We start from the raw sequence: 288,358 nt of genomic DNA, 5'->3' as shown, positions 1-288,358 counted from the left end.
ACCAACAAGCCATTGAAATCAGAGAGGTAAACAATGAGTGGAGAACACCCAGAGAGTGAGCCACAAACCCTTGGCGTATTAAAATTAAATGAGATTTTGTTCTTGCTGTGATTCTCGCTAAATTTAATAGTGAATCTTACCCCCAAATGAAAGACCAGAGGCAACTCACTCTTGTTTTTCTGACCTCGTTGTCACTTTTCATTGTTAGACTCTGTTTTGAAAGTTCCATTAGTTAAAAATGCTCTTTCATTATGCCTGGAGCTGTGGTTGATCATAGAAATCAGGCTTGACACTACTCAGGTCTGAACCACTGCAGCATTTGCCCAAGAACTATTAAAACTTCATTTGCTTTAAGCTCCTGTTTTTTTAATATCGTACTTTAACAGATTTTCATTGTTGGTTCAATAAAACCCACAAACACATGACCACTGTTAAGAGTGACACCAGTGTCTCATATCTCAACCAGTCACTCACAGTAAGGTACTTTGTGTCTTCGCCATCTGGTATTACAGATTTGGGCATGTTTTGACACTGAACACTAATACAGACTCTTTGACTTAAAATAAACAGGCTGTATTTTGATCTTCTCGGTCGAGATCCTGCACAAACGGGAGGACTTGTTCTATTTTTTATGTTAAGCAATTTGATGTTAAACAAGCCTTGAAGAAAACTGTTCCAGCTCTTCTAACACGTGAAGCTTCTTTTTGGCGAGTGGATTTTGCACATGAAAAGAAAGCAAGAGTTGTGTTGCATTTTCTGCCTGGCCAGGTCACATACCCAGGGGCCATTCTGAAAGGAAGCTTTCTGTATGCCTTCGGGTAGACTACATTTCCCCAGGCAGGCAGTACAAACTCTGATACTTGGTTCAGTTTACTTTGGTTCGCTCACTTCTGTAAACATACAGTCAGGGGTTTTTTTTTTTTGTCCAGATGTGGCAACTACTGACAACCAAAAACCAACTTGGCAAGCCTGGACAGATGCAGTATCACCATATGTGAGGAATGAGTTTCGTGTCACACAAATTGCAGCTCATCATTCACTGATGGCACGTCATCCTTTAATCCACACGTGTCTCGCTTTCACCCCTCCCTCTATTTATACAGTTTATTTCTGTGTTGTTGTGTCTCATTGAGTCTCTGTGTCACTTTGACTCTCCCATGCTTCTCTGGTCTGCCTGTGATAATGGGCTATTGCCTACTATTTCTAATCCTCCCTTTACCAGACAATTACAAATACACAACTGCAGAATTATGCCATGCACACCCGCACACAAGAGCCCAGACTGAAATTAGAAGTCAGCCAAGTCTTTTACAGTACTGATACTAAAATATGGGCATCTGCTACCAAGGACATTCATGTTTTTCTTTTTCAGCTGAGAGGAGTTATGAGCAACTTTTCAAACCACGGCAGACAAAACAGAACGGAAAGAAAGGCAAGTCCACAAAAACTGTTGTGGAAATAATTCCCTCTGATATTTCTTGCAAATAAATATGAAATTTTATATCAATTAAAGTCGTGCTCAGAGACAGTTTTTGGAGTTTAATTGTTTTTATTTAATTGGTCTGTGGTGCACTGACTAAAACAAAAAGTTTACTTTCCAAGAAACTCTAGCAAATATTACAGTGAAAATTCCTTTTCAGAAGATGATAGGAAACTATGGGACCTAAGTGTTACCATTTATTGATATAAAGCAGAAAAAGCAGTTTACCAGCACGTCCATATATCCAAACACCAATTATTGAACATGGTGGAGCGGTGACAGTTATCACTACTTTGGCACTAGGATCCATGAAAAGACATTTAATTTTAAATGAATTCTAATTTGAAATTAAAATACAGATTAAATATGACTTCCATGTTTGGAATATCAAAGTGTAGCAGCAAAACCTCACCTTTAATCCTTCAACTGAGACTCAAATCTGCTTGATATGCTGCTGGTCATACCAAGTACCCAAGTCCCAATCTCCAATCAGCGTTTAAAAGGACATGCCCCTGGTGACTGAGACAATGTTATCTCCAAACCTTTAAGACCTGATCTGATATTGGCCTCTGGCATAAAAGCTACACCTCTTATCCCACCATACATTATGCAAATCCTTGCTTGCTGATCCAGGGTCAGCTGAGGGCAGTGGCAGGAGACGTGAAGCCCTGCAGGATCCAATGTGAGTTCAGCAGATGTCTGGTTAAACCACCCAGAGGGCAAGCAAGGCTGTCTGCAAGATACGGCCAGACTGACCTCAGAGCTGCCTGTCATCTTATCTCTCTCCGCAGGGACACACACACACACACACACACACGCACGCTAACCCAAACTTGCTTAGGTCACTTTTGGGGAAATCGCATAGACTTACATTCATTTCCAAGGGACTTACCCTAACCCTAACTTTTACTTAACTCTAATGTTACCTATTGACCCAAACACATCATTTTCAGGAATATGACAGACAACAGGCTGTTTTTATATATTGAATATTCAACGAGTTTGTGAAAAAAGTTGATAAACCAACAGTAAACATGCTGCAGATTCAAATACATCATCATACGTTATCTTGAGATTGGCTCACTTGCCGTTCATTATATGTTTATCCCTGTAATATTATTGCTTTCATTCACAACACAGTAGAACAGGCATTTTCCCTGAAATGTTACTGGGTCTTGAGATGGGAAATTAGCTGTACAGATTTCCCAGAATATCAATATATGCTGTCATGCACACACAGCCCCGTGCAGGAAATGTTTCTAAACATTTTAGGGATAGACTGCGTGTGTGACAGTAAAATATGCGTGCTACTCCTTTACATTTTGTGTACAGATGAGGGTCTCATCCAGCATTCTTAAGTGCAACTGGACAAAGAGCCTCACTCTCTAGATCATCAACATCTTTAGCAACCATTAAAAAAAGCTGTGACAATAATGTGACCAGGGAAGGAGGACTGCAATATAAAAGAGAGGATGTATGTGAGATAAGAGAGGTTGATGTATGGTATTGGTTTCTGAAATGCTGCATTTTGTGTACATGGCACAATATAATTATGCTGTGTGAACCAGATTAGGAGGACCGTTCTATCATTGCAAAGCCGGAAGAGAGAAGAGATGAAGCTGAAGAGAAAACTAAATTGGCAGTGGAAGCAAGGAACAAGGTGTTCAGGCCTGAACTCAAGCCAAGAATTTTGGGGGGTATGGGGGTGAGTTGTAGAAGCTGGAGAGAGAGTTTTTGGGGCCTGGCTGATAGGATGTTCTGGTAGGCCAGATAGGAAATGAATATGGCTGACTCATTTCAGTGACACCTTTGTGTTGACAATGCAGGGTCGACCAGCAAAAGAAAAAGGTGAACCTGACTCAATGCAATGCACCATTACTGTATGGGAGCCCTGCATCGGTCAACCAAACACGTGAAAGCACACGTTCCTGGTTGATCACTGCTTACCTTGTATCTGTTGAGACACAGGCTAACTCATAACATGTTAAACTGTCAAACAGTATTTTGGCAGTACTTTGTGATAAGCCTTAAAACTCATGGATCTGTTTCTCACACTGTATTCTCATCATCTCACCGGTTCTTCTTGAACAACGCAGCCTCCTTTGAATGCAGCACCTTTATCAGAACCTTGCAAGAGGTGCTGGTAAATACGTCTCAGAGGAATCAAGTATTTCATAAATGCTTTTCTAAACATCCTCCAACCTCATTTCACTCTCATTTGCTGCAACTATAACTTTTTTTTAGAGGGTTTTTTTTTTTTTTTTTAAGAGTTTTTCATGTCACTCTTGTGTGCAACTGACCTGATCATGAAAAGGTGAATTCATCATTTATGAACAACTCTCAAACTAACTGTATGCTGCTGTAAATTTCTCAAGAGTGGAGTGTCTTGGTTATGAGGGAGGCAGCTAGACAGAGAAATGTTCTCAATATTTCAACACCCAATCATGATACGATCACCTGTTACCAATGAACCTGTTCACCTATGGAATGTTCCAAACAGGTGTTTTTGGAGCATTCCACAGCTTTCCCAGTCTTTGTTGCTCCTATCCCAACTTGTTTGAAAGATATTGCTGCAATTCAGAATAAGCTCATTTCTGCAAAAATCAATAAAGTTGATGAGGTAAAATATTAAGCATATTGTCTTAGTACTGTTTATGTATATGTCAAATGGGTTTAGAAATGAGCGCATTCTTTTTCATTAATGTTTTGCACACCATCCATTGCACCTTGACTCTGAGCATTAGCTTTAAAATGAAGAGTGCAGAGATGGAATAGAGATGGAAATGTTAATATTTACTGCAGGACAATAAAGCTGATGGGAGAAGAGACTGAAGCCACCAGAGAACTAATTAGGGACAGAGTGTGAGAGTAATAACTAAAACTCTTTAATAAAATATGAAAACTGCTATCAGATGATTACCACAGGCTTTAACTGTGCATGTGTGCAGCATATCACTGTACTGTGTTTATGCATTCCCTCTGTTTTTCATGCAAGACTACCATCATGTAATTTGTCCAGTGGATTTAATATCAGAAATCATATACAGCCGTGAATGAACATGCAAGCAGAAGAAAAGAGAGTTTGAAGAAGAAAGCCAGTGATGAGAAGCAAGAAAGGGCAGAGCTGTCAAAATCATGAAAATCTAGTTGACAAGTAATTGTCATACAAATAAATGTGGTTAACTATTTATTTGACTTTTTCTGTTCATTTTATGTCACTATTACAGTTTGCCTTTTTGCCTTCTTAAAGTTTATTTGTCTCAACCAGCTGATGGAAACGCTCCTAATTCGCTTTTTATATTTTGGAACACTTCTAACATTTGCTGTATCCACATGAAGTGCAAATTTTAACCAAATTTACAGACAACTGGCAAAAGAAAATCCAAAGTAATGTCCATTTCCATCCAGTGCCATTATCCGAATATTAGACAGTAAGTGATAAACAGTTGGTGGCGTTAATTCTCCACTCAGGTGCCATTAAACCACAGCAGACGGAGGGAGTGCAACGAGATGACATTAATAAAAGAGCAGTCAGTCCTAAAACAGTGGAAATGATGTGGAAACGGTGATGGAAATATGACATTTCATCTTCATTTCATCGAGCTGTTTTCATACAGGTAAATGAAAACAACTGTAGCGATTATGCAAAATGATTGTGATGAGCTCAAATGACTGTGATCAGGCGATTATGTAATTCATTGTGACAGACTTAGTGAGAGGCTGAGAATGAGAAATATGATGGAGGAAAGGAACTGCAGAATGAATCCAGAAAGAAAAAGAGAGTCGGCGGTAGGAAATGAAAGAGAACAAAGGAAGAGGACTGTAATGAGGAGGGAAACAGATGAGTGAGCCCACAGACGTAATGCGGTGTCCTCCCTGCAACAAAGCAAACTAAACAGATAAGCGCAGGGAACTAAGGTGCTGCCTGTTTAAAGAAATTACCTGCCCTGAAATGGATACTGTACAATGCCAACAACACTATTCACATTAAGAAAACACTGGTGGCGAAGAAAAGTAATTAAACCGACTACACAAACAAGACAAAGATGGATTCTTTAATACAACAAACAGGGGAGCGTGGAAGAACAGGTCCCCATTTAAACAGAGGTGTTTACTGGCTTTACTGCCTGGCCTAGATCCCCTCACACACAACAAAGTCGATACCGAGTCAAGAATAAAAACCAACAACACAATCCTGACAAGATAATAATAGAAAGACATTAGTGAGATAGATCGTGTGCTCAGGAGGAAAATACACCTAAGCTCAGTGTGATCCGTTAACTGAAAATAAACTTTTGCAGCTCATTAAATCCGTATAAGTCTCTGGCAAACTCACTGATATACAGTAATGCTCATCACAATGCAATATGGGCTATAAATCAATGTGCTTTTACTCTAATATTAACTACTTTCTCTTCGTCTTACGGTACAATGAAGCTGGTAATTTTGAAAGACTTGATATAAATGACATTCATTGTGATCATGGAGGTGCTGCACAGTAATCTAGCAATCATCCCCATTAAGGTGTGCGAGTGTGTAAAAGGAGGTCAAGAGAAGCTGGAGGAGTCATTATGTGCTTGTAATTAACATAAAGGGCCTTTCACTGTTGCCATAGCAAGCAGTTGTTGCAAGTTCACAAATGAACACGCAGCAAGCCATGCACCCACATGCATGCCTCTGGTAATTACTCGTAGGATGTTGGTTCAGCTCTCTTAGCATGAGTGTACAACAATCAGCTGCGAGAGGTCTAACTAATCAAAAATCTATTAGACAAGATAAGTGGTGAGTTTACACACCATCTCTCGTGTAAACAGAAACTGGATCTCATGTGCCGCTCACTTCAGCACATTGAAGAGTAAACGATGACAGTCGATGATGTGGAATGAGGGCAAAGTTACAATTCAACGTTTTCCAGCACCCAGCAGACATTGATATCAATATTCCATCAGGGTGATGAACACATTATACAAGATAGGATACCTAAAGTTCTACTTTCTCTGTTTTGTTTTTTTCAACAATACTGCTCATAATTGACTGGCTGGTAAATGTATTCAGATGTACTTTTCCACTTCGGGTTGCTGTAGTTCTCAGAGTTGTTTAAATGTTAATGAATGTGTTCTTTGTTGTTGTATTTCGAGAAGTCTGAGTAAAATGTGAAGCAGATAAGTGGATTGCCTCATTTTCACTAGCTATTGCAGACTATGCTATGACCCAGTTGTGTAAAGTTTTCGGTAAATACACACACACACAAAATATTCCTGCACAAATACGCAAAGGACATTATCTGTCAATATTTTAACGGCGTGGTTGGATTTAGGTTCTGCTGGAATTCATCCAAACCATCCAAACCACCCAAACCAACTCCTTACAACCTGGGCACATCGCACAATAAAACACATTACTTCTTTCACTGGAAAGTAATGTTACTGGTGAACATAATCCAGGTAGATATTACATTTCTATCAAAATGTAAAAATTATCTACAGGAGACAGGGCTGCAGATGCCATCTCACACTCTACACTCTAAATGAATAACAACGGTGTATTATCCAAATCTGTTCCACTGTTCATCAATAGTCCCACACAGATGAGTTTTGTTCTTTATGTTTCTGGGTCTTAACAAGCCAGACAAGCTGATTTATATAGCAAATCTTATACAGAAAGTAGAGCTGTTTATTGTATATAACATACTGAAATGAGGTGTAATCATGAGAGGATATACACTGAGGAAAAAGCTTCAAGAAAGATAGGAAGAGACTAGCAGAGGATATCTTCAGTTTTACCCATTTCTTTCATTAAATTTAGCCATTCATCATCTCCACTCCAAAAACACAACATTTGGGGGCCTAAAAAGATGATTCTAGATGCTTTCTTTTCCCCAACTCACTCTCCACAATGCAGAATATGCAAAGGACACAGAGCTTATTTACAAAGGTGCATATTTGAAAAAGAAAGATCCAAACAATACTGTCTGCTTCACTTTCCTTCTTCTTCAGACATTAATTTCTTGTATTTTGCTCATTATTACCCAGCCTGTCTCTTTCTCTGACTTGTGCTCGCATGATATGTTTGTCCTGAATTTCATGAAAACTGAATGAAACTACTTTTTTACACTCCAACAAAACAGAACACGAGGGAGTCAGAAAATTCTGTCCCCATTCCGTTTCTGCTCTATCACTCTGCCTGCGTTCAGGAGAGTGAGCGTAGCAGAAAAGGAAAGCGTCACCAGCAGAATGATGGACAGAGAGCCACAGAAACAGAGGTAAGGAGGAAGATACAGTGACCTCAACGTCAAGCTTGACTAAGCAGAAACTTTTTACAAAATGGACAAAGACAAACAGACAAACCTCTTTTCTCTCTCTCTCTGTCTCTCTCTCTCTCACACACACAAACCTCACCTCTTGCACCATGGAAACCAAACTGGCTGACCAAGTTTTCCCAGTTTGTCCACACTTCTTTCTGCACTCTCTTTCTTCCCGTTGGATCTCCATGTCTCTTTCTGTAACTTTTTTTTTCCCTCAGCTTCTCTCCTTGCCATTTTACTCCCCTCTGACTGAGTTACACTTAATTAACCTTTATGAAAGTAGGAAGGGCAATATTATCACGATATTATAGTCTGATTCGATGAGAGTTCTGACTGAAATTTGAAAGCACATCACCGTTTAAACGAGTGAAAGTCAATTAGTTTAGAAACCCACTGGACTACATGAAGCTTTTAGGGTTTTAGGGTTCAACTTAAAACAAATGGTGAGGACAAAAGAATAATCCGTCTGTCCATTGACTGGCCTTATTTGGCATTTTCTCCAAAGGTCTTAATGTAGCATAAATCCCAGCATCTTGCCACAGAATGATCCTAATAATTATGTTTTAAAAAATAACCTGTAAATGGAATCAAAGTCTTGATCAATATAGCAAACTCCCAACAACAATGTTACGTTGCAAACCACTAGAATGTCTCAAGGCAGCTGAAAAGCTATTCTCTCAAACAGTGAATTAATTAAGGACCCTGGAATAATTATAGACATTCAGTGAGTTATTAAATAGGCCAGCATGAAGTGCAGATGAGGGAGCATTTAAGTTATCATCAAAATGTTTATGCCTTATCTAACAGCACGCCTTATGAAATACCTTTTAAATCAGAATTGTAAGAGGCTTCATAAAATTAAAGCAAGCACTGCTGCGCACATGCTGTCATTCATGCACTGAAGGACAAAAGCTACCTCAACAGATGGCGTCTCGCCCAAACACACTGTTACCTCTCTGACTTTAACAGGCCAGTCTAGCCAATACAACAACGAAAAACATCAAGATGGTCACACATTATATTAAGGCATACTCGCTATTAACTAGTTATTTACTAGAATGCACATTAGTAGCATGTTGGATCTTTATCAGTCATTAATGCACTTATTGATGGTTTGTTCTGGGGGTTATGGTTATTAAGAATTGGGTTATTAAGATTGCATTTGATGTACAACAACTCCCTTACTGTCAATAAACAGAATAAGTCATTATGCTACTAATATGCATGCTAATAAGCAAATATTAATGGTGGCTATGTGTACCTTATTATATACTTGATGTTTGATAGGTCGCACCATGCATAAGCAGTTTAATAACATTATGTCTGGCTAACTACAGCTCTGTAGCAATGCTTTGTGACAACATCCCCACTATTGCAGAAACAGGCTTGTCAGGATCCTGCAGTGAATGTCAATATACTTATCAAAGTATAGAAATAGTGCATTAATAACTTAACAGCACCTACTTTAAATAATTGCTGAGGACAGAGGGGAGAGACGGAGGAGATCGGTTGCAGGAAAAGAGGGAAAGGTCGATAATGGCATATGTGATGTACATCTGATCTGATTAAGGTGTCGGTTTCTTCTCCTGCGTACAGAACCGAGGCAGAAAATTGATTTAACAGCTGATTCGTGGATTCACTGCTGCATGACACACACAAAGATATTGGGAATGAATCCATGAACAAACACCCTTTCACATGATCACAAGTCCTTCTGCTGCAAGAGTGACAGGCTCCTTTCAGACATGTATGACATAACAGAGATACACTACCTGAAAGAGGAGCGAGTGGGAAGAGTGAGGAAAAAGGAGATGAAGATAAGGAGCTAGTGGTCTTCATCATTTGATTTGTCTGTGAAGAAAAGATTAGGAAAGAGGGACCAAAAACAATTGTTGCAGGCACAGGACATGTTTACTTGTGTGGGATTACCTTATTATCAGTATGATCACAAGATGAAACTTCATTTAGATGAAAATATAAAAGGATGGAGAGTACGTAAATACATTCAGTCGATAAAAAACGTTAAATAAAGTTCTCTCTTCTCTTCATGACTGCAGACACATGAAATTTTGTTTTCATATTAGCAACACCAGAATAGGCAATGCAATCCAATTTGATTTGTAATCAATAAAACTGCCACTGCTCCTCTGATGCTCAAGCCGCCAGTCTGGTTTGTATTTGTTGCTATGTGTAACAGAGAAACAGGAAAACCATCCACTGAGTTTTTATTCACATTTAACACCCACAGTCTCAAGTTTCCTTTAACTTTTAGACATTTAAATAGACTTATTTTCAGTGTCTTATTTAAAAGCTGAATAACCCTATTAGTGGATTAAAAAAAATAATTTTTTCTGCAAGATGGGGCGGACAGATTTTCAAAAGACTAACAGTGTTGCAGGCGGGAGAGATCTGAATCTTAGCAGTAACTTGTCAGAGGGTGGGATGGTGCGCCTGCAGAGCGAGCAGTAATGATCGGAAATCCTTCAAGAACAGGTGGAAAAACAGTCCCACTGCAGACTTCTAAGATAAGATATGCAAGCCGTCTGGTAACAGATACAGCTACACCAAACATCTGTCTCGGCAATAAAGTTGTCCTTAATGATCCACAATGTAGACAGGAAGTAGTCTCAATGAAATCCACCATTTGCATGTATCAGCTTGTGTGTGTACCCGTGTATGTGCAGGTTTCTCTGCTGACCATCAAAGCAAACGACAGCTTCCAGTAAGAATCCATTAGTCCAGTAACACCATCAAGCCTAAGCAGTCACTGCCAGCTGAGAGTCAGAGGGGCTAATATTTGAGACTTCAAAGATAAAACACAGAACAGACTCACATTTGTAATGTCATGATGAAAAGCAAACTGGACCAGTTCCATCGATAATAACATGCTGACTGACTGAAAGTCCGAATGTTACTTTGGGGTTTGTACATCACAGGCTTGCATCACGGTGCCTTACATCATGGTCGGGCATCTTTGGAAATGACTTTTTGAAAATTCCAGATTTCATTTGATTTAAATCCAACGGCAGATTATAAGTATCATTGTGATTAATGCCAACCTGCTATGGCTGGATACTCCCTTTAAATGATGGAACAAAATTGATATGATTCAGTGCTGAGCCATTCAAAGTTAATCAGGAACAGACACAGAGAGAAGAAAATTAATTCACAGCCAGACTTTCCAGTCCTAATGTCACTGCCAATTTGAAATGATTGTTTTGCACCTATTTTAATACTCAACTTTCCCGTTCAAGGATCCTTTTTAAAATGGACTTACAAACAGTTTCCTCCAATTTAGCTTCCCCCAAACTTCCATCTTCTTGGCGGCAGGGTGTAGACTGTTCACTTAGTGACATCAAGTGAATTTTAGTTATATATCACATTTAAAAACAACAGGAGTTGCACACTGAAAAATTATGTTAGAGGGGTACCCAGTGCTTTAAAAAATGACTCCAAAGGGTCCTGACCGAGTAACCCGGTGTGATAAATTGAGTTGCATTGAGCTGGAGAGAGAACAAGTTGTCAATACGGGTCTACATGATTCAAGGAATAGAAAGACAAAAAATGGCTTGCTGAATTAGATTTTAAATCGTCAATGGTGGAAGAGCTCTTAATATGGGACATGAGACTATTCCAGAGGCTGAGAGCAGCCACAGGAAAAGCGAGGCTGTTCTCACCAGACAGATGGCTGTACTGGTTGTCTTTGCATGAAGGTTATTACTACCCAAAATAATTTAATTTGTTAGGTGGCAACCTCTATTGGCAGCAATAATTATGATGGGAGCAAAGGAGGAAGTCAGGTGATGTATTATGAAGGGAAAGAAAGTCCTCATTTGGAGGAAGGTGGGGCCCTTACCTTAATCACGTTTATTATTGTAGTCGTGACGAGGGTTCCTTAACCTTAACAGAGTACTTTCATGAAGTCAAAGCATGTTCTTTCTCTAACCTTCTCAAACCAAGTCATTTTTGTGCTGCTCTCAAGCTCATGACTTAATTCAGTAAATCAGCACAGGCAGAACTGAAATTGGATTCAATTTAAAAACTACTCTCTCTCAATTTCTACTGAACAGGTTATCAAGGATAATGTGGTCACCCGATCTGAAATCTACAACAGGAAGAGGAGATGTGAAAATAGGGGGACAAGGGAAGATTGACGAAGGAGAGGAGATGTTAGGAGGAAGAGAAGGGAGAAGCTGAGATGAGTGGAGGAGGAGCAGAGAGAGAATGAGAGGATGTTAATAAGAGATGGAGCTCATCTGGATTCTATCCAGTATTCATGCCTACAGCTTTAGGATTGACAGCCAGTGTCTCATTCATATGAATAGACAGGTAACACTAAATATTAGATGTGATGCTGAGGAGATGACGCAACGCAGACAAGCACACAACTTAGCCTCTGGTTTGGTAAAATACGCACAATTAACAATTATCAGTAGTTCATTAGTGGATACTCAAATATACCCACAAAGGTGAGCACATCAACCTAACCAACAAGTCAGATGATCTTTTGTGCCATTAAATTCAAAACAACCTGAAGAAGTGAAATCCAGCCACCACTCATCCCTCTGGACAAAATGACAAAAAGCAGCATGTCCTTGTGCTCTTTGTGTTTTCTGACACAGAGGTGACGGGTGCATCAGTTGGTGGTATTATGGGAAACTTGCGCTGATAAAGAAGCTCCATTAGCAGTAATTGAATCCATATATTAGCATTGATGAGCTGGGAGGAGGCACTAATGAAGGGAGATAAATGAAAACACAGGAGGAGAGAGCAGTAAATGGGGAGTTGGAGTCGAAGTGGGGGGGTTGCAATAAATGTAATATATTGATAACGTACACTCATAGCCCCTTTTATTCTACTTCAGATCTGGCTATCCCACGATGATGCTGATAGGTGATAGGCCGGGTGTTAAGCCAATCAGACAGAGACTCTGGTATCTGTCTGCTCCTATAGGAAACAAGCATGAGCTGAGGAAGGACAGATAAAACATCCTTTATTCTGAGTGCTTTACTCTAGTATGCAACCATCACTTATCCCGCTCCAAGCTATCAATTTCCCTTTTCACTCTTTCATTTGACTGCTTCTCCGATAACTTCCATCTTCCCCAGAGTGAAATGACTTCATTTGCAGCGGCATCACTGGACCTATGTCATATTTAGTGTTTCACAGAGTCATGTGTTACGTTAACAGATAACAGCGTATGTTTGTAAGTGTGGAACCAAACTGGATTAATATGCTAATTCTCCTATGAGGTTTCTAAGACTTATTGAGAATAAAGAATGGAAAATAACGGGTGCTCTTTTTGTGAAGTCTAGAGAAATTCAATTAAAGTACAAACGCCAGTTAATGTACTTTTACAGGGAAAATGGGCTGCAGTGTGTGTGTGTGTGTGCGTGTGTGCATGTGTGTAAATGCACTTGTTTGCTTTAAAAACCGAGGACCACAACAAGCAAATCAAGGATTCTGCTCTCTTTCATGTCCTGAGTAAACCCAGGTGGGAGACAGGGAGTCACACCGCACACCAAGACTGAAGGCAAGAAAACAGCGACAAACGAACCGTATGAACCCAGTTCACCTCCATGAATGACGCAGAACCTTGGGCTAGCTACTATGTTACATCTTCTCTCCACTAAACTTTCATCAAAGGTGAACGTTGTTTGGACTTGACCTTTAAATACAGCATCTTAACCACACAAAGTTTTTTTTTTTTTTTTTATCAACGCGACAATCACTTTCAAACTACTTTATGTCACCAGCAGGAATAAATCAGGACAATTTTACTTCAGGTGCTGAGTCCCATCAGTAGAAATGGTTGGTTCATTTAGAGGCATTCTCCAGCTGGAAAACATTGAAGATGCAGTTTGTTGTCTACTGCACATTGTCTCAACATCAACACAGCAGGAGCCTGAGCACAGCACCCGCATTATAGCTGATCAAAGAGTGAAGATTTCAAAGACTAATTCCTCCTCAACATGTGCACATGCTCAGCGTTCAACAGCTGTGATCTCATTTCACAGCTTCACAGAAGAAGCGGAAAGTCTTAGTTGGGTACAAAGCCAGCCAGGACTGAAGAAAGAAACAAACACAGAAACAAAGAAAGAGGACAAATAACACAGGAGGGAGACAATGCAGCAGACGTCTTCTTTAGGTTAGCTACAGTTCAACAAGACCTCTTTCTCAGTAAGCATAATACACCAAACTTAATGTCAGGGACATTGTAGCTTTTGCTGCATACCAGCAAAGATGCTTTTCTGACATCTCAGCTTGTTTAAGCTCCTTCAAGATGCAAACCGTGTCATTTTTTACAGTACAGACATCGGTGAAGCCATCGAAATGTGAGTAAAAAACAAGCAAAGAAAACCCAAGTGGCTGCCAACACAGGGGAAATTACATACAGAAAATATGGCAACAGAATTACCAAAAAATGACACACAGGATGGTCACAGGAAATCTACCTCTGATGTAAAGAAAGCGTGAAAACAGATCGACAGGGAGGTGTCAGTGAGTACTGTGATGGGAAAAGTCAGTTTACTACTGTAATGTTTTAAAAAGAATGCTTGAGATGCTTAAAATAATAATCATAATACATTATATTTATATGGCGCTTTTCAGGACACTCAAAGACGCTTCACAGAAAAAAATAAATAAATAAAAAGAATAAGCAAAAAAGAATAAATAGGCCATGAGTAGAAAAGACTGTCAGAGATGGAAAGCACTGCTGAACAGGTCAGCCTTGATGGCTTTAGGAAGTGAGTTCTAGACAGTAGGAGCAGTGACAGAGAAGGCTCAGTCAGTCAGGTAGGGTGAGGTTACTGAGGGCTTTGTAGGTCATGAGAAAGATTTTAAATCGGATTCTCTGGGGGACAGGGAGCCAATGAGCTTGTAGAGGACAAGGGTGATGTGGCCATGGGTCTGAGAGTGGGTGAGAAGCAGGCAGCACATGTATTGGACCTTACTGTGAATTTTTGAAGTCGAACCATAGAGGAGACCGTTGCAACAATCCAGACAAGGGGTGATGAAGGTGTGGATGAGGGTTTCTGCTGCTGTGGAGGAGAGGGACAGGCAGAGGCGGGCAATGTTCTTGAGGTGAAACAAGGCTGTACTGGTGATGTGTTTCACGTGCTGGTCGAGGCAGAGGGTTAGGTCGAAGATGACGCCAAAATTTCAGATGTGATGTGGGACGTGGATATTTTGTGGAGCCGTCGATATTTAGGGTGATGTGGGTGGATTTAAAGAATGATTTTGGTCCAGTAATGATGATTTCTGCAAATATGGCTGAAATCAGTATCACAATATTAATCAGATGTTTGTTTTGATATTGATACATATCATGTATCACATATCAAATCAATATGAACTTTACAACAGGGATTTTGTAAAATGTTTACACAATATAATTCTGCAAAAGTTAGAAAGTTAGCGTATAGTTTTGAATAACTGTCCAGTCTTATTTACGATTTCAGTGGTGCCATTGTATATCAAACGAGTGACGCTCCAGTCTCTAACGGCAGATAACATCAAATCCCAAAGCATTTCAGTTCTCTCAGCCAACACTACAAGGTGCCTAATGAGGCCTCTTGAGAATATGCCCCCTCCCTCCCAGTTGGATTATCTTCAGTCTGACTGGTTGAGGGAGGCCTGGTTCCACCTCACATGGCTGAGGAGCCAGACAGTGCCAGCAGTCTGTTGTATGCTGTTCTGTTGCATTGCAGGGAGACACTTGATGTTCGACATCATCACAAGAACATCACAAGAAGAAGATGGAACCCTCCTCTGGCTGCAAAAGCGACTGTCCCGTACAGCCCGACGGTCATTCTGGAAGTGAAAATGTATTTTCTGCCCAGATCTGAATCAAAATGTCAGTCTGACTCATTTCTGCCTTTCAACCAGACTCCAGAGAAGCTTTTTTTTTTTTTTTTTTCCTGACATCATCAAAGTGAAACTCCATCAGCTGCTGAGTGGAGTGGTTTGTTCAACATACAGTGAAGACTTCATGCTTGCATTTTCCATGCAGCAGTTGGCTGTGTTTGAATTACAGTTCGAAGCGATCTGTGTGAATTAAAACCACAACGATTTCATGAATCTCCCCGGATTCGAATGTTGAAGACCACTGGAAGGACGGGCACGTCTCGCACGCTGCTCCTCTACTGATGTAGCTGCAATGGTCCTTGCAGGGCGACAATATTTCCACCCTATAGATGCTATTTTATATCCGCCAACATCCATTACACTGAATGTGTTCGACCTTTTTTAAATTTTTACGCTTTTCTCTTTTCTTTTGCAGGCAGCATATCGATGCTCATGCTCTCTTTACTCCAAAACAAATCATAGCTACTGCTGCAGCATATGTAAAAGCTTTCATGAGGCGTGAACAGTGGGGCTCCGGCTAACAGCTGTTCTTAGTGTTGATTAATCTGATTCTAATTGAATTGATTAATGGTTCGATCTGTTAAAAGAAAGAACATACTGAAAAATGCTTGCTTGAAAAATGATTTAATTGATTTACGGACAATCTATTATAGATATATTTTTCAGTCAATTGACTAATTGATTAATTGACTACTTTTTTCAGCCACAATGGACAGATTGTGGCAGGCTGGTGAGACCAGTGACATTGTCACTATCATCAGCAATTACAGTAGATTAAAGAGATGCTCACAAAGAAAAACAGACAAATTCTCCACAGGCATAAGATGTTACTGTTGTCATATGCAAACTAACCATCTAATTGCAGTGGTTACAAATGAGTCTCCTTGTTTTCCTGTTGGTGGGACAAGTGGTGTTAAACAGGTCTCTAAGTAATCACACTCAACAGAAAACAACTCATTTTACAAAAACAAGAAACACACAAACACCTCTTCCTTTTCTTTCATTTTTCAGCAAGATCTCATCCCACTTCCACGTGAACATGCAGGAGATTTTACGTCATTCACAAACGTGTCTTTCTCACAAATATTATTTGTACACTGCAACAGATTACTGGGAGTAGGAAAACCCTCCAACAAATAACACACAGAGGCAAGCAGAGAGAGAAGAGATAAGACAATGCAAACACACAGAGCCACCTCTTACAAATATTAATGTCACCAAAACAAATTGAGGTCTCATTGCAACTTAATGATTATAAGAAGCTTTTCAGGCAGAAAATAAACAAAAAATCGATATAGCCCTATAGCCATATCTATCCTGCTCTGACTTAACAGGCAACAAGAGCACCTCTGGTATTTTATCCTGATCAATAATAAATAAACAAGACCAGTCCCTTCTGTTCTTCAGATTAAGGAGAGGTGTGTGTAAAATGCTGAATATGTATTGGCTGGGAGAGCTTTCTCCTGGAAAAATAACCACTTCCCTCTCAATCTTATTGCCTTATTACGAAAAGCTCATTTTGTCTTCATTGTGAAGGATTCTCGTTTTGATGCAATGTGCCTACAGACAGCTGAGTTCTGCTCTGTACCATAGCTAAATGTAAATCAATGGGTGGGCTTCATCAGTGTAGAATCAGAGGCTTTGTTTTTTCACAGCAGACATTTTGTCATGTCACAGTGGGAAAAGCATAGGTGTCAATAATAAAATAAATGAGGGACAAATTCCATTTAGCTGCTCCTGGTTCAGGGTCCTGGTACATAGTTCATGTTGGCTCACTGTCACGCTGTGATGGCTTACTGGGGCACTTTAATGGAACAGAGCCATCGTTAGTGATATAAAAAACAGCTGTGCTTCTTCTGTGTCAAGTCAGAATGGCTGCTGTGAAAAGGGCCTGTACCAGTGAATCTTGGGAAATTAAGATGGGAAGTCACACCTTGACATTTTTCGCAGGTGACAGATGTGTCAAAATCAGCACCCTTCCCAAGTAAAGGACAGCTATTTTTGTATGATAAAAATACTCACTGGGGCAAGACTTTCTACAATATTGCTTTTACTTTTCGCTGTGTGGGTCTCTGTGGCAGTGTTGGATCTGTCACAAATCTTTACAAACTTCATAGATTGCCATAAATTGCAATGCAATTTGGTAAGTCCCCTCAAGATAAATCCTGTTGACCCTTCTTGATGCATTTCCACATAACCAGTGAAATATCTTGACATCTACAGGACAGATAAGCACAAATTTTGGTCCCCAATGATGTATCCTTTGGTGATCCCCTGAAGTTTTGCTGTAACACCACCAGCTGGTTCACAGTGAAATGTCTTCAAAACCAGCTTCTTTGAGACAGGTGTGGTCTTGTTAAGCCCATCTTTCTGTCCTCTGTTACTCAACTGTGGACAGTAGTTATGATCATGATAATTATAGAGCTGACACACATCCAAGTGTTAATAAAAATGCAGACAGTACAGTGATTGATTTTTTTTCTGCTCTATTCTTTACATTGTTTGGTTTTATCAGCACAAATTACGCATTTTAGTGAGGTGTATTTTATAGATAATGAAAACAAGTGTCAGTGTGTGTGAATTTCCAAAAATGGATACAACAAGAGGCTACAATTACTATTCAGCAAACACCTGCGCTGGTTTCTGTTGCCTCTGGCAGAAAAATTGATAATAGCCACCTGACACACATGTCCAAGAGAGTATTATTCTGAAGGCCTCAGAAACAGGTAGTCCGTCTGCTTCAGTCTTTATGTCTGATGATACACTCTCTGACTGAGCCCATTAAAACAAGTTAAGACTCGATGTGAAGATGTCTTTTGATTGGCTGCTGACTTACACTGGATCCACTGTGCTGATTATGTATTTTACTGTCATCGTCAACTTCTCTCTCGAGTGTTTAGATGATTATGACCACTATAGGTAAATACTGTAATCAAGATAAACAGAAATTTTACTTAGTTGAGCAACATAAAACCAGCAAACAGCAATTCTAATAATCAATGATTTGGAATTTTGTAAAACTAGAAGGTCCCAGCTTCTGAAATGTGAACATCTGTTGTTTATCAAAACCTTGTGTGATAGTAAACTATGAAGGTTCATGAGAGAAAACAAGCTGTCTGAACGTGTTAATTTGGGATTTTAGACACCATGATTTGCATTTTTCACTAAAAATGACTGATGTGTCATTCAAGAAATACTGTCAGACTAATTGCTAACACGATAATCATCAAGCGATTGAAAATAACCAAACAGATTGTGACTGTTGCTATGGTGATTATACACCGTGAGACAATTAAAACGGCATTGTGATTTATTCTGACTTTTATACCCCGACACATTCACAGACGTCCCTGTACAGCAGAAGAGAACAGGAGGCAACACGACGAAAAGAAGGCAAAAAAGCCTCAAAAGCCACAATCTCAGGGGTGCGGTCGTTAAAATGCAGATAAAACAATAAATGCTGTGATTCGTCTCTCGATGACAGCAATTCTGTCCAGATTGCAGCACGCTTTAGGCAAACACAAACTCACAGCAGAAGAGAGAAAGACAAAGGACTAAATGACAAGACAAGATGAGGTGTGCGGCTGTGGAGGTTGAGGTTAATGAATAAAGTAATAACAAAAATCACGTGATGGAAACCAACATGTCCAACTGGCTCGCTCACAAGTGTGGATGTGCTTTCTGACCAGAGACAGAAAATCACCAGTGACACTCAGGCTGCAGGCCAAACAGCTAATGGGCTCTACCCTGCTTATCAGTATACTGCACTGTCTGCCAGCCCAGAGGACTCACAGATGAGCATGCAGACACTCAAAAGAAATGAGTGACAGAACTGAATTTGTAATTTCACGAGCGTGTGTGTGTGTGTGTGTGTGTGTGTGTGTGTGTTTCCCAACACAGGGCAGAGCTGCTGTGCTATTTTTCAGTCCTGCTTTCTATTTAAATTTTTAACTTGTATTTTGTTTTTATGCGTTCAGTTCAGAGGTCAGATTGTTGAAGTCAGGTGAGATATTGTATTTCATTAGACCAAACACTGTATACTTCTGCATCAAAAATGTAGCACTAAACTTCGCCTTCGTCTGAAAAGTACTGCAGCAGCTGGGAAGTTCATGCTTGTGATTTTACTTAATTCTGTTGTACATTTCACTTTTAGGCTGACCTTGGCAGAGGCATTTACATTTCACAATCTAGGCCGGTATAGACACACACACATACACACAGGTAATATTCTTCTTGACTTAGCACAAATATGGCTCCAACATAGTGCTTCACAGTCTTTTAAATAAATTCCATCATGCCTCCTGTCACAATTTCAATAAAGGAGAGTTAGTCAGTAAGAAAGCAAAAAAGAGGGAGTAAGAGACAGACAAAGAAGGCAATAACATGAGACAGAAAGGGGAAAAGCAAAGAGCAAGGAAAAACAACATGCCTCAAAAAAATCATGGCCGTGAAACAAAAAGAGGTAAAAGAAAGGGCAGGGGGAGGGAGGAGGGAGGGTCGCGAGGAGAGGAAAAAACCGACTCCACAACAGTAATGATGCAAGAAAAAGAAGATGCAGGACAAACTACAGACATTCCTCGTCTTTTCTTTCCTTGTTTTCCATCTCTGTCGTTCGGTCTTTGTTCAGAGCCACACACTCCCACACTGCAGCAGCCACTTCTTCTTTGCACTCTCTCCTTCTCTCTTCCTGATAAGACAGATCTATACATTCAGTTGCCGTCATCTCCTGCACGATTCTTTATCGATATGACTTGAATCTCTGTGGTACTATTTTAATTCTCTTCAAATTCATCAAGTCTGGCCAAAAGAACATAAAAAGAACATACTACATGAGACTCTGTGTGATGGCTACAGAAATCAATGTTTAATTGTGCATTTCATTGTCAATGGCTAAACCAGCATGGCTGAAAATGCTTTTTACCCCAAGTCTCCGATTTTCTTCTTTTGCTTGCTTGTACCGTATAGCCATTATTTACACGATGCCTCATAAGGACAAACATTACTTCTCTTTACTGTGTCGTTATGTATATTTACTCTAGAACAGTGGTTTAATGAAGCCCTGGCTGTCTCCATTTACTTCTCCTGTTTCTCTTTCTCTTCATCTTGTTTTCTCAACTGATCTTCTATTCATCTTATTTACTGAGTGTGGATTTATAGGCCCTCTTGAAACAGAGGATCTGAGAGCATTGGGATTAATTTCTACCACTAATTAATTATCTTATCTTAATAGCTGATTGTTAATAGAGATTTCACTGTCAAGAGTTAATGTCTGTCAAAGAAATGAACCAACAGGCTACCGCCCTCCTTGGCTCCTCTTAATTTCTCTCTCATTTCACTCGCCTGGAGCAAGGGAGGAAATCTCAAACTCACACTTATATTATCTCTAAATAATAATAAGACTTTCTGGAAATAAAAAAAGAAGCCTCTTATCCTATACATGTACGTCTAATATAATGTAACATGTACTTTCTTATCCACAGTGTTAGCCGGATGTAACACACTTTATCCTGCAGGTCTGTCTCTCTTACAGAGAAAAGGGTATTTGGGGGGGGGGGGGGGGGGGGGCTTTGAGATGCTTAGAGATGCTTTAGCTTGTGTAAATGCATTGACATCCATGGTGCCATTATAACCTCTTAAACCAGCCTTTTTGCATGCCGTGCTGTCTGGTGACTGGGCTAATAAAAATGAGTGTGGTATAATCAAGCTTGACAGAGTCTATGACTGGAGACGTGAAACGGGGAAGGATGGGAAGGGTCGGCCAAACATCAGCCTGAACGTCAGGAGGAGCAGAGGTTCAGCCTGCTGACGTGCTGATCTGTGACACCAGAGTAAAAACTAAAACCACTAAACATTAATAAACAGATAACACAACGTACACTCTGGAGAGCAACCATGAGCGTGTGATGCTTGCAGACATCTATGTATTTTACATGTGGTGGGAAACAGAGACAGTAGATGTACTACTCTGTATGAAAGGAGTGGTTAAAATACATGTAAATGAACGCATTCAGTAGACACAATGATCAAACAATGAACCATTTGATTAAATATATATATAGTGTAAAAAACCTTTGTTAAAGCATTTGGACACTGTCTCCATGACAGCACACAGCTGAAACATGCAGTACATGACAGCCCCTTGTTTGTTTGCCGATCCAGTTTGACATGCTGGCACCTTCACTTGGCTATTCTTAATGTTATTTGACCCTTCAAGTATAGTAGGAGCAGTATCTTCTCTGTATGAATAAATGAAAATGTCAGTCATGCTGCAATGTAAGTTAATGACATGACATTTTATCATTGTTGACAGGTTAGTGTGTTCGCTAACACACACAACTGAAAGAAAAAAGTCAGCATGGTTATGTGTTTGTGTTTGAAGCATTTAGCTCACGCCTCACAGAGCCGCAAGTCTTCTTCTCCCATTAAAGGTATAATAAGGTGGGTGCCCTTATCAAGATTATATAATCACACATCTGTCTAAAATGTTTGTGTATTCCTGTTTTCAAGGAAAAGTGGAGCATGACCAGAGTGGAGCTGGTGCTAAAAAGTTTGGCAAAAAGTTAGAAGATAATGGTAGAAATTGTCAGTTAGTTACATCCTGTTAGAGGTTATGTTTGTCTAACCAGCAGTAGAAGCCTTCTTCTAAGCAGCTCACTGTGGCCTCTTTTAGCATCACTCCCTGAAATATTCACTGATTCACTGAATGAAAAGTACCCTGTAATGTCCACAATGTCAGACAGAGGTATTTGTATGCACCAAGGAGTGAGCAGACACTTAGCAGTTATTTAAGGTACAAGAATCTTCAGCTGCATCATAGTAAAAACTTAAAAATGTCAGGTCAGAGGAAAGCTTAACTGTGAGGCAGAGAAATTATCCAACCATCAAATCAAGCAAAAAGACAACACAGAGAGGATGCTGACAAAAATGTCCTGCCTCCACTGATAACCTGGAGTAAGAAGGACAGGGTGATGGATATCCATGGAAATCCATAACAGGAACTGAAACATATCCCAATAAGACGTGCTGACAGCTTTGATAGTTACAAAGACACACACAAAATTACAGGTCATAGAACAAGGTGACATGGTAGATCCTAATTGGCCTTGAGGGACCTGAAACCTGTCACAGGGGATGACATCTTGACTGCTGAAGTTTTGTGGTGTCCTTGGAGGGGAGGAGAGTCTCATAACTGACAGCATGTTCTGTAAATCTGTAACTGTAAATCAAAATGTAATTTTAATTTTAATTAGAGGCTCATCTAAGTCACAGAGAGAGGGTAGGGTTGTGATGACAGAGTCAGAACTCCTGTCAAAATCCTTGATTTTTCACAAGTCAGGCAGGAGATGACGGCCACAGTGCTGGTGTGCATGTGTGTCTGATATTTTGAAGCTAAAATCACAGCCGTGTTTAGAGTGTTGATTCTAGCAGCCCCTCTACCACAAACAAAGCAATGCGTGCACACACAGGACAGAGGCTTTGAATATCTTATCTTCTCTTTGCTGCTTCCCACACCGAATGGAGCCACAGCAATTTACCTCTGACACAAACAAGGTTTGCAGAGTCAGCAACCCACACATGCACACACACAAGCACAGCATTGTTTGCAGCCTGAGTCCTCTGGCATACTTAGAGAAGTAAAGGGAGAAGACAGTGAGCTTAGAGAGAAATCCTGTTAAGTTTAGCAACTACATCAAGGAGGACAGGAGAGAAACACACACACACACACACACACACACACACACACACACACACACACACACACACACACACACACACACAAACAGTTCCAAATTATTCAAACAAGATGAGAGATGAAATTGGATTACATATTTAGCGACAACTCTATTTACTCATTGGTTTTATTGCATCATAACGTCCTCAAATTTGCTTTCTTATTCTGCCTGATTGTCAAACTAAACAGAGCCTGCTCGGTTTTTAAATGGTCCACGTTAAAACGATGCAGACAATAAAGTAGATGCGATGCATGTGGAGCAACATCTGGCGGTTTCTTCAATCAGAGCAGGCAAACACCAACATGGAGCTGTCCGTGGTGCTGAAAGGGACTGAATGGTACTCCAGTGAGATACAAAGCTACAATGATAATGCTCTATTCTCGAGTATGACACACATTTGGGCTGAGCGATGTCTTTCAGATGGTGAATACAGAATGTCAAACTTGCTAAAATCATTATTAGCTTATTAAAATCCTCTATTTTCTGTGCAATTTATGAAGCTATTACAGGACTGTTAAAGCTTTATATTGTTAACTTACACTTTATGCTACATGAATCAAATCTCAATATCTGCATTACAGCCCTCCACAATACAACTCTGCAGCATTGTTTTGACTGTTTCACTTTCACTGTCACTAACGCCACTGCAGCAGGAAGTAGTATAGCTTAGGAAAACTAAGGACCAATTTGGAACATCTTTCTGTCAACCTCATCTTTCCGTCCAACTCTCTTTTCTCGACCCTCAACCTTTCTGTCACTCTAATTCTTTCTCTTCTTCTTCTTCTATTTATGTCTCAAGACAGACACTCAGGAGCAACAGAAAGCAACACAGCAGTCCTCTGAATTATTGAAGCAGACAAGGCACCTCTCTCTCTCACACACATATAAACACACACTTACGTACACACACTGAAATAATCATAGGAAACTTGAATGCCTGCCCTCATCGGATAAAAGCTGCTAATGACCAGTTCATTGTGACATGGTTCCAGCGAGCATACGCATGAGAGAGAGCCAGAGCCAGAGCAAGGTACGAGGTAACGGTGAAAAGACAGACAAAAAGGAAAAGAAAGACACTACAGGAAGAAAGACTCAAAAGGAAGAGAATAGAGTTCAGTGGAAGGGAGAGAGGAAGAGGACTAGAGACTGAAAACAGTCTCAAACAGATAAACAATGAACACAGACAGCTGATTATGTATTTTACTGAGGAACAGACAAGGATAAACAGACACAAGAACAATGAACAATAACCTTCTTGAGTCAGATGTCAACATAAAACCTGCTCATTTCCAATCTGGACCTTGATTCCAACCAACCGCAAATGGATACTTTTAAAGCAAAGCTGCAAAATGAATCGGTATTGGCACTTCCACACTTGGGAATAGAGAGAAAATCTGAATGATGAAGAGAGTAACATGTTTGCATTATTTATTTTAATGTAACAAAGAGTTGAAAGAAGGTTCAGTTAAATTAGGGCTGCAACAACTAACCGATTAAAATAGCTGGCAAAGAATCTAAATTAGTCAGGTCTAAATTATGATGCACACGCTGTGGCAACAACTCCTAAAGTGGGGGCTGTAGGCAGCCAATGCCGAGCCTTGTGCAGCTCAGCAGGAAATGATGCAGTGTGCTTTGTTTCTGGGGAAAGCATTTAAAAAATGTAAGGATACAGCGGAGAAACACATGATTACAGGCTCTCATTTAAAAATAATCCAAAGACATGCCTTTCGTCTTTTTTCCCCCCTCCATTTCAGGTGCCTGATAAAAGTACTTTAAAGCTAATGCATCTGATAAGGCTTCATCCATCACAAAACTGAGAGAGAAAACAGACTGACAGTATTTCTGTCCATTACGTTTGTTTTCAAAATAATCTGTAATCGTGTATTTGTCCATGAACATGGACACAAATATGCCGGAGACAACAGATTTAGACTTCTTAGCTGAAAGACTTAGATTAGTCTTAGTCTAATTAGCTGAAAAATAATTAACTGAAAGTAGGTCCGAGAGATGCTGGGATATCTTTATGGAGGTTTTGGAATGATTATTTTTTATTCCATTAATAATCGATTAATCAAAGTAACAATCAACAGCCATAAATTAGTCTGCAAAAAAAAACTGAGCAAAACCTGTTTTCCCATATGCGGAAATACAATTCCAGAATGTGACACAGGAAAGGATATGATTTCCACTGTGGACTGGGGGAACGTCTCACCTTTCAAAATCCAATTTTTGCCCCCTCACTTTTACAATTCCAGTTTGATTCATTCACTACAATGCCTCTAAACAGTGTCCTCTTACTGTCCAACCACAAAAATCCAGATAAGAGAAGCTCTGAGCTGATAAAAATGTGATTCACTCATCAAGCGGGAGCAATTTATTTCCTGACTTTTGCCTTTCAGGCAACGTACATGCTGTCCTGTTCTCTTGGGCTGGTGTGGCGATATGCTGCATGTGAGGATGACGACAGACACTACTCAGAGAGAAAAAAGATCATTTTTAGCATGTACATACAGTCATGCATGTTTAACGTTTATGCAAGGATGTGCATGCACCAAGTGTGCACCAAAACATACATGTCAGCATAAATTATATTCAACTTATATTTGATCAAATCACTCTACACAACTGTGCTCACTGCTGCAGAAAGGTTTCTTCATCAAAATACAAATTCCCATCAGTCAAGTCAAAATTACAGCAACGATCCTATAAAGTACAGTCACAGATGATATTACTAGCCGCCTGTCACCATTAGCACAATGCAGATTTTACTATCGTAACTTACAGCAGCCACCATGAAGATGAAATACAGGACAAAAGAAATTCAGTCAGGACAGCTAGAAGGTGTACGGTACTGGTACTGCAGTACTGAATGCAGAGTAATGATGAAAAATGATTCAGGGAATGAAGCTCTAATAGCTTTATGTCTTATCGAATTTAATATTCCTCACAGTGAAGTGCAGAGAGGAACAGAGAAAGTGATAAAATGGCATTATGTGATTCTTGTTTTCATGAAGTAATTCTCCTTCTTTAGAAATTAATCATTAAAAGCAACATGGCTTTTCAGGGAAGCCACTTTCAAGGTTTTCAAAACTAAAGCTACTCATGATTCATATGATTGAACATTGCATTTTATTTTATTTTAAAAAAGGCTGTTGCAGATGATGATGAACAGTTCAGGACAGGGACAGCATTACAATCAGATGATAAAATGGTGACAGATTCATCTTGAGCTTAACTTTTTCCAAAAAAAGGAAAAACCTGTTATGTTCTGAGATGTCAGTGTGCTGCTATGACTTCTTGCTTGTGTGTGGGAAAGTCTCATTAATTAAATTAAAGCTGTAATCTGGACTGTTGGGCATATAAAAGGGGTGACAAAGAAAAACAGAGCCATTTTGAAAGAATTAAGGAGCGTTTTTGGGTTGGGACTCCCCCCATCCCTTCTCTCGCGTCTGTGACACGTACAGGCAGGCGTGCACACAAGAAAGGCATGCAGCACCTAATGAAAGGCAGGATATGTGAGCTGGGCTGCCATATATGACTACATAGGCAACACCTCATCAGCAATTAATGGAGCATGAAACAAGACAGTGAAGATCCAAGAGATTGAGAACTAAAGACAGTGGGGGGGGGGAATAAGAGTGATGTTACACCAACCTTTGACTTATTACACTGTATTACACTGTACAAGAGGTAAAATGGCACAGATATGAACAATGGCAATATTAATGACTGAGCTTTTACAAAACTAAAATGACCCCTGTCGACTCCAAAACGCAAGTAATAAAGTTGATCATTTCCTTTCGCTGTGGTCCCTGTTACATTATTAGTGACAGTCCTCTAAATACAAATTAGTGATGCGCCTCCTAATGTTTCCTCTTCTCTTGATACCCTGTCTGACTGCTCACCCTCCCAGTGATGCAGATAGGAATTAGATTATCTCTGCTGCAGACCTCTTTTCCCTGTTGTTCAGCATCAACTGATCTAATTTGATCCTTTGTTACAGCCTGAGCAAAAATGTTAATTCCCCTCACACGTCCACGTTAGTTAGCACAAAAATGTATCGCTATGGGAATGTAATTGAAAAAGACACATACACAAGGTGAATTAGTGTACATTAAAATGCATATCTCTGTTGCGCATCTTCCTGAGGTGGTAATTAATACACTTTTTTATATCTGTCATAGTGTGTTACTCTCAATGTAACCCTGACTCAAAGCACAGATAGACCAGGCTGCCACCAAAATGAAATAAATACATGCTTTTAAGTCTTAAGGCTTTTAAGTGTGAAACCACTAGAGTAAAAGGTTATCTTCAAGATGTGTCAAAATCTGCTTTTGGATATAATCACTGAAAACGCAGGACCGGGTGTAAAAATATGCAAAATCCACACGGGGCTGCACACACAAAACAGGCACAAGAGAAAGACGTTATAGTAAATGGCAGCCCCTGAGAGACTGTCAGAGCTTGGCAAAGAAATGACTGCTGATAAAAGATGACAATATCTAATCCCCGTCGAGGGACTCAGCTGAGACAGGCTCTCTGTGTCTTTTATACATACAGAGAGCAGACAGAGCTGTGGAGCTGGTGGGTGCCATACAAGCAGGCAACTAGGCATGTGATGCTTGGAAAGAGAACATTATAACACACAGATTGAGACGTAGATGCAGAACTATTCCTCACAAGTAAGGCACGTGCTTTCCTTGACAGCACCTTGGCAGTAAACAGTAGAACTCCTTGTCAGCACAGCAGAGACAAAGAGGGAACAAGCAAGACTGGGAGAGAAGGAAGAGCAGGGGAGCAGGCAAGAAGTAAAAAGCCTCTGAGGAGAAGCAAACAATGAGCTTAGAGAGACAACAACTTTTCCACCTGTTAAGAACCAAAGTAGGAGTGTTTGATTGGCAACAGCGGGCTTTCTGCCATTGTTTCCATGCAGAGATAAGACAAGAGACACTGAAGAAGTGCAGAGGAATGAAAAGTGAGGAAGAGATGCCAAACTCACCTGAAGCTCTAGAGGGATTTGTCAAAGTCCATGATAAATCCCATATACATGCAATGTCCATGCATCCATCCATCCATCCATCCGTTTATACATGTCCAAGCTGCCTCATCATCCAGCTCTTCACAGGGAGTCCTCACTCATGCCTGTCCAGTCCAGATGGGATGTATAATCTCTTCAGCGTACAGGGTCAACCATGGGGCCTCCAGCCACTGACTGCTCCACAGGTGTATGTGAAAATTAAATTATCGTCTTTCCTGTGCTGGCTGGGTAACACTATTTATTTCAATAATTTAAAGGTTTTGTGCAAATGATATGCACAGGAACTCCTCACTTGATGTTAGGAACAAATTATGGATTTCCAGCTTTCAACATTTGTGAAAGAAAGAAAGAAAGAAAGAAAGAAAGAAAGAAAGAAAGAAAGAAAGAAAGAAAGAAAGAAAGAAATCCTTTATGGTCACAATTCACACACCATGCAGAGTTATGGGGGGGGTTCCTTTCTGTCAGCATTGGTCAGGTGGTGATCTTCTTGCATGTTTTTAGTGGGGGTTATTTAAGGAGGATATCCCAGGTGAACACGGGGAGAACATGCAAACTCCACACAGAAAGGCCCCCTTTTTCCTCAAGCAGGCACTGAAGGCATGGTGGAGGACATGCCACCAGCGCCCACAGCAGGATTCAAACCGGGACCTTCTAGCTGTGAGGCGACAGTGTTACCACTTGTGCCACCGTGATGAAACAATAGTAACTTTAATAATATTAAAGATAAGGATTTGGTTAACAGAGTGAGACAGGCGTGAAGAAACACAATGTGAAAGCACCGAGTGAAACACTTCAATTCGCTCTTCTACCTGCTGATTCTCAAAAGCAGAAACGGCCGATCCAACAAGAGACAAGACACAGCAGAAAAAAACCCATTTCTGAACAATATACTGTTTATGTTGATTCAAATTGAGACAGTAGTTGTAATTGCGATAGTGACTGCTGCCATGACAGGTTGTAGAAAAAACATCCTTTGGAAATCAGGGCAGTGATGTGACAGGGAGGTTGCCAGTTCTATCCCCAGACTGCCAGGATACATGTGGCTGGGAACAGTTAAAACATCACCCAACATACTATATGTAATTGTATGTCAATTACATACAGTAAAATGAAAAGACTTACAAACCCAGTACTCAAATACACTAAGAATAGAAGCTGTATTTAAAGATATGAAGACACTTAAAAGTGTACAGGACTCTCATCAGCGACATTATTTACTGTAAATGATTTTGTTACTGCCATAGTAGTGTTGGTTTGTCTGGTTCTGAATATGTCACCACAGCAGAGTTGACACAAAAAAATAAGTGTTGTTCCTTCACTTTCCAGTGCATCCACAGGGAACTCGCTACCTTCAGTACATCACTGCCTCCGCTGTGTTTGCCTGACTCATCTTTTTACAGTGTATATCGTCACCTGTCATTGCTGCAGGTAGTTGACAATATCTCGATGACATGCGAGAGTAGCCTCTCTTCTCCTCCTTCCTACATATACTACTGAGGTAGGATACTGTGCCAAGGCTGGCACCAGTATTCCATCTTTTCAGTTCGCCAACCACAAGCCCAAGAGCAACGGCATCAAGTCCTTCTTGCCAATGAACCAGGGTGGCAGGATTACTTTAATTTGTAATCTGCAATTTGCAATTTGCAATTTGCAACTGTTTATAAAACATCACAAAATACTGAAAAATGTGTCACTTTTCTTGTATTGCACAGTCAACACTCCAAAAACCCAAAGACATTTTAACTTTCAATGATGTAACAAGGAGAAAAGTAACAAAATTGCAAACTGAAACCAGAATGTCAGGCATTTTGGTATGATAAATGACTTAAACGATTAGCAAAATTGCTTTAGATCAATTTTCTGCTCCACTAATAGTTTAAGCTCTACAGTGAACAAGCTGCATGGAGTACATCACATATTTTTGCTAAATCAAACTAGAATGGAAACTGATTTTAACACATGAACAATAGTCAGCTGAGCTGGAAGCTGCTGACTAAATGGCGCCCATTGATGGGCAATGCCAGTGGCGGAGCTACGTCTCCGGCCACCCCACTGGCCACCCCCACAGCTGGGGGATAATTTTGACAAATGTGGCTCTGTGGTGCAGAACATCATTTCCGCTCTGACGCATTTCACTGCTGCACACAACTTTCCGGGGGATGAGAGCAGAAGAGAGCTGCCCATTGTGTGGAGGAGCTGTCATTAAAACCGCGTCTTGCATGAACTGCAAGCGGTAGGCAAGTTTTCCATGATTACTTTGGTCAGTCCCAGTCAAGTTTTCTCACTTTGTTGACTTTGACTTAAGTTCTGAAGCGTTTCAGACACAGACATCTGGTAGTCTCTCGGTGGTAGCAAAATAGCAGAGAGCCTCCGCCCTCACTTACATTACATCGTGTGTGTGTGTGTGTGTTCTGTGATTTTTAAAACAAGTCCTCCTGTACAGGTACAAAATTAAACACAGATGATCTGTCACATGAGCAACATCAGTTCAAGAGGATACTGGATAGAAAAATGCAAGCAGGCATTGAAAAGCCCACGAGCACACTGGATGTGACAAAATTCCTTGAGCCATGTTGTGAAGTTTTTCATGAGTTGTTCAGGCTGTATAAAATTGCTGTCACAATCTCTGTGAGCACAGCTTCATGTGAGAGAAGTTTCTCTGCACTTAAACTCATTAAGACGTATTTGAGATCCACAATGGGTGACAGCAGATTGAGCAACTTGGGTGTACTAAGCGTAGAGGCAAGACGCGCAAAATCCCTAAACTTGGATGACTTTGTGAATCACTTTGCCTACTCTAACCGCAGAATACAACTTTCACAGGATTGTGGCTTACAATTATCATTTGCCAATGTGTAATGGTGAATGTCAGCCTATGTTGGGGCCCCTGAAAGACATGCATAGCCAGGACAGGCACACACACAGACAGACACATGCAAAATGCAAATATGGATTCATTTGTGATGCTGTTTTCCCTTTGCCCAAAGCAAAGTGGATTTCATAGCTTTTGTTCTGAACTCCATGAGAATTTCTTTGTTTTTGTTGATTAATGTATACTATCTCTTACAGATAAATAAATCTATACATATATTTATGACTTCATGATTGACATGGATTTCGTTCTTGGGGAAAAAAGACACTAAAAGAATAAATTTAATGTATCAATCTAGGACAGTAGGAACAAGCTGATATAAGTTTATTAATATTTACATTTGTGAAGATTTCCTGTTAACAATCTAATTTATGGGAAAGGTGACAGGCCTACTGTTATAAGGTCACACTAAAACAATTAATAAATAAAAACAATTACAGTAACAATCATAATAATGAAAACAGTCATCTAGACATTTCAGGTATCAACTTATTGCCACCCGTATGAGTAATGGTCTCACCTTGGCCACCCCAATGAAAAATTTCTGACTCCGCCATTGGGCAATGCTGTACATGTTGTACATATATGATTCCCGTCGGCTACACTGCTGTTCTCTACCCATCAGTTGGCTTAATACTCCCATGATGAATTGTGTCTGCCTTGATACATGTATCACATAAAATCACCTCACTGTCATTTGGTGGCAATTTTCATCCAGAACACAGAACAGCAGCATGGCTGGGTATATCATTGGTAAAACTGACTGGCCATGTGTTGTGACAATACACTAAGTATTGTTTGTTTTGTGGTACAACTGATTTGAGTTTGGCTGTGTGTCTGTATGGCTACTGGATTGGATCAGCCCTCTTGAGAAGACACAGCCTTGGCTTGTGTTTCCCTCTGCGACTTTCCCATAGACCATGAGCATTAAGGTGAGCTGGGTTACTGCTGATCAATACTTGGAGCACATTGAAACTCAAATTGATGTGGATCTTTGATTTTTCCTGACTCCCCACATCACTTTGCCAGCATGTCATCCCCACCTGATGCTTGTGGACATGGATTTTCGCTGAAAGGCGCCATCGTGGCTGCTTCTAAAGGCTCATTTAGCCAGTGTCCTTCAGTGAATGCAGCTGTGGGGTATATTTACATATTGATCAACAGAGAGACATGGATGTGCATGTACATAAACATGCACAGACAGTCACACTGGCTCATATTTTCTCACAAAAGCACTGAGAAAAATTATATTGATATTTTTTTATTATAAGTGATTAACAACAATATAAATTGCTCACATTTCAAACTAAATACTGCATTTACAGTCCAGTGTGTGGATGTGCTTAATCTGTACTTTATATAATAAGATTCTTAGAATGTACAAAACAAAATGCATTACCAAAATAAGTTCAGTATTATTTGCCAGAATGTGTTTTCTTAATTTAAAACATTTTAAGATTGCAGAATTACTACTTAAAATGTAAATGAATGTTTTGACCAGTCATAAATATATTAAAGCTACATGGAATGTGAACCTGGTCAAGCAAAAACTGTGTATGACAGAAAACCAATATCTTGTTATTTTCTAATCAGCATTATGCTGATATCTGTGATGTGTGACATTCTGTGAAGTAAAAATCAGTTAAAAATATTCATAATTCAGATTCAGTAGTCAGTACTGCTAGCTTTGCAATCATGACTTGTCAAACTGTATTTCTGGATATTCAAGATAACAAAATAATTATGGATAGTTTGTTGATAAACTGAAGTGTGTTAAAACAGCTTCTTAAAGGATTCACAGGTAAGTGGTAATATTATGAATGTATGCTTCGTGTGTAACAGAAACAGAAGAAAAGTGTATTACCCATGCTGTCTGTGAAATGCAAAACTTATGGTGATATCAATAACTATCTCCAATACTTGCTAATAACTAAATCTGCTCCTGTTTCCCAACACGTTCCATTTCCTAGCTACTAATAAAACCACTGGTGCACCGAAGCACTTTGGGAAATCTAGTCTTTCTGTTGTGTACTAGGTCAGTCCTGTTCCACCTGGAAACTCTCAGGGGCATGATTATCAGATGCTCAAGTCACACCAACTGGCTCACCTCAATGAGCAGCAGAAGAAACTCAGTTAACTCAAGGTACCTGACTGCAGAGTTCCTCACTCCTCACCCTGTCACGACAACTAATTGACCTACAGAGAAACCTCTTTTCAGCCACTTGTGTATGTGTTCTTTTTTTATTTTTTCTGGGTCACCACACAGAGCCATGTTTCATCACTCCAATCCTTTGCCACTCCCTCATGATCACTTTCTGCTGCCCTCTTACCCAGTTCCCATGGTTAGAATAGAGAGACATAGAGGAAAAAAGGTACCTGGAGTTCAGGAGTTTAGAGCAGACAGAAGCTTCAGTATCCTTCTATCTGTCCGTCTAAAGTGTCTGATACAATCACGCAGCAATGTTGTGTGTGTGTGTGTGTGTGTGTGTGTGTGTGTGTGTGTGTGTGTGTGTGTGTGTGTACATCATTTCAATGTAACTGTAAGTGGTTTCAGTAAGTTTCTAACCTATCATAAATGTTTTCATGTGTTCTTTCCAGAGACCAGCAAATAACAGAATGAACATTAGAACATACAAAAAGTGAATGTAATATATGATGGAATAAAGACAATGCATAAAACCAAACAAATATAAAAATAGAGTGAAATAAGGCAAACCACAGCATAAAGCGATAGGTAAAGGTAGGTTAAAATAGATCACATAGAATGTATAAAATCAAGTAAAACACAAAATTTTAAAATAAATGCAGCGGTGTGTAAGTGTGAGGCAGAGCACAAAAGTTTCAGACCCTTTAGGACCTTAAAATCAACCCTGAATGTTACAGGAAGCCAGTGCAGAGCAGCTAAGACTGGACTAATATGCTCTCTCCTCTTGCCTCTGGTTATTAGCCAGGCTGCATAGTTTTGAATGAGCTGAAGTCTCTCAGTCTTCACAGTGCATTACAGTGATCAGCATGAATCAGTTTTCCAGCATCGTTTTGGTTTAGAGATGGTCGTACTTTAGCTATGTTTCCAAGGTGGAAGATTTAAATTTTAGTCACCTTGTTGATGTGGGACTTGAAGCTATGATCTAAGTCTTCAATGACACCAAGACTTGTAACCTCAGATTTAATCCGGGGAGTTAATTCCCCCAGATTATTAAATACCATTTCAGTGTTTGTTTTAAAGACGACTGGTAGGATTTCAGTTTTGTCCTCATTTAACTTTAAGAAATTATTGCTCATCCATTAATATATTGCCGAGAGACAATTAGTAGTCTACAGCTGCAGCATCATTTGGTTTAGCACAGATGAATAGTTGTGTATCATCTGCATAACTACCTACACTGTGCTCTCTAATGATGTCACCAAGTGCAGCATGTATGACGAGAACAGTAATGGGCCGAGGCAGCTGCCTGGTGCAACACTCTGCCTTTGATGTTTGTTTTAAACCAGTTTAACACACAGTCAGAAAAAACAACCAACTGCATAAGATGACTGATTCAGATATCATGGTGAATCGTATCAAATTCTGCACTTAGATCTAAGAGGACAACAACTGAGACCTTATTTTCATCAGAATGTTAGTCCGAGGTCGCTCATGATTTTAGTCAGGGCAGTTTCATTGCTGTGGTTTGTTCTAAAGCCTGACTGAAATTCCTCCAGATCATTATTTTCTTCAAGAAAAGCATTAATTTGCACTGAAATCTTTTCCAGTATCTTACTGATGAACGGAAGGTTGGATATCGGCCTGTACTTAGTGGGTGCATTACTATCTAGGTTGGGTTTCTTTAGTAATGGTTTTACAGCAGCTGTTTTAAATGCATTCGGGAAGATGCTTGTTTCCAGAGATGTATTTATAAGAGTCAGCACATGAGGTGGATGAGTTAGACTTGGGGACAGTCTTGCAGAGCTCAGTTAATGTAATACAGGTGAATTTAATATATCTGGCACTCTCTCATAATCTAGAGTATCATAAGTCATATGAACACAAAAGTTGACTGCAAACATCAAATTCAAAGCAGCAGCACTTTGCCTAAGTGTGTCTGTATGTGAGTGAAAAATCCATTTTGATTTCAGTGACTTGTTCATCTTTGGTTTGTATACCTGATGTGTTTTTTCTAAAAACTTTGTCTTCACTGATTGTTGCAGTGCTGAGATGAGGCGCAATGGCGGTGACATTGGTGGCACTGGGGAATGGGTGGCCTATGGACAAACAGATCTGAAGTAAATAGACAACTATTTGATCCTCAAACTTCCACTCTGGCTTTGAACAGAAAATTAATATGCAATGGCTTCTACAGGTTATATATTTAATATTTAATCAGATCGGGGGAACAGTAAAATTACAGTGTGGTAATTTTTGTTCTGTTATTGTGGTATCAAAGTTTGCTTGGACTTAAGTGTTAAATAAGTTTCTGTCTGCAGGGCATGTGAAGTCTTATTTCCATCAGTTTGAAAATAAATGAGCTTTTCTCACCTTTCAAAGAGCTAAAATTGAAAAATGAAAAGTTCTACAGTCAGACTGTATGTATGCATTTCTTTGCTGGAAGTACCTTTGTAAGTACTGAACTCTCAGGCTGGGAATGTGGCAGCTGTGATTTGTAACTGTGCCTCTCTTTTTCTCTGCGGCTCAGTTTCGTTTCATCACTGTTTTATATTTACTTGGCCAGTCACCAAAGAGCATAACAATTGATATAACCCTTTAAAGCTTGTGTGGAGTTCAACAGGCATGATGGTCCCTGTAAAAACACATAACACACTAGGTTTTTACCCTCAAGCTGTATCTGGTGAATTCACTGCATATTTTAATCGTAGTTTAACTGTAGTTTAAACTATGTAGTTTAAACCGTGGTGGCACGGTGACTCGGTGGTAACACTGTTGCCTCACAGCTAGAAGGTCCCCTGTTCGAATCCCGCTGGGGGCGTGTCCTCCACCATGCCTTTGGTGCCTGCTGCTCGAGGAAAAATAAGGGCCTTTCTGTGTGGAGTTTGCATGTTCTCCCCGTGTTCACCTGGGGTATCCTCCAAAAAAAATACCCCCACTAAAAACATGCAAGAAGATCACCCCTGACCAATGGTGACAAACGAGAGCTGGGTCCCCGGGCGCCGGTCGACTGGCAGCCCACCACTCCTGGTCTGCCGTGGAGGAAGGACTGACCAAGGATGGGTCAAAAAGCGGGAGAGAATTTCACAAATGCATGGCGTGTGCAGTTTCCCCCTCAACTCTGCATGTTGTGTGTAACAATTGTGACGAATACAGGAATTCTTCTTCTTCTTCTTCTTTTATTACAGACACATGCAAAGTCAATTTCAGTCATGTGTTTTGCCACTGTACTGAGGAAATTATTGCAAAGCAATTTCTATACGGTCTGAATTACCAAAAGACTGTCTGCCTAGTAAAGGATAGTTAAATATGATATGTTTCATTCTGTTCAACTGTTCATTCCTCTTTCCTGCTCAGCTCTGCGCCTAAAGAGTCATCCTGGGATGTATCCCTTGGAGACATTGGCCTGCATAGCATCTGTGTAACAGACATACAAAAACCCCACACAGAGAGAACCACAGAAGTGGGAAGCTGACTGTGATTGATATTGTTTGCATTACAAACATTTGTGCCACAGATTCCTGCTCTTCCTTCACGTCTCATTACATTGTTGCCTGTGACGCTTGTCACAACGACGGAATGGCTGTCACCCAGATACAATGACTGCTGTTATGACAGGAGGAAAAAAGAAGAAATACTCCTCCTGAGGCTTTCCAGACGGATGAGAAAAAGTCATCAAGTCGGAGCTGCAAAGAGAGGTCTGCTGTGCCGCTTCAGCTTTGCCTTTCGCCCATTTTAGTCAAGGTTTCGTGTGCCTTGTTTTTGCTGCAGAAGAGGAGAAAATCACAAAACTGTGGGTGTCGTTATTGTAGCCGTGGTCACTGGTTGAGGAGCTGGTGAAAAATCCACTTGACATGTCAACTCATAAGTGCCCATCTTTTAACTGACAGGCCGCCTCCCTAAGTGGGTACTGTTGATGTTATTGATTATTCACAGCACCTCTCTAAACCTCCAAAGTGAAACCCACAGAGAGGCTTGTTGCTCAGAGCAAGAGCTGCAACCAAAACAAATCTGCATGTACAGCAGAGCCTCTGGAAATGTTATCAAGTTCTTCTGTGACCCCGACTGAATCATTGTCGAGGGTTTCTGACATCTGAATCCAGAGATTGTACAAAAAGCTTCAAGCGCTGATTTAACATGACTGTGGAGCTCCCCTGAGTCTCCTTCAGAAATTCACTGCTGTTAAAAGAGTTCAGGCTTAAGTGTCTAAAAGAATATAGAGGTAGTGTATTTTTTCTGTAACTGCTTCCTTTTAAAGGCTGTATCATACAGTATGATACACTGATGCAGACAAAATTTGGCACCATGCTTGGGTGTGTACAAATATATAGTAAGGTTTTCTAGTTACCATCTGGAGACATTTTGACAGCTGTGACAGTGCCATTCTAGCTCAGTTCTCCCTCTCTATGTGCTAATAAATATGAAGAATACTTAAAGCTACGTTAATAGACTTGAGACCACTAGGATGCTGAAAAGTACCAAAACAGACAGATGCCACCAGCTTCTCAGTTAGTGGAGGTTATTTGTAGATAGAAAACAATAGATATAAAACAATGTTGCTTTCATTTTGTGTTGTGTTTCTTACCAACAAACAACAACAACAATAATAATAATACATACATACACACATCAGTTTTAATGAGTTTTTCCATTAATCTTTCTCACTTTTGTACCAGATATCAAGTATCAAGTAACACAAACTTGCTTTCTTTCACCAATAAAACCTCAGCAAAATAGTCCCATTTTATCTAACTGAAATCCATATACATGCTTTCATCACATCCAGAATCACTACTACTGTAACACGTTTTTATCTGGTCTACCCATAAGAGCAACAAAAGGGCTCGTCTGATCATACAACACATCCTAAATTCTTTGCATTGGCTTCCAATACTCATGAGGGCTCATTTCAAAATCCTCCATCTGACTAACAAGGCTTTAAATGGATCGACTCCTTCACGCATCTCCAGTCTTATTACTCAGAATACTCCATCAAGTCCTTCATGTTCTCTTGATGCTGGTTATTTAACTGCTCCTCGACTTAACAGAAAATCTTTTGGGGGTAAAGCCTTTGCTTCCCTTCTTTGGAATAAAATTCTACTGTATATTCGGGACTCAAGCTCTGTTGAGATTTTCAAATCCAGGCTGAAAACACATCATTCTCTGTATGCTATACGTAACCTCTCCTACTGTCACTATATGGACTCTAGTTTAAATTCCTAACTCAGCCCTGTTCATTATCACATTAACATTATCACTTGTATATTTGGAAGTGCCTCTGTATGTGTGTGGATTTTTTTTACACGTGACTTCTCAAGTCTAATGTGATTTGTGTGCAGAAGCTGAACATAACTGAAATGCTGCAGAGCTTGGTGTTAATTGTCTGTGATTTCAGCTGTATGATTTCTTTTACATGATTTGACTGCATATTAATGTGCAAAACACTGATTAATGCAGGTTTAAATCCCTATGATATGATGAAGTCAGGTAGGACTTTGCTTTGTGGATGCAAAGTTGCTGATGGTTGTGTTGTGCCACCTAAAAGGCAATAAATCAGAATGCCCTTTAAAACCTAAAGCAGGATGTTCGCCAAAGCATTGTAACAATAAAGCAGATCCACAACTCACCTCTGAGAGGTGAAACAAGGCTCTCCACAGCCAATCAGCCTTCTCCCTGGAAGGGTCATTGGAGTCCCTTTGGTGTTAGAATAATGGTCAGAGAGAGATTTTTGTGCCTGAGATAACAGATGGTGAGGATTGTGGAAAGGGGAATAAATATAGTGTGGGTGTATAGATTGTTAGGTCAAACTGAGGTCTGTCCCTTCTTTCTTTCTCCTTTTATCTCTGTGCTCATGTCTCTAGTTAAATTTAATGTGAATGCCTCCAGTAAATACCTATGACCTCACATTACTAGAGTGTGCATGGAGCATTGAGTGTGTGTGTAACACTGTGTGTACTTCTGTGTGTTTACTGTGTCTGGGGCAGTCTATTTGGATCACCAGAGGGGGACCAAACAGTCTGTGGTTTTATGGGTCTAATTCCAGCAGGCTGGTGTGAGCCAGTCAGCTCTTTTAAAGCAACCTATATCTGAAGCTGGTTCCTCTTCTGGCTGAATCACCACTAATCTATCAGACACTATCTGCAGACCACATCGTTTCACATGAACACACAGTCAGAAAGGGGAGGGTTGAAGGTGACAGTGACAGAAAGAAATGGGACACAGCATAGGGCTATGCAGTAAGGCCAAGTATGTCATCCTCTCCTCTCTTGTTCTTTCAGTTTAGACTGGAAATAGAGTTTGAGGCTGTGGTGATCTATGAGAGAGTTGGATGGAGACTGTGATCAGAGGGGATTAGCTGCTAAGACGAGGAGGTCAAACAGCATCTTAGGTCAAATGGCACGCTGGCTATTGAAATTTTTCAATACCAGCACCAGTCACAATACCTCGACTTCAATACCAATACGTTTTCAATACCAATTTTAGAAAACGCGACAAGAAAATGACATTTCACATTACAGTACAATTACTCACTTCAAAGGAGGAAGCTGTTCAAAGACGTTGGAGCAGCTGAAGAAACTCTTTTCTCTGCGCACTTTACTGAACCTAGACAACTCGATGATGATGGGGTGCCTGTACAGTATTGGATTATATAAAAAATATTAACGACTGTCAAAAGGAACATTAATAACAATCAGTAGGGGGCAGTAATATACCATTGTAGTGTGTTGTCTGCCTAATCTAACGTGGCGCTTGCAGTACTGAAAAACAGTGGCAGAGACCTCTTACAATCTGACAATCATCCACTGTGTCCACTTATGGTGTATCCCTCCCTACCGGTCTGTCAGAAACACCATGTTTGCTGTCAGAAATGTGCTTCACTTAAGTGCCAGGTTATCCCACAGATGCAGGTTAACTGCACTGGCTAGCTAACAAGCAGCACAAAGTTCACTTATTTATCTGTGCAGATAAGCAACTGGCAGTAAGAAAACAGTGAGTTAGCATAGTGTCTTTCCTGCATGCCTTTAAGACAGCCAATCACCAGCATTATTGGGCTGAGCATGTGACAATAGAAATGTGCACAATGGTGGAGATTTGGCGATACCGTTTCCACTACAGAAGCTATCCCTTCAGCCCTAATTAGATTTTGGTACAAGCATGCTGCATGCTTATTGGTTTACTTACGCTGATGAGATTTACTCCATACGTATTAACACTTGGTACCGAAAGACGCATTTTTAGATGCTTGATAGAATGAAGCAATTTGGTCAGTGCCATAAAAGTATCAAAATTCACTACCCCGCCCTGCAGCTTACTACAACTACTACTATACTATTATACTATAATTTTGTCTACAGAGGAGACATCTTGGCTGCATTTTTCAGGCAACTGTCTCATGCATGTTTCGAGGGAATGGATATGCTTGTATTCTTACCTATACAACTGACTACATAGGCCATGCAATTGCTTTCACTTGTCACTTGTACTTTACACACAACCTAAAGCCTAATTTCACACCTCAAGATCATTTTTTTACACTTTCCGCATGCATGTACAGCGACTGTGTAATTGGCTCTGAGAGCTGCCAAAGCACCGGTAACCTACAGGTGGAAGTGTGTTCCACATCCTGTGTTGACACGGACAAGAAACAAGAAGCTGTGGTTATCGCTATGTTAACAAGCTGCTTTTAATGTGCGCCCAGTGAAAAAAAAAGGTAGAAATTTCATCCAGTTTCAGCCAGACTGTAGAGAATAATGCAGTCAGCAGTTACATCATGGTGTGTAGATATTAGCTTAATGCTATCAATTAGTTTACTCACGTTAGCAACACTGAGTTGGCACCGGGCCCAATTAACTTAAGCTACCAATATGTTACATAACGTTAGCTGGTCATCAATATTTTGTGAATGTCTATTTAACTTGTAAAATCTGTTATGAGTTATCTTAAGCTAATAAGTCAACCTTTTCTCCAGTAAGAATTTTGAAGGAAATTTTGAAAATTTGAGGGAGCGGCAACTAGGATTTAGGAATGGCGGCCCACCACTCCTAAATGAATGCAGAGGAAACACTGATTTTTTTATATATATATATATATATATATATATGCTATTGTCGCTGTAATATCTAGTCTAAATTAAGTGGAAACCAGCATAAACCAAGTCTTATTCAAATTGAATATCAAGCTGTAACTGTGTGTATTTGTTGTTGTTTGTTCTTAATCATCACAAGAGCTGACAGGAAGAGGCTGGACAAACTCATTAGGAAGGCCAGCTCTGTCCTGGGATGCCCTCTGGAACTGGTGGAGGTGGTGGGGGAGAAGAGGATGACAGCCAAGATGTCCTCCATGACAGTCAATGACTCCCACCCCCTCCAACACACACTCACTGCACTGAGGAGCTCCATCAGTGACAGGATGCTACGTCCAAAGTGTGTGAAGGAGCGGTATTGTAGGTCATTCCTTCCTGCAGCTGTCAGACTACACAACAAAAACTGCTCCAAATAATCTGTAAATTATCTGTAAATTATCTGTGCAATTATCTGGGCAATAATCGGTGCAATAATCTGTGCAATCCAACCTGTACATAACAGTCTGCAAATACAATTTATAATTTCTTAAGATGATGTTTATTTTTTTTACGCTCTTTTGTATATACTTATTGTTTTTACTCTATCTATCTATCTATCTATCTATCTATCTATCTATCTATCTATCTATCTATCTATCTATCTATCTATCTATCTATTATTGGTGCTGCTGTAAACTGGGACTAATAAAGGAATATTGAATTGAATTGTCATTATTTTATTTCATAATTATGGTTGGGTGTTGACATTTTTGGTTAGCTGCTGTGTTGATGCCAATTTTTGTCAAATAACATGCTTTAGAATAAAAATAAGCCTTACAGTAGTCACGTGGGACCGTAACCTTTAAGTGTCCTCCACTGTGCATGTGTATGCACGTGTGCCTCCCCCTTCTTTCTCAGGCACTTATTGATTACATCAAGGTTCCAATCAAGGCTGACAGTCAGTACAGACTAAGTAATTGATCATTATATGGATCCCTGGGTATGTAGATGTGTGTGTGTGTGTGTGTGTGTGTGTGTGTGTGTGTGTGTGTGTGTGTGTGTGTGTGTGTGTGTGTGTGTGTGTGTGTGTGTGTGTGTGTGTGTGTCTGCGCTTGTGGTTTCTTGAGGTGTATTTGTTCCTCAGTGACTCAGTGTCCTTTTGTAGCTTCATGTTATTATCTTCATATTAGGCCACAAAGACCCCCACACACAGAGACACACACACACACACACACACACACACACACACACACACACACACACACACACACACACACACACACACACACACAGTGAGACCTTGTTTCATGAGGAAATGTATATTAGCTTCTGTTTGTGCTTGAATTGATTTTCTGTTGTCCAATTTGCAGACCTAACAGAAGCCTAATCTTTCTCTGTCCCTCTTTGTATTAATGACCATGCTTTGTTCCTCAGCAAGGGTGACAATTATGTGAATGTGTGTGCGTGTGTGCGTGTGTGTGTGCATGTGTGTGTTGAGTTAGACAAGCAAATAGAGTGAGAAAGGACAACACGTACGCTTTTCTCTACCTTTAATGTTCTCTCGTTTGTCTCTGTAGTGCAGAAAATGTGCAGTTACACAATCACAAACTGTTTCTGATATCTTACGATCGGCAGAGTTAACAATTGATCAGATGCTGACAAGGATCAGGAAAAAGGTCATTTCAAATGATGAGATGTAAACGTGTGGTTTAGGATAGTTCAAGATGCAGTGTGAGGCTTGCTGGAGAGGGAGACCTGATATTAAAATGACAAAATGAATCACTAATGTGAATGCACCGTATCACCTTCAAAAGCATCTGTGCATAATAAATATGCATACATCATATATTACAGAATGCATACTCCCATATATATATATATATATATATATATATATATATATATACACACATATATATGAGTGTGTGTGTGTGTGTGTGTGTGTGTGTGTGTGTGTGTGTGTGTGTGTGTGTGTGTGAAAATTTCTGTTACTGTGAATAACTAAGCAAGCAAAAGATGACATGATTTCCAAAAGGCATAACAGTTAATATTAGAAACAACATTACTTTTTGATTCCATCTTTTACAGGAAAAGGCCCCAAAGCAATGGCTCTGGCACCCTGCACGGTCAGTACTTAGTAACACCCCCTTCGGCAAGAATCACAGCTTGTAAATGCTTTCTTGTAGCCAGTTCAGTTCTTGCTTGAGGGATTTTCGCGCATTCTTCCTCGTAAAAGGCTTCGAGATCTGTGGGCCATCTTGCATGCACTGCTCATTTGAGGTCCATCTACAGATTTTTGTGTAAGGGCCATGGCAAAACCTTCAGCTTGTGCTTCCTGAGGTAGTCCATTGTGGATTTTGAGGTGTGTTCAGGATCCAGAGCTTCCAGAGTAGGTTGTTTGCAGATGACATGCCCTCACTCACTAGGTGGAGGGCAGGAAGTGATCTTCTGCATAGGAAGCACTATAACACACGCTCAGCGTCATTTGTAGTTGCTCAAATTGATCAAACCAAGAAGCCATGAGGAGCTTTTATCAAGTACCAAAAGTTGTTGTTCATATGGGTGAAAAAGGCAAGAAATTGAGTGAAAAATGCCAGAAAAAGCGGCTCATTAACTGTCTGCAGTCGGGAGGATACAAGTCAGAGAATGGTGGAAATTGTGTAATCTTAGCAACAAACAACACGTGTTGTTTGGCTTGAACAGTTTCACGTAAGGCAGGTGACTGTAAACAGCGTACCCTGTCTTGTTGTGTGGCAGACAGACAGAATGATTAAAAAAAAAGTAAGGTGTCAAGAGAAAGAGGCGATCTGTCTATCTGTCGATCTATCTATGCTCAATATGTGGGGACACAAAATATGAGTGAAATCAGTTTAAAGTGACTTGCTTCTTTTGATAATTCTGTGTGTAAAATCAATAATAATAAAAAAAATCATCATCATCATTCAATTACTATTGCAGCCCAGCAATCAATCAAACTGACAAACTGTGGCCTTGTAAAGGACCTCCTCTTTCTCAAATCAAGTTCAGTATGGATATTTTCTCCTCTGCTCTCTTTAAACTGAATGACGGTGCATTCATTTATCTCTCCATTCTGAAACTTTCATTAGTGCCACAGAGCCAATCAATGCAAATGTATGGATTCAATTAGGATCTCACATATCACTGCCCATCCTCATCCCCATACCAATACCACAAACTGATTAAGCATTTACATTTGAGTAAGTCCCTCCATATCACCTCTGCTGTCCATTCCACATTTAGATGACCATGAAAAACTCATCAGGCACTGAAGCTAAAAGCCATGTTATTCAGCTCAAGGGGAACATGAGGAACACATGGGTGTGTAATAAAAAGCAGATTCAGCAGTGGGAGGACAGATGTGTGGTATATTTCTGCCATAGCAGGTTTCCACCACCCCTAGCTTCTAAGTTATCAATAGCTGTAGATATGCACACACTAACACACCCACAAAGCTGCAGTGTAGAAACAGGTGGGCCATTAACAGCTCATAATGTGGGCTCTGTGCAACCATATCCTGCTCAGTGCTGATGGGATGGAAACAGAAAAGTCTGTCAGCTCGAAAGAAGTGAGACAAGAACTGAAAATGAAAAGCTGAGACCAACAACCAAGTGGAGACAAATAGCTTCTCTGTGCACATCCACGGCTATGGGAACAGAATAACTACAGGACAGCGAAGGTTTTCATTCATTTGATTCAGAACTCCTGTGCTTGCAGTCTCTGAGCAGATTAAACGTGCTGCTGCTATTTTTTTTTTTTTTTCATTTTCCTTTATTCATTACCTGCTTTTTTCTGTTTCTGTTTCTTTTCTCTACTACTTGTCTGTCACATTTTTGTCCATTATTTTTAGTTCATCTTGGTATACATGTACTCCAAGTATCAAGATTATTATTATTAAAATATTACAGCTGTCTTATGTCTAGCAAATTATCCTCTTGTACTACTTCTCCACTTTGTATCGCAACTGCTGCACAGCAATTTCCCTCGGGATAAATAAAGCTTCTTGAATCTTGAATCTTGAATATCTTTTATTCTGTAAAAATCAGTTTGCACTTAAAGCAGCATCTGTCACCGTCTTTTGCTCAGTCTTGATCATAGTTTTATCACCTTTCTCCTCCCCTTTGTTGCTCCTTCTAGTATAAACAGAATCTTCTCCTTCTCATCATAATCACTTTCAGCACAGATTTGACTCTGACAATATAATTTCCTTTGAGGGGAGCAGCCACCCACCCACCCACCCATCCATCCATCCATCCATCCATCCATCCATCCATCCATCCATCCATCCATCCATTTTCTATACCACGTATCCCTTTCAGGGTTGTGGGGGGTGCTGGAGCCTATCCCAGCCGTCAATGGGCGAGAGGTGGGGTACAACCTGGACCGGTTGCCAGTCGATCGCAGGGCACAAGCACACAAACATTCACACTCACACTCACACCTAGGGGCAATTTTACAGTCACCAATTAACCTAATGAGCATGTTTTTGGTCTGTGGGAGGAAGCCGGAGTACCCGCAGAGAACCCACGCATGCACGGGAAGAACATGCAAACTTTCAAAAAACACAGAAAGGCCCGACCCGGGAATCGAACCGGCAACCTTGTTGCTGTGAGGCACACGCATTACCTGGGTATGATACCTGTGCGCATATCAATTTTCAGCTTGGCTACATAGAGCTTCCTGATAACTGCAGAAAAGTAAACCACAAAAGGAGTCAATCCCAGCAATGGACAAAAATAAAAAAGAATTTCATCATCAAATCAACAGATACAATAGAGTAACACAAAGAATGACTAAAGAATGGAGGTCCACGATGCCTCCTTCAGCATGAAGACTGGAAACAGGGAAAAGGTTGCCCACCATCCAAAGTGACTACCCACAGCTTCATCAATATTCTACTTACATGTTTGCTACCGAATGGCCACCAGTGCATCAGGGAATGACACACAGTTTAGTTTCAGAATGAATGATGCGCTGCTGTATGGCCACTGGCTCAGCCACTGGTCAAAAAACTGTGTGTGTGCTAACTGCTCTGAAAACAAATATATCTCATTTCCTATTTCTCTATGTGTTGCATACACAAGATAGAACATACTGTAGAGGAACACCTTTAGCTGTTAGGAGGCAGCGCTGACAAGGATTAGCTAAAAGTTTCACCAAGCTGAGATAAGCAAAAATAGAATTATTAGCAAACTACAGTATGCACTCTTGCCTACAACAGCAAACAAGCGTGTTTGCCAAAAGGTCATTGGTACTGTAGTTATTTCAATATTTTGGGGTTGATGAGTGCTTCCAGCACAGCTCTTTTCAGCAAATTTTAGACAAACATTTCCAGCTACAGTGCCTTCCTGTACTGTCTGGACAGAATGCCTCCAGTTTTCCAACTCTAGATGTCCAACTTTCAGAGCCCAGATTACAGCTTTTCCGGATGCAAAGGCGGTTTACAAGATTACTGAAAAAGGGGAACTTTCCACTTTCACACAGTTGTCACATGTCCTTTACTTTTGTTTCTGCCTATTTCAGCATCTCCTCTGTGTTCATACTTACTGTACTCTGTTACATCTTTCTCATTTTCCCCCTCTCCTTGTTTTTGCTGCCTCAACTTTTACACAATAGTATTTTCATGTAATATCACACTTTTTTGTTTCAAGCAGGCTGGCAGAGATGCTGATCTTTCCATCCTTTCATGCTGCTCAAAAAGACTTTGAAAAACAGGGTACAACTTGAGAATACAGGAAGCAACTTAGAGAGAGATAGATACTGCAGCAGGAGAAAAGGCAATAAAGGCAGTGCTTGTTTTGGCAAGTGTGAAAAGAGTGAGTTATTTTGACTGACACTGTGCAGTTTGTAGCTGACTCAAGGTTTTTCCCCTAATTATTTTGAATGAGGTATGAGAGAGCGTGTAGTTTGAGAAGAGATACGAGCAGAGAGAACAAGACGGTGAGAGGAAAGGGCAGAGAGAGGCAGGAGGAGGTAGTGATTGTTTGGCTCAGAGTCACAGTGGTGCCTGGATCAGCTGAAGGACAGTTTCAGATATATGATTTTAAATGAATCAGAGGAGAAAGCCAGAGGTGCCAAAAACAGGCAGCTGAGTCTAAGAAAATATTGACAGTTAAGAAAGATTTAAATTAATTTTCAATTTTTCGGAATTTGAATTTTTCACACTGTGGGTTGCTTTCAACTGATTTGACACAAAATGCATTCAATGACCACATCTTTCACATTTCATGAACTGTTTTCTCACCCAACCACCAAAACTCCATTTTGCACATGTTCATATTATTTTAAAACTCGTGAAAAGTACAACCAAACCTAACACATCACAAAATTACTGTAAATAAGGCTTTGATTTAATACACTGTGCTACTTCTACATCTGAAAAAAAGCATAAATTCTACTGAGACCTACGAGACAGAGTGACCTCTATGAAAGACTGCTGAAACTAGAATGTTTTGGAATTGTATGAGATTTATCACAGCCCATCCCTGGATCGTGCCACCTTTCTTTGCACCTCACTCTCCATCCCTCAACCCCACAGAGGAATTATTTTCCTCATGGAGGTGGAAGGTTTATGACCACGAGCCACACCATCAGATGTCCCTCTTGAACACAATGAATGCATCTGAAGAAGACTGACATGGACGGATCAGGCATGCAGAAAGATCCTGTCCTCTGAGTGTTGTAAGAGAGGACATAAGATCTGGTGAGGATGAGGATTTGTATTGCATTACTGGAATTACTTTGGTTTCATTTTGTGCACATAAATAAATGGCAAAAGCGTAATTCAGCCTGATAACTCTTTATGATTTACGCTGCAAGGAAGCACAATTCATGACATTTTTTCTGTCATGTGGTATTTGTTTGTGCTATATAAACCGATAAATACATAAATCAATAAATGATACTTCAAAGACAATAGTGATACATATTGTAATGCTACCTGTTGTCAGTGTTTTTAGTACAGTACATAATGAGTATTACTGTTGGCAGACAAATGTTGCTACTGTTGTGGTTTAAGAGCTGATCCAGAGATGTGTGTGCAGTTTTTTCGTTGCATTAGTGGAGATTAACTGCTGAGCTTCATGTGAGTAAAGACAACTGCCTGAAAAGTGAACTGAGTATAGAGGAATGTGTGTTAAAAAAAAAAAAAAAAAAAACTGTAATACAAGAGGATAGGTGAGTGTCTAGTAGTTACCACCACCTCACATTAAAGAGGGATTCAAAGCTGAGACCTGGACATGCTGTAAGCTTCTGGTGTGCAGTTTGCATGTTTTTTTTACCTGTCACAACATAAAGACACACAGCTAAAGTGAAGTGGATATTTTAAATTGCCCATGGGTGTGAACATTAATATGTTTGTCTGTGTTAGTCCTGTAACATGAACTGTCATAGGCTGTGATCCCTTGATCAGATAATCACAAAGAGGAACATAATACCAGAAAATGGTAATAAACGTAAATATCCCTTTAGATTAGACAATGGGATTGGGTTCAGGGTTAAAGGTACAGGTTAAAGTTAACGACTAATTGTGTAGTAATTGTACTTTGGTTCCTGCTCTGTGATCTTCCCTCATTAACATGTACTTCTGTGATATTGGATGCTTCCTTTCCTTCCTTCCATCCTTCACATCTTCCATCACAGACAGATTGGATATTACTGACTGAAGTGAGGAGGAGAAGGAGGAGAAGAGCCCATGTAACCAGTTAAGAAAGACAAAAGTCCTCCCAAAGGCAGTTAAACTAATCTTAAGACTATATAGGTCTTTATATCCTTTAACTGCAGAAGTAATGTGTACTGTATGATGAAACATACCCAGGTATTAATTCTAAGAGTGTGCCTCCTGCTGGAAGCAAAAACCTTATTGGATCATTACTTAAGGTACAAGCTAACTGAAGGATAATTAATTGTCCTGTAAGAAGTCCCAACCCTGTCCACTGCTTTGTGTGTGAAAGTATGAGCATGCACACAAACAAATTATTTGCATCAATATTAAAATTGGCAAAGTCATGCTTGAAGTGCTAACTGATGATGTCACAGTCAGGGTCCCATGTTGAGGCTAAACAGCATTAAAGATTAACTGCCTGCTTTATTCATTTTATTCATGGGCCTGGAGACTTGCCCATCGCCACACATGGCTTTGCCTGGTTTTAATATTAATGCAAATATTTGTTGTGCAGCATCACACATTCAAAACACACACACACACACACACACACACACACACAGAGTTCTCTGACTTGAGCAAATAGAGAAAATTCTATCACACAGTTACTCTGAGAAGAGCTATTCAAACTTAAATGATTCCTACTTTGCCGCCAGTGGGAATTCTTCCTATTCCGTCCGACTGTTGCTCGCTGATTAACACAGAATCCCTCAGCACTGGCTAACATTGCTTCTGTTCCATCATTTAAGGGATGAATCCAATATATACAGCAATCACACTGATAATCTTGATTTTGATAGATGAGAACCTTATCAAAATCCTCCTGCTGTGGAAATGAAATAATTACTTACTAAATGTGTTTAAATTCATGATTGATGTAATAAGATGAAATTCTGCTGACTCCAGTAGTATGACCATTGATCATCCTATGTAAATAAATGTTACCAGTTGTTTTAATTTATCTTCTTCTTCTTTTTTGGACTTTCATTCTCAGACCAGGCATGTCCAGAGCGTATGTTAGTTACACCTCCCATCTCTCTCAGCTTGAGACGCTAAAGATGTCTTGAGCTGATTCTGTCTTTGCCGTACTATGTGATTGTCATTATTACTGTTTCCATTACACTTTCATGTCATACTTGCACGTTGTCACACAAAGCTCTGTGCATGACATTGACATTTGAATTCTCTGAGATTTCTTTGTATGACAGCGCATTCAATTTTTCTAATTTCCGGAACCCATGATGCTGCAAGCAGCACGGGATACATTTTTTTGGCGTCTGAAAACAATCGAAAGAAGGATTCGTCAAGGATCCGAGCCACCGATCAGGTTTATTGACTTTTCTCCAGAAGGCCCAAATTTCTAAAGAACTGTTAAAATTGAAAGGCAGCTTGATGGGGATGCTTGCCAAGAGCACATGTCTTTGCTCAACCATGGCACAGACAATTCCCTGATCTCATCCAGAAGATGAGAGAGACTTTTCAGCACCGTCAGAAGCTTGTTAATGACCCAGGCAGCAGTGTTGATATCCTCTCCACCTTCCCAAGATTTCTGGATCCAATAGAAGCATTAAGTTTGGAATGAGATGTGTATAACTGTGAAGTAATTCTAGCAGCAGTAGTTTAATATCTCCTTCCAATTGCTCAAACTTTCTTGTGTGTTCCTTTAGTGAGCCAGTTGCAACTTCATCCCAGGCAAATGCATTAGAGAATCAGAATCAGAAAAAGCTTTGTTGCCAAGTACAATTTTTCACATACAAGGAATTTGCTTTGGTGAGGTTGGTGCATGACATAACAATATAAATATATATACACAAGCCTGCTTTTTTGTTTTTTTTTTTCCCTGGAAGCACAGTCTTTTTTTTTTTCTTTTCTTTTCTTTTCAGAAAGAAGTCCAAGCTGAGTGTTAATCTAATGCACAGAGTTATGGCAATGTCAATGTGACAAAGATTAGAAGAACAATTTAATCCACAAAAAAATCCCCCAAATCAATGTAGCTTTTAAAGTGATTCTTCTAAAAGTAAGTCATGATTTACTAAAGATCCAACCAAAGAAATTAGTGCATTCATCGTAGCTAAATTACAGGGGAATGGAATTTTTCGGGAGTTTGGTATCTCAGTTGCAGGAGATTTGGAAGAAACGTCACTTACAAGCAAAGCATACCGTTATTTGTGGCATACAAATTTGGAATTCAAAAAATTGGTTGTCATTATTTTGTTGTGGGAAACTTACCCCAAAATTTAATTTGTCTTGGTTGAACATTCATTTGGTATCACTTTTGAAATATGGTTTTGATGTTATGCTTAGAAATGATACTGGAAAGCCAAGGGCTGATGCCTTTCATTGAGAAGAGGGATTGTTAAACAGTATACAGTGAGAGCGTTCCTCACCTTTCATATCATAGTAATAACCCTCCACCAAAGGCTTCCATTCACCAAGTACCAGAGCTCCCCTCCTTCCAAATCTCAATTTCAGCCCATATTAATGACCTTACACAAGTTTAAATTGTAACGGGCTGGCACTAGTCTGAATGCTGTTAGCTTTTAACAGAATTCAATTCAACTCAACCATTAATGACTCGGTAGCATCACATTTCATGTAGTCATTCCCATAAAGGTTAAATGAGTCCAGACCTCAGAGTCACTGCAAAGAAAATGAGAGAAAAGCAGGAGACAAAGAAAGAGACAGAGAGAGACAAGGAATTAAGGACAAGGAGATGTAAACCAGTAGCAGGGAGAGAGACAAAAATTAAATGGGAGAAGAAGACAGGAGGGAATGAAGGAAGGCACCTCAGGGAGTAACTAATTGAGTTTCATCACCCATGTCAAACTAATGGATTTGTTACCGCAGACCTTAGGTCAACCGCTCAGTTTTTTGGAAATTAAAAACCAAGCCAGATGTCTAACTGTCTGCATAGACCAAATACTAAAAATGTGTGTGTACAAAGAAGCTTGTGTTTTATTGCAACCCTGATGAACAATCTGAAAGGTGTTGCTGTGACACTAAAGTTGTTGCAAGTGTTGCCGGATTTTTGACCCCTTCTGACTTTTCACCTTCTCCATCCACTTTGGAAGTACACTGGTTTAACCAAGTATGACGGACTCCAGTGCACGCTATTATGACAGCTGTAGTGCATCAACATACATATTACCCAACAACTGTTATTGTATATCTGTATATGACAAAAATACAGAAAAAGCATATGATTTTGTTAAACTATTTTACTAATATATATATATATAATATATATATATACACACACACACACACACACACACACACACACACACACACACACACACACACATACACATATATATACATACATACATATATACACATATATACATATGCGTGTGTGTGTATCTATCTATCTATCTATCTATCTATCTATCTATCTATCTATCTATCTATCTATCTATCTATCTATCTATCTATCTATCTATCTATCTATCTATCTATCTATCTATCTATCAGGGGCTATAACCCATGGGGTATTGGGTGTGCTCATCATAAATATCAAACAGTTGGCAGTTATTTTTCACAGGCCAGTATTTCTCCCCAATACAGCCTTTTGTGTCTTTGACTACATTACTATTCTCTCACCCACTCTCTCTCTCTCTCATCAGTACTGAAGGAAGTAGATATCCTGTTTACATGCCCACCATGTGGTTAAGACACTTGTGTCTGATGAAACAGTCTGATGAAACACAGTTGACTTGATTTCACCGGGCCAGGCATCGCCTTCTGGCTGCAACACAGGAAGTGATCACGGCAATTCTAAACAATGCTTGTGATTCCACCAGACTAGCTACAGCACATTTCAGAAGCTTCCCAGTAGCTCTGCTCCACTGTAAATACACAGCTAAGTCTATTCTTGATGGAAGCCATGTCGAGCTGCACAGAGCAGAACAAGCCAGGCAGGAAGTCAGACACAGAAAGCCCTGCAGTCTTCTGATCGTATATCACATCCAAACTGACAAACTGCTTAACTACGTTGCCTACTTATCCATGGCCGAAACACAGAAATCAAGGAAAAATGACCAAATCAACAAAAACTGAGCAAGTCAACGAAATTGGACAGGCAAAATGCTCCATTTCTGAAACTCTCCTGGGGGAGTATGAAGCCATGCAGAGGACGGAATAAAACTGTGCCGCAGCTGGGACATGACACAGCACTGTCCAGAGGTTACTTAATAGAGCTGCTTCAGAAAATCTAGACATCCCTGCTGTGACTCTGACTTTTTTCTTTTATGTTCGTAGAATCCTGTTTGATCTAATCACAGTAAATCTTGGAAATTTACCCCATATTCATATGCAGACAGAAAGAGTCAAGTCATTCAGGTTGACAGACGAGTTAGAAAAACACAAACAGGGGAGCTAAACCACAGGAAGAATCTGAAAGTGTGGAATCAGCCAGGTCACAAATGTCAAACACAGCTCAGCTTTAATCTGCCTCTTTCTCATTTTACTGTCCTTTCTCTTATTCACTCTGACACAGACTCTGTTGGTCACACTACTTCTCTTTGAGAAAGATCTGCTTCTGGACTAGTTAAGATCCTTTGATTTTCCTCCAATCCTTGTTTCCTTATTTCTCCTTGTTTCTGAATTCTGTCCTGTTACACATTTATATTCCCTCTTGCCATGTGAACGACATTCTGAGAGAGAGAGGGACAAAGCAAAAACACAGGCTTTATTTGTCATCAGTATCTTGAATTCTTCTGGTTTGTTCATTTTAAAGACTTCAGAAATTCATGCAGAAAAAGAAAAATTATTATAATTAGGAAATTAGTAACAGCAATAGGAATAACAGAACGCAAGATGCACAAAAAAAGACAGCAGACAATACCAGTGAACTGTCATGTAAATTTTAGGAAAACTTTCCAGTGTGGGACAAATAAAAACAGCATGTATGCACAAAATTAACACATCATGTGTCCCACACATAATGAAAGTTTGTTTACCCAAAGTACTAAGAAGCAGGAGAAACACTGGACGCCTCTGAGGCATTTCATTTTCCCTGACTATGAACCATTCTTTAGCCATCAAACAGATGATAATTCAAAGTTTCCATTTGTTTTTGCACTTTTGCTCATATATTTGAATTGGACGGACGACACTGTTATGTTACTTTGTTAGTTTTCTTAAATCATCTAATCCGAGAAGTCAAACTGTTGCAAATGAGAAATCCGGAAACATGTCATTTTTCCCTGTTGGAAATCTTGTACCATCTTGGATTATCAAAATTGAGATTTCTCTATGTTTCAGCTGACAAAGGCATCATTCTGGTAGCATTTTTAGAAAGTCACTGGTGCTAAATGGAAGAAAATATATGTAAAACTCCACAATTTATGGCAGCCATGTTTGAAATACAAAAGATGGAAATATCCATTTTAAAGTCTACAAGGTTCTGAAGATCCCCGAAGCATCTTGAATGGCTGTTTCATAGAACTGGATTCATGATTGTGTTGTGCTTATTTTTTTACATTACATTTGCAACACTCAAAGATATAAAAAGTGTGCACCTTGGTCGTAGTTCAGCAATAAAATCCAAGATGATGACAGGGTGCCTTTGCTGCTTGGCTGATGACAGTGTTGTAAGCTGCAGCTAGGATTATTCTACCTAAATGAAGGTTATAATTTTCAGTTTTTGTTCAAGTTGTGTTGTTCTCCCAATATATATCAGTGAAGATATTTCACTAAATATTCAAAATACATCTAAATACAACACAATAAATCTCAACTTCAACACAAACTACAGCCCCCAAGATGATCATAAAAATGTATCAGCACCTTCCTGAACACTGATAACAGACAATATCAGCTGTCTGTCAAATCTTCAACATTTCATAAGGCCCTATATTAAACACTCACTTTCAGGTCCAGTTGTAAAAATTAATTACTTAGAGTCTGCTGTGCGGTCAGGAAGCATCTTTGCATATTTTATTTTCTTAATGTTAAGATTTAAATCGGTTTGGATTCAAAGAAAGGATTTCTGCTTAATTTCAAGATCACACTGAGCAAGACACCACAGCTTTGTTGATGAAAGAGGAGCAACTACAGAGGTCAAAATATACATCCAAGCTCACTTTGAGCAGTGAGAGAGAGGGCAGCTCTCACATACTATTATGTTCTGGAATGGAATGTTCTGAGATAAAACATTCATGAAACAATAAGGAATGAACCAAAGTATGTTGTGCAGAACATTGATGGCTGTGTTATTCACAGAAGCCCCACATTAGAAGAGGTTAGAGTCAGTATAAATTTGTGTGATTTTTGTCTCTGGTTCAGTTGCTCCAGGGAGCAGCTCATCTTATTGTGTACCATCTAAAAAATATGTGATGAACCCACCACTTAAGACTTGGCTGAGTACTGGTAATTATTAATCTGTTTCTGAGTTAGGCAAAAGAGGATCTGAACTCATCTGGCCCATCTCCCACACTTCACTAATGCAGCTGGCACTATACTGATAAAAATCTGTTCTTAAGTGTTTGCCACAAAGATGGGGTGAAAAAAGGGAAGCACTGAGCAGAGTTACACTTCTTCAACGTCTGTGTCCTTCACAAATTACACAATCATATATGGAGCCCATTAGGGTTGGCCAATTTTTTTGCATTGCATTTCTTTGCATACGGATTGCAATCGATAAATCCAAAGCTCTGACAAACAAACAAACAAAAAAAACCCTGGTATCTGTGGCTGTCACAGGCATAGCTACCAGATTCAATCATTTCATACTGAATGAAATGACTGGATGTCCTACCTGCCTGTCGACCTTCATACGTGCCTACCCATGTGCTCGTGCACTCATTGCTCATGCCCTGAGTCTTCCACAAGGCTAAACAGATACTACTGCTAAAGCTATGGCAAACTAGTTGTACATGCATTACAGAGATTACACATTTCCAGTTCCAACTTTACCTACAACAGCTTGCACTGCTAAACAAAGCAAGAAAAGAAAAGTAGGAGGCGGAGGGAAGGGAGGGGGTGATATTTTTCAAAATTGAGCTTACTCTTGCTGGTTTCTCCAACATACAAACCCCAGCGTTAATATCTCTGGTACTATTAGGCCACCAGTGTCTTATGTTAGTTAATATTGGATTTACAAGATTTTTTCCATCAATGCATTGAAGTATCTTGACTTGACATCATGTTCCAGACAATGTTTTTCACTAGTGTATAATGTCCAGCTGGCAGCACATAAATCACTTCACTGTGCTCCCATTCAACTGAGAATTCCCTTTAAAATCCTTTTAAAGGCACAACATGGTTCACCTCCTCAGTATATTTCTGACCTGCTCACTGACTATACTCAGACCTTTCAAGCCTTCAGACAGTGGCTTTTTGGCTTACCCAGAATAAGATATGGAGCTAGTACAGTTGCTTTTAGTTACTGTGAATCTGCCCTCTGGAATGTTTTGTCTGATGAGCTGCTTAATAAAAGATTGTGGAAAGAGTGCAGAGTTACAGGTGATACTGTTGTGGGACTGTCTCAGTTCAAGGACGTGTAGAATAGCAATTTGGTCCATGAACTTACTGATGCTGTTGTTCAAGAGTACTTGGTTATGCATGCAAGACATGTTGTTTGTACAGATTTTTTTTACATTTCATCAGTAGATGTATATGGTAACCTTGTGAGATACAATGATACAAATGACAGAGGAGAAGAGAAGGAGACATATTTGATTACTGCTCAGACTGAGTGGTAAAACTCTGTGGAGTCAGGTTTATTTCTGTGTTAAAATCTTTGTGTTTTATACACTCCAAATATCTTTGGTAAGTGTTTTCTGTTGCACACATTAACAGGTGATACAGTCTGTACTTCAGTGCAGCATCTTGCTGGATATGGTGCACAGAGTAAGAGCCCTGAGTGGACTGAGATCTAGATTGGATTTTTCCTGTTGCTTTGATGATTCCTGTTGTTCTCAGCGAGATCAAAACATTGTTTCCCTGCAGATATTAAAGTTCAGTTTCACCTTCTGCTCATACTTGAGCTTAACCGTACAGATTTATACATGTTCATGCAGTGGGTGGATTGCACTTTTCCTGATACACTAACATTGAGTAAGCTCTGCTTACTTTTAATAACCAATTTCATCCCTGCCCCAGTGTGTGTGTGTGTGTGTGTGTGTGTGTGTGTGTGTGTGTGTGTGTGTGTGCTTGTGTGAATATATATTACACACATTGTGGGGACATACATCTGAATACATGGTCATGTTGAGGGGACTCACCTCTCTCTTGTTGACAAAATGCAAGTAATCATGTCTTAAACTGACTTACACCCGTGTTTGCCACACTATAGTAAATGGGCTGTACTAATCTTTTCTCAGAACCAGACAGGAAGTAGAATAGCTAAAACACTGGACTCATTAAAATGCCTTCTGTGAGGATGTTCTATATTCACTTCATCTTGTGACCTCCCTACCCTCCCAAAACCTTGCTCAGCAATTCTTGTTTTCTCTCTTCCAATTTGCTGATGGTGTATCGTGAGACATGCAATCTGGAACAAAGTACCCCACAGAAGCTGGTTATTTGATCCAGTTTGACACAGAATCCAGAAGTGAACTTTTGTAAACTGCTGAATGTATTTCGGCTTTTTACCCATTGTACGTTCTAGCTTTCACTCACCAATAGCAGAGCATGCAACAGAATTTTCAGTTCATGAATGGATGTGTCTTACCAAAATAACAACTGGGAGTCATACGTGACTTGTTGCCTTTTGTATTTTAGTTTAGTCTTGAACGTCATTAGGACCATCACACAGTTTTCCCTCACAATAACAGCCACCATATTAAACTTGTTTTTCCTATTTTGTGTTGAAAGTTTACCTCATGTGTCATCTTTTGATTTATTTCCTGTTCTTTTCCCGTTGTGATCGCTTGATTTGTGTCACCTGTCCCTCATTTGTTTTCACCTGTGCCTCATTTATCTTCCTCCCAGTGTCTTTAACTCTGTGTGTTTCCCTTAGTTTTTGCTAGTTCATCTTCATACCTCATGTCAAGCGTTTTCCCTTCTGAGTATTTTGGCGGTAATCTGACATTTTGGACTTTGCTTTGTTTCCCTAGACCATACTTGTATTGGCCTTCAGCTCCATTGGTTTGGTTTTTGTTTGCTACTTTGGACTTTTATTGTGGTTTTGACCCTCACCTACCTCCCTGCATGTAAGTCTTTGTTAGTTGCCATTTTTATTTTTTATTGAATTTACTGAATTGCACTAGCTCTGCTGTGTGGTTTGCATTTTGACTCAATCCCTGTTCGCCTGTGACACCTTTGCAACACGTTCTTTGTTGTCATGTTTTGACTTTACTTTGTTCTACCACCATATTTTTATCATTTTCATTTTTTTCAGTACTGTGTGAGCCTGACCTCCAAACAGCACAAGCCTTTTTGCTACGTCTGTGACTGGAAACCTGGGATCAGGATAGAGACAACATGGCACAATCTGTGAGCTGCACAGAGTGTGAGAGACTGACTAAGAGAATTGCACAGCTTGAAAAGAGGATTGCAACAACGCTGCATCAAATACGTGAATGAGCGGTTCATTGACTCTGAAACAGCCTACGTACAAGGTGCTGAAAATAAAGAGACTTTCGCTCACAGAATTACTTCAGCTGTAGAGCATCCTGGCACAGATTTGGCTGACACATTGCCCTGAATGAGTACTAATGCCACTGCATAAGCTGTTGAGGCTCCCAAACCAGCCTTCCCAAATGACACTTCTTACTGGCACAGGACTGGCACCAGACCGAGAGCATCCACTCCAGCCGGGTGTTGGGACATCACCGCGTGGCTGAACAAAGGCCCACATGCTGAAACTAAAGCCTGATAAATACACTTGGGACAAAGAACATGTAAATACAGCCAAAATCCCATCAGGCTTTGCAAATCACAAGTGTAACATTTGGCTTGAATCCAAATCCTGATTTTCCATTGAACAGGACCCACCAGAACTCAGGGGAATCCCTGTAACGTGGCCATGACATCATCAAGGATATAAAAATCAATGTGCCCTGCTCCAACTCACTTTTCCATTGCGAAATGAAGTTACTATAGGAGGTGTGCCGTTCTTAATCAAAGTTTGCATTTTGACTTGCCTAGTCTACTAGCTACTCAACATTGCCCCCACCTGTTTGCAGCTTTCTGCATCAAAATATGAAGAATTCTTCATTAATAAAATAACCTTAATTAGAGCCAGCATTGCTGCTGATGTAAATTTACAGATGACCTCAGGAAATCCTGTGAAAAAGATGTAGCCATGGGAGAATTGTCTGCCAGAATGTCCCTGAGTATAACTCATTGGCCTCATGTGTTGACCCTGTACCAACAGCATTTTAAATCAGGCATACAACAACATTTCAAGTCATGTCCTGAAGATTACAAATAAATCTCTCGAACTGGCATCTTCCAAGATGCCTTAAAAACAGTTGTTATAAAACCCTTACTAAAGAAACCCAATCTAGATGGTTATGCACTCTCTAACTGTAGTCTTCAATGAGCTGCTCTCTCTCCAAAATGACAGCATTTGGGGGGTGGACTTGATAATCAATATTCAGTGTTGTTTCTCTTCTCAGTACAAACTTACGTTAAATTTTGGTTGAGCAGAGCCTACTTAACTGCTGTTTGGTTACCCATGGGTTTTGCATTTGGGTATGTACAGTACTTGTATGTTACATTATCATATTATATGTTATATTGTCAATTATCCCAATAAAAGGCTCTATTTTCTATTGTTTAGTTTCTATCAAACAGACATGAAAACAATACATAAGTACATGATACTAATTTTTTGTGTTGGCTTGATTTTGCAAACAAAGATGGGGAAAGGACAGAGAACCTTGAAAAAGAATTGCAACAAGATACAAAAAGAAAGAGAAAAAATTGTCGTTGCTACAAAAACTAATCATAAAATAGGTAATTTTACATCCAGTAAGTAAAGAGTACCTGAGCTACCCACATCTATATTAAAATGTGAATCATGCGTATTCAGATTCCAAAATAGCAAAGCAAAGCCAAATTCATAACCTCACAAACAACAAACTTTGTTTGATATTTTTTTTGTTTAAGGAATACTTTTTTGAGTTTACGTTACACGTACATACATGAGTTTTGATGTTCCATCTATGAGCAAATTCTCTATTCTCTATTGTACATACCTTATCCATTATAGGGATTCCATGAGTTAATCCAGACGATTGGCATCCCTTGACAACATAGTTTTTTGGAAAAACTGTGATAAGAAAGTGTATAGCACTAGGCAGCAAGTAAATTCACATGATACTGATAGCTGATTACTGATAGAAACTGATTGATGAAATAAATGGCCACTAATTTTTTCAATTTTGTTGACCAGCAATAATAGCACAAACCAGGAGTGATGCAGAGCGATATGGAAGGCTGAACAAATTATTTATCGAAGGAATACTGAATCAGCAGACAGAGTCAGGGCAATAGTAATCAATCACAGTTCCTCTCTTCCCCTTTAAAAGCATCAGACGCATGTATGTAATGTACTCATACTGTCGCAGGAGGAAACACGTCACTGTTGAGGAAAAAGGTTTATACATTGTAAAGCACTGTGAAGTAGGGTTGTCCCCTATGCACAGAGGGTAGCTGGTTTAAGTTGTACTCTTTCAACCAGCAAGACCTTGTGAAGGAAATCTGCTGACAGTGAGCCCTTCAGAGTACGTAGTTAAAAACCATTGAGATGCAAATAATGTAAGCTCATTATGTGCTGTGAGTAAATAATAAAACAAAGACTATCTATTGAGAAGAAAAAGACTGAACCACAAGCAAATGGCAAATTTAAACATTGACATTCCGCCTCAGAGAGGGTTTGTTCAATTACTTACTGTACATAGATAGGTTTCCATGTGCACACTATGCCACAACTGCAACTGCATATATTCTGATACTTAACTGCAAGCGGAAAAAGGAAAACTCCCGCTAATAATCCTCGAAACAAAACAGAAAAATGTCTCCATAGCTTTGATGGAGTTCCAGATATGTTTGGAGACAGGAAACTACCAAACAGGCGAATAAGCAAAAAAAAAAAAAAAAAGTTGCACTGCAAAAGAAAACCGCATCATGGCTGTGTTCACAGTACTGCTGATATTGCACTGCCAGGAAAATAAGGCCCTAAAACCAAAATTGGGACAAACAAGAATAACACTCATCTTTATTTGTTTGGCAATATCCTGGATTCAAGGATTCATGTGGGAAAAGTGGCACAGCTAAGGTTGTGTTTGTGCTGATTATGTGGTGCAGTGCAAATGTGATACTCGATTTTGGCATTAAATTGTGTTTGCCTTTGCACCTGCTCAGACCAACTCAATTTATGGCAAACTCAGCAATTGCGTTAGGGTAGCCTTGGCCCCTCCGGCTCCTCCCTTGGTGGTGCCCCTGGCCATATTAAATTATTTCTCACCATATTATATGTCATCATACTAATCTTGGCATTGACTGGAACTGCTTCTCTTTGGTGAGGCGTCTGATGTCAGATGCTAGTGAAGATGATGGTACTCACAGCTGGTTTTCAAGGTTTGGGTCAGTCAGTCTTCAGAGGAACGAGTCTGAGCAAGAGTCCGTTTTGAAAGAGCTGCAAGTAGGTCGTGCTGTGCAGCTCAATGATTTCATGTTGTAGGTTGTCAGGCACATCAGCTGGTTCCACATTAAAGAGCAACCAAAAACAAATAAGTTAATTTGCTTTTGGTTACTTTTCATGGCCTGAAACTTCCTACCAGAAGTAGAGGTTGAAAAAGATTTACTTTGATGACACTGTGGCCAAACACAATGCATGTGGCTTCGCTCACATGTCTGATTCGGGGATCTTGGAACAAAGGCATAAAAGCTACACATAAACTGCACCAATCGTCCCCAGGATTGTCTCATCTTTGCACAAACTAGAAGTTATTCCACTGCAATAAATTGAAAGATGATTGCATCACATTCTTACAAAACATTTTGTATGAACATGAGGATCTTGAAATGCCAGCTGTCTCTCACAATAACTATAAGCTTGCGATTACCATATGAATGCGCTTAAAATACATGTGAATGTTGTATTGTGTATTGTATTGTGTACATCTGTACTGATGAAAAATGAATGCAAGTTGAAACAAGGGTTCTCCCTCCAAAGATTATCTTTCATCATTAACACCCAGATATAGCCATCTTTATTATTATTAATACCATTTGATGACACTAATTTCAACTTTTGTAATAGCTTCTCTGTTTAATAACAATGGTTGGCTAGGTCTGACTTTCATATCGATTTTCATTCAGATCTCGGTGGCACTGTGACTCAGTGGTTACTGCTGTCACCTCACAGGAGGAAGTTCTTGGGTTTAAATCTGTCAGCCTTATGTTTCCTCAAACCAGACATGCAGATTAGGTAAACATAAACTCTTATTTGTTCTGAGCTATTCATTTTCTGTCTGTATGTGATAGTGAAGTGATTTTTTTTTAACTTATTAATTATTATTAAATCTGCTTCTGTGACAATATGATGCTCTTTATTGTATGCTGTGTCCAAACTTCAATAATTTGTTCATGGTGAAGCTTTCCTCAAATTTGAAAGTGCAGAAGGAACAAACATATTATACTTTCCCCAAAAGCCTTGATTTCCCTGTGGGGAATTAATCAAGTGAACATGAAGAGCTTTGTACAAACTATAAGCAGATGCTGGTGATTAATGTTAAGGTGGTAACAATCACCAATTAACCTGCACTCTTCCTCACCAGCATTTTTTTATAATCTTATATCTATATCTATCTCCATCTATATATGTTAAAACTGGATTTAGAACTGTGTCTGTCAATATGTGGTTGAAGAATGCATAAAGAAGGATAAACAAGGCTATCATATTGAACAGGTTTGTGTAGTTTTTTTGAGAAGTCGAAACAAGAATGGCCAAAAAAATAACACAGGGCCTTGCAGAATTTGCCATTGACCTGGCACTGGCAGGCAGGAGATGGTTCGGTCCAAAATGCAGTCACCTTTGACACGATAACTGCTGCTGGCCTCTGGTTTGCTACTGACACACACACTATGCACCTCTTATCCCACATCAGTCCACAACAAGTCACAAGAATACCAAGAAAACTCCAGAAAAAAAACATTCAGTTGAGCAAACAACACAAGTGCATGCCACCATACACACAGAGAGGCATTAACAAATATACCCACATGTACACACACATCAGCGCTAAAAATGAAATCACGTTTAATTAATCAAGGGTATAAAGAAAAAATATGGTCAGCACAAGTTTTTCTTTCCCAACTATTTTAAATAAACAGTCAATAGTAGGTGAGCTGTGGTTTTAATTTCATACTTTAATTAAAACAAATTCACTCCCAGCACACACACTTCATTTAAACAGGAGCAAAGCCATTAAGCTACAGAAACTGAACCTCATTTCTCAGTGCTGTGCATAAGAAATTGCTTGAATGTGGGACCAACCTAAATGATTTAATAACCAAATAAAGCATTCATACCAAATGCCCCAGTGCTTAATTACAGCTGAGAGGATTCTGAGAGAATTCTTTTCCTTATATTAGAAGTACCACAAGTGTATTTTTGTGTGTATTAGGTTTTCTTGACTTCAGCCAACTCACTGCCATCTGTGTCCGTCCACTCCACCATCACAGCACCCTGGGGCTGTCAATCAGGAAATTAACCTGGCAAAGGACAGGGTCAGACATATCATTACGATGTGTGTGTGTGTGTGTGTGTGTGTGTGTGTGTGTGTGTGTGTGTGTGTGTGTGTGTGCGCGCGCGCACACGCACATGTTTGTGTCAATACTTCTGTCCCTCTGCAGCTGCCATTCACACCATCATGTTGTGACTGAGGACACACACCCATGAGCACACACACTTTGAACCTACATCAACTTTTTCCTCTCTGTTCCTCTTATCAGCTTAGCCATTCTGAGCGCCGTATCTTTTCACAGCCACTGATGAAGAATCATCGCATTCATTACACAGAGGTGCACACACACACACACACACACACACACACACACACACACACACACACACACACACACAAATACGCAAACACAGTCCACTGTTTATTTGGCAACCTCTCATCTCATTTATCAACAACAGAGGACCTTACTTCATTTAAAGCCCCCTGATAGCGTAGTCAAGGCAACAACCATGGAGAACAGAAGGAGCAGTGAAATTGCTGTGAAGAAATTAAAGTTACTTTATCATTTCAGCTCAGCAACGGGATAGAGAAGTCATGTAATTCATACAGCTCACATGAACTGGCAGATGAGTTTAGAGCTGAAGAACGGGAGATTGTCCTTGACAGGTGTGTATTGCTCTGAATTGACTTTGAATTCTAATTGGTGCTAATCTCAATGACTTTTCTGAAGCTTTTGGAAAGCTTTAACTCATATTCATTGCTCTATATCATAAACACACTTGTCACCTTTGAACAGCCACTGTCAAAGGAACAACAGTGGCTTTCAGAGCATGGGGGTGTTTGTGTTAAATATAAGATATTCCCTCTGTTTTAAAGCGAGAACGATTCAAAACAGGAATGTCTCCATAGGATCATGGGTGGTGGGTGAGTCATCAGAGCCAGAGCTTGACACTTTCTGAACGCTCTGACTGTGACAAATGTTGTATTTACAAAAATTACTACTTATCTTGAAATTAAGATGATGGCTGCTGTCTAATCCCAGTGTGTGGCTGTCTAACTAATCACCTTTGTGCACATTCTGACACTTCAGAAAAAGAGTGACTTTATGCCTGAAAGCACTACTCCACATAAACAGTGAGGCCGTACTAGAGATCTCCATGTGCTCACAGAGAAACATCAACTTCAAACATTCTTCATTCACTATCTGACACTCAACATCTGTCCAGTGAGAGTTTATGGTCAAGCTGAACTGGACAAAAAAACAAATACATTTTGACAATTTGGTGTGCTTTCTTTCTGGAGTTCTGAATGTTTTTAAAAATTCATGGCTCCGGTCATCCAGTCATTTATGACAGAAGCCTTGAGATTGGGCTGAAATTTATCTTTGTTTTATTGATACCTAGTCGCTGTCAAAAAAAACACTGTTTTCATCATATTACTGACACTAGAAAATGCCTATAGTAGTCAGTACAAGGTCTTCTGTTTCAACCTCATGCCCTTTATGGAACTGGAGATGTCAACGTTGACAGCAGTCATCAGCAAAACGTATTACACACTGCCTACACAGGATGCGTTCAGCAGTCGTCTGTCACATTTTTTTTCCTAAATGATGAGTTTGCAGGTGAAAACTGAGTGATGTGTGCAGAGGCTGAGCAGCAGTGACCGTTCGATTCAAGCCCAGGGCCCTTTGCTGCATGTCTTCCCCTCTCCCTCCCTCCTCTCTTTAACTGTTTTGTCTAATATAGGATAAAAAGACAAAAAATGCTGGGTGAACTCTATAGTGCTGTTATTCTGGCAGAGGCTTTGTTCAAAAATGAGCTCAAATCAAAATCCTTTGTAATGAGTATTACGTTACTGCTTTGTTTAAGTGAAAGGCAAGCCAGTGTGTCTGAACTGGTTGTGGGGATGTACTCGGAGTGGAAAAGGCCAACCTCAAGCATCATTACAGTTCCAAACAAGTTAAACTGAGAGAAGAACAAATGCGCTCTAAGTTTGTGTGTCCAACAAGCAGCTTTAACAAGACCACATTCTGACTAACATGGTGCTTTGCAGGCAAGTTTTGTGTTGAGCGAGCTAAAAGCTGACACCTCATTCAGAAGGAGAATTGTGAAGGAGTGCTGCTGCGATCTACTAGCACCGCACAAAGTAAAATTATTCCAAAGTGTCAATTTATCTCAAAGAATTCAGCTTCTCAGCTCTCAGCTTTCAAATGTGAAGTCATTTGAAGGTCAATTAAACCTGTGGCACATGCAACTGGAAAGGTGTAACACATACACAGTATGCTTTCAGTAATTCAATATGGCCCTCGAATATTGTTATAAAAAAAGAAATGGCCCTTGATAGGAAAAAGGTTCTCCACCCTTGGCTTAAAACAACCAGTCCTTCCACTGTTGTGTGCAATCTCCCCGGCACACAATAAGTGGTTTTCACTGGAACAAACTAATTAACACTGGTTATACTCCCTGATATTTTAGATAATATCAGTGATGTGATACAGACCCAGCCAAATATTACTGGCCAGTATCAGCATTCAGATAAAATAATCACAACTTTTATAAGCTATGTAGTACCTAGCACCTTGCTGTCAATTATCGTGATTAAAAATAGCTCAATATTTTCAGCAAGGCAGATTTTCTCTTTTTCCTCTTGAAAATGAACACTATTACCATCATTTTAGTCACATATACAGTTAACTTTTTTCTCATTTTGTTCTCTTGAATTTTTCCCGCTAGCAGCTTGACACTTTGTATACACACACACACACACCTTATATTGCCTTATGTCCCCTCCCTCTCCCTGAGATCCTCAGATGTGTTGTTAATGTTGTTCCAAGGTCCAGGTTAATACATAGAGGTAACAGAGCCTTTACACTTAAGGCTCCTAGACTTTGGAATGACCTACCTGAGGAGATCAGGGCTGCAAATTCTCGTCTTTTTGAATCTCTTTTTAAAACCCACTTATTATCTAACTAGCCTGTGAGACTGACACGGACCAATAGCCAACTGCCTCATGTCAGCTTGATCGCCACCTGTTTCTTTTTTATCTCTAAGTCATCTGTACTAAAAGCTCTACTGTCTTTCTTTTGCTGCAATTTCCTCTACTTCTTCCACCAAGCTTGTTTTTCCCCCACTCTCCTATGTCACCTGAATGGGAGTTTGTGCTTTTAGCCTTGTGTGAAATGGCAAAATGCTCAGTCAATAAGCTGCTCTGAACTCTGTCACCTTGGACATCTGCTAGTGGTGCCACAGAAAGAAAAGTCCTTATTAAGATGTCTGTGCTTTAAAAAAAACTGACGTCTTTTGTTATTCTTCTTTTGATCGTCGCCCGCTTTTCTGACATTCTTTTTTTCTCTTTAACTCATCGTGTTTGATCGACAGAGAAACTGAAGAACAACTGGCTTGGTCTAAAAATGGAAACATTTGTTACATGTTTGTGCATGAGAGCAGAGAGTCCTCCTCCTGCAGGGTGAGCTAACAGTGTCTCATCCATCTTTCATCATTTCATTTACTTAGTAGAGGAGCTACAAGAAAGCACTGGGTTTAAACTTTTGCATGAATGTACAACGGCTGGTGGTCCTCATGATGACTGGCTGTAAAGAGGGAACGAGAGCATGTAAAGACTGACACTGGTCAAAGTTTTCTGAGGCCGTTGTTCTTGTGATGATTAAGTCAATAGACTGATGTTATGTACAACGAAATGTTCAGTTCTCTCAAGCCACTGAACATAAACCCTGGAGGGTATAATGAAATCATGCTAGCATTTTATTATTTTTAATATTTCATTATCGGTTTTGTTTATATGCTCATTCAGCTATTTGAGGTACAATCCCTTTGCAAAACAACATTGATGTTTAGAAGTTTTCCAGCTTACAGAGTCGCTTCAGGTTTTAGTTTTTTGGCTTATTTAAGATTGTGTTTGACTATTCATTAACTTGGAAATGGATTCATTCAGAACAGCGGTCTAACATTTTAACTGTTATCTGTCTGATCATTACAGCTAATGACTTCTTGTTGGTTCTGGTTTGAATTTAAATGGAGTTATCTTTGCTGACAAATCTATCAAACTAATTATTCACTTGGAAACCTAATTTCATACCTGTACCACTCACAAAGGCTTTAACAATGAAGAGTTCCAATAATTCCAATAATCAACTCTCAAATGGTAAAATTAAACTAATTGAATCTGCAAACATTCTTCACAGACCTGTGAAATGTGTGAGACTATCAAATCAAAGTGGATTCACAGCTGTCTACCAAAATAATATGCAAAAAAGCATATGTATGACAAAACAATGAGAAGTATACACACATGAGTTTCACATATGGGAGTGAAACTGGTTTTATTTTTTGTTCAGTGTTTCTGTGTTCCAGAGGCCAAAATATGGCTTCAGAGCCACTTTGTTTCTTACCAAGGAAAGTGAAAACGCCACGGCCAGGTAATTCAAAGCACTTGGTTGAAATGAAATAAGCAGATGAGATAATTACATTTGGTCTGCACAATTACGCCAGAGTGTTTAGATGTTTACAAAGTAATTGAAGAATTTCAAAATTAGATCTGAAACTGATTGGGAGCCAGTGTTGGTTTAATATTTCTGCAATGGTCTGTTTTTCATCAACCTTTTGAGAATTCTTGCTGTTGCTGACAACATAGCAAGCACACGACCAAGCATGAAATAAATAAATCATGCACTACTATCTCTGTGTATTCCTGAGAGATAAAGCTCCACATTTAATTCTTTCAGCAATTAAAATTGGTGTCTGACACAAAATTTAATTTAGCAAATAAATAATTCTGGACATCTTGAAACATAAAACAGTAATGTATTCTTTGCAGTAACTGTTAGTCATGGTGCCTATCTCTCAAGATGACAAGGTAATTATAAAATTGTCAGCTCTACAGATAATATATAGAAGTTGTGCCTGTTTGTGCTTGTAAATTGATTCTCTACTAAGCTGCCCCTTATACCCCTTTGTCTGGGGAGAATTCATTCTTTCCTCTTGGGTCTTTTTTTCTATAAAATCTTTGGTCTGTCAAGTTCTCACACAACTGCCATCATGAAAGACTCTGTTTACACCTCAAACCTCTTGCCAAAGTGGTCTGGGATGCATGTTAGATCAAATCTTTTGTACTGCAAATGCTAATGTGGATTCTGGTTCAGTTTTGTATGAACTCAAAAACGATGCCGTGTTCAATCCCTGAGGAAACAGTATGGTCCAACTCTAATTTCCCATTTTCCAGTTTTTTTTTTGTAGCAAAGGCTACTCATGGGTGCAGTAATATTGAGAGCCATTTGCCAAACTTACAGAAAACACAACCTAAGTGTATTGTTTAATTACCCAGGAGACCCCCCCGTAACGCTATGTGGAGACACACTGAGGTTATCATTACAGTAACAAATGATAATTTACAGTGGGGGGGGAAAGAGCTCAGGAACTTGCAGCTCCACCCGCTTTGCTTCTTTATTATGCAGTTCTTGTGTTTTCCTTTCTCATGTACTGTGAGACAGTTCTTGCCAGATGTTTCTGAGCTACTCAGAAAAACGCTTGACAGTGGGGGGGGGGGCGTGTTCTTAGGGAAAGTGGCAGCTGGTTTTGACAGCCTCACAGCATGATGGCATTTAACACATTACTGAAAGGGCAGTGCATATACATACTGCAAATAGTAAACCCATCCATCCATCAATCCATCCAGCAGTGCACAAAAAAAGCTTATTAATAAGACTGATACTAATCCCTGCTGCGCCTCTATACTGTGTTAACACACACACACACACACACACACACACACACACACACACACACACACACACACACAAAAAAAAAAGCCCACGCATGATAGCATTTTCTGGCCTAGGAAATCCACAGCTCAGTACACAGATGTGTTGAACATGCTTCAGCTGTGTTGGGTTAAAGCTATAGAGGAACAGCTAGAAAGCAGAGAGGACCTGATGGGAAAAGCAGGGAAGGAGTAAGAGTGGGCACAAATATAGAGGAGGAGGAACAGTGCCAAAGCCATTTCTTGTGAGATGACTCTTATTCACCAATGATCTTTGAACATCTAATCTGCAATGACAGTGAATGTGTCTTGAGGATTATAACTAAGGGGGCAGTTGAGACTTGTACAATACAGCTTTTGTACTGTTTGTCTGTTGTCTTTTTCGTCATTAGGCACGCACAAGGACTCCACTGATTCATCTGCATGCAGTTGCAGACCACCGTTGCCTAAAATGCTGCCACTTAAATACAGACCAATTTAGAGCAGCAACTGCAGTGACTTGATGGGCACATAAACAGGAGTCTGAATTTTTTATAATAAAAAGCCAAGCAACATGGCTTTTTTCATTTTTCTCCACAGTAGCTGCACGCATGCAGCTGCTGTACTGCTATGAAACGTATGGTGCACACTGGCAGAGCGGATAAGGCCACATTTGTCGAATATGCCTATGAACAGGTATTATTGTTATTGTCAGTGTTGAGGAAAGGCAACTTCCATCAGCACGGGCTGAATACTGATTCTCATGGGATAACATGGGCTGCTCTGGCAACAACTTCGCCTCCGAGTTGAGTGGTCCCTTCCTTCCTTTCATTTCATTTCTCTTATCCTGCTTCTCATCTGTCTGTACTAGTTTGTCTCCTCTCCTTTTCTCTGTGCAGACACCCTTTCAGCTTGTCTAGTAAATAAAATACCTTTTATCCATATAGTATAACATTTTCAGTTAAACTATTTCGGATTTCATACTTTGTACTTCCGTGCCTTTGCTGTGCAACTGTATTGTGCCTAATAGAAAAGATTGTGTTTTCAGATACTACTTACTTTTTACTTACTTTTGCTTCTCATTATCTGAAAGTTTCTCTTTACCTTACCTAACCTCTTGCTCTCCTCTCCAACCCACCCCTTCTTTTATCTCAGCTTACTCTCCCTATCTCCCATTGTCACTCCTTTGCTACTGCCCCTTCCTTCCCCTTCTGTCATTTTTATTATGATAAAATGACGAAGGGATCTCGGTGTAACACTAAAAATGCCTCCTCTTTTACCAACAAACCCTCTCACTTATATCTTAGCATGACCTCATCCATTCTGAGGACAGAAAGACAGATTGAAGTGTAAAGGACCTTGGTGGTTTAAAAGAAAGCGAGGACCAGAAGGATCACAGTGATATTACACAATTCCCATGGAAGGGTCAGAGAAGAGGAATAAGCAGAATAAATAAAAACTAGGAGGGTAAGAGAGTCTTGGATTTCACTCAGTCCTTCTCAATGCATATCCAGTAGATGAGTTCAGTTTACTGGAATACTAACAAGCCCCTCTGGCCCCATCTAAAATCGCAGATGGGCTCACTAGTGAGCTGTTCTCTGTGAAGAAGGCAAAGACAGATCTCAGTGTATTTTATCGTCTTTGATTATACACACTCACAACCTTGACCCTCTCTCCTCAACATCCTAATAATATGAAAGTGCTCCCATCTCAAGAGAGTTCACATACCAAGTCCAATGTTTTCCTCCTCTTTTGGAGTCATCATTCTTCTCCCCTCTACACCTGCCTTTTTCCTGAACAATTCTTTTTTATTTTATGTCATGACTGTTTTTCCAAACCATTTCCCCCCAATCTCTCTCTGGTGCTTTCGCTCGAAGTTTATGCCTCACTCTCATTCTCCTCTCCTGCCCCCCTTGTGGTTGCTATCTCTAACATTTTGCCCTCATATTTCATTTTGACTCTGCCTCTCATTAGGCCCTCTATCTCTCTTGTCCACTCGTCTCTCTCTTTTCTTTATCCCGCCCTGCTCACTCTCCTCTCCCCTTCTGTACTTCATCCTCTGCTCTGTTTTTACTGTTTACCCACTGCCTATCCCCCAGTGCCATTCTTTTTCTTAACCTTCTCTCACTCTCTCTCTTCCTCTCCTTTTTCACTCTTCTATTTTCATGCTGCATTAAGTCAGTGAGGAGTGTATAGAAACCATATTAACCCAGAGAGCGAGGGAGAGATGGGGGGGGGAGAGATTGAGAGAGAGAGACCTAAAGAGATTCTCTGAAGTTCTCAGTGTGCTGACAGTGACTGGGGGAGGTCATCTATCTTCTAGGTTTTCTCTCTCGCCTCCCCAGACAGCTAATTCAATATGTTGAGAACAGGACAGAGCGCTGTTCCTTTGTCAACAAATTTCATTAAGCAACATTAGCAGTGCTATCAAAGAGGTGACAGGGAGGAAATGATGGATTCAGATTAGAATATTGAAAATGAAAGTGTTGGAGAAGCAAAATGGGTAATATGTGTGTGCGTGCGTGCGTGCGTTTGTGCATGTGCACAATCTCATACTTGCCATACTTGTCCCCAGCCACTTAACAAGCAGAATTTACATAACCCATTTGAATTTTCATTATTTCTCTTGGAAGGATTTTGTAATTGGATTTTTTCCCACAGAATTTCTGAGCCCACACTCACCCAGAAGGAGAGGAATACTGTTAAATTACTGTACCTTTTGAAGTAGTTAAAGCTGGGTGTGGTTTCCAAATTTTTGTCCTGATAGTATTATTAACATTTTGTGGAAAAGGAACCGTTTAAGCATTGCTTTCCTTGCATTCACATTTACGCTTTTGTAAATGTCTCCATCCTAAAATGTTAAGATGGAAATTATTTGCAATAACATTTGCCAAATTCTCCCATCTTAAAATGATACGACGCGAGTGCTAAAACGTAAATGTACAATCCCATTAAACAAATTGCTGCTGAAAGGGTACAGACTGATAGATGGCATGGTGATGGTGGTGGGACATTTTTGTTCTACTGTATTGTTGAGAAAACCATAACTCCCGCACTGAAATGGTGCACGTTCACTTTTTTCTCTTTTTCTGTTTCAGTCACTGATTTAAACGTTTGTGATCATCATTAGGGTTAAAAAGTCATTTTAATTACACACGTGTTCATAGTTACTGAACTTTGTCTACATTTTTTTGTCAACTGGTGAACAGAAGCTTAAGAGGGTTGACGAAAGCATAGGAAGAAGATGAAGAAGAAACAGAGGACTATGAAGTATGAATGTCATAAAAATGCAAACTCAATAGGAAGCCGACAGGAATGAGATTTTAAAAAATGAACGCTTTGCTGATTAATGAGGACTAAGCGGCACAAAGTGTAAAAGAATATTGTCACTGTCTGATTAAATACAGCCACTGTGAGAAGAAGAAAACCCACAGGACAAATTACAGGGAACAGACTCCTGACAATTTCTCAAAGATCTTGATCAATTAATTATTTAAAACTGGTCATAAAGTTGGTTTCAGTGGACTTTCAGTGTCAAGTGGGTGAGGTCAGCCTTTAGGAGCCATTTGTGTCAGGATTCATCACAGGCCAGTCGTTTAGAAGCTTTCAGACAATGACATACCCTGATTCAATCAATCTGTCCTGGTGCTGAATGTTATTACATCTGACGATTCACCTGGATTATAACCAGGGTAAAACAAAACATATTGGGTTTACCACTGTATCTGTTTTGTGATGAAATAGTATTTTAGATGGCTTCAAAAAACACTATGGCACAGAGGAACAAAGGACAAAAGAAGGCACATTCTATTGTCTCCATGCAGAGTTATTTGACTTTACAAAATATCAAAACTGGATGTGTAATTTAAGGAAAACATACCATGCAGCTGCATTATGGAGGAAAATATAAAAACTGGATGGGGGCATGTTATTGTCAGGTCTTTAAAATTGCATTATTCAGATTGGGACTGACAACAACAATATCCATCCCACGCAAATCGTTTCTGAAATAGGCCCAACTGCCCAGAGGTGCTGTATATCTAATAGAGCTGCAACCTTTAATCGACTAGCTTTCAGCAACTATTTGGATTATTGATTAATTGGTTTAAATAATTTTTAAAGAAAAAAAAAGTCAAAATTTTCTGATTCCAGCTTCTTAAATGTGGATATGTTCTGCTTCATTTACTCCTCTGTGACAGTAAACTGAATATCTTTGGTTTGTGGACGAAACAAGACATTTAAGGACATCATTTGGGCTTTGAGAAACACTGAACATGAACATTTTTCACTATTTTCTGACATTTCTAAACACGACAAGAAATCACTTCATTGACAGATGAATCAATAATAAAATAATCGGTAGTTGCAGGCCTCATACCTAAGGGTGTGTTTATCGGGAACTTTTGCAGCATGTTTCAAGGTTTTTCTCTGTCCAAATACTGAGATGGACCTCACCTTTAAAAGCTTAGAGGAGAAATGAGAAGTGCGTTCTAAATAATGGCCAGGACCCAAATGCAGAGACCAAGAAAACCAAAATTTATTGAACAAAGTACACACAAAAAAAAATCACCTGAACCAGGGATAACGCTGAACAGCGGAGAAACTCAAAATCACCTCAATGGGGAACAATATCAAAATAAACAGTCCAAAGGCAAACAAAAGAACTATCAATGTAGCAAAATAAGGAGAACTCAAAATCAACAGACTACTGGGAAACCTAAATGCAGAACTAAAGGCGACTATGAAAAAACTCACAGTGATCAATTCAACAATGTAGGCAAAAGGCACTGGAGGCAGGAGGAGCGGGACAAGAGCCGAGCGAAAATAGCTTAGTAGCGAGGTGTGTACGACAGGGAGACAAAGAGTATAGTCCGGCACAGGGGATGAGCATGAGGTGCCTTATGATGGAGAGTTGATTAACAGATGACCTGCAGGTGTATCTAATGACGCTCGCTCCAGAGCAATTTGGCCCCGCCTCTGCCCCACTCCAACCTACTGAGAGAGAGTGAAGGAAAAAACAAAGTATCAAGAAAAGAAAACACATAGTGAACCAAGACCACAGCCATCACAGTTTGCAGCACTAATAAAACAATGAACAACAAACATGAGCCAATGAATTAGTGACATTTTGCTGTTGTATATATTTATAGGGCCCTATGATTTTGGCAAAGCAGAGAATACGAACTACGATACAGGCCACACGAATATCAGCACTAAACAAACCCAATTTTAGCTGAACCACAGGTGCTGCCTGCTGGTAAGGAAACACTGAATGACCAGAACAACTAAACCATAACATTTTCACACATCTCGGACACTCTGCATGCCATTACCTGTTTTATTCTGGCTGTAGTGGAGTCGACTGAACCAGTTGGTGATTCTCTTCAAGTGGATATAGCTCTCGCCTGCCCTAAAATTAGATTTATCACTCGGTTCATCTGCTGAGATGAAGTCACTAAAGGGGCCCTGAAGGTCGCCGCTTCGACATCTACACTGTCATTGCACATCAGCATCACACTTTCACCACTGAAAATAAATGTTGCAGAATCATTGCATAAGAATACCCCAACTCAAAATACAAGTTTTCTTGTGATTCAAATGGTTTCCATCCTCTTTGTCAGCGCCCTGTGTTTTTGTTTTTTTCGCCCCTCCCTGCCCTCCTTCATCTGGCTTTTTGGCAGCTACAGGGAGCAGTGACAGAGTGAGTGTGTGTGTCTTATTGTTTTTCATGAAAATAGGATTTCAGTAGATGGATGGAGAGATTCTGGAGGAGAAATACAATCTAAAAGAAGTAGACACAGAAAGAATGGATTGTTATGGTTACCGATTTCCTCTCTCCCACATGGGGGAGTAACAGACTCTATTGTTCTTTTGTGAGTGTGTGTGCGTGTTTGCGCGCACAAGCGCATGTGCAACCACACAGTTGTGAATGCTATCTGTGATATGTGCTGGCATGTGTCCTAATATAATTTGAATTCATGTGTGTGTGCTTGACGTTTGACTTGTGTGGGAGGTGAAATGGGGAGAGAGCAGAAATTCATTCCTGTATTGACTACAAAAGAAAGGAAAACCTGTGTAGTGAACAGTGCCAAAGGAATGAACCTTAATCTGATATTTGCAATCAAAAGCACACATCGCTACCAACACATTGATATGGAGGGATTATCTTGTTTAGCAGACGCATAGCTGATTGTTTATGCCACCCTCTATGTAAGATATTTACGCAGATTCTGTGTGTGTTTTTGAAAGAGTGACAGGAGGAGAATAACAGAGGGAGTGTATTTCCCATATTAATGCTGCTCTCCTCAACCTCCCTCTGAGATGTTGAGTGATGCAGAAACGATGAGCCAAATTTCCTCATGGGGATTATGAACAATTCATGTTATTTTATCTATATTCATATTATTTCATCTTTTCTTCTTTTATCTTATGAGTTCATGAATATGGATTCTGTTTTGATAAGAAGTTCTCTACACTTTAGGGATGTCACAGATGTCTGTCTGTCTGTCTGTCTGTCTGTCTGTCTGTCTGTCTATCTATCTATCTATCTATCTATCTATCTATCTATCTATCTATCTAGTAGGGGTGTGCATCTCTCCCTCTCAAACAATTCAATGCATATCTAGAGTAGATACACAGTCCCACAAACCCAGACAAAAACAATGCAGATAAATTTGTAAAAATATGATTCACTGCAATTAAAGCTCTTTTGTTATGATTAAAAACCACACAAACAGCACTAAATACAGCCAGTGATACAACTTTTGGCCAATCCCTAAGAAAGATACATTTCATACTCACCCAAACTCCTCCAAGCATGAGCTGTTGATGCTGGCATTATTTACCTGGTGTTCACTGTTCTTTACCTTTTCTGTCAGCACACAGGAGTAGCCAGGTTTGTGGCACTATCGGCATATTTTCTGATACTGCTAAGCATTTTGAAGACTGTTAATGCAATGGAAATGTAAGGCAATGTTGTACACAGTCATCCCAACACTGAATAATAAATACAGTATAGAGGTTATTAAAAGCATGCTAACAACATTCCATAGAAACTTTATTGTGTTTGGTTTGCTGAGAGCTTGGCTGTGGGAGTTAAGGGACGGGATGAATGACAAGAAAAAAAGATCTATTACGAGATTTGGACTGTGTCTACAGCAGTGATGGGCAAGTTACTTTCAAAATGTAATTTATTACATCTTACACGTTGAAAGTGATGAGTTACTTTACAACACCACTGTCTGTGTAGTAATGTGTTAATGATTAAACTGCTTTTGCATAACCTTAACCAAAATAGCCACAGATGCACGACTAGCTACGATTTTGCCGATGCAGAAAATGTGGACAGAATCACAGTATTTGATAATAAAAATGGAATTAAGTGTAAAATGTGGAATATTGCAGAAATTGTCAAAATGTGGATGCAGTTTATGAAATTTTCCTATGATTAAATGCTTTCTCTCAGAGTGCCTAAGATGAAAGAAAAGATGAAAAAACTATATTGGTATGTTTTGGTCTCTCTCTCCCCTTCTCTTTCTTACACACACACACACACACGCACGCATACACGCACACGCGCGCACACACACACACACACACACACACACACACACACACACAGAGTCATGTCAAAGACATTCTCAAGGGGAGAGAGAGGCATCACGCACTCTCAAAAGTGCAACCACATCGGCAGATGAAAGACACGAGTTGGCTGAAGACTGAGTGGCTGCACACATACAGTACATCAGATATGCAGATATTCTGCTGTAAAAATGCAAAAATTAAGTTCATTTCTGATAAAGCATTGTAAACAAGGAGGAGCGCTGCCCAAACAATACACTGGTAAATGCAAGCTTGATGCTCAATAAAAAGGCAGTGAATAAATATATTTATTTACATTTTGCAACCGAGGAGGAGCAGAGTGTGCTGGTCTCTGGACAGAGACAGCCACACACAAATGAAGACTGCATTTAGCAGCTGGTGGTAATGCATTACATCATGTAGTAATTGTAATGAAATTACTGAAATCTTATTAGTAATGCATTACACAGCATTACATTATACTGAATTCCAGTGTTGGCTCTCTGCTTCAGCTGTTTGTGTCATAAAAACCCAACATGCTGTCTCTCTCTCTCTATCTAGTTCTCTCTCTCTCTCTTTCAAGTATTACTTTATCTAAAAACACTTCCCTTAGCTGAGGTGAGAGTGTGTCCACCATGTGCTTGTGTCTCTCTGTGTGTCTAATGAATAACTTTGATTCTCCAACCATCAGCTTCCCATCTTTCCTGTATGGCTCTGTTCATGTTCTTTTTCCTTTGTTTACGCTTTATGGTCATACCTCTGATTAAAGGTAGCTGAGGATGATTAGCGATGTCCCTTACAATCTCTCTTACTTTCACACTTACACACTTTCCTTCCTCTTTAGCCCTTACTGCTGCCTCTGTTTTTACTGAATTACTCACTAGATAAACTTTATATAATGCATAGGGGGTGCAGAATCTCTTAGGGCAGAGTTGATGTTGTCAAATATCATGCAGATTAGGTTTCTCTGCCTCATGCTTGCTGACAACACCTATTTTCTTACTGAGTGTCATGGGGCTGTTTGTCAGTCAAACTTCCCAACTTATCTTTTACAAAGTTCTCTGTGCTCTATCTCTCACCCATTTATGTGCTGTCAACAACTTTCATATCCATCACTGCCCACTTCAGCAATCTCCCTTTCTGGCTCCTAAACCCTTCTCCTATTTCCTTCATTTTCTTTGCCTTCCTCTTCCTGTGAAGGAAGGCATGCCAATTTCACTCAGCTGTCATAAACTGCACTAACCACATTATAATTAACCCAGGGTGATATGGGTGAAATCCATAACATGACGTGTAAATGCCAACTGGAGTTATAAGGGAGAAGACAGGGAGGATTGGCACGTCTGCTGGCTAATCTGCATTGATGCAAGAGCTACCCATGGATTATCATAGTAGATTTGGACAAAATATTTTACTGAATTGGATCATCTGGACTTTTGCCCATGTAGCAAGACTGCTTTTTGCCAGATTGTTGTCAATCTGTGGAATACCATGAGACTTAATCAGTGAGTTGCCTCAATTTTGTAATCAAAATGGTATCTTGGATTGTATCAATCAAATCACAAGAATCTTAGCTTTCCAACAATAAATGTCACATGAGTACGAAGTTAAATGTAGCAGTTGTGTACATAGCAGAGTTGTGTACTTAAGTTGAGGACTTTCCGATGATGAGAGGACAATAAAACAATTTTTAGATCCGTATAATGTGCTCAAATTGACGATTCATATAATAAACTGTGTTCTGCTGTTATCCATAAAATTACATGAAACTCTTCACACATTCTAAAACAAAAGCCAAATTAAGACAACATAAATTTTGTAAAATTAACAAGATATGATGATATCATCATAATACAACTCCACGGCAAGTTAGGTCAAGATAATATCTGTCATACATTTCGTATAAACTACTACAGTGTACATGGCTCATGTATCCCATGATTCATTTTGCTAAAACCATTTATGGTGATGGTCAGCCTTGGCAGTCGCGTTTACTCTCACTCCTTCCTGTTTTCAAAAGGTTTTTTAAGTTTAATAACATTTTACATTGTGGTGTACCATGACTGTCAGTCATGCAAACCATTTTGTCTACAAACACTGCTGACAATCACCGCAACACAACAATATTAAAAAAAAAAAAACAAGAAACGTTGTTCAGTAACGATGTGTATTGTCAGTTGAACTACAGTGTGTAGTTTTTCCCCTCTATTCTATCTGGCTTCTCCCTCCAAATGGAGGTATTAGAGCCATGCAATTTTAACTTTCATTAGACGTGAGAGCTGCAGAAATGTGCCTGTCAAAACACACACGCACAGACACACAAAAAACACATACACAGGCACCTCATGGAGATACTGATTCATCTGTACTGACAAGAGTTGCATAATGAGCCTGTATTAAGGACAGAGAAAAGGAAAAAGGAAGAAGAGATAGATGCTGAAAAAACTTAGAACAATGAAGGCCAGTGTGACACAACATAGCTGAAACGGCATGTCAGTGGAAGGCAATGGCTGTTATGAGTGCCAGATTTACACATAAACCTTGATTGATTACAACAGTATTTTAATAAGGAATGTTACCAGTTGCAGTTTACACCAAGACAAAACCCTTATCCTGATAACAAGCATATAGCTGGTTCAGTCTAATACATCTTTACTCACTTAAGACAAGCCACGCTGGAAACAAAGCAAGCAGTCACAGTTATTGCTGGAAATGTCCCAAAAACAGCAAGTAAAAGAGAAAAATGCCTCCCTTGCAGTCTAAAGCAACAAAACACGACGTAGTAATAGGCCAAAAGACAGAAATTCTAATAGGATAAATGATGCACCACGCCTGACTTAACTAACTAAGCATGATTCAGTTTCAGTGTAGTTATCAGTATTGCACACACAGACACAAGAATTTGGGCCTAGTACACTCAAATGCCAATGTGAAGGCAGGACTTTGCGGCAGCTTCAATGTGGATAGATTTACTCATTTGTATCATACCACACCCAGTTAAAGACATTACAGTGCCACAGCTGACAGAGGCTAATTATCATCACAGGCTCTGTAAACAGTGAAATAACGATACATTACATACATTTTAGGCACAGTAGCTCACATCAACGTGGCACGGAGGCCGACTCAACATAAACACACCGCTAACATTCAAGTAAATCAGCTGGACTTACTTTCTGGAGGTCTGCTTCGAAGTTGTGTGTCCACGCGCTGAACTTTGACGGCTGAGCTGGAAGTGAAGTCGTCCTTGACACTTCCTCTTCCCAAGTGTTTGGATGAAAAATATCCTCCGCTCTTGTCACAGTGTCCAGGCTGTTGCTGGAGGGAAACGTTAGCTAAGCGCTGAAACTGTCGTTGACATGACTTATAGTACGCTAACGTTATCGACACCACACAGTTCCTCCTCCGACATAACTGCGTTGCCACCAAGTTTGCTGACACTGTAACGTTACCTCGCAGCTAGCTGGTGCTGTTGGAGTGCGTCTCCTCGTTTGTATTCTGGTGTCTCCAGCACTTCTTTCTAGCAGTTTGCGATTGTTTACTGTCAGCAAAGTTTATCAAATTTAGCTGGCACTGCTAACAATAGGTGGGTTTCCTAGCAACGCCATCTTTAGTTTCACGCGCAGTTAACCAGACAGGGGGCGGTAAGCAGATGATGATGAAGAGAGCTCGAGCTCACAGCCCAGAAGGAGTCTTTAAAAAATAAGTTAAAGTAATAATACCACAGTGTACAAATACTGCAAGTAGAAGCCCTGTATTCAAGATATTTACTTACAGTTAAAGTACAAAAGATTTATCATAAAAAATAAACTTAAAGTACCCCACCACACACACAGTCTCATTGCTAAAATAACATATTTAATTTGCTGATTATATTTTGTATTAATGAGCTTAATCATAACACGAAATGGAAATACCCACATATACTGAGAAACGAGATGTTGTGATTAATAAAGTGATGTCTACTCTCCAACACTGACAACTACATGCATGAGCCTTTAGCATGCACTTCTCTTACACTTACCAGATCAGATAGTGTAATGACTCATCATACAGTCTTATCTGATGGAGAACAGCCATAAATGCAAGTTGACAGTTAATCATAACTGATTTCTTGATGGAGGAGGCTCACTAATGGCTTTTACTGGAATTGCTTTGTTGTAACTTTTTTCTTTCTTTTTTTTTTATTTTTCTCAAAAATACAAAGTGATGCTGATATCTTGATAGTCTACACGGTTTCCCAGTGTCTGCAATTAAAATCTTCATGCTAGTTGGAAACTGCGATATCCTTGGGACGCATTGAACACACACAGTTCACATTGTTCCATGAGAAATTATGATACAATTAAATTTCTCTGTTCTCCTTTCAACACCGAACCCCATCGAGACCATCCATTCCGAGCAAACCCATTCCAAAAACAGCGGCTTACCAGGGCAACAGTGCATGAGTACTGCTCTCCAAAAGGCCTGACAATATTAACACTTAAAAGCTTCACATTTTAGACTGCAGTACATGACAACATGGTATTTTGTTAATATGTCTATGCAAGTAATATAATCAGCTTTCTTCAATGATCAGTCAAATGTTGGAATACAGTCAAGAATTGAAGTCTGTCGTGTTGTTCTTACAAGTTTAGCAACAATTTCTGAAAGAGAAAATCTGGGGCATTGTGCAAGTGATAGTGTTGTTAGCAAGGTTGGATTAGCTAGACAGTAAATGCCCTGAGAATATGCACCACTAATGACAATATCAACTAAGACTGATTCATTATTATTACCCCATCTTTTGGCCCTCTCTTAAAACTGTATTGACTTTCAATTAATCGATTTATATTAGATAATGCTCATGTACCGTATATATCTGAAATACAATTGTTTTCAGTCAAATTGCTTCCAGCTAATTACTATGACCCGGTTGCCAGGAAGTATGTCAGCATAAGAGTTCTGCTGAGTTTTGGGGTGTATAATGACTGCATAGTCCACTTTGTGCATGGCACTTGCTGAGAACCTAGAGGCACTGGATGTCTTGTAGGGGGTCAGTAGGGGCCCAGTAACAAATTAACCCTCGATTAACCCTAGCAGGTTAATCGAGCATTGGTTGTTAGGCTGTATCAGTTGTCGGTTCTTCTTTTTTGAGGTAACAGAATCCCCAGGCAGCACGGGCTGCATTGTTATTCTGTGTGAGAACAGTGAAACGTGTCGTGATAAACCTGAATCATACAGGAGAGTAATTAGAAGCACATCACCTCTGTTTATATTAATATCTATGCTGTCACTCCAGTGTGTTTTTTCGTCTATAACAGTCTTATGGGCATTGTATCGTTTCTGCAGTCATTCTTGATGTGATTTAAACATAATCCAGTGTTTGATATCTGACCTATGGCACAGATCAATAGCTTCTCCTGAACTGTTCCTTGTGGCCATATACAAACAAATAACACACACATACAACACCAATACAGAGTTGCTATATAAGGGCTGAAGATTTAATGTGCTTTGCGCTCAGTCTAGCACATCAAAGATGAATAATAGACTATGGAGAGCCTATTGTATTGCACTGTATTGTATTTCAAGTCAGAATTTGACCTCGGTCAAAATGTGTTTATACTGGCTTGCTCAATGGCAACCAATAGACCCACTTCCAATGGTTTGCCGTGTATTCAAGTGTGGCCTTGGCAGGCTCAGGTGCACCACCATCAAGCATCTGTTATAGGTTTAAAGCAGATTGGACACTATTATCTCTCTCTGCATCGCAAACTCTTGACAAGGCCAAAAACAATATGCTGAAGGATATCTTAACGGTAATTTTGTTAAGATTTCAATCACCGTTGCGGTCCAGATTTTCTCACCTGCTCAGTGACTTTGAACAGACAAACTTTGCAGGCTCCTGCAGCACTGTCCCCTGTTATTAAACCTGATCCCATTCCACTTACATCCTTGTATGGGCAGCAGCAAACTCCCTGTCAGAAGCTTGCTTTTTGTCCTTTGTGTTAGTTGCTTTTTATTACCCACTCTTATGGACACTGCCTTTATGGGTAGAATCATTACCTCATCCGAGTTACAGAAACACCTCTACTGTAGATTGCAGTAGCTTGTCTCGAAAGCCATTTCCTGGTGATTGGAGCTGGTGACCTTCCAGTTACAATCTCTCTTCTCCAGCCTTTTTCATCTTAGTGGGCAATGCTGTAATGTAGCTCTTATTTTAACTGTAGGTTTGCTTTAGTTATAGGCTGTTTTACTGCAGTTTGATCTGTGAATCTACCATTATATTCTCTGATAACAGCTTACTTTAAAAGGGCAATAAAGCCACCTATTACTTGAGCTGCAGTTTGTGGTAATTTGTTGATTTATATTGAGTTTTATTGTTGTAACATATATCTGTATCTCTCTTCAAAGAGGTTAGTGATAGTCTACTCCACAGTACCATCAAAGTGTTGATATTTCAAGCGTTAAACCTTGTATCAGTGGTAGAAGAATTTTTCAGATCCTTTACTGAAGTAAAAGTACCAATATTACAATGTATTTTTTGTTTTATTTATTTATTGTTTTATTTATTATTTGGGTGGCACAGTGGAACAAGTGGTAACATTGTTGCCTCACAGCTAGAAGGTCCCGGTTCGAATCCCACTGTGGGCGCTGGTGGCGTGTCCTCCACCATCCCTTTGGTGCCTGCTGCTCGAGGAAAAAGGGGGCCTTTCTGTGTGGAGTTTACATGTTCTCCCCATGTTCACCCGGGGTTTCCTTCTTAATAATCCCCACTAAAAACGTGCAAGAAGATCACCACCTGACCAATGGTGACAAAGAGGAACTGGGTCCCCGGGCGCCGCTGGAGGAACAACAGACCAAGATGGATCAAATCCTGAGAATTAATTTCACAAGAAGCATGGCGTCTGCATGTAGTGTGTGCATGTAATGTGTGATAAATAAAGTACAGTTTCTCCTCCTCCTTCTTCTTCTTCTTCTTCTTCTTCTTCTTCTTCTTCTTCTTCTAAAAATACTCCATTACAAGTGAACTTCCTGCAATCAATTCTGGTAAAAGTGCAAAAGAGCTAGTTTTAATTGCTTTATATATAGATATTTAGCCCAGAGGTTCTCAACCTAGTAGTCGAGCCCAGTCCAAAGGGTCACAAGGTGAGTCTGAAGGGTCATGCAATGATTAATTGGGTGGGAAAGAAGAGGAAACCGCGACACAATTCTTGTCTGAAAACTTGCAGAGTAGAAGTACAGTATTAAGTAACATAAACAGGAAATACGAAGTACAAGTGCCTGCTTAAGTACAGTAATGTAGTTCATTACTTTCCATCACCATCCTGTTTCAACTGCTGTATAGCTACTACATTGAATTCTAATTGTACACTCATTTATCCTTGTTTTAACAGCTGCTTTACTATCATCCATATTTTCCAGTAGCTTGTGTCCTTTCCCAGACTCGTGTTGTGTTGAAGTTACTCAATGCTTATAAGCCGACAACGCAGCACCCCTGTCTGTGTTTCATTTGCTTGCCACCTTTATTCTCCTTTCCTCTCTTTTCCCTTCACCAGTGATTCATTTGTTTTTTTTTTCAGTAGAAAGAGATGCAGGGAAGAGGAAGGCCCCTTCACAGGTGGCTGCTGTGGTAACAGAAGGTGGGGATTAGGTTTCACACCCTGTGTGAGTTTGGACGTGTGTAGAAAGTTATTTCTCAGTGTGTGATTAGAGAATATGGAAGATCTAAGTCCTTGCCTCAGGTAGAGTTTATCGCTGCCTCTAAATCTGGCTAACACACAGGATATTCATAGCATGTAACAGATCCTGCCAGAATCTACTTCTCACCTGGTCAGTTCTTTCTTCTTCCCTCTCTGTATCAAGCATTGTGCTGCTTCTTGGTCCTTTCTTTTAACATTCTACATTTTTTCTCACAAAGAAATTTCATATTTCAAATTCCCACGAGGTTTAGCTGTGCAGTAACTTCAAAATAAACTGAAATGAAGTGAGTTTCACTTTTTTTTTTTTTTTTTTTACAATTCGGCAGCACTATAATAGAAGTTCTACTCTACTGTGCAACCCCTGGAACCTCTCCATTGCTCTTGGAAAGGTTTTGATGCTGTTTGTGTGTCTTACATCTAATGTATAAACCTGCCTGACCCTGCTATTGAGTTCAAAGAGAGACAGTTAACAGGCTGTGTTGTCTGTCTCTGTTGTATCCTCGTATCTGCGTGCCTCTTAGTGCGTGAATGTTTTCAACTACAGCTTTCTGAGTCATTGCCCAGCAAAAGGACCTCTGGCAGATACAGCCATGACGTGCCTGTCCAGAACAATTTGGGTCACACCGAGAGAAACCGATAAGAGGGGTGCTCTGAGACTCATCCTGAGCCATGATGCAAAGTCTACAGAGAGCTGAGGCGGTGCGATTGAGAGACAGGGCAGTAAGAGCAATATAAAGTCAAAGGATGAAAAAGTGCTGAGAATGAACTAGAGATGTACTTCAGCATTTTACAGCTGTAGGGGGAAGTGAAGAGAGAGATGAGAGAGGAAGCTTGCAGTCAGAACAATTTTGGGCTGTGGGAGCAAAAAGTAAGATAGAGAAACTCTGACAAAGACAGAGACAAAGATGAGTAAAGTAAAAGAAGAGAAAGAAGTAGGATGACAGAGTGGATGATCAGACCCTGGAAGAATTGAGAATTAACTAGAGAGACTGGGTGGGAGAGAAACTGAAGAGAGCAACTCAAGGGAACAGTTAAGGAAGACAAGTGAGAAAATATACCACTAATATTCAAATGGGCCAAAGAAATAATGGGGAGAGACAGAAAGAGACAAAGTCTCATAAAACCCATCAGAATGTGTTTCAGTGTTAAGGAAATGTTTACATTCTGTAGATGCATTGTTGTCACAGGACAGCTACAATATGCAGCAAGCTGGGCTTCATAATAGATCATTTTAATTAATGTTTACTGTGGGTTTTACTCCAATTCTATTTTCATTCCGCAATAATGAGATGAGAATGCAGAAAAACTCAGATGAGCTATTTAAAGATGCTGATTATATGTATCCACCAGCAAATCTCAAGATACACTGGACTGGAATGTGACATTGCTCCCACATTTTTTGACAGATCTTTTGACACATGTATGTGCGCAGGACAACCACTAAATCTAAGCCACTAGTCCTTTGTGATGCTGTAAATCTGATACTGTAAATCAGCTAATGTAAAAATTTTGGAAGATGCATTCAGGAGATTTTACTGCAGCCTGATTGAAGGCTGAAAGTAGCTCTCTTCCATTCCCACTTCCAACTTAGTTGACTTGGGGCGATCACATATTTCAGTTCAACCAATCATATTTTCCCACGAGCTCTGCGAGCCATTAATCTCCTTGCTGTCAAACTTTAAAACTGTTCCTTTCTCTGCTGCTGTAAGCAGTCGTTTCAGTGTCTGATCGATGTGGCCCACCTCCACCCCATTCCTCACGGTTTCATCTGAACTAGCTGTTCAATGGCTTCTTCCACTGAGTTCATCAGGAATCACATCCATCCACATCTTGCCTGGCCTTCACTCCTGCACCGCTGCCTGTGACCAGACTCCATCAGTGGGGTGTTCATGTGCAGCTCATGGTGTGACTACGCCTGTAAAATAATGATGTCACAATGGGGTCTAATTGCCTAAGACTCCTAACCTATCTCTTAGACAATTCCTGCTCTGCACTAATAATTGCTCTTCAAGACCATCTTTGTATTAGTTTCTCCTGAATGAAGTATAACTGCGCAGTGCAAATTCAAAGGTAGAGACTGATTGGCGGGAATTGTCTGCAATAACAAGCTTCTGGGCAGGTGGCAAAGGCAACTGGACTTCCTGTGTGGCTCAGCAATATGCAGCAGGGCACAGGTGTGCATAAACAACACTAACCATCCACTGCATCCCGAGTTTCTCCTCTCTGGCCGCAAAACACAAATACACAGCAGTAGAACTCGTCTTACAGACCTCCTCAAGAAAACTACGTGAAGCCTTCAATTGTGCAACTACTTTCTACTGAGGATTTTCATTTTGTATTGTATTTGATATGGCTTACTTGGGAGTTGTTCTCTTTAATACAGGAATCAATCCTCTGTGCCCACTCCTTGCCTCTTTTATGATTCGTTGCCCAATCATTTCAGATATGTAGTTTTGTAGACACATATACCAATTCACCACTCTTTTATTTTACTTGTCTTTCTTAAAGGATCAGTGTGTCAGGCTGTTGTTGAACTTTGAGAAGCTGCCAGTTGAATGTTAAACGCCTCCTTCTGGAATATTAATACATTTTCGATCAGGCATGCCAAGAATTTGTCTTTCAGACTGACCGTCTTGGTATGAGGCGGAGAGCCTCCTCATGGATTATTTTGACCTGCACAAAGAAAAAAAATGAGAGGGAAGACATATAGAGATAGGTTGATAGACAGACAAAGAGGGAGAAAAGTCTGCTTAATTGGCAGTCAGACCCTGTCAGTGTCAAATGTTTGAACGATCGAGTGATTTGTCGAGAAGTGAAAGAGACTGATTTAGACTGACAGTATTTGCAAAAGTGATGCAGGTTTGAAGATGCTGAGGTTTTCCACTATTAATCTGCTAATATTAAAGCAGCTCTCTGCAGGGACAATGTGTGAACACTGGCTGCTCACACACTCTGAACCTTCTTTCCTGTCATCTTTAGTCCCTTTCTGTTTTTTTCTGTTTTGATTATTGGCAGTAAGACTGGCCCCCACCTCTTTTGCCTGTACATTTGCAACATTTGCAGGCTACACAGATCCTACATCACATCACATAGTATGACGACATGCAAAATAGAACTGTAAGTAAAAAATTGTCCACATATACCTGTCAGCAAAGTTGAAAGATAATAAAACGTGAGGGATCAGTGGGTTTTATAGTTGTTCCCTACTGATCCAGAGTGTAATTAGCTTTCACGGCTGCAACTTTCCTTTGAGAAAACCTTGATAAGGGTAATCTATCTCCCTCCCACTCTGAGGCAGCTGTGAGCCCACCGCTGTGGTCAGTAACAGAATTTCATCTCTGTCACTGCAGGTAGAGCTTACCATATATCGACACCGAGTGTGTCCTCACACCTTTATTTCATATCACTAAATAAAACATGGGGCCATTTATCCTGGAACTCATTCATGGCTAGATGTTTCAATGACCTGTTATCCTTTTTCATCAACACCAAATCCAAATAAAGAATATTCTTGTGATTCAGAGACAAACATAACTGTGCTGGTGATGTGACAAGGACAGAAAAAAATAAAGAAATACTGATTGTTAGTCAAGGTTTGAAACTTGGGTAGGTTCTATCAGAAATAACAGACAAAGACCACCTCCAACGTGTCCTATAACATTATGCAGGAAATGGTAAATCAGGAAAATATATCAAATGTGTCTCATGCCCATATCACATAATCCTTTGTGTCCACACCAGAAAGACAGCACACTGCAGTTCACTAAAAGGTGCAATGTGTAAGATGTGGCCAGACTTTTTTGTTTAAAATGAATGAACATCATCAACAGAAGGTGAAGAAGTAACAGTTTTTACATTATGTGATTGATGTCTGTGTATTGTGTTGTGGAAATGTGGATTGAAGTTATCATGCTAACCAGCTAGCTGCGGTCTGGCCTGTCTGGTAATACCACGTTGTACCTCATGAAGTGATGTTCTGATAGTATAGCCTTGTGTATTTTCAGCTGGAATATGAATGTGAACTAGCTATGTTTCACAAACACACTTAAAGTTTTTAGTCTTAATTAACAGAAGTACACTTCCTGATGGGAGAAAATTGCTCTCAAAGTTGTATGTGAAGAAGGTGTAGAGGGGGCTGCTTTGCTTCATTGCAGATAATAGCTCTGACATGGTGTCAAAGATCCCTCCCTGGGGCACTGCTGTCCCTGGTCCTGGCCTCTGGTGAGAAACTCCTCCTGAGAAAGGCTCTCCTAATGCCCAAGTCAAGAAATCTCTGTGACCTTGCATGTTGCCTGTTCACTGCTACCCTGGAGGGAGGCCCAGCAGTTCTTGGTGCTATGCTGCATTGCAGTGCATCTCTCTTTTTGTTGTGTCCTCTCTAACAGTGGGCTGCTGTAGGAAGATAACCTCTCTGTGTCATTGCTGGTTTATTAAACTAAACTGTTTTTCTGCTCTTATGTGTCCTCTGCTCTTGTGGAATATCTCAGGAGTCTTTGGACCCTGAACACAACACTAGCGGCAGAGTGCAGTGCTGTAAGAGCCCCTGAAATATTTTTCTACATTCTGTTTTTCCTTTTCTGTTGTAATCTTTAACTATTCACTACTAGCTTTACTGTCCTTGGCCATAACCTCACTGTCTGCTTCACTGTCTGTGTCTTGTCTGTCTTAATAAGATGAATAAATTATGTCATGCTGTGTGAAAATTTTGCAAAATTATACTTCAGCTGACTTTCCTTCCTCTTTTGCTTTCACCTCTTCTTCAGGTATGTCTCAAATTGTGTGTTTTCTCTATCTATCAACAGAATGTGCATCAGTGTCAGGCTCTATTCAGTGCATTGGGCCTGAGATTCATCTTCTTTTTCAAAGAAACACACATTTTGAATTATGTTTCCCTATGTTGAAGTATTGGAAATCCTCTTCTGTTGTTTTCTAAATTACTATTCATTATTTTCTTGATGATGTTTGATTAGAAAACAAACATGTTTTCCTGTGCTTTCCTCAGGTTGGAGAAATGTTTAATGTTGGCCTCTACTTTGTTATTTCTCCTAGTTTCAAGATAAAAATCAGACGCCATTATTCTCTTATTTGAAGGCCTGCAACTCCATGGAAAGCGTCCGTCTGCCCACGGTCCTCCATTAAACCTCACAGGCCTGAAAAAACCCCAGACAAAAGGTAATTTCAGCTGTTTTTCTGTTGCAGTGGGGTGAGGGACAACCTTCAGCACCATGGACAGCTCCTCTGCCTGCAACATTTCCCTGCTTCATTGAACCTCGCAGCCCTGCTGCACAAACCTGAGTTCGACATTTTTGAAGCATTAACAGATGCCGAAAACACTGTCTGCCCTTCTACATGTTTATGTGATGAGGATGCCAGTTAATGATTAGAAACCCTGTGACTTCCCTATCTAACTCAGGCCTTCCTCCACAGCTGCCTGGACATAACAGTGCATGTGCTCTTAGAGAAGACGCTCCTGTGCTTGGTGGCCAGTGGAAGCGCAGTTATCTGAAAGTGAAACATCACTTATGTTGTGTTAACTTATGACAATAGTTTTATTATACATTATGTAACATTACATTAGACATACTTTTAGTATCATTAAAGGTCTTATTATCATCATTGCTGTGCATCTCCCTCTCGCTCTCTCTCTCTAAACCCAGCTGGTTGAGGCAGATGGCCGCTCAACCAGGGTCTTGTCTTGGTCGAGGTTTCTGCCTTTTAAAAGGGAGTTTTTCGTCACCACTGTCATCAACTACATGCTCATGGAGGGATTGTTGGGGCTCCATAAATGAAAGAGTATGGCTTAAACCTGCTCTATATGAGGCGTCATGAAATAACTTTTGTTGGAGCAATGTCAATAAAACCGAATTGACTTGAAGGGAATTTGTGTTGTCTGTGTCAGTCCAGAGTGGAGAGAAACTCAACGTTAGCTGATATGCTTTTTAAGTACATATCCTCTTTTTATCAATTTATTCAGGGCATGTTAACTGTGTGTGCAGTGATTAATAAGGTGAAATCTTAATCTTAATATAGTGTTCTCTTTTTTCTGTCCTCTCTCAACCCTTCTTTTTCAGCTCGACAAAGAAATGTTGTGATCATCTGGAACTTTTTCAAACCTTGACAAACCAGATTTTCACACAGATATTAAGGGAAATGACAAAAAAGGCTTTGCTTTGAAAAAGATGACATATAAATACAGTAGTGCCCAAACGACAGAAGAAAACATCAAAGCCAGTTGGGGGTTGTTTCTAAAAGAGTCAGATGTCTCTCTTGATTTCGTGTTTTTACATGCCGAACATTATCCCATTATTATTTGGATGCTAAATTAGTCCTGTTTTTAGATTGGGCAAGTCAACAACACATTCTGTTTACTGTCACTGAAGTCCTTGATGAGCAGCTGATTAGGATCTGTACATCTATCGGGATGCTGAGACATTTATACTCTTTATCCCATTTGCTGGTGGGTTTCATGCTCTATGAGTTTTGCCTTTTCATCCTATGTGGAACGTCAGATGTGTTATTGGATTTTCGAATGCCCCCGAGAGCACCGAGCAGAAATGTAAATTGTGATGGAAATACTGCGTTTTGCAACGTTTTGCACCTTGCACACTGGGACAGCGCGAGCAGATATCATCTAGGAGGCTGATATGCTTTATGATCCTCGTCCGTTCTCAGCCAGACTGACGGAGCTTTTCTCTGGAGTCGCTCAAGTGGAACTGAAGTTCTCATGCACAAGTTAAGTTACAGACACATAGCTCATTAAGAAGCAGTCTATCACACCCCACTGCTCACTTTCAAACATCTCCTGCGCGCTTCCCCTTCTCGTCTCTTCCTCGTTTGCCTCCAACACACCTACACACACGCACACACACATGCTCACACACACTCACACAACTTTAATCTTGTTTCATCATTCTTGTTTTCCCTCTCTCTCCCCCTCTTTCACCATCTGCATTTGCAATGTTCGGTGTGTATGACAGTAAATTTACTGCTGGGACACTGCCCCCCTTTGCTTTGTTTCATGCATTTTGATCTTTATTATTCAAAATTGCGCCCACCCCCCCACAGCTGCTCTTATCCTTCATCTTCCAGAACCCCCAACCCCCCACCTCCCTGGTGGATGCTGGGATTTAAGAGAAAAAGAGGGAAAGGAAATCATGGGAATATCTGAGTGAAGTGGGACTGCGTTGGATCCTTTGAACTCAGAGAATGGTGAGTGTCTGTCTAAGCTGCTATTACAACCCAATAACAATGAACAACGGTCGAAAATGATGAATATATATGGCACCAGGTTTTCTATTCAAAAGCATAAAAAATCCAGAGGGTTCATCTGATATTAAAGCATTTTTCCTGATGTTTGAGAGAATGCTGTTCAGTAAAATCTGAAAGCAAAAACCTCCCCACCTTTGATGCTCACTGTACTGTAACACCCCCATCAGTGCGAATCATGTCTGTTAAAGTTTACACTATGTGAATACATAATTATGCTACATAATGTGACTGTTTTCTCATGTTTCTCATTAACATGAAGATGCTGACATGGTTATTATATTTAAAATGTTACTATCATGCTGTTTGACAGAAGGCTTGTATTGTATGACATGGTATTATTATTATGATAAGTGTGTGATATCAAGTGATAAATGATGATGTGACAGGGTTGGAAGGTGCTACCATATGTGAGTAACAGAAAGGCGATAGGTTACAATAATCTCACTGGATGTTATTTACACTGTGACATCTGAGTGATGAGTATATAATGATGATGAGGATGTGGTTTCCCAGTGAGGTTTTTTCAGTATATATGAGGGATGGTAATTTATTTCGAAGTGAATGGTTGCAGAGTAATGTGATGTTTGCCCTGTATGCCCTAATTATTATTATTGTCATTATTAAAGATGCCTTTAAATTGTCAACTATAAATGTATATATACAGTAAATATTTGATTTTGTTAAGTTTTTTTTTTTTTTGTCAAAATTTTTCTTAAGTTTCAGGTATTTGAATAATCTATTAAATTTGAAAATCTACGATGTCTTGAACTGACCTGGGGATATCTTGCGACATCTCACCAGCCCCTTGGAGTAAATGCAGCTTTACTGGAATGAAGCACATTGAAGAGTCTTTCTGGAGCAGAGCTAAAAGGCTAAACGATAAACAGGAAAATGAACAAGCCATTTGGCAACAGCTGAAGGACAAATGCTGAATCTCATTTCCACAATTGTCTAACTTTAGCCAGATTTACTGTAAATGTCAGGACCATACCCATTTAACACAAGCTACATAACTGTTAACAGACTGCATATAAATGTCTTGCAAGAGCTTCTAAATGTCAAAATCAAGTGTCTCATAATCATTCAGCACATAAGCTGCTTATTGGACTTTCCAATTCCACCACTCACACAGTACTTCACAGTATGAGATGGCAGTGAGTGAGAGACGTGTCTTTAAAGAGGAAAGTCTCATTATTAACCTGTATTATGTGGACCTTCACCTCTATCCTGTCATTTTCTGATGTTGGTGTGACTGCTGTATTGTATATTACAAGAACACAATGATAGTGGGGGTTTTAACAATAAAGTATGGCAAAGTACGTTAATAACACCAAGCTCTTAATGTAAATGCCATAATTCAGGATTTCTGGTCCTTAAATCCCCATAAGAAGCTGTCAGTTGCCAGACTTTTACTCACATGTCATGACTGATCTCCTTTATAAATCTAGTTACTAAAACACTGCAGAAACAAGGTAAAGTCCAGATAATTCCAAGAAAAAAGTGTTCTCCATAAACAGAGGTATGATTGCATATAAATATAAATCAGACCTCAATGTAAACCATTAATGTAGGCAACTTTCCTAATAATGGAAAAACAAATGGTTACATTATTTTGATAAAAATTTGCTCCAGCTTTTAAAATGTGACTTAAAAAACTTGAGTATGATGTTTTGCAATAATAGTACAATAACTATAGATCCACTAAGCACAAAGCTAGTTTTCATATTGTTTAGTTTCATTCAATAGACTACACATATCTTGTATCCATCAGATGTATCAGCCATCTTCATGCTGAAAAGGAAATGAGGCCACCTGTGACTTTCTCATTTTGTTTTTGTTTTTTGTTTTTTTGGAAGCTTAAACTGATCCCATAGATGCTCATGCATATGGAGTCACGGCTGAATACACCCAAATGCTTTCCACAAGTGGCCTTACAGGACTTTATCTCATCTTGCCACACTCTGTCACAAAAGACTGAAAAGTAGAGACAGACTGCATATCAGGAATAAATACCACAACTGCTCCAATTTGCTATTTATTAATAAGATACAATAAATAAATAATTAAATAAATAAAAGGAAAGGAAAAGGAAAGCATCATGCTGAATTGCTACAAGGAACAAACCATTACTTCATGATTGATTTACCATGATTATCTTTTTTTCCTCTCCCTTCAAGCAAGGTGGAGTTTAATCCAAATGACAAACAGCGACTGAGGTTTTATCATGTTTTTCTTGGTATGTACCATTAATACTTCAGAGCAAAGCATGTAAACATGCACGGATAAAGTGATCCAGGATGGATTCTAGAAGTACAACCAAGCTGCATTTTTCTGTTTTTAAACTGCATTTCTAGTAAACTCGAGTGAAATTTTTTTTTTTTAAAGTTTGGCAGCTTTGCAGGTGAAGTTAAGATAATTTCAGAACCTTGAACAGCTCCTGCACCTGCACTGTTTACCTGCTTCATTACACCTCACGGCCCTGCTGGAACAATCTTGAAGACACCACCATGTCCCAAAACACTAATAGGGCTTCTTCATGATGAACAGTCTCCACCCAATTAATGTTTCTGGACAAATATTAAACAAAAACAAAATTTCACAAAAACAGGTTTTGGATGACACTTGAATCCACACTGCAGCAAACACAAGCGCAAACTTGTGTGTATAACTACTTTATGTTTGAACTGTTTCATTTTTAATGAGTTCCGACTCTCGACTGAGACCAGGAAATAAAAAGAAAAATTGCAGTAGGCCTTCGACCTATAGGGTTTAGTTTTCCTGGAGGAAACAGCTCAAACTGCACTGAACTTTGTGTAACAACACAATCCAGAATCATTAAAATAGCACATTAAAATATAGATATGTGAATATACACGACAGTATTTGCAAAAACAAAACCTTTCCATGCAGGCGCAGTGAGTTTTGCAGTGTACAACCCGATTCCAGAAAAGCTGGGATGCTGTGTAAAACGTAAATAAAAACAATGCAATCATTTGCAAATGATTTGTGTTTACCAACAGTGTACATGATAATATCCTTTGTACAATCATGTGTTCACACAGCGGTGAACCTCACCCTTCACCTCATACCCAATTATAATTCTATCACCTGTTTCCAATGATCCTGTTTACCTGTGGGATGTTTCAAGGTGTTTTTTGAGTTGATGAAGTAAAACATTAAATACATACTGTTTTTGTACTGGTTTCAGAAAAAGGATGAGTAAAATCTTATCACTTTCTGCTTCACTTGTTTTACACAGCGTCCCAACTTTGTTGTAATCGGGGTTGTAGCAGGTCAAGACGAACACAGAATCGCGAAAGGAGAGTATTTCTTCTGACCTTAGTTTCTAAACCAACTAAATTCACTCTTTCCAAAGATGCAAGCGGTACAAGAGGAGTGTGATATCAGCCAGAATTGTTGGAGAAGACAGCCTGTGTGAAACTGACGGACATAAGGAACTGTACCATAGTCCTGGCTTCCTCTGTGCCAAAACAAGTCCATAAAACAGACTCAAACCGAGCCACATAGGAAGGAGTGTTGCCACCACACAGCCCATAGACACCAAGGCTGTAGTGAACAGCATCCACAAGATCCTGGCTGAGCTGCTCACACGTCAGTCACACACGATGCAAACAGAGAGAAAGAGTGCTGCCAAACAGAACAAAAGCCAGAGAGCCAAAGCAGAGAGTCACAAATTAAATATTTAAACATATCGTTTGATAAGAGCATCCCCAAACCCCTGCGTGTCATGTGGCTCGCCTCTGTCCATGCTGCTAAAAAGCGCTGCCCTCGGCCCGTCCGCCCTGGAGACGTTTCAGGCGCCACCACAGCGCTGATTTCATGGCTCGCGCGTCTTAATTGTGTTTATTATGGTGGACACCATACTTGCATTCCACAACAGAGGCGCGTGACTAACATGAAATTTGTGTTTCATACACCCAGAACAGCTTTGACACGGCTCCCCAATCCTGCACGCGCCCTGTTGCGAACATGGAAAAAAATCCCCCCGCTGAAAACCAATGACACGGTGAGAGAGAGAGAGAGAGAGAGAGAGAGAGAGAGAGAGAGAGAGAGAGAGAGAGAGAGGGAGGAGGCGGTGTCTGGAGGAGGAGGAGGAGGAGGAGGAGGAGGAGAAAGCTCCCGGTCCGCGCGTCCTCGCAGCTCCCTTTTGCCGTCAACCCTACAAGCAGTCGGGTGCCACCGGAGTGCCCGGGGCTGTGGACTTATTTTCCCCGGGGAATCGGAATTGGACACCAACAAACTCTCCCAGGTAAGTGAAGCAGCGAAGCCTCGCGGGGCTTTTATCAAAGAAAAATAAACTGGAATATGAAAGTATGTAGTTGCCCATTTGTCGACTTTGGTGATGCTGCTGAGGATGGAGGAGACGGAGGAGAAAGCAGATGAAAGCCAAGACAAAGCTCCGTGGGGGCGGCGGTTGTGTTGACGCCGTTAATTGCTTTTGAAATTGGCGGAGGGGAAGCTCGCGAGCTAATCGTTTCGCGGTGCCCCATCTGCCGCGGTGACAACTCTCCAATGTTTCTAATCCGATTAGAGGAAGGATCAGCAATTTGATAAAAACGAGCACTCCGCGCCCCGAGCAGGCATGAACTGCGCTCCGTCTGGAAGCTTTTAATGTTCCGCTGTGACATTCTGACCCGTTATGCGTCACAATACGAGACTTGTGTGTTCTGCGAAGTGCTCAAGCTCACTTCCTTCTGCTCTTCAAACACTTTGCTGCATCCTCCTCTCCTCTGCATCTGTTTTGTCTCTCCGTCTCACACCCCCCCTTTTTGTTGGCTTGTTTCTCCCTGTCTTTGCTTTCAGAAGATGTTCTTCTTTCTGCTACCTGTCGTGGCTCTCTTGCTGAGCAGAGAAACTGCGGTCTCCGGTAACAGTAACGACAAATGGCTGAGCACCGTGGCTCAGTACAACAAGGACAGATCCTGGAACAGATTCAGAGATGTGAGTTGGTCCGAAAGACACAACATCTACTGTGTGTGTTTGTGTGTGAGTGTGGATGTGTATTGCTCACATTGTGGGAATAAAACGTAAGTCCCCATAATGCAAATCCTAAAATTTTAGGCTGAAAACTTGGGTTAAGCTTAAAGTTAGGTTTAGGGTTAGACAAGTAGTGCTCATCGTTAGGGATAGGGTCAGTGTCAGGGAAATGAATGAAAGTCAAAGTAATGTCCTCTGACACGACTGTGTGTGTGTGTGTGTGTGTGTGTGTGTGTGTGTGTGCGTGTGCGTGTGTGTGTGACAGAGAGAGAGAGAGAGAGAGAGAGAGAGAGAGAGAGAGAGAGAGAGCACTACGCCCTTGATACACCCAGTGAGTACTTGAGCTCTTGCCAGCAGGCATAATCCACCTTGTAGAGACTCAGCAGGTTCAAACCCTGGTTGAAAGGGAAGCAGACTCATGGACAGAGAACATTCCACTTCCACACCTGATGGGGGGGGAAAAACCTTTAAGCCTTATTATACATCTGGCTGATGGATTGGCTGTTTTCAGTTGTCAGTGTTGGGCATGTTGGTCTTTTCTGATTGATAATTTGTCATCTGTGTTAGTCACAATCAGAAGGAGTGAGTGGCAGCTACATATTAGTCCAGTGGTTTTTCATAACATTCAGCTGTCTGCCTTTCCTATTTACCTCACAGGACATTTTAAGTTTTCTCTGAAAAAATATTTTGATTATACAGTCCACACAGGCGCTCGCTCAGATCTGTTTGTAGTTCAGATATACATCACTCGAAAATCATTACAGAAACAGATCAAGGCTGGTTTCTTCAGGGATATCAGGCGTATTGTTTTTCCAAAGTGGCCATGTTAACTCTTGACTGTATGCCAGCTGACTCAGTGTGCTCACCACTGTGATTGGCTCAGATTTGAGTCATGGTTTGAAACCTGGGTTTCGAAGGACCTGGTGAGTACAGTAGGTGCTTCATAAAAAGAGACTGAAAGTCACTTTGAAGTCCAAGCAGTTCTCGAGTGCTAACTGCGGTGACACCGACATGTCGGTCTAATTATTGTGAAATCAGAAGGAAAGTGCAGAACCAGCTAGTAGCTGTGCAGCCACGTTGTTCAAACAAAGAATGTTATTTTCCTGTGGAGGTCCCCATTTTTACAGGTGCCAAACATATCGTGTCTAAAATGATGCCCAGGACATCGAAAGTAATTCCATTTGATGGAATGGTGCAGTCATAAAGACATTATATAGCTTCAATGAAGAGCTGGATGAGCATGATGCTGCCAGACAGTCTGCTATTATTAATCTTCCTGCTACTTGAGGGGAAGTCAAAGTGGCAGGTTGTTTTTACATTGAATCCAACATGTCATGAACATGATAATGACTTCAGCTTGTGCTGTGGTGGGCATTGGGAGTCCATATGTTTTCATTGCATACATTTCCAAAGCTTGCTTTCATTGTTGGAAAGTGCTTGACCTCCACCTGGTGACACAGTCGTCATCAGGCTGATGGTGGCAGTAATGTAACTGCTGCCTTTCCTTCATGATCCTGCACTCTTAACGGTATGATTTCAGAAGACAGTGGGCTAACTTTGGCCTTATTAGAGCTGGCCTTCCCCAAGCAGTACTGGAGCGGTGATGTGAGCAAGTATTAGTCATGTCTGTATACACTCAGCCAGGGCTCTACTACCTGCAGTGTGTGTGTGTGTGTGTGTGTGTGTGTGTGTGTGTGTGTGTGTGTGTGTGTGTGTGTGTGTGTGTGTGTGTGTTTGAGCGTGCAGCACACTGTTTATTTCTCGCTGTGGTCTGTGCGAATGAAACTCATTAACAGGAAACTGTCAGTGTGGGGGGCGGAGGACAGGAGCAGAGAGGAGAGGAGCGAGGGAGAGGAGGGGAGATGAGGAGCAGTGGACATGAGGAAAGGCTGTGACATTTATGTTTAATATTTCAAGCAACGCTACCAACCAAACGCACAAGCTGCAGTTGTGTTTGTATGTGTATGTGTGTGCATTGTCTGCCCTTCCACAGAGGGAAACCTGCTGGTCGTAATTTGTCTCCTGCAACACTGGCTGTCTTTTGTTTTCTGTCCTCTTTCCTCCTCCATTCTTTCTCAGTCATTGCACTCCTCCCCTCTCTGGTACCAAACCTTTAATACCACAGACAGCAAGACCTTAGATTAGGAAAATATGGTTCTGTATGAATCTCAAACTGCAATACAACCATTATTGCAACTGTCTACATCTGATGATTGAGGAAGGCCTGATCTTAAGGTACTGCAGTTGTGATCGTGATGTGTTCAATGGGCCCCTTTTGATTTCTGGCTGTCCCACGTGAAAGTTGTGAGAAATTTGTGGTGAAATCACAGGTTGTCAGTCAAGCGGTCACAGTGATGGTTATTTAGAGCTTTGCAGACCAAAATCAGGCTGCCTCAGAGTTCTGAAATTGTGGGATCAAAATGGGAACGATGCAACAACCCACATTTACAGACCAGCGAATGAGCGTAAGACTCGAAATGACACAGGATAAACGGGCGAGCTACAGCACAATATTTAGCTCAAGCTCCCTTTGCAGAATCTGTGTGTTTTGCCCTTTTTTCCCAATCTCCTCCCCCTTGTCTTTTTGGGTTTTGAAGTGGCAGCGCTACAACAGCTGCTGTGCTTCACATGCACAGGATGTGAAGGATAATAAAGGATTAAAATCTGGTTGGTGATTATGACATCAAATCAACACAGTTTCACCGTAAATGGAGATGAGCTTCACCTGGAAATCATTCTCAGGACTCGACGGATGAAAAAAGGACAGGGAGACATGAGGGATTGTTATCTGTCACTCAGTCAGTCTCACCCCCCTCCTCTCAGCTCTCATTGAGACATGACCTCCACATTTTTCCTCCATACTTCTCTCTTTCCCTCATTTTCTTTCTCTGTCTCTGGAGCGCTGAATAACCCTGTGCTTCCTCAGCCATAGCCCTCGCTATCTCCCCCTCCCTCTTCCTCAGCCCTCACCCATGACTCTTCCTCTCTGCTGTTCTCCTCTGCCTGCCATGTTTCACTCTGCATCCCTGATGAGCCACTTGCTCCCTCCTGCATAATGTATGAGCGTCCATTTGTTGGCAGGGGAGCTGGTGTAATAGTTTAACAGTCAAAGTTCAGGTGGCTTATCTTGAAAACATAAGGAAAATGGGATTTGATTTATGGGCGGCACAGTGGTTAGCACTGTCGTCTCACAGCAAGGATGTACTGGGTCTGAACCCACTGGCCGGCTGGTGCCTCTCTGTGTGGAGTTTGCATGTTCTCCCTGTGTTGTGTGGGTTCCTCCAGGTGCTCAGTGTCAGCTGGGATCAGCTGCAGCCCCCCACCACCCTCCAAAGGATAAGCGGTCATAGATGATGGACGGATGGATTTGATTCATTATTTTGCCTAGTGACACTGCTAATAGCAGGACTGTAATGTGTTAAGATAAGTGCAATGTGGATGGAGGCCGTTTTATTCTAGTCTGTTTCTAATGAGGGTGGATATGCAGTGAAAAAAATGTCCCTCGTTTCCATCACATTCTGTCACTTCAAAGACATGTTTTCTTCAATCAAAACAAAGCTGACGTCTTTGTTACTTGCTTATATACTTGATGCGGACATGAATTTCAGATGTTTTTAGAAACAAAAGGACACATTTGTGGAATAAATGATGCACTGCATTGGCTTCAGACTGAAGTTTGTGAACATGCTTGCAGGCTGAGAATAATTCTTCACACACCCGCCACCATTGTCTAACTGTAGATCTGGTCTGAAGCATGGTTATATTTTTCTACTGCAGTGCCTGTTTTTAGTGTGCCATATGTATGGTTTGGAGCTTGCTCAGCTTGTTGCAGGATATCTAAATGTTTTTGAGCAATTAAATAGTTTCGTAATCCTTAAATTTGCTTAATCACCTTTGTTGCTCTTTTGTCAAATCATTTGTTCTAATTTATACCAACATTATTTCCATTTTCCTTAGGTTACAGTCACCGCATTAATTTTCATGAGCTTTTATGCAAATAAAGTATAGCTGCAGTGAATATACACGCATTTGTATGCAGCACTGAGCTCGACTTTGTTTCTGTTTCAGGCAGGGTCAACTTTTGTGTAAGCCTGCAACTGTCTGGTGTCGTTGGCTACATCAAAGTATTCTGGTCAGGACAAAAGAGAAAATGAGGAGTCCATGTGGAACAATGGTAGACTACCCAATCCAAATCTGTGTATATGTGTAACAGTGATTCCACACTGCCTCTTTATGGTGCAGCCAATGCATTAGTTCCATGGGTGGCAGACGTTTGTTCACTATAGCGGTCCTCAGACAGAGTAACAGTCGATATATTTGTAAGTTGAGTGAATCTGAGGAAGTGCTCTTTGAGTCATAGACACTATTTCAGCTGATAATTATAGTCCTTCACGATCCCAAAACAGCATGCCTAATTACTTTACCTCGTTCACCTTAGGTGTGGAAACCACCTCAATCACATGTGGTTTCTGCAGCGAAGAGAGGAAATGCTTCATGGTAATTTTGTGCAAAACTATTTTAAGCAGTGTAGAGTTTATTGGAAGGCAAAGTCATAAGATTGATATATTATTTAACAATGGATAATAACAGTATGAAAAGTTCCTGGTGTAATTGCTTTTTATACAGTAGTGAAATCTGCTAATACACATTATGGTCTGTGGATTGCTGAGCTGGCTGGTTAAGGCCAGTTCTCCTATTCTGGCCTGAGTGAGTCTATTATTGGTGGATTTATGTTGTGCAAGGAAATTATTGGGTGGTTTGTACTGCGGTAAAGGTACCGTAAGTGTTAGTGTTGGAAAGACTTTGCAACTTCAGCATTAGATTGATCCATGTTGAGAATATTTGTAGAAAACTGACCATAATGACTGGGTATGTAGACCTTGATTCACGCACTTACTCGACTCATCTCATCTCGCCTGGTCTTGGGCTGAGCATATGTGTCTGTTGTCCTGAAAGTACTGAAAGTTGACATTGAATGCCTCAGATCAGATTCATGGACTGATTCAGTAAATCTTAATTTTGCCAAAAAGGATTTTGTAGAAATGTATTGTTTTCATATTAGGACTGAACTTGTAATCATATCGATATATGTATCTAAAATTATCAAATAATATCCAGCTGCTGTCTCAGTTTGTCTTGTGTTGTATAATCTTGTCTCTCTTGGTCTCTTATCATCTCATTTTGACTCCTCTCCTCTCCTCTCCTCTCCTCTCCTCTCCTCTCCTCCTGTGTCTCCTGTCAGAGTCTCTGCAAACAGTGACAGAAAAGCTGTCATCGCCATTCAGACAGCCTCAACTTTTATCCTCAAGGGGAAGAAAAGTTGTTTTCACTCTCCTGAGCCTGTTGTTTGTTTCTCCTAAAAGAGGCTTTCCTTGTCCCCATCTTCCTTCCCTTCCTTTTCTCTCTGTTCCTAGTGAAATCCTGTCTCCCACCCTGTTTGCATGCTGTCAGGTGTACAGATATGCACTAAATTGTATTTGTGATCGGATGTATGTGGCATATTTTCCCTCATGTATTTGTGTACATGCATGCCGTCTCCAGACTGTGTATTTATTAGCTGGTGGATCTGGTGGCAGGTTGAAAATCTCGGCATGTCACAAACCACCGCGTGCATCTTTATGTGGTTGCCTTGTGAGTGTGAGTGTGCGACCCATTGCAGCTCACTCTCATGGTGAGAATTAATGTTGTCATCTTTTATCATTAGTATTCTCTCTACCAACATGACAGTCTCTTCAAGGCTGCCAGTCACAGAACCCAGCTGTTGCTCTTTATCAAAACAAAAGGACTGCTGTGCATGTGTGTGCAGCAATTTTTGACTCATCATGTGTTTTTTTTTCTGCAAAGGAAGCAGTGACACTTATTTTCATGTCAAAGCAGGTCAGTGTGGTGGCTTCGATCACATGTTATCCCCGTTTGCTTTTGTGGAGAAAAGGGTTTCACTGAGCTTTCACGTTCTTCTTCAGCCTCGCTCTGCCTCACCGGGAACACATTCCCACCTGGGAGCTTCTCACTGCATCCAAATGAAATGGTCGTCTTTTGTTACATCTGTGTTTGCTCCGCGGTGTGTATCCTGATTGGTGGGTTGTACAGCTGAGGGGGAGGGGCAGGGCGCGGTTCAGAGAAGCAGCTTAGACAAGACGAACCCTGGAGTCACCTTCACTTTCTCTTCACCCATACACACAAACTCTCTGAGTGCATACTCCCCAGCAGACATACAGTATTTCCGTCAATTAAGCGAAGACTTGGCTGAACACCTGTCAGTCTTTCTTATCGCTCCCCTGCTCTGTCCTCCATTTCTCTTTCTCCTCTTAAGCTGCCTCTGTACCTGCTCTTCACACTGTTTATCACCACCAGTCTCTTCCCTCTCTCGTTTTATACTCGACTAATTCCTGATGAAAAAGTGCCCTTCAAAATAAACCTCCTCTCTCTCACACTTTCTGCTCTTTTCATCTCTTTTCTTTTTCCATGCTGTCCTCCTGCGTATATATTTCTCACTCTGAGCTATTGATTTCAAATGAGGAAATGCTGATTTTAATCTCTGCATTGAAGGGTTGTGGTTGTGTGAGTGGAGAGGGACAAGTATTGCACAGCTCAAGCTGCAAGTGTCTTTGCTTTTCTGTCGTGTCTTACCTTTTTAAACTGATTGGTGGAAAATTTTCCTGTATCTCCATAAGCGCTGTTTGTACTTGTGCATGAATGCTAACACATGCAAACACACACACACACACACACACACACACACACACACACAGAGCTTCCCATCCACCCTGAGGCTCTTGTACAGATCGATCAGTAAATTTAAAGGGCCTGGTTACCCTGATTGGAGCTTGATATAATCAATAAGAGTGTGAAAAGACGGGAAGACACACACACGTATGCAGGCACACACACACCCACCCACACAAACACACTGGAGGACAATTCGGTCACAGGCTAGACAAAGGTCACTGTCCCCTATGACCAGGATAAATAGGTTTTCTGTGTGTGTGTGTGTGTGTGTGTGTGTGTGTGTGTGTGTGTGTGTGTGTGTGTGTGTGTGTGTGTGTGTGTTGGAGGGTAGATCAGAGAGAAAAAGACAAAGCAGGAGAGCTAACAGATTGCCAGTGTAATTCTGGCTCATGATAAGAAGGAGAAATGGGAAAAAAGAGAGATGGTAACAGACGAAAGGGAGAGGAAGAGCTTTAATGTGAGGCCCATCAACAATGTGGGCAGAACAGACGGACAGACGGAGGATGGAAGGACGGGAGAAATGTTGAATCTATAATCAATACAACGTGTGTGTGTGTACTTCAGTCAGCTTTGTCATGGCAGCCCCTCCACACCTCTCTCTCTCTCTCTCTCTCTCTCTCTCTCTCTCTCTCTGTGGGGGCTGTCTTTCTGTCAGTCTATCTGGCGCTGATATGAAGCTCTCCTGCTAAGCTGTTGATTCTTTTGGAAAGACTCTGTCTGATTTGCTACTTTTGTCTAAAGATTTACCAAGACAGAGAAACCACCCTTGGACCATTGAAAAAAAAAAACTAAGCTGATCTACTCTAGCACTAGTTCTTACTTTGAGCAATATTCTGTTAGAAAGCAGATTTTTTTTAACACATGTGCCAAATGACAACACTCTCTGCTTATCCTTATCTTAATTTTATTCTCATCTCTTTTCTTATCAGAGGGATTGCTCTGGATCACCTATACGTACTGAGTCATATTTATGTTATACCTTTATCACATTCTGTGGGTGTATTTTATTCAATGCTTTGATTTATGACCAAAGAAGACACTCCCATCAGCCTCAGCTATGCTTGGTGTTTAGTGCTGATTAGCATGAGCATTTAGCATGCTAACATGCTAAACTACAGCGTGAAAATAATACCAACAGTATTCTTTGTTCTGTTGAGATATTTTGCTATGGATTTGATATCAATGCACTCTATATTCAGCATAAGTATAATGGGGCTGCAATTGTTTGGTGTGAGACTAGAAAGTCTCACACCAAAAAGTTTCAGGTCAAATTCAGTTTACAGTGATGAGAAACTGTGGAAAGTGGCATTTCCGTTTAGTGATGAAAATTGTTGATTATTTAGCTAATCATTTCAGCATGAACACAAATTTGTTGTAAATTTAATATCCATTGTTGATATGCCATAACCCTGCATGCAGTAGTGATCCATTTGGCTTCAAGCTGTCCTCACTCTGTTTGCACCATATTTCATTTTCATGGGTGTCTGCTGTCATCAGAAAATGAACATTATACTAATGACAGACAGCCAGCTTTCTGTCAACATATGTCTATAATATTGTATGATTTTCACAGCTGGTTTTGATTGAAGGGGAGGGTATCTCTCTCTCTCTCTCTCTCTCTCTCTCTCTCTCTCTCTCTCTCTCGCTCTCTCTCTCTCTCTCTCTCTCTCTCTCTCTCTCTCTCTATGTGTGTGTGTGTGTGTGTGTGCGTGTGTGTGTGTGTGTGCATGAAAACCTTCATATGAACAAAGTTGTGTATAGTTTCATGCATAAAACATGCACAGCTTGTTTTGATCATAATGTCTGCATATCAGAGTAAAAATATGGACGTCAGAGTAGTTTGTATGCGTTTGTGTGAGTGTTTCTGGTTTCTGTTGTTAGCAGTGAAGTTGTCACCCCCACTGTTTCTAATGTATTATCAGATGTTTCTTCCTTGGGGTTTGCCTCCCTCTTCTTCTCTCCACATGCCAGTGTTTGATTTGTGTCTTTGTAATCTGTTTCATAAGTTGAATCTAGGAGTGGAGATGATCCATAGCAGCCTTATTTGCCTGCTTGTTACTCTGCCAAATAGAAAGTCGCTGCTGGCACAGTGATGGTATTGTTATGTTGGGAGTATGAGGTCTTTGGTTCATGCTTGCTCCCAGCTCTTTGATTCAACTTCCTTTAAATCTTTTCATTTGTACGACGACCCTGGATAGATGATTTGACATGATTTGTCTATTGGTGCTGGACTTAGAAGCACATAGCAGAAGAATCTTCTTCAGACTGTATTCTTTATCTCTGTTACATCTTCTTGTGCATTGGTTTGTTGTCTCTTTCCATGGTTCTCATTTTTTGGCGCTTTCAGCTAAATCATCAGCATTCTCACAATAAAAATGCTAACATGCTGATGTTTAGCAGGTGTAATGTTTACCATGTTAACAAACTTTGTTAGCATCCTAACATTTGCCATTTAGCGCTTAACATGGCTGAGGCTTATGGGAATGCCATTATCAAAACGATTACAGTTCATTGTCTGGGGCCATGAATATTTTTATCAAATTTCATGGCAACCTATCCAATGGATTTAGAGATATTTCATTTAAAAACCAAATATCAGCCTGCTGGTGGCGCTCGATGAAAAGTCAAGGGATCACCAAAGACATTAGAATTTATCCTCTAGGTTTCAATTGAAGTTGAAATATTTCAGTCTGGACCAAAGTGGTGGACAGACAGATAGACAGACATTGCCAGTCATGGCTACATACTCATTCTTACACTCTTGGTTGAATTTTAATAAATAATAGGTCCAGTTGCATCAGTGGGCATGTGAACATGGAGCAGAGACAGATGTTGTTAGATATTGATAGTGTTGTTCATTTTGTTTTTCCGTCATAATAATCATCTTTTGTATCTCACAATATGCTGCTGCTGCCACACTGGACCAGCATTTTCCACTTTTCATGATCATGTAATGAGCTTATATCCTGTGATTTATAAAGCAACTTCATGATTTGATTGATAATAGCATCTGCCTCTGCTGTTCCCTGCAATCACAGCCGTTGTTACTGAGATGATGGACACAATCATTGCTTTGCCCATCGTGATAGCTGATGCAGATGATCATACAAACAGCATTCAGATTACACATTGCTCTTTTGAATAAATTGTTTGGCTTGGTATTGTGTTTTGGGGAAGCCTAATCAATTATGAAATACAGCAGATTTTATTCACAAGCAGGCACTCTTGCTCATATCACATTTGAAAGTAGCCCTCCTGACTCTGAGTGTCACTATGAAATAAATCATGGGCAGTCTGTTTCTCCTTTTCACACCTCCCCAGTCCTCCTTTCGATCAGTGTCAGCATCTCTCCCCTCCCTCCCTCTCCTTCTCTCACTCTGATGTTTATGGTCTCTAAAACCATGTCAGATTGAATTGGTCATTATCTCATTTTCCCCCTGAGGCCAGAGATACAGTTACTGTTTGTGTGTATGAGTGTGTGTGTGGGTTTGAGAGATGTCTTGTCCGCTTCAATAATTCACGAGGTTTCTGCTACTGCAACTCATGTGATGCTCTTGGGAGCGAGAGAGGGGGGAGAGAGAGAGAGAGAGAGAGAGAGAGAGAGAGAGAGAGAGAGAGAGAAAAGAACGGGAGGGGAGGGAGAGATTGACACAAAGATGTGGCAGATCAGTTCCTTGTAGCTTTTAGTGCCTTTCCATATTCTTTACTGCATCATTTTGTAGTTCTCTGCAGCTAAGTAACTCCCTGCTGCACTCTTGCTTATGACAGATCAACTCTTGGGAATTGGAGGTAATGGCAACAAGCAGTAGAGCCCCGAGGGGTTGAATGAATACTGCATGTAAAGCCATGGACTCTCTGTATGTGTATGGGGACAGTTAAACCAATAGCCCTCTGGGTAATGTAGTTAGAAAGTGTTCATTTCTCTCCGAGGACTTACTGTAAACGAAGTGAAACTGAAGCCACTGTAGCAGGTGACTTCTGCCTCTTCTATGAAGAGCTGCTTATGTTTAGCCTTCTCGTGGCCTACAGGTCTAAGATCCATATTCTGTTAGTAGAATAACCGTGGTTCGATTCCAGCTGTTGCATGTCATTCTTTTGTCTGTCTGTCTCTCCATATTTCTTGCCTGTGTCTCCCATCAGCACTGCTACAGTAGCAGCTCTGTGAGGCTGGACTGACCCTCACATATCGCCAGTCATGGCTGCGCTGGGTTCTAGCTGCTTGCGCCCACACAGGCTCAAATTTCACACTTCCAATGGTATATCAACAATAAACACAACTAAAACAGGTTAAAAAACCCTAAAACATTTAACTTCAAAGCCTGCTTACACAGACTTCAGGGAATAATGAGCAAGCCAACGCATCCGGTGGAGCACAAAACCATGCGGAGGACAGTACAAACCTGCATCGCAGCCGGAACGTGACATAGCCGTGCTTGGTAGAATCTCCTGGTTAGGCTCAGCAATGCTTTAAGCTAAATGCTAACATGTCATGTTAGCATGCTAACATTAGCTAATAAGCGCTAAACAGTAGCCATAGCTGATGGGAATGTCATTGATTTGTAAATGTTTTGTAGTAATCCAAAGTATTTGACAAATTGTGACCTGATGACAACACGAGAGGAAGAGTTAAATATGATACTGAACAACTGACCTACTTAGCCATCCACTGCTTTACAGCATGACAAAAAGTAAAATGCGATAAAAATGATCTGATTTATATAAAACTGTGCAGAGTCCTCCAGTTGTAATGCAGGCATCACATTTCAGCACCGTGTTGCCTTTGTCCACTCTTTACAGAGAAGAATCCAGTTGATTGCTGGTCTCTGTGTTGGTGTGTTTCTGCAGTCAGAGTGGGGTGAGTGAGTAATTTCTGCCCTGTGCTGAGGGTCAGAAATGAAAAGTTAAGTGGACAAAAACAGAACTGGACACTGTGTTCAACTTTAACTCCTCAGATGGACTGCACTGATCTGGGAGATACTGGAGGAGTTGATTTTAGCCCATCATGACCAGCTTTACTCCCATTTTTGCTGGCAGTGCACAACGACGCTCCAGTCAGCTGCTGTACCGTTGTCAGAGTAACAGCTGGCTGGATGTCCTGTTTCAGGCTGACTTTCAAACCCAGAGAGACACGAGTAACCACATTTAAGCCAGATGGTGTTTTTATCCCCTGTATCCTATTTCAACCTTTTTTCATTTTGAACACATAGATACAGGTTTGAAGGAGAAACTCTAATTTAAAAGTCATTTGATGATTTTTAATTTTCAGTAGTCTTTCTCGTGTAAATGCAGAGGACTGCGCACCTGGCTGCACAAAATGGAACAGAGTATAAAGTAGTCTGACTCATTGGCCAAATACTTCAGGTGGCCAATGGCAGGTCATTCCACTACCTGAGTGTTACTGTTTTCAAAATCGCTATCCACAAGCTAGCAGCTGTTCACTGTATCATTTCTTTTGAAGGATATAGCCAATTTAATGGCAGCGCTTGCTTCTCCACATGCAAATACAAAATACTGTTTTGCAAAGGCCTCTTCACTGCTTTCTCCAGTGCTGACAGTGCTGTGGAGAAAAAATCAGGCTATGCGAGTATGAAGTGTGATACAGCATACCATACTTGATAAATGATGTACAAAGCAGTACTAATAAATCAACTTTATTCCACATTTAACTCCAGCAGTTGAGCTTTTTGTTTTGTTTTGTTTTGTTTTGTTTTGTTTTTACCACTAATTTGCAGTTCTTTTATCATTAATACTGAATACTTAAACACACCAACTGTAAGTCACCAGCCTCAGCTGCTTCACCATCCAGCATTAATACTCAGCCTGTATCTCTGACTTTCCATTTTGCTTCAGGCTTTTTTAAACACAATCTGCAAAGCAAACATACACAGATCTTGGGGATGTGGAATCTGATAAAGTGTTAGTCATAATCCAACAAAATGAAAGCAATTTGTTTGCAGGTAAATGACACACAAAATCATAAACCCGACAGTAGGGTTTAGTAAAAGATTGAATTGTATAATTATAAGCAGTCTTTTCAGATGCTCCTGCAAGGATTTGTGTCACTGTTTACGCATGAAGCACCATTTAGCAAAGGCTGATACCGCTTTCAAAATGAAATATCAAAGCTAGCAATTAGACAAAAATAAACTCTGCTACAGAAGCAGTTTACTTTTCAAAGTTTTTCTTCTGGTCAGAGCAGCTAGATTCAGACCAGGATGTTGACTTTCACAGTCCTTTTCCTGTGAAACCATTAAATCTACACCACAATTGTGTCGGTTTCCTATCACAAAGCAATATTTTTTCATGTTAATACACCACAAATGATACAGTCATTAAGTCATAAAGACTTGAAGTAAAGTAATTCAACACTGGGATGCTGATTGGTCTATGAATACGGTAATTACAGTCATAAGAGAAGCAATTTCACAACTCTGTGTAACTACACAAACAAGTTGCGCCCTGTAATGTGCTGTATGTGTTTGAGTTTTTAATGGGTCATCATGGGACTCTGTGCTACCAAGGTGCATGGAGGGTGCCGGCACGTCATTTGAATTTAAATGAATGAAGACGCCCAGTAATGTTATGAGAGCAAAACAACACTCCCAAAGACACACACACCACACACACACACACACACACGCACACAATTTTTGGTTTGTGCTGATTAAAACTTCACAAAAAGGTTTGTCTCTCATCGAGAGGATTCACCATCCAATCTTTCAGTGCTTTATTAAGGGTATAAATACTTGATTCTGTAGTTTCTACACAGTAATTTGTTTTATTTGATTAATAAAACAAAATGCTGTTTTATCCCCACAGAGTTCTTCATGCACAGTCTTCCAAAACAAAATTGAATTAAAAGCACATATTCACGTTATGTTCACAGGTAATGCTTCAGCAGAAAGATGCAGAAAGATGAGGCAGAAAAAAAGTCTAATTTCACTAACACGACTGTGTTTGCACAAGGGGGTTGCAGCTACAGAAGAACGACAAAATCAAACATGTATAACGGTATTACTTGTTATGTACAGCAGGCACAGCCTCCTGCTGTGTTAAAATGTCCATTTTTGCTTTACACCTTTAAGTTTAATTATCTTACACATCAAAATCCATAGAGACAGAATTCACCTGAGTGATCTCATCTCATTAGGCTTGCATGAGTTCACCAGCCTCAGTGTGTGTGTGTGTTAGAGCAGTGCCTGGACTGAGGTGGTAGACGGAGAAGATGAACCGCTCTTTGTTCTTTAGTTTTGAGGTTTGTCTTCAGTGATAGCCGTGACGCAGGTCGCGCTATCTGATGACTGGAAACCTTCCCACTTAATAACTCCGCTCCCTCATTCTCTCCACTCTCCCCCTCCCACACCTGCCACTCTCCCCCTCCCACACCTGCCATCCCTGCACGGTCGTGGTGATAATGGCACGCTGTGTGCATTGACAACGGCAGACCCAGCGATCAAGCAGTGGGCAGGGGAAAGACATGGGAAGAATAGTGAAGCCAAATGGCCAGTTGTGTCTGCGGGATGAATAAAGGGAGATTGATTATGAGGATGTCACACATCAATTGATGAGAGAGAGAGACAGACAGACAGAGAGAGATGGGTGTGGGTGTGGAAATGAATACATTTATGCATATGCATGTTGGAGGATGACACAAGAATTGTGTGACGGCTTTAATTAAACTCAGCTGAGTCAGCCTCTGAGCTGCAGCTTCAATCACATTTTAATGAGCCACACACCCAGCAGAACACATGGAAGAAGGCCCGTTTCTTTAAACCTCCCCTCTTCTATCTGTCTGCCTTTGGTTTGTGTGTGTGTGTGTGTGTGTGTGTGTGTGTGTGTGTGTGTGTGTGTGTGTGAGTGTGTGTGTGCGTGCGTGCGTGCGTGCATGTGTGTGTGTGTGTGTGTGTGCGTGTGCGCGCGTGTGTGTATAATTCTAACCTTGAAAGCATCAGTCTTTGGCACGTTCCCAGTGACTTTCTCATGGATTTTGAGTGCGATAATAAGGTGAGCTGGGATGCTGCTGATCAATACTGTGGGCTTCTTTTATCTGGAACTGACAGATAAAACTGGTCCATCCCTGCCAATACTGGCAGACATGGCTTCACTTTGAATGGCCATTTTAACAGGCGCCACTGTGGGAACTGTTTAACTAGAACTTTTCATTTGAACATCAGAAGATCTGACTCATATACTGAATATGTGCAAGCAGATGTTATGAGCTGATTTCTGCATAATGTGACCAGGATATGTTGTAGGAAAAGCAAAATGTTTTTGTCTATTATAATGTGCCTATATGTATATTGGACGAGTCTCAGTAATCATTCCTCCTGTCCTGTGTACACTTTTACTGTGAGTCCTGCATGGACACAAAACTTTCATAGTTAGAGCACGTTTAATTATTTCAGGTTCTGACTTTTTGCTGACTCTGCACTTTGTACTACAAAGTGAGATTAAGGTATGCTGAGCCTAAAGTCAGAGTTTGCAATGTCGCAAAGGTGGCACTCTTTTAACCTGGCCTGATTGCTTATTATTTATCATAATATTGAATCAGTATTATGCATTCCACTTTAACTTGCCAAAAACCAAAGTGATTTCCACATATCCCTTGTTATGGGTCAGTAGTATAATGTTTAAATATCCGGGATCAGATTCAAAGTTTAAGAGCTCAAGATATGTGCTGTTGACATGTTAGAAATGGCCATTGAGTGGTAAAATACATAAATTAACTTTGTGTTAACTGTTCCTCTGGACTGAAGCAGGCAGCAGGAAGTTGATCCATTTTGTGCAGAAAAAGAGTCAGATGATGAACAAACGCCCCTTTTGATGGGAAGGAAAATCTGGGTTAATAAAGAAAGTTGATAACCACTGTTGTTTATTTTCTTAATTAATTCTCTATTAATTTCCAGTAAACTTTACTGTTCACAATTATCTTTGACCCTTTTTTTCATTGTGAGTGTCGACTTTGATCTTAAAGTTAATTGTTAAACTGTAAAATTTGAGGCATCCTTGCCAAATTGTTAATGTTTTGTTGTTATGTTAATAGTAAACATCGGCCAGTACGTGTATATCTTTGACTCTTACAAGAAGATGTATTGGTCCAATATTGATTGAGCTTTAATTTCAGTATTAGTAATGAAGGGCACACATACACACGTACACAGTTATTATATATCATATACATTATAATGTAATTAGGCTGACATTTAATGTACTTTAAGTGCTCTGTGTAATGATCTTCAGTTGATTGCATTTTAAGTAATCAGCAAGACTGTAAACTACTTGCATTCATAGTGATATTAATCCACCATGGTACACACACACACACACACACACACACACACACACACACACACAAATACAAGCGCAAATGAAAATGTTCATGACCTCTTACTTGTATGTCTTCTCACTTTTATTACTGCAACTTTTCATGGTGAGAGCTCTGACATTTAGATGGAAACAGCCAATATCAACCCACTCTGACTTTCTCTGCCTGGCTTCTCAAAAAGAAGTGAGTGGGTGAGAGTTTCTGCAGCTCTCCTCCAGTGAATGCACTGTTTTATACTTTTTTTTATCATTAAGGGTGCCTGTGTGTGTGTGTGTGTGTGTGTGTGTGTGTGTGTGTGTGTGTGTGTGTGTGTGTGTGTGTGTGTGTCCATATGGCACTCAGCATTCTGTTTGCCAGACCTGAAATTCTGTCTGCCGAGCTTTAGATTCACTTCCTGGGATACAGGAACTGCTTTACTTTGCCAGGAAGACTGTAGGATCCCCAGGGAGATGAGTTTTGTGAGGCTGTTAGCCGTCCAGCTGAAAGTTCGGACCACAGTCATGTATTCCATGGCTGCTCTATGGCAGAATAATGATGATAAACTAAAAAAACAGAGGGGTAATGACTACCTGCCACATGAACAGCGTTATATCTACCTGTTCCAGCCCAGCCAATGTGATATGTGGCATTGGCTACAGCTGGATTTGTGGTCAATGCAAGGGGTCAATGTAAAGGGATCTAAGGGTTGCATTGTACATGATCAGGTTGAATCATGCTCTAATTGTATTTTTTAAGTTGCTCTATTTACAGTTGGTCCTCCAAACTAAACAAGATATCATATTTGTCCCTTTAAAGTTTATGTTTGTAATAGTGTTTTATGATAACAGCGCTATGGTTAACCTTTGGTTTGGTGTAGGCACAAAAACAACTCGCTGGGTTTAGGAAAAGATCATGATTGGGGTTCAGATGACTGCCTCATTAAGGTTAGGCACCCTCGTCGTCATGCAGTAATAAACATGAGCTAAGGTTAGGGAACAATTATGGTCATGCTGTCATAATTAGCACAGCTGCTACAGGGCTTTGTTACTTGAACTGAAGACATTAAGAATATGAACAGGATTGTAGTGAATAATATTTTTTTGGTACTCTAAATGCCATCAATTCATTGATCAAGAGAAAATAGCATTTCAAATGAAAACATTGCAGCTCATAAGGTGATGTACGGCTTTTAACATTAAGCTAGCTAGCTAGCTAACTAGCTGACTAACGTATGGAGGTAAGCCTTCATCATCCAGAATGCCAATGTGCCTCGTCTCCAGGTCCTCCAGCATAACTAATGTGCTTCCATGCCAGGCAAGGTTAGCTTTGCAAATGTTGTACTCACAACCTTTTTGGTGGAGATAAGAGTGAAACACTCCAACACTTTGGAGGTTTTTGGTTGTGAAGGTGTTTCCATCACTCCATCGTCATCAAGCGTCAACTCACATCATAGTCGCTGCCAGATGACGTCACCAACTAATCAACCATTAAATTTGTTGGCAAGTGATGATTTTGTACAACTATGGCAATTATGGGTTGAATGCCTCATTTATTCACTGTGATAGGAAGAAGAAGAACATGAAGAAGGTTTGCAGTGGAGATGGCTTTGCTGGATGTGTTACTGATGAGGATAATTTTTCAGCTTACTTATCCAGCAGTGTCTCCATGTACAGGTCTTGAAATGGACAGCTCGGCACTGAAATACATTGCTGAAATCAATATTTGTGCCTTAGACTTCAAATTCAGTAGATGCACTGGCTGCTCTATTTGTGAATGAGTGTTTGTGTATGTGCATGCGTGTGTCTTATTCACATTCTTACACTTGCTTCCCCCATCCTGCTTTAACAAGGGCACTCAGCAAGGGAGTGAGAAAGGGTCACAATCTCCAGACTGTGGTATTCCTGAGTCAGATTTTAAAGCTGGCCTAGTTTCATACTTTTGCAGCGAAGGTCAAACTAAAAGTTAACATTCTGTGAAGGTGTTGGTACATATGTGCTGTGTGTGTGTGTGTGTGTGTGGGGGGGGGGGGGGGGCATATTTTTCCCTTGACTGTTGTAATTTTCAGCAGAGGAAAAGAAAACTCTGGTTAAATACAGCGGGGGGTGATCTGATTACTAACGAGAAGTGGAGCGCAGACCTCTGCCAAGGCCAATTAGTCCACTCTTCTGTGACGACCCGACACTTTTCTATTTCGTTTCTTCGCATTTGCTGTGATGACGCTCGATAAGTGACACTCCTGTTAACTTGAAATTAAGAGACAGAGGATCAGAGTGACACGTGTTTCAGTCCAAAAGCACAAACTTCACAATCAATATTATTGCTCTTTCTTGTGAAGCGTCAAGTTTGAACATTTTTCCTGATGATTGCTAAAGGAGGTTGTTGCAGACATTTCACATTTGGGTTTGTTACATTTGGGTTGGAACAAAGAAACTTTGTTACAATTGTGGTGATGTTACAGTTGTACAGGTTCTCCCATGAAACCACTGTCCCTGAATGCTCCACAACTGCAAGTTTATGCCACTACATTTCAGTGTTGTGATGTGGAGTCATCATAATTCTACAACTGGCTATGCTTTGTCACTATTGAACTTAAGTACCATTGACTGGATTTTAAGATGTATGCAGTTTATTCCACCAAGGCCAAATACAATATCTCGCAATGTGAATGAAAGTAAAATATAATTGTGAGTGATTTGGATCTGCTCCAAAATTTGACAGGTTCTTTCTTGGTCCAGGCTACACTCTTCATGAAAAGTGGGCCAGTAGTTTTTCTGTAATCCTGCTGACAGACAAACAAACTGAACTGCGGAGGTAATAACATACTAACACATTTAATTGCAACCCTCATGAAACACTGGTGTTTTCTGTGTGTTTGTGTTCTGTGTGTTAACTTCCCTAACATACTTAACATGGTGATTTGATGGAAGATATAATTTTAGTACTTCTTAGCAGCCATGCAGTGATTTTGTTAGCAATTGCTTGCACACTAACGTGTTTTGTGTGTGTGTGTGTGTGTGTGTGTGTGCGCGCGCGTGTGAGAGACAAACAGCATCAGGAAGTCAATTTGTAAGCTAACATGGTGTATTAATTTGCTGTTTTCCTGTCATGTCTGATCCTTTTCTTTCAATGATGGTACAAAAGGTAAGTCTGTATTTTCTATTTGTTTATTGTCTTGTTGTTTAGTGTGTTTGAGGGAGTAACAAAGAGAAGAAAAGCTCTAATCATGGAGTCATCTGGACAAAATATCACTGATAGCTGTCAAGCAGTAAATTGCAGCACAAAATGTGACGCTTACATTTTAATGAGTGTGTTTGTGTGTGTGTTCCTGCTACTTTCAGGGACACATTTCAGACTAATGACCGTTTAACTGGGGATAGCTTGTCCAACTGGGGACAAAAGTCATGTCTCCATTTGGGAAAAAGCAGATTTTTGGGTCAGTGGTCAAGGTTAGACTTGGGGTTAGGCAAGTTAGGGTTAGAGAAAGTCTTTGTAATTCCCCGAAAGTCAATGTGTGTGTGTGTGTGTGTGTGTGTGTGTGTGTGTGTGTGTGTGTGTGTGTGTGTGTGTGTGAGAGAGAGAGAGAGAGAGAGAGAGACAGGGAGCAAGAGTGTGTGGTGTTGTACATGTTTTTGAGTTGGGCTGTAATTGTGACTTTTTATTCTAACTTGGGTGACACACACGAACACATCCATACACTGAGGCGTGTACACACACACACACACCCGCACACACACTTTTGAGGACATTACCATAACCATAACCACTACTTGTCTAACCCTTGCCCTTAACTTAAACCAAATCTTACCCTGACCTTAACCCAAGTCTTCACCCTAAAATTTAATGATTTACATTATGGGGAGTTGCATTTTGTCCCCATAAGGAAGGTGAGTCCCCACAATGTGACTGCGTCAGTAGATGTACGTAGGGCTGGGCGATAAAACAATAATGATATGTCACGCAATAGACACGTAATCAATATCCATAAAAAATGCGTTTGATAAAACATTCGATTTTTTTTTTTCTTCGTCGGAAGAAACAATTGCAAAGCAAGGTTGGTTACATGAACAAAGACACTCGCTCTCAGGTAACCGAGCAACGTAGGGAGTGATCACTGATCAGTGGGAGTGACATGCTAACATGCCAATCATGTAACAGTATCAAGTTCGGTTGCGCCATGTCGTTGTCTCGTGTTTGATGCTTCGCGAGGGGTGAGATGAGAAATAGAAAGTGAGCGCTGCAGCAAGCGAAGAAATTGTTGATAAAACAGGGAAAGTCAGCTTGCCGGTATGGAGTTTTTTGGATTTTATAAGTCGGACCGTAGTCAGACCAATGTGGTCTGTAACTTATGTAAGACTGTTGTCCCCACCAAGACTGATAATACCACAAACTTGTTTAACCACCTTAGCCGTGCTCACTCTTTGGAGCGCAGCCGCATTCGCCAGTGTCCAACAACATCTGCAAGCCAGGTTACAAACATCTCTTACATGATTTTTTTTTTTTTTAACACACTTGCAATAAAAATATAATTGAATAGTTCATGTATGTTTAGAGTAAGAAGAGTGACTAAAGTTGTTCATATGTCTAGGCTGGTTTTATAATTCAATCAATCTTACTGTGCTGTCTATCATGTTTGTTTGTTTGTTTGTTTGTATGTCACAGACATCAACTCTACCTCAGTTTCAGCTATGTTTACAAAACACTGCACATATTTGAAAACATTTTATTCACCAGAAGGTGAATCAGCTTGTGAACGTCCTGGCACTAAACCTGCAGAAAAAAGTTCTCAGGTTTCTCTCTGTCTATTTTTACACTTTTTTTTTTACATTTATTATTTGAGTGTTTTTTCATGGTTATGTTGACATTTCCTTTCCTTTCTGCCTTGATAGCTGAGGGGATTATAATCAGAGGAAGGTTAGACTTAAAATAAAGTTGTTTGAATTTAATGTATTTTTCTCCTGATCCTTATTTTAAATAGGTAATAAAAAATATCAATAATAATCACTATCGATCGATATAAAACACTTATATTGTGATACAGTTTTCAGCCATATCACCCAGCCCTAGATGTATGTCCTCAAAACGTAACGAATACATGTCCACACATACACAGATCTGTGCCGATGGCGAGGTGGTCTGTCACCTTTGAGCATGTAAGTGTGTTGGTATGTGTCTTAGCAGGTACAGCCTTGGTTACTACATTGTCGGCCTCCAGGCTTGAGTGTGGCAGCTGAGATTTGTAGCTCTGTGCTCGGCTCTCCCCTGAGCCTCCATACTCACAGTACAGTTTGATTTCACTACAGACAGTACAAACTCTTCGTCCTCCAGTCTGACTCTGTGAACTGGCACAATCGACTAATAACACTGCTGCATTGTTTTGACTTGGGTGATGATGAAGTCTCCTGCTTGCACCACACATTACCACTGCACTGGGTGAGGCAGCCCTGATATGGGTGTTGTGAATGTCCCACTGACAGTGTTCAAGTCTTCACTCTTATTTGGACATGACACACAGTCTGAAAAGCCAGCAGGATACTTTTGCATAAAAGTCAAATATTCCTCATAATATTATACTGACTCATGTAAAGCATGTTACTTTTTGATATGGTTTGAAATAAATAACCACTGCATTACAGTAACTATAATAAATCTGAATATTTTGAAATACAGTGATCATAGAAATGATAGAAAATACTTAAAATATGACAAAGTCACTGAACACTGGGGGCTTTATTTTCGATTCTGCCGCCGGTGCAGCGGAAGCGCAGCGCAAAGTCAGGTCCGCTTCGCCGATGGGCCATGGCGGCGCAACTCGTCCCCCTTCTCATTTCAGTCCCACCCAGTGGTGCAACTCCGAAGGAGGGTGGGGAGAAGGCGTGGAGTGGGTTTGACACAGCCGAGTCCAACCTTAACCAATCACACCAGCTCCTCGCCTCACCTTTAAAAATGCATGGCATGATTCGAGGATGACTGAGCCCACGCAGGAAACTGTCTGACGTCCAAACTTCTCCCAGGAGGAGACTGACCTTCTGGTTTGGAGGTCCAGGCTCGCAGTGGCCGCATCTACGGCCTCACGAAATGTATTTCAATACTGTCTATCTGTTTAGTGTGGAAAGTTATTGATCGTCAGATGTTTTTTGAACTCATGTAACCGCAAATACTCACTTAATGACAAAGCTGGGCGGCGAGGCACTCCCTCCTCTCCCCTGCGCTCTGCTGCTCTCCCAGTTGACACGGCACATGCAGTTCGGCCTCTCTCCGTCTTAAGTCCCTTAATGTGTCCTCCGTGAATTCATTGTGACACTCTGAGGAATGTATGTTAATGAACCACCTGTCCGGTCCAGACATCTAAAATGCATTTTTAAAACCCCAAATGTACGTTCAATGACTGCCCGAGCACTGCTGAAAACACCGTTAAAACCACACTGCCGTCTTGTTGAAGGTGTGATATATGGCGTCATCAACCATGTTTTCAGTGGATAGCCGTTATCACCAGGATGAAGGAATGTTGGAAGTTGCATTGAATCACGGCTGTTGCTAATTATTGATTGCAGTGAAATGCCAGACACTGTGGAAACCTGCCTGTGAGGTATTGGTGACGTGAGCGCACGACTCTGCCTGTTTAAGAAAATCCACTTGCCCAGCGGTGTCCCGCTGGCACACAGAGTTCACCAGGTCTGTGGTGAGCCTTCAGCGCACTTTTACGCCCCCAGCGTGGACCGAAATGGAATGAAAATCCAAATCTGCCGGCTGATTATGCCAACACTACCCCCTACTGCGCCGCAACGCCCATCCTGGCCATCCTGGCCATCCTCCTCGTTTTAACAAAATACCGAGTGCACTGTGCCCCTGCCTGCGCTGCATGAAAATACCACTGCACGGGGTGCGCACCCTGCGGAATCGAAAATACAGCCCTAGCAGTCAAGTTCTTAGTCCTTATAGAGGTTTGAACAGGAAATGATAAACTAAATAAAAGTAAATCTGGCACTGTGGAATGTTCATTCATTTATGTTTTATGTTTCAGTGCAGTGTAGTAAAGCCATTTCCCGTCAGCTCAATGTTTACCTGTGAAACACAATCTGAACCAGTAGCCTGTAAAGTTCATTTATCAAGCAGGGCCTCTTTATATATTTACTGTCTTTATATCCTGGGTGGATCTGTCCAAGTAATAGAAAACCACTATCAAGGCTATGGGTTACTGGTGGAGCATTAAATTATTCTTTTCATGTAGTATTGCAGTATAAGAGTACACATCTCCTGCTGCATTCTTGACACAGAAGTACAATAATCCATACCACATTTCCTGCTTAATTGTTATTTCTTATACCAGATTAAATAAACTTGGGTAAATGAGCCGCTTTAGAGACAAACAGGGAGGCTGTAGCTCAGTTGTTTCGCATCTTATGATGAGTTAAATATTATCACGAGTTCCTCCCCTTTTTGTTTTGCTGCTCTGGACTAAAATGCAACAAAACTAAATAAGATAAAACTAGATAATCCTTTATTGATGCCTCAAAGGGGAAACTCATGAAAGTGGAAAAATTTGGAAATATGGCCATAAATGAGACAGAGATTTTTCTTGTTTTGTTTTTTAAGACAATGTTGGATGCCTTTAATTAGGCTGTTTGCTCAAGTAAATATGATTTGTTTATCTAACTGCTTGAAAGAGAAAAGTTCATAACAACATGCATCTCATTATTATCAGCTATTACTATAGTGCCTTAACTTTACCAATACAGCTGCTTAATGTCTGCACTGTGCATATACCCTGACACTGTCATCATACGAGAGGCCAGTGAGACAGTGGGTTTTGACACAACCCTTTTAAAAGTAATGTGCATTTACTGAGCTTTTATAGTGCCAGTGTTCATATTGTGTCAATAACAGCACATCAACCAGGAATAGGCCAACAGTTTTACAGTGTCCCTGAGCCCATGCAGTAATCTCTTTTATACAATCATGTGTTCACAAAGTGGTGAACAAGTTGTAGAAGTGAAGGAAATAGCCAAATGTGCCAGGAGAGGAAGGGAAGACCAAGAACCAAACAGAAGAGTATGAGTTTTGAAAGTGACAGCTCCATTACTGCTATCATCCATTAATAACCAGCCACATCATTAGTGTGAGAAATGAATCCAGGCGCTCGCTGAGACAAACAAACACAATGCTAATCTCTGTTATCAAACAGAGTGTCAACAGCCTGACATAAATGAGTGGAATGGAAGGTGAGCGGAGAGGTCAGGGTGAAGAGAAAGAGGAGAAGGAGACGCAGAAGATGACGAGCGGAGAGGGTTTGTGACAGACAAATGAAAAGCTGACGAATGGAAATCGATTTTGAAGATATCATGACAGGGTAATGAGAGTGAGAGGGGAGACGCAGAACAGGACTTTCTTTAAATTTGGACAATGACAGCTCCATGATTTCCAACCTATGTGAAGAGGCAGCTAAGTCATTAGTGCTAGAAATGAGTCATGCTGTGTGCAGACAAACAAACACAGAGCTGATCTCGAGCCTCAAACAGAGTGCCAATCAACTGTGTTTTGATGAATGGTAATTAAACTGTAAGCGGGGCACAAGAAGGAAGAAGTGGTCTGTGGTCTGTCCTGTGTGTCTCTTTGATGCATCATTACCACAGGGGAGTCAACCAATCACATTTCAGGGAGAAAAGCCTGTTTCCTCTCTCTCCTTCACCCCATCTATCTACTTCTTAGCCTTTCTTTCACTTCACTCTTTCACTGTCTTTTACACTTTTTTATGTCGGTCTGCCACTGCCTTTCCATTACATTATTCTCTTTTTTTTTGTATAATTGCTCTATTATCAGCCTTACCCGTGCCTTACACACTTCCCACCAGTCTTTCTTTCTGTGTCTTGGAAAAGGAGAATCATACAATGGTACTTGATGGTTTTGAAGTACAATAACAGATTTTCTGCTGATGGGCAAGGACAAAACCAAATGTGTCTGTCTGTGCCTGCAGGCAAGTTGTTTGGGTGTGTGTGTACACACGCTCATGCCAATAGATGACAGTAAAGTGGACAACAGCTGCTAACAAAGTCTGCAGGCGTCAGAAAAATTGGATCTTTGCAGCATCGAACCACAGAGGTGGAATATAAAGCAATATAATACAAAGAAAAAAATGGAATATAAAAAAATCATGGAGGGACGTAAACAGAGAAGCAAATGCAACCAATAATTTCAACACTTTTATTGAGGATTTGTACATATTTGGGCTTACTGCTTGTTTTGTTTGCCCCCCCCCAAAAATTTTCAATTTATAACCCTTTAATTCTTCTATGTGTATCTCCCTTTAATTCTTCTATGTGTATCTAAAATCATTTTAATTTCCTGCCATGATGCAAATGAAGCAGCACAATAGTCAGTGTGTTGATTTGTCTAAAAGACCCAAGATGAATGTGGTTGGCTGATAGCTGCAGAGTAATTAGAATTTCTGATTGCAGATCTCAACGCGGCAGGGAGCGTTTAGTTCTTCTGAAAGCCAGAGCTGTAAAATGCTCTTTGACTTCATCCCTGACATTATCAACTGTTGACAGAATATGATGGCAAACAAAGTAAAACAAGATCTGCACCTTAGAGTATGGAGTGTAATGAGTGTAGCTTTAATATGTCACCTGAAAGGGCTTTTTGTGTGTGTGTGTGTGTGTGTGTGTGTGTGTGTGTGTCATTGGGAATATCAGCATTTCCTGGTATCAGTGCTACACAGACACACACACTAACTTTTGGGGAAAATTGCATTGACTTGCATTCATTTCGATGAGAATAACAGTATATTAACCATAACTATAGCCACTAATTGCTTAACCCTAACCCTTACTGTAACCTCAATCCTAAAATTTGATGATTCACTTGTGTTTTTTCCCTACAAGGAAAGCCAGCCCCCCCCAACACACACACACACACACACGCGCACACACACACTGCTGCAGTCATGTACAAGACAACTCTTTTGATCTGTGTGATTCTGCTTTGTGGTGCAGAGTATTGGATTTGTGTTTGGAGCCAGCCTGAGGCCTTATTACTGCGTTGTCATCACAGATACTTACACACACACACGCACAAGCACACACACACACATATAGAAAGGTGTGACCAATTAATTTTTCCAATATTGGTGACCAGAAGCAGAAGTGCAGCCCTGGCACTGAGCAGGCTGAGCACATTATTAGTAGGAGGAATACAGTATCAGAAGGTGGAGTTGGGGCGAGCTTCAATATAATGACCAATCACATCAGCTCCTCTCATCCCCTTTAATTGCAGCAGACAGTTTAGTAATGAGCGAGGAGGAGAGTCCAGGTCAGGCTCTCAGAAAAGCTTCTCTGGGAGCAGCGAGACTACAATTATAGAAACTTGTGTTTCATTATTACTGTCTGTATTTCTTGTTTAATTAAGCGATTAACACATAGGAGTTGCTTTCAGTGTGTCATACCTTTACATGTGCCTAATGATTCCACTCCTGTGAATACTGTCACTTTAACAATAGTCCTGCATAAACAGAGAGCTGCCACTTCTGTTTCAATCTTATTTTGAATCTAGAGGACATACAGTAACTTGGAACTTTGTTAACAATATGCATGGAAGGTCTCGCCTATTGTGCAGAAACTATTTTGTTAGCCTGTGGTATTGTGTAACTAATTATCAAGGTGTACATGTTTGACCTGTGTATGCTCAAATCACAAACTGCAACTGAAAAGTGCTATTGCATAATGCCAACAATATTTAATCAACTGAAAGGAAAAACTCAGAGCAAAGAGTCGTGGATGGCATTATTTGTAATGATTCAATAATCTAACCCAGAGAAGACCTCAATTGCATTAAAAATTGTATTTGATATGCATTTCTGGAGAATTTGAATGTGTATATTTACACGCACTGAACTGGAAGAAAAATGTAAATCAAATTGAGAGCCACAAAGCTCATATCACATACAGTACATTAAAGAGCTTTATTGTGTCGAGGGCTGTCTGTGCGGCCACACCGATTAAGCAGCAAAAATTGCTCTTTGTGCTCGCATTCTTTGTGTTTGTGTTAAGAGGTGGTGAAAGCGAGCTGAAACACAACCGAAATTTCATGCCAAAAGGAGAACTGAAATTGCACTTTGCCGCCCGATTTGCATAAACACAACCTCCATCCACCTCAGTGCAAAATGGCTTATTTGAAGCCATGATTTCAGGGCACAGGCACAAAAGGACAGACTTGTGCCAATGAAAATGGCGTTGCAACGGGGCTTGTGCTGCTGTCGCCTCTGCTCCGGCAGGAAATAGAGGTCTAAATATGTGCCTCTCCAGCTCAAGTCTGGAGCTGTTCCTCTTTGACTGTATCACGGCACTGCTGCTCTCTGCTGTATTTTTTTTTTTATTCTACAGAATATTTATAGACTATTTTCCATTCAGGACCTCTCTGTCATCTCTATGTTTGCTTACTTGCTGAGATGATCCCATGAGATTTGAGTGTGTGTCATTGGGCAGCCCGATGTCCTGATGAAAAAATGATTTAATCGTGGTGTTTCACATGAGCCTGTGCATGTGTGTGCGCGTGCATGTGTGTGTGTGTTAATACCGTTGTCCTTTGCTGTCCTTCATTTTCAAATGAAATGGGTATTGCTTCAATCCTAAATTTAAAAAAATGAAAATGGATGGGTGGAGAATGGGGGGAAAAAAGATCCCTACTGTGAATAAAAGAACCTTGAAATTACAGTATTACACAGCAGATTCCCCACTCAGCCCCCGCAGGCATTGTTCCTGTACTATTTCATCTGTGGCACTATTTTTCAACTCCGCCTTGATCTCCGACCTTGTGTGACACTCGTCATGAGCCTCACTTTGATTTATTTACTTGTCTTCTGTCGCTGTGTTCTTTGACAAGGCAAGCTACAGCAGTGAAACACATCCATCCCAGTAGATGTGAGAAGAGAGAAAAACATTCAGTTACTGCAAGTAAACAGCTGTCTTGGGTGGAAACATCTAAAGTATAATTTGACTAGTGCTGTGCTAATAGAAAATACAGATAGCCAAATTAAAGAGAGAATTAGTGGGGTGCTGCCTGTGTTATCAAACTGATGGGGTTTTTTTGTTTGTTTGTTTGCTTTTTAGGCATTTAGTTGTAATCTAGGGGATTTAATTACCATTAAATCTTGTGGCTGCACAAGCTACAAGCATGTCCCAACATACACTAAATGCCCCCATTTGCCACCACAGGGAGCTCGACCAGCGGCCCGTGCAGGCAACTCTATTGATTAAAACAGAAGCACATTGTTCCATCATAGCAAAAAAACATCTGGACAAGGCTGAAGTTGCAATTGGGTGAGGTCTCTCAGGTAGCATAGCATCGTGTTTATTTGCAAATACAAGTACAAAAGCACAAGAGGAGCACACACACGTTAGACATCGTGAAGTCAGAGTAATGCACAAAACTCTTTCATTACATGATAAGGTGTTTTATCAGTGCTTTTAGAGCTGACTCATAGTGACCATGGGCACCTGCTGCAAGTGGTCCTCTTTGTTCAGCAGTGACAATAAACATGGTCAAAGAGGTATCTGATTTCTGGAATAATTCCAGGCATACTATTAGAGTAACTAAGAGCACTTCAATATGAGAAGGCACTACTTCTCTAAACAACAGAAAGGAAAATATGCCAGTGCTTCAAATCCTTATTCCAAGGATATTTTTAATCTATTATTTTATTCTTGTCATACTATACAAATTGAACGTCATCTCCTTATTTTGCTCTTGAGGCCTGAACATCACACCGTCTATTATTATAATTTGAAGTGCTCATTCAGTGAAAGAGGAAACTAAAAGCATTCGCTTCAATAGGCTGTGTGTTCATGGTTGTGCCCAAAAAAAGTTGTCCTTGACGCAGTTAAAGCATGATACATTTGAGGTATTACAGTAAAGGGAGCTGCAAGATGCTTTGTCTTGCTTTATGAATAAGATCTTTTGCTGGGTATTGGGAGCAGAGGGGGCTGAAATCTGTATTTGAAACAGACCTCCGAACAGGAAAAGCCGCCAATGAGCGCATGTTGTCGTCGGCCTGCAGCCATATGGAGCTTAATGTGTTGTCACGCTGAGAGATAAAACAGAGCTCATTGACTTATCTACACTTTTAACAAGTGTACTCCAGAGAAAATAGAAGCTCCCTTTCATCCCTACACAAATCTTTCCCACAATACACACTTGGATTTTGGATTTTGGCAAACATGTTCAGCTGGCTTTTCAGCACTGTGTTATTGCATAATTCAGTACCTTCAATTTGTAAAGCAAATTAGCTGTCACTGTGTGCTCTTTAACCTCAGTTGTCACGTCTTGTGGTTGTGTGTTCTTGCAGGATCAGATCCTGAATTTTTCCATCTTGATAGTGCGTTTTTCTTATTGCTTCACCTTGGTGCCCTGGGTTGCAAATTTGTTGGGACTAAAGAGGAAGCAGGCTGCAACGTTCACTTATTAGTGGGGTTGAAGGAAAGGTTTTGGCAGCCCAGCTAAAGGGGAGTTACAGTATTCAAGATTGGAGATGATAAGAGTTTGGACATGTTGTGTAACATCACACCAAGGCACTTGGCAGTCTGGCCAGGACTCACTGTCATGTTGTCAGCTGTGATGGAAAGCTCTTGAAGCAGATAAGATTCACATGGGAAAAGAGCAGCTCAGGTTTTGGCAGTCAACATCGAGCTTCAGGTGGTGGGAAGCCGTCCAGCTGGACTCAAAATGTCACCTCAGTGAGCAGAAATTCTACCTCATCAGACTGTGTCACAGAGTTGGCCGATTCCTTAAGATTTTCCAACTGGCGGCCATCAGGCCAAAAATTGGAAAATATACAAATGGCGAATGAATATATTTGTACAGGTGTGAATGCATGGAGCGGTCCCTCACGAGTTTCATCTGGGAGATGTTCACTGCATTCATTTGTTAGTCTAACAAATAAACAAACTAAACTCACAAAATTGTTTTGGTAGGTCAAAAGGACCCAAATGCTGAACACCAAGGCTGGCAGGTTGGGGAACAAAGCGCAACCTTCAGGAACCAAAGCAAAATCCACACAAACAAAACAGGCAGACAAAAACTGCAGTAGCAGGCAGGGCAAATCCAAAAAACAAAGACGAAATGCAAATGACCAAGGTAAGAACGAGCCTGTAAGGCACAGGCAGGAGACAGGTGCAGGTCAAGGGAACAAATGCAGATGACCTGACAACTGAAAGAGGGGAAACACACTAGCCGTTTCTCAATATGTATTCTTCTCTGTACTTGTGTTCTTGTGTACTTGAGAAACATCATCAGTCTCAGTCCAAGTACTGTTCCAATTCAAAAGCCCGCATCTCGCCAAGTACAGTCAAATACCCGGATGTGTTCTTGCCCCTCCCATTTTATCGAGGATGCATCGGATGGTGACTTGTGTGGACTTGGGGCAGCCATGTATCCCAGAATGCATTTTGTAGCAACGATGTTGGAGGAGAGGACTCACAACTGTAAATTACAAGTTTCAAAATACTACTGTTTTAGTTGTACAGAATGTGGTTTTAAGATTATTTTATGTGAGAAAATGGATGTTAAAACTTAAAATCTGTGGTCGATTCATCACGATAGCGCGTAGTTTAAAATTTGCTCCAAAGTTTTCGGAGATGTGTCGTCCTGCCGACGTCATCAGGTACGCTGCCGTCCCAGTTGCAGAATGACGGTCCTGCGTCCTCCCGTCCTGCAGAGACTGTACTCCCAGGTCGAACTTGCTAAGTCCGAACTGCCAAGTTCGTAAGTCCGAACTTGGCGTACTTGGTATTGAGAAACGGCTACTGACTAAATACACAAGAGAGGGAAGACTAGTGAGGGACAGGTGAAACTACTCCACAATCACAGGGGCGGGAAAGGGACTAAGGCAGGAAGTAAAACAAAACACAACACATGAGGAGAAACTCTTTCAACATAAAACAGGAAATAACTAAACTAAAACCCAAAACGATGATAAAAAGGTCAAGAAAGGACATATTCCTCCGCCTATTGTCTTCATTAAACAGACAAATACAACCGAACACTTTGTCAGTTCTCGCTGCCTCTCTCTGCTCGATTCTGAGGTATCTTGCTGACAGCGAGTGTGCCGCTGAGCAGCAGACCTCTCACTTGTTCTTTGGAGGCAGACCATTAAATTAGCAAAATAAAATGACAAGAATCACCCAGAAAAACCGAGCGGAGATGAAGTCAGTCAGTGGCTGAGTCAATATATTTGTCCAATCTCCCAACTAAGACTGCCATCAGCATAATTTCAGATTTGACTTTCATGTGGCATTTTGCCCACATGTCTTCATAAGCCTCGATGTTATCGATTATAGAGTACTTCTTTAAGTAATTCAGCAAAAAAGGAAAAAAAAAAAATCACCCCATTCATCTTCTCAAATATTAAGATTTCCATGTCAGTAAACTGAATGTCTTTGGGTTTTTGCATCCCTCCTTTATTCTATCTTCTCTAAAACCTTTCAGCCATAACAATTTCCAACATCATTTTTTTCAGTTTTGAGTACATCTTCTCTCGCTGCTGCACTTACACACATATTCTCTGCCCCGCACATTCACACACACACACGCTCAGATGCACAGTTACAAACACAACAGCAAACGCGCAGTCTCACAGGCATACGAAATGTAAAAGAGGGTCCCCTGCATCAGTCACATTTGTAGTGAAGAAAAAAAAGAACTACAGCTTTAAAATGAAGATAAATACCTTCACATCCATTTCAATTACTTTTCCACTCTACTATCAGCATTTTGATTCGCACTGCTGTCAGTTTTATGATTATGATGCCGATTATGGTGATCATAACTGTTGTGATGATGGTGATGATGATTGCGTTTGTGATTGGTTTGCTTATTGACTGTGGCCGTGTCACAGGCGCAATCTTTCAACCGCTCCACTTGTTCTGTGTGGAATTTGCAGGCTGGAGCATAGAAGGAGGAGCTTTAACTGGTTTGTTCTAGATGGAAGAGGCTGGGAGATGTCAAACCAACAGGGAGGGGTTTCCATGACAGGGTTTCAATTGGGTGGGTGGATAGATGTGGAGGAGGAGGAATAAAATGGTATTTTAAAATTGATATTTAATATGAAATGATAGTAGATATAAGTACGAAACTCAGATGTATGGGAGAGTGGGCAAAGTACAAAACTGCCAAAATTAGACTTTCCATCAAAATTATAGAAAAAAATGAACAGATGAAAACTGTATTATTATATTGTATATTATTATAGTGTGTAAGGCATTTGCAATGGCTGCAGAATGACTCTGCTAATGCATATTTTTGTATCAATCTCCTTAATTGCCAGAAGAGGTATTGATGGTGCCTGTTGAGCCAGATTATGCAAGATATGTCCAAAGGTATTATTGATTTTTTTCTTTCCTGCTCAGAAAGTTTTATTACATTAATTCAACTGCGGTACATTTCGTTTATATATATGTATGCTGTACAACTATAATTTATATTTGTAAGTTGAAAGCTCCACGTCTGTCTCTCTGTGGGAGAAGGTTCTTCTTGTTTAATAGCATTTTGAACATTTATGTATGTATGTATGTTGTCTTGTATATATGTAACTTTTCGGAATAATCTCAATGGTAAAAGACATGTAGAGAAAAGTAATGTTAGTTATGCAGCATTATCTACCAAAGGTTTGCTAAAAATGAGCTAGCATTAGCCACCATAAGCTACTGGTTATAGCAGACCAAGTGAGGTCATAGCAGCAAAACCTGCTGTGTACACCTGAGTGTACTGAGGTAAGCAAAGGTGAATTTTATTCCTTATGAATTTAACATTTCATCTGTAGGACGAAGAATGTTATGACCTCTTCCATAAAATGAGTTTGAGTGCTACACTGTTCATCATGCTTACTGTTCAGGTACGTGCTCAGAAATGGAGAGAGAAAAGCAAAAAGGGTGAGAGAGTAAAGCAGAGGGACTAATAATCAGAAAACAACTCTTCTACAGAAAATGCTCCTCATGTTTCACACATGATGCTCTGTGAATTGGGTGTGAATAACTCAAAGTGCACCTCTACAAGAAAAGAGTGTAAACCCTCACAGATACACACAAACACAGAGACACACAGAGGTTAAGACCTGTAATCACAACAATAATTTGTGGAGGATAAGAAGAGCACGGTAGAGGAAAACAGAGAGCGGGCAAAAAAAAAAAACCTGCCAGCTTGCGAATGTTGCCTCTGCATGCAGGAGCTCAAATCTCATTTAACAGCTGTTAGGAAGAAAGGAAAAGAAGCGATGGATGTAAGGAAGAAAAGATGACATGATAAATAGATGTGTTGGGGTTTTATGTCATCAGCTGGCTTTCCAGAAGGGAAAGGAAATCACTAGTGAATGGAAAAGATGACAACAATGATAACTAGCAGCGGAAATGTGTCCCTAGTCGCTTTCTTTTCCGTTATTGGCGAATAGCTTAATACGTTCCAAATGAAAATGATGAAAAACAGACTGTATGTCATCATGCATTCACCATGGATCTTATTTGATAAAGAGTCTGCAGATAACTGACCTGACAGGCCAACACAGCACGCCTCAGTCCTCGCACTGACTGTCAAACAGGCTGTCTGTCTAAGTGAATGATGTAGATCTTGTTAGCTATTCACAGCAGCTCTCTTAACGTCGCACTCCTGACTCGAGAGCTTCAACCAAAACAAATCTGCATTTACAGCAGGGTTTCTGCCAATGTTAAGCTCCTCCGTCACTCCGACTGAATTACCGAACCAACACCATGACAGGAAGGGTGTGTGAGGGGCGTGGGGAGTTTTTTACAGGGTTCTCAACATCTCAATCCAGAGAGATTTTGTATAAAAGCTTCAAGCGCTGATGGCTGTAAAAATCCACTGATTGCTCCACAGAGGGGATTCGCTGTTGTTTAAAGTGAGTGCTTCAAGCCTCAGTATTTACTCAGTATCTTTAGCATCAGCCTCATGTTTTCAGTCTACTTATACTGATCTTGTAATTACACAGCGAGCAAGATGGATTTTAATGGAAGCATTAAGGCTGACTTGACTGATATAAGTGGATATAAAATGGTAAATAAGCCTCTGCACTCTGTTGCTACCCCATGTAAAAATACAAGGTTTTCCAGTGAGCAGCTGGAGAGACTCAAGTTGATGGGGCATGTAAAAGCACCTCCTCTGCAGCGCGGCTGAAAGACGAGCAACTAGACTGATATTTTGGTTCAGAACTGAGAGCAGAGAGAGCAGTAAAAGCTTTTAGTTACCCCAGTAAGTTCACTTTCACTGTTGCACACACATGTAAAATGCAGAGTAATTAACATTGTGAATGACTCAATAATTACAACATGGACTTTCAGATCAGAGCACATAGTTTGGCTGTTAAATTACCATCTGGAGAAAGTGGAATGTATGACATCATTAGACTGCATTCCAGAATCAAACAGTGCTGTCACAAAGAGTTAGGACAGAACATGCTGTTAGTGGAAATGAACCATGAAGACGAGACCTCATTTGCACCTGGTATTAAAATGCGATCTGATCTGTATCCAGACACATTATGCAGATAAGGAAAACTGATGTTAATACAAGGTGTAAATGAGTCTTGATCGAATCTGCCTGACCACGTCTTATCGGGGGCAATCTCACTTGCATTGTGTTTGGAAATGCAATCTGTGCAATGCACTGGCATCTGTACATAACATAATACTGATAGATAGGCTGGAGATATTTGTTTTTAGCCTACATAAAATATAGGTTGTAGTCCAAATTTAGAAAGCAGGCAAGCAAAAAGGCTGAAACAGACACCACTCTGATCACTGTTTATATGCCTATTCTGTAGCATGAAAGTCCCAAAAGATGCATAATTCAAAAGAACTGCATGAAAAATGAGAGCAATATGGGTGGGAAATGAGCGATACAGAGGAAGAAGTAACTGTTAATAAGGCATATAATTTATCTAGTCAGAGAGTAGTTTACCAGCACTGCAACACAAACTGACACTTTTTTTAACAGATAATTAAGACTTTGTTGTAGACTATGTTTCAGAAAGTTTATTATATATATTATAAGTTTAAGTTTCTGATAAGGCATCAACTGACAAAGCTAATATTTTAAGGGAGTCTGGGCAGGACTTGCTCAAATTACTCATATGCAGTTTTTGCTCTGGAGGACAGAGATCTGATCTTATTGAAGATAATGAGAGTGTATTATAAATGCCAGGTGTAAACACAAAGATTGGATCGTTTTTGTCCGGATAATGTCAGAATACAGATCCTATTTTGATGCCAGGTGTAAAAGGGTGTGAGTTTGCTAAGTGCTGACACACACTTTGAACTTAGGTAACTGTCATTTAGTGTTAAAGGATAATAAAGATGCCATCTTACAATTACTTAGTGTTAATATATTGATAGCCTGTCTTCATCTGGAAAGAGCCAATCACACAGAGATGCCAACACCAAAGGATCCAATCATCACATCAGTTAGTCGGGCTTCATTTTGCATAATAACATGCACACACCTGTCACTTAGTGTGCATGAGCTCAAGACAGGTTTTGTAAAAACCATCCAACAGTTGAATATTTCTCCTCGTATTTGGTCTTACCTCTTTACTGACAGGTTATTAGTAGCAGTCAAAGATGGATAAATGGATGGATGGCTGTGGTGGTCCAAGCTAGCTCTTTCATTTGGGAGTTTGGCCACTGAATGTTACTTCCAGCATTTACTCTCTTTTAGTTCAGTTTTTGGTCTCTTCCAGGTCCTGAGGGAAATATCGGGCTCCTTAGGTGATAAATGCTCCACAATCTTCACTTAGTCAGTTTGCCATTGTGTGCTGGGGTAAGCTACAGTGGTTTTTTTAAACCTTTGTCCCTGAAAGCAGCTGCTGCCGAAAACAACACTATAGCAGAGGTGACAGTGAACCAAAACAGTAAAGTTGTGGGCCTGACAGCTAAACAGTGAGCTGAAACTCACTGTAAAGCTCAGTAAAGGCAGGTGGAGCTGCAGATTCATGTGATAATTCTCCGTAGGGTCATCCTTATGAGCAACATTGTGCCATTGTTTTCACATTATCATCTGATGCATTGTTATTAGATAAATGTGATTGTATCTTCCTCTTCTCCTGAAAAAACTACAGCGATGTGGTGCTGGCTGACAGAGCATCAGGTTTAGTGTGCACATTTACACACAGGATCAGACAAAGCAATTCCAACAGTTTATTAGTAGCAGTCAAGGATGGATAAACAGATGGATGGCTGTGGTTGTTCAAGGTGAATCTAAGCATGAAGACCTGTGATTTAACATCCAGTTTTTACAGCGTTTGACTGAGAGGAAACCAGATATTGCTTCCTGTTACATTAAAAGCACCTGTAAGGATGTTTCAGTCAACAAAAGTAATGAAATACCAGTCGGTATTTAACATGTGCATCAGTTTTGGTATGATTTGCTCCAGAGTAGGACATTGCTTTTAGTTTGTAGAAAATACAGAACAGTCCCATAACTTTGTTGAGTACTTGAAGGAGCCATGTGCACAGCTGTTGAGTTCACTGTTGCTGGTTCACATACACAGCAACCTGAAGCAGGAGGTATTCAGGTTCAATGTATTTCACAGTCAGTTTAACACTGAATATCAAGGGGACACTAAGTATCTTTCTTTTGCAATATCTCTCCCAATATGATCTCAAATAGACTTTATTTGTTCTTTTTGAAGCTATCATCTTTCAAATCCATCAATCCATGAGTCCAAATTCCCTAATAGATATCAAATTTATGAACTTTACTGTATCTCTTGTACTGTAGATTCTTAACAATCTTTTTTTATTGGATTAAAAGCACATTCTCATTGACCATAATATCTCTTCAATTACCTCATTATAAATTGATAGGTATCTTAGCAAAGTCTGCATTAGTCAGACAAAATTTGTTTTGCAAATCAGCCCAAGGAATGAATTCATTTCCATTAATTAAATCATTAACAGTTTCTGTCTCTCCGTGTGAGCCAGCTTAATGATACATTTTGAAGAGCTATCCACAGATATTTTCAGAGAGATATTTCTTTTGCATTGACATCAGCTCACTCAAAACACTCTTGAAGTGTAAACTTGATGTATTTATCCTTCTAAAATATATATGAGAAGAGGTTTTGAGGAGAGATTTGTGCATTTTCTACATGAATCCATTGCTCTGCTGTTGTGTTTCTAACTATTTGGCATTATATTGGCTGTCCTGTGTGGCAAGATGATATAATTGTAGATCTGCCACATTAAACCCCCCTCCAACTTTGGAAAATGTAAAACATTCCTTTTATTCTATTTTTTCCCTCATGTATCGCCTGTAATAATAGAATATGTTTATTTAAACAATATGTTTTTAACATTTTCTTTATCTATATGTTGCTTATTGTCACATTCTAAGTATTTAACACTGATTGTCCAAGTATATGAATGTTGTAAGTCCTGTGTTTTTATGTTTCCCAGCTGCCATTATTTCTGTTTTCTCCAAATTCCCTCAAGTTAGTTGAGTACATCAAAGGATCATCGGCAGATAAATGAAGTTTATATTGATGTTTATCTCTGCTGACACCAGTAACTTTTGAATCTTGTCTGATTCTCTCTGCAAGCGCTGCTGTTGCTCAAGCAAAAAAGAGTGGCTACCAAAAAACATATGACTTTCTTAATGCTTTCTGACTGTGCTATACATCATCACAAATGGGTGAACAAAATAATTGGGTTTGTATATGATCAGAAACCGTTGCAAATCCTTGTCTCACCTCTGAAGGCTAAAATAAGGCTTCTATTGACCAATGGAAGCAATGGGAGGGCTCTTCTCCCAGGAGGGCTCATTAAAATTGATTTGTTTTCGTTAACTCAGAATAAAGAAGAAAGACCTTTCACTGTGTCATTTCAGACGTGAAGTAATCGTGTTAGGACCCCTCCATACAGTACACTCACTCAGAGGCGGTTGCAATGTTCCGATAGAAAATAATAATTGTACTCGATCATCGTATCACCTCCGCAGACTGAAAACACATCCTTCAGCCAATCAGTGTTGCGATCACCCGGTTGGAAGGGCCAATCCCCATGTGAGCTTGTTAGGGACCTGGTGTTGTTTGTTTGTCGAGAGGCAAGAGAGCAGAGTTGAGATAATGGCAGGTTAGACTGATAGAGGCGATGAGGAAAACACAGCAATTTTGTGTGGGTGTGGCTCTGTCTCTCCTTTCGGTGTCTGAGGAGGGTAATGCGCTCGCGTCTGTGTTGCTCTCTTCCAATGTGGGAAATGGTTCAGTGACAATAGGAGAAGAGACAGAAAGAAAATATTGTTTAAGAAGGACTTGCTTGAAATGTTGTGATGCTGCTGTCAGTGCGGTTTCTGAGGTCTGGTACCAAAGTGACAGTGTTTACAGTACCTAACTTTAAGAAATATATTTAAGGTTTTCTGAACTATCTCTTGCATGTAACAAAAGGAGTTGTCAAAAGCTGACTTTCCCTAAACACTAAAACTTAAAAGCATATATGTTATTTCTGCATCTCTCAATCAAAGTATCTCAAAGCTCAAATGAGGTAGTGTGGGATCATGGGAGTTGTTGTCTTCATCGTTAAACTACTACCATTGGCTGATGAAAACACTATCTCAGGCAGAAAATTCATGGACGAGGTCATGTATTAAATTTCAATGCATGTTACTTTTCTACTTGTTCGTCGACTTCCTTCCTCACTCTCGGATGAATCATCTGTTGTTTCCCAAGAAGTTATTGCTACTTTAGTGGTTAAAGGGGATATGATGATGCCAGGTAGCCAAATGAAACACACTGTTACCTTGAAGGAAATTACGGATTTGTCTTGGTTTGAACATTTGTGTAAACATTAGGGATAATGTAAGTATACAACTCAACAAAATATAGAACACAATTCTATTTGTTTTTAGGCATTTTAATGCAGAAATGTTGCATGTTATACCGTAAATTTCAATAAAATGGCCCAAATCACCGAAGGACAAATAAACAAGACCAAACATTCAATGGCAGCCTTGACAGCTTTCAATACGTTTTGGTCTGTACTCAAGAAAGTGCTGAGGTTTCATACCAAGCTCAGATGTGTTATCACATCTATGTTTACAGTACACAGGTGCTCGCATCTCTTTGGATGGTCAAACATCGTGTAGGAAAGGTGGGGGAATTCTGCTCCACTCTTGACACGTGGCGGAGACCGACCACCCCTCGGGAACAGATCTGACAGGATTAATCACTGAGACCGGAAAAGGTCAAACGCCATCTGGGTTCATGTGTCCTGCTGATCCTTAAAGAGCTCTGTTCCTCTGTTCCCTCTGCTTAATGAAAACCCACTGGACCACAGTGTTGACTGGGACACACCTGGTTTACACTGTCAGACACTTACCTTTGCAGTTCAGAGTCATCATCTGCATGTAATGTTAAAATGTGCCAGTACTTTTAAGACACACTGGCATAAGTCACAGCAGTATAATATAAAAAAAACAAAACTTTCACAAACTAGGCTGTAATGCAGCAAAACACGACGGAATTGAACCTCGAGTGTTGATAAAATAGTATCTGTACCATCCATCCTGAAGTGCGAGCAGGCTTGAGTGCATTGTTTGTGTTTGTTTTCGTTTTGAAGGAGCGAGCTTATTTAGATAAAGACGCCTGTCGCGTCTTAAATCAGCCACCATGTTTGCTTCATTTCTCTGCTTTATTCCCCTCTCCGTTCCTCCTCCTCTGCATTTCTTATCCTGGATTCACCTTTCCAATTCACTCTCCTCCTTGTTTTCCTCCATCAGCACCTTTCCCACCTCTCCTTTTGTTTCCCTCACTGACTCTCTTCCTGACTAAGCCTTTTAAACTCCCCTGAGACTGTGTGAAATTAGCTCCTGGCTGCTTTGGGTGGTAGAGCTGTTTGTATGTGTGTGCGTGTGTGTTTGTGTGTGTGTGTGTGTGTGTGTGTGTGTGTGTGTGTGTGTGTGTGTGAGTGAGTAGTCTTGGTCTTGGTTACTACTAACTTTGATTAGGTGTAATGCTATTGTGTTTATGAGACAGTGGGTGTAACCATGGAGGAGAATAATATTCATCCAGAGTGCCGTCCTGCTTAAAATCTCCTTTCCTTCCCTCAAGCACCAGCACTGCTGTTTGCCTTCTGTGTGTGTGTGTGTGTGTGTGTGTGTGTGTGTGTGTGTGTGTGTGTGTGTGTGTGTGTGTGTGTGTGTGTGTGTGTGTGTTCAGATGTTGACTTTGCCCTCTGCAGTGTTGTTTCCTTGTACAAGATGCGTACTAAACTGATAAATATGGAGAGCTTACAGTATTGTTGTACACACATATATTTGCTTCTCTTTTCGTAAACACACAGGAACAATTTAATTCTTGTTGCCCTACATCTCCATTGCATCTGGCATGAAATATGCTGATTATCCTTGAAGACATGAAGTAGGATACTAATTGAGGATACACGGTATCAAGGGTCAAGAAATGCTTGAGGATTTTTTCCGGCTTTCTTATTCTTCATACACACTTTTCTTCTGTCACTGTTCGTGAGCGCAGTGATTGCAACATGCCTTTGGGAAAATGTGATACCCATTCGAATGATTATTGCCTCTTGCCTGTCTTTCTGATGGCAGCGATAAACACTTTTTCCTTCAGACGTGGTCAGACGGCACATCACACAAACTAGTTTGTCTCAAGTGCATTCCCGCCTATAAGGTGTGACTTTAAGAACAAGGACAGACAATAGTTACTGCAGTGTTTGCACAGCGTTAAAGTGCAGTTTGAAATGCAAGAAGAGCTTGGTGAGTTGCGCCAACAAAACTGTAAGTTCATACAGACTAAAAATCCCAAGCAACACAAATGTAGCTTATTTTGTAAAGTGCAGTATTGAGCAGAGATACAGTACAGTTTTATTGTAACACCATTTTGATTTCAATACATTTTTTTCAGTCCATTTTCAGCAAACATGCTTAACATTTGATGGCTCCAGATTCTCCAGTGATTGTCTGCTGCTTGTCCATGTCTAGCACAATGCTGTTGTAATGTTAATATTATATATTACATTATTTTGAGCTGAATACCTTTGGATGTTGAGCAAAGCATATGCAAACATCACCGTGGGCTCTGGGAAATTATGAACATGAATTATTAAGTAAAAAAATAATTGTTAGCTGCAACACTAATACCTTCAAAACAAAAGTTTAAATGCTCTTGTTCTTTTTCAGACCCACAAGCATTATTCATCTGCTCAGTGAAATCTGCTCTAACCAGGATTTTTAGACTCAAATACGCGCTTTTGTTCAGGCATTGATCGGCAGTGATATCAAGCATCTCAAGCTCTAACAATATATCAGTGCTTTTATATACGGACAAATCAAGTGGAGGATACATTAACGGTTTGGATTATGGCTGGGCTCAGTTTTTACTGTAATTATAGTTTGGATTACCTCCAGAAAAGCCCACATGGTGAAAAAAAAAAGACTTTTTCCATAACAAAGCAAGAAACCGACAAGTGTTTATTTTCCCGTTCACATACAGTGAACATAAAAATACTTTGTGAAAAGTTTAGTGCGAGAGCTTGTCTGGGTCCCAGTGTGCATGCTTTGTCTGCATTCATTTGACTTGCATTTAGTTTGACAAAGCCTTTGAGACAGTTACGTATCAGCACAAAGACACACACACACACACACACACACACACACACACACACACACACGTATTACCAGACACACACAGACAGTAAGAAGTGAGAGCTTCTTCCCACAGGCTTCCTTTGAACTTTCTACTGGCATTTACTCTGTGAACAGACAACAACACAGACAACAAGAAGAAAGACACAAAGTGTCAGAGCTGAATGAAGGCAACCGAGGAAGAGTTGAGAAAAAGACGAGTGAGGAGAAGCTGAGCGCAGGACGCCTCTGACTGGTTCAGGACAGCTCCAACATGCTGAGGGAGGAGAAAACTCGGCGAACTTACCGAAGGGAACTGAGGTGGAGGAAAGAGAGGAAGAGGAGGAGGAGAAAAGGATTAAACAGAGCAGAGTAATGCACTTGGAGTAAAGAAAGGACATTTATCTCTCTGTCCTCCTGAGCTCTTCCCTTGTTTCCCCAGTGGAGCAGACAGATAAGAGAGCCCGTGTATGATTGGCTTAACACTTGGCCCGTCACCATGGCTGTGCGATCACCGTGGGATATACCGACTGGAGCTGAGGGATTCTCTCAGATAGGATGGTGTTAAAAAAAGATAACATAGTTTTGTACAGGAAGTTAGCTGACTGAATTTAAAGCAGTGTATTTGAATTCTGCCTGTGAACCTGAGCTAGAACAAGGAAATGCCCAAAATACACTGCTGTAAAACGTCTATCCTGCACTACTCCACTTTCCATGCATGTTCACAGTGAGCCGGTCGGTCTCTGTTTAGGGAGCCAACTGTCTTTCTAACACGTCCTCATACCTAAACAGCAGAATAGGTCGTTTGTCAATGACTCCCAAAGCAACATATATGATTGTTGGGCTGTAACAGTGTTAGACCGAGAAAGATTGTTCATTTTTATGTTTGACTCCAGTCCATCCATTGGGGCGTTCAAGGGCTACTTTTAGTATTCTGAATTTTAATGCATGTTCATTTTGTAAAATAAATCCTGACATTCAATTGTGAAAATTATCATTTGATTGTAAAAAAAAATAAATAAATGAAAGAAGCACTGGACAGGATCGCAGAACCAGAATTTCTGTTGTCCCGTAATTACCTTTTTTTTTTTTTTTACTGGGAAAGTCTCTGCAGTCATAATGTCTGGGGAGAATAATTCCCAAGTTAGATGTGAAAATATTCGGGCTCTACACGCTGCGTTCACTGCCTCTCTGATGTGCGCCCACTCACGAGAGAGAGTTGGTGGTGAATGTTGAAATAGCGTAGAGATGAACCGAAATGGTCTCGGTGAGTTTTATTTTGTTTTCCTGTTCAGTTTGAATGAAGTGTGTTTTATGTTGATAAAATAACTGTTTCTGTAAATGTGAGAGTCTGGCTGCTTTGGCGAGAGCGAATGAGCAGCTGTTTCTGCTTAAACAAGATGGATTGTACTTTTTAAATAAAATGTCCATCTCTTTAAGTATCCTTAGAATAACAATCTGAGCCTGTCAGCGGCAAAAACAAACACTTTCAGTTAACGTACATTGATGGTGTGCAAATGCCCGAAGGGATTACATTGCAACCTGTTTCGAGCTTGCTGGCTTCCTTGCTGTTATACTGGACCTATTTCAAAGATTGCTCTCTCCATTATTCTCTTGGACATGAAAATACGGGAAAATAGAGTGCATAATCAGATTATATCTGCCCAGAATGTTTCCCGCTTGTCTGGGACATTGAAATCTTCCGGGACATCTGCACCAGCACCAATTGGAAACTCTGAAATGAGCAAATAATTGAACACAGAATAGGATGTTAATTTATTTGTTGATTTTGTAACATGTATGCATGTAGATCCTTTGAAAGGCATGTTTATGCTTTGTGTGTTTCATACAGACGTGTCTGTGTGAGACACTGAGGGGTGTGACAAAGTGTTGACAATTGATGTTCTGAGAATGAGACGAGTCTCTTTAATTTCACACTGGACTCAAACAGCGGTGAAGGTCCTGTGTTTGTTTGACCCATCCACCTCATCCGTACTTTGGCCCTTTATAGTCGCCTGACTTCCTCCTTTGCTCCCGTCATAATTATTATGGTCACTAGAGGTCACTGCCAAACAATAAACGCAAATATGGGTCATATTAAGTTACTTAAGCAGACAACCTACACAGCTGTTTTTTTGGGGAGGCTGGTCTGGTCTTGTTTTGCCCAAGAGAGGAAAACACAGTTCTATGTGAATATATTATGTCTGTTGTGTTTTGCATTTTTTTTTTTTTCACTCATCTGTCTTTTCATTTATCTCCATTCTGGAGACTCTTTGCATCTCATCAATGCAAATATATGGATTCAATTACAGCCAGTCTATCTTTTTTGTTGTTTTTTTAATCAGTGAAGGTTTCTTCTAATTCAACAAACTGAGGATCTAGCTCCCAGAAAAAGAGACATTTTCTTTCTCTCTGTGATCCCCGCTGTTCCTTTCCAAATATACCTTTCAGTACCACACGAGCAGAACACAGCAGAAGCAGGTGGGCTATTAACAGTTAGTTTTCACTCTACAGATCTATGTCCTGCTCAACATTGACAATGTAGAAACATCTGTCAGCGAGAGGAGACGGAGTGAAAAGGAAGCTGAAATGTGCTCACCAAGCTGTTAAGTACTATTTTCAGGAGCTACTACAACTTTGTTTTTCACACCAAGCAGAGGTTCTGCAAGCATGGCAGCCACAGGAAAGCACTGTGTGAGAGCTGAGACTGGTAGCAGCCAGTGGCAGCACAGTCTATTCATCATCATCTAGCTGATGGCTACACTCGCGCTGCTGGAGCTCACCTCACAGATAAGAAAATCAAGGACCCACACTTGCAGTTCACTATTTTGACAGACTTGTAGTCAAGTAGACAAAAGGACAAGAAGCAGCACTTTCTAATAAGTTTTGGTCAAATCGGTTTTCCTCAGCCAATCAAACAGCCAGGGCCAGCAGGCCTGGAGCCGTGTCAACCTAATCTAGTCACATGCTGTCTTATCTATTATTTATTCCACTGTGTCCACCTGCCTGTGTCTCCCTGAGCCTTAGATCTGTAGGTTGACCTCGACACGCCTGTGAGCTGCTGGAAGGCTTACATGGTGAAGAAACGCTGATCTGACAGCTAAAAGTGACTTGGGAAAACAGCAACAAACATGGGACTTAGCTAGGTGTGTGGAGAAAATGTTGGAATCACAAGCAAAGTGTTTCAGACTGTTTTATTTCTTCCTTGTCAGTTCCCTTCTGCCTCTGCCTTGATCTCATTTTCCTCAGTTCTCTCTCTGTCACTGTGTTAAACTCAAACGTGTGGCTGAGATTTTCTTCAGCGTTTTTTTCTCCTTATCCTTGTGTGTCAGTCAGTTGTTCATCCATTTAGTAACTCAGCGATGTGAGTGACCAATATCCACATTTCTTACCGCAGATGTGGCTTCTTGACAAGCACATACTGCACCTGACACACATAAGCACAAGAGCAATTAGAATATTTTAGCTACTGCTGAAACAATGTCAAACATTTGATGGTTCCAGTGTCTTAATTGTGAAAATATGCTGCTTTTCTCAGTTTTATATCATCGTAAATTACTTTTAAATTTTCTCCGTTAAGACAAGCAAACTGAAGACATAACTGGGGAATTGTGATATTTCGTTTCAGTCTTCTGACATTTGAAAGACTAAGGGATCATTTAATCAGAAAACTTAATTGACATAATCAACAATTAAATTGATTATTTACAGATCAACCTGTAGCATTTCTTCTCTGTCAGAGAGATTAGATATATCCTTCTACACGTGCAAAAGGCAATTTCATTTAATTTAACATGTTATTATATCAGATTTCAAGTAATTACATCTCCGCCTACTAGACAATGCTAACAAGGGTGAACAGAGAGGGGTATAAAGGCACCAGCATGCTCTTCTCGATCCCTGTCTGAAGCCCCCTCCTCCCACATTCACACTCGCTTCTTTTCATGCGTACAAACAAGTGCAACAGTGCTAATTCATTCCATGAAAGACTGTCTGAAAATGTGTGCCGTTATCTCCGTAATTAAGTGTTTATCATGTCTTCTCTTCTCTCCGGCTGCATACTTTCAGAGGTCGAATGTCATGTTGTACAAAGTAGTCTCACTGGAGCACATCCTGGTCCTGAATCCTGGCATCAAATGTGCCTCTTTCAGGCATCAAATAGGATTTAATTTTAGATTTATGAATCCAAAAGTGTACAAACTGGGGTGAGCCCAACACCAGCATTAGAGGGACCTTTTTAAAAGCTAGATATCATCACAATAAGGCTTTTTTCTTACTCATTATCCTTTTCTTCCCCTCATTAGCTGGCTTCTATGCGCATACATTTTAGGTAAAAGGAATTTGTTGTCAAATTATTCCGCAGAAAGCTCGCACAACACCATCAAATGCTCCTTTTTGCCTTTAAGAGTGCCATTTTTTCATAATGGAAATGCTAATGGAAATTCTCCTCATACATTTATTTTTTGCATCGTTTCAAAAGTTTGCTTAAAACTCACATGACATTTGGATGGAAATATAACTGTGATCGCCGTGACAACCAGTCATTTTGATAAGTCTAAAGTGTCATTCATCTACAGCGACTCTTTCTCTAAGTGCCAATTGTTTCTGTTGTTTATGCTCTATCTGTTAGTCACTCTATTTCTTCTGTATTAACTGCTAAAAACCTTCTCTCACCGGCAATGTGCTCCATCAGTCTCTTCCTCTGTCTTTCCCTTTTTCTTTCTCCTCACTTCTGCCTCTGTTAAGTTTCAAGTTAAACCAACTCGCCCCTTTCCACCACTCCCGCACCATCCTCTTCTAATCGATTGATTTCCATGTTCAATGAAACTGAAACTGAGAGAAAGTAGGAGAAAAAAAGAAAGGAAGCCAGTTTGGAGAGGGTATTGGAAAGAAGAAAGAACCGTGGAGAGTGTGAAGATGGAGAGATATTCGGAATAACAGGCTGCTCAGTGAAGGTTTTTCCCTCATTAACGTGAAGAGAAAGGACAGAATGACGAGGAAGCATATTTTTGATGTTTGGCTTCAAGCCACGTTGTTCAGTTGAGGGATGTTTTCAGCAGTGCAAGAAAAGAGGAGTAGAGGAGAGAGGAAGAGATTTGATGAATGAGGGAGGCTATAAAAATAGAAAGCCATGGGGAGAAAAGGGGAAGTGAGCAGAACCAAAAAGAGTCATTGGTCTCAGTTTAGAGAAGTTGGATTGGCGGTTCATACAAATGCTGTCATTGGTTACTTGGACTGTATGTAGCAGAGGTAGAAAGAGAGCGCACAAAGTAAGTTTGAGTACACTACAATAAACTATTCATTTTAGCTTGTGTAGTTACCTTCAAACCCAGGTGCAAACGTGTGTGTGTTTGTGTGCATGTAAGCAATATGTATGTGTGCGGTAGACAGCTGCTTTGTCTTCTCAGCAGCACATGTAATATTCAGTGTAACCTGTCTTCTCATATGAATGAGGAGCTGCCTGTCAGTCTTCAGGCTGTAGATACAAAAAGTGGATAGACTCCATTGGAGCTGCCCTACAGGAGAGCAAACTCCCATCTCTGTTCTCCTTCTCACCTCCTCTTCCTCTGCGCTGCCTGTCCTCCTCACCCCTTCTCTGTCTACATCCTCCTTGTCATTTTCCCTCCTCTTTCTTCCTCTTCAATCTCTCTTCCCTCCTGGAGAACATTCCTCCACCCTCCTTTTCTCTTCCCCCTCCCTCTATATGCTTTACTGTATATCTCTGTTCTCTTGCTCGGTCCATTCAGCTCAACTATGGCATCTCACTTGCAATCCAGTGCAGTCGTGAATGTAAAAGATTTTGCTTTTGACCATTTTACCATGCAAGGGAATATGCCAGAATATAGTCATCAATTGCTACTGCTATAAAAAAAATAAATAAACCTTAAAAAAAACCACTTCAACCCTGTTTGGTTAGATGGTTAGACTTCAAATGCAAATTACCAACTTCACACTAAATGTTCTGTACTCTTACCTGCTGCTGATAAACTGAAAGTAAAAGCCACAATTCTCTGCTCCATGAACTCTATTCCACGTTCATTCTTCTCCATTACATCGCCTCACGTTTCACTTCTGAGCAACATGGTGGCAGGGGACCTCTAAACCAAAAAGTCATTCTGTTGTGCACCACTGATGTCTTGTAAGCTGGGCTGGTTATACTCTGCCAGCCAGATCTCATTCCCTGGGCGTCAAATGCTGCCGCTTTGTCACGCCCATCAGCGTCTCATACAGATGCACAAAGTAGCTTTCAGCGTCTGGATGAGACGCACCAGGTTTCAACTCCAATGTAAACCACCTGAGTCAGTATTAGACACCCAGAGCAAAGTGACGTAGTATAAAGAGCAAGAAAGTCCACAAATGGAGGAAGGTGGGGTGGATGGATGGGTGAAACAAACACATGACTTTCATGGATCGGGGTTCAAGTCCCATCTTTTCCTGAACCTAACCAAGTACTTTTTGTACTCAAAACTGACCGCGCTGTGACTATTTTACAACCACGTGTTAGAGAGGCTCTCTGGCAGGAAGGTTGGGTTGAGAATGTGTGGGACGGCTGCAGCAGGTGACGCTCTGGGCATCTAATACGAATGCGTTTACATAGGAGTTACTTGAAAGCCTGGTGTGTCTTGTAGAAATGCCCAGGACGAGGGGTGAGGGGCATGACAAGGCATTGGTGTTTGACGCTCTGGGAATGAGAACAGGTGGACTCTGCATGTTGCCTGTCCAAAGTTTTACCTCTACAATTTCACAAATTTCACACTTTGGTTACAGTGCAAGATATCACAGATTGAATGTTTGCTGGGCGGCTGTAGGGTTGCACAGTAGTTTCACATCCAGACTGTGAAAGTTGGACGGAACTGTGAAGTTATTTTTTTCCCAAAACCAGTTTCTCACTCCTGGTTTTAGACTGAATAATCTGTTGGAGGAGATGTCTGCTGACCATGATCAACCAAACAGCTCTACTTTCACTGTTGGTGGAAATGTGTGCTGACGGATTAGTTTATCCTCATATTGTCCAGCCAGTTGAGGCCACATGACCTCAGATAGTTGGTCACAACATAAATGACACGTAATGCCCTCAGAGTCACTTAGCAGACTACTGATGAAGCTCTGGTGATGTTTTTTCTTAACCTAGTGAACATGACCCACGTGGTTGATTTCACAGACCACAATTTTATGTTTCATAAATCAGATATATTCTCCCTACTAGTGAGGACAAAGTTTCTAGTATAGTAGTACAGGCTCATCAAATGTAATATTTCTCTCTATGGTTGAGTTACCATACAATATTACAGTAATCTGATGCAATGTGTCTCTAAAATCCACTCTCTGCTCTGCTCTGCTGTTTGCTCACGAAGCTCAAATATCAGCTTCGCAGGACACTGATCAGATCAGTGCTTGTCTATAAGTAGGATGTAGCCTGAGGAGGAGAGCAGAGGCTTGGTAGGGGAGAAAGAATGAGGGGAGGAGGAAGAGGAGGAGGAGGAGGAGAGGAGAATGAATTAGAGACTTTGGGTGAAAGATGAGGGAGGGAAGGAATTCGGCAAGGTTCCAGACCCATGAATAAAATGCATAAAGTACACAGTAAATTTTTAATGCTGTTTAGTTTCCACCAAGAGGCCAGATTTGCATCCTCATCCCCTGATTATGACATCTTCAGTCAGCACTCCAGGCACGGCTTTGCCTATTTTAATGTTAATGCGAGTATTTGTGCAAACCAATACCAACTTGAGAGTATGAGTGTGTGCACACACACACAGACTCATTCAGTGTTCAGCTGAATGTGCTGAGAGAAGCTAATCGGGCTGAAGCCATTCCCACTTTGGTCCCTTTTTGAATCAATTCTGTTTCTTCTCTACCTTTTCCTGTCACAGACATCCTCAGGGATGTGCTATCAGATGGGATCTCAGGCCCATCACTTTCAACCAGAGAGAGGGAAAAAAAGAGAGCTAACCTGCTGGAGACAGAATGACTGTGAAGAGGTCATCACAGAAATGAAAGACTTTTTGGTAGACTGTCCTCAGAAATAAAAAGAAAACACAAGTTAATTGTTATGTTTGTGCAAATAATGAGTACATTTTCATGCACACTGTCAGTGCTAATGTGGTTTTGATCATATCAGAATCAAAATCTCCTTTTTTGGTATGAGTGCATACACAAGGAATTTGACTGGTTTAGGCATTATGCTTGAAAAAAAGGACGTGCAGTTCACTGAGGACAAAAAAGAATGAACAATAAGTTAAGTAGTGACTCCAGGATATGTTTTCATTGAAGACAGAGGTTGCCATATACTAATCTCCTTATATACAAAATTGTTAAATTATCCAATTTTTTCATTGGCTGTGTCGGTGCAGGTTGGGCTCCTCCTCATCCTTCTCCTTCATATCCATCAAATTTATCATTTCTGCACAGACTAAATTACCTTACAGATGAGGATGGACCCAGTTTGGTTTCCATCTGCCTGGATTTACTACTTGGCTGGATTTAGCTTCACCATCTGATCATCAGTAATGAAAGACTTGAACAACAATGAAATGTATCCTCTGCATTGCCACGAGGGATGCACCAACCCAACTTCTTTTCAGCTCAGGGTATTTACAATACAGAGTACTGATCTGAGAGGCGTTCTCTCTTTGTGCCTCTTTTAAAGTCTGTGAACGTCACTGCGTACAATCAGTTTTATATAAGGTAAATTCAAGGATGTGACTTTACCTTATCGAGGTGGCACTAAAAACTGAGAACTTTGAAGTTGATCGGCCACATCTGCCAGATACCCGATCCACTTAATAAGGTCTGTATCAGACATATTAGTGTATTTATATCAGCAAGTGGACCATGGTTGTGTAGTTTATCAGCATATTTTTCTTTCTATTTTTCTGTTTTCTGACTTACTACTACATAATTTAAGTTAGGGAAGCACCTGTGCACATGGAGGATAATCAGAAACCTGGATAAGGTGTTTACAGGCCATGGTATCCTGGTCTCTATGAAAGTACTCTAGCTGCATGTCTAGGTGTCTGGGGTTGGCATATGCTAACACATAAATCAATGATTGGCCTCTTCAGAAAAAGAAGAGCCATGCATGTTTATGTTGGGGAGTAAAACAGAGAGTGAAGAGTTTTATTGTTTTCAACAGCAAAAATCTGAAGTTGTTTTCACTCTTTTCCTGTCACGTTGGCTCAATGAGATGTTTGTCCCCTTCCGTCCTCTGGGGAGACCGTCTGAACACTGCAGACTAGTTTAACTGTAACTTTCTACTGCTAAACAGCGCTGTCTAATAGAGCTGCTCACTGCGACACGAAGGTGTTTGAACACAGACAAGCAGTCAATTAACCATAATTAAAATGGAGGCATCGCTAAATAAACTGCATCATGTCGAGTTTTATAATAAAGGAATCCCATTTTCACTGACAGCTGTTGTGCTACATTTTAAACAGATTTTAATTGAGCCTTAAAAAAAACTTAATTAAACGATTCAAATTTTTGCTTGCCAACAAGCTCCTGCGGAGCATTTGCAACTTTAAATAGACGCAGTTGAAAGACTTCCTTTCTGTGTAACTCTCTGTTGAAAATTCCAGCACCACCTCCAACAAAGACGATATGATTATAACGGCACAGTTTTATCCCCTTGTAATCACTTTAAAGGGTCTGAATGACATTGGGGCAGTGTCGCAGAGAGCTAAACAGCCAGTTAATGCTTTTGAGATGAGCGCACTAAAATATTAATGGGGGTCCTAGGCAAGGAAAGGTCAACCCTGAGACTTAGATTGAATAATAAGAGGGTTGGTAACAGCCGCTGTGAACCTGAAGTAACACCAGCTACTAAAGAACAGTGCAAGCACATCTCAGACAGGAACTCTGCTGGACACGGAAAATGCTGTTATCTGATGATAACAGACGAAACACTTTCTCTTGTCAACACCACATGTTTGTAGCTGCAGGTCAAAATGAACTCAGCAGAAAACCACAACATGTCGCAAATTGTCCAGATGGTCCAGAAATCAACAAGACAACAAGTGTATTTGTTTCACAGGATCTGGTTCAGACGGGCTATTTACTGTTAGCCTCGAACGGGCTTAATCGATCATAGTCAGCTGGTTACCCACAGTCACTGTGGGTGTTGTAAACAGGTACAGAAAAGCTAAAACGCTGTGGGTTGTGTTAGAAACTCTAGCCTATAGTATAGACTCTGGTCTGCACACTCTTTTACCTCATTTGCCATTTGAATTATAGTGTGAAAAGAAAATAATCTTTAATTATTCACTGTCCATTTAAAGGGGATTCATCTAATAAGTGCAGACTTATTTACAGTACAATGAAATCAACAATAAATGAATCTCGAATGTAAAACATTAGCATGTGTTTTAAATGGAGCTGATGCACCATTTACACCACACAGTTTTATGGATCCATAGGCTACTGACGTGCCACATACTGCTACTCTGCTGAGCTAGTTAGCTTCAGAGTTCACCTGTTTTTTTCCACCATCATGATTGAATTTAGTGGCTTGTGTGTTTGTCAGATATAGATTAGGCTATCACTAGTAGACTCAGTAAGAAAATGTGTTCCTAGCATTAGCAAAGGCTAGTTGTGGCTACCTTTCTTGACATGGGCCACTGTACATCTCTTCTGTCTAGTTCTCAGTCTCTACATGGCAAAATTGCTTTTGTTGTGTCATAAGTCAATTTTGAGACATGTTTGTAAGGGCAGAACATATGACACCCCAATCCCAGAACCTCATGCAGATAAAGGAAATCTCCACAAAACCCCTTCAACCCTCTCTTCTCACAACTAAAAAGGCATTACATTCATATGCCTTTTTTCCTCTTGCCTCTACTTTTGCACGGCTCCCTGTTCCTTTCTTTCTTTCTCTCTCTCCCCTCTCTTTTCCTTTATGCTGTGCCTCAACTCTAATCCTGCACAATTTGCCCTCGATGTGTTTCAAATTACATGCCACATCAAATAAAGCTATCTCATAAGGCTGCGAGTGTGTGTATGTGCGAGTCCTTCGGTATTCTACCACCTTCAGAATCAGATACCTATTAAATGAATCTCTCGAGTTGAGCTCAGTATTCAGAGTGAGTAACACAGGGTTGTAATAGATCTGATAGACGTTGCATACTGTGCCGTATCACTGACCTTTCTTTCTTTCTTTCTTTCTTTCTTTCTCTCTTCTCTCCCCTCTATTGCTCTGCCTCTCTCTTCTGCAATCATTTAAAGGAAGCAGAGGTAAGTAAATCCATTGTGTTTGTAATTTGATAATACCATTCTGAAACATATTGCAGTACCTTTCTGGGAGCGCCAGACACTGTAGTGTTTGTCTGACACTTGCTTTAAGGCATTGCTGCAGAGCTGGAGAGGTGTTGCTGATTTAAATGCACTGCAGGTTTGGTGGCTGGTCAGCCACAATGTGGTATAGGATTGCATATTAAAATGTTGCTGTAGTGGCTGGATAGCTTTCCATTACTTCAAGAAAAGTATGTGGACACCTAAATATTTCACCTATATTGATTCTTTATCATCTCATTTCAAAACCATGGGCATTAATATGCTGCTACCGCAGCCCCCATTGGTCTGAGAAGACTTTAGAAGTGTTGGGAAGTTGTTGTCACTGTCTAAACATAGAATGAAATTATAATTGGGTTCATGTTTACATAAATGGTGTAGGCCACAGTTAGAACTTTTGCCATAGTGACATCCTACTTTGCATTGTCACAGCCATAAAGAATGATTTTATAATAGAGACAGAGCAGCAGAGACAGACATAAGATAAGAGAAAAAAAAAAGTGAGGACATGAGTGAAGTAAGGACCTAAGGGAGAAACTAATTAGGTTTCATCTCCTCATTTCAAACTTTTGTGCTGGCTCAAGTGTCGGCAGTTGTCATTTTTAGAACAAGGACTGGATGAGTGGGTCAGCTGTCCATTTTCTGTTTCCTGTGACTGCCTAATTTAGCCTCACTCTATCTCTATCTCTGTCTCTCTCTCCCACCCTCTCTCTCTCCCTCTTTTATTCAATAATAAAGGAGGCAGAGATCCTGCTTTTAAACTCAGCAGGTTTTCTCTGCCTCGTTCACATAGTGTCACTGACACAGGCTCACTCCCTGCTGACACACATATGGCTCACCCTGGGCACTACTTTAGATGCAGACGCCACCACTGTGTGTGTGTGTGTGTTTGTGTGTGTGTGTGCACGCGCGCGTGTGTGGGTGGGTGGATATAGCTCACGTAAAGAAAACGCAGACTACTTTCAGTGCTAATTCTGTAACACCTGACGTTAACTCACCATACACCAGAATGTGGTTGTAAACAGATATAAGGACGTATTCATGCATTTTTCAACAGCTAGGACTCTTCCTGTGGGCACTCATAAGCGGAGGATGAACGGATAGAATAAAACATGTCGTAATAAATGAAAGCTGCTCCGCTGGTCATCAGGGTCAACCTGTACACGTAACAGACAGGTCTATTGAAAATGTTTTTGCTGCTGCTATTTTTATTCACCACCACTTCTGCCTGATCTATATGTTATGTTTTGTAAGCTGATTCATAGACTGTTAACCAATCCTTTCACTTATATGTGTGATATGCATCTAACACTAAACAAGCCTGTTTAAAGTTCCTCTCCTGGCATTGATTAACCACCTAAAACTATTGATCAAAATTAGATATTTAGAAGTTTTCCATGCAAAAAATCCCTTCATGCACTAAAATGGCTCAGATTTAACTCTGTACCTCTGCCTTCATTTAGTATGTGCTGATCTAAATAGTTCCTGCCTGTATCTCAACCCACCCCTCTGTTGCTCTATTGTGTTCACCGCCCACACAATCCTTTGCCTGTTTTCCGTTTTGCTAGCTACCGTATGCTACGTATTGGCAAGTGGTAATATAGGAGTAACCCCACAGTCATGAGAAGTTTTCAGTCAGAATCGTCATCATGTAATTCATGACTGTTTGGAGTAACGTTTCTTGTAACTTTGTTCTTCAACACCCCTAAGCCATATCAAATGTCCTGTCGGCATTTGACGTGCATCATCATATAACTTGTTGAGGTGATGTTGGCTAGCATTATCCAGCACGTGGCAGGCTTGCTTGGACACAGTCAATGGCTGAAACACCACAAAAAGAAACTCACCAACATGCTGGCTCGTACTTGCTGAGTCCCCAGAATAAATGGATAGATCAGCATCAGGCTTTAGTTTAAGTTGTGAGGCAAAATGCATCTGAGTGCTCTGGAAAGCAGCTGCTGCAAACCAGAGGTTTTTCTGGAGGTTTGGCTCTCAGATTTTCAGATCCTTTGGTAACACATGAACTAAACAAATATATATGCTAGAACAAAATATATATACATAGATAAGGGCCATTTAGGGAGGAGTTGTACAGTTTGATGGCCACAGGCAGGAATGTGGTGTTCAGTCTTGCATTTTGGTGGGATGAGTCTCTCACTTTAAGTACTCTTGTGAACGACCAGCACATGATGAAGTGGGTGTGAGACGTTGTCCAAGATAGTCTGTAGCTTAAGAATCTGCTCTGAATGGAGCTATTGAATCAAAGTGTATTTGTTTTAGCAAATCCAAACCTCTTCTGAACTGAGCTTAGCTGAGACAAGCCAATTATTTTCTCTTTTAATATTTTCAGTTGATCAGGCTTCCTCCATGACTGTAGACCATACTCTTCTTCTCCTTCCTAATATCAAGAACAGCTACACTTCTTTCTGGACCATTTTCAGAACAAAACTCCATTTTGACCTTGACATTAAATGATTTGACCTACTTAAACCTGTTTTTTTTTTGTTTTTTTTACTAAAGCCATAAAACTTTCTCTTCTCCCCAGTGTGTCTCCTGCTTCTGTATGTTTGTGTCCTATTTTTAAATGTCCAAACAAGCTTTTACGTCTCAGTGTCTTTCCATTTTTCACTGCAATCATTCATTTTTACAAAACGTAGGTATGGGAGAACAAAAGGAGAGAAGAATGAGGGCAGGATTTCTCAGTCGTGTGCTTTAGTATTTGGGCTGTTCTCTCTGTGGTGCACAAAATAATTCAATGATATTCTCGGCATGGTGTTATTTTTTCATAACCCAGTTTCTTGCGTTGTGTTTCCACTCAGGATGACTACTTCAAAAGCTGGGCTCCTGCCAAGTCTCTAGACCAAGGTGAGTCCTGTGTTTGTGTGTGATTTTATATTTATATTAATGTATGCTGTATATGAGACTAAGAGTGGATAGCAAATACTTTCTCAATATTGACTAAAATGTGTCTGTAGCATCAAGTTTAGAAACCTGTCCAAGTATTGAATGCTTGCTCATACACTCAACCTTGACTTATGTGCTCAGATACAGTATATACTGATCTGAGTCAGAAAATCAGACAAAATGTCCAGTGTTAGACTGTGATAAGTGACTAAACAACGATATAAAGCACTGATGCAATGAGCAGTTTGATATAGTTTGATAAAATGACAAAAGGGGATTGACAAAAATATAATCCTCAAACAAGGACACAAAAAAATGTTTGCCACAAATCATTTAGTCTCCAAAAGCGTTTTAAACATCCTTTAACACCGCAGATAAATCAAGACAAGTGTTTTCTTTCGCTAGTAAAAAAACCCTTTTCATACACGGAGGCTAATTTGGCCGTCATTACCACAGGACAAAGACTTTAAAGGCCTGCTCATTTTTTACATGTTCTGCTCCTTTCAAGTTAATTGTAGCAGCCTTTGCAGAGCGTGTGCCACAACTGAAGATATTTTTATTAGCCTTAAACAAATGAGGCTCATTCACGTCCATTCAACTTCAAACATCATTTAAAACCACTCTGAAGACTTCTAATTCAGGCAAAGGCCATCTATCTTTATTATCTCTGTACATCATGCATTTTAAGTTATGGATGAACATGTACATCGAGGAGCACCGAAATAGACAGAGGAAGGGAAGGAAACACTGCAGTGCTTCTGTTTTCCATTTCAAATCGACAAGTTTAAAAATAAAACCCCATGGACTCGACAGTAAAGTTAGGACCTGCATCCAGTCACAACTGAATTAAGGTAACAGGCAAACTGAAACAAGAGTCGAACACATAACATTAAACAGAAAATAATGGATTTTTCAAAGTTACATGTTGTATTTAAAGGCAGAATAATAAATACAATAAATATGAGGTGCTACAGAAACACCTACTGTACAGAGCTTGATCTAAAAACAGTCAGTTAATGTACAGGCACTGTCGGTGTGATACACTCACACTATGTTTACTTGATATGAATCATCCGTCACTCTCAGTCTTTTAATGGTACTGTTTACAGCCTGTAAATTCAAATGAATTAATTGTGCTGTTCAGTGAGCTGTTACCAAAAATCTAATCATCTCTTTAAACATAGGTATGTGTGTGCATGTGTGTGTGTGTCTTTGTCCAAGGCCAAACGCTGCACTTTCCTCAGTTACATACTGCTTATGGACTTACTATGGCAACAATGCCAAGTCCACTTCATCAATCACACTCAAGTGTGTAATGCTCTTAGACCCCCAGTAACTCTTGACTAAACTCAATTATTACAAACACTCGCTCACTCTGACTCTCATTGTCTCACATACACACACACACACATACACATTTTGGGGGCTGATTGGACTGAAGCTCTCTGAACAGCACAACAGACTTTAAATCTTTCTACCACTGAGTATGTTCAGTTGTGTGCTGGCTCAGTTTTGCATATCTAGCACAGTAACTGTAACTCTTAGGGGAAAGACTTGCTGAGCAGGTTTATCTGGGCCAGCTCCTCGTGGATACTGAGCCTAATGAGAACAGCCTTGCTTCAGTGCATCAAATTCTAGAGTCAGTCTCTAGTTTCTCAGTGAGGACTCAAGACAAAAAGTAAACAGAGCTTCACTCTCCTTACCAGGGTCTAATACAGATGCCAAAATTAGTCACTACTGTATGGATGACACACTGTTGTCCAAACATGGATGCTCTGCTTAATGCCAAACCTTTGGTAGTATCTGGTTAAACATATTACTTTCCGAATATTTCACTCCGTTAGGCCAGAGACAAACTCTCAATGACAACTGCAGAGAATAAGGGAGGGAAAGGACGCTCACTTTAATACAATGTGGGGTATATTTTTGTAACTGTGGCCATCTGCAAGGATCACATCAAAATTGGTTCCAAACAACCAAAGATTTCAAGGATGGGTGAAAGCATGAAAGGTAACAGATAAAGTTGAGTAAAGGACGAAAAAAGAGAGCAACTGTCCAACCCAAGAGCCAACTGGGAAACAAACACAATCAGTCACACGATCATGCATGTTGTGAACAAACCAGCTGTCTAAACCACTTTATGTTGAGGTAAAAACAAAATACAGTTCTGTAATGTTGGAAATACATTTTTTAGATAAGTTTGCCCCTGAGAATGTCCTCCCAACAAAAATGATGCAATCAGTTTTTTCAGAAAGTAACCTCTCCTGCCTGTAGTTATTATGACGGGACCAAAGGAGGAAGAAAAGTGACGTCATTAGAGCCAAACTCTGTCTAGGGAGAAGGTCTCTGGGTGGATTCATGATTCAACTGAGACCACTATTCTCGTTTCCAATTGACCGTCCACATTTTTTGAAAGCATGACCACGATCCTCCCCGAGCCTCAACCCTAACCACTTGGTTATTATTGTACCTATGATAACTAAAGTCCCCTAACTGTCATATAGAAGCAATTTTCATCCAAACCATGATGTTCCTCTAAACCTTACAAAGTGGTTTTTGTGCCTAACCACACCTTAACCGTAGCATTGTCACTTCAAAAAACGGATTTATGTTTCAACTTTGATGTGTCAATGGTTTTAGAAGGAGCAGACAAATGATGTTGCCCTGCTGATTGGCTGTCCAATCAGTAAACACCTCTGTGTTGTTGTAAAGGATAAATGAGGTGTCTTGATTTTCAACTTGAGGGAACTGATGAAGTGGTCTGACCGCGCATGTTTGTTGGCCCATTGTACCTACGTTTCACAAGAGATTTCAGAATTCAAACTGTGACTATAATGTGACTGCTACCAGTAGAACTGATGGCAGGAGCTTCAATCATAAAATACACAAAGCAATTCTGTGGCAGGCGACAGACAAACCCAGTCTTTAGAAGCTCACTGTAGAAACCTTTCCTTTAAACATTTACTACAAAAAAAGCCTCAGATTCTCCCTGAAAAGCCTTTCCTTCTCTAAAATTTCTCTGTGTTGACACTGCCCACATCACACAGTACGCGCCGTGCATGTGAGTCACTGCAACATTTCGAGAGGACATAATGAGGTGACTTTGTCCTCTTGAGAATGTGACTCTGTGCAGTTCTCTAGAAAGACATTCAGTGGAGTTGAAGCATAGAGCAGCTTTGTGCCAATTAAGCTCTTTATGGGAGTGCATAAAAACATTTTTCTCAATCTTCAGTTTTCGCTGTCTTGCCTGTTCTGCTGCAGCAATGCACTTCAGCTGCAATATGACTGCTCCCCTGCTGCAGGGCTGCCAACATCGCTGTGCACTTACTACTACGCCAACAGCACACCTGGGAGTAATGGACAGCAAAACAATTAGACAGCGAATAAATAATGGGGATCAATCAGACAATCTGGTCTGCTTTGGGAACACTTGCTGTTTTCATTGTGCCTGAATCGTTTCGAGTGGGTCCCATTTTCACCCAGCTGGTACGACAGGCATCACACTCAGAGCTGTTAACTTCACCTTTTGACTCCTGCCAGTGTCAGCATGACAGGCTTTTGAATATGAGTCACTCACTGTGGGACATGATATGGGAAATGCCTGAAGGCTACAATACTGACTTGTTGTACTGATGTCTGTCTGTGTTTCAGCCTTCAGAAACATTGTTCTGTCTGAAGAGCACCCGTAAGACTTTTGATGGATGATAATCACTTCAAATTGTTGATAAGAGCTAATGAAAAATAGAGTGAATTTGATTAATCTATGCAATGAAGGGTGCATACAGAGGGGTCAATACAGCTGAAAGTATAGTGACATCAGTCACTACCTGCTGATCTCACTTTGACTAATGAATCACAGGGTGCCCTTGGAGACTAATCAGCGGCAGAGAGGTTGATGTGCTAAAATCCAGTCCCTGATGTATCGCTTGCCAATTAACGCTTCCCTCTGTAGCACCTAATGATTGAAATCAGTGGGATCACAAATTACTTGTTGGTGATACTGAACAGCAAGTGATCACGTCTTCCAGTGGTAAATGTGTTTTCCAGACTTTTTGCGGCTTATTGAGGTCTTAACAGTTAATGTGCAGCTTCTTGTGGTGCTGTGCATTTTAAACATGTGCTTGAATCCATACTAGTCCCGCTGAGTTTGAGAAACCTTCCGATTCAGCTGCAGTCTGCACGGCCAGTTGGCTGCTTTGCCTCACTGAAGTGAACATATGTTGTAGCTTATCAGTATACTGATTTTATCCACATGCCAGGATTGCGCAGTTGATTTAGTTTTGCATGTAGTCCTGGTTTCTGTGTGACTCTGTTTTCCTGTATCTGTTTGGCGACAGCAGGCCAAACAAAATTTACAAATACAACAGGGACTTTTTTCTTGCAGCAAAATCCTCGTTTTAAATATTTGTTCTTTGTCCTTTATTTGCAGCTCATTTGGTTTTCCTCAGCTGTGTTTTGCTAGTATGGAAGGCTTTCCTGAGAATAAATAGTGTTTAATATTAGAGCCTCGTTTACGATGGAATTCTGCATATTAGGCACTGATATCGTGGAATAATCAACTTTTTTGTGTGTATTTTAATCCACCGGAAGTTCTGTAATTTGCATCTCACAGCAGACATAATTGCCTTGGGAGCTCCACCACCACATATACTGCTGTAGAAGCTGTTCATGTGGTGTAGGTGATTCTGTAAGTGCATTTTAAACAGAGCAGGATGTAGGCCAATAACACTCAAATAGTCACGATGATTTATTTTTTTTTTTTTTAATTATTTTAGGTAGAATGGCTTTCTTTCCAGTATGTGGATACATTTTGTTTTGTAAGCATTGTTTGTATAACGTGGATGTGCCAACGTGGGAGCACATTTTGAGCATAAACAAACCTCAGATGCATTTTTTTTTTTTTTTCTTTTTTAAGTCTGAAGAAGTCATAATCTTAACATCCTGTGGAGGTGAAGTTTTCTGTCAGCTTTCAGGCAATTTAATAAACCAACAGAATCTTACATAAAGTGCTGCTTCCCACAAAATCTGCTCATACAGAATACAGTATACCCTGCATCTCTGCTTTATGTGCTCCCCTCGCTGCTGTCACTGTTTTCTCTCTCGCTCCCTTCTGCCTTTTCTTCAAAAATTACCCTCACTTCCTCTAAATTCTCTCATGAGTTTCACTTGTTCCTCTTCATACTGTATTTTCAGGCCATCTATCTCTCACCGCCCCCCTTCACTTCATATGTCTGTGATTCTGCTTGTTGTTCCTCCTGTGTCTTCTATTGTTTCTGACATATTGAGTTCATCAGATGGAAATTACATAACAATGAACAATGGGTGACTGTGAATCAACATACCACAGTGACGTAAACACACACACTCAGACCGAAAGCCTGTGAGAATGAGTTGGTGGTCGTTTTTGGACGGATTTGATTAATATTTAAAGAGGTTTGGTTATTATTATCCTATTCCCCTTGTGTAATAGTCTTGTCTCTTCTCTCTTTTCTTTGATCAGCTTCTTTTGCCCTGCAGGATATCTTTAGTGGAAAGACTCACCAACACGCTGTCCCTTCCTGCTCCACCTACACATTCTTCATTTTGACAGATACATTTGCCTTTTACTGTATGCATGTGATCACTTTTGCACCGGTCATAAAGTACAATTCAACCGTGTCACAACAACTGCAAGAGATCTTTACTGTGACTTGCTTCATTAAGATAGAGTTCACTGCGTCGGTTCCTTTTACTCAAGTTCCCACTGAAGCTAGTCAGATTTTATTGGCTAAAATGGAAAGATAGATATTGATTAAGAAAATATGACGAAACTTTCTCAGTCAAATTTAGGTAACACTTTGTACTGAGGTCCACATAATTACCATTAACTAGTTTCTTAATAGCATCCATACAGTATGAGTAACATATTGGCTCATTGTAAACCATTTATTGTGCTGCAATTAATGTACAACTTCCTTACTGTCAGTAAGCAGTAATCAAGAGAAAACTGAAAACTCTTAGGGCCTTGTAGTTGAACAACATGGTCATTCAGAATAAGGCATTAATAAATGCTTTATAATGACTAATAAAGAGTCAATACGCTGCTAATAAGTCAATATGCATACTAATAATCAGCCACTTAATGGTGAATATGTGTACCTTAATAAGTGTTAGGCAAATTTCAACTTTTAAAGCAGATTAATGAATAATATAGACTAATTATGAATAGAGTAATAATATTTATACTTCAGCACTGTGAAGTTTGCTTTGCCTTTACTTTAATAAACTTTTTGAAACAGTACCATTCAGAGAGATGAGAAATGCAAACATTAATCTGTATATCAAACATGGCTCCTTTGGAGTCTGGTGTTAAAGCACAGGAGAACAGTGATTAAATTAAACACAATACCAGAAATTACACACCGCACTTAAATGTCACAGCCCTTCTTGTCTCCATCATGCTTGAGGACACATCTGAGAATCCTTCACAATGCCACATGAACTTGTTTCCATGGTGACAGCTCATTCACCTGCCTATCGATAGGTACCTGCTGGGCCTCTTATACATGTTGTGCTTAATGCTGAATTCTATAGCTCTGTAAGGAGGTAGGTGTGTGTGTGGGTGACACTGGCCTGTGTCCCAGAAAACCCAGCTCGCCCCGTGGGTGTGATTAAACAGACATCTGCTGTACTCAGATCAGGGCTTCATATGTTCATGGTGTGCCAACACACTGCCCAAAGCTGAGCCAGGACCAGCGAGTGGGAAGTTTTGTCATGTGGAAAAGGGTCAAAGTTTTACTGTGGAGAGCTGCAGTCTTGACGCCAGCTGCAGTTCCACGAGCTTCTGCATCACAATGCAGTCTCACTCAGCGTTTCTGTCATCTGAAAAAAATAAGCATGTTCCTGGGGTTTATTGTTCATACTCATAGACTGTAGCATCTGCTACAGCTCTTTAAACATTTCATTTAAACAAGGAGTACTTTGTGAACATACGAAACTGACAGCTACTGTGAAAACGTACCAGCACCACAGCGTGGGCACTTGATTTTCCCTATCAGTAAACTTCAACAAGCTTTTCTAATGTCATCGTTCCAACTTTCTATTTGTATTCTCTGCTGTCCAAAAACACCTGCAGCGTCTGGTCCTCTCTGTCCTGCTGTTATTACAGAGCTAAACACAGCCCTCGATTCACCCAGGGAGCCATCTTTAGTGTCAAATGTGATGTTTAACCGACGGTGGTCTAGGGATTATTGGAAATGATGTTCGCTTAAAGCTGCTAAAAACAGAAATATTGAAGATTAAAGAGCAAAATAATGCTTTTTTTAAATGATTATTATCTTTTTCTGAAATAGAATGAAACACACAGTATTAAAGGAGTTCTGTTCTGATACGGAACTACTGAGGTGTCACTGACGCGGGTGGTGGCTAGGCTGACGCGCTAGATGTTACCTGAAGTTACTGGCTAACTACTCTATTGACGTATTGTGCTCTAAGAAAAACACTTGTAAACGGTCTTATCAATCAACAGTAATCCATTTATTCCACATGAGTCATGAGAAAGCACAGTGCACAGCGTTTGCTATTAGCGTTCAGCGTGTAGCATAGCGAAGCATAGAGTAGCGTTAGCATAGCGCTAGCGTAGCGGTCAAAACCCTTTGCACTTCCGGGTAGCACACCTAACCAGCAACACATAGTTCCTAGCTATATACAAGGTGAATCGCTAATTAACATGTGCCACCCAGTGGACAAAAAATAAATCACACTCAAAAGGAAACCATACATTTTGGCTCCTACACACAGTATACTGTTGAGTAAGAGGAGTTTAAGCTGTTTGTGTTTTTACAAATATGGGATCTTCAATGAGGGGATGTCACTAAAACTACAGGAAACTTGTCTGAATGCTTTTGAAAAACATTTTTTTAAATTATCTGAACGCAGGGTCCGCTTACTTTTTGTGGATCTCTCAACTGCTCATCAGTGGATGGAGTTTCCTTCCCAAGCTGACCCGACTTTGCTGACAACTGAATTAAAATGAGTGTCACTGCTGAGGCAGAATCCACTGTCTTGCAAGTTTTGTCCATCATAACCAGGCAGAGGAATACAAGCACAGGCACCCACATTAGTTGTTTTTGTCCATACAGTACACACAGTGAGCTCATAAACACACAGGAACACACACAAACACACACTTTGGTTGTTGCTTTCGCTCTCCGCCCACCTGTGACTGACTGCAGCAATCTGGAGCGAGAGTGGCTGCCTTGTAGTCATTAAAGTATCAGCCATGTCCTGACATTTACTTTTACTTTTCTCATTTACAAGGAGGCAGAAATACCTGCTGTCAAACAGTCTCATACACTCGCTCACACGAGCTGAAGTCTGTTGTTGACAATATTACCACACGCTTTGCATTAATCGAAAAACTGATTTTACTTCTTTTACTGAGAACCAGCTGTTTCTCTCACCATGCCACAGCCACGTCTCCAGGTCAGCTCAGCCTTCTTCCGAACTCAGACTCTGAATTTGATTTATTACTGGTTTCTACATCTGCATTATTTGCCGCTTGGTCCCATCTGTACTGTTTGGAGAGATTCCCCGAAAAGACCTTTAAGCCCAAGCAGAGAGACAGAGAGACGAGAAGGGACAAAGACTCTTTGGCAGCAGATAACAGTTGTACTGTCAGCAAGACCAATGTTAGAATCAGTATTCTGGCTATTTCATTCTGGGTTCTTGTATATGGGCATGCCCACCAGATTTGTGAGGCTGTGATTGCAATGCATTATCTAGAGAGCAGAGTCAAAGGGAGGATTACAAATGGCAGCCCATGCCCCATTATCACAGCCAGTCCAGAGCAGCACAGGAGAGTGAAACTGGCACAGGGACATAACCGAGAGGACATTATACGGACAAAGACAGACAGAGGACAAGTTAAGTTCACTATTTTAATCTTCAGGTGTTTACTACTCCTGTATGTTTGCCTAATTAGATCACATAGTGAATACGTGGTTGCTATGGCAACCGTTTTGGCAGCACAAAGTCAAGTCGTTTGTGATGCACTCTGGTTTGGCAGCAGCAGCCACAAACAAAGCCTCGAAAATCTGGAGCTTCCAAATTGCCAATCAGCCTGATTAGACGTGACATTGTGTTTTCCCAGCAGAGTGTTCGGCGTTGTTATATATTTCATCAGCTATTTCTCCAACTCGCTAAGCCAGTCGCTCTCTGAAGATATGCTGTCTGTCTGGTCCCATTTCTCATTGGTCCGTCTTTAATCTCCCTTAACTCTGTCACTGCTTCTTAATACATTCTCATATAACCATCTTTGATCTGCGCCTGGAGGAGCTAAAAGAATCTGAAAGAGAGAAACTGATAAGAAAAGAGACAGATAGGACAACAAACAACAGTGATCACCTCAGGTCTGTGTATTAAATGGAGTGTGAGCTGGAGCAAGAACAAATATCTCATTTCACTGTAATGTGCTAAGGGCTTGTAGCTCGCTCTCCAGGCGTTCTTTAAACATTGTTTACCACTCTGATTTTAATGGCTTGTTGGCCACATCATAAAAAGTGACTCAATATCCACGACCCTCGGCTCAGCTCTTATCTCGCTCTTTCAGAGGGGTGAGCGCTCGCAGTGTTGAGTCTTAACACATAAATGGGACTATCAGCTAAAACGCACATGTACATGCTACAGTGATTTCAGGCAAAGGCAGTAAATTAACCAGTCACACACACACACACACACACACACACACACACACACACAAGCAGTAATCAATGATACCTGGAGCCTGCTGAGACGCAGAGAAAGGAAACATACAGTCACCCCAAGGGTATTGTTAATTTAATGAACAGATGAAGGCAATCATATCAGCAACACAGGTGAACGCAGCAAAAGAAGCAATGGTATGGAAGAAGAGGCAATGAGGAACTAGTAGTCAAGAGAAATGATGATTAAGAAAGAGTCAGTGTTGGCAGACAGAGTACTGTGAATTGTTACTGCACTAGTCTAGAAAGGCAGAGCCAAAACCAACAACAAACTCAAAGCAAAATGAAGCTGTGAATCAGTGGAGTAGCAGTGTGTGAACAGTGCTGAACAGACCGTTTTCAAGGGGAGATTCACACAACAGTAGATCACAAAGAGGGAAAATTGAATGTGTGTGTAGTTGTGTGTGTCTTGATTCTGCCCTGTGTGCCCTGTAGCGAACGGAGCCGCCAATGATCATCGTAAATTAGGATAAATAAAATTCAGAGGATGTGAACAGACAGCCGTTGCTAGCGATCATAGCAGAAGCCCTCAGGCCAAATGCCAGCATGTGAAAGTGACAGTGGCATCAGAGAGTCTCGAGGGAGGCAGGAAGGGGGAGATACAAAGATACACAGACACCAGGCCTACAGAGAGCACTTGAGAGAGATTGCGTGCAGAGAGGATCACTCAGCGATAAGAAAGTCATCCAATAATGAGGAGAAGAGAGGTCTGGCAAACAGGAGAAAAAGAAAAGAGAGGAAGAATAATGAATAGAGGGCATATTGACAAAAAAAAAACAAAGTTCAATGAACTTTTTTGCCTCCACACACACACACACACACACATCTCCTGACTTTTTCCTGGTCATTATACACAGTCCATGGTCAGCCTTTGCCGAAAAGCCTTTCTGGCTAATAAATACAGGCGATGGGTGAGTTTGGGAGTTAATCATCTCAGGGTGTTAATGTCACAGCCTACAGTCAGACATGACAAACTTCCTGTACCTCAGTGTTTGGCTGCTCTGCTCCCTCCCCAAGGCTCTGCCACCACTGGCCTGCTTCCATAGTGGATGTTGTGCTGCATTATGTGTGTGTGTGTGTGTGTGTGTGTGTGTGTGTGTGTGTGTGTGTGTGTGTGTGTGTGTGTGTGTGTGTGTGTGTGTGTGTGTGTGTGTGCATGTGTGCATGTGCGTGTTCGTGTGTGTGTGTAAGAGACAGGATGGATTAGTGTTTTTGTATCGAGATGGATACGTACTTTACTTTGCTTTCCCGTGGCTGAGTCAAGTTGTTTTTGTGTGCGGTAATGATGCTGCGGTGATTATTCCTTTCAGACAGGCAAAATTGTGTTAGTGTCACTTCGCAGCACCACCGAGTCTGGTTTGGGATTTCACAATATCTTTGAGGAGATTAAAAGCATTATATCAAAACACAGCTCTAGTTGATTTGGACTTTGAAGTTGGGGACCTGAAAACAACAACATTTTCAGAAATAGTCTTTTTTGATTACTTCCCAAGAGTTAGATGAGACAGTTAATACCATTCACATGTGAACAGATATACGGTGAGCCTGGAGGCGATTAGCCTAGCTTAGCGTAAGACAGGAAGCAGAGTGAAACGCCTAGCCTAGCTAGCTCTCTCCAAAGATCAAAATGAACCGAGCTCTACAGCGTGGTTATTAAGATTTGCCTAATTGATTTAATCCATACAAAAATGAAAGTGAGTAGAAAACAACAGCTTGAAGTTTTAGGGGAGTTTTAACGTAGCAATTTTCTCGACAAACAACAGCTGAGTACATTGGTGGCAAGCAACCACCAGACATTACGTTGTAGTTTTTGTATTTGTTTTTGTCTACAGATGAAATAAATTATAGATAATAATAGTATAGATAGATAATAATTATAGAGCTTTAAATATCCAGGTATAGGAGCATTTTTTTAGCTTTGGAAAGAGCGAGGGTACCTTTACGCTATGCTAAGCTAATTGACCCCTGCCCCCAGCTCTATTAATACACTTACAGACATAATGGTGGCATCAATCCTCTCTTCAATCGCAAAGAACAATATTTCACCAAAATTTGAACTATTCCTTAAAGCATGCATGAGCTCAATATTCAGTATGATTTCTTTTTCTGGCTTGTTTTTTAGAGCGAGAGGCCGAACCTGGCAGATATGGAGACCCAGCAGCTACAGCTCACTCTAGCTCAGCCAAGAAGACAGTACAGGATGGTGAGTTTGGACAACATCATATTCATTATGGAAGAGAGGTTTTTTTAGGGAATGGAAGAAGTAACATGTAGCCAAAAGCCGGTTGAGACTGCAGCCATCCTGTTCATGTTGTCACAGCTGATTTGGCTAATCTGATTTAGCTCAGATATACTGGGTTGTTGGGCTATAGTGATCTCAGTGCTGATGTCTTTGTCTTACAATAGAGAGATCGAATCATTCATTCTCCTTATGAGGTTCAAGGAGAAATAAATGCTTTGATAGCTAGGCATTGATGTACCACAACAGATTGTAGCATCACTTTATACTGAGTTTAAATTGTTCTACTCTGCTGTCTCAGCTGCAAACCCCGTAAAACAGTGGGTATAATACAGCAGTGTTTAACACAATTAGTTCTCCATCCTATCTCAGGTTGTGTGCAGAGATGTCAGTATGGAAAAGAGAGATAACCAAGCTCACAGCTCGCCGTCTGAACCTGATAGAGCGTGGCTAATGCACACTGGATGATCAAAGCTAGCCCCTTCAGTAACATGGAGCTATTTCCAGGGTTAGCTTCAGTACTAACATCATGGTCTGTTAGTGTTGGGTAATATCAGAATTGTAATTTGAGATTTAGCAAGTGGGCAGCAATATGCTTGGGTTAAGATTTCTCTCCTCTGAACACAGTAGCATACCTGCCAGTTCTGGTGTGTTTGCTTGCAGCTTAGCAGAATTTAACAAGCTGACGTGGGTGTAGTGGGCTGAAATTCTCTGTAGTATTGTTTGCTTAGGATTATCAAAGGTAACACCAAATACATTAAAATTGCTCCGAGAACAGACAATACATTTAATTGAAGTGAAATATATGAAACATGAATTCAGTTAATTTACTTTTGGTCAGTTTTTGATGATTCTTTTATTTTTGTACTCGCTAATTGAACATGCAGAGGCATGAGTAATCTACTGTACGTTTAACGAAGCAGTGTGGGAATTCCAGTGATGTGAGGACTTCCTTATTTACCTCTTCACTTAAGCAGTTCCTTGACTGCTATTTAATTTGATGATACTGTAAAAAGCCAATTTAGTAAAATCATTCACATGGACATAATTAATCCAAAAATAGAACTATATTGGTTCATAAATAACCAAATAAATCAACCAGCCAATTTGAAAACATGGCCATATATATATATATATATATATATATATATATATATGCTACACCTGTAACATCTCAAAGATAGCAGAACAGATGTATTCGCTTCCAGAGATAAACAAGTTGAAGTGACAGCCAATGAACGTTCTCCTTTCACAGCAAGGCTCCAGAGTGTTGCTTAAATGATAACAGAGCTGGCAAATGGAAAACTAAATGGGGAACCAATTGGTAAATCAGATGCAATTTGAAACATGACTGATGCACGCATTGTGTTCTGTTCGTTAGGTAATTACAAAACCAATTACATGTGTTTTGATCTAATTCGGTGAGAGATAGGATGCATGGTAACATACAGTAATCCACAGTATCAAAGCTTCGATAATCTACAGAACGAGCCACAGCCATATTGTGCTCCTGTTAGATTCAGCCTGAATAAATAGTGTCGCTTTCTCAGTACATCCTCATTTATTTGAGTCAGTTCAAACGCAGACATTTGGGTCTGTGGAGAAGGTTCGGTTATTTTTAGTTATTTACAGTTTTCTTGTTTTGATGTGAGCTCTGATGAAACCTGCATCAGTTGCAACACTGCAGAGCTACGTCTCAGTTTTCAGAGAACCGTCGCAATTCAGAGATTTAAATGGAAACACATGCTTTTGATTGAGCACGCATTTGTTCTGAAAAATAGTGAACATGTCAGACAGTGAATTGTAAATGCCAGAAATCTCAGTAGCTCATGTAGAAATGTAAGCGAGTCACTGCTGTTGACCCCTCATGTGCTATATGGGCAAACAAACCTTCCACATTTTCCTTTTTAATGGAACGAAATGTGACACTTTGCATTACATATCGTATGAACTCTCCATTCTTCCCTTGTCTACTGAGTGCTGTGAGTCACTGTGTGGTGGAGTAGTCTTGCTGTGGGCATAATGTGTTCAGTTCAGCACATGGATTTAGTCTTTTAGAAACAAGCATAAAGAACAAAGAGACTGAAAATGGTTTTTAACCTTAGATAAAGTGAATAGAGTGGGATCTTTCTCCTGGTTGTCACTTCATGCTTTAGGCAAAAGGATGATCTAATGGACACACAGCATCACTTTTCAGTTTCACTAATAAAGTACTGAACACAAGTGGCCAATAACAGGAGAGGAGAGCAGATGGAGGTAGAGAAGGTACAGGGCTCTGATCTGTTCTTAAGCCAGACTCAGACTACAGGAGTTTTAAAATCCTAACCGTCTGATGCAATGGGGTTGTATCACATGCAGAGGGAGAGACTCCACACATGTTCTTCTCTCTAATCTCAAACATGCACACACTGCAAGATTTGAAAATAATAGCGTGTCATACACTACGGATATTACTAAGATTATCGCGCTAGAGGGAGCAGTGTACCTCCTCATGTGATCCCTCTTACGTGACCTCATGGGGGAAGCAGATATGAACAAGATGGAGACTGATGTGGTGCAACGACTTGCTGTAGTCGCTAGTGAGAAAAACAAAAGCAGAAAGCTAAATGAGTCTGTATGAGAGAAACACAGAAGAACAAACACACTGGTTGTCTATTCTTCAGCCAAACCTTGAGATGAGATTTTCTGTCTGTTTTGATATCTGTCAACAGCTAGCTGTGGTTACCATTACCTGACAACACCATCAGCTGCTCAGGGACTAACGATGAACATTCTCTCACTGGCTATTGTGGTCGCACTCGGAAAGTACTGATGTATTTACTGATATATTTAGTTATAGATATATTTGGGCCTAACATTGGTACCAACCAAGGTCCCAGACCAGATATCTCTTGCAATTGCAAGGGGTAGGGGGGAGAAATCAGCCTAAAATTTCTCCCCTTGCCTCAGTTACCCCTCTCTCTCACACACACACACACACGCACACACACACACACACACACACACACACACCCTTCAGCATCAGATTAATGAATGCCTCAGTCTAGGACAGTACAAAAACATTTAATTATCCCTGACACTGAAGGTGAGGCAAGAGGCCAGATCTGTCATCCACCTTTGTGTGCGTGTGTGTGTGTGAGTTAGAGAGAGAGAGAGAGAGAGAGAGAGAGAGAGAGAGAGAGAGAGAGAGAGAGAGAGAGAGAACCGAGGAAAATGAGGAGGAGATCACAGTGTGTCAATGAGCCCGAGAATCAGCCTGTAAGGTCTTTTCGTTGTGACCTCTTCTGAAATTGACTAAAGGTCAAGCTGACACAAACTCCTCGTCTGGCAGCGACGTGTGGTCAGTTATGAGTCTAACGCAGCTTTAAAAAAAAAAAAAGCTTAAGAAAACAGACCACTTGACATTGCACAAGTGGAAAAAAAATCTTATATTAATAAAATAATACTTTCCCTTCTTGCACAGCTGGAAACCATTTACTTCTAGTTTGGCATGAAGAACTCGCCAAAAATACAGTTGTAGTAGCTTGCGTCTGTCAGTGACTTTGATCCTAATACAAGAGAAGAATCCATTTATTCTGCATTAAAACATTAACCATCAGAAACATTTTACATTTTCCAAGGATAGTGATGTGCTGTGGATGGTAATGTCAGTGTAGTGCTGTGGTCCAGACTGAAATATCTCTTTTAACTATTGGATAGATTGGCGCAACCACAAGCATTCAAGGTCACCAGAGGATGAATCTTAATATCTTCATCCACTGACTTTTCCTCTGCCACCACCATGAGGTTGGTATTTGTGGTTTTGAGGAACTGTTGGATTGATTACCATGAAATGTGGTCAAGACATCCATGAGCCCGATAGGATGAATTGTATTAACTTGGTGATCCCTGATTTTTCATTTATTGCCATCATCAGGTGAAGGTTTCAATTTGTTCAACACTTTGATTAGAAAACTGCACTGTAAACTTTATTCCTGTTAAACATCAACATGTTAGCATTGTCATTGATAACATGATGGTGTTAGCATTTAACTCAAGTACAGGTTGAATAAAAAAAATCAATGGAAAGACACAGTGTGAGGATAGATGTTTCATCTTGAGTGAAAAATGTGCTTGTATCCCGAGCCTTTACGCCTTTCTTCAAGAATGTGCAACACTGAAAGGACAAAGGAGAGAAACTGCAAGAAAATAAATGAAATAAGTGCAGTTCCTGTAGTTCCAGCTGTCAATATACACACACTTCTACACACAAGGTCGGTGCGTCCACCATAGCCATCTAACAGCTAAAGTCTGGCTGTTTGGGGCAAACAAACACAGACTGCTAAGTGGTCTGGCATATTTACACGACAGTTCTCGCTGTCTGCCTGAGCACACCTTTAGTCTTAAAGATGGACTCTTGAAGTGATGTTCAGGTAGCGCGACAGACAACTCTGAGTGTGTGCATGTTCCTTCCAACCAAGCCAATTTCATGCATAATCTATTTTATTTCTGCTCCCCCAGTTCTCCACGATGATGGTTAGAATTGTAAACACACTTCAAGCAGAACAGGTTATGTGTAACTTTATTTAGACTGTGACAATTAGCAACTTCCACTTGAAATTAACGTCCTCATGTTTGTGCATGCTGTCCTTAAATGCATCTTTGCTCCACTGCTTTGAAGTTGTCTTCAAAGACTATTTGATTATTTGCTTTCATAGCATTCCTTTAAAAATGCTTTGCTGCCAGCAACAGCTTCACAAAACATCCTCTTTCAGGGCTTTTCACAATAAAGAGTGTGTGTATGTGCTGTATGTGTATAATGGTTGTGTGGCAGTGATGAATATTCAGTTTGTAAGCGATAGTCAATAGCCTCTCTCTCTCTCTCTCTCTCTCTCTCTCTCTCTCTCTCTCTCTCTCTCTCTCTCTCTCTCTCTCTCTCTCTCTCTCTCTCTCTCCCATAAGCCACTGTGGCTTCTTCTGACATTCAAACTGAAACAGCCTTTTTATCTTCTCTATTCCTCAGCTACATCCACAATAATATGATTTGCCCATGTTTTCAATAATTAATTTTATGGACGGTGAGTCCGTTCAATCACTGCATCCTCCCAGAGGCCCTCTGTGTGCTTGCATCCCTCCATCATTTCTCTCTGTCATCCTTCGCTCCGCTGCCTCTCATAGGCCAAACAGTCAGACTGTTCACAAAGCAGTGCGAGAATCAGATTTTATCTCCTCCTGATCTGTTTGTCTTTCTGTTCTTTCTCTCTATCTCTTGTTTTCCTCAGTAGCCCCCCAGGTAAAAGAGACGAAACACCTTTTTAATTAGTTTCTCAAAGCCTGAAAGTGATGCTCATTTTTCTAATAACAGTCAAGAATTTGTCCTTTGGGAATGGTTGTTGAAGCTGTTGTTTATTTAATTTCAAATTTGTTTATTTGCTATTAGAAACAGGATCTGGGGAGAGCAAACAATCGAGAGTGATGGAGCACAGTGTCAATAAAGAAGCACGCACACACCCAGTGCTCACAGATTACAAGCCATCCCATTGGCCCGTGTCCGGCTCAGCAGCAATTAATTTGAGGTCACCCTCGGCTCTTTGACAGGGCTTGTTGGTGATGTGGCCTCTTCTATTGGACTCTGACTATCTTTATTATCCAATCGCTGCCCTCCATTCTGGCGTCCATCCAGTATTAGAGGACACTGCAAGAGTGTTTTATCTTACCCCTCTCTTCTTTAGCCACAGTTTCCTGTCTCTTAAGGAACATTAGGGGTGGAAAAAGAGGGAGGAAAATTCTCAAGGAGATAAAAACTGGATGAGTGGGGCAAATTACTGTCAACTTTAATCGTAATAAAATTTTACAGCTTCCAGTGCAATGTGCTTTTCTGCCAGGAATCCACTTGGAAGTGTTGCAGCAATTAAATGGCTGGAAGGTATGTTCAGGGTTGGATCATACAGTAGCTTTGGAGTAGTTTCTTTGTACACTGTAGACAATAAACTGCCATTCTTGCAGCTTGCCTTAATAAATAATGGTGCAATGATACAGCAACACTGACACACTAATGCACTTAACAGTGTTTCAGTCACTGTAGACTGATTCTGCATTTTCCATGTGAAGGCATGGATCAAAACCATGACCTTGTGTATTGCAAGGTATTGCACACGAAAGTTTTCCTACAGCAAAAATATCCATTTTAACAAGGATGTCATGAAGCACTGATTGTGATTTAATGACTGTCTACTGTGTCTGCAATTACCCCAAATAATTACTTGTGTTTGTTGGGTGCTGTTGTTCATGAGTCTTCACTAAAGCTTTCCTCAGTAGAGACATATTGTTGGACATGCAGTCTAACATATGATAGAACAAGAAGAAAAAAAAAGCTACCCATGGGTATTTTCTGACACTGGCAGGTCAAATGTATAAATCAGTTAATGTGTCATGAGTTTTGATTCCATAAGCAAATATCCAGTGTTTGAAACATTTACACTCCTGACTACTGCCTCAGGAAAGAAACAACTGCTGTTGTTTAATGTCATGAAAATCATATCTTTTAGTGAACTTTGATATAGCGAAGCGCTAAGCTGAATAAGAATGGGGATCTTAATTTTCTTACGCCACCAGTATGTTTCTAGCCCTCCTATACATGGCTGTTTGCCCTGTGGGTCCCTGCAGGCTCTGAGCTGTGGACAGGGAGGGAGGGAGGGAGGGAGGGAGGGAGGGAGGTAATGGAAGTCAGTTTAGAACATACTTCATCTACAGGTGAGGAAGTGGATGTGTAACGATTCACAAGAGAGTGCTGTAATTGTGGTAAAAGCAAGAGCAGAATGGTGGTGGTTTTATTGTAACACCACCAAACCTGCAAACACAGAGGAAGAAAGGTACAGTTGCTGACATAATTACGATGGTGAGCATTCACATATTCATTCACATGTATACACAGCGCTTATGGATCATATATATCTACATATGTACACATATGTAGAGGTGGACATCATATCACATGAGCTTGTTGTTGAAGATAACTTTGATCCCCATGTTCAGTCAGATGAAGTTTTTTTTTTGTAAGATGGAGCACATCTTTTGATTTCAGCAGGGAATATATTTTCTTTTATGTACTTGCTGTGCTCGCTGAGCATGAGCTACCAACCAAGGAGTATATTGATTCCCCCCCAGTATATAAAAGCAGATCTGACCAGATGGTAGCTGGGTTGATGCTGGGCTTGCAGCAACAACAGAGCTTTCAAAGCATGCAGCAACACAGCAGTGAAATGTACAGCAGCCGTGAGGTGTCCATGTAAACAGATTTTGGAAGTCAGATTGTACGAGCACATTTCAATCCTAACGCAGCTGTCAGATGACCACAGCTTTAATTTAAATGTACAGTAGAAAAAAAGGTCATTACAGCTGTAGATACTCAAACTTAGCATTAGCTGCTTGGCTGAGGGTTGCCCTCACTATCACTCTGTTATCACCATTAACACTGCTTGCTGCCACAGTGGCCTTCACCACCCCAACCTCCTGTTCATTCCCTCTTTATGCTGTGCAGATGAAGGTTGTAAACTGTGACCGACACATGGTAAAATCGCTGGTCGCCAGGCACAAATGGTGGTCCTGGATCACTCTTTGAGAGTCCACCAGAGGCCAAGTTAGAGTCCTGGCAACCAAAGACCAACGGCTGCATAAAATTATGCAAAATGTGACATGTCCCTGCTCGCATCACGTTCCAGTCCAATGAAGTCAGATGGTTCTAGCAGTAAATGCACATGCTTGTGTTAAGTTTTTGGTGTTGTCAACTTAAGATTTGATGTTCACGTATGTGTTAGGGAATTAGTTCTTCAAGCAAAATCCTCATCGCTGCTCAGATTCTTTTAGAGCTTCATTAAAGATGAAGAACTGTTAACTATGACCATTTGTTAGAAAGGCATTGGCTCATTTAAACATTCATTTAAAGATTTTGTTTTTTATATCCAAACAAATCTTTGAAAATGACAACCAGCACTAAACTGTGTCAGATTCAGACTGTAAATATGCCCAACTTAAATTCAGTCAGAGGAGACATTTGTGTTCATTTGTTAATGATCTGCTGTTGTCTTGTCCCCTTGCAACCCTCAGCTACAGCTCTGCCAACTCTTCCATCTGTCTCACCCCTACAGACTGGTAACCCAGCACCCATGGGTCATCTGTCAACCTTACATATGGCCAAGGACAGTGGCTAGACAAACTGCTATTGGTGTCTATGTGCAGAACTGTTGCTCTTGCTCTCAAACTGTAACTGTGACATTACAGAGAATACACACACAGCTTCCTTCTCCTTGTTTTTTCCTCCCTTATCATCTCCCGCTTTCAAAGTACTGTGCCTTCCCAGTTTCTCTATTCAGCAGTGTCTGATGAAGAATCATAATACTCACTTCACGCACACAAGCAGGCACAAATCCTTTACACATGTTCATTTGGCAACGTCTTATCAGCAGCAGACAACCTTGTTCATTTACATAAATCAATAACATTTTCAAGGTAAAAATGTCGTTTAGAGTGTGAAAAGGAGTTTTACTTGGCACTTTGGAGTGAATAGATATGCAGTAAAGCATGTCAAGTTATATTGCTCACGCATATTGACTTATTCACACACACGGATGAGAATAAAGTCATACTTAAGATTAGAAAGAAGAGAGGGGAATAAAAAGAGATGAGAGACTTGTATTGAGGAAAGTAAAAGAGAGGGTGCTGCAGTGCTCCTGCATTACAATTGATTGGCTGGTTTAACTGCCAATGCTGCTCACTCAAGCTTTAAATAGATGGATAAAACTCTTTTACCCTACACTCTTCTATTGGCTTCTCTTCCCTGCCTCCTCCTCCTCCTCGTCCCCCTCCTCACGCTGTCATTTTCTCCTTTCATTTCCTTTCCTTTCCTTTCGTTTCCCTTCCTCTCCTTTCTCTTCTTTTCTCCTTCCCTTTATTTTTCATCTCCTCACTCCGTCTCCTGGCCTTTCCTCTTTGCTTGTCTTTTCTCTCCTCGCCCGTCCTCGCTATTTATCTCTCTATATATATACCATAACCATTCAGATCACATCAGCTGAAAATGATTTCACATTCAGAGCATCATTGTCTCTCTGAGTTAACTTTTTGCCGTGTATGAGAAAGTTTTATCTGCGTAATCATCTACATGTGATGCTTTGTGTATTAGTGTGTGTAGGTGGATAAACTGACTCGCTCATTTGTATGTGTGCGTCTGATTTCCAATTTGTCTGAGAGTGGAGGTCACGCGCTAATCCTAAATTGTCCTCCAATCCTCTGTTAACCAGATACGAGCCTTCCCTTCTCCCCCACATCCTTCCTCACTCCCTCTCTCCTCTCTCCCTTCATCTCTCATTTCCTCACGGTGATAAAGTCATTTTGCAGTGAAGTGAAATAAGATGGGTTTCCTCCAGCACTGATAGATGGAGGTGAGGACAGGCCCAAATAAGCAGGCGATGGAAACATGCAGCAGAGCAGACAGCTATCAGGAGGAAGGTTGACATATCATCGCCCTGCATTCTGAGGAATATAAGAGGGCACACAGACTGGTTAATGTGTTTTGGTATCTGTGTATGTGTTTTAGATTGTACAGTCTGCTGCTAAGTTATGACAAATGTGTGCAGTGTACTATGAATCTCTTCCCTTCTATCTAAGCTTCACCATCTTTATTATGTGTGTTCACTCTTATACCTCAATGATAAAGAAAGCTCTCCCATATCCTTTGACAGCTTAAGATATGTTCAGAGTTATGCATGTTCAGATTTGATATGGTGTTCATTCATTCGTATAGATGGCTGTTAAGATTACAGTGTTACTTTAAGAGGAGACAAGAAAACCGCCATCGCGTCTGAGTCTGTGGCTGATTAAACTCTGATAAACCAGCATGTAAACAGCAGTGCAGTGTGTGATTAGGTCAGAAACTAGTTGATGTTCACAGCAGACACCAGCTGTGGCTCAAACACAACCCATTAGGCTCCTAATGGAGACAAGGCCACTCACGTTGTATGATGTTCACAGCCACATGCTAATGACTGGTACATAACGCTTTGATCTGTACACTCTGAGCGTCTTAATTAACTTGGGATTTAAAATCATTTTTAGTTTGTTCACCACGGTGAGTGCATGTGGTGTCTGTATGTGCTTCAGATCCACTTTGTCTTTGATCCCACTTTATTAGCTTTGTCTTTTCTGTGAGTTGCGTTCATTTTAAGTGCTTTCATCTTTCTTCAACACTTATCTGGTACAGCCTTCGTGATTGACAGTGTTACCATGACCACCGGTCATCTGCCTGATGTTGGCATGTGTCTCGCTTCATTTGTACCAATGAGGGGAACTAATTAACTTAGGTACGGGCCACACCTCAACCTTAAATATTCCACCAATACAAGTTTTCCCATTTCTGCAATGGCACCATCACTGCACCCTGAGTTTTGCTCCATCCAAGACACAAACAAACTACAACATTTATTTCCAACAATTCTGTGTGCTCCACCTCAAGATCCACTCTCTCTTATTGAAACAGAGAGGCTGGCCACTGGATTCTGCTTCTTCTTCTTCTTCTTCTTCTTCTTCTTCTTCTTCTTCTTCCATCTATTCCTTCGACATTGATGCAGCTTCCACAGCAGCCAATCTGACCACCTCAGATCAAACCATTCAAGGCCAAGGCTATGTCAGTCTCAGGCCTATCGCTCCTACATTTGTAACAGCTGCAGTGATCTCAGTCAAGCTCATGCTTATCTCAGCTCCATTTCCATCTATTAATTCTTTTGGAGGCCCATAATTGGTTCGGGCAACTCAAGTGCTGCGATGGATCCCTCATATTGAATCTCCTTCTCCCTGGAATTCAATAGATCCATCCCAGACTGGGCTAAATGCACAACTCCCTCCCTCATCTCCTTCCTCACATCCGTTCAGCCATCCTCATCTCAAACTTCCTGATTTCATTAAACTGTTCAGCTCACATTGTTGTGGTATGGTCCTTGCTAGTGAAAAAGCTCTTGTCTCTCTTTTACTGCCACAGAGTCTTTTTCACCTCCTCTGCCTCCTGTTTTTTCTCTTTACTTCTGTCTGTCAAATGAAAGTGGGTTTGTGCTGTTAGCCTAGTGTGAAATGACACAATGGTCAGAGTCAATGAGCTGCTTTGATCTTTTGTCACCCTGGACACCAGCCAGCTGTGCCTGGCTGCCACAGCGATAATGTCAGTGGGGAGATTGATTTGGAAGAAGATGGGGTCGACGCTCAGAGAGAATAGTCCTCATTAAGCAGCTCACACTGCGGAAAACTTGACGTTTACTTCATACCTTTTACCATTCTTCTTCTCTGTCTTTTTTCTCCAACTCATTATTTTTCTGCCTGCTTCAGTTAGTAGAACGTAAGAATCTGCCAGCTAGAAAACCAAAAGAACAGCTCGATGCTTTGCTGCATCAACTTTCAACTTAAGCAATACAGTGTGCTGATTCTGCTTCTCTGCATGTTTCCACTGACTTATTTTTGCTGTTCAGAGATTAAGTTTATCCGTGATGTCTCTCCATAGGTCCAGATGTCACCAAGGACCCCTGTCTGAAGGTCCGCTGCCCTCCGCACAAGGTGTGTGTCAGTCATGACTACCAAACAGCCATCTGCACCAATCGCAAGCAGCAAAGTCACAGGTAAGAACCAGTAATGTGACGTCCTGCTGTTTCAGGCAGCTTCGGTTCAGCTTGTAGAGCAGGCTGTTCACTAATCACAGGGTGAGCAATTTGTTCCATAGCTCCTCCTGTCCACATGTCAAGTGTCCTCAGGCAAGACACAAGACCCCAAACCGCTCCTGATGATCAGGCCAGCACTTTACATGGTAGCTTGCGGCCATCGGTGTGCGAGTACGTGTTTGTGAATTGGTGAATGAGAGGCAAATTGTAAAGCTGTTCACTTTCTCATCGTTTTGCTCTCACAGAACCCACTGATGCGTGTGCAAAATTAATGTTAATAAATCAAATAATTTTCTACCTAAATGTTTTTTTCTATTCCGCTCACCTCATTTAAACGCAATAGCTAGAAAAGCATTGAGGTAGAAATTCATCACTTTGGTACAAAATGTGCTTGCACAGTTGACAAAGTGACAAAATACAGAAATACACAAACTATACTCAAAATAATGAATTATTCGGTGTTGTATATATTGCATGTTATATGGGCCATAAGTGAAGAAATACAGATGATTTTTGTCTACCAAAAAGTCTCACTCATAGTGAAAAAACATATGTTTGGGGTCAGTTAGACCGGACAGAGGTGGAACTCCCTTTTTGACCTCTAAAGAAATGAAACTCAAATAATAAAAAGTCCTGTCAACACCAATCACAGACAGAGCAAGTTGTATGATAATCCACTGTATTTAACCATGTTTAACAGATGAGGTCTCTGAGACAGCAAACAGCAGTAATGTGACTTGCTCCACAACTGAAACATGTCTTCATGTCAAAATCATGTTTATTAAGCTCCTTTTTAAGCAATGCTCATAGAATTGTGTCAAGATGATAAAACAATAGTGTGTTTTTAAAGTGGTTCAGGTAGGCCCCAAACACACCATTAGTGTTTATTCAGAATGAACAACAAAATGGTTGAGTTGTTATTGCTTTAATGCAAGACTTTGCTCTCCTAAATATGGAAATATTTATAAGTTGAAGTAAAGACCTGTAACTCAAAATGATTCAGAAAGTGGAACTTCAATATGCTATAGACTTTCAGGGCAGGTTAGACAAATTACACCCAGCATAAGCATGTAATAATGTAGTATTTCATGTTTTGTGTGTTAACATTGTGTAGGAATCCATTCTGCTTCAGTCACAGACAGACAGACAGACAGACAGACAGACAGACAGACAGATATTCTCAAGACCAATTCATTTCAGTGAATCTGTTTGCTCTTTGGACTCTGTCAGCACCCAATTTGTTTGTGTTTTCAACCTTGTTATGTTGCCAATTTTAAGGTTTTTCAATTTTTCAGTTCAAGAAGCATTTCCCCCACAAGACATCGGAATGTTTTTGTCTGTCCTGGATTTAATTGATTTCTTCAAGTCATTAGTTCCTAAGATACTTGGTTTTAACACTGTTCTTTGTATTGCATTAATTACACGTCCTATTTGCTGCTTAATATGTCAAACTATTCACCTGAAATCTGTGTTTCCCCAGCATCACTAACTGATGCTCTGAACCGTGATATTATTTTATCTACAAGTTAAATTAGTTGCAGTAATTAGCATAACACAGATTCAGTGTCCTCTCAGAGGGCAAATCAAACTTCTCTCTCAAGATATTTGCAAGTGGCTGTTTAGAAATACAGTTAATGTACACTGTTGCAGCATCTACATCGAGGAGATGATTCATCATTGTTACTCACTGATCATACGCACTTTGCTATTACTGTTGTGACGTGTAAAATCCACAAGCAAGTGAATTTTCTCCTCTTCTAAGAAGCTGTCAACCCAAAAATCCCAGGCTTTCCTCTTGTTGAAATTGACATAGCTGATTAATTATACTTCTTGACTTCCCTTATTGGGCGATTATGTTTGGACATCTACATTAGCATGAAGCTGTAATTCAAAAAAGGCTTGCGGTGTAAATTTGTATGCTCACCTCTGTCCTGCTGTGAGGGGGCTGTGGTACCATCAAATCAGAGCCTTTGGAGATTAGAACAACATGGAGACTCTCAGCAGGATGTTGAAGCACAGTGTGATATGGGGGGGGGGGAGCGAGAGAGAGCAAGAGAGCAATGACTGCCGTACTTTCTGTTTGAGATTAATATGTCTACAGGTCATCTGTCCGCGCTTCTCTCTGTCTGTCTCAGTGAATAGTTGTCATGCATATACTAATTTCCCTGGCCAAGTAAATCCCACCTTTCAAATCACACTAATAACTTGAGCACATACTTGTGCTCCACTGCATTTATGCACAGAGCACTTGATGGAGATGGCAAGAAGCATTAAATAAGGTAGATGAGGGGGAACAACTCAAACATAAACCTGAGGTTCGTCATTCCTCCATCTTACCTGATATGCCAGCACTGTTTTATTTATCAGTGCAGTGTGCATATCTAATCTGCTGTGGTTCCGTTGGTGAGTGTGACATTTCTAAATAACCAAGAGCAACTTTTTTTTTTATAGACATTTTCAAAGTCTTTGTACCTATTTAGTTTGTGTTCACAGTCTGTTTCACTGCATAGGACTGTTTTCACTTCATAGGTTGGCATCAGTCAGGGTTGCAAGTCCCCTCTTTAAAAAAAAAAAGTATATTAGCATTCATATTGTGAAAAAAGACCTTAAAAGAAAAATGCCTCATGCGTTTTTGTTCTTTCAAAATGACCGGAAACTGTGGTCCACACTGTGTTGGTGTAGAGCCATGGTCCCCTGTTGGTCATGTAGGAAAGTGTGTGTGCACACTGGCATTGTGGGGACATAAATGTGTTTACATGGTCACATTGTGGGGACTACCTATGGGGACAAAAGTCCCCATTATTTAAATCATCAGATTTTACTGTGAAGACTTGGGTTGAGGTTAGGTTTAGATTAAGGTTAGGGTACGGGTTTGTTTTAGGCAAAGAGCGGTTATGGTTATGGTTATGGTTATGGTTAGGGTACAGAACCAGGAAATGAATGTAATTCTTTGTAATGTCCCCAGAAGTTTGTAGGTGTTGATTTCAGATGTGAAGATTTAGATGTACACTTCAGTTGCTGATGTTCACTTTTCAACATTTCTTGTTGTCACATTAGTTTCTCTGTAAAGAGTCTTTCTGGCTCTTATTTCATCTATGCTTGATGGATCAGGAGGCGGCAGGGTGTTCAGTGAGAGCACTTAGACAGAAAATTACTGCGAAATTTGGATCAAACTTAATTACGCTCGTTATAGAAAAGGCCTCAACAGACCAATCAGGATTCACACTGCTTCAGCTGACCCTGACAACCAGAAACACAGTAGAAAACTGGTTCTGCCAGTTTGGATATTATTCCTGTATGGAAACTTATTACTGCACTTCAATTTTCTCTCATACATAAATGTGTGAAAGCAGCATGAAAATGCTATATAGAGAACATTAGAAAAAAGAATGTTCTGTGCAGGAGACCTTGTGTTTGTCTTCCTGAGTAATGTCACAATTCACTTTCATGACTCTCGCAAATTAAGCATTGTTTCGCCCCTCTCTCTGTCTCTCTCAGTGGGAAACCCAGGAAAGGCAGTGCAAGCCACAAGCATAGGCTTGAAGCAGGTGCTCATGGGAAATGTAGGCTATGCTCGGCACTGCAGTCAAATCCCGTGTGTGGATCTGATGGACACACCTACTCCTCCAAGGTGAGACTCCTTTTGCATTTGCCTCTGTTTAAGCTTCGCACTCGTCTTCCTCTTTCTTTATACTTTTCTTTCACATAAAATGTCATTTACTCAGTGTCTCAGCTAAGCATATTTTAAAATAAATCTGTGTGTTTTCAACCATAAGAGCAAGGCCCGGATTGCGTCAAGACATCCAACAACAGTTTAAGAGCTGCTGAGTCGAATAATTTATGGTGTAAATAGTTCGGCTTATGTGTACTTTTCTTTCTTTTTCTTGATAGATGATATTTCAATTCTCTTCAACTGTCACCTTTTCACTCCTCTGCTTCCCTGTCTCTCTCCTGCCGCCTCTCCTCTTCCTGCTGTCCCATTTTACCATCTATTTATTGACTCCTGTCCTCCTCCACTGTGTTGATCTCAACAGTATTTTTCTCTGTCTATTATGCAAATGTCTGGGAGGATTGTCAGCTATCAGGGGTCTTTCCAGCAGCTAAAAATCATCTCAAGATGATTTGAAAATGCTCTCCAGGCCTCCATCTTCTCATCTGACTGTCATCCCATCTGCAGCCACTGACCTCTGCTCATCATCTCATTCTCAGCTACGTTAAATCACGCATAACCACAAATTCCCAATGTCATGTCCTTTGTGGTTGGTCAAGAAGGAAAGGAAAGTCAGACTGAGAGTGGACTCTGGTGGCTGAAAAAGACATAAATAAGTGAAGCACTGTGGATCTGTCTGCGGTATCACAGACTGTGGATTATTATTGACATCCACATTCATGTTATTAGTTTTTGGTTGCCAGGGTTGAACAAATTTAGTCGTCTCTTGAGTGTTCAGCAAAGCTGAATCAACATGTCACAACAATATTGGCAAAGTAAGGTAGGTATGAGCTTTCAGGACACCTGCACTGTTGTCACTTGCTCAGTATTATTTATAATTGCAGTGTTTCAGTCAGGGACGTTCCTTAAACATACAGGAGTGCCAGAGGAGACAGAATCAATAAAAGCAAAGCTATGAGAGGAGGAGTTCAGCTGCAGTCATGTTTTCTTCGCCGGGAAGCTTGTTGTCCATCCACATCAGCCGTGTTTTTCAGCTCAGCTCTGCAGGAAATGAATGGACTTCCAAACGCTTGGTGGACATGTTGTTTTCAGTTAAAACGCAGGGTTAAGCCTCCAAATATGAGGTATGAAACCTGAGATTGGGAGCCTCAACTCCTCGTGTGTGAGGAAGTCAGGACATGGGCTTTCTTAACGACCTACCTGCCTGAAGCTGTGCTGAGGAGGAGAAGTGTTGAAGGAGAAACAAGAGGGAGAACAAAGGGAAGGGGAGGGCTGGGAAGTCCCTCTGCTCTCTGCGGTAATTTAGTTGGAGGGGTTCAGTTAGCTGGTGGAGTGATGGGTCCCTGTGGCCCAACTTAAACTCTGCTCACCAGTGAGCTGCTGGTCTCAAGCTTATTCATGTTTTATTATTACATTACATGCCTCCCTCATCGTAACCACACACACACACTCAATATCCTATTAAGAGGACAGTGCTCTTATCTCCTGAGAGGCTTCAATCCACTAAGTTAAGTCCATCACTTCCCTCCTCTTAAATCATCCTCTCCTCTCCTCTCCTCTCCTCTCCTCTCCTCTCCTCTCCTCTCCTCTCCTCTCCTCTCCTCTCCTCTCCTCACTGCACCTGTCCTCTTATCCTCTCCTCTCCTCACTTTGCCTCTCCTCTGCTTGCTTCTCCTCCCTTGTCCTCACCCCTCCTGTCCTCTCCTCACCTCTCGTCTCCTCTGCTTTCTCCTCTCCTCATTTCCTCGCCTCTATTTTTACTCCACCAAGTCAGGTGTTAAAACACTGTTTCATCAAAACCACATTAACCCCTGGAGAGAGACAAACATAAAGATTCATGGGGCCTCTCAGTGTGCTGACAGTGACTGGAGGAGGTCATCCATTTCCTGGGCTTTCTCTCTCTCTCTCTCTCTCTCTCTCTCTCCCTCTCTCTCTCTCTCTCTCTCTCTCCCTCTCTGTCTCTCTGTCGCCCCCTCCCTCCCGAGACAGCTAATTCAATATGTTGAGAACAGGACAAAGCGCTGTTCCTTTGTCAACAAATTTCATTAAGCAACATTAGCAGCATTATCAAAGAGGTGACAGGGAGGAAATGATGGATTTAAATTAGAACATGGGAAATGAAAGTGCTGGCAGGATAAGGCTAAGCCTTTGTATGGCATGATATATGCATGTTTATGCACAGTCATGGCCTTACCCTGACAAAACATTGTCATCGACTCGCAAACAGAATTTGCATAACTCATTTCAGTTTTCATTATTCCTCTTGGAAGGATCTTGTAATTGGATTTTTTTCCCCCAACTAGCCCAAACAATTTCTTACCCCTCACTTACCTGAAATGAGATTTATACAGTTAAATTACATTCTGAAGTAGTCCATCTTACTTTCTGCATTACATTAGGTTCGTACTGCGGTGAATAATAGAATGTCACTGGGCATCTCTGTGTCTAATGGTGTGTCTACATAGCTGTCTAATGGACACATCTGTTCATCAGAGATAAATGACTAATCCTGTCTCAGCAAATCTTTTCCCTTAATCAGCTCAACAAAAAAGTTCAGTCGTCAAATTTCTTCTTTAGTTGGAACGACATACTTGGAGCATAGCTGTAACATGCATCCTGTAACACGAGTTTCCAGAATCAGACTTTTTGTGGGTGATACCCAGTTAAGAGGTGCACTTCCAAGCTGAGATTACCCTGATGACATCATCTGGGTTGTTTTCTTGGACTTTGGAGAGCACCTCCAGACCCACAGAAGACATTATATTATTTTACAGGCAGGCTACTCCCCACAATGAGTCCGCTGATCTTATAATGACTCCCCTGGAGTTCCCAGCCCTCAAGTCTGTGAAATAAAGCCTACTGTTTTGTTTTTTGTTTTTTTCTTACAGTGTAAGTTGGAGTTTCAGAGCTGCCTGTCTGGGAAGACGATCTCAATAAAATGCAATGGACTGTGTCCCTGTTTGCCCGGTCAGGAGCTCAGCAAACAGCCACATAAGAATGAAAAGGCTGGTGAGTACTGTAGCTCTTTGTTCATATAAATAAACTGATGAGGAACTTGTTGTTTTAGACAGAGTGCTCGCTCTTCTGAGATCCATCCATCTGACTGAACACACAACTTCATTATTGGATTCAGGTCAAATAATTTTTCATTTAGGGTGCTACATAATTAGTCCTCATTGTCTCTTTTTTCATCTCATCTGTGAGCTTGTGAGTCATTAAATCTACTGTATAAACAAAGGCAGGGCCAATCAAACCTCTTTTCGTCTTTTTCAATATGTGACAAGCATGTGTGGGTGTACTGTACGTATGGATATATGCATGGAGATGCTTGATTGGTAGACAGAGGAGAGAAGGTGGGATAGATAGACAAATGGATGAATTTGCAGACAGAGAAAAGGTTATCTGTATTTTAGCCATTTTCAGGTTCAGGTGGATGTCTCACAAACACAGAGTTATGAAAACACCACACACACACACACACACACACTCTCAAAACCCTTTCACAGGTAATCCCTCAAATTCTCTGGTGATTCACGGTGTTTCCATTCCTTTCCTGTCACCTCTCCCCTTACTCATGTTATTTTCTTCCCCTCCCAGCCCATCACCCCCACACCCCCCCACACCAGCTTTCTGACAGCTACAGGGAGAAGTGACGGAGTGAGTGTGTGTGTCTTATTGTTTGTCATGAAAATGGGATTTCGGCAGATGGATGGAGAGATTCTGGAGGAGAAATGCAATCTAAAGGAAAGCAGCACAGAAAAAGGATGGATTGTTATCGTTACAGACTTCCTCTCTTCCAGAATGGGGGGAGTAGTGGCATGGTTTTAAATACCTGTGTGTGTGTGTGTGTGTGTGTGTGTGTGTGTGTGTGTGTGTGTATTTGTTGATGTTTATACCCTCATACAGCACACAGGTACAACATACGATAACACACACATCTTCTGCCCTCCCAGGTCTTTCCTAATCACTTGCTGATTAGGAAGTATTTATAAGGATCCCGAGGTTCATCAAGCACAATTAATACAAAAGAAAAGTGTCTGCTAATTAATGACAGCCCTCTCTTTATCTTACACTCTCCTTCATTAGTTAATGGCTGAATGATGGAGGGAACAGAGAGTGATGGTGTAGCTTAGAAGTGTTTTACCAACTTGACTGCTGCCTAATTAATTCCCCTCCATCTTTACTCAGTAGAAACTATAATTATGTGTTTGGTTTGCTGAGAGCTTGGCTCATGGAAGTGAACAGAGTGGATGAGTTTGTGAGAGGAGAAAGAAAATCTAGATCTTGGATAGCGTCATCATGAAGCATTAGTCTTTTTTTCACTGTCTGGTTCTCCACTTTGACTTTCTTCCTCTAAGTTTTCTGTTTAAACTTGGTCTTTCCTCCTGTTCATATTTCTTATTGAACTCCCTCTCTGTCTGCCTCTCTCTCTCTCACTCTCTCTCTCGCTCTCTCTCTCTGTCCCTCTCCCTGGCTCGGTCTTCTTCTCGTGAATGTACTTTCCAGCACAGCCTGTCGTCAGACCATCAGTGAGATAGCAGGTCCAAATGTTTGTGCATTCAGAGGTAGCAGGGATGAGTGAAGTGTGTGTGTTTGTCATCTCCCAACCTGATAGAATCTCTCATTAGATCAGCAACACAAATGGTAAACAGATGGATGTGGCAGTAGGTGAGAAAAACACTGCGTGTGTCAGATTGTGTTCCTATGGTAACAGTCAAAAGATTGCAGAAGTTCGGTATGTGCAATCACTCCTCTCGGTTTATTGATAGCCACAGGTTCAAACTGAGTTTGTATAGTCATACCAGACTGGTAAATATCTCTGTTCACCCAACACCTGCGTCACTTTTACAGTAAACAGGGTTGCTGTTTCCACACCACAGCAGTGGCTGTGTGTTGTAATGTTTTTTTACTTACCACTGGAGATTCAGAATATCAGGTGGTGTGAATGAAATGTAAATGCTACCGTAGGGGTGGCCAATTTAGCAATATATCCTGATAAAAATAGATACTATCTATACATTTTGGTCACGTTACCATTAATATCACAACTGGGAATACTGGTAAATGTATAATGGCTGTGAAACATCCAGATACAGTGTACTGTCATGTCCTCGCTGCAGTGTTAATGACTTTGCCGAGCCCCATGAGCTTTGATATTTTCACATACAGTGTTTTCTTCTGGACTCGTGTGGTCATTTAATTGAGTTCGTCTTTGATTAAGGCACAAGAAGTCGAAAAGATTAGCATTTTTCCCCAGTTAAATCAGACTGAATGGTACATGGCATAAAAAAAAGCTGCTCGCCAGGGAAACCGCACATTTTGTTGCACATCTGCAGTGACGTCAGAGCAGGTCGTTAACCGCACTGAAACACCTGTTCGGACTTCACTGATGAGGGTGTTTGTACTCACTCCCTCATTCACTCGTTCAGTTGAAAAGAGGAGATTCTCTTATGATGATTGAGGAAGAGGAGGAAAAGTTGTGGAAAGGCAATAAGCAGCTTTTATAGAGGATGCTCTGTCTTCCCGTCTCTCTCTCACTCACTTCCAGGATTTTGATTGATAGTTATAGATGACACAGTAAGTGTGTGCTGCAATATACTGTTTATTTGAAGAGCAGGGCAAATATTGTTTTTTATATGACGAGGCAGAGTGGAGGGCTTCAAATATCATACTTTTTGAGTACCTTTGCCTCAACCACACTAATAACCTTTATTTTGCACAGTGTTAGTGGGTGTGTGGGGAACATATCACTGTGTGTTTGTCAGTCGCATCTCTCCCACACGCTTTCTCCTCACACTCCCTTCTCTCTCTGTTGCTCATTTATTTTCTTTCTCGGTCCTCCGATCTATCATTTCGCAGAGTCTTGGCTTAAAGTTTCACCTCCACTTTTTTCTCACATTTTTCTGCCCCTTTATTCATTACACAAAGGACTGTGAGGGATTTTTTTATATTATAAATAGAGATCAACCCTTTTAACTTTGGGTCAAATTGGCACAAGTGAATCCTGCAGTCTCCACAGTAATGTAAATTCCAAGGACACACAGCAGAAAGCTTCTGAAACAGAGAGAATTTGGAAAAGATTAAGCCATAATGACAGGTTAATTGTATATGTTAATTGCAGAATTTTGTCTAATCTTTATTTTAATGACTAATTAAGATCTTTCTTAATGATCACATAACCCTGATTTGCTCGGAAAATCCATTGCTGTTTGCCTGTTTGTCAGCAAAGGTTAACGCATTGACAGAGGCTCTGAGATCCAATTTGATCTGTCATCCGCCCCTGAGGCAGCACTGCTGTGACGCTGAACATCATCACTCTCATTTAAAACAGCTCGAGCTGACACAAAGTGATCCTGCTGGGGATCGTGTGTAAAGACCTGTACTGCTTATGCTCAATGAGGTATTTTTTCAATAGTTAATTTTCTCTCCGCTACTGTTGAACAAAGGCATTGACAAAACAAAGAGAACTGTTAGAGGCTGAATGGGCTAAATCCCCTCGCTAAATTTAATTTTTCCTGGCAATTCTGTCTCACAACTCCACAGAGAGCACACAGGAGGACAGATTGTGTTGTCCTCCCTTCTGCCTCCACACTTCCTATCCTCTCCTAACACATGCCAATTGCTCAGGGATTTTTTCAAGAGTGCTAACCAGTGTGAAGTGTGCCTGCAGAGCATTTTAAGTCTGTCCGACTGAGACCAGAAAAAAGCTGCACTGGTCATTAGTTCAAACACTTAAAAGAAAGTGTGTTATGGTTTCCTGGCAGGCAACCTCGGGTGGCCAGGACGTTGTTATGGTGATGTGAAACCTCCTAGGGAGAGTCTCAGGCGGATGGCTGGGTGTACAATATTGGCATCAGCGACTACTGTACTGTGTTCTGTCTCCCACTAACAGTCATTGTTTTTCAACTGTGACATGTTCACATCATATATTTTATTCAGAAAAACAATGCACATGCACGTCTACATTGTCCTGTAAGTCTGAGATATCTGGAAATTGTGACTGCAACAATATTTCCAACATAGGGAAACTAATCTGTGGTAAAATGGCTGGCAAGCCAACTAAATTAATGCAATATTGCGTAACTCTTAGTTTGTATCTGGTTTCACTTGTTAGCAAAGAGTACATAATACAGCAAAAACACAGTTAAGTTATGGTATTTATCTGGTGTGACTGTAAGCATATCAACAGAATCAGCTCCCTTGGAATAATGCAGCAATCCCAAATTATAGTCCCATTCTGACAATATTTCACAAATGCAGCATTGACAATCTAGTTTTAGATGCTTGTAATGATCCCAAACATAAAGGCACTACATAGCCATTGTTCACCTGCTCAGGTGTTTCCACTTATTTTAGCATAATTAGCTCAGGACTGTTTGAGCACATAAAGACTGTCTTTATTGACATCTGCCACATAGACAAGGAACTGTAAGGATGAGCTTTTTCATGTAATTTTTTGGCATTTGATATGTCACAGGACAACGACAGTTAGATGCTTCTGTTAAGCTTTCACCCCAAAAATTTGACTGGAGTAAAAAATGCAGACCGGCAGACAGAAAACTGGGAATAGAGACCGAGCGGGATAACAACAGATATCCAAAACAAGCAAAGTCCAGAAGTCCAGGGAAACAAAGCAATCGCAGATTAGCAGAAAAATATTCACAGGAGGATACGCTACACACGGGAGGAAACAGGACGGACTGGGAACCAGAGGAGAAGAAAGCCAGGCTTACATACTGCTGGTCTGATGAGCCTGATGTGAAGCAGGTGCACAGGTGATTAGGCAGGAGACGGCAGAGAGTGGAGGAAACCACGCCCAGCCTCAGACAGACAAGGGAACAGACAGGCACAAACAACGTGAAGGGAAAGGGGAAAAGGAAAACAAGAGGGACAGACAGGTGAGCAGATCCTAACAGCTTCAGTTTTAGAGTCCTGGTATGGCCATGCTGAACAAAGCCATAGTAATCATTATTAGTCACACCCATAAACAGTATAATAAGTGGGAGTTTCTGCATCTGAAAAGTGAAGCCAATGTGGAAGTGCCTTAAATCTTCATTCTGTGTAATGGCCAGCAGGGGGCGAGTCCACTGGTTGCAAAGAAGAAGTCCCGTAGTATAGAATCTATGAGAAAATGTTCCAACTTCTCACTTAATTTATAACCTCAGTATACAGTTTCCTGATTAGTTTATGATCTCGATCACTAGTTTCAAGTGTTGTTTAATGCAGCACAACGCTCACTTTGTAAGTTATGGTTCTATTTACAGTGAATGTGTATGTTTCTGGGCATGGCTGCCTTGTGATTGACAGGTCACCACCATAAGGTGCCCTCTGGTTCTCAGTCAGATTCAATCACCGCACATTTGCAGCAGTGTGTGTCTCCCCGAGTGCCACTCTTTCATCTAAATATGGTCACCTGCTTTCTACTATGACAAGTCAAAATATCTGCTGTTAAATAGTTTGAGGACTGTCCTTTGTTGGTCATATCCATCCCATAATCAACACTTACTAAGCTTAACTTTAATGCTCAACCTGATCCTCATTCAAAACCTAAATCATAGTCCATCCAAGCAAACGAATGAAGAAGGAAATACTTTATAAAATGAACTCACATTCCAAAACGGTCTCACTCCTAAAGTTAAAACATGCACTCTCGGTCTCTGTCCCCGTCGCACTTCTATCTCTTCCTGTCTCCTAGTCCGTGCAGACAGTGTATTACTGATCATTATCTAGGCTAACCTTAACTCACTCGCCAGTGAGATTGTTCTGGAGAGCTGATAGCTCAGGGCAAAGAAAATCAAACATAGCCTTGTATCTTTTTAATGAATCTGACCTTCTGTGTTCCTCATATCTCCTATCTGACTGTCTCGGTCCATTTCTTTCCCCCTCTGTTACCTTGTTAAAGAGTGTCACCTCACTCCGCAGCCTCCCATTTCTCCTGTCTTTCTTTCCACCTGCCTTTCATCTTGATCTGATCAGACCACCCTCCTGATGTCTCAAGGTGATCACCACCCACCTGTCTCCCTCTGGATTTAGAGCCACTCCTTCTCTTTTATATGACAAACTCACTTAATCATTTATAAATAACAAAGCAGACCTATGGAAGGATTCAAAGCCTGACTTATGGTTGGAGTTAGATATTAGGAAGTCTGGAGGATGTATTTATCACAGCCGAAACCAGCCTGGAGGGTTTGTTGCCATATGTAAAGTTGCACTCAGTCTCCTCCTAATGGTAGTCACAATCAGTGTCAAGACTGTGGAAAGTAACATGCAAGAAAACTGCCAGATGTCAATCCATATGGTCCATCTTTTGTCATGTCTGTGTATTTCTATTTCATTACATTTCAAAACACCATTATGAAGTTTAACTGGCTTTATTTTGGCTTGCGTTTCGCCTTTTTATTCAGTTATTCTGCTCGTCTAATTAAAGAAATGACTGATCATCCTATCGTAGCTATTATCGTATCACCTCAGTAATTACAGACGAGCCACCCTACCCTTCGTGGATCATGAATCAAATCAGCAGCAACTTCAAGCACGAGATGGGATGCGTTTGTTTTCCAATATTCAACTAAAACCATGACGTTTCCCTCAGCTTATCCCAGAGGTTTTCAGTATGAGAGGTACGCCTCCACGCGGGGGAATGGGACAGTTGAGTGGAAAGCATGGAGGGAGAGACATGTGACAACAATACTGCGTGAGCTGAATGTTAGTTATCGTAGCTTGGCCCACTGATTTGGACCAGCTTACCAACACATCACCAGTTGGAGCTGCAACAGTGGCTGTGACACACAGCTGATGGAGGCAGTCAAGACACTTTAAAACCTTCAGCGCATGATTGGAGTGATTTGCGTCAAAAATGGCACTTATCTCTGAGTCATAACTCAGTCAAAACTGAACACACAAACATTCTACATATATTTTCAGTGACTCACAGCTTCACATCCATGAATCTACTTGGAAGCCATTGAAAAAAGACGCTCCTTAGAACTGCAGAACTTGACTGAGTGTTAATGGGCTGAACATAACAAATCCACCCAAGCGCTCCTCTAGCCTATGTTATATGTGGCTTTTGGTCCTGAAATGGTCTGATTGGTCTCTCTCTGTTAGTAGAAGTTCATAAATGAATTGAGCCACCATGTAGAGCGTTTGTATTGTGCTCTGTTTTGCCAGAGGAAAGCTTGTTTCTACATTATATTTTATGTGCTGGCTTGCAGTTTAGCTTTACTCTCCCACATACCAGTTTATGTGTGTGTCAGTCTGTGAGCAAACAATGGCTCATGGGTTTTTTGGCTGCCAGGTTTTACTGATTTTGGTTCGCAGACATGAAAGACAGCAGAAGCGAGGAAGTGTTGGGTGAGAGGGCAGGAGAGAGGAAGGAAGAGGGATGAGAAGGTAATTCCCAACCATGATTCACTGTTTGATATTTGACGCAACGCTGATCGATTCTTCTTCTTCTCCTGTGTGAAGGCAGCCAGTGTGTCTGGCTGGCTGTCTGCTATCATTTCATCCTGGCTTCAAGTCCACTGTCAAACAATCTGTGATGGGTTGGAAGTGGAGCCGATAGCATCAGTTCTGGCAACTTTGACACCGTATCTCTGTTTCTGTGCACACGAGCGCATCTGCTGGGACAATTAGGAAGTAGCTGTTTGGCTTAAGGATACACCAGTATTCATATTTGAGGGGGAGAGGGAATTTTTCTCTCAGATCTGGAGATGTGAAATAGCAACTTCTTAGTCAAAGATTTCTATCTGATCTGCCAATTTTAAATCACCATCTCTTGTAGCTTTTGTTACATTGAACACTTATAATTGTGCTAACACGCATATGAATCACAAAATTCAAAACAAGAGACCCTTCAGTTCCTTGAATCTGATGATGTGCCAGCTTTTCGGCTTTGTTTCTCTCTCCTTTGTCCTCGGCTGAAATGATTTTTTTTTTTTTTCTGTTAACAGAGGAAGTTGAGTCATGAGTAGTTACAGGTGGTTGCCTTCATGAAAGGGCTGTTTGCTCAACACAAAACAAAGGCCTTCTGAGAGTTTGAGTTGTGCAGAGCCCTGGATAATAGCTATGAATTGAAAAACACTCAAATTAATTAAAAACATTGCAAAGTTAACATCTGCTTCATTGAACATGAGATATGTTTACATAAATTTAATTAATGATTAATAGCATAGTTTGTCTAATTAGTAATGGCCATGGCTTTACATAATGAGCCCAAATAATTGTTCATTTAGTTCAAATCTTTTTGACCCTTTAAAATGAAGCAATGTCTAATTTAGGCCCCTGCATGTGTTAGCCGGAGGCAGGTCTAATAAAGAGCTACTTTTCTTTCTCAGGTTGTTAGTTGTTTCACTTAAATATCGATTTTAGGCATGGAGAGGTAAAGCTATCAGCATTTTGAAAGAAGAAAAGTCAATGTTAGAACTATGTTTTTATCCTCTCCTGTTCTGTTGATTATCCCATGACCTCATGAAGATTTATCTTGTGACTCCTTGCAGGAATAGAAACACCCTGGCTGGAAACTACTGAATTGTACAGTGTTAGAAAAACAGATTTGAAAAAGCAGGTTGGTCGCTCCACCACTTTGGTCCAGACTGAGATGTTTCCACAACTATTAGACAGGTTGATATGAAATTTTGTCTAGATATTCATGGTTTTCAGAGGAGGAATCATATTAACTTTGGCGATCCCCTGATTTTCAAGGTTAAAACTAATTTGTCCAATTTGTCAAATGTTTATGCCCCAATATCTGAGAAATGAATAACATTAACATCAGCCTCAGGTGTACTTTGTGAACAACGCTAATTAGCAAACGTTCCAGCATGCTAAACAAAGATGGTGAATACACTGAACATTACATCTGCTAAACATTGGCATGTTAGCACGACAATATTGGCATTTAGAGCCACTTGCATGGCTGTAAACACAGTCTTATCTCATATCTGTTTCCTTTGGCCTGTACACCCTATATGTAGCCTGCTGAACAACATGGGCAATGTGACCATAACATGACTGTCAATCTGAAAATAAGGCTAACAGCGAATGAATATGAAGAGCAGATGAATATGGTCATGCCAGGGCTTGTGCTTATCAAATGTGCTGGAGTAAGAAATCAGTCAAACTGCATTTTTAAAATTCACACTGAGCAAATGTGACCATAGTTTGAGGCTTAAGAGTACAAGCAATCTCAGCTCCAGCCACGATGACCCCGTTTTTCATTCCAGTCAAACTTTGTGTCTTCCTGTGAAGCGATTCTGAGATACTCGATCAGCAGCAGCATCACTTGTCGAGTCCCACATCAAATCCAGTTCTGCCATAACAGTGTAATCTTTGTAACTGCCTGTGGAAAGGCTTTGATGTTGTTTGTGTGTCTGACATCTTTAAGCCTGCCTGACCCTGCTGTGACTCAGAAAGAGAGAGAGAGAGAGAGAGAGAGAGAGAGAGAGAGAGAGAGAGAGAGAGAGAGAGAGAGAGAGAGAGAGAAATGGTTAACAAGCCATTTTATCTCTGTGTGTTGTGTCCTTCAGCCCGTGAATGTTTTCAGCTCCAGCTTTCTGTCTCATTGCCCAACAAAAGGACTCGTAGCACAGGCAGCAGTGTCGGGCCTGTCCGAAACAATTTGGGTCACACTGAGAGAGATAAGAGGGGTCCATCGAGACTCATTGTGGGCCGCGGTGCAAAATCCAAGAGACTTGGGAGGAAAATATGGAGAGAGCAGTGGAGTCAAAAGTGGATATCAAAGGGGAAAACAGAAACACTTTGGACTCTATGGTAGGATGTGTCAGGAGAGAGATGGGAAATGAAGCACTCAAAGCAATTTAGGTGAGAGAAGGAAATAGAAGAGAGGGGCATATCAAAGTGGTCTTTTAAGTCTTAAGAGAAACTGAGTTAGGTACAGCCAGGTGTGATAAGTGGCTTCTACTGAATATCAGAAAATTGACAGAGTTAGTGGAGAGAGAGAGAGAGAGAGAGAGAGAGAGAGAGAGAGAGAGAGAGAGAGAGAGAGAGATTGGAAATGAACAGTCAATAGAGGGAAATGAGCAAGATGTCCTCAAAGGCAACAAAGGGATCACAAAAGCAGACAGTGCTTGAAATGGAAATGGGTGGGAACAGAAGGGAAGACAGTGAGAGGAAAACTATGCGTGGGGATGAAGAACGGTCAAATAAATGAACGAGGGGGATAAAGCAAGAGCAGTGTGCTACAGACTCCACTTCTGCCAGAGGAGGAATTTTAATTGAAGACAGATAATGTTTAGCTGTTGGTATTTTGCTCCCTCTGTCTCTGCTCCAGACCGTGGAAATGAAGAGTTCTCTGAAATGTTATCTGTCTGGTCCTGAAGGGTTATATCACACACACACACACACACACACACACACACAGACCACCTTTGGATTCCAGAGGTAATGTCACCTGAATAGCCAGCCCAGATAAATGTTATTTGTCCCCTCCGCAGCTCCAGTCTGTTACCTGAGGCGTCCTCTTGTTTTATAGCAGCTGCAATAATGACACAATCCCAAACTATAACTATAATACATATGTTTGTCTGTGTGTGTGTGTGTGTGTGTGTGTGTGTGTGTGTGTGTGTGTGTGTGTGTGTGTGTTTGTATGTGCGCACACATGCTCACGTCTCTGCTAGGATGCAGGATATGGTCTAGCAACTGAATGAGGAATATGACTTGACAAAAACAGAAACTCCTCTATTAAATGGGATAGCGACATTTCTCAGCATAGCATGGTAATACCTGCTTAAAAATTCCTTATGTTGTGGGGACATAAATCTGTTTGCACTGTCACATTGTGGGGGCTCATCTTCCTCACAGGGGCAAAATGCAGGTCTCCATCATGTAAATCATTAGATTTTAGGATGAAGACTGGGGTGAAGGTCAGGGTAAGGTTAGGGTTAGGTTAAATTCAGGGTCAGGGCCAGGCAAGTAGTGGTTTTGGTATGGTTGGGGTAAGTCTGCAGGAAATGAATGTCTATGTATGTATGTGTGAGTGTGTGTGTGGCATGCATGCAGCTCCTTTGATGTCATGCTACAGATGTCTTTATCCACTGGCAGCAAAGTGTGATCCAGGTCTTCACACAGGGACCAATCGGCTCTGTTCTCTCCATTAGAGTAAATACCTGTGTGTGACTGTGTGTGTGTTTGAGTGTCTGTGTGTGTGAGGGAATTATATTTCTCTCTGCCTGATGTATCTATACTGTAGGATTCAGTTTATTTTCATGTGAGTAACTGTGTTTTTCCCTCATTTGCGTACTATATCATACTATATCCAAGAATTAGAAGCCACAATGACAAGGTGAAATCCTAAAATCCTGATTTGGATTTCGACGCAACTCTTTCAACTCTCAAAACCTTTGCATGTTTTGCAGTGAACCGCCTCAATTCTGAAATAAGAGTGCCACCAGAATGTTAACAACCTCCTACTGCGCAGAAGTGGAGTACGAGGTGGAGGATGGCTCTTGTCCTTCAGGCACATTTATCAAGCCCTCAAAGGGAACAGAATGGGGGAAAAAAATATGTCAATCACATGCAGGAGAGAAAGAGAAAGGGAGACGGAGATTGACAGACAGAGACGCAGAAGGAGACAGGCAGAGCCAGAGGTCTGCTAGAACTGCAGGCAGACCCTGTCAGTCCCACAGGGCTGAAAGGACGAGGGATTTGATGGGCTGTGACAGAGGCTGGTTTATACTTTTAATTAGGGGTATCATTAAACATATTGTTCAGTTTGTGCTCTCTTTGGGCAGCAGCACTGAGACCAGCATCAGCATGCTTGACGGTGTTGGATCAGCTTTCTTTCTAGTTGCGCAGAGGAGTGTGATCATGCATAAAAACACAAACACACACACACACACAGATTTATCTCTGCTGACGATAAAATGCAACGATCAAGTGACCTCTCACTGCAAGGCATCAGTTTGTGTTTCCTCTGGGGGCAAGATGACACAAACAGACAAAAGCTCATTGTTTGTGTGTGTGTGTGTGTGTGTGTGTGTGTGTGTGTGTGTGTGTGTGTGTGTGTGTGTGTGTGTGTGTGTGTGAGTGTGAGTGTATTATTTCCCATGTGGATAAAATCATTCATTTGAACATGAACACTAAATGGTCAACTAATAGAGATAACGTGGAAACTGTATTTCTGTGTTTGCGTTTGTGTGTGTGCGTATGTCAGATTGGGTTCCTATGGTAACTGTCAGGAGATAGCAGCAGGTCAGTGTGTGTTATCACTCCGCTGTGTTTACTCACTGAGAAGAGTTGGATGAGAAAACCAAAAGAAAGAAGACAGAGAGGAAAAGTACACAGAGGAGATGAAATGAAAGTTGGAAAAGGAGCAAGAATTGTTTTTTCCTCTAATGGCAGCAATACATTGGCAGCTTCCCCTCTCCTCATTATCTTGTGTTTGTGTGTGTGTGTGTGTGTGTGTGTGTGTGTGTGTGTGTGTGTGTGTGTGTGTGTGTGTGTGTGTGTGTGTGTGTAGCCTGCACTGACACAGAGCTCCACAGTCTGGCTGCCAGACTGAAGGACTGGTTCGGAGTTCTCCACCTCGATGCCAACAGAGACCTCAAATCCTCTGACAGCTTTGACTCCACCACTGGACGTGAGTACAGCCCCCCGCAATATTTATGTGTGTGTGTCTGTGTGTGTGTGTGTGTGTGTGTGTGTGTGCGCGCGCGTGTGCGTGCGTGCGTGCACAGCCCTTGTCTGTGGAGCAGCTATGCTTTTCAGTCCTCATGAGGGCTGCTGGTGATGTTGACAGCGACCCTGCTCTGTTCTCTGTAATGTCAACATGTCTGAAGACATCTCAGCTGTGGCACCGCTCACACACGCGCACACACACACACACACACACACACACACACTCAAATGTCAGTGTACAGATAAAAATGGAAGTGACCTGAACATTCAGTTTCAAAAACGTTCACTGCAACTGTTTCTTCCAATCTGTTTTTTCGTCTCTGGCTCTTTTCTCCTCAAGACTTTGACACCAGCATCTTGCCCATCTGTAAGGACTCACTGGGCTGGATGTTCAACAAACTGGACATGAACTTTGATCTCCTGCTGGACCAATCAGAGCTAAGTGCCATTTACCTGGACAAGTATGAGCTGTGCATGAAGCCCCTCTTCAACTCCTGCGACTCCTTCAAGGATGGCAAACTGTCTAACAACGAGTGGTGCTACTGCTTCCAGAAGCCTGAGGGTGAGGAGGGGGAGAGGGCTGAAGACGAAAATGATTGCTGCAAATTGATGCTGAAACAAAAAGGGCAAAGGCAGAGAAGAAATCAAGAGTTTAAGTAGTACTAAATGTGTTGATTACCTGCACAGTATGTCAATGATCACATCATGATAATGTGTTCATCTCAAGCAGGTATTCAGTCAGTGCTGAAGTGAGAAGAGACCAAGGATACATGTCAAGCAGCAAATCAGTCTATATATATATAGTATATATACGTATATATATATATATAGAGAGAGAGAGAGAGAGAGAGAGAGAGAGCATTCGATATTCATAGTTATGTAGTTTTGGCCATCATTACAATAATTTATTACAGTATTTCACTAGCTTCTTTTCTGGGAGTGAGGATTTGGTGACCTTTGTTCAGCACAGCATGGTGGGAGGACAAGCAGAAAAACGATCACAAAGGCTCTAAACAAACTTTTACTAAACTTATTTTGAGGAAAAGGAGAAGCATGACATTGTTTGTTTTGGTGGAAAAGTCCAGTATAGGCTTTGCAGATGACTTACTAGTTCAACACTAAACTAGAATACATGACATGATAAAATCAGCTGAATGCTCATTTCCTTTCCCTTTTGGGCTTTTCTAGACATTGTTTAATGTACTCATCAATCAAGGGTTATTTAAGCATTTTTGTTTGTATAGCACCTATCATAGGTAGTGCAATATAACGTGCTTTACAGATGACTGACAAGCTGACAATAAGATGCACAGATGTAAACAGTAAAACAATTTGAAACTGATGCTGAGCACTAAAATTATGAAAATGAAAATTTTGAAAAATTAGGAAAAATCACCAATAACATAATAATAAAAACAGTAAAATGGAGAAAGTACTGGTATAAATTGTCTGGTGTCTGGTAACCTAATTGGACTGAAACAAGCAAAACCAAGAGTGTGGCCCTTTAAGTGGATGAAGAGATTCAGGCAGACTGAACATCAGAAGTAGCTGTGAGGACAGAGCCTTTATACATAGAGAAATATAAGGAAAGGGTGACAAATATGAGAAATCGATAAGATGCTCGAGAAGCATATTAAGTCGAAGTAACTGTGGAGTGGGTGGTAAGACAGAGAAAGAGTTGTTTCAGTTAATGCTGAGGGAGAGACTAAACAAGCTCTGTTAATTAAACTGCTTTGTATGCTCTGCTTGTAGGACTGCCTTGCCAAACTGAGAAGAGCAGGATCCAGAACCAGAGTCGAAGGAAGAGCCTCATAGGTCAGTCTGGATGATTGACAGCTGTCAGTCACTGAGTCCTGTCTAGAGAACATCACCAAGCTAACAAACACACACAGCATCATGAACAAACTGTGTCTCTTTTCAGTAGTTTCAAGCAGACAAAAGCAATCAGTGACATTGAACATACGACACACATGCTGTAAAGCACATCCTGACATTTTGTGCACACGTCATCTGTCCCCATCGGGCGGATCATTTGGTGGTCCAGCTCCCAGCAAAACAGCATGAAAAATGAGCTTGGACTGGGTCAAATGAAGGTAACAGAACTAGGTGTGTGTTTCCGTGTGTGCATGGCTTTGTGTGTGTGTGTGTGTGTGTGTGTTATTGAAAGTGACTGCTTCCCTTTAAGCAGGATGTATGGTTGTTGTCCTGCAACCTTCACAGCAGTAATTGATTGTTGATCTCCCTCTGTGAATACACAAGAACTTTAGTCCCAACTACAGGACACGCAGCCCTTGCTGAGGGGGGATCAGATTCTACCCTCTATTTTAGTTAATTTAATGTCCTCAGCCCTCTACCCACTTTTCATACGTTTTCTTTTTTCTCTAACCTTGTTTTCCCTGTCATCCTCTCTCCATCTTCAGGCTCTTACATCCCTCGTTGTACTGAGGAGGGCTACTTCAAACCAACCCAGTGCCACGGCAGCACTGGCCAGTGTTGGTGTGTGGACAAATATGGCAACGAGATCGCTGGCTCCAGAAAACAGGGCAACCCCAACTGTGGTAAGAACACAACACACACCAACACATCCACATGTTCACTTATAGCTAAACAAGGATTTTGGTCGTGTTGTGTTTGCCTTTATTGGCTCCCATTTGTCTAGCTGTCTTTCAGAGTTAGTGCTTTGATCCAAGTGGACTGCTGTGCATCTGTCTTCTCTCTCCCTTTGTAATCTGGTGCTGGTACACACAAGAGATTGCAGAACTTCTCTTTAAAACATGATGTAGCGCTGAAACAGAGAGCACCACAATTCCTACTTTGTTCTATTTCTTTGCTCAGTATCTCTCTGTGCGTCTCTTTATCCTTACCGGTATCTATGCATCAGTGATCATTTAGGAAACAGATAACATTAGGCATGCCTCTGCAGCCAGTCTGGCTCTGAATCAGTCATATGTCTGATTATATCTGCCTCTGATATTCTGCTCGTGTACCTCTGATAAAACACCAGTGCCTTGCAAGTCAAGGTGGAAAATCCATCACACTTGTCAGTAGAGTGCAGTGTCAAAAGATTTGTTAAAAACATGAATTTTCAGCAGTGACTGAGTTGCACATTTTGGATGAGAATAAACACCTGCGCTGCTGGCTGACGTTGCCATCAAAGAAGATGCATTTAGACACAGAATATATATAATTAAACGCTTTGATATGTCAAAGTCATGTTTAATAAGCCAGTCGTGGACATTCAAAGGGAATGGTCAAAAAGCCAATAGGTGCACTTGCTGCAAATCAATGGCCATGGGATTTCTCTGTGGAAAAAAAGAACAATAATTAGCAAGAAAGAATCCAGGCAGACATACTGATTACCAATCAAACAGCCACCTCACAGTCACAGATTACAGCTCACTCGAATGCCAGTCTAATGCCAAAGCCAGTAATTGCAGCTTCCAATATTGATGAGGTGTCTCTCTGGTCACCACACACACAGACACACAGACACACACACACACACACACACACACACACACACACACACACACACACACACACACACACACTCACTCTGACAGCAGCAGTCCTTTGTCTCCGGTCTAACAAGCTCATCTAACTCTGGCTGAGTGTCCTCAGGCTAGAGCAGCCTGGAGTTCTCCCATTCGGCCTTGCACAGAACAAACAGGTAGCAATGCTGCAGCTCTCTGCTCGATAGCCTAAACACAAAGACACCAAACAGACTTTTAACACCGTAAGCGCCACTCAACACAGAGTACACATGCACCCAGGTGTAAATAGGCTGTCTTGAACCGGACTCAGGAGGATTTTCAGGTCCCAATTTCACAAAATGCTGGAGGCATCAGCTGAGATAATGACTCCTGTCTCCACTGTAGCTCCAGAGGATTCAACATAAGTGCCAAAAACATTTAACTTCAAAATGTTTGCAGGTGTAATTTGATGTATCTGAGCTCAGCCAAACACCACAGAACCTCACTAGTTAAAAGACCCCTTGACTGCATTCTGCTGTATTGAGTGGAGGAATGATAGATGGGTGGTTTGTGTCTATTCTTCTTATCTTCTTCTGAATACAGAATATATACAGTACACTGATCAGTCTTACAGCTGCCTTACCACTATGCATGATAACATTATCTGATTAGGACTAGACACAAAAGTACAGCTGAGGCTGGTGGGCTTTTTTGTTTTCTTTCTTTCTTTTTTTTTTGATGAATAGTGAAGAAATCAGAGGTAAGTTGTCAGACTCATGGTACCACTAGATGAGTTAGTTGCAACGCTTGTATGTTCACAGACTAATATGAATATACAAAATGTGTGAGGAGCACTGAGCTAAACCTACCTCCAACATGTCTGACATGAACTGGAAACGTCACACCAACAGCATTTGCCTTCTAATCTGTGTGTCTCCCTACAGATGAGGACCAGGAGACATCGGGGGATTTCGGCAGCGGTGGTGCAGTCGTCCTCCTCGATGACCAGGAGGAGGAGCCATCACAGAGCGGGCGGAGCCGGCAGAAGAAGAGACGGGGCAGGATCCATCCCCGAGGAGCCATCGAGGACGACGAGGACGAGGAAGACGACAAGGATGATGAGATCGGCTACGTTTGGTAGCTCCGCTCCATTTTAATCTGCCATCAGCCGACCAGGAAACTCCGTTAACTCAGCACAGATCTGAAGCCATTCCAATGCCTCCTCCTCCAGTTACCTTGGCAGCAGTCCATCTTTTGGCTCCTGAACTTGCTCTTGTAATCTCTGTCCCTTACCCATATCTCCCTCTTCAGTGAACCTCTTCCTTTTCAAGTGTTTCGCTCTTTCCTCAGACAGAAAACAGAGAGCCTATTAGATTTCAACTACTGTCAAGACCCTGTCAGAATTCTGCTCAAGCTGTCCACTTTCTGCTTCTACCTTCCCCCCAAACCTGTGCTCTTTAACCTGCTCTAACATGGACTCACTTCTCTGTTTTCTCTATTACTCCCTCTATCTCCTTCTTTCTCTTATTCTTCCTCTCTCTCCTTTCTCTGTATGTCCATGTCAGAGCCTCTGGTCAGTCTGTGAGCCCAGATACATTAGCTGATGTGCTGGATGTAAATATGTTTCCTCCAGGAAGGCCAGATTGTGGATTACCTTCCCTGTACCTCCATCAGCGGTTCATTCTCATGTTCTGTGTTCCACCGTCGGGCTCCTTCCAGTGTTCCAAGATGTTTCCACAACAGGCTCTGAGATGCTCCCTCTCTCCCTCTGTTACTTCATGGAGGATTGTAAATTATTTAATCGTTGATCTTGAATGTCCCAGAAAGCCCAGGAAACAATGAGATTAATGATGTATTGTCGTTGTTGTTGCATGTTTCTCATCGTGTTTCTGTAAAAGAGAGATTTACCTGGCCAGGTCTAGCTCTATGCATCTCAAACAGAAAGTGATGCCTATTTGGCTGCTACAATACGTTGTTGCTATGTTGATGCTGTCTAGTGTCTTTTTGGTTCTTCTCCCAATCTCAGGAGGTAGGAAGTTGCATTGCAGAGTGATAGCAGTGTAGAAAAGCGAACTGCAATGCCTACAGTCCTAATCTGGGGCGTCTAAGCCAGCTATGCTTTTACCAATTGGTCAGTAGGGCTGCTGAGGCTCTTTGACTGTGCAAGGACACTAGAGGAAGAAGCTGCTCCTGAGCTGGGAGGACACATGAAGTTGGGCGGGCAGAGAAGAGGCTCTGTTCTGCCTCCCTACATTGGATATGTTCAGTGATTTAAAATTGAAATCTTCACCATGTCAACTAAGTGAACTTTTATTTGTAACTTTGAAAATTTAAGTAAAGTGGCACTTTGGGTGTCTTTTGAACCTTACAGGTCTGTGTCCATGTGTCTGTTGTTCTCCTGGTGTGCCATTTTCAGCACAAGCCTCACATTTCATCTTATTTCACCAAATCATGATGAAATAAAAACACATCCTTTCCCTCACCGTGAAACCGAAAACACATTTATGTGAGTTTCTCATGCTTTTTAGTTGTATTTTTTCTGGAGCTCAGATTTCTCTGCAGTAGAACAATCAAAGCCCTCCATCAATTCTGACCTTTTCCAACCTTGAGAAAGCAGCCTCCCCTGTTAGAAGCAGACATAAATGGTAGCGGCAGAAAATACTCTTATCACTTGCCTCTGAGAGAGGAGAATCACAAAGGCGGCAGTGCTCAAAAGAACATAAAAGCTTAATGAGTGTTTTTGTAATATCACTGGCTAATGGGACAGCTGACCCCACTGGCTTGAAACTGCCCGCTCAGCACTTTGAAAACACACTGTACCAACAATCGGAGGCTAAAAGGACAACCAAATCTTCTGGCTTGAAAAAGCCTATTCAGCAGTTCACAACACACTCTGTCAGATACAATAGACAATGGACTTAACTATGTGCATCAAATTATGCCAGAAGCTGTGGAGGGAGTATAATCACCCAATTCTGGGACCCTGGCCAGTGCAGCATCTTCTGTCATCAGGCTACATGACAAGAGCTGGAAAGAAAATGTTTCACCCGTTCATCTCTCATCACATGTTGTTTTGTTCTTTGTTTTTTTTTTTCTGGATTGTACCAACCTTATTCCTGTCCTCGTGGGAATTATGGGCCCCTTTCCACTGAAGCTGTGCCTGCGTTATGACAGGTGTCTTTTTCTTTTATTTTTTTGGAAAATAGCCCAAATGATGGGTGAACGCAGCCTATCGTACCTTACAGGGAAAAAAGTTTGACATTTTGGCAAATACACTTATCATCTTTCCTATCAAGAGTTAGATGAGAAGATTTATTCCACTCTCATGTCTGTTCAGTAAATTCGAAGCCACCGGCAGCCGACTTATTTAGCATGAAGATAGGAAATGGGGAAAACTGCTCGACTCTGTCCAAAGGTCACAAAATCAACCTACCAGAACCCCAAAAGCCAGCAAATTAGCATGTGTCATCTCCTTTAGCCAGGATAGCTGCTCCACTGTTTTAGACTTTGTGCTAAGCTAAAATGGCCGGTAGCTTAAGATATACAGCGAGAGCAGTGACGATCTTCTCATCTAACTCTTCATAAGAAAGATTATAAATGTCAGACTTTTCCTTCAAGGTGCGATAGGCTATGCTCTCACATCATTTAGGTTATTTTCCAAGATAGAAAGGAAAAAGAGCTAAATATACTTCCGTCCATTATCCAAGGCCACTTCTCCAGGTCGTCCTCCCTTCCTTCAGTTGTAGGCTGTGTGACAGGCTGTTTCCACATCATTTATTCCCCCAATTATTTCCAACAGTACAGTGAAACGAATAACAAGAAATTGCACCCATAAATTTCCGTGAGTATCATGAGGCTAGGAATAATGTGGATATATTCAAATAATCAGAAGCCCAAAGTATTAGAATTTTGATGGCGTATTATTTTTCCTCTTAACTTGTACCTTCAGCCACCATAAGCCATATCTTTTACACGCCAGCACTCTCACAAACTCTCATTATTGTTTCTATTTCCCTCCGCTCTCCCACTCACTCTCCTGGAGTGAGTTCCATCTTCATCTCAGTAAGGGAGATGCATGGTTGTGTTTTATCCTCAGGGCACTCCATTCCTCTGTTTCATTTCTCCATTGGCTGCTTTTTTTATTATCCACAGATGGCTTCCCTGTCGGACGGCTCCTCCCATGGACCAGGGGTCTCCATTGAGACCGGTGATTGGCTACGACCAGGGGGTTTCCATGATTGGTGGACGAAGAGAGCAACTTGAGGAAGTTTATCATTTAGTGTGAGATGTTTCTGTTTTCTCTTAGTTATTAATCCGTCATTAGAAGGCTGTTTGTCTTTCCCTTTGATTTTGATCATTGGTAAATCCTTGGATCTAACTACTTCCAACTCAAAGTGTAAATGTTGCAAAGCTCTTCTCCAGCATGCACCAAATGTTTTCAGCTATCGTCCCTTCATTAAGATGGTTTGTGAGGTTGTTTCTGGTTTCCTTACATGCTGTTCACTCCATCAATCAGTCATGTGGTCATTTATGTTTCTCTTGTAAATTTTTGAATGCATTTAAAGAAAACTTTGCATTCAGCAGTTACTATCATATAAAAGATTGTGTTTTTTTCATACCTGGCTTAGTTTTGTATCTATAGTGATTTTAAGTCCCATGACTGATTGATGGACTGTTTATGAGGAAACCTGGCAACACCCTGATCAAAACACTGAATGCTAAATCTGCATTAACTGACTTTTTTGGCCACTTGGCGCCTACAGGATGGAGCTGTAAACAACACTGACATATCTGTGATTGCATTAGCAAACGCTTGCTTATTTGCACATCTAGCAGACACCGAGCAACATCATTATTCATTTGTAGTCCCGTCTCTGGCCACCTGATGAGTGTAAATCTAATATTAACCCTCATTTTAACTTATCCACCAGCATCTGAGGGAAATATTAAGTTCTTTAGCTGCTAAATGCTCCATTGTGTTCACCAGCAAGTCATTAACTTTGTCTGCCCGTCACTGGGTGCTGGGTAGGTAGCATACATTTGTTTTTTTCAGCCTTTTCACTGTAGCTGAAAACTTTGTTGATGAGAGCAGCGAGAGTGAAGCAACACAGTCAAGTGAAAGATATTGAAACATGTCATGCCGATGAGAGCTGAAGAGTAACTATAGGTTCATCAATACAAGCCATTTGATCCATTATTAATATAAAATGTCGATTGTAGCAGCTTTAAATCTGTCATCCCTGACTCAAATCACCTTCATTTAATGCTTTAAATTTTGCTGCATCTTCTTAATATTGAGTAGTTGGGACCACCCTGCAAATGGAGTCACTTCACATCCTCATTTTGCATACCTACCATGTAACTGGGCCATGAGCCAAGATTGCCACTCCAGCAGGTGAAAGGTCCAAGTGGCTCTCCAAAGTCCTGAGGGTCCGCATTGCTGCTGGTTCTTCCTGTTAGTTTTCATTCCAGCTGTGTGATCAAGCACTGATTTAGACCCGCAACCATGGGAGAGAACAATTAACTACCTGACAGAATAGAAATCCCGCAGTGCTCCAGAGCCCAAGGACCAGATTTGAGGATCACTGGTCTAAAGCCCGCCTATGTAATTGGCAGAGACATTGTAATAAGCAGGGATCATCTCTCCCTAATCTGTCACAGCCCACCACTTCCACTCGCACTCTCTTTCCTGCTTGGCTGCTGCTGCACCAGCCAGCTTGTGGAGCATCTGAACGGATCAGACCCCCTCATGCCCCCCGGTGGAGGTTTCTTGGATCATTCGCATCGATGTGGTAACCAACAACACTAGTCCAAATTTGCAAATTTAGAGAGAGATTATACTGCTCTTGTTAATACTCTGCCAGTGAGGTCCCTCTGATAGCACTAAATTGCTGGGTGTAGCCCTCAGCTAAATAAATTAAACAAGAAACAACTCATAAGCGGTTCCAGTGGCTTCACTCCTGGCAACAGTGATAAATTAAATTGGAACTTTCAGGTGAGCAGTCAGGCAAGACCGAACCACATTAAAAGGAGTGTCACATTACCCTCACACCAATAAATGCATTCACCCATTTGGCTTTTCTAATTCATTTTTCTCCCTTATCTGATTGTTGCTACTGTATATTTCAAAGCCAACTCCACCTTGTCCACCAGGAGCTCTAATGCTGTTGTTACTGCATTTCTTCCTCATACAAATCCATTATTTTTCATGCAACACAAATGTGACTTGAATTTCTAAACACAGTGTGTGACACCAGTGCCCTCTAGTGGCATGAGGCCTGCTTTGAGAAGAGAACCTGCTCAGTCTGGCTGGTTACATGTGGCTTTGAATGAAAAATACTGCTCTGAGGGGAGCCCTGGTGGCCTAGGGCTTAAGGCACTTGCCATATAATTGAAAGGCCCCTGAGGAGAGTCTTGCTGTGGATCTTCTTTGCATATCATTCACCATTTTTCTCTCGTCCTGTCATATCTCGCATAAATGCATAAAAGATCCAAAAAAATACAGTCTATGGACAAACCTTGAAGGTAGCATTTAATTCATCACTGCTATCACAGTACAGTGTGATTTATTTTTGTAAATATCTATTTACAATTGCATAAATGTTGTGGTTAACATGGACTCAAACACAGTCAAAGCATATAGTGAATTTGCATAAGAAAGACACTTTATGATGATAAAAGACACCACAAAGGGTCAACATAGTCCCGTGTTCATTTGTGTTTCATACACTTTGTTTCTCGAAGGATCAGAGGTTTGGAAGGGAAGACCCCTGTGTCTTGATTTTGTATAAAAAGCTTTGGGGTATGGCTGTAGATTAAAGGCACTGGATTCAAATGTTTACTGTTCTTCAGGCCAGTTTCAAGCAAGTTTGACCTCTGCACTGCACTTTTTTAGAGGCTGAGTAGCTCCACGTCAGTCAGATGGTGCTCAGAGTTGCTTGGCATCTCCTCTCACCAGCGATTACTCTGAGCAGCAACTTCCAGATCCCTGATTCGTGGTAGTCGACCGCTAGCACCGCCCTCCAGGTAGCCAGGCTTCACTGCAGGTGTATCTGAGAGCCTCCTCTTGCTCTTATTCAGGTCTGGATAGGAAGATAAATAACTATCATTTTCACAAGAGGAGGCAAGCGCCACCTGCCACGATGACAGATGGAGAAGCAGATCTGAGTCCAAGCTAGGACATCAGATTCTCACCTGAAATTGCCAATAACATCTTGCGTCTGGCTCCAAAGGTGGAGACACCCACTTCCTTCAGATCTTCATCAGACAGAGTGAGAAATGTCTGGTAGTCAATCTGGATGAGTACAGATAGCAGTTGCATCATGATGCTCATTAATAATGCATAACACTTTTGGCTGTGTGTGTGTGTGTGTGTGTGCATGTGTGCGTGTGTGTGTGTGCGTGTGTGCGTGTGTGTGTGTATGTGTGTGTGTGTGTGTGTGTGTGTGTGCGCGCGCTTGTTTTTAATGTGTATTGTGTATCTGCAGCAAGTTCTCTACAACCAACCCAACTTAAAACCAGTTTAATGTGTAAGTGATGATGAAAATGTATTTTCAGACACTTCTATACACCTTTACCTCTTGTTGTTCAAACACATCAATGTATTTAATAAGGCCAAGTTGGCTGAGCAGCTCAGGCAGGTCATCTGTCATTTGGGGAGAGGGGCTCCGCTGGCTGCAGGTCGACGCCCTCCTCGATGAGCACGCACCTTCAAAGTAGCTGTTGCTGCTGCTCGGGAAACTCTCCACTAGACATTAGAGGCCAAAGTCCAGAGGAAAAGGTTACAAGTGGTCCGGTTTGTTTTGTAGAACTTGAAAACACACAGGTGAGACTTACAGGGTTTGTCATCTCTGCTTCTGTTCACTGACGATGCAAATGCAGGGAAGGAGGAGGTGGATGAGGAGAAAGTAGATGGGGGTGAGGATGGGGAGGAGGAAGAGGAAGAGGAGGAGGAGGAGGAGGAGGAGGAGGAGACAGGCAGGGAGGAAGATCCACGTCGGTCCCTCCAGTTCTCTGAGTCACTCCTGTTATACACCTTCCCCGTCTGAGCAGCACATGACAAGAAGGAGACAGAGACATTGTGATGGTATTAAAAATTTACTGGAGTTCCTTTCATCTGCACGCATTTCACAGCAGCACCTTGTACTTCTGTAACCACCCCCTTCTTTCATCTCTCCTCTCTTTGTCAGTGCTAGAGGTCATGAGACAAGCGATCACAATTGCTCTTGTGTGCAGAAGGTTTCAGAGGACATAATATGCATAGATCCAAAGATTTAATAAGAAAGGCCATTAATCATGTTTCTAAACCAGCTCATTTGCTGCCCTTGGCTGACGTGGGATAGTAGCGCTCTCTCAGGAAATTATCAATGTGGAGGCCATAGTGCATGCTTCCTCCCAGCTGCATGGGCCTCAGTAGAAAATTGAACTTGTCGGAGGAATGAGTCTTGCTCTTATTAACCTAAGTGAGTGTGCTTCTCCATCACTGGCTCTGAGCAGTCAGAGAGCAGCCGATCAGGAAGCTTTTTAAAAGCCAGGGAGATGAGCTGAAACAGCTCAGGTAAACAGGTTGCTGAGGAGTGACTGTGTTGACTGAGGCGATAGTATCAGACCCCAGGTAATTGAGCGTACAAATTGGTAGTACTTACCACACAGTGAGATAAATGCTTTAAACTGTTAGGGGGCAATACCAGTAAATGAGACGCAATAGGGGTGCTTGTTTCGACGCACTGCAACAAAAACATCTTTAGCAGCTCAAAAGAATTCAGCAAGTCCAGCCAAAGTATAAGGCAAGCCAGCTGCAGCTAAAATGAACCATCAAAATGAACTATGCTAAGTCTGGAAGTTGATTTTGTTTCAAATAGTCAAGCCATGCATTAAGTTAGCATAATATTCATTTGTACCTGATGCTGGCTATTGATGGTGCTCAGGTAGGGTTTGTAGCTGCGTCGGCTGATGTTGCGCAGCTCTTTGACGGCCTCCGCTGGCATTGACTTAGAGAAACCAAGGCCGCTCCAGGTGTCTGTCGGCGTCCGGACCTCTGTGACCACAGGCTTCCTCTGCATGGCTGATATAACACACTCAAGGTTTATCACACCATGCATGAGCCAAGATTTGCTGATTAGGTCTTGAGTATTATCAGCATTCATTTTAGAGTCATGTGTCTGGTCATCTGGCAAAAGTAAATCCAGTATTTGCTCTCTCTTCTTTCAGCCGTTTTGCTCCCCACCAACTCCTGAGAGAGATATCTGGCTCAATGCTGCTAAAAGTTCACCAGCCAGCAACTAATTTTGTTTACACTTTGGTGCTGGGGAGGTAGCTTATTTGATCCTTTTACTAAGAACAGGAGCCTGTCTGAAAACAACACTGATGAAAGGGATGAGGTTTAGCTAAAAATATAAGGTTACATAGAGAAGTCACATCTTCTCATGCTCTTTACTATAGCTGGTATCGCTGGCTCTTTTCTATGGAATATATGAGGCATTGAAATCTGAAAGGATGCAGTAAACTCATTGAACGCAAAGACCGCCTTCATTTTTCTCTGATAATGCTATTGTGAACCACAAATCTGACATCTGACATCTATGCAGATGGACGCCCCCCTAGTGTCCTGGATTGTGGACTGGCAGACCACAGTATGTGCACCTGCAACACTGTGTCAGACAGAGTGGTCAGCAACACTGGGGCCCCACAGGGGACTGTCCTCTCTCCCTTCCTCTTCACCCTCTACACCACGGAAAGTGCAAAGTCAAGCAGTAACTCACAATGAGCAACACCTTTCACATTAAACATAGTCATTTGATCCGCTAACTGTTAATTCGAAAATATGAATCATAGCATATTGCTGTAGCATACAAAAGTGCATATAACCACAGTCTGTCCATCACCAGAATGCAGGTTTGTCCTCTGATACTCTGAAATGGACAAGTTGGGTTCAGGTGTTAAATAATGAATCACAAACAGTGCTTCTCCTCGCCAGCATGTGGCATGCTTAATAAAACTCAAATTACTGAAACGCAGACAGATACACACACTCAAATGACAAACAAGTGACCCTGGCCCACTTTTGGCACGAAAACAGAATCCATGTGTGAATGTGTGATAAAAGCTGTAACAGCACTCCAAAGAGTGTGATATCAATAGGATTATAGCTGGTGGGTTGTCGTTTGTGTGTGTATGTGTGTGTTTTTTGTGAGTAAATGTCCCATTCATATACTGGCATATGGGTGTCTTAATGACTGTGAGGCAGATGGCCCATTCAAACTGCTAATTCATAATCCCATAAAGCAACACTAAGGGAATTTAGTACCATTTGGCTGCAGATCTTCCCAGTATCTCTCATTCTGCATGATGGATGAGGTGGTGTTTCTTGTGTGTGTGTGTGTGTGTGTCCATGCATGTGTGTGTACGAGAGTGCGCACACAGCTGTGGCTGGGTGCATATGTGTGTTGTCTGCATTGTGTATCTGCCCCGTCTGAATTAAGTGGGAGTGCCAGTGCTACTCTATTATAATGTTGGCACAGTGAAGCCCATAAACAGGTCCCCTTCATCAGTTGTCTTGGCAGTGAGCAGCACTGAAATAGGGCCCCCTCTATCAAGTCCCTGCCTCTGCTCAGGATATTAATGTGTTCCCTCCATAACATGCTTGAATAAACTAAAAAGGCTACTTCAGCCTGGACAATCATATGACATTAAATCACGTTTTAACAACATTATGACCAAAGCTTGTGCACTTTTGCAGAAAAATAACTAATTCCCTTGATTTAATGTTGTTTGAGGATCTGATTTAAAGTACTCTTCCAGGATGTGCCTGGTTCAGCTCCAAAAACAACAGCTTGGCTGTTTGAACAAGCAAAACAAAAAATATATAGTAAGAATTTTTGGACCAATTTCCTCTGCAGAATGTGTTTTTAATATATTTATCTGCAGTACACAGCAACAATAGATCAATAAAAAAAAAGAAATGCTTGCTTAACAGTGCCCTAATTGTTGTTGCAGAAGCCTTTGCAGGGCTCCTGATACCAGAATAAGACAGGAAAAAATATTAAACACTTAGGTGCACTAACCTCTGGTTGCCAGCAGTTTCTTCTTCTCATAGTCATAATCCTACAAAACACAAACAGGAAATAGAGTGGGTAAATAATGCATGAAATTGATTTTTGTTTTTTCCTCTGGTTACTGAGGACAGGCAGGAGCAACCTAACTCTTCCTGCTGGCAGTAAACTTGTTAATCCTCCATACAGTAAACTTTGAGTGAGAGATGACAAATAAGAAGGGAAGCAAGCAAACACAAAAATCAATTCTCAAAATCAAATTGCGCCGGGGTCAGGGGCGTGAGGATAAATCAGTTATATAACAGCACAAATAAAAGGTTCCTGTCATGTTCTATCTATCTTCAGTTTGGTATGCAAGGCCTGTCTTTCTCTCTCATACACACTCCTCCTCTACAAGTAATCTTCTCTAAAACACTAAACACAGTCAGTGTCAAAAGTCTTTCAGGGGTTCAGAAAGACTTGATTGTCTCTCTACTGAGATATAGCTGCAGCTAAGTAAGGTTGCACATAGACACAGTACATCATTTTGTGAGGGCAAAAAAGAAAGTGACCTACAATTCCTGTTCTTCCTCACCTCAGCCTTGGATGAGTCAGCGCAAACATCCTGAACCAGCGTCACATCTCTCCTCAGGCTGTTCCTCCGCTCACTCCTCCCTCCCTCCATCTCTGCGTTCAGCAGTCTGGCACATTCAGGACACACACACACACACACAGATGGAGAGAAAATGTTAAACTGTGATGGCTGTGTAGCATTTGAGAGCTTCTGAACTCTTTCTTTAGTAACAGTATCAATTCAATAGTAGGATATGAGACCCAGTGCGTCGATACTCTGTAATTATGGATCATATCAAGGGAGAGCTGCTCCATTAAAACTGCACAGTGCCACGAGGTTTTTCTATCCAGAGAACCACAAAAGGACAGAGACTCAGCAAAAAGCAAAATATAGGTCAACAAGCTGTCCTTTTCTGTGATATCTGTAGATCCTCAACATCTGGCACATGCAGGTGTGTGTGTATTAATCAAGTCATAGGGGGCAAAAATCTCCCTATGACCTCAGAACAGACCCTTGGTCCCCTCACAGTTAACCATTTGTAGTGTGGTCTTATGATTTGGTTTTTGGTTTAGGTTAGAATGACACACTCAGCCAAAAGTGAAATCTAAGTAAGATGAAATATCTAAAATTAAGGAAATAAGCTTGTTTTTTGTCTGACAAGATGTACCGTCTCACCAGGCAAGTTTTATGTTAGAGCATTTCACTTTTCCAAGCTTTCTGTACTTAATAAGATGACATAACTTCTTACTGAGAATTTATTACCGGTTCTGAGTAACTTAATGTTTCAAACTAGAATTTCCAACATTATTGATAAACACTGACAAGTAACTGCTTTGTTAAAGTCAGAATTTCTTTGTATTAAATTATCCTGATCTGTTGGATGATAATTTTGCTTATTTTAAGCAATATTTCCCAATTTTATTGCTGTTTTTCTTATTTTTGAGAGTTGAGTTTTGCACTGCTGGTTAACATTACGGTAAGTCATCAGGGACTTCAAAACAATTCCCCCACAAGTGACTAAAACAGGTGATTGTCTCTGTGAGTGCTCACCTGTATGTTAGTGCCTGCCCTGTTGAATGGCGTCTGCCCTGAACGAAAACCTTGGCAATCTCAGGACCCTGGAGACTCCCTCTCCGATCCATCAGTCCCGCCCTGCTGAGGCTGCTGACTGCATCACACACCTCCGATGATGACATCACCACGACCATAGGGCTCTCATCCTCCGATTGGCCAGACATGTCATCATTTTCTAGGATCTGGCGAAGAGGACAAAATTCAGTGGTCTGTTTCAAGATTTCAAGATTTTTAGCAGTTTGTAAACAATGCGAAACCTTCTCCAGTGGCCGGCTGTCTGTTCCCTTCAGTCCTGTCCTCCCCTCGTCAGCAGGAGGGGTGAGACCTGGTGGAGGGGAGGGCCGGGGCTTTGAACTACTTAGCGCCTCTGGAGTGGGAGCAGGAACAGAGGCTGTCAGCAAGAGGGGACATGATAGCGAGTAAAAGATCAGAGTGTGAAAATGTGTGCATGAAAAACAGCTCAAATAGAAAAGCCAGGAAAACATTTTCATTCACAAAAAGGTCAAATTGTAACAATAATTAGAACACATAGAAAGTTGCTGTAAAGAGAGAATAAACAAGAGTGAAGATTACATATTTTTCCATATATAATAATGTTTTGGGGGGTTGGGTTGTTTTGTCTAAAACATAATAAAAAGGATTAGGTGTGCAGCAGAAGCAACATGCCATGATGAACCTTGAAGAAACATTGAGAGTTACTTTCACAGTGCTTTTCCAACTGGCATGACATTTAGATGGAAATGCACCTACACAGACTCATGTATGTGTGCGTGCTCACCCTGCTCAGAGAGACGAAGCTGCTGAAGCAACATGTTGAGCCAATAGTTGGTCAGCCCGCTGCCAGCTAACGAGGGGTCGGGGGTCATTTCCGTTACCTTAGCAGTCTCACAGGAATCTAAGCCCAGGAGCAGACAGCGGGCCTCATAAAGACAGGAGATGTTCCTTTCGAGACCTTTAACCACCACTGACTGATAAATACACACCAATACAGAGATTTGCATTAGTATTTAACACAGCACAGCATGTGAGACTACAGGGCAGAGTAGTTCTTCATCCAAAATCAAAGTGAACATTCAAGAAACATTTCAATAGATGTTTCTTAATCCAGCGAGTATTAAATTAGCAATCACAAGCACTGCTGTGTAGTCCAAGATTGAAGTGAATTCGAAAGGTGGAACTGGGAGAACAAAACAACAAAAATTACCATTTCTTTTGAGATGGGGTGAGTCTAACAATAACAAAGCAGCAAAGCTACATTGATGAATTTGTACCTTGCTGGTCTGTTTTACTTTGGGCTTGACACTGATGAATACTCCCAGGTTTTGCATCATCTGAGCCATTTTACAAGGATCTGCCTCCCCATCTTCACGCATGTCAAACATCAAACACACAGGCAGGCAGTCCTGGATGTGCACACAAAGGTAAAATAACAGACAAATAAAACTTCTTGTTCTTACAGCAGTGAAGGAGGATATAAAGATTAAAAAAAATGTACTTGCTACCTCTCAGGATTGCTCTTTAGCATAAATAAAAACAGTACTGCACCATGAGCTGCTGCCGGGCCAGACACACTCCATCAGGGCTGCCCTGGATGAGCAGTGATGGAGGGCTTTGAGGAGCGCTGAGGTCTGGTAGGATGATCTGGGTCTGGGTCTGGTGCATGACACTCAAGAAGTGAGCTCCGTTCTGCCCCAATAGGAAGAGATGCTGCTGGGAGGTGACATCCAGCTGACTGCTCACCATACTGCCTGTGACCTCTGACCCCAGCAGCAGGTCCATCAGGATGCAGGTCGCCTTCTGCCAGATAATGATGGATAGATGATATTATATGATGTGCATTAAGTAGATCTTATTCTAATGTGTATGAACTGGATTAAATGTCTCTCTAAAGTGTTTGACACTAACCTTGACAGCAGCTGCGTTGCCCTGCAGGCCCCAGACGGTGCAGCAGCTTTCATAGAAGACAGTTTGTGCTTGAGGATGCGGTGGCAGAGCCCTGAAGCTCACACTGACCCCCAAAGTCTGCACTACCTGCTGGATGAGTGGGGAGCCTGCATCTGGCAGAGTCTGGGGCACCAGACTGACTGGGAGGTCAAAGGTCAAGGACAATGGCTGCAGGTCCTAGGCCGGAGAAGATGGAAAACAAGAGTGTGATGGAGCGCGGTAAATAAAGAAATGTGAGAGACAAAGACAGACAGACGCCTTTTGACAAATATACCTGTCTCCTTCCTGCCAGCCATTCTATTAATCACTCTATTGATCGCTGTGTCTTGACAGGAGTGAAGAAATTGAGTTTTGAGACAAATAAAAATCTATAGTCTCAACTCAGATTATACATTGACCACTCACTCTTATCCTCCTCCTGGCTTCTTCCACTCCCTCGATGGGCCCAGCAATGGAGACCTGGCAGAAGTTGAAAAAACAGATGGCTTTTAAAAAAAGATTGTTTTCAGCTGCTTAAAGTCCACCTCCACTCAAACATATATATTTTTCCTCTTTTTCCTACAGTTGAATATTTGAGCTGCACTATGTAGAATGACATATGTGCAGAGCTTGACAATAGAAGGATGTGTTCACAGTCACCTGCTAAAAGTGGATATTTTCTCTGTGCTCATTGAAAATCCAGTTTTCAGAGGAAAGCGGCGGGCCTGCGAGCATGATTTGTGACATCACAAGTAGTTTGGAAGCCAATCCTGGTCCAATATTCAACTTACAATCTCCTGTGAAGTAGCTTAGTCCTTTTGAAATGACACGTACAGTGTGTGCATAATCATATATTCAGGATTTTTAACGAGGAAGAAGGAGTAGATGTCTTTTTTTTTCTTTTTTTTTGGAAAAGCCTTATCAGAAATAGAGTCTTAGTCGAAGTGTGTGTTTTATATAATACATCTTAAAACACATCTGGAAGGATCTGCAATTGAGAGTTGCTGGCTCACTAAAGTGCTTTCTTTACGTCACCTGGTTGCTTTTCTCTCCAGTCGTGTTGTGGCGGTTGGAGTCTGGGAAATGGATGTGACACGATGTGACCTCCATCACCTTTTTGATGTTTCCACCACCTTTCCCAATCACGTGGGAGTGCTCTGTATAGGCCACATCCATCTTTAGAGTCACCTTGTTCACCTGGGTTATATATATACAGTGGCGTCATTTATGCACATTACTTTTCAATGTTTTGCTGCTGTCAGGTGTCCATGAGGGCGAATTCAACATGAAAAAGCACAAATTATTAAAAGATCCAGCCAAGCTGCAAAATCTTTCCCTCCTGCAGGTTAAATTTTACAACATGAAAATCCAAATAATTTAAACCCTCACCCTGGTTTCCAGCACTTCTAGTATCTTCTTTTTGGCTTCCAAAACATTGGCTCTCTTCCCTTCCACCTTCACATGTGGATCTAGATGTAATAGGAGTTCAGTTAAAATGCTTTAGTATGTCAAAGCAAACAAGCAACAGGGAGGATGTGAAACTCGGAGCACTGATTTTGACTGAAATACAAAGAATTTGTCACCTTTCTTTGACTTGGCTCCAATCTTTAGCTTGGACGGCCATTTCACCTGAGTGTCAGTCTCTCTCATCACCTGTGGAAACACGAACAATAGGAGGGAGTGAGAAACAATGGTGGGGCTGTCATTGTATGCCGTAAAGACACAGAGACAATCAGAACACACACATAAACGTATCCAGACACACAGCAGATCTCTAAGAATACAAGGCCTCATCTGCATTTCAAAGACTGCAATTATCACCTCCACAAAACCAGTAATCATGGATGCAGAGTGTGGAACAAATGTGAAAATGGTGGCAGGATGCTCTCGCTGATCTGTAAGCTGCATTTAACCAGGAGGCTTATGCACTGGTGGTTATTGGTGGCTTTCACAGAGGAGAGCAGCGTTTCTTTTTTGTGTCAGGTTTGGATTCATGAATGAAATGAGTTCTACTTACTCTGTCGAAAAACTCCTCTCCTGTCTCACCATCTCTGTGCTTTGGAGCTGAAGGGCACATGACATGGAAACATAAAGAACAGACGGATGAAGATAAACGCACATTTGATAATTCCTGCAGTGTCACATTCTGTTGGTCAACAGCACAACATTCCTCTGTTTACAGCGCAAGTGCTCAATATCAAGCATGTGTGGAAAGTCAACATTTAAATGTTGACTTGGCTGAAATTTGCCAACTGGAACAAGAGGTTGCCGGGAACATAAACAATTTTAAAAGGCCATCGCTCCACGGCGACATTTACAGGGTACGGGGGGACCCAGGAACGCCCTCAACCCCCCTCATCACCATGGGATACGCTGGCCAGAGCTGAGGAATGGGAAGAGAACAGTATGGGGTGGAGAGAGAAGGTGGTGGTGCGGGGGGACCACAAATTAGCCTAGAGACAACTAATCACATCAATGGCATTTGCTGACGCAAAGACCTCCCACTTGACCAAAAAATTAAATAACAACTGAAAAATCGAGAGGGAATGTATAAAAAAGCAGAACGCTCAGAGTGAAGTCTCAAGTGCAGTCTGATAGATTAGAACCTGAAGGGATGAGATACAACATTTACTGCCTGACTGAGGCTGCTCAAACAGCTGCAAAGCACAGTCCCACCTGTACACACATTAAAACAAGCTGCAGCTATCGGAGCAGAATTCACTCAAGCTTTCCCATCAGGAGTCTGTGTGAGGACAAACATCAGCCACTATCTGCACTGGTAGCGCACTGTCAGAAAGAGTTTCCCCAGTAACACAGGGGACGCATTTGTCATAAACCTGCCAGGCATCGATAACTAACAGAGGCAGCTACCTCTGCTGCCCAGATAAGAATGATAATAGCAAAAACGACTTCTGATGCATAAGCCATTGCAGGTCATAAATCATGGTGATACAGCAACAGGAGCTAAGTGGATGGCAGCTATACTGATGGTGACGACAAGGGCGCAGCCAGCTGGAGGCCCTGACAGACACCCAGGGTCAGGGAGATAACAGAGGCTGTGAGGTAGAGCACACAGGAAGGCTTCAAAAAGAGAAAAAGCAGTTTGGGGGGAAGAGCATGAGAGCAAAAGCACGGAGCTCAGGCACATCTCAGCCCACTCACCATACAACATGTTCTCCAACTTCTTCCTGTCGATCCTGAACCTCTCCTCCACCCACTCCGGGTCCAAACTCTGCCCTCTTGCATTCTCCTGCCCTGGTCCCCCTTCCTCCTCTTCCTCATCCTCCTTTTCCTCTCTGTCAGGTTGGGCCTCGCTGGGCTCAGGCTTTGCCGCTGAGCCGGGTTCTACACTACTTTCCAAGTCAGGCTGCTGGGGTGCTACGGTGGCCGGGACCGGAGAGCTCTCCTCGGTGGTGGTGGTGGTGGTGGCCATAGCAGGACAGAGCCCTCGTCAGTGTTTGTGTGTGCGTGAGGATGTGTGCATGTGTGTGACCAAGGAGACCAGCAGGGAGAGAGAAAAGGGGAGAGAGGGGCAAAAAACACCCCCCTGTGCCTTTTCTTTAAAAACCCCCGCCCCCTTCACTTAATTTAGTACACAAATCTAAGTCTCTCTCTCTCTCTCTCTCTCTCTCTCTCTCTCTCTCTCTCTCTCTCCCTCTCTCTCCCTCTCTCTGTCTCTCTCTCTGTCTCTTGCTCTCTCTTCAAGCTGTTTGAGGCTTGAAGGATTTGCTGCTGTGGCCTTGCGTTGCACAGAAATATAAGGAGAGTCACTTCTTTGCTCTAACACAGGCCATGTTCTCTCTATCTGATGGGCTCCAGGCAGACAAACAAAATCTACAACGCCGCCTGAGGCTCACTCTGCTTTGAACAAATCCTCTGTAATCCTCAGTTCAACGTCCACAGATTATGTGGATAGATAGTCAAGGCCTATGATAAGACAAGATACACATCTCACCCACACACAGACGCACACACACAAACACATCCTGAAAACCCTGAAAACCATCCTCACACCAGCAAACACAGCTAACAAAATAAAGGGGTCATCCAGTTGGGTTCCACCGCACGTCCGTCCGTGCCTGCCCTCCCTCCCCTTCCTCTGAATGAGAAGTGCGAGGGCCTGAGATTCCAGAGGTCGGGTGAAGGGAGTGGAGGGTGTATCGCAGCAGTGAGCGTGTGGTGTTTGTGTGAAGGGGGAGCTTGCAACAAAGCTTGAGTGCTCATGTGCTTCATTAAGTTAAAGCACCAAAACACAATGGAGACATATTCTGTTACAAGTAAACTGCTACTCATATAAGTTAGACTTAATAGCAAATTGTACTTATTCTGCAGAGAGATGACTGACTGATATATTCGTATGAATTATATTGTAAGATTGTTAATGCCCATAGTGGCATTTCAGTGCTGTAGCTACGAGTTCTCAAACTAGTTTACATATTTAGTCTAGTCTTGTTTTTTGGCGTTTTCTCTAATCTTTGTTTTTGGTGAAAAATTGTGTAATTTTTCTTGTTTGGGCCATGACCATAACAATTAATGAAAAGAAACCATCTGAGAGGTTTAGAGGGGAAATCACCCTCACAGACATCCACTCGCTGACCCGCTTACTGATGGAATATTTATTAACTTACGACAAAAGCCAGACAGTGTGTGGGAGTTTTCTCATTTTTATCGCCAGTGCCGAGGAAGTTGTGTGTTTTCGGTTTGAAACTTGGTGGAAGGGTGTAGCATGGGCCAAGGAAGGACTCATTAAAATTTAGAGCAGATCCAAATCAGAGGGTTAGATACATTAATTATTTTTCACTTTCGTTAACACTGCAAGACTTGCCGTTTGACCTTGGTGGAATAAATGTCATGCATCTTAAAATCCAGTAGATGGTAGTAAAGTTTAATAATTTTTAAAAAATAGTTGAAGAAACAGGATTGATTTTTCCTTATGAACATACAGTTTTCATTAACAACTGTTGTGCCGTGCTCATGATGTTATTTTAGTCCAAGCATCTGATATCTGTACATATACACATGCTAATAAAGTCTTTGTTTTCCAGTCCAGAAAAGCGAAAGTGGCCCTCGGTCGTTTGTGACTCACAACTTGCAATTGAGCTCAAGATATTTTGGGAACCTGTTTTTCTCTGGGCCCTCTGCAGTCTATTCAGTGGTTAGACTGAATAGGTTTAAACTGCCATTTGTTGGTCCATGCTACGCTCAGATGCACTTGACACTGAAACAGGAACCTGATCCTTTTTAATTCGGCACAGATTTTGTTGCTAAGCTTCTAATTTCTTTCACCAGTGACAGGTGATTTCTTATATTATTATTTAGCTGTTGGTCTGAGATGTCTTTAATTTTTTCTTGCAAACTCTCAACAACCTCTCAACACAAAAAAAAATTGTAAAGACGGCTTTTTACGACCTAAAAGCATGATCATATAGAGTAGTCCTCTGAGCCATCTGACTGTATCAAATCCATGTTTTGAAGCAGGCGGTTTCAAACAAAGGTATGTTTTTATGCAAAATATTAATATGAAGAGTAACTTGCAACTATAGCTGTAAGATAAATGTAGAGAAGGAAAAGTGAAAAGTAGCATTCAATGAAAAGGTACCTGTTAACTGTGCTTAAGTAGGGTACATGAGTAAATGTACTTAATTACTTTCCACCACTGCTTTCAATGTTTGCATCCATTGCCTGGAATTTGTTTTTGAGCAAGCAGGCAGCCAGAAAGTCATCCACTCCAGTGACAAATGCTTTAAAAGTTACCCCCAAAAAAAGAGCAAATGAGATTTCAAGCATTGCTTTACACTTATGAGGTCCCCTCCCTGCTTTAAATTTCTCAAACTTAAGAACTCGAGTACGGACTGAAACATGGGTAAAAACAAACTGCTCAATTAGTCAGCTCTGGGGGGACTCTGTTTCCAGCTCATCTCGGTGTTTTCCATATTGCCCAGACAAATTTGGCCCCCGGCGAATCAGCAAACATTATTTGGCAGTGCATAGATCTTGCTAACATTACAAACTACTGCAGGCTACGCTTATTTGCCCAAGGAGGATGGTTGGTGAAAGACATGATGACTGTGTCACCATGGAAACTGGTCAAGGAGTGAGTTATTCCAAGTTTAATCTGTCTTCACAACTGCGCATCTACTCCCTCCAGCCCCCCGTTAAGCCCCCATCTGACTGGAAGAGTGTGTGTTTCCAGTAAGAGTCTGGGCGTGCGTCACTGTTTGACCTATGAGCAGAGGAAAGAAAAGCCAAACCGTCCTGCAGGGTGACTGATGAGCTCTGTGCAGTTTACTAAATCACCGGCTGCCTGAACCCATGAGTACTTCCTTAATTTATCTAGATAGATAGATAGATAGATAGATAGATAGATAGATAGATAGATAGATAGATAGATAGATAGATAGATAGATAGATAGATAGATAGATAGATAGATAGATAGATAGATCAGTACCACTCTTTCCTGGTTAAAACACACTCCTCCTTATTCACTACACTGCCTCACAGCCCATTACACATTTACACTAAGAACTGGGAGCTGGCCTTCTAATCCTGTGAAACGTTAACTAGATGTAACAAACATTCATGTGTCCTTAGAGAAACTCTGTATGTATGAAGCGCTGCAGAAGCAAGAAATGTAGGAATTAATGGCAAAACATTGGTTAATTTTTGATAAAGAGAAAATCATGCAGCCTGGTGGTTTCTGTGCTTTATTCATGACATTTGAAAATTAAGTATCGCTTCCCCTCTGTGAGCTGAATCTGTACAAATTATTGATTTTGGGAATCAAAGCTGCAGTAAGCAGTTTATTTTTGCACTCATCGTGCAAATATTCCATGATAGTCTTTTAGCATATTGTAATCCAAGTGTGCTGAAAGGAAACTAGGTTTTGAACATCTAAAGCCTGGAGCATATTTGCATTGTATAACATTTACTAATTAGTATCATAAATGAATCAGCTTCATAGCAATCATGTCATATAACATCTATCAACAACACCGGCAAAGCTTAACATCATGCAACACATGGTCTGTTTCATGAACAGCCACGGAGAGCAGAGCTACAGCAGGTCCATCATGTTCCTGAGGACGTGAGACAAGGTGAGTTTATGAGTAACCAACTTACTGAAAGTTATTAGAAGCAATCATTTAATATAGAGGTGTCGCTGACCTCGGGTATAGACAGTTCAACTCCAGAGTGAAATTTAGCCCCTTCTATTATTCACTATAATCTCATGGTCCGTGCTACTGTCTTCATGCTATCTTTAAAACTGAGGACTATGATGGCTAAAAAGGCTTAAAAGTAGGCAAAGAAGACCAAGAACTGGGGAGGAGAACAATTCCAGTTTGAAGATAATAGTGATCAATGAGGCAGAGTGTAATAAAATCCAATCATTGGCTCTATTTTTCACTTTTAGATGGTTAAATAATGGTAGAGTTGGAACCACTACACTGTGGGTTTGGATACTAAGATTAAATGTACTGAACTTGTACATACTGCGGTTTATAGCACTAGCACTTACTGGAAAGCTGATTCTTTTTGTCTTCTTGTTTCTGCAAATAATACATGACTCCAGAGTCTTGTTTAGCTGTCTTATGTTTTGCAGTATGGTGGGTATTTTCTCAGTGTAGGCGTTAGAACACTAGCATGGTATTTTTTTAGCCTTTCTCGTACGGCTTGGGAATGATGACTACTTAAACATGAAGAAAGTAATGTTCTCTTCAGCATGATAGCTATGAAATGTGGTGAGATTTCAGAGTGCAGACTTGAGCACATATCACAGATTCACAGATATCACAGATTATTATTGCTTCTTTAAATGTGGTTTGAACAGTTCATTAGTGACTACCCTTATAGCCACTGCACAGTCATGTGTACAGTTGTTGGCTCACACTAACCTCACCATGCCCCGTCCTGCAACGTATTGCCTCGCACACACCCCAATAAAGACAATAAAGTTGACTTGACTTGACTTGACTTGATATATCTAGTCTTATATATGGGCAACGGAAGTTTACCCACATTTTGTTTTGTATGGGTTATAAAGCCTTGATTTGACCTCATACAAACAGCCCACAGTCCCACGAGATATCCAACAATGGAATTTATGTAAATAAATACACACAGCCTCAGATGAATACAAATATAAAATTATGCATAAGTATGAACAAGCATAACAAAATCTACATTTGTGCAGCAATTTATGTAATTTAAACACATTTTATGTCTGATTCCATTCATGAATAAATGTTATCCTGTTGTATAAACCAGCCAATTTATTATAAATTATTATTATTCTCCTGTACCACCTTTCAGATAAATACTCAAGGCACGTAATCTTTTTTGCTTTTGTTATTATGTTTTTGTCTGTTTGTCATGCGGACCTGAGTATAGAACTGAAATGACTTAAACTTTACATACAGTGCACCTCAACACTGCACAATTTGACATACGCAGTAGTCTGGTCCACTGTGTGACTGTCATTCCACGCCGCATCGCACGGTGGCGCTGCAGAAGCTTCCACCTTCTCAAACTTTCTCTGTTGCGTCACCTCAGACTCTTCCGAGTTGGTACTCGTCCGGTACATCGCGTGACAGGTTGTATTCACAGCCAGCCAAACCGCTGGAGTGAACCTACGACGAGAAGTGGCCGCAGTGGTTTTTCATGGGGCCAGACGACCCTGACATGAATCTAAACATGTCTTTTCGGAGATTATTCTTCACTTAAAACTGCTGTAAAGGACGAACCATGTGGAGAGTTAAAGGTTTTGTTGGAAGAGGTGAGAGGATTGTCATTGACACTTGATAAAGTGTTCCTCCCCCTTTTTTTTACCAAGTGCCATGTTGTTTATTGACGCAGATAAATTATCACCAAGTATCGCTTTTACTGAGAAACAAACGCCGTTTATTGAGACTGGCATAACGTTAGCTGTCCGTTGTGTTTAGTTAACAGCTCGTGGAGGAAATGTATTGACTATCTTTGCTTGCTTAGGTCTCCACTCTGTCGGAGCAGCTGACGCCGTCAGCCGGTTTGATTTGGTCAAAGTCAGTGAAGTCAGCTCCTGTTACTGACCCGCGGCTCCTTGCGATGATATTAAAATTCATGCCTCGTGCAGTTGAACTGTAACCCTGAGGCTGCTGTACACACATCACAGTGTGAAATGCATACGCACATAATGTTAACGTTACCTGCATGAAACATCTGCAAGGGTCAGTTGGCTCAAGAGATCCAAAAGGATGAGGATGTTCACATCAAGTTTATTAAGCAATAAATCATGTCTCAAGTAATAAACTACAGTATTCTTAATATTTACTTGGGTTTGAATAAAGCCTTTCTATTGAGATAATTTCTGGAAATCAACAATTGCTCACAAACTATGAAAGTAACTAAATTGAAACACCTGTCAGATTTTAGTGTCTTTTTTCCTGCACTTAGTTACATATTATCAACTGTTTACAGCAATTTGTGAATTTATGAGGAAAGTATGGAGCATATTTTGTATGTCTAATAGTTCTAAGGACTCTCAACTTCCTATCTCCCCCTGAAACTCAAACATCAAAGTCTAATTCCTGCTGTTTCTGTTTTTGTCTTCCCACCACTTCTTAGTTCTGCATCGATGCTATTGCAACACCCCACTGCGACTGCCGCAGAACCACCATGTGGAGGACGAGGTCATCAACAGCTCAACGGTCCTCTCCACCTCTCGACACACCTCCGACAGCAGGTACTTTCCACACCTCCATCCCCATCTTTTTCACTGTTCGCACTTTGTTCAGGTCTGATGAAAAAGCCTAGAAAGGAAGATGAAATAAAAAGAAAAGCACTGAGCGTTTCACTTTGATCTCATGTCTTCTTTGCCCTCAAACGTCTGGCTTGAACTGAGGTCAAACCTCATAGACTACCCTCTTCCCTATTCTTTCTTGTTCCTTTACCCCTTCTTTAAACCCAGTCTCTGCCCGTAGCGCAGTCGCTGCTACCCTTACAGCTGGTTGCATCATGCAGCAGCATCTGCTCTGAGCATGCACAGGGTTAGTCAAGGAAACAGAAACAAAGCCACGTGCCTTAAATACCGTATTTCTGTGATGTCTTAATACACTAGACTGCAAATAGAAATGGACATATCTAATTGTTATTTTTTTATTTGTGCTGTTTTTCTGTCAGCTCTCAAAAAGAGGAGGATGGAGAGAGGAGGAAGAAACAGAGAACCTTTCAGTTTGACTACACTGAGCTTCCACGTTACACAGCTCTGGATGCTGTGGGATGGGTATGTCTTCTATTGCATGTATCACTATGCTCAGTGTGACTTCTTGGATGCCATCAGTTCATTGCAATTTGTCTTCCATTTAAAGACAGATGTCAGGAGGCTGCTCACTGAGGATTTAAACAGTTTGAACTGATAAGACAAGCAGTGCATTATGGCATGGCTTCTATGCATATTTGACAGCTATTAGTTTTAAATACATTTAGAGCAAATCATGATCGCAATACCAACTTCAACCTTCATAAGAAAAAGAACTGCTTTAAAACTGCGATACCGCACATGAAGCTTCAACTAGATGATTAATTCTTTTAGCACCACCCAGTGGCCTCACTCACTAACTTCTTAGTAAGTGTACAGCAGGGGTGGGTCATGGAGAGCCAACACTCTGCATGTTTTCATCCCAACCAATCTCACACAGATGCTGCTGTAACAAGATTAGTACAGTTGCACAAATATGTTCTTCATAATTTGATTTCTCTGTATAGCTTTTTTTTTGTGTGAAGGTAAACTTCCCACCTACTAACAGGAGGGCTTATCAGTGTGTTGAGTTTTGGTTGGAATGAAAACCTGCACACTCTTGTCTGTCAATGGCACATGATTGGCCATTCCTGGTATCTACAGTATGTTGGTACCGGGAGTAGCAGTGCACATCACGTCCCATGTAGCCATGACAGCGATAACAGTGGAGCTGATGTTTCTTTCCAGGGTACTGCAGCAGTTCTGTTCATGCAGATGTGCAGGAGGATCCACTCCCAGCTCTCATCAGGCACCGAGCCGAGTCTGTTCCCTGGAGGCCTGACAACAACCTCCACCCTGCAGAAGTGTGGCTACCGTGTCCTGCTGGACATCTGTGAGTACTTTTCACATTATTGTAACTAAACGATAGGCCTACTGATGGTTCACCTCTTATCATATCAACTGATGAAATCCATTGACAGGATACAGAAAAGGCATCTAACCATCTCACTCTGACCTATTAATCTTATTTGATCAAAATTCTGACATTGTTTTGTGTCTGGGTTCTCCAGTGTCTAAACGCGATGTCCTGCCCAGAGGAAGGAGTGTGTTGTGTCTGCAGGGGGTGCCAGAGAGTCAGAACGAAGACCAGTGCCCAGCTCAAGGCAGCAGCAGCAGCAGCAGCAGTTGGGGTGGCGCCAGTCTTCACAGCATTACTGAGCAGGACCATCTGACTGCTGGCTGCTCCTCCTCTGACCAGCAGAGGGTGCTCCCGAACCAGGATTCTTCTGTACCTGGTTTGTTTTGTGTTTTGTTTTTGCACTAGTCATAGATTGATTACACAGATTGTTTAAAAATAATATTTTTCTCAAAATTTTGTTAACCTACTATTTGTTGCCTTAATCTTGCCGAACTCGCAGAGGAATCACTTCTGTCAGCATCCTGTCCTCTGCAGAATGATGCCAGCCAAGACAACACTGAGAAAGAAGATGCTAATGATAAGGTGAAAGTCTATTTTAAAGAGAGTCAGGACGTAGACCAGTGTATTTTAAAGAAAGCAGCAAAGGACTGAGTGACCTGTCGATTGTCGTTCTTTATCCTCTTCCGTGGTTTCAGGACATGTTGTCTGGTGAGGAGAGGCTGGCAGGAGCAGCACTGAACCTCAAACATGTGGGAGACACCAGTGTTCCAGTTATCCTCAACATCATTGGTAATGATTTACTGATAGTTACACACCAAATAATTCTCACACATTTAACGAAACCCAAATGTCATACGTTTCACCTTTTTAGTCTTAAAGTTTTTGGCAAAATGAACAGTTGTTTTCCATAATATCGTCATCTCTGTGTTTATGACAGGTCTAGAAAGTGCCAAGACTAAGAACTACGAGGAAGCTTTTGCATGTTTTGTAGCTGCAGCTAAGCAGGGATACAGCAAGGCCCAGTTTAACACGGGTGTGTGCTACGAGAAAGGCAGAGGAGTCAGCAAGGACAAAGAGAAGGTGAGAATCCAGACAGCACACTCTAGTTTATCGAGTGCTTCATCACTCTGAAAATCATCATTCTTTTCTGACATCAGAAATCAGTCTTGAGATGATTCTCCTGTCTTTTCTTTTTCAGGCTCTGTGTTACTACTGGAAGGCAGCAGTTGGGGGTCACAGACAGGCTCAGTACCGCTATGCAAAGCTGCTCCTGACCAGCAGGGGGCACCAAAGTTTAGAGGAGCTGAACATGGCCATCCTCTTACTGGAACAGTCTGCTGCTGCTGGACTCACCAAGGTAGAAATCAGGACAAAAGGGCAAAAGGAAGATGCCTCTTTCCGTCTTTCTCGTCGGATTTCCATAATGTCCATGGAATTATTTTATATAAGAAAAGTCTGCAGCCTGATAGTGACAATGGTACAGAACCTAAAGAAATTCAGTGAAGTATCACAAAGGAGAAAGAAAAGCAGAAAATCCTCACAAATGAGAAGTTGCAACTTAAGAATGTATGAAAGAATTCGACTGATTGATTCATAGAGTTAATTGTTTATTTCGTTTCATTGCTGTCTGTCATTTAGTGGGAATGAATGAACCCAACAGCTTCATAAAAGGAAACATTTAAAAAAAAAACTCAAATTGCACTGGAACTGTGCTTCAATAAACAATCAGTTGCTGTTTGCCATGCTGGGTGACTGTGGATGTGAACCAACTGTCTGCCCCCCCCTCCGCTTTTAGGCCCAGGTTTGCCTGGCCTCGGTCTATGCTCAGGAGCCGGTGAGAGATGGGAGCAAGTCTGTCCAGTACCTGAAGATGGCAGCAGAGAGCGGAGTGAGTGCCCTTCTAGATGCTTCTGGAGTCTTGTCTATGGCTGCATCGTTCAGGTTTCACTTCCCCTCCCAGAGTACCATCTCAGTCATTCTGCATAACCCCCCATCTCCTGCTTTTTGATTCTCACAGCTGATTTTTATAACATCCCTTCTTACCCATGTTTTTTTGTGGCTTTCTGCTGTCGTCGTGTTGAAGTAATACTCTCACCTACTCACACTGCAAGTCACTTTAGAGCTACAGTCCCAGTGTTGAGTCACACAGAGCTATTGTGACCGTTCTAATAGTGACATCTTCTGTCCTCTGCTCGCACCACTGTCTGTTTAAGCTCCTGGTGTTAGCTAGTAATGTGTAACATCAAGTTGCCTGCCTGTCTCTGCGCAAATGCCACCAAGCCAAGTTCTTGCACATATAGAAGATTGTTCTCGAAGATGAACTAGCCAAAATCACTGTCTTTTTGTTCACATGTGCAGGACAACACTGCCCTGCTGTTCCTGGGTCAGTGCTTTGAGAGCGGCTTTGGGGTGCAGCAGAATCTGAGGACAGCGATTGAATACTACAAACGAGCTGCTCGAGCAGGCAACAAGCAGGCTAAGAGCTTGCTGATGCCTCCTAATGGCACAGACGGGAAGGGTAAGCACACATGCTCTGTTCACATTTGTATTAGTCATTGGATTTTGTGCGTTTGTTAGCGATTGCACTGCATGTGATAAGCTTTTAATGAGCCAAGACGTGGTAATATTTATTAGAATGAGCGATTGATTTCTCTCCTGCCTGCAGAAGACACAGTGTTGCGCTCCATCCGTTCAGCTCCATGTTTCTCTGTGGCCGACCATCGGCTTCAGCAGCCACTCTCCTCCCTGGTTGGTCGCGTCCCTCCCTCCACTGGTCACCCCATCACTCTTCCCCTCCTGCCTCACTCCTGGAGTACCGGTTCCCTGTGTGCGTCCCAGACGCTGTCCTCCACGCAGGTTCACCTTTATCCCCACAGCACTGAGGGAGGAGCCGGCCAGTGGACCGTAGGAATGTGATAGTTATCCTGAGCCCGCCCGGGCCAAACTGAGGAATGTATTTCATAGTGTGAATGTTTTCTCACCAGAGGAGAAATGTCAAAGTGTGGTAGGTGTGTGTGTATTGTGAAGTCTGGGTGAGAGGGATTAGATTTCATACTGTGGTCAAATATGTGAGTGTGGACATGTTGAAAGTTTTTTATAAGTCAGAAAGAGTTAGGTCTTTGAAAGGTCTTTCAATGTTGTGTGTTAAATGGGATGGAAGCTTTTCTATTATTTGTTTCTATACAGCGCTGTGTTTTCTGTAACCTAAGTTCTCCCGTGCTTCAGAAAATGTTATCCAGGTGCCTTTGGGTGGGGTGAGAATAGCAGGTGATGTTTCTTTCCCTAATAATGTGGCATTAATGACATAAGAAAGAGGTGTATTTTGTATTTTTTTTCCCCTGCAAACTGTCTTGTTGGTTTAGACCTAAGACTGGTAAAGTGCTTTACATTTGGCGTCATATTTTAACCTTCAGTGGTCCTAAATAAATCAAATGGTTCATTGTTGACTGCCATTGTATAAAAACAACTTCAGAGTAGAAAAAGGGAAATAACTACATGTTTTGTGATAGTTCACCCTGTTAATTATATACATGCCAAAGTGAATTCTGAAACACTGAGATGATGTTCTACTGTTATACGCACAAGTGAAAAATACATATATTGTAGAAAGCTATTTTATGGCTGTGTGGTTACTTTATAATTAGCAGTGAAGTTCACCCAGAAGCAGCTACTAATGTTGTAATCTGTCTGTGTTCACAGTCATTTTAATTAAGCAGTGCTAAAGTTTACCCTGCAGTGTGTACTCTTCTCTCCGTATGGAAATAACCTTACAGATGGTAACCTCATTAATTTCAGGACCACTTTGAGTCCGTCCTCATACAATATTTATCTACAGAGAACAGGAAGTGTGATCCAGGGACAGATGTGATCATGTGCAGCATTAGAAAACATATTTCTTCAGACTACTGCATGACGTCAGACTCCGATGAGGTGTGATTTCATTACCTGAGTTGCAAAATAACAACGGTAGATTTATTATGGTTGCGTCTCCTCCGTGCGCCGAGCGTCCTGCGTCCGCGGCTCTGATTGGCCGGCTGTGTGAGGGAGCTCCACAGCGCCGCGCCGCTCCGGGATCCTCTGGCGCAGAGAGAAAACGCAGCTTGACCGCCAGCGAGCACCGAGCCGGGCTGGGAGGGCAGATGATGTGATGTGATCCAATACGGGCGGCCGGCTGCAGTTACGGGGCGGACTGGCACTTAAAAGCGGCTGTCGACGTCGGCCTTGCTCACTACTGCCTGTGTCGTCGTGGGAGCGGCGGCGCAGAAGCCTGCAGGCTGACCGAAGAGCGGTGAGTGGATGTAAATAGATGCTCTCGATGGGATGCACTCCCCTCCCAGTGCGGCGGCGGCGGTGGTGTTGATGGGACTAAAGCGAGAGGGGCTGGATGCTGAAGATTTACTGCGTCTCACATATCGACAGCTTTGCTTCCGCAATATTGGCAACTCCACATATGCATCCTCGGCGTTACGGTGGATTTAAAGATATTCTAACGGTGTTTCTGGTACATCAGAGAGGGAGTTTATTAAGGTGGTAGCGAGAAACGAGGGGCTAGGATACTCCACCCATGACATCATCGACTTTTTCAAGTTCATTTGCTCCCCAGCTCGTGCTTTCATCTGTTGCACCTCATTTCTGAAGCGGTAGCCTAGTTGAGAGTTGAGGAAAGAGGCCTGCCATTACAGGGAGTAAGTTGATCAAAGATGCTTTCCTCCGACAGGCCGAGACCTCTGTTAATATCTGATGATGAACCTCCAAAGCATACCACTGATGTGAAGTTACTCGGATTTGATCTTCCTCTTTAGGGTGACCTTCAGGTGAAAACACTGTAAATCTGTACACAGGGTGAGCAGACAGTATAAACAACTAGAGCCAATAAGGATCTTGTTGCGAGACATTGCTCCAAAAAGAGGGAGCATTGTCTGTCAACAAGTTTTATTTCCATTAATTTTGTTTTTCATGCGAGCAAAGCTGTAGACATTGCTTGCGTGATTTGCTTAATTTCTGTCATATATCACTTGATTTTACTGTAATGAGAGGAGCAGAAAAGGAGCAACAAGACAAAAAGCAAAACGATTAAGGAGACATAATTGATTTTTTAGTATCCAGGTCACACTCTGTCCCGTGAGCAGCTTCTAAAATGCCATGGATGGATCCCATGGATGACCTCTGCTGTTGGAGGGCACGACAGATTTATTGAGGACAACAGTTCAACTACCTCTGTGTGTTGACTGTGCCCCACTGTCCTGCAAACTGCTGTGTCATTCTCCTCGCTTTCTCCCTCTAATAACCATCCTTTCCTCCTCCCCACTCCCCTCTCATCCTGTCCTCGCCCCACTTTGTTTAACTAATGGATATCTGGCTGCATTATCAGTATTTGGATGGGGGGGGGGGGGGGTCTACATGATCCAGTTTGTCTGCAACTCTTAGATGCTGTAAAGAAAAATGTGAGAGAGGGAAATGTTGAAATGCTGTTTGTTTATTCCTCTTTGTCAGCTTTTGGAGGTTGTGTCAAGATGTGTAATCGTCCACTGAGTCATACAACACACAACATTTGTAGCTGTCGGGTGGAAAGCTTCTATCTCCAGCTTTTGAGGATTTTAGCTTGCAATCAGTGTGTTTTAGACATCATCTTATTTTGAAAGGTTTTTAAAAGCCCCAACATCCAGGTGGCAATATAGTCCATTAGTGAAGGTGCGCGTCATAAATATTTGGGTTGCAGGGTATTTACAGTATGTGGCAATAGCGATAAGTATTGCTGATTAAAAATAGCTGGTACTCTGATCAGACCGCAACGTTCAATGCAGGTAGTTTGTACCTGTTGACCGTGTGTTTGTGTCTGAGTCACAGGCCTGGAGCGTGTGCGCAGATTCAGCACAAACAGGTTGTTGTGGTTGTCTGGCTCAGTGACAGAGGGACAACAAGATGGCCACACAGGGAGAGGGGAGCCGATAGGGGCCCCGCATGAACAAAGTGCACTGCCCAGGGATTCTGCTTTCTTCAAAATCCTGCATCTGTCTTTTCCCAAGATCTTATCGTGCTTTCAAATCTGCTGCGTTTGTATTTTCCATGTTTCTGGGAGAAGGCGCTGATGATGCCTGCAGCATTGTTATGTGCGTGTGTGTGTGTTTATGATTGGGGGACAGGATGTTTATACATTATGCTTGCGTGCCTGGATAAGTTTTTCTACCTGTGTTCAGCTGTTTACCAGCTTTCCACAGGTTGTAGCCAAATGAAATCATTCAAAAACAGAAGTGACGCAACCCAGACATGTGCCATGTCTTGCGATCAAAATGATTTTCTGCCACTGTCTTTGTTGCCATCCATCTGTCTGTATTCTGCATCGCAGGTCTGATCCACCCAGAGATAAAAGAGACACGGCTAGCTAGTTAGCAGGAGCTGGCTGCCACTTCTCCTCCCCACAGACTGGCTTACTGCTCAGCCCTGCTTTGAATGTCAGTCCTGGATGAATACATCGAGGGTCTGACTCACTCCCAATATCATGCAAATGCAAAGAGCGAGATGTTTTATCAGCTGTATGTTCAGTTGTAACATCAGAGAAATTAAAATGAGTGACACCCTACTGAACCTGATGATGTCACCGCTCTGTGACGATGCTCGAGACAAATGAAGAGACACGGAGGAAAACACCCAGAGAATCTACTTCTTGTGCCGTATTTACTAAATTAATTATTTAATTTCATCTCAATGTATTCGGATTTCAGGCCATGACAATGAAGCTCAATTAATTAAAATGAACTTCATTGAATGCATGAAGTGACAGATGAATTGGAGCCTGACTGATACATTGGCCAGGCTGATAAACTGGCTGATATTAGCTCATCGCAGATGTGCTGCATCAATGCAGTGCAAAAAACTTTCAGAACATATTTAGGTTGATCTATAGCTGGACAGTTAAGGATTACTCACTTAGCTGCTGTAGCTACACAGTAGCGTTCCATTGCAATCCGTCTCCATCGTCTGCTCTCCACCGTTAGTGGAGGAACATCAGCAGCTGCACAGTAATGGCACAGTGGTTGTCTCTTGTTCAGTGACAAACATGTCAAAACAGAAGCTGCTTTCATGTAATTCCAGTTCTATAAGTGTGTTGTAGCCCGCTGTTGCTTTGTATCACAGAATGTAAACATTGATACTGTAGGAAATATAATTAAAGCACGATGTGGGCTAAACACCTTTGAACATCAGTCTACGCCTTCACTGGTACTATCAGCAAGTGAAATCTGATGCTAAACTATAAATCATGCAGGTATGTGGAGTCCTGTGATAACCCTTTGTACCATACATGAATCCATCTTAAGGGATCTTTATCAAAAATGTTATGTTTAATGTCATGTGTTTGTTTCAGTTGGTCTGTATTGTAAAGCTCATCAGGTTATACTGTCACATGACATCTCACACTGTGTCTCTTCTCTTATCAGCTCTATCACACCAGTGTATATCCTGTCCGCCATGATGTCAGTACAGACTCCTCCTCTCTCCCGCTCTGGCTCCTCCCCTTCAAGTGTGGGTCTGGCCAATCGCAGCGCCCCCTCTGCCACCCCTCCCACCTCCCTCAGCCTTCGCTCGTCATACAACCAGCTTCTCGGGCGAGATGTCATCAAGGAGTCCATGGAAACCGGCAGTTCGGCCACCTTACCAAAGAGCCGTCAGAGGTACACAATGACCAGCGTGCGGAGCGCCATGGGGATAAGTGACAACTTGGCTCTGTCTTCTAAAAACCAACCCGTAACCAGAGGGAGGGGTCTCCCCACCAAGTCCTCCTCAAGTTCTGCCCTCTACTCCTCTTCCTCCTCCTCCTCACTGTGTAATACAACCAATCCCAAACTAGCCAAGAATGGGGCCAACATGCAAAGACGAGCTGAGAGTCAGCAGCTGGAGCTGAGCAGGGCCAACACAGAGGGCAAAATTCACAACGACCTCATCAATAACCCCACTTCTGATTGGCTAGAATTTGGAAAAGACAACTCACAGCTGCCCCCGTTTCGTAGAAGGACCAAGAGCTTCTTGGAGTATCATGAGAAAGGCTGGGATCTGGACCTCAGTTGGGGAAAGAAAGAGGACAAGGAGGATAAGAAGCAGCAACCTTCGCCAGAGAAGGAGCAGTCCAGCCCTGCTAAGGAGAGGGAGAGCCAGAAGGAGGAGAAGACCAGCAGCAAGCAGACCTGCCAGGAGGAGAAGGAGGAGGTGGAGCCAGTGGTAGAGGAGGAGGAGGAAGAGGAAGATGACCCCACACCAACACCAAGACAGCCCCTTCTACCAGTGGTGGTGGAAGCCCCTCTTTCCTCCACCTCCTCCTCTTCCACCAATAGCCCAGAGTGGATCCCAGACAACCAGAACCAGGCTCCAGCCCAGGTCAGGGAGGAGCTCTGTGTTCAGGTTCAGGCTAGTCCACGCAGTCCTGCAAAGCCTCCTCGGAGCTCCCAGCCAAGGGTGATCAAGGTGGAGCTGCACCCCAATAATGAGAACCAGTTCCTGCAACAGTATCCACCTTCCTCCCCTAAACAGGCCCGCGCTGCAGAGAGGAACACCCCAACCAGGAGCCGGGCTCCCCCTGCTCTACCAGATCCTGAACCAGAGACTGGGCTCCCTAAAGTGGGCTTAAGAATGGACATGACTCCTGACACTCCATCAGAGGATGAAGACTCCAGCTGGACCACCCTGTCCCAGGAGACACCCTCTCCTCAGACTCCAAGGGAGACAGGTTCGATATGTGTGTGTTGGTCTTTGCATCTGAGAAAAATTACATTTCTGTATCAGCCTTTAATCATGCCTCTATTACACCCTCCTTTCACTCCTCTTTCTCTCCCCCTCCTTCTACCTCCCACAGACTGTCTGATCTGGAAATTTACCAAAAGCCTCTTCTTAAGCAAGCAAGCAATACTGCTGGACCCTTTAAGGCCCCTGTGAGCCACCTTATGGCGCAGAGAGTGATTAGGATGGGCAGAGGGATCGGATACTGCAGATAGCTGGGTGTGAAAAAGGAAGGAAAGAGAAAAAAGCAGAGCTGGATTTAGCAAGCCATGATTGCCTGGGATGTATGACAAAGCAATAGAGAGTGTGAGAGTATGGAGAGAAATATAAGAAGGCAGACTGGGTAAAGAAAACCAGGAGGGAGAGGGAGGGAGAGATGCTGTTGCCCTGCGGGTCCTGCTACAGGGGATGAGCCCCAGAGTTGCTATGACAACAGAAACTAAGTAGGGACAGGCTGACCATATCTGAAATGTACCATGTCCATCGCCTGTCTATGTGTGTGTGTGTGTGTGTGTGTGTGTGTAGACTTTTGTGTGTGCATATGTCACAGTCACATGTTTTTTTGCAGAGCCCGCCAGTGTGCATGCATGCAAACATATGTGTTTGTGTCCTCCATCAGCAGACGTATGGGGTGATGGGGACCTGCCCCCAGGCTGGCGGGAGATCTCAGACTCTTCAGAGGTCTATTTCTGGCACATCCCCACCGGCACCACGCAGTACCACCGACCTGTTGCCTCTGGCAACCGGCACACCTCTCCCAGCACTGAGCCAGACACCGAGCATGACCCACACCAGGAGCCACAGGACTCCCTCAAGCCACCCAGCGAGGTGAGAGGACCCACAGACCTAAGACACCTTGTGGTCAAACACATTTAGATTTAACTTTACATGTACAAAGCTACAAGCCCAGGTTCAACCAGTCTGAGTTATTTAAGTACTAGTATTTATTCTTTATTGTAGCTGAGGAATATTTTTTATTCTGTTGAATATCAATGATAATAGTGCTACATGTTTAAAGGTTCAAAGGTAAGCAAACAAACTGGCTGTCTATACAGAGATGCTTTAAGAAAATGCGAATGTCTATGTTTTATTCAAGAGTGAATGTTCAGTGTAATATAAGAAATTCAGACACCTGCATAGCCACACACACCATTCTGTGAGGAGGCACACTTTGGCCCAGGTAGATATGTAAATTTACAGCAAATGTAAAGGCAAAATACATACATTGCTGAGAAACATTATTAAGCTGAATTTATCTCTCCAGCTTTGAGTGAAAGGTCAAATACTGAAGCCTTGATCTGGGAATTTAAGGAAAGTTATGATGTTGTCATGTGGAGTGGCAGTCACATCACTAATATACAGTATATGCTTCCACTCTTGTATAACATCTTAACTAGAGCTGCAAGTAATGATTATTTTCAATGCTGATTAATATGTCATTTATTTTCTTGATTAATCAGTTAGTTGTTTGGGCTGTAGAACATCTTGTTTCGTCCACAAACCAAAGATAATCAGTTATCTATAATAATATAATAATATTCACATTTAAGAAGGTGGAATCTGAGAATTTTTACTTTTTTCCTAAAAATTACTGTATTATCAAAAGAACTGGTCATTAATTTAATAGTTGACACCTAATCAAGTTCAGCCAGTGTGAGATGTGATTGAAAAAGCTCGTAAGTCGAGTTAAGATTGTTTTATTGAGATGTAGAAAAGTTTTGAAAGACGTAATTGTAAAATTAAAGTGAATTAAAGAAAAGTTAACGACAGTTTTGACATTTTCTGTGTGGCTGTTGTCAGAGAGAAATCTCAGTTATATCAAAGGGTGATACTGGAACTGGCAAACTTGTCTGTGTCTGTGTCATCCTGCATCCCTCTCTCTCTCTGTCTCCCACAGCGCCCCAGCAGTCTGATATCTGACAGCTCAGTGGAGCCCGTCCCCTCACCCACTGGCTCCTCCTCCTCCTCCTCCTCCTCCACCCCCTCCAATGATGTCACCTGCTCTGGCCCGAATCTCAACATCACCACCTGCACAGCCAACGTGAGTCACGTTTATTTGGGTGTTCACTTGTTGCAATAGTTTCTCTCTGTAAGAGTCCATTTGTGTGATACTTTGTTATGCTTTTATTGAAATGTTTAATATCTAAAGAAAAACACTTTATTTCAAGTGTTACTGGTATATAATGTTGCATAGGGTGACATATTCCTTCAGTATAATGAGAGTGCGTGTTGGTATCCTCAGCAGCAGCAGGTACAAAATATAGCTTTTGAGCCTAAATCACACATCACATACAAACTAGCTTTGGCTCATCAGAGGAGCACTTCGCATGGCTGACTTTAGTCTGCATTTTCCCCTAAAAGCTAAAGTGTTATCGCTATATCTCTGCTTTCACTGCTGCATTTATTAAGCTGAAGTGAGCACACAGTAATGCCTGTCCGGTCTGAAGTGCGTATTCAACAAAGATTAATATCTCTCATATTAAGTTAAAATGAGTATTATCCTTTTCAGTTATGACAAAGCAAATAGATCAAATAAGTTCAAAATCAGTATTACAATCTGCCAATATTAAAAATCTTCATTGTTCCATTTCAATAATTTGTTCTGTCTGTCTGTCTGTCTGTCTGTCTGCCTGCCTGCCTGCCTGCCTGCCTGCCTGCCTGTCTGTCTGCCTGCCTGCCTGCCTGCCTGCCTGCCTGCCTGCCTGTCTGTCTGCCTGCCTGCCTGCCTGCCTGCCTGCCTGCCTGCCTGCCTGTCTGTCTGCCTGCCTGCCTGCCTGCCTGTCTGTCTGTCTGTCTGTCTGTCTGCCTGCCTGCCTGCCTGTCTGTCTGTCTGTCTGTCTGTCTGTCTGTTTTGCTCCAGGAGCTGAAGGATTATCCAGTCTATCCAGATCCCAGTCTGAAGGCGTTTGAAGGGGCTACCCTCCGCTATGCTTCACTTAAACTCAAGTAATACACACAGATGTACTCTACAGTAGAGATTTATGTGTAATCTTTCCAGCTAGATTTGTGCTGCAAAGCCTGAGTCGTCCTGTTTTTTTTCATGTGCCGGTTTGTACAGTAAGACTGCACTGTGACTGTCTGTTGTGGCTGATGTTTCTCTGCAGCCCCCCAGCCCAGCTGGAGACAGTGGACCTCAACAATACCTTCTCTGATCCAGAGGCAATGGTAAGATGGTAACAACACATAACAACATGCTTAATATGTGTGAATAAATTAACAGCATGGCCAAGAACACTCATCTGCTGGGACTTCTTATTTTACAAAATCATAAATTTTCATTGCGAAAGGCTGAACTCTGTCGCCGTTCATACTGAAGCAGACTCAGTACTCAGTAACACAGTATACGATCTTTAAATGACAATATCTCTAACATTTAATCAGCACATATTCCTCTGTTAAGTCAATCTGACCTTTTCACCACATCATGTATTTGTTAATGAAGAGAAGTCACCAGCCTTTGTTTGCTCTCTCTCTCTCTCTCTCTCTCTCTCTCTCTCTCTCTCTCTCTCTCTCTCTCCCTCTCTTTATGCTGCGGCGCCACTCAGTGGTTACTTTGTGAACTAATCTGTGGTGAAAGTGTATATTCATAGTAGTGATATTACAGCCAAATGTCTTATAAAAAGGCTCAACCAGCAGATGTGTGGGATGATGGCAATGAACGTAGGAGCAGTAGATGGATGAGCTGAGTAAAGGAAAGGGTTTGGTTTGGAAAAAGACAAACAGACAGTCATCATCTCTTGGTCAGGTTTGTTTGGAATCATAACAGAAAAATGAAAATTGTAGAGTTTGATGGATCTCTTTGATAGTAAACAATTACACCATTATTGTAAAGTACATATTAATCCATCATTAAAATGTCAAATACTGCTTGCTCACATTTCTGCAGTAAGATGGCATAAAGTGATGGCAAATCATATTTTCGATTCCAAAACCAAAAGTGCCATGCACATCTTCACTAATTCAGATTCAAGTGAAAGAAAAACTGGAGTTATTTCGATGCCTCAGAGGGACCTAAAAAAAAAACACAGGGGAGAAGTGTGGGCATTCAGATCTGATCTCAGGCTGTGTGAAAGTTTAATGTGTGGTCAGCAGAAGAAAGAGGGAGATGATGTGAGATTGTGTGTGTGTGTGTGTGTGTGTGTGTGTGTGTGTGTGTGTGTGTGTGTGTGTGTGTGTGTGTGTGTGTGTGTGTGTGTGTGTGTGTGTTTGCTTCACGCTGTTATAGGGCTTGAGGAATTTGTCCTGAGGTTTTCCTCAGCATAGAAGAGCGAGAGAGGGTGAAAGAGAAAGAGTTAAAGGAAGAGAGGAGAGAGCATGGTGATAGCTGCTGACCTGAGGCATTCTACGCACACACACACACACACACACACACACACACACACACACAGTCGTTCATATTTCATGTGTTGTCTTCCCCAGTCAAACCTCTCTCAGTTATTGCTCTGATGGCTGGCTTGCGATGGTACAGTAGCTGTCATGGCCGACTGTGCTGTACCTCTATAAGCCAAATTCAACTTTAAGAGGAATTTGTTTCAGTCACTGTGCCTCTGTGCTAATGTGTAAGTATATGTGGCCTCTAGTTAATTGAGTTAAAAAATTAAAAACATGCTTAAGAATAGGTTGATCTGAAAAGGTTTAAAGGAAAGTCCCAGTTTATTCCAACTTGGGTTTTTTTGTTACATTTGGCATTTAGTTCTTCACAGATTAGTCAAACTTATAATTACCCAAACTGTTTGTCATCATCCAGTGGCTCAGTTCACCTTTGAGCTAATGTACCTTCCCTAACAGTTTTCCTGTCCAATGGAGGATTTTCTGTGATATGTTTGCCTTCAAACAAAGTGCGTTTTTATTTATGTAATTGTTACAAAGTGGTTTTAGATGATCTGGCTTGTTTATAACCCGTCTGATTGTCTGGCCACTATGAAGTTATGAACAAGTGAAGAAGAAGAATCCGAGGGACAATCCCCTTTATTAGTCACACAACAACTACATCACACACACGCCATGCAGATTTGGTGAAATTTGTCCTCCACCTTCATCACATCCTGGTCACCTTCCTCCACGGCAGACCAGGAGCGGTGAGCTGCCATCCGACCGGCTCCCCGGGGACCCAGTCTCTTTCGTCACCACTGGTCAGATGGTGATCTTCTTGCATGTTTATTGTTGGGGTATTTTAAGGAGGATACCCCAGGTGAACACAGGGAGAACATGCAAACTCCACACAGAAAGGCCCCTTTCCTCAAGCAGCAGGCACCAAAGGCATGGTGGAGGACAAGCCCCCGGTGCCCACAGTGAGATTTGAACCCGGGACCTTCCAGCTGTAAGGCAACACCATGCCACCGTCCCACCGTGCCACCGTGCCATGTGCCACGTGCTGTGCTGGGAAGAATATGGAGTGAAGTGTAACGAAACAAACGTGTGTGTTGCGTTCCTTCCAGTCATTTCCAGTGCGATCTCTGGGCTGGGTGGAGATGGCAGAACAGGACCTGTGTGAGGGGAGGAGCAGTGTGGCCGTCCACCACTGTATCAGACAGCTGTCCTACTGCAGGAGGGACATACGAGACTCAGCCGGTGTCTGGGGAGAGGTCAGTGTGTCAACATACAGCCTACATACACACACCGTATGTAAACCAGAGAGAGGAGAGGACCTTTTGCAACATGACCAGATGTTGCAAAAAGTTTCTTTTCTTTTCTTTCGTTTCGTTTCCATCCGTTGGGGGGTCCTGACCCTCCTGGGTTGTGAGCTAAGCTCAGTGTATCTTCTTCCGTGGTCTTACAGGGTAAAGGGATGCTGTTGGTGCTTCAGGATCGCATGCTGACCCTGGTTGACCCAGATGATCGCAGCCTGCTCCACTCTCAGCCAATCAGTAACATCCGTGTCTGGGGCGTCGGCCGGGACCACGACAGGTCTGTGGAGTTCATTTGGGAGTATGCTTGGAAATTTCATCCCACTGTTTCACTGATTCCAAGTGTATTATTTCTCCTTGAATCTGAATGAGATCAAACATGGAAATCAGGCTACAAACATACACATAAATGTGCACATACAGTAACACACTGAGCATGTGCAGAATATTCTCGCTGTTAGATGCTGATGCAGGGGTTTTAACTAATCAACAGAGAATGGAATCACACTCATTATTATTTCATGCATATTTGCACAAATTGCATTCAAAACACTATGATTATGCTCGCTGCTCCATGTTTCCGTTGCAGATTGAGGACCTGTGGGGCCTTCAGTCATTTGGCAATGTCCCACGGTCTTAACCTTTCACTATTGAACCGACAGTGTGCTGAGGCTAGCACAGCTGCTAATGGGGGGGACAAGCTAAACCCTCATTGATATGGACCCCTCTGGGTTTCCATTAACTCATGGAGCAGCCTTCAACCACTTCAAACACTCATACAAAGCTCATACACATCTGGCAACATAAGTGCTGATGTAAAATACATGCATGCATAGATTTAATATGTATGAGACATGCAGGCCTATTTGTGTGGGTGCATTTTCCCATATAGGCTTAACATACACACACTATCCGGACAACAGTACAGGAGTCTTGTGAAAATCTTTTCTCAATCCTAAATGTTAAACCACTAAGAGCTGAGAGACTTTGGGAGATTCACTCTGGAGATGCGTCACACGATGACCGTACAAATGAGACGAGTGCAGGTTTGCAGTGCAAGAAGCTGTCTGGTCCTGACATGTGTAATCAGCTGTTAAGGGATTGGGTGAAAATGGAGTTTAAAATAGCGTCTGTGAAAAAGGCTTGATCTCACTTCACTGGCCTGCACTCGCAGTGTCTTGTTACCTTTTTTTTTTCTTATTTCTCTCTTTCTGTCTTTCTCTTTGTTTTTGAAGTGCTGCCATACTCATAGGGATGCTGTGGGATGCATCGTCCCACTCTTCTTCTTTCCCTCCTGTCTCTCTACTTTCAGTCCCTCAACAGCAACACCACCACAACATTAGCTGTGTGTGTGTGTGTGTGTGTGTGTGTGTGTGTGTGTGTGTGTGTGTGTGTGTGTGTGTGTGTGTGTGTGTTAGATAAAAAGAGGGAAAGAAAGAAAGAGAGTCCCTCCACCCTCTACCGTCTCAGAGGATTGAGAAACTTTTCAGTGGCTGTCTCTCTCAGCGGTAATGGATAAAGCGTGTAGTGGAAAGAAGGGGGGAGGGCCCAGGCTAGCTCTCCCTCTTATCCTTATTTCTCTCTCTCTCTTACAGCATTACAGCCTCTACTCTTCTCATCCTTTCCTCCCACCAGCACTTTAAAATCTGCAGCCTGCACTCATCTGTTTGGTTTCAGGCTCATGACTTTGAATGTGCTATAATTCTGCCCTGGCCGGGAGTGTGTATGACTTAGAAGATATTTGATGCTCTGAGACCACAATGTTCTTTCCATATATGCAGCAAATTATTTTACAGTACCCCACATCTGAAGAGGGATGGTGTGTGTGTATCTGAGACAATAACGTCATTTGTCAGAGGTTGGAATAGCTTAATTCTGCCACTAGAGTGCACTATAATCAAAGTTTGTGCATCCACAGAAGCTCATATAGTGCAGCCAAGCCCATAAAGTATGTGGGCACCCCTCTGATCTGCTTTTGGTCCGGAGATGTTTTTCTTTTTTGGGCAGACCAAAGAAAAATTTTAATTCTACAGCATAAAATAATAATTTAGACAATAGTGTGCTTCAAATTTTGTGGCAGGAGATTGAGAAGGGCCTTATTGTGTTAGCATGCCTTTGAACAAAGCCAGGCTCATAAATAAATGTTATTTTAATGAAATATACAGACAGAGAAGGTATATTTTGAACTATTGATTGTCAGTTTATGTATTAAATTATATTACTAACATCCTGTATATACAGGATAGGTACAGGCTCTACTATAAGGAACATATTTGTGAATCTGGAACAATTTTTTGTCCTTTATCGAAGGAGAAGATTAAACAGATATTAACCCTGGCCTCTGGGGATTATGTGTGTAACAACGCATGTTGTGGAGGAGGCAGACACTTGTGATAGAGCTTTGCAACATGTATTAGGATGCGATCATTATGTTATTGGTATCATCTGTCTGCTTCCTGGCGTGTAGGTGGCTTTCTTTCTCTCCACAGGGCTCATTGTATGTCAGTGAATGGGATGTGAAAGGCTTACAGTTTATTTTAGTGTTGTGACTATTATTTCTCTCTGGATTTGTTTAATACATAAGTGGTCTTTGCATGAGTGGGCTCTTCATTTATAGTACAGTCATGAATATTTTCTGTTGATTATCTTGTATGAAGTTAGTCTGCCGAGCTGGTGCTGTGACAGTGGACAGAGATGGTGTTGTTGTCTTGGTTGGTTTGTGCTGGTAGATTCTTCTGATTGTGTGTCTTCATATTTTCTGTTTTCTTTAAAAAAAAAAAAAAGTGAAAAAACAAACCTGTTGTGGAAGAACTTGACTGCTCTGCAACAGCTTTGACCTCAACCTCATCCAACACCTGTGGGGATGTACTGGAACATCGATTTATTACCCCTGAATGGGAGCAAAACCCTGCAGCTGGGTTCATAAATATTTTGAGATGTTCTGCAACTGCATATGGATGTAAAGTTCAATGGTCCACATACTTTCCCCCATACTCCTTCATACTGCGTAGTGTGTGACTGGGTTCAGAAACGCAGAAGCTGTGTGCTGACCGGGCTGACTTGCCTGAACACTGTGCGTGCGTGTGTTTTAAATCAGACAGGTAATGCTTGTAAGCTAACTGACTGAGGCTTGCAGACGGTGATGGGCAGAAACAAGAAAGACACCTTTCTGAATTAAGTAAAGAAGAAAGGGAGCACATCATTTTAACAAGTAAGCTAAAGAAAGAGAGACAGAGATGTCTGCCTTAGCTCTCTCCATTCATCTCTCTGTCTGTCTCCTGTCTCTTTCTCTATCCATCTATCTGAGGAATATTCCCAGTCTTCTCCTGAATATTCTCTCGTTCCCCTTCAACTTGATTCAATATGAATGAGTCCCCCTGTCTCTTAAGCAGGGCAGGACGAGGGGCGGGGAAGGGGGTTTGCTCTTCGATGAAGTCATGAAGCTATATATGGAGCACTCAGCAAGTTCGCCTATGTGCATATTCGTTTGTGTGCGCACACATGTTTTCGTGTGTGTGTCTACATGCGGGCTTGAATTGATGAAGTCATAGGTCTATATCTGGAGCGCTCTTTGTATGTGTGTGATGCTGAATGAGTGGGTGTGTCTGTGTTTCCCCACACTTCTCCATCCCCTCTTTCTGTCTGTAATGCTCTTGCGCTATTTCTACTCTTTGTCTCCAGCGCTCTTTATGCCTCCCTCTTGTGCCATTGGCTGCACAGCTTTGCCTCTTCTTCTTTCTGCCTCTCTTTGTTTGTCCCGCCGCTGCACTTTAGCGGGGTGTAAGCCTCCTGTTTCTTCAGCTTGAGTAAGACGAGAGAGGGGGAGACAAAGATAGCAGCAACTGAGGAGAGAAGATGCTCAAATAGGGAGAGTGCAGAAGAAAAAAAAGAGTGGCGGTGCTTTTGAGAGAGAGGGGGGTATAAACAGAGCGATGGAGAGCCGGTGAGGGAGGAAGAGGCAGCACATGCTTCCCTGCTTGCACTGAGCAGGACAAAACAGGACTTTGCAAGAGACTCTTCGGACCGGGTGACTGGAGCAAAGGAAGCCGCCCGTAGAGGAAGATAGGGAGAGAAAAGGTGTAGCAGAGGGAAGAGGAGGAGGAGGAGGAGGAGGAGGAGGAGGAGAGGGAGACGCAGGGCGGAGAGGAAGGAAAGAGGGGGAAAGGGGGCCCCAGAGGATTTAAAAAAAAAGAAAAAGAAGAAAAAGAGAGGAGGCAGACGAGAAGAGATTTCCCCCCGGGTACCGCGGCGACGGGGCTGTAGCAATGTCACCGTGGCGGAAGAAGCTAACGAGGCAGGGAAGTAGTCATCTGTAACGGGCCAAGCATGTCCGCCTGTGTGAGTACCCCTATCTCTTATTTGTTCGCTCCTCTAGCCTCATCCATCCATCCATCCATCTACTCACAGTCATCCATTACTGCCTCTCTCTCAACATCACCCCCCGTTTCTCTGCTCTGTTGGTTTCTAACTGCTCTGCTCGCCTAGAGGACACAGCCGTCAGACCTACTGTCATTCATTAGCTTCCCCTTTAATTTTTTCACTTATTTACTTCTCAGTCTCCTGCTGTGTGTTTGACTTCAAGCTGTGTACTTTGTGTCTCCTCTCTCTCTCCCTCGCTCTCCTCTCTCTCTCCGACTAGCCGTCAGGTGTGGGGATGTAGGCTGGCAGCAGCAGCAGGTCTGCAGCTGGAGTCACACAGACATGAGTAAGACATTCAGGGAGCCAGATAAGAAGGAAAAGGCATAAGAGTGAAAGAAAGGAAGAGAGATGAAGTAAGCAAAGGGGGGATTGAGAAAGACAGGATTAAAGCGTCTGGATGTGCTGCAGGGATTTTTGAAAGTGTGTGTCACGGCTGTTTGGAGCTGTTTGATATTGCAATTGGTCTATGAGTGTGTGTGTTTGTGTGTGTGCACGTGCGTGTGTGTGTGTGTGCATGTGTGTTCTGCAAAGATATTACCATTTTTGACATAATACATCTTGCGCTGCATTCTGGATTGGTGTAAGTGAGGTCACATGCTTAAGTAAAGGTATGTGTGCATGTGTGCACATGATAAATGCCTTCACTGTATGCATATGCCCTTCCCTCTCTCTCTCTCTCTTTGAGTATCTACCATATGAAGCAGAGGAGGAGGAGGAGGATGAGGGATGAGAAGGGAAACACTAAGCGAAGAACAAAAGCCAAAGTGAAATGATTTACAACATGAGGGGGGCAGTTCCTGCTTGTTTTCTTGTCCTTGGCGTGTGACACTTATTAGAACTGAGGCGACACTGTTTTAAAGCTGAGGGTGTGTGCCGATGTCATGTGCGCCTTTAATGCTGTAGTGTCTTTGCGTAGCCCTGATGTCTGTGTGTGTTTCCTGCTGTTAAAGGGAACTGTAGATACACACACTGATCCCATGCTTCATTCATATTCATTAGCGGGCAGCAGTGGGGCTCTGCTTGCTTATTCCCTCTGGGTCTCACTTATTCCCCCTATTGCTGACCTTCTGTGGACAGCTGTGGCATGTGGAGAAGAGAAGAGAATATGAGAGAGGAGAAGAGGTGTGAAGAGAGGAGAGGAGAAGAGAAGAGGAAAGGAGAGAAGAGGACAGGAAAGGAAAGAAGAGAAGAGGAGAGACACGCAAGCTTCCAGTGTCATTAATATTTTAATGCTGAACACACTCTAGCGATCACCTCCATTTGTGTCACATTTGTATGTGCATGTTTCAGCTGTGGCAGTCACTCCTCCAGTACTTCCAGTCACGACATCCCAATTGGACCACAGCTTTATTTGCTGATGTCAAGGCCCCTCTGTGCTTAATTAACATGCAAGGCCCCTGTGATGGCCCACAGGGACAGAGCCCAGGAACCTAGACCCACTCGATAGATGCCAGAGTGATTGATGGCCTTTCCTTCCCACTCCTGCTCCGATTTGAGCCCCGTACAAACCTCTCTTTCCCTGCAAGTCATTGCTCCTCCACGTCAGTGCCCTCCATCTTCCCACAATCCATCACTCCTACTTCTACACATACACACACGCCTCATGTCCAGGATATGTCCTCCCAGCCTCCCAGAAGCCCTCATTCTCTAAAGGGTCATTATGGTGGGAGCTGTGTCCCTACTCACTCTCCAACCTAGAGTCATATATCACACACACAAACACACACACACACACACACACACACACACACACACACACACACACAAAAACACACACACACACACACACACACACAAAGAAACACTCAGGTATACAAAAACCTTTAAAAATACAAACATTTCTTCTTTCTTGCATTTACTCTCTCACCACCTCTCTCTTTCTCCGCCTCTCTCTCTTACATTAGCATTGTTAGGCACACCTGCTGTAATCCCTGTCTTCCTGACGGATTACTCCTCCTGTTCCTCCTATAGATCCCTTCCCCTGCCCCACCAACCGATAAATCTCCTCCCGATAAAACACTCATCGGTCCGGGGGCCGTGGCGGACAGCAATGAGAGGTGATGCTGATGTTCGCTGATCATACAGGGCTGAACACGGCAGGACGCTGGCACAGTCAGCGTCTGCCTGTAGCCCGTCCATCTAGTCAGACCACGGCTGCCCGAAGTGGCCACAGACTGCTTAAGATGAATACATTTGAATACTGTTTGGAAGTGCATGATATAGGTTTTTGATTACATTCTCAGTGGGGCAGCTGTTGATGTACCTATAGTAATAAATGTATTAGGTGGTAAATTAACTTCTCCATTATTTCAGGATCAAAATCACACTTTATTCAAATGGTTTATTTGGATTTAAAGGTACAAATTTATCACTTCACAGCTCATGATCAGGCTTCTTTTACTCACAAATCAAAGATTTGCAAAGTTAAAAAAACAAATGCAAGTAAAAAAGTTTAACCAAGAAATTAATATGAGGTCCCCACAGGGCAAAGAGTCACAGTGCTTGACCCTGATTGGCTAAAAACACCAACACCAAACCTGATAACATGTTTATTAATCTATTTGTTAAGAAGGATTTCAAGTGATCAGCCAAGGAACCTAATCAAGTCTAGTTTGGTTGAAACTATTTGAACATATGAATTAGATTGTCAACTGGACAAACTCTCCAGTAGATGAAGATCATGTGATTTGATCAAAAGCTCCAGAATGGCTAGTAACAGGACCCAATAGCGAGATTGTTTTCCCAAATAAAAGCGTTTGATTTAACAACGCAATTTTTGTACCACTTTGTCAAACTTTGTTACCATGTAAAAGATTAGTTTGATAAAAATAAATAAATGGAATGAATCTTACCTTTTGTAAGTTTTGGCTTTATTTTGGCAGGTTTTGAGACATCATCTTTGAGCTTCCTGCCTCCATCACTCAACAGTAACATTTCCTTCCAGAAACAGCCTCTCTCTCTCTCTCTCTCTCTCTCTCTCTCTCTCTCTCTCTCTCTCTCTCTCTCTCTCTCTCTCTCTCTCTCTCTCTCTTGTCTCGGTTCCTGCTTCTCTTGTTAAGCCACATAACACCAAGTCAACAGTTTTCGGAGCGACGATGAACAGAGGGAAGTTTAAATGAAAATTAATCACAGCAGAAATCTCAGAGTTGAATATCTCAAACCCAAAACTATCTGTATGCAGAAGACACGACAGGAGGTAGGTGAGGAATAACTATTATTTTCCTCAGTAAAGGTTTGTAAAATCACATAGAAAACCCAAAAATGATCAATTTACTATCACATAAGACAAAGAAAGGCAGCTCGATCAAGGGCGTTGTTCATCAGTGAATCAATTAATTGACTAACAATTTCAGCTCTGCTTCAATATACAGGTTTATTTTTGTAAATTGTGTGAACCGACCATTTAAAAATGTTCACTGTAAGTAGAGTGAGAGAGAGAGAGACGACTAATTGCTGTACAGTATGCTGTGTGCGTGAGACATAATGATTTATGGCATATGCAGCTAATTAGGTTACATGCATACAGTATGATCTAAACTGATCTGTGAGTAGAGCTCAGCACAACTCGACACTAACTCCTCACCAAATCCCTGCGCTCTCCCACACACTCTCTTTATCTCTCTCTCTCTCACACACACACACACACACACACACACACACACACACACACACACATTAGTAAGATACATGAATGGGGGCGTCTTGCTGAAGTGACATCTCACTGAAGCTTTGTCTCAGTCGAGAATATCAGCGCTTGTGTACAAAATCACACACGCACATGCACACACACACACACACACACACACACACACACACAACTCTAGAGCAGTGTGATGTATAAATGATCAAGAGCGGGGAGAACAGCAGGACATCATCGTTCTCCCTCTCTCGCCCACCCAGAATCCCGCTTTCTCCCCCTCATCCCTCATTCCTCACACACACACTGTCTTTCCATCTCACCCACCCACCCACCCACCTATCTCTGCTCTTAAATATGTAATGAAATACGGCGACTGTTGACACATGGGTACTGTGTGTGCCTCCCCAGCTTGTTGCCCCTCCCTCCCTCATTCTGCCACACCGAATGCTTGGAATTGGGTCATAAAGCTGCATGAACATAAACTCGGGTTGTGCGCGTTTCTGCCTTTTTAGTAAGTCACCATTTTCACTATTCGCTTCGTAAATCTGTGCATTTTTCTTGGAAATGATGCAGAGGTACGGAGGGTAAATCAAACTGCGGCGTTGCTGCTGCTGTAAACAACATCAGCTGTCTGCTCAAATCACACAGCCAGCGTCGTGTGCTGTGTACGTTGTTTAATACACCATAGACAACAGTTTTATTTTTTATTTCGACTTGATTTTGTCCTAGTTCTTCGCTGCCTTGGGCAAAATTGGTGATTATGTTTGTGTGTTTTTGTCTGTCTGCCTGTGAGTGTGTATGTATGTGTGTGTAGAGAGGCAGGGAGTGTGTGTTGTGTGGTACCAGCCTCCTCCTCCTCCTCCTCCTCCTCCTTCACTGTGCCCTCTGGCCCTGGTTGCTCATTTTGTTGCTCATCTTGGTGCTGTAAACAAGTTTACGGTGTGGAGAGGTAATTATGTACAGACATTCTACATTAGGCCTAATGGCTGTGGGCCATGACTAATTCACCAGGTCGCAGGGGGGTTTGCCCCACTCAGTTGTCACACAGCCTTAAAGTACTCCAGTGCTGCTGTGGATGGTTTTACTGGTGTGACTTTTTGTGAGATCCAAATGAGCTCCAAAATCCTGCTCCATGGACACTTTTTTTATCATCATGCTGCCTCACCATTAAAGGAACAGTTCAATATTTTGTGAAATACTGTATGCTTTAGGAAATTTGGTTTCTTGGAAAAGTTAGATGAGAAGATAGATGACATGTGAAGTGAATAACACTGATCACCTTATCACAATCCTCTTGATACGCACCACCCACCCAAACACTGTTGAAGACCAAGTTCACCCCCTCAATTAACACCACTCCCTGACAGCAGTCTCCTCTACAGCAAAAACTGCTCAGGAATGGCCCGAGGAACGAGAGCTCAGGGCATCAACCTCAGATCGAGCATCCAATAAGGTTCTGACCCGGTGTCCTGTGGTGTCAGTGGGCATTAGTGGATCCTTTGAGTCCTGTGGGTTGCTAGCTGGGGCCTCCATGGATCTGACTTGTTGCAGTATGTCCCATGGACGCTTACTTGCACGCTGGGCTGAAAGGGTTAATAAGCAAACAAAAAGAATCCTTCGAAATCCTATTTTTATGTTGTAAATGAATATTCACCAATAGATCATCACCAAATTATTTGGAATTCGATAACAGTATTGGCCTCACACAGCCATTACTGGTCAGGCTCAAATTAGAATATCGGATATCTAAGCGTACTATAGACAGAACTGGAAATACCAGATGTGGACACTTTGCACAGCCATCAGTAGTGCACTACTGTAAAACAAACCCATTATCTGTCAGCAGCTCTGTACAGTCCTATTAATGGCTGTGTAAAGTGTGTACTTTGCATCTCTTGTGTCGAGTGTTATCTTTGAGTTTTATTGGACCTTTTATCGCCACATTCTACATTCCATTACAATAAACTGCAATTAAATTTTGTCAAAGGCAATATTCACTGTTTTCTAGCCCAATTATCAGCACTCAGGGTCCTATTTTTAAATTACACAGCAGTTTATCGCAATGTTTATTGAGTCTGGACAAATGGAGGATCTTCCAGCAGAACACATGTGGATTGTAAAGGTCCATCAGCAAAAATTGAATCAGTCAAGATTAAAAAAAAGCATTTGTAAGCCATGACAGCAGAAATGTGTCTGACAAAGAGAGCTTCAGGGTGGATTTTCTGGATTTACCACTCAAAAATATTATCATAGCTGTTATCATTATGTGTTTATTTCGCCCTTGTACTGCTTACATCATGGATGGAAACAGCAGCTAAATCTAAATATACTCACAAGGTGTTTTGTCATTCTCTTTACAGTGTGATGAAAGGGCTTTCCTCTAAATCACCATCCAGCTATTGTTGCTGTCACACGTCACAGTTCAGCGTTAAATCTCACTGTGAAACTGGATCAGATCCACATCCACTTTGGACCCAAGCCAAAGTCACAACCTTGTCAGCAATCATAGCATTACCAGTTCAGTTGCAATCAGTGAATATAGCACATTTCCCCGCACACACACACTGTACGCACACCTGGCCCTGTCTACTTTTTGCTGACAGGAGAGTCACACGAGCTTCCTCCTCAGACATTTCTAATCAGCATTTGGCTGTTCAATTAGCATATGTAAGTGCATTAGCATCGCAGCCGGCACTACCCAGACACTCTGTAAAGCTGTTTGATAATTGAAGTCTGTTTGAAGTGTGTTCGATGCCACGGTGCTCTCTGTGTGTTTGTGTGTGTGCGTGACAGATGGTTCGGAGAGGACACGAGTCTCTACTGAGTGATACTGGAAGCTACAGAGCAGAGCAGGCGAGGGACTAGTAACATTTGTGTTGTTTTCACTGCCTCTTAAAAAGCCTCTTTTACTGCAGCAGTTGTGGGCACTTCAGTTTTATTACCCAATTTTAGCACCTGAAGATGCACAGTCAAGTTATTCTCTATAAAGGTATTTGAAACTACTTGAATTTTAATAATACAGTATTATCAGTCAAAACAGTGTTTTATCTTTATTATTGAGCATCACATTTGCAAATTGTAATTCTTATGGCAGAAATGAGAGAGGATGAAGCACTTCCAAAAGCAGTTATTGCTGCTGTGCCTCCATTCCTGGGTCTATTTAGCTGTTAACTGTTTTGAGTGTCTTATTTTTATGGAAAACTGGCCTAGAGTAAACAATGTGGCTTCATGAGGAGCAGAAGAGTTACATGAAGCCGCTGTCAGTTTATTTCATATTGGGTATGTATTTGTGTCCAGACTTGTACCAGAAGTAATCGCCTCATTTTCTGTGTACAATTTTGTTTTCTGTTGCCATTTATACTCCTCACTGTATGTATAAATTTAGCTACTCACAAAATAGGATCATATTTTATGCTTGACTCCATTCAGCAAACACACAAACCTCCTCAGCAGCCTCGCTATCTGAAAAACTATTTTGAGCGTTTGCCGTAACTTTCAGCATTTGACGTGAAGCATCATGTGATTTGGCAGGATAATGTTGGCCAACATTATCTAGCACTCTGCAGATTTGTCTGGATGCAGTCAATGGAAAAAACAGGAGAAAAATAAATGTACCTGGTGAGAAACATGTTGGCTCGTGCTCGCTGTGCCCCCAGGATAAATGGATGGAACAGCGTCGGGCTTCAGTATCAGTTTTCCGGCAAAACAGTGCAAACTGTTGGAAGAGGGTAGGTACTGGCAGCTGATTGGATGATCCATCTGTCCATCACCATCTATCACAGGCTAACTTTTTACCAATCAGACCAACAAACCATTTGACTCCTGCAAAGTCACATTGTTCAAGCTTTTCTTTATGGAAAGCCTTCAGTGCCATTCTTTGCTCCTCTTTTAGTGAAAATACTCTCCAGCTCTGATATAAATGATGCTATAGCAGCCTTTGGAAACACCTTTGTCGTTTTCAAATGAACAGTAGCTTCTCTCACTGTCACCACACCTGCCCATTGCTGCCAGTAGTTCCTCAGAGGATGCTGACTGGTCCAATCCTCTGTGGTTAGGCCACAAGCAGATAATTTGAAGTCTAGAAAGAGGGATACTTACTCGTGATCTAAACTCAGCTGGTAGCCATCGCAGCTCATCACAGCTACAAGCTGCATCAGATCTGAGGAACCACTTTTCAGACATGAGTTATCAGGAAATTCAGGTTTCAGTTGCGGCTTTTATGCATGTACTCAAACAGTCAATAGTCCTGTTTTATGCAGAAAACCATTATAAAGGAGGCAACGACACAAGTTTCAAAACCAACCTCAGCATCAGCATCTACCGTGTTTTGCATTATAGATTTTCCTTTCACATTTCTTCTTCTTCCATTTGTCATCAGCATTTGGCAGCAGCGTCCAATATTCCTGCACCCTGTTCAGTGGATTTATTTGTAATTTAATGAATGGGATAATCATGCAAGGTATAATGATCTAAACATGTAGCTGAAATCAAAAAAAAAGTGTGATCAAGCATTGAATGTCACAAACTGAAACCGTGTTTAAATATGCGAGGGTGGGATTTTCCTTCAGCTGTACATATGCTAATACTACTACAACACACAGCGCTGGTAGTACTACTGAGGGTGGGTGATGTGTGAGCTGCAGACGCTGACAGTTCTGTGCGACTTGCTTAAACCCAGTATACAATATATATCTGCAGCCGTGACCTCATTTAATCTCCGAGTTGTACACATCCTCTCCAGCCGAGCCTGCCTCACAGCCATCAGGATCAAAGAGAGATTGGTAGTAGTGAGTCAGTCATCCTTTATTCAGCTCTGGAAATATGTGGAGCACAGAGAGAGAGAGAGAGAGAGAGAGAGAGAGAGAGAGAGAGAGAGAGAGAGAGAGAGAGAAAGAGAGAGAGAGAAAGGAACACATGAGTGGTGGGAGTCTTGCTTTAACTCATCTCTCTGCTTTGGTGCTTTCATACCTTTCATCTCATACCTCTTTTTACCTCTCTTTTTCCTCTCCACCGCTTTCTCCACCATCCGGCCCCCAGTGAGTCTCACACCTCTCCCATTTCCCATTCCTCTCTGCTACACTCCCACCTTTTCATTTTGGCTCTCTGGCCTCCCGCCTTTATCGCTCCTCTCTCTCGACATTTTATCTATCCATCCTCCCTCCTCACTTTCCTGCCAAAAACTCTCCCTACATCACTGAGCCCTGTGTGTCATTCATCCTCGGTTGTTGGTTGATTCGCTGCCTGTCTGTCTCTACTATGTGTCATTTCTTCCATTAACTGAGGTCAGGGACAACTGACCAGCAACTCTCACTCCTCACTGTCCTCTTTTTCTGTCTCCACACTAAAACCCTCTGTCTACACTAAAATGCAGAATATAACAGAAAATTACTACATTTATTATTACTATGATCATGTCCTGCCATGAGGTCATGTCATATCCTATTTCTGGAAATTTTGTCATTTGTAACGCAGACTGTACATCCTACAGTAACACTCTTATTAAACATGTAAGCTTTCTTATGGCTGATTTAAATATTTTAATACATTTTTTTTGTGTACAAAAGCATCAGATGCTGTATTTAGTGTTTGTAGTGAAATTGTCCACAGCAGGCTTTTTTTAAGTTAAAATACAAAAAGAATAGAAAAAAAAAAACAGAAAATAAAAATGCAATATTTGAATTTGAAGAGTTAAATCAATAGATAAATTCATTCTCTTCATTACTCAAAAAAGTGTGCAGGGTTTGGGTGACGAGTGCTGAAAAATCTCTTTCTCTCCTTGCGGCAGCCCTGTGTTTTGGACAGACACAGACACTAATGAGTCTCAGTTGGTTAAATCTCCATCATAACCGCTGTGCCCAGCAACTCACGCATTAGTTATCATATTTATGCATTCTTTGTTTCTCATTCAGGCAGCTGATGATAGCTCCTTAATGCTGCCCGTTAAGCAACAGTATTACCTGAGCTCATCAAATTCCCATTTTATGGTTGTGAGGGCAAAGTAAGCATGACTTAATGTGAGCACCTGTTTAGTGCGATGGGCTTTATTGACATTGTAAATGAGCGATCATAGACAAAGGCCAAAAGAGAGAGAGAAGGATTCCTCTGGCGGTGAAGCAGGTTCATCCTCGGTCAAATGAGGTCAGTGTGATCATGACTGTACTGTAGGTTCTTTTGGGAGGTGGGGTTCTGTTCTGGGTTTGAATCAGGTGTGATGTGGTTTAAGCATCAGTAATAAAGCATTTGCAACGCTTTCAGTCTGACACTGACATGCAAATTAGCTGTAGAGAGAAAAGAATGGGCTGTAGTGTTACAGTAAATGGAGAGCAGCTTTTGGGCCATTGAGAATTTTGACAGCAAAAATCCAATTCCGCTGAAGTGAGTGGCAGTGAAGAAAGCATAGTGTCTGGGTTTGAAAAGGAGCAGGAGGAAGTAGAATAGGAAGTAAATGGACTCAGAGCAAAAAAAAAAAAATCATGAATGAGATTCAAAGAGAGAGACAGAGTTGCATTTTCATACAGCATGACAGACATTTACATGAGGCGAGTGAGAGCTTTTAGGCACTTTATACACGTGTTGATGTAGCTTCCATGCGTGCGTGCGTGCGTGCGTGCCTGTGTGCGTGCGTGCGTGCGTGTGCGTACATGTGTGGGCGACCACCGGCTGTGGGGAGAGCAAGTTGAAGCAGGAGCTCTGACTCCTGTTTGAAATAAGCTGCCAGCTGCTACCACACACACACACACACACACACACACACACACACACACACACACACACACACACACACACACACACACACACACACAGACTGCTTCTTGCTAAGTGGATCATCAAAGAATCAAAGCAGTCGATGTTTGAATTAGCCCTCTGTTCTTTATTCAGCCTGTGCCTCTTTTGTAGTCTTCCTGATAATAGTGAGAGTGTCACAGACTATATGCAAGAGAGCGGCTGTGATAACTTACACTGTTGATCTGAATCATTCTGTGTTGCATCTTTTTTTTGGGGTGGGGGGGTGGGGGGGGGCTTCTGCTGTTGTGGGAAGAAAAGAGAGCGAGTAGAGGAGCGTGAGATGGAGAGAGCTGTGGAAAGGGAAAGGAAGATTAAAAGAGCGAGAGCAAAGAGAGGGATGAAAGAGATTGAGAGGAGGAAACGGCAGAGGGAAACGGGGAGTATGGGAAGGTAAAGCTGCAGTAAGAAACAAGGTGTGTGTTTGCATGTGTGTGTGAGCATGTTGGCACATCTGACACAAAGGTGTGCTGTGTCATAATGTAGCGGAACGCTAAGCCGCTGAAATGAAAAGTACACAGAAGTGAGCTCCAGAGCACACATACGACACACACACACACCTCACAGGAAGACTGATTGAGGTGAAAGAGCGTTGAGTCTGTTTCTGACTCGCCGCATGTATTAACACTGCTCTTGTTTATTTTCCCTTGCTTTTTCCTTCTGCTCCCGTTTCTCTTTTCCCTTTTCATATTTCGCAATACAATTTTCTCATCCTTCTGTTTTCTCTGTCTCTTCCCATTCCACCTTCTTTCTTTAACTCATTTATTATTTCCTTCCTATTTCCCCCATCACCCTCCATTCATCCCCTCTCACTTCCCTCTGCTTCCCGGGACCCAGAGAAAGGTAATTGCTCTTGGTGGTGTGCTCAAGTGTGATCTGCTTCTCCATTGTTTTCAGTAATCATTGTGTCAAGACCACACGTCCCCCTACCGCAATCACATATGTCACTCCAGGCATCAAATCAGTGGCTTTGCTTTGCCCAGAGTCACTGTTGGTCTGTACAGGAGCGCAGCAGCCTCTGCTGAAGGTCTAAATCATTGATGTTAAATTATCAGCAAGCCAGACTGGCCACAGGCTATTTCCTATTAAGAGTTGCATGCTGTTTTATAGCGTTTTGATCCCCCAGAGAGGGTACAGAAGTCATAAAAGAGCCATTTGTAGTATGCGAGGCAAGGCCACTCATGCTGCTTTGGTGACACACTGCTCAAATGTCCCTGAACGAAGTGTATACTGGACGCATACGCGCAACACACACGCATCCTATTGCACTTTCCTTTCTGGCCACAGGCAGGGGGGGAGCATTATCAACTCAAAGTGTGTGAGCACACAATTATGCAGAAGAGACGGGCCGGATAATGGACTCATAAACACAAAGAGCCCACTGTGATAAATGCTGGCTGTGTTTGCCATATTTCTGTTTATGTCTATGGTTATTTGGGAGTGTGCACTGTACGTGTGTGTGTGTGTGTGTGTGTGTGTGTGTGTGTGTGTGTGTGTGTGTGTGTGTGTGTGTGTGTGTGTGTGTGCACATGTGCATGAAGCTGTTCAGCTGCATCTGGTGACACTGCCATCCAGTTGGCTTCTCTGCATGTCCCCACCCTCTTTCACTCCGCTTTACTCAATCATTTCAGTCCGGGCTCGACACATCCTCTCACCTTTTGGTCTGCAGCTTGACTCACCTGTTAATGAGGAAGAAATGTGCCTATCTTTCATTGTGTGTGTGTGTGTGTGTGTGTGTGTGTGTGTGTGTGTGTGTGTGTGTGTGTGTGTGTGTGTGTGTGTGTGTGTGCAGTATCTCCCACATGTAGCTGTGTTTGATCTCCCACCCACTCTCTGCATCAAGTTTGCTTCACGGTGGAGCTTCCTCTCTCAGTCTCACCCCCATACTCGTCATTTTTCCCTGCAAGGTGGCACCGCTGTGAAACACTCAGCACATAGCTTCCTCGGGCACTGGGACACACATCTGCCTCGCTGTACGCTTATGTGTATCTGTGTGTTTGTGTGTGTGTGTGTCATTGTAGTCAGTGTAGGAGTGACTACAGACAGAGAAATCTGTTGTCATGGCTCAACAGCACACACTATGCCATATGTTAAGGGGGCTCTAAGTAATCTAGCCATTAAATAAACCTTAACTGGTGTACAAGGAATTGCAGCAATAAGCCAGCAAAGCTTATGGCAGCTTTTAAGGGACACAAATAATGAAGCAACATTAGCAGCATTGAGCTAATTAGAGCAGAGCTCTAACAACAAATGTCTGGAGAAAAGGTAAATATGTCATGATGCAAAATGGGGTAATGATAATGTTGTGTTGTCACTTGCTTTTTGAACTTTTGCGTGAAATTTCTTGCAACCCTGGCTCTTTACTCTGTTGCTGAACAGCTGACAGTGCAAACAGGTGCAGCGAGGGTTGGAAAGTTTTCATTTGAGAACAGCAAACAGGTCCAAGGAAGGACTTTTTTTGATGTTTGATAAGGGGAATGAGAATAAGTGAGAATAAAATCACTGGGAGGGATTTCAAATGGAAAGTAATCAAGATATTTCCAGACGATGCTGATTATGCCAAAATTGAACCCTGCGAACTTAAGAAAAATGCTCAAAGGAATGTAAAATACAAATTGGCAATCATATTCACATATTGGCCCTGAGCTAGGTGCCCTTTGGGGAGAGGTGTTTGAAGCCTTTAAAGAAATGTTTAATCTTAATATGCAACAATGTCCAAAAGTGGCTCTCCGTGGTATAATACCAGGAGGCTTGGAGAGGAAAACTATAATCTATTCACTGAATAGCTCATAGCAGATAAAAGATAAGACCCGACTCTCCCACATACAATATATGGAATGAAGAAGTGTTGTGAGATGGAACAAATGTCACTTCAGCAAAAAAACACAAATTAGCTAAGAAGTGGAATCCTGCAATGGGCTTATTAGTGCAATGAGGTCACATATTATGGAGGAAACAACCTGCTTTCTGTTTTTTTTTTAAATTCTCCTCTTTCCTTTTTCTTCTAAATTATTGTTATATTTTCTCCGTCAGTTCTTTGTGTTTTGCTCTTTTAGGTTTCCTTCCACACTGAAGCATAAACATTAGAGGGCAGCTGGGGAGCGTGCAGAGAAAAATAAGCATACAGGCTGGAAGATCACTCACTTGTACTCACTGAATCATCTATCGTATGTGATAAAAGAGATTCTTACTTACTGCCCCTTTAACAAAGGCACATCTGCTGCAGAGGTGTGTGGAGGTTTGTTTCTTACCTGCATTAGAAATTCACGTATGAAAATTCCTGTGTGTCTTCTGGCCGTGTTGCAGGGACTTTGCCTACGTGGCGAGAGACAAAAACACGCGGGTGCTGAAGTGCCACGTGTTCCGATGTGATACTCCTGCCGCAGCCATCGCCACAAGTCTCCACGAAATCTGTTCCAAGGTGGGTGTCATTATCGTCTCCGGCTCCGCATGAACGAGCTTATCTGCTCCTCTGAAACAAGCTATCAAGCTTTAATCAAGGTGACCATTGGAGAGAGAAAGGGAATCTTTTTTCTACTGATGCAGTCATCAAGAGCTACTTTTTAAGGTTGTAACTTAGATGCAGCTCCTGCATGAATGTTATATAAAACGAAGGGCCAGGAGTGGAAAACACTGTGGAAGAGCCCTGGCAAGATATCTGTTATCTTTTTCGAGAGACATCAGAGCTTAGGAAGGAGATACATGGAAGTTTGAAGGGCTTTTACAGTGAGAAGAGGAGATAAGATTCAGGTTATAGAGCCTGTGCAGTATTTCTATGTGTGTGTGTGTGTATCGCTGTGTGTGTGTGTGTGTGTGTGTGTGTGTGTGTGTGTGTGTGAGCATGCGAGAGAGAGAGCTAGTGGTGACAGTGTTAACCCTCTCAAGGACAGGGAACCCCAGATCCTTTAAATTTGCAACATCACACAGCACATACACACACTTGATTCACACACTTTCTCTCTCTTGATCTCGCTCACACACACGCACATGCACACACACGCACGCACGCACGCACACACACAGACTAATCAGTAATCCCCTCCTCTCCCAGAGCAGTAATTCTACTTACTGCTGTCTGTCTCCTGGACACAGAGATTACAGCCGTTGTAGAGAGATTTAAACAGCAAAAAAAAAAAAAAATCACTGCAGTCAAAAAAGTCTAACTTTATGACAGAATACAGTGAGTTTATATATATATATGGTCAAAGAACAAACCAGTAATAAACAGGACCACTTTAGGAGCCAGCATCGTGGATTTTAACATGCAGCAGACAGTCTGGCAGCAGCTGGTTTCTCCAGAAGCTGACATGGTTCTTAGACGTCTATCCTCCCACCTGTTTGCACCTCTCCTCCCACATGTGCACTGTGCGCACTGCACCATGCTACCACAAACTGATACACACCAATCTGTCTGAATGCTGCTCATAGTGGTTGTGCGCCACCACAAAAAAAGAGCTCAGAGTTTTAAATGTCTTGCATACGCGGCTCTGTGGTGGCTGTAGCTCCAACACTGGAAGCAATGGCCAGTGAAGCTCTGTCATCGAAAGCAGCTCTGAGTCTGGTTTTAGCAGTGGAACTGTCAGTGTCTACATCTGTATCACTGGAAGTAGCGTAGCTTGAGACCCTGTCATGTCAGTGACAGCTGAAGCCCCAACATTGTCCATAGCTCCGGTGATGCCTCTGTCACTGGAACTATCTCTGTCCTCTGAAGCACTGTGAACTAAAGCTCCGTAAAAGGCTGCAGCAGTGGCTAAAGCTTAAAGCAGCGTGTCTGTCCCTCCTTCATATGAACCAGTGACAGTCACCTTCTGACTCTGTGTCAGATTTATAGCTGGAACCATAACTGTCTGAGCCTCTATCATATGAGTCAGTGACAGCTGAAGCTCTGTCACCTCCTGACTCTGGATCGGCTTCACTGTAGCTGACAGAATCCTCTCATTCAGTGGTCCAGGGGACAGACAATCATAAATTCAAGGGCAGCATCTGCATGAGAGCTGGTGTTCATGTCATCGGCCAGGAGAGTCACTGTGACAAACCTGTGCCTTAGGGCATGCTGGGAGTGATTCTCTTTTCAGTATCCAGATGAAGCAAGCCTTTAAGTAGACTTGGAAATGCCACCTCTGAATGAGGTCTACTTTCTTCAGGTATCTCATCATCATCCATCATCCTCATCTGGCCATGCCAAAAACCCTCTGTGAAACTTGTAGATGCTTTATATTCATCTGGCAACTTGAGCCTCCACTCCGGATTGATGGAGCTCTGTTCCCTGCTGAAATACTGCCAGATGTTCTTGCCAGCGTTCCCTTGGCTGACCCAGCTGGTGTACAATAGCTTTCATCATGTGATATGTGGAGTTTCCAGGGATGAGACGGATGCCAAAATACAAGAATGCCATGAACGTCCCAGTCCTCACACATCAGGAGACCCACCTCTAGAGACGTGGACACGCAAGGCTGCCTGTTCGTACCAAACTTTGGACACTGGAAGGGCCAGATCAAAGTCGATTAACTTCACTCTGAAGGCCTGGTTGACAAGTATAATATTGTCACATTTGAGGCCTGTATGAAGGATGCCAATACTCTTCAGGGCTTCTGATGTGAAGAGCAGCTGGTGTGTGACAGGCCTAATTTCATTTAGAGACAATGACAGCCCTTTTCTCTCCCTCATCTGGTCCCAGAGGCTCCTGTCCAGCATCTTAAAGGCAGCACATGAAAGGTCTTAGAACTCGAAATTGTCCAAGTTTTTCTTCTCAAGGTCGAAATCCCTGACAGCTTCCAGCATTTCCACCTCTCTTTGAATGATGTGATCCTCAGTCTCAATCATTTGCACATGAATATATTGTAATTTTAAAGACATATATACATAGTACGGTGCACACTGTCCTCTGTTGTTCTGAATAGAGGATTAATGTTGAGATTTCGACTCTTTGACGGTATGAATGAAATACACTCAGCAATATTAAGTAATGTTAAGCAGGAATTAATTAATCAGTTTAATGGATTCCTGTAAGGAGACTGATTGATGGGTGCAGTAATATATTAACTGCATGTCAACTCTTTTTGACTTGTGAATTCCTTGGATCTGCTTGATACATTGATGTGGTAGAGGTTTAATGAAGACAGTGATTAATACCCTATTTGGGCTGATGCAGTGATTTGGCTCAAACTGTCTCCTGAAGTGTTTGTTAATGAACTGCATTATACACGTCACCTGTATGAAAAGGACTTTGGTGGTCTCTTGACCCTTCCTCTAGCATCACCATGAGGTTGACATGGTGAGACTTTTCCTGTAGCAGCATCAGGAGGTCAAAATTTTCATATATCCTGTGGAATATTTACAGGATGGATTGGCACAAAATTTTGTACACACACTCACAGCACCCAGAGGATGACTCCTAATGACATTGGTGATCACTGCCACCAGGAGGTTGACATTTGAGGGTCGAGGAAAATATCTTGACAACTAATGAGTGGATTGCCCTAAAATTTGCTAACAGACATGCATAACGTTAGTGATCCTCATTGTCAGTTCAGAATTGAAACTTTGGCATCCCCATCATTCCCAAAAGACCACCCTCAGCTGATTCTACTGAGAAGTATTAACTATATAGTCAAATCATGATATATGTTATTTTTCTGTGCCATAAAAGGCAATTTTTGTCCCAAAAACTATTAAAAACACACCAGTGAGCCACACTGTTGCACTGGCTGACACTTCATTACCATGAACATGGGAATTATATTTTATTTTGAGTCAACCCCATTTACACCAGTCTGCTGCCAGTAACAATCACTAATGAGCAATTGTGTATTAATCCACCGCAGAAACGAGTACAAAACGAATTGCTTGAGTGGTGTTTGCTAAAAGCAACAGTCGCCAGCTGTTTTATATGTATGTCCTCAATGGGAGCAAATGGACGTGAGTCAGAAAATATTGATAGTGACTAACTCAGTGTTGGTTTGATGTTTTTATTGGAATTGTTGAATAATAAAATAATAAATCAGCTCATTAAGATACTGCAGTATGAAATCTGGTCCAGCCAACTATAACAACCTGACTTTCCAGTCATACACAGTACGATCACAAGTATGAGAAGCACATTGGTCAACGTTGGTCTGGAATACCAACATTCTCTCTAACATAAAGAAAGTCAAAGAATGTCTCACAGTGACCTAATGTATAATGTAGTGTACTGGTAATATATAATACATTAAGAACCTTGATACTGTACTTGCGGTACATAGCCTGGACTAATAACTCACTTGTTAAGAAACCCTTTACACACACACACACACACACACACACACACACACACACACACACACACACACACACACACACACACACACACAGGCTCGCAGTGACCTTGCAAAGGATGTATCTACCTGATCTACCTGGAATTCCACATCTTCTCCCTGAGAGGCACGTTGGCCCATTTACAGAATAATGTTTTTTTTCCATTAATTTCTTCTTATTGCCTTCTCCAAATTGAACAAATTGAAGGAGTGTGTATCTGTATGTGTGTGTGTGTGTGTGTGTGTGTGTGTGTGTGTGTGTGTGTGTGTGTGAGTGACCATGACTCTATCTATTTTAAACACAGTGGTAGTTTTCTCTTACTGCAGCGGAGAAACTTGGTGACCCGAGTCTTACAGCTGCGCAGTGCGCTGAGAGGCCTTCCTCTGTGTGTGAGTGTGTGTGTGTGTGTGTGTGTGTGTGTGTGTGTGTGTGTGTGTGTGTGTGTGTGTGTGTGTGTGTGTGTGTGTGTGTGAATGTGTGTGCATGAGTGCATGCATTTTCTTGCATGTTCCCCTGTGAGAAGAGTTGCAGACTCACCATAGACTTTGATTAATGACACCTACAATTAATCAAGTATCTCTAGCAGGAAGGGTGCAGCAGCTCGGTGCAGGGGCCACGCACACTCCTCATGACTCTTTAAAGAGTGTGTACACTGCAGAAGACCAGAGGAAAGACAAAAGGGAAGAGAGCAGGTTCTTTTGAGACTGTTACAAGCCAAACATATCATTTCAAAGAGGTTTTAAAGGCTGAAAATATCTGCTACCTTTTTTGGATCGCTAACAAAAGGCAAAAAGCCTTAATTGATCATTTTAACAAGTGTTACCTGTGTAGCGAAACCTGATACAGCTTATTCATCTGTGCCATAAAGATACAATCAACACGAGCACTGTGGTCAGTCAATCCCACAAACACCTGCTGCTGAAAATTTTGACCCTGAAGATCTTCAGTAGAAACAAACAAGCTTGGGGATGAGACAGGGAAGGACAGCAGAGAAATATGCTGATGTGTTTTGGGGATTTTCATGAGATTTGTTGGCAATAACAAAAATATAGAATGTCAGCAGCCTTATCCTTTAAATTATGTTATTGTTTATGTGATTCAGCTGTAATTCTTTGCTGAAAACGTTTTCTCTCCTACCCCTCTGGTCCTCTATTTCTCCTCTCTCATTCTGCCCCATCCTTCTTGTGTTTTATCTCTGTCTCTCTCCATTTTTCCTCTCCCCTCGTCTAGATTATGGCTGAAAGGAAAAGTGCCAAGGCTGCAGCTGGCAGCTCCTCCCAGACCAGCTCCGATGTACCCCTACAAGGTCCACACACACACACACACACACACACACACACACACACACACACACACACACACATATGCACACACACATCTTTTTCTTTGAGTCTTGTTCTTTTGTAGTTCCCTCGTGAGAGAATTGGATTTGTCAGCCACACGCTATCTTCCCTGCTGTGGTTTCACATTACAGCATTCCTCATCTGAAATCATGTGTATGTTTTTTTTTTTTTAAATGACTTTATCACCTCAGGAGCGACTGAGAACATTTGTTCATAGAACAGATAGCAGTGTTTGGTTCAATTACACACAGATATTGCTGAATCCAGAAAAACCCCTCGCTCCACAATCACTGAGCTTTATCCTCACAGCGCTAATTCTATTCACCGTTTCCCATTTCGCTAAGTCCCACCGCTTGTTCCTCCCAGTCCCAAGTAATTATAGGAAGAAAGGGAAAACGCAGCAGCACAATTCATCCTCCGCTGTAAATTCAGCTGGTGTGTGTATCTGCTGAGCATGGGGGAAAGGAGCTCCGGCATCAGAATATAAAAGAACTATATCGGCTCCTCACTTACAGAGGCAGTCGACCTCATTAAAACCCAATTAGTGTTTCTTTGAGGCAAGGCCTGGTGCTCCACAGCACCCATCCCAACCCCAGGATCAAAGGACTTATTGGTGAAACATCCCTCACATCTTTTAAAGCTTTAACTTGTTGAACTCCTAGTCTTTCAACTGGAGAACCAGTTGTTATCCAGTGAGAGGCGATGCCCATTAGCTCCAGAGGTCCATTCACAACAAAACCGGTGGATGGAAAACAGTTCTTGTTCCCGCCTGGATTGGATCTCTTCAGGCTAGCTGGGAGTGTGCGATCCCACATTGGGACACATTTTAGGAGATTAGCACCAAATGATTTGGGATCAGCTCCACCACCAGGATAATGGCCGGCTGTCGTCATCAGATTTGGCCTGTCTGAGCTCTACTTACTGACTACTCACTACATCCTGAATGTGGGATATGAGGGACTTTTTCATGGAGTACACTAATGAGGTGAATTCAGGCAAAAGCCATTATCCCAGATTGATTTCCCTACCTTCCATACCAATCACACGGAGTTCATGATGAATTGTTCGTCTCTGAAGTTCAGTAATGAAGATGTGGACTGTGGAAAATGGGCTGAAACTCAAAATGAAGGAGTATATCATACGTGGGCTGGTTAATTTCTATTCAAAGTTTATTTTAACACGCCCTGATAATCCTGTTTTTGCTCACTTCTGGTGGTTTAACTTCTCAATTTACTGAAGTGGTGTTTGGCCATTTTAAGTCTTCATGGGGGGGTCGACAGTAGAAATGATAAGAAATGAAGGACTTCAATTGGAGCGTATGGTCAGAACCTTAATCTCTTTGATGCACCCAAATCAAAGTTATAATGTAACAGCTATACATTCGAGATGTCATTCAGTTTATATTTAAATGCCCTCAGTTACCCACTGAACTGGATGTGTCCTTCAACAACAATGAGTGTTTCATTTAAACAGTCTCAAGAATAATCATTAATTTGATGTTGCAACTGGCCCCTGAATTTTTAAACCCATGTTGACAAGCGATACAGCAGATTGTTATTGATCTATGTCACCTCTGTGAAGGGCTTTCTGCATTAATGCCCTTTTTACTGTTGTGTTGATTTTTATTATTTTGTCTTTAAGCGCATTTGGGGACTAATAATCTTTAAACTATGTAGCCAAACATTTAACCACTTTCAGTATTTTACATTTCACCTTGTCAGAAATCACCTCAAGCTTATGTAAGTGCGTGGTGTGTTAATAGCGAGGTCCTGAGGGTAAAAGATGTTTACGTCTGTGCTGATTGAAATGCAGGTGATACACCATCTTTGATCATCGTCATTCACTGTGCATGGCAATCCTTTCTGCCTGCAAGCCATTGTACAAGCAGGCACAGCTGGGTTTTCATGCAGAAAACCCTCAAATCCTGCATGCTTGTGTGTGAATATATTTATCATGGCCTAATCATGTCAACAGCACCCTAAAATATTAAAATATTCATCAGTGTTTGTTTATTTCTCTAGTTTAAGCCAATTATCATGTGTGGACTCCTCGTTTGGAACTTTGCGTTAGATGTTGTTGTGTGATAAAATTCCCTGTAGGCGATCTGCGCCTGTGCGTTTTAATCCGTGTGTGTTTTCTCTCTGCAGAGTTTCCCATGCCAAAGACCGAGTTGGTGCAGAAGTTTCATGTGCTGTATCTGGGTATGACGTCTGTGTCTCGCCCCATAGGTAAACCTCAACTAACACTGACACCCATACGCACATCATAACACATCCTGCATCCTATAAAAAAAATGTCGTCACACACTGTCTCAGTGTTCACTCTCATCTACTTTTGTCCTCAGGTATGGACATCATAAATGGGGCCATAGACAGCCTCCTGTCCTCCACAGGCAAAGAGGACTGGACTCCTGTCATCCTCAGCATTGCTGACACCACTCTGGCTGTCATCAAAGAAAAGGCAAGGGACTTTTTGTTGTCGTCCCGAGGGGTATCTGATAAATAAAAGATGCGAATGTGCTTGTCAATTAGAGAGAAGATCTAATAGAGCAGAGTTTAGAGTCTGATTCTTCTCTCGGCTGTCTGTGCAGGAAGAGGAAGAGGAGGTGTTGGTGGAGTGCCGTGTACGTTTCTTGTCCTTCATGGGCGTGGGACGGGATGTGCACACATTTGCCTTCATTATGGACACTGGGAACCAGCATTTCCAGTGCCATGTGTTCTGGTGTGATCCCAACGCAGGCAGTGTGTCTGAAGCAGTGCAGGCAGCATGTGTGGTGGGTTCATACTTTATTCTTTTGCTGTGAGATGAGATGACATTAGAAATGTAGTTCTGTTGTGTCACTGTCCTGAAATGAATAAAAACAAGGTTTTGTATTTAAAGGAGCAGTTTCACATTTTGGAAAATACACTTTTTAGCTTTTTTGCAAAGAGTTAGATGAGAAGATCGATGCTGCTCTCATAAGTACAGTAAATATGAAGCGACTGCTGGTTGGCCAAGCTTAGCATAAAGACTGAAAATGGGTTTGTATAATCTGTACAAGTATAAAAATGACACGTTGTGTGTTACTCTCTGACTGAGACAAACTGCTGGTAACATACATCTTGCCAAATGTTTTTGTCCCTTTTGACCCAAACCCAAATGATAAAAACTCATTTCACCCCATTTTCTTCTCCTTCAGCTGCGGTACCAGAAGTGTCTGGTGGCACGGCCGCCCTCCCAACGTGCTGGCTCCTCTTCCGCGCCCTCTCCAGACTCAGTGACGCGCCGGGTGACCACCAGCGTGAAACGTGGCGTCCAGTCTCTCATAGACACTCTGAAAACCAAGAAACAGCCGTCAGAACTCCCCCAGCAATGACCGTCACCAGTGACCACAGCACCCCCCCCAGCCGACGCCTGGACGCCACTCACACACTATCGCCACAACAACACGTAATCAGTACCAGTCATGGTAACCAATGATGTACATACATGTTAACACACACCACCGCAGATGAAGGAAGGAGGAGCAAACGTCCAGTACGCCTGACGATTTAAAAAAAAAAGAAGAAAACTTATCGGTTTCATGAGGAATGGAAAAGCTGGTGTCACTGGTTGAACTTTGACCTTTGAACGCTGCTGCGCCTCATTGGCCCTTACTGTATGTGGATTTCTGGGCCAGATGGATTACTTGATCAAGCATTCTACAGACAGGATACGGGATAATCCAGAAGGAAAAGATCCAGTTTCTATTGACCAGACCGGTTACTCAACCTTCGTTCATGCTCTGTTCCCTTCTGTACAAACAGCCGGCAGCACAGTCAGAGCTCCTGGACTGGACATCAGAGACGCCAAGCTACAGGAGCCTTCCAGGACAGAAAAGGTGCTGTCTTGCTGTCAGGGGATTTTGACAGGTGAATACGAAAAGCAGCCGAGATCAGACAGAGAAAACCTGTCAAGACGCCTCCACCCCACCAAATGGCATAGAAATGTCTTGATCCTTTCGACATGTGACAGACTTGAAACAGACAAAAACATCTCAACATCTCCTGTGAGGACGAAAAAAGTGATTGTAATAATGAAGTGTGTGTAAATGATTGTACGTAGGAAGAGAGAATTTAGGGCACAAGACTTGTAGATATGAGGGGGAGATGGGGGGTTGGTGACAGAAAATGAGACAGATGTGGGTTTTGATTTTGCATGTTTCCTTTATGGAATAAGTTTTATGATGATGAGTTAATAAGGGTCTCAATAAGAAGAGTGGTGAACACAAAAGAAATAGATGCTCTCAGCACAAGTCATCTCCACTTGACCATGACTGAATTTACACTGGCACAAAGAATCCGGCCTCGTCCTAACCTATACCTGAATATACGGTTATTCTCTGCCCCATTCACAGAATTACAATTAAGGATTGTCAGTCAAGACTTTTTACTTTCCATTCCTGTGATGAATGAAGACATCAGCAAAAGAAAGGTAACAGTTTTTAATGTATTTTGAAGCTTTAAATTAGTTAAGATTGTAACTTTTTTTGCATACATTATAGAAAAACTGAGTGTCAGAGCTCAGGAATGTTACATTGCTTATGTTCAAACTTTACAATTTCCTCAGGAATCTTTATGCATACAGATTAATGTGGTAGCAAGAAAGTCCAGATCCAGGCTTTGACTTTGGCAGATTTGAAGTGCTTGTGGCTACAGTGGTACACAACAGTGTCTGCCCTGCTTGGATGGCGTGGAAAAGATCAAATCTGTGCCACACAGTAAGGGTTAACTGTATTTTCTCTTCCTCAGTAAATCCAGCCAGTCTACTCCCACTCACAAACAAAATATACCCACACACACAAATACACACACACAGCAGCAAAAAACACTTTGCTGTCACTGCTATCAAAATCTTTACACCGCTCTTTTGGCTCGGGGCCACCACCTGCACTCGACATGAACTCTGTGAATGCAGTCCAATCTAAATGAAAAAGACACACACACACACATACACACAAAACAAAACAAACGAGAGATGCTGTAAATCATTTCAGTTCTGTTCTTCACTCATCTCTACACCATGTAATTGTAATCTGTTGTGACAATAAATGCATTACCAAAAGAAAAAGGTATTAGCTTCTCAAATATGTCCTTTAATTTTTCAGGTCAGTGGAACCCCGTCTAACAGCTATTCATCATGTAGTGACATTGAAATGACATTGGCCCGGGCCTATAAATATATGCAGTTTGATTAGATTCTTACTGTGGCAAGGTTGTTCTTTATGGTGCACAAAGACACTGTAATAATGACAAGTAATAATTACAAGTAACAATGGCTCTACAAGCACTTAAAGGTGACCTACCTTTCACATGTTCTATATCATTTTGCTGTTCAATAACACTGTACACATTTTGGCGTTAGATTTAGATGCTACTGGCTTTATTTGGGTAAGAATTTGGCACAAATGTTAATACTTCTTTTATATTTGAGTAGGTGTTAATGAGCTCAAAACAGAGGCCTGGATTTGACCATAGCATCCTTCAGGAGACTGGATCGGGAGGGGGGTACAGTTTGAGCAGGGCTCCTCCACTTGTTGTAGTTGAAGCTGGGGCTGAATCGTGTTCGGCTGTGCTGAGGTGGGAAGAAGCTGGGGAAGTGAACGGGAGGTAGGACAAGCACCACAGGCTTCAGCACCTCCTGATGAACTCTGCGGGGACGGACAAGCGGGGCCAGTGGGGTGGCAGGGGGAGGGGGAGGAAGTAGGGTGGAGGTGGAAGTTGTAATGTTGAAGACAGGGCTGATGCTTTTCTTGGGTGTGCTGTCTGGTTTGGAGGAAGAGAAGGAGCTGGACACAGTGTTTTTTAAGGCCTGCAAGCGCAGTGCTTTGGCTTGTCCTGAAGGACAAAAACAAAGAGATAGAGGTCATAGGGAGGGGGACCAGACCAAAGGACAAAAAGCATTGAGAGCTGAACTACTTCTGTCCGAGAGAGAAGACTGACACCACTCTCATATTTGTGTAAATATGGAGCTATGGCCAAGGAAACAGTTAGCTTAGCTAAGTTTAGCTGTAGCTTCATATTTACACAAGAAGCTACAGACTTGAGACTGGTGTCAATGTTCTCATCTAAGTGAATAAGCGTGTTTACCAAAATGTCTCCTTTAATCAGCTGTATGAACCCCATAAGATAATCATGCTCACCTTGAGATGACTGCTGCCTGTTAGTAAATTCCAGATGTCCACACAAAGTAGTACCATTGCTGCCCTTGGTCCCTTGGTTTCTGGATTGAATACTGACAGAGGCGTGAGCTTGGGATGGTTTTGTCATCTTGTTGGTGTGGCCACGCTGCTCTTTTCTGGTATGCTGTTTGGAACCGATCCTGTCCAATATGCCTTTGGCATTTGCTCTGACAAGCACAACGTGTGGCGCCTCTTTGACCACTGGCTCAGGCTGTTGAGACGCGACAAAGCAATAGATTTTATTTTCTAAGACATTACCAAATAATTGTTAGGGTGAAAAATGTGTTAGTGAATGATGTGCCAGGTGAACTCACTGTCTAACAGGCCACCCACACACCCCAAAATACTAATAGTAAATTATCACAAATCCACATTGTAAAATGTGTAAAGGGCAAAAAGAGAGGGGGTAAGGAAAAGGACCAGAGGAGAGGACAGAAGAAATAAGGAGAGGAGAGAGCCACCATGTCCTTACTGCTGGCTTATGTTATAAATCTATATTGTTTAAGCACTAAGCAAAGTTATATGATCAACATTTAATGGATACACTAAATAAAAAATACATTTGTTTACCATAGTAAAAATAATTAGAATTAATGGTCTAGTCGATGAGCAAATAAGCAATACTGGAGGAGAGGAGAGGAGAGGAGAGGAGAGGAGAGGAGAGGAGAGGAGAGGAGAGGAGAGGAGAGGAGAGGAGAGGAGAGGAGAGGAGAGGAGAGGAGAAAGCCACCATGTCCTTGCTGCTGGATGCAGGGTCACCTGCTGCCTCAGCACCAGCCCACACAGCGGCCAACTGCTCTCCTCAACGCCTGAATTATTCACAAGCACAGCGCACACTACGGGGACATGCAGCCTGCGTGCGTTTATGTGTGTACTTTGTTTTTAAGTGCTTGCTTGTACTTTAATGCAAATGCGTATGTGTTTGTACAAGCTGTCTGTAATTCTATGTAGACAGGTATATGTCCATGCATACTGTACAGTGTGCATGTGCATACGAGGAGTGTGCATTTTGTACATGTGCATGAACTTAATTGTGCTGATACATACAGGTAAACATGCGTCAGAAGCACAGCTGTAATGCAGTCTTTGGTGGACGCCCTGAACTTCATTGATGCTAACTCACACAGACACGGGGCGGTGAATTATTCAACAAACACTCTCCCTTGCCTCCCTTTCTTTCCCCTCACCCCTGTAAATCTCACTTCCTCTCCATCTCCTCTAACCAACTATTCCGTGTAAATCTCTCATTTCCTTCCACACTCTGCCAAACCTAAGTGCAACGGCTACCTTGGAGCTGAACCCATACTTATGTCCAAAATCTTATATCCAATATAGCTTATATATATATATATATATATTATATATATAGCTGTGCAAAATAAAATGAAACTCATCCTAAACAATGAGGAAAACAAAGGCAAAGTTGGAAGAGTAGGGATCTGAATCCCCTGTTGATATTGTCCAAATCTGTCCTTCAGAGGTTGGGGTCTGTCCACCTGTGATGTACTCTGCATTCTTCGGAAATCAGGCCAGAAACACATCACTTGACTATCTTTATTGTTCCCAGCTGTTTCTGTACGGCGGGCTCATAAAGAACTTTACTGGCTGCCGCTGTGACAGTTGATGTAAGCCAGACAGCATTCAAACACTTATATAATTGCTATTTTTATGGCACTTTTCAGAGTGCCACAATAACCTTTGATTAGCTGAGTTTATTAGAGGTAGGGAGGAAAAATCCTGTTTGAGGCACCATTACAGCAGTTTGATTATCTTTTCATTTCTATCTGTGGAGGTATAAAACATGATGGATGGCCAGAGCGGAACAGACACTACAGGGCGAGAGAGCTCCGTCACACCCGGTGGGGGAAGATGGCTTAATAACCCAGCGCTGGCATCATAAGCATGAGAGCAGATTTCATAACGTGAAGGAGTATTTTGTGGATTATGAGGATGTGGGGAAAGCCTAACCACACAGGCCTGATGATACACCTTTACCAATCCTGTGGATACACTGCAATACACTACACCTATAACCAGTTATGGCTGGGTTTACCTCCTGGTTCAGTCTCACTGTCTCACTTAACAACCAGCAACAAAAACGACATAGAGATAGAGGGGGAGAGAGGGGAGACATAGAGGGGGTCAGGTGACAGCAGGCGGGAAAGAGGGTCAGTTTGGCTGAAACCTAAAAACTGAAAGAGAGAGACTTTGTGAAGCAATGAAAGCCTGTGAACAGACACACAGACTAACACAACAGAATCAGAGACAAAGTGCATCCCAATTACGAGTGTTCATGAAAGAGAATTTATCAGAGAGCTCCTCTCAGACACAGACATTTTTGAAATTGCTACAGTAAACCCAAATGGCTTCAAAGACTCTTCTGCAGTGTCTAATTTTCCAGTGTAGTTCATTAGCACCTTCATGGACATATTCTCACACAGAAAGATGGACCAGATCTGGTTTCTCTCTATTCTCCTACTTGTTTTCTGCTTTGAGTAATGAAATTCGAGACCAATTCTCTGCTCCAACTGCATGCTCAACCTCTCCCACTCCTCTAATCATTTCATCTCATCCTGCCATACCTGATTTCTATTCCTAAAGCTGATTTCTCTTTTCTCTCTGACTGCTGATCAGACTCGGTTGAGACACCTGCGTCTGTGAACCAACATTCCCATTTCGTCTAGCCGCCTGACCTTGTTCCTCCTGTACTTTTTTTCTATCTCAAAGACTTGACTGACTACCTGTCACAGTCTGTGCTGCTCATTTTCACCTGATTTCATCTTCAGTAGCCTGGCTCCCAGCTCACCTTCTCCTTTCTGCCCAAACAAAGACATTCAAAGAGCCCTGTTTCTACGCTTTGAAGACAAACATGCTTCAGTTTCCCAGAGGATCGATTGTTTTTGACAGACAGCAGGAGGCACTGCTTCGTCATAATTCCCACACTTGTCTTAAAGCTCGCCAATCAAACTTTCACTGTGTGTATCATGAGAGAGCCAACTGTGTGATGACTTTTCAGGGCCCAGACGAAAGCAGGTGGAGGACAAGGGAGTTTCTCAACAGACAGACGGGATCAGTCACTGTTTAACTTCAGTGGGTACTGCATGTGTGTGTATATATGAAATTATACTCAAAGATTTTTTTTCTCTGCAGCACTTTGAACACTGAACAAAGGTTCACTGACACACATGCATATACCAGTAAGCCAATAAGACTCTGGTATCATACTGGGAGAGCCCATGTCTGGTCTGGTGCAGGTCTAATGTTGGATCTCTCCTGTCACTGAAGACCAGACAGCTTGCCAGAGTCGGATGCTACATGAGCTAAATTTGTCCCTGCTTTTCTCTCTGGCTGCGCTGTCCAAAAGCAGCTGGTGAAGGAACTTTGTGAATGAGCTACAATAGATTGTGTTAACGAAGCAAAATGATCATGCAGATAGACTATGACACTTCGCAGAAAAAGATCCTGACTTTGCATTTTATGAGAAAAATGTTTTCCTTATTACAGTTATTTTTGTTGCTTTTATGAGGCAGCACCTCGAGAAACTGCACCTCAAACTTACTGCTGCAACATTGAGCAATGGTGGTGTCTTGTAGTCACCAATATACTTAACAAAACATTGACACGTTAAATTGAGCCTTCACTTCCTGTGGTTGATAAATCAAGTGTTAAGATAAATATTATAGTGTATATTGGCAATGCACATATTATCTTATCGGCGTCAGCTCATCAGGGTTAACCACTGCTTCGCTCTATGAGGTTTCTATTTATGTGATGCTTACCTCTCTTTTGAGAACAGCCAGAAAGCAGCCATTGCTCTTTTCTGAAGACTCCAACATGAAAAAGGGGTCTATTTCCTCAGGGCCCTCAGCATGGTCTAGAATGCTGAATGGGGAAGGACTAAGCCTAGATGAAACACACATACACAAACAAAATTACAATATACAAAAGAACACATAAAGGCAGCTGCTAAAAATAGAGCTTAAAACAAGCCACTTTAACTAAGTAAGTAAATGCACATAAATCCAGCAGTTATCTAGGAAAAGTCAGTGGGATCCATACAAGCACGCTCTGCGTTTTATTTATGGGCCTGAGGCAGGGCCAGCACACCAGGCCAGCTCACTGCACTCAGGACTCAAGTCTACAGGAATGGTAAACTTCAACAAGTCTTAAGTTCTTCAAACCACACAGACACTCACACAGACACACACATAGACACACACAGAAACGAACAAAACAAAAAACAGAAAGAATATAAAGTACGTCAGTGCAAAGGCAAGCTGTCTGAAAATCTTTTTTTCTGCCCTTTTCACAGCATTTAGAGACATCAAATGGCACCTTTGATTATATTTTCACTGAATCTCCCTCAGTTCCTGCCTGAGGTGTGCTGAGACGTTGACAGAAGCCCGTCAGAAGGGAAACAGACAAACAACCCAGCAGGCTGACAGACAGTGAGGCAAACAGACAAAGAAAGACGATGACAGAGACAGATGCAGAGTGTGCACCAAGGCTCTGAGGTACAGACACTGAGGCTGACCTGAAGTTGGCTTGTTTTGGATCCCCCTCCTGCTCTGATTGGACCTTAGCTTGCTCCAAAGCTCTGCTCACCACCACCTCATTCTCCTCTGGGTATGATGAACAGGTAGAGTATACCACTGCCAAAACCCTAGGGACTATACAAAAAAGGTGTGCATTTTATCAACATACTGCATGTACTGTAAATAAATATAATATAGATAAAACTTAACCTCTGTGTGTTGAAAATATATTGCACATTCAAATATAATTCAAATAAATAAATCCGTAATGCAAAAACATTCAAATAAAGCTGCTTCATTGACATGAGACCGCACTCCTAACAACAAACTCATTTCATGTTCAATTAAAGCAGAAGGACAGATGAGCAAACACACATTCAAAAGTTTTTTTCCTCTCATTTTATGACAATTAAGTTAGATTATTCAAACTGAACTGTCCTCCTCATCAAGCGCTCCCTTTGAAGAAATGGGTTCTTGAATATTAATTTCTTCGCTCTGTTTACGTACGTACATGGCTCATCTTATGCAACTGCTGCTGGCTTGTAGATCTGTGAAGCTATCTGCCATTTGATTTCCTTCATTTGAGCTTTGATTTCTTTCTTGTTCTCTAATCATAGCCCGACAAAAACAATTAACACCGAGCTGATGGCAAATAAAACCTGCTTGGATGAGGCAAATCGGCTCCAAGCGAATGAGAACGGTTGTTTGTAAGGAAGATGAACTGAGGAAAGGAGACGAGAGGACTGAGGCATGAGATGACCTGTTCTACGATTAACCCTCCTCACAGCTGGGACTTGTGCTATGGACGTGTGTTTGTATATGTCTGTGTGAGCATTTGTTTATGCGTGTGCCGTGTGTAGAGACACTGAAATGAGATCAGTGACTCAACCAAGCTAAGGCACTTGATACACACCCACCATTAATTAGCAGTCCCATTAGAAAGCATCTACACTGGCGAAAATGCAGACAAGGGTCGATCAATGGCTGTGTGATTAGAGGAGCTGGTTCTCAATGCCCCTGACAGAGAGACTCCACCTGCTCGATGAACATGACCCAGGCCAGCACAGAGAGAAGAGCGCTGAACAATACAGGATGGACTGTGGCTAATGAGTGCAGCTCATGGATGCCGATTAACATGCCGCTGAATGGAATAAAATACAACACACAGAACTCAACTGAGCAGAAAAGCACTGACTGTAGAACAGAACTGTATACAATAGAATATGATGGGACTTAACAAAGTAGGTCCCCCTGAATGTTTGCAATAAAAAACAGAATCACTAATCATTTGTTTAAAACATGCAAGGAATGCTGCAGCAGACTGTGGCTGACCGGAGCACAGCAACATTAGCATTCCCAATTAAGACTCAGACAATCTCCCAGGGAGAACACAGGCTTCAGCCTAATGGCACACGAGATTAGACAATTAGGAAGTATAAGCTTCATTGTGTCAGAGAGGTGAGAGATGCTACATGCTCCAAACTGAGCTCTTATGATGCGTGTCTGAGTGTGTGCATGTCAGCAGGAGAGCAGGTGGTTCGACACACTCACACTTCAAGGCGTGATCAATATCTTTCCTCTGCTGAGCTACCAGAGTCTGCAGTTTGCTCTGGGCTATAGAGCCCTGGGACAAGTCCTGCAGCAGGTCAGTGTCTGAAAAACAAGCATTTCAAAAGAATGTAATCTCGATTTTATTAACTGATCTGAGTGTGCAGCGTGTAAGTATGAGTTATGTATTAGCAACTGTAACATCAATGACATCCACAGAAGGTTGGGAAGTGCAGCCAATGAGAAGACTGCGGATCAACAATTATCAACAATATTCAAAACTAGATGAAGCATATCAATAAAATGTATTCAATGGAAATTGTTATTTACTGTGATGTTCTTCATCTCCTGTTAAACACAGAAAATCAATTAATGAAGTCAAAAAAAGTCTGACAGAGTTGTTCAATTGAAATTATTCTATTTTATATTTATGTATTAAATCACTGCTTATCAATGAATTCTGCTACTATTTCTGATATGTACTCTTTATGGCACTGCTGTAGTGCATAGATCCATACGTACCTCCATTCTCTCGCAGTATGAATTCGACTGGGTTACTGATTGCGGACACAGAACACTTGGGGGTCAACAGGATGACACGCACCCTCTGAAGTCGCTTGTCACCACGCTTGTCCAGCGACTGGAAGTCCTCTGGTATCAGCTTCACATCTGAGCAGAAAGCACATAGAGTTTAAGGAGAAACACAAATTTGCTCAATGATTTAAGTCTGTTTACGATGCCCTGCTATATTCCTTTGGAGAAAAATCTATTGCCTGAGGGCATCTTTTGCAATTATAAAAATGTCAGCTTTGTCACATATGCTTAATTGTTTCCCTAATGACTGGCTGCAAAGGCAGCATATAATATTTTTCATACAGCTCTGAATCCAGTTCCATGTCTGTCAATAAGAGCCTCTGAGAATTTGTTGACAATGACAACTACAAATTTTTCAACCATTTTTTGTTCTGGTTGTTAAATAAATACTGCAAATCTTTGATGAAAATGGTCATCTCATGAAAAAGTCTGTCAACAAAAATTGACAAGATTAAGTTACTTCACTTAACCATAATAGGCCATTTGCAAAAAAAAAAAAAAAAAAAAGTTAGTTTGAAAAAGACAAGAAACAAGACAAGAAATATTGTTGGCCTTGTCTTGTTTCTAAGTTTCTTGTTTCCCTTTCATTCAACTGAAAGACACATGAAAACAAAGACAGACTGTGGAGTCGTGAAGACAAAGACAATAACAGACTGCTGTTTTCTCTGCTTCCATTTCTTTCTGTCTATCTCCTCTCTTTTTCCTCTCACACAAACAAACAGACACTGCACTCATGGACACATCCATTTTATGCCTACTCTTGCAGCCCATGGCGGCGATGACCTGCTGCAGCTCCTCCCTCTGACCGTTTGTACGGTCACCGACACAAACGTAGACTGTGGGCTGGTTGTTGCCGTTGGCTTCATGTTTCCCTGCAATTAGGGAGGCAGTGTGGGAGACAGTGAAGCCAGAGAAGCAGCCCACCATAAGAACATCTCCTTCCTCTGGTAGCAAGGAGCACACTGCATTTGGTCCCAGGCTACAAGATTTATCCTGCAGACACATTGAGTAAAAGCGTGAGTTTGATAAAGAGACTGACACAACTCAAACTAAGACTTCTAGAACCAGGTTTCTGCACAGTACAAACAATCTACAAACTGATGAGACGCAAACTAGGATAAGAGAAAGTAGAAGAAAAAGTTGTGTATGGGAGCAGTAAATAGAGCAGTAAATAGAAATGAGGCAGGAGAGAGAGTTAGAGCAGCTGTTGCAAAGCAGGTACTGGGGGGAGGCAAGATGAGGAGAGGGAGCAAAAGAGGAGTGGAGAGACAGAACAAGAGTGCAGTCAGATTACAACAGAAATGTCCTTCAATCAATGGGGTCCCTTCTGGAAATAGTGCTGAACGCATCCCTGTGGAACCACTGAGCTGGCTTGGGTTTCTGTACTTAGTATCCAGATCACAGGGTTTGTTGGGAAAGACAAACCAGGGAGGAGAAGAAGAAGGACATTTGAAAAGACAAAAGAATAGTGGAGAGAAAGTGTGACAGAAGCTCATAAAATGGAGAGAGAGGGAGGTGATTAATTAGGCAGTGGTGTTGAATATTTGATTGAATTTGGCTGTAAAATCAGATTTAATTGTGTTGTGGTGCAGCGTGCTGCTTACAGTTTGTATGGCAGCTTGACTTTAATGGAGAAGAAATTAAATGATTAAACTGCTTTCCCCCTCCCCGACCGGAGGATTCTTTATGGCTCCAAGTGAAGTGTGAGCGGAAGTGATGTGAAATATTTGGATCTGGGAAAACTAATCTTAGTTGGCATAAGGGATCTCAGTCTTATAATCAATTTGAGCAAGTCCATTACCAAAGTGAAATCATAAATATCGAGGAAGACTGATGGAGCTGAACAGATTTCAACAGTTATGAGAAAGTCTCCAGGGAGAGGGCTGCTCTTGTCAAAAACCTCCTCTCTCTCTCTATCTCCCCCTCTCTCTCTGTGCAGCTTGTACCTGGATGATGAGTTTGTGGTCACTCAGCAGCTTAGTGGAGTTCAGCTGAGCCTTCAGCTGAGCAGGGAGCACCAGTATATCCCCACAGTGGAGATCCTGGCAGAAGGTCTGGCCCTCCAGCTGTCCAACTGATTTAACCTGTGAGAAGCCCGCACTCTTGAGCACACGTTGGACCTCATCAAGGCTAAAGGAGGGGAGGGGAGGGGAGCAGGAGAAAAGATTCAAGAAAGCCCAAGAGAAAGAATGAGGGAGGGAGGGAATAAGGTGAGAGGAAGAAAGCAGAAGACTGTAATCATAGATAATAATAGTGTGTAGAATCACGATGTGGCCTTTTACAAGACGCTTATAGGAAAATGTGCTATAAAAGCCACTGAGGTACACTCATGCACGCGCACACACCACTCGTCCCACAGGTGACCTTTACAGTCCCAGTGCTTGCTGAGGGTTGCTGCTGATTGAATCTGTCCAAGGCAGCAGGATTTACACCTAACTGAATCAGCCTGTCGGGGCATGTGCCAGAACACACATTAACACACACACACACACACACACACACACACACACACACACACACACACACACACACACACACACACACACACACACACACACACACACACAATGGCACATAGACACACACATACATACACACACACACATACACACGGTGGTTTAATTGGATGTCAGCTGGGCACCTGGCCCATAAAGCATTGGGCAGCACCCCAAGTTAAAGGTCTGTGTGTGACGGCTTGCACACACTCTGTACTGTATATGCTTACAGCACATTCCTGTGTTTGAGTACAGGTGTGCATGTACAGGTGTACGCCATCTGCGTCCAAGTGTGTCAATGCGTGCTGTATGTTTCTGTGTGCACAGCTGACCTGCTCTTTAGTGTGTTGACCCATGCGTAAAGTGGAAGGCTACTTGATCTCTCCTGCTTCATCTTCACACTCTCCGGCAGGATACACTCAATGGACAAGAGATCATGTTTGATCCTGCAGCGGGCCAGAGAGGCTGCCAGCTTGGTTTTAAACCTTCATATAACACATACAAAAGAAAAAGATGTTTATGTTTCTTTCTAAGTTTCTACTCCCTTGTATAATTCCACTCAAAGTTTGGGGACTTTCTTTTTTTTGTGGCTTTTCTCTGTTATTTTTCTTTGCTTACCTGAGGAGGTAGCTCTCTACATCTCTAACTCGCTGTATGATCTCATCCTCGCCTTTGCGTTCCCGTGGGACAAACTTTCTATCCTGGAAGTCATACAGCATGACGGCAACAAGGCTCATCTGATCATCTGGCTAAAGCATAAGAACAAACAGTACGGTTAATTGGTGACTTCTGTTTTAACAAGAGAACAATGGAAAAAGGTGGAAAAAGAAGAGGCTGCACGCCTAATAGACAAAATTTCTCTTTTTAAATAACATGACTGAGACAAGCTTTTATTTGCTGAATTCCGCCTCAAAGGTTAGCTGCATATAGTACATATTTGGAACACACACATGCACAAAACCAAGGCAACACAACATGACAATTGCAAATACTGGACTGGTGATTGCTCTGTTTTGGCTGCCTAATGAGGGGTACAGTGCAGTGATACAATTTATCTGTATTGATTTAGAAATTAATTATCCACTTTGCAGAAAATGATACAGACATACAGTAGCTCAAGGAGGTCCTGCCATGACCCCACTGCTGCCACTTAATAAACCATTGGAGGACACCTGAGTTATATCTCTACCTCTCCTCCTCTATTATAATCTCCATCCCTTCAGCTCTCTACTTTCTCTTTTTCTTTCCATACCTTTCTCTCTCTCTCTCTCTCTCTCTCTTTCTCTCTCTCTCTCTCTCTCTACCTTTCTGTCCCTAAGGGTGGGAGGGCACCAGCCACATTAGTGGCAGATGGTGTTCCACAGCAGCAACAGCTTGCAGCATCCTCACTACTGGGCTAATGGGCCGAGAAGCTCAAATGCTACAAGGGTTTATGCTGCAGCTAAGGAATTAGCCAGCACTTATTATTCATTCCAGAGGATTTAATTTCATTTTTGGAAAGGTCGCTTTCAGAGGCAGGTTGTGGCACTCCACTTCTCCTCTCTCATCTCTCAAGTTCCACTTGACCTTTACCAAGGTGAAACCCTTGGGTATGGGAAAATTCCCAGACATTAAGTTGCCTGGCAACAGCGTCCCATGGTGGGAAAATGGCCTACAGTAAACATGCCTATGACGTAAGACATTGGCTCGGTTTCACTTTACTTTGACTACTTTTCAATTTTATCACATAACCATAAACTGGATTTGAAAATAATGTTAGTGTTACTGCTAAGCTGCTAAATGCTACATGCTAAACTTGGCCAATGGCAAAATTCAATCAAGTATTATGAGACTATGAGACACTAATAATAATTCTCAGTTTGATATATGTTTATCTTTAACGTTGGACAGAGCAAACTGCTATATGGCTCACTCTACATGGGCCTTGGACCTACTGCACCTTAAATGTGCCAGCATGCCTAATATGCCTGCCTCACATCCATATTGTCCCATTGCTTTTTCCATCCTCCACAAGATTTACGCTTCATTTTCTCTCCACTGTGATCAAATGTGCCAGAGGCTCTTTCAGCACACAAGTCTATCTATATCTTCATTTTTCATTCTTATTTTTTCTCCCCCAACACCCTCATGTACCTCTCTTTTTCCAGTCTGCCTATTCCCTCTCACCCACCTCTTTTTCCTTGCTCTATCAAGGTTGAACTTTATAGATGCCAGCAGTGTAAAAGGAGGTGAGAGTGAGTTCTGAAGACTGTCTCATTGTGTCTGGGCTTTATTGTGTCGCCAGAGGGATGCAGAGTAACGACCTGCCTCTGACACATAAGGAAACCCATTCATTTCACGGGGGTCATATTTCATGAGGCTACCATGTGAGTGTACTGTATGTGTGTGTCAGTGAGGGGATTGCTTTGCAAACCCACACTCATGTGTATTAGTGTCTGTAAATACAGTACACAGTATCCCTCACTGAAGTCGACATTGTTCGTCTATAACCTTTATACTCTGTGACAGCTCTGTTTTCTGTTTACACATTCTCTACCTCATGCTATCATTACTCTCCTTCTCTACCTGACTCTGTGCGCTCTGTGCATGTTTTATCACCATCCAGACTGTTGCTACAATGCTACAGCAGCCCTCCTGTTTCCACAGCTTCTTTTATGCGGAGTGTTAAAAGTAGGGCAAAAGTACATGCCAATCTCCTCCAGAGGATACCTCCTCATTTAAGTCGCAGAGTATTCTTCCACCATCTAACAGCCGCAGGTTCAGGGCTGTGCTGGGAATCTTTCTTACTACGACTACGCAGCATATTCTTAGTATCACTGCTAACATTCAGCACACCGGCTCTAGGACAAATGTAGGATAGACACAGTGCAGAATACACCCAGACATCACATCCAAAGACACTGCCCCTGGCATGTTGCAGCATTTTGATAACATCCCTAATTAATGGGGTGTTTTGCTTGAGAAAAGCAATAAAGGAAAAGCCACAGTCTACCACATAGTACCTTTTACACGTTACTCCGAAGGGAGCAATTGTCATTGATTAGAGTAGGGAATATAAAAGACAAGAGGTGCATTGTAAGTTGATGAAAGGAGTGTAAGAGTAATACATCAATTTTGCTGTTCTTGACGTCTAGAGAACCGAACAAAGACGATGCGGAGAATGAACAGCAGCACATGAATATTGGAGACCACTGAGTAAAGCACTGTCAAAGGATTGTGAGCAAATGAGTTTAGGAGAGCAGCACAAGGCAAACAAGGTGATAAGGCATAGCCTGGTAACCCCCAAATCTTAAGTGTAACTATCATTTTTTGGGATTTTCAGCAGCAAACTAAAAGTGACAGATATCACTCCCTGTCATGTAATAACAATGTTTATTTCTCTTAAACCACTGTTGTAGTACAACATACTGCTCCTGTGGAACTCACTTACCATTGTCTGACTTAGGTAAAAGCAGCTTTCAATCATGATGTCCTCCAGCAGCTCTTGATCTGTGCAGAAAAAGCAAAACAAGGTTAGGTAGAATGATGGAAATGCAGTGATGAAGATTTCCATCACTAATTATGTGTCTGTGTGATAATGATGCATATTAGTGCCATCTTTTATATCAGTGTCTAATTATCCCTAGAAACCAATCCTGACTCTTCATTTCGAGCATGAGATAGAGGCACAAGAAATTACTCCTATCCATTAAATGGTAAAATATATGCTACGAAGGACAAATCCATATCGAATGATGAGAAGATGTCTTGAAAAAATGAGAGAAAAAAGATTAAAACAAGGAGCAAGAGAGGCACCTAGAGGCACCCCAAATGACCGTGATTTAATTTGAAAAGATAATTCAATTAAATTGTGTGTGGGGGGGGTAGTTTCCCATGATTAAATGCTTATTTGGTGCTTAATTAGGCTTAATCTGATCTTGCCTAATTCCTTTCATTTATTGTGCCTTTGGTGAGTGGGTGTGTGTAATCAGAGGACTAATGACATGAATGATATCTGAAGAAATTAACAGGTTACAGTTCAGACTGGACTGTGTTCATGTGAATCTTGTTCTTATTTTATTAAATTCCCGTCACCTGCTAATGACCTAATGGTGACTAGATGGACAAACTTTATTCATTATTTTACACTTTTATATTATGCAGATACGGATACCTATCATAAAACTTTAATTGGGTCTGTTTTTCCTTTTCTTCCAAGGCTGTACAACTGAACTGTGCTTGACCTTCATTATCATCATCATCATTCATATCAGATATCTACTGTATGTGTGGGTTATAGAGTTTTTTCATCCCCAAGCCCTGCCTGTTATATCATGAAGGCAGCAATTTTATAGCCTGCAGGAGGCTTTCTCTCTGAAATATACATTAAAAAAAAAAAAACACACAGACTTATCCCTTCCATTCCCATCTGTGAACAGTGGGCTCTCCATTTCAATGTGAGGGAGATGGAGATCCAGTTTATCGTGTTAGGATTAAAGAACAGCCACTTCCAAAGCCACTCTGCAGGTACAGTGTTTGCTCATTGCACACACTGGAAATGAGGAAAAAGGCTCATTTCTTTATCGTGGACATGTTTCTGGTGAGGTTGGAAAAAGCCTCTATACGGTACAGCAGAGGTCTAAATAAAAGGTGGAAATTAGCTAAGCATGAAAAACCATGGCTTTAATGTTAACATGTGTGTGCAGCATGTGTCGAACACACGCACAGTTGCTTTCTTGAGTAAATCTTTTTCTTCAAAGATGCACCTCTTAAGCTGCAGATAGGAGGTAAGCCCAGGACAGAGCCCATCCACTGCGACACCATGGAAACCACACACACTGCTGTTAACTTATCACAGCATCACAAATCATGCCAAACTATACTCTGTCTCAGCCAAATACACACTGGGCAGATAGTATGTAGTGCAGGACAATATCTGCATGGAATTCCATTAACATGTAGTACACAAACAAACTGCCAGGTAGACAAATGAATTTTTACATGTAATAGAGCTTATCTTTAATTGAGGTAACAAATGCATATCATCAGCAGTGGTCTAATTTACAGCATTTGCAGGTCAATGGGGTTTACAATAGTGGCTATTCCTGTAAAAAGCCTTAAAGATAAGCCCTGAAGAGATAACCAACAGTGCACACAGCGCAGACCCCAGAGGGAGCCATGATGGTTTGGTTTGTAGAGGTCATCGTCTTCCACATGCTATAAATCACACACAGCAGGGTGAGTAAAATACAGAGAAAATTCAGCTATAAATCACTTACAGTGGACATCTTTCCACAGCCAGATTTAACTTGTGAGACAAGACAGAATTTCTCAAATCACTCCTGACTCTGGAAGTTGACGTGCAAAAAAATGGCTTGAACTCAGTCTAACAAGAAATTATTCCTACACCAGCAGGAGGCACTGGTCATCTCAGGCCTTCATCCAAGTATTACACAATGAGCTGTGACTGATGGTGACTTGAGTCAAACAAATCCTTCGTGAAAGAGCCAGACCTGAATGCAAGCTCCTCGTCTCTTCAGTCAGGTCTTTGTTTCACAATCTTCCACATCACTGCACACAATTGCACATGAATCCTACAGAGGGCCAGTCAAAAACGCTACGTGCCATAAGTAAAGCAGCCACCTTTGGACTAAATGGCAACTCTGTCTTACATATATCCATATACTAACCACCTGCACATTTTAATATTTGCTGAGGCATGGTGCTGCTATGATTGTGGTCAAGGACAAAAAAAAAAAGACAGTCTTTCTCTCTCTCATCTCTAAATCCAGCTTAACACAAAGTGGTCCAAAGAACCTTTCTAGTGGTAAAGCAGCCACAGTCATCTGACAAGGGCATCTGGCAGTGCAGTTGGACAGTGTGGACAATGAGCCAGAAATACTCAGAGGAGTAGCCAGTGGAAAGAAAGAGGGAAACAGAAAAGAAGAAGGAAAATGGGACACAGCTCTTATGGCCAGAGACAAGGTCAACAAAATTTTCACGAGTAAAAATTACTTTACATTGTTAAACATCTGTCCAACCCTCAAGCACTGAGAACACAAAGCATGAGTGAACAAGAAATGAAACCTTGACAACATAAACTGCCTCTAGGTTAGCAATCAGTCACTCCAATGTGAAAAGGCTTTTTAAAGAGACGGGAGAGGTCAAAGAAATTGAAAAGCCCTAAAGACAGCCCCAAGAGACACAATGTAGTGAAGGAGGACAGGCAGAACAGCGAAGGCAAAAAAGGACTTGACTGCTAATATTTGTAATTAGCTGACTTCGGCTCCGTCTTTGTCAAAATGGCAAATCCACACCAGAGCGAACATCGTCACCAACTCTCACTCCATATTTTAGTTCTGACGGACAATCACAGCAGTGTCCTTAGCCACCGATACGGAGCTTACTGAGCAACGTTTTTTTGTTTTAACCAGATAAGAGTTATAATCACAAGATCAATACCAGAGCTCATTGGCTTTTTGCTCTGCGTGGATTTCGCTGCAGAAGCATTTCTTCCTTAGGTTAACTGACTTCAGCACAATTTTGGATCAGTCATTCCAAGGCAATGCACGAATCATGTGTCTTGTGTCTGTATGTGTGTGCGTGTGTGTGTGACTGCCAGCATGGGCGTGTGTCACTAGCAAATCAATTTCTGCACCAAAAGTCAGGCTGTTCGTAGGAGGAGGAAGAGGAAAGATTAACATTGGCTTCAAGGCTGTGTAGTTTCTGCTGCACCCAATTTCACCAAACAGCCAGCACGAGTGAAGCTAACATGTGAGTAAAATACATATGCGATCAACAATCATGTCCCCACAGCAGGAGTAAAGTTTCATCACTGAGCACCAAGCTGCTCTTCTTGTGTAACACTGATGTACTGTCAATTTGTTTCTTTGGAAATTGGTTTCACCTCAGACGCAGGAAAACTCTTCTACTTCTTTTTTCGATTAAACTATAGTCCATATGAAAAAACATAAAAATCAGGATTCTCTCTTGTGGTATCCCACTAGCTGAAATTCTACGAATGAACTAATAATAGAAATGTCAGACATGGGGGATGGGACCTGTACAGAGAACTGTATTAATGTGGCACTGATAAGACAGAAAATATCTGTCTTTAAAATAAACTCTGAACAAAAAGTGGATTAAATTCAACAAGAAATACACTATATTGCAGTTGTTGCACTTTTGCCTCTCAATACAGCCCATGCACAAATTTAATATGTTTTCATGTGCCAGCAGTAATAGCACATTTCTCATCCTAGTCAGCGTGTACAGGAATCCTCTCGTAGAGAGAAAGAAAAGGGTGAATTATTAAAAAAATGGCTTGGCAATAAGACCTCTGAATTTTCACTTATTACCCTTGGCAATCAAGTCAATTTCACCTTGTAATGTAAGTGCTAAGACCGACAGCTGTAAAACTAATATAGGTTACTGCAACAAGGTGCTGGGGCTTGTTATGATGGATATTTTGAAGTGATCTGCATTAATTGTGGGACATGAAGCCCGAGGCTTATCCAAGTTCAGTGGATGGATAGTTAGACGGAACAAAATCATTCATGGCTACGAGGGTGTTCCTGTGCTACCCTGACCTCTCCTTCCACTGAGAACACATTAAATCGATTCCAGCCATCTTCCTGCACTGACAGTCCACTCACCTCCCCTCCCTTATCACCATGGTGATTACACAGTCCTGTGACTTTGGTCACCCAGACCCCACCCTAATCCCAGATAACAGATTATGGGCCAGATTGATTTGTAGCATCACACAGAATTCCCTCTGGTCATTCAAGCATTTTTTCCCTTTCTATTTGCCCTTCATCAGTCTATCTATATCCAATTCTATGTCAATTAACGTCCCCAGGGCTATTCATTCTCATTTCAAATGCCTGTTTGTTTGCCTGGAATCAAATAGGTTTTACCTGTTTAATGCACCTGAAATTAATCAAAATAGGGGTTACTAGCCAAAAACACGCAACATGAATGTATAAATTGTGTGGATTTTTACATAAATACAAGGCTGTTGGAAAAAAAAGAAAGCACGGAAGGCAAAATGGAAAAATAGTAACAGAAGACGTTCAAGAAATCAAACCAATGTCACTGAACCAGTCACTTACGCACTCACATTTAAGTGTATTGAAGGCCAGCTCATAAGATGTACGTTGCATGACCTCATCTTTGATTTCAGGTAACTGGAGCCCTCTCTCTTTGCCATAATTCACCAAACGGTGGGCAGCAGGCTTCTCCAGGTGGTTATTCTGGAAGATGACTGACGCTAGCAGGTAAACCCTGTCTGGAAAGCCCAGCTGACCCTGGCTGGTGGTCTGGAGCTCTGGAGAAATGGCAGTGATGTCGACGGGGTCATCCAGAGGAGTCTGGCCCTTGCTGCTTGCAATCTGGGCGGCAGCCTTTTTTGTCTTGCATGTGGAAGAGCAACTGGGACGCAGTCCAATATTTTTATTTTTCACCATCTTCTTAGAGTTGTGTTTTCTCTCTGACACCTTAAAACACAGCATACAGCATACAATTGTTACTTTGAGGAAATAATAATAATACATAAATAATACATAAACAAACCACTCATACAGAAGATTTTAATTCAGACACTCAAAACACAATTACTGACTTCACTTTACTCCACCCATGTAAGTACAATTTATAGGCTCACACAGCAAAAAATCATCTCTCAATAAGAAAAAAGCAGAAGGAGGGGGGGAATCTTACATAAAATAAGCAAAACTATCTGCCAACAGAACAGGGAAATTTCACCTACCAAGGTTTTTAAAACAAGACAAGACAAAGTAGTTATGAACTTGTCAGTGTTGATGAAACAGATTTATAAGTTTCAAATAATGTTACCCAGAACCAGTAAAAAGATCTCAGTAAGAAGCTGTAATATCTTATTAAGAGAATTACGAACAAAAAAGCTTGAATCAAGTGAAATGCTCTTACATAAAAACTGCTGGTAAGAAGATATATCTTGTCACAGAAAAAACAGGTACATATTGCCTTGATTTAAGATATTTTCATCTTACTTACGTTTCACTTTTTGCAGTGCATTAGGTTAAATAAGTCATTTGTAAATAAAGGTCCTTAAATATTATTGTAAAATGTTCATCCAAATAAGTGACGTCACACATTGGAGCCATGATGTAAAACGCATAATTTTCAAATTTTGTTTTAGTACATTTTTTAGAGGTTATTTATTTGCTTTGTTTCATTTAATACAGGTTAGTTTATCAGGTTGCAGGAAAATTGACTCACGTTAGCTAATGAGCTAACCATTAACCACTTTAAACACAAACACTGTGAGCTAGCTTTAGTAAATTATTAAATTAGCATAGCTAAAAATACAACAGACTAACGTTAAAATAGCTATCGCTAACTAACGTAGCGTTGGGTAAAGTCGGAATAATTGGTTGAATTTAGCTAACTACCGCACTGATTTAAAAAAAAAGATGGCGACAGCGCCTATTAGCAGCGAGAAACTAAAAAATAATTCGGTGTCATTCACGTTACCTCATGAGAAGAGTGTCCCATTCTCCCTCCTGAAAACACTGTGTCCGTATCCAGGACTCTTCATCTTCACTGGTGCAGGTATGTGGTTTAACTGTTAGCCGCTCTGTTAGCCTACACTCGACGCAAAGTTTTCACTGCCAATAAATTCCGCACGTTATAAATCTGGCTCTGCTACTGATGTTCACTGCGAGCCCTGCTCATACCCTGGAGTCTTTATCGTCCATTTATAACAATGCCTTTGAGCCTTTAGGTAATAGGGCTGTGTCTCCACTCGAAAACAAACTTTCTAAATATCTGTAAACACTGCTGAGCACTTTGGATTAGCGTGCCTGTATCACCATGGCAACCGCATGCTAATTTCAAGGTCCCGTTCTTCACGGATGGAGAATTAATCTCCTTAACGCTGGATGTCCTCTGTCTATCTGGAACAGTGCGGGCTTGTTAAAGTTTTACAGGGCATTATGTCAAACGAAAGCTAATGA

The 288,358-nt window shown here is 41.5% G+C and overlaps 5 protein-coding genes across 11 annotated transcripts; 3 read left to right on the top strand and 2 right to left on the bottom strand.

The window, feature by feature from the left end:
• The first annotated feature begins 96,220 nt into the window (after positions 1 to 96,220).
• On the top strand, positions 96,221 to 201,767 carry spock1 (SPARC (osteonectin), cwcv and kazal like domains proteoglycan 1). 6 transcript variants are annotated; one of them, XM_070962319.1, is made up of 12 exons: positions 96,221 to 96,386; positions 96,941 to 97,078; positions 152,882 to 152,927; positions 164,829 to 164,909; positions 176,467 to 176,581; positions 180,119 to 180,251; positions 183,179 to 183,299; positions 195,769 to 195,888; positions 196,267 to 196,488; positions 197,679 to 197,741; positions 198,347 to 198,484; positions 200,344 to 201,767. In XM_070962319.1, exons 2-12 carry the CDS (start codon positions 96,944 to 96,946, stop codon positions 200,538 to 200,540), a joined length of 1,371 nt encoding a protein of 456 aa, XP_070818420.1. In that variant the 5' UTR covers positions 96,221 to 96,386; positions 96,941 to 96,943; the 3' UTR covers positions 200,541 to 201,767. The 6 variants fall into 6 exon arrangements, with proteins under 6 accessions (XP_070818420.1, XP_070818424.1, XP_070818425.1 ...); XM_070962321.1 differs by having other exon boundaries at positions 96,256 to 96,386; positions 96,941 to 97,086; XM_070962320.1 differs by having other exon boundaries at positions 96,259 to 96,386; positions 96,944 to 97,078.
• Positions 201,768 to 205,914: 4,147 nt separating this feature from the next.
• On the bottom strand, positions 205,915 to 217,542 carry bicc2 (bicaudal C homolog 2). The gene is made up of 19 exons (XM_070962716.1): positions 217,163 to 217,542; positions 216,018 to 216,064; positions 215,584 to 215,653; positions 215,390 to 215,469; positions 215,036 to 215,197; positions 214,427 to 214,480; positions 213,983 to 214,198; positions 213,623 to 213,874; positions 213,349 to 213,480; positions 212,856 to 213,045; positions 212,335 to 212,468; positions 212,054 to 212,259; positions 211,025 to 211,130; positions 210,463 to 210,502; positions 208,300 to 208,463; positions 207,236 to 207,443; positions 206,977 to 207,146; positions 206,594 to 206,693; positions 205,915 to 206,481 (listed from the first exon to the last, which is right to left on the bottom strand). Exons 1-19 carry the CDS (start codon positions 217,431 to 217,433, stop codon positions 206,351 to 206,353), a joined length of 2,733 nt encoding a protein of 910 aa, XP_070818817.1. The 5' UTR covers positions 217,434 to 217,542; the 3' UTR covers positions 205,915 to 206,350.
• A 5,019-nt stretch (positions 217,543 to 222,561) lies between these two features.
• dele1 (DAP3 binding cell death enhancer 1) lies at positions 222,562 to 228,746 on the top strand. Its single transcript, XM_070961964.1, has 12 exons — positions 222,562 to 222,774; positions 223,602 to 223,719; positions 224,157 to 224,259; positions 224,962 to 225,106; positions 225,285 to 225,509; positions 225,633 to 225,715; positions 225,829 to 225,922; positions 226,071 to 226,213; positions 226,332 to 226,490; positions 226,929 to 227,021; positions 227,492 to 227,651; positions 227,799 to 228,746. The coding sequence occupies exons 1-12, from the start codon at positions 222,744 to 222,746 to the stop codon at positions 228,047 to 228,049; spliced, it is 1,605 nt and encodes a 534-aa protein (XP_070818065.1). The 5' UTR covers positions 222,562 to 222,743; the 3' UTR covers positions 228,050 to 228,746.
• Positions 228,747 to 229,175: 429 nt separating this feature from the next.
• Positions 229,176 to 267,005, top strand: LOC139330839 (amyloid beta precursor protein binding family B member 2). 2 transcript variants are annotated; one of them, XM_070961961.1, is made up of 14 exons: positions 229,176 to 229,421; positions 232,570 to 233,852; positions 234,522 to 234,730; positions 235,800 to 235,943; positions 236,763 to 236,848; positions 237,007 to 237,067; positions 239,341 to 239,487; positions 239,682 to 239,809; positions 257,678 to 257,792; positions 262,898 to 262,973; positions 265,158 to 265,238; positions 265,355 to 265,470; positions 265,601 to 265,783; positions 266,189 to 267,005. In XM_070961961.1, exons 2-14 carry the CDS (start codon positions 232,601 to 232,603, stop codon positions 266,363 to 266,365), a joined length of 2,775 nt encoding a protein of 924 aa, XP_070818062.1. In that variant the 5' UTR covers positions 229,176 to 229,421; positions 232,570 to 232,600; the 3' UTR covers positions 266,366 to 267,005. The 2 variants fall into 2 exon arrangements, with proteins under 2 accessions (XP_070818062.1, XP_070818063.1); XM_070961962.1 differs by lacking the exons at positions 229,176 to 229,421; positions 232,570 to 233,852; positions 234,522 to 234,730; ... (3 more) ...; positions 239,341 to 239,487; positions 239,682 to 239,809 and adding an exon at positions 242,349 to 243,867.
• Positions 267,006 to 268,060: 1,055 nt separating this feature from the next.
• LOC139330840 (putative methyltransferase NSUN7) lies at positions 268,061 to 288,090 on the bottom strand. Its single transcript, XM_070961963.1, has 13 exons — positions 287,877 to 288,090; positions 286,483 to 286,858; positions 281,812 to 281,870; positions 279,000 to 279,130; positions 278,714 to 278,866; positions 277,833 to 278,016; positions 276,645 to 276,879; positions 275,815 to 275,961; positions 275,296 to 275,397; positions 273,744 to 273,879; positions 272,989 to 273,112; positions 269,171 to 269,420; positions 268,061 to 268,865 (listed from the first exon to the last, which is right to left on the bottom strand). The coding sequence occupies exons 1-13, from the start codon at positions 287,895 to 287,897 to the stop codon at positions 268,477 to 268,479; spliced, it is 2,307 nt and encodes a 768-aa protein (XP_070818064.1). The 5' UTR covers positions 287,898 to 288,090; the 3' UTR covers positions 268,061 to 268,476.
• Between the last annotated feature and the right edge of the window lie 268 nt (positions 288,091 to 288,358).

The sequence above is a fragment of the Chaetodon trifascialis genome, chromosome 5, assembly GCF_039877785.1.
Source record: "Chaetodon trifascialis isolate fChaTrf1 chromosome 5, fChaTrf1.hap1, whole genome shotgun sequence".
Classification (NCBI taxonomy): domain Eukaryota; kingdom Metazoa; phylum Chordata; class Actinopteri; order Chaetodontiformes; family Chaetodontidae; genus Chaetodon; species Chaetodon trifascialis.
The sequence above is the reverse complement of the archived record's forward strand: the minus strand, read 5'-3'. Positions and strand labels throughout refer to the sequence as shown.

Coding starts and splice junctions, on each gene's coding strand:
- spock1 (XM_070962319.1), top strand. CDS start 96,944: ATGTTCTTCTTTCTGCTACCTGTCGTGGCTCTCTTGCTGAGCAGAGAA. Junction 97,079..152,881: donor CCTGGAACAGATTCAGAGAT/GTGAGTTGGTCC, acceptor GTTTCCACTCAG/GATGACTACTTCAAAAGCTG. Junction 183,300..195,768: donor ACATAAGAATGAAAAGGCTG/GTGAGTACTGTA, acceptor GTGTGTGTGTAG/CCTGCACTGACACAGAGCTC.
- bicc2 (XM_070962716.1), bottom strand. CDS start 217,433: ATGGCCACCACCACCACCACCACCGAGGAGAGCTCTCCGGTCCCGGCC. Junction 216,065..217,162: donor GTTGGAGAACATGTTGTATG/GTGAGTGGGCTG, acceptor TGTGCCCTTCAG/CTCCAAAGCACAGAGATGGT. Junction 210,503..211,024: donor CTGACTCATCCAAGGCTGAG/GTGAGGAAGAAC, acceptor TGTGTTTTGTAG/GATTATGACTATGAGAAGAA.
- dele1 (XM_070961964.1), top strand. CDS start 222,744: ATGTGGAGAGTTAAAGGTTTTGTTGGAAGAG. Junction 225,107..225,284: donor CCGTGTCCTGCTGGACATCT/GTGAGTACTTTT, acceptor TGGGTTCTCCAG/TGTCTAAACGCGATGTCCTG. Junction 225,716..225,828: donor AAGAAGATGCTAATGATAAG/GTGAAAGTCTAT, acceptor CCGTGGTTTCAG/GACATGTTGTCTGGTGAGGA.
- LOC139330839 (XM_070961961.1), top strand. CDS start 232,601: ATGATGTCAGTACAGACTCCTCCTCTCTCCCGCTCTGGCTCCTCCCCT. Junction 235,944..236,762: donor TCACCACCTGCACAGCCAAC/GTGAGTCACGTT, acceptor GTTTTGCTCCAG/GAGCTGAAGGATTATCCAGT. Junction 237,068..239,340: donor TCTCTGATCCAGAGGCAATG/GTAAGATGGTAA, acceptor CGTTCCTTCCAG/TCATTTCCAGTGCGATCTCT.
- LOC139330840 (XM_070961963.1), bottom strand. CDS start 287,897: ATGGGACACTCTTCTCATGAG. Junction 275,962..276,644: donor CGCCGCCATGGGCTGCAAGA/GTAGGCATAAAA, acceptor CTTTCTGCTCAG/ATGTGAAGCTGATACCAGAG. Junction 273,113..273,743: donor CCAAAACAAGCCAACTTCAG/GTCAGCCTCAGT, acceptor TGTTTCATCTAG/GCTTAGTCCTTCCCCATTCA.